Source organism: Dromiciops gliroides, chromosome 6, assembly GCF_019393635.1.
Source record: "Dromiciops gliroides isolate mDroGli1 chromosome 6, mDroGli1.pri, whole genome shotgun sequence".
Lineage (NCBI taxonomy): Eukaryota > Metazoa > Chordata > Mammalia > Microbiotheria > Microbiotheriidae > Dromiciops > Dromiciops gliroides.
In genome coordinates this window covers 6,624,101-6,908,054 of record NC_057866.1, presented here as the reverse complement: position 1 = coordinate 6,908,054, position 283,954 = coordinate 6,624,101, and the positions used below count along the sequence as shown (strand labels likewise).

The window sequence follows — 283,954 nt, the reverse complement described above, 5'->3', positions numbered from 1 at the left end:
GTTATGTATTCTCTATATACCCATATAGACAGTCCCAAAAGTTTGGGACTGAGTTGAATGGAGACCAGATTTGGCCACTTTTGTTCCCTACATATGTGCCTAATTACCAGGGTATTAGGTGACCACTTCCCATGGATACTGTGTGTTATTTGTGGTAGAGTGTGTCCCAAGTTTATGGGTGGGGATTGTTTTGTAGTTGCTATCCTTAACTTCCATTTCAGTAAATACCTTTGCCTTAAGCTAATTGTATCTACTGGCTGACTATTAAAAAAAAACAACAACAACTCACTGGTAGGAGCTCATGGGTTATACCGCCCAAGGGTCCAGACCCAACTTGGGGTTTTAGGGAGAGTTGCTTCAAAGGGGTTAAGTTGCAGAGTGGGTCTAATAGGCCCTAGCTTTTTAGGGGCTGCTTAAGTGTGGCCTGTCTTTTCCTAGTCAATGACTAGGTGCCCCCTTCCAAATCAATCAGAATTTTTTTCACATTTTGTTAAGGGATTTGAGGACACAGACTGGTACATACTAGTTCTTGCACTCTGGTAATATATCCACTCCTTTCTATGTATCCCTGATCTATATCTCACCACTGGACCCAGATGGCTCTGGAGGAGACTCTGAGACTGGTGACCTTGCCCAGCCCTCCTTTACTTAAATCAAATTCTCTGCAGGTCATGACATCACCTCCCAGTGTCATGGTCCTCTTCAAGAATGAAGGATAAACAACAAGCCCTTCTATGATTGATAGAACCCTCCCTCTCCCTCCCCTGCCTTGGCCCCTGCATATTATCCTCTCCATAGAATATAAGCTCTTTGGGAGCAAAGACCATCTCAATTTTGTCTGTGTCCCCAGTGCCTAGTATATAATAGGTGCTTAATAAATGCTGGTGGAATGATTGGTAGATTGATTGGACAACTACTTAACTTGAAGCTCCATAAAAGCAGGTTCTATCTCTTATCTCACATTTCTGGGGGCAGTGAGGTGGCACTGGCCTTAGAATCAGGAAGGCCTTAGCTCAAATCCATCCACAGCCATTTACTAGCTATGTGACCCCGGGCAAGTCTCCACCCTAATTGCCTCAAAAACAAACAAACAAACAATTCTTTTCCTTTCTCCCCAGTGTTGAACCCAGTGCTCCACACACATTGGTGACTTACTCAGCTTTTAAAGAATAAAGGTCCCACGAACACCTCAGGCTCCCAGTAGAATCATAGATTTGGGCTTGAAAGAAACGCTGACCATCATCTCGGTCATTTGACAGATGAAACAGGCTTGGAAAGAATAAATGGATTGTGCCCGGGGGTGACACTGATAGACGCCACCAGCAAGATTCAAACCCAGACCTTCCCACTTAAAACTTCATTCCTGCCATTCTTACTGTTTTCTGATCTCAGCACTCCATCCGCAGATGCCAGGCCTTTGTTTAGACAGTCCCAGGTACCTGAAATGCACTGCCTCCTCTCTTCCTGTTCTCCCTAGTCGTTAAGGGGTTCCCCTTCCTCAAACTACCTTATATTTACTAATCTGTGAATCCTTTTGTAAAAGAGCAGGGACTGGGAGTTTGGGATCTTTTTTTTTTATTACCTACCATAGGATTCTACCCACAGTAGGCATTTAGTACATACTTTTTTTTTTTTGCAGGGCAATGGGGGTTAAGTGACTTGCCCAGGGTCACACAGCTAGTAAGTGTCAAGTGTCCGAGGCTGTATTTGAACTCAAGTCCTCCTGAATCCAGGGCCGGTGCTTTATCCACTGTGCCCCCTAGCTGCCCCCATACTTCTAATTATATGAATAAAAATACATGAATTAAACATCCTTTCCATGAACAGAGAGGACATGGAAGGGAGTCTGGTTTCAGGTTAGGAAGAGTTATAGAATCCCGCAGCAGATAAATGAGGAAAAGAGATTAAAAGGCAGTGCCAAAGGGGGGGAAATATGAACCAAATGAAGAAAAAAAAATGTACTTAATGACTAATCATTGCCAAAGTATAAACTGAAACAACTCTGAGATCCCCACTTTCAAATCCTCCAGACCAACAGATTCCAGAAAGGTGAAATGCCCAATGCAGAAGGGGTGGTGGGAGGACAGGGGTATTCATTCATTCATTGGGGTGGAGCTATGCTGGAAAGTCCCCAAACTGGGCCTGGAGACCCCTCCATTGGATCTAAACTGCAAAGCTGTCAGAGACAGCAGGAAGGAATGACCCCCAAGAACAAAGATATATAGTCATGCTTTTTATAGTAGCCAAGGACTGGGCCCAGTAGTTAAGGAATAGGTGACAAAAGATGTCACTGAGTATTATCATGCTGGAAGAAATGACCACAGGGATGAATTCAGAGAAGTCTGGGAAGACAAGAATGAATGGATGCAGAGGGAAGAGAGAAGGCAGAACCAGGAGACACTTCCCACAATCACAACTGCACAGGGAAGATGAGGGATTCTGCTGAGCCCCCAGGAATCACTTGTGGCCCCAGAGGACCAACGATGCTCTGGTCCTGGTAGAGGTGATGGGCCAGAGGTAGGAAATGAGGTAGGTTCCTTACTTACAAGTAGGTGGGTCGTGTGGGGGGATGAGTGGGGGGGGGGTACGGTAATGATGCCAAAGAGAAAGGAAAGAGGGGGCAGCTAGGTGGCGCAGTGAATAAGGCACTAGCCTTGGACTCAGGAGGACCTGAGTTCAAACCCAGCCTCAGACACTTACTAGCTATGTGACCCTGGGCAAGTCACTTAACCCCCATTGCCCTGCAAAAACAAAAACAACAAAAAATGAGAAAGGAAAGAGCATTAGTGTGTGTTATATATTTAAAAAAAACAAGCCCACAAGAGGACAGAAGGAATTCAGAAGCAGGGCAGCCTCGATACTACCATGCTAAATCTTAAAAATCTGTTCATGGTAAATATTCACAACCAAATAGTCGCCTTCTTAGGACTCCTCTTTCTGTACAAAAACGTCCATGTTTGTGGAAGCTTGTCGAATTCATAATTTAAAAACATTAAAGAGCTTTAGAGGCAAAGTAGGGTTCCTGTTTAGTCTTAAAGCAGTAGGCAGCCACTGAAGATCTTTGAGCAGTGGAGTGACTGCGTGGCCAGCTGGGTTCTTTAAAGAGATGATTTTGCCAGCTGTTTGAAGGATAGGAGACCGGGACCCTAATGAGGTGACTCCAGTATTTCAAGAGGGTGAGTGGAGTAAAAGGGACAGAAGCCAGAGATGATGAGATTTATAACTTGGCATTTGACAACGGATTAGATGTAGGGGTGGGGGCAGTGAAGGTGTGAGGGAGGAGCTGGTGATGATGAATTGGAGGCTGTGCCGCAGTGACCAGGGGGGTCTGATACCCTTGGCACCTGCAGAAGAGGTGGGTTTCTGGGGAGAAGATGTTTTAGACGTGTTGATTTTGAGGTACTGATGGGACATCCGGAAGCATACAGACGCTCAACAGGCAGATGGCCTTGGAGGCCTGAACTTCCACAGGTTTAAGGCTGGATATATAGACTTGAGAGTCACTTGTGCAGAGATGACGGCTGACTCCTCAAGGATAGAGGAGAACCCCAAGGGACAGTGCAGAGAAGAAAGGGGACCCAGGACAGAATTCCCTACATCCCCTTCATACAGGCCCAAAGGCTGCTCTCAGAGATGCTGACCTGGGTGAAAGCCTGGAATGTGTATTCACCACATGGAGAAAGAAGCTTATCTGAGGGGCAGCTAGGTGGTACAGTGGATAGAGCACCAGCCCTGGAGTCAGGAGGACCTGAGTTCAAATTTGACCTCAGATGTTTGACACTTACTAGCTGCGTGATCCTGGCCAAGTCACTTAACACCCCAATTGCCTCACAAAAAAAAAAAAAAAGCTTAACTGAGTCCAGGTTGATGTCTTTTAAAAAAATATATATTTATATTATGTGTAAACATGTTGTTTTCGTATATTAATATATGGCATATCATTTAAATATACAGAATATATAAAATTTTTAAAATAAGAAATGAACCTAGGCTCAGATAAGCTTCTTTCACTCACTCACACCCACACCCACATCCATCCAGGATGCCCCCCCACCCCTGCTCCCAGCCCGGCTCTTCATCTTTCAAAGAGAGCTTCTACTTTGAAGAGCAGGTAAAAAGCTACCCTTTTGAGAGAATGAGCCCTGCCAATGCTGAAAGCAGACAGATGATAGAAAACAGATGTTAAGACCCCTCTCTTCTCTGCTGAAAATTGCAGGCCCTGGTGATGAGTAATGACTGTTAATGCCCCTCACTGGCTGTTGTCAATTAGCCTTATTAGCGAGAGCAATTTGAGCCCAGGATGACATTACTTTAATTACTGTAAGCAGCTTGTTCATTTATGAGGATGGTGCATTTCCAAAAAGGTTACACTATCCGGAAATTAATTTTAACCTCCCTACATTATTTGAAATTCAGGAAAACAGGTGGGGGAAAAGAACCCTCAGTAAAACAGGGAGAAAATAAAGGTGATGAAAGACTCGAGCATTTTTCTTTTTTACCATTATTTTATTTTCTCTGCTGAAAGAAAATCTATTGTGATTTTTAAAAAAATACAAAAACTGAGTGGGAGGCAAAATGACTGGCATTAGAGAGAGTGAAGACAATGAGACCCTCAGTGTCAGGATGCAAAACCTTCCTAAAGTCTGATGACTAGAAGCCAGCTCGTGGCCTCAGGCTTCGTTCTTCGAGGTCCCCAATATAGCCTCCGGGGGCGCCTCCTTGGAAGAGTTCGTAGACCAAGGTCAGAACTGGACAAACTGGAGCATCGAAGCTCATCTTGTTTAGAGCAGGGAAGTGAGACCCAGAAAGGGGGAGGAGCTAGCCAAGGCAACCTCCTGGGTCAGTGGTAAAGCCTGAGGCTCCTGACCCCAGCCTAGTCCTCAGCAGGGACAAGGAGCTGACACCTGTCTTTAGGTCTGAAGGCCCCTCCTGAGCTGCAGTCACTCTTTCCCCCAATCTTGTCCCAGACTTAGGAGGTCAGAAAGGACTCAGAGGGGCAGCTAGGTGGCGCAGTAGATAAAGAACCGGCCCTGGATTCAGGAGGACCTGAGTTCAAATCCAGCCTCAGACACTTGACACTAGCTGTGTGACCCTGGGCAAGTCACTTAACCCCCATTGCCCCGCAAAAAAAAAAAAAAAAAAAAAAAAAAAGAGAAAGGACTCAGAGGTTCCACCCAACGCGAGATTTACTTATCTTTAGTTTTGTCATTTATTATGAAATCAACCAACATGAACATTTCAATCTGCAAAGCAGAACAAAAAGAGAATTGGGTGTGTCACTGTGAACTTGTATACAAGTTAAATTGAACACAGTAGGACCAATGTCACTGCCCCTTCTGGATGTCCCTCTGCTCTCTTCTTTGTCGCTGTAACAGCACCTTAAGCCTGTGTCAGGTACAAGTCCTATTTCTGACACAGACGGGCTATATGATGTCAGGAAGCTCTCAGTGACTGGCTGACCAACTCCAAGGTAACCCTCCCCCTTGGCCTAATCATCTCCTGAGATAAAGACAGTTCCTTTGGGAGTCCCATAATATACCCCAACCCGTAGTCAGAGACTACATTGGGGAAACTAAGGCACATGGTGGTTCTAAATTGATCTGTCAATATTTGCTGTATCCAAAGACCCGTTTAATAGTTGGCCATTCTTTTAAGAACAGTGTGTTCATATGTTTGGAGCACTTACCACAGGGGAATGTCAGCCTGGCATTAAAAGTCCTTTCCAAGCTGGCTTCTACTTCTCGTCCTAGATTAAATTCACTTTCCTCCCCCTCACACACTCCATGTTCCAGTCAAATTGCCTTGCTTGCTGTTCTTTGTGTACTTTATTCTATCTCCTTTGCTGTCCCCCATGTCTCCAATATCACCCTCATTTCCAACTCTGGGATTCTCTGCCTCCCTGAAAAACAGCTCAAATTTGGAACTGTGCCCAAAGGGCTATAGAACTGTGCATACCCTTTGACCCAGCAATACCACTGCTAGGTTTATATCCCAAAGATATCCCCCAAAAGAGAAAAATACCTATTTGTACAAAAATATTTCTAGCACCTCTTTTTGTGGTGGCCAAGAACTGGAAATCAAAGGAATGTCCATTAATTGGGGAATGGTTAAACAAGCTGTGGGATATGATAGTGATGGAATATTATTGTGCTATAAGAAACAACGAGCTGGATGATTTCAGAAAGGCCTAGAAAGACTTGTATGAACTGATGTATAGTTCATACAAGTGAGCAGAACTAAGAGAACATTGTGCACAGAGACAGCAATATGGTTTGATGCAGAAATGCGAATGACTTGCATTGCAGCAATGCAATGATCCAAGACAATCCCAAAGGACTAGTGATGAAACATGCCATCCACCTCCAAAGAAAGCACTAATATTGATTGAACACAGACTGAAGCAGGCTATTTCTCACTTTCTTTCATTTTTCTTTTATTCAAGTTTTCTTGTACAAAATGACTAATAGGGTAATGTTTTACGTAACAGCACATGTCTAACCTGTATCCTATTGCTTAGTGCCTGGGGTGGGGGGTGGAAAGGGGAAAGAGGGAAGGAGGGGTAGAATTTGGAACTCAAAACTTTAAATAAAAATGTTCATTTATCAAAATAAATAAGTGGATGGATGGATAGATGGATGGCTGAATGAATGAATGAATAAAAAGTAAAACAGCTCAAAGGTCACTTCCTACATAAAGTTTTTTCTGATGCTATCCTATCCTCAAAATTATTTTGTATTTATGTGTAGACACATTATACCACCAGTAGTATAATAATAATTCATATTTATATAGCACTTTTAGTTTTAGTTTTGATTAAAACATTGTATATTTCAACTCTTAACAAGAATTTCTTGGATGCCTACTGTGTGCCCTGTGTTTTCTCCTTTGATCCTTATGACAGCCCTGGAAGGTGATAGATGCTATTGTTATCCTGTTTTACTGATGAGGGAACCAAGGCTGAGAATAGTTTAATGACTTGCCCGCAGTCACTGGGCTTGTAAGTGTCTAAGGTGAGATTCTTCCTGACTTGCTAGTACTTTATTCTCCTCACCCCTCCCCGCCCCCCCCCCCCCAATCTATCTCCGTAGCAGACAGTAAACTCCTTGAGGGCAGGGACTGTTTTGCTTCCGTCCTTGGAACCCCAATGCCTAGCACTGGGCCTGGCTTGCAGCAGTCGATGAAGAATCCTTTATCGATAAGCTGTGGGTGCCCGAGCCCCTAAACGGGCGGGGCCGCCGTCCCTTCTTTGCTCTGTCTCTGGGGATGAAGGGTGTGTGGTCCACGGGTGGGTCAGGGTGGCTCCTGCCCTGGAGCGAGGCTTAGCGAGCGGCCTTCTAGCAGAGCTGCCTTCCCGGCTCTGCGGGGCAGCTTCTCTCCCCCAGATCACGTCTCTCACTAATCTCTGTCCTGGCAGATCTCGTTCAAAGACCGTCCGTCAGAGCCCTGTTGCTGCCCCTGCTGCCATCCCGGGAGCATCCCCTGGAAGAGAAGCCTGGAAGCTGCTGTCCGGCCGTGGCCCGGTGCCTGGGCTGGAGCCACTTCTAGCCAACGGATGCCCACAGCTTGCTTGCCCGCTGCAGACGCACGGAGGCTGCGGCTGATGGGGTGTGGCCTTGCGGGACCCCTCCCCTCCAACCCTGGAGAGCCAATGAATCAATCCAGGAGCACGTGCTGCTGGCGGGCCCTGCGCTAAGCCTTGGGGATACGACAGGAGGCCAAGGTCAGTCCCCACGGTCTCGTGCATCCAAAGGCTCCGACGTGGGGGCAAAGCGAACGAGATCAGTGTCGGATCTCGCTCTTGGCTCCAGAAAACCAGCCTCACCAGCGCGGGGTGAGGGAGACGTGGTGTGGAATCCGAGGGCTTCGCCGGAGAACCAGCTGCCCCGACTCAGTAGCCTTGAGTCCAGCCACAGCTGCGTGTGTTCATTGAGATTGGTCCCGAGCGCCAGGCTACACAGCCGGCACTGACCCACCACAGAGCTTCCAAAGAGGGGCAGCGACGATGGCGAGACACTGTGGCGTGGAAGGGCCTTGGAAAGACCTGGAGGCACTGGGCCCGAGAAGAGAAGAATCCTGGGAAAGGGGGTTGGAGGGGCGGGGGGGGGGGGGCGGCGAGGAAGTGCTACTGTCCACGGGAGTTGATGGAAGAAAGATGAGCCTTGTTCTTCTTGGCTCCAGAACCCGGCTGGAGTCCTGTCTGAGGCTACACCGTGAGCCATCTGGTCCAGGTAGGGCTTGGTCTGGGCTTCCACCGAGTCCGAGTCCAGCTCTGAGGGCTGGTGATTCTGTAGGTCTGTGGTCTCTAGTTTGCAGACTCCACTCTCTTTCTTTTTAAAAATTGGTGTGGTGCCCAAGAATAGCAGATGAAGAGCAGCCGGGCAGTGATGGTTAATACAGCTTTATTACTACTCTCAAGGCGGGGAGGCGAACAGAAGTCAACAACAGGGAACAGGCAGCCCAGAGCACTCGGCTTCCAGAAGTGGAACCATGCAGTGGCTCTAGCATTCTGACCAAAGGACCAGAGCCCCTTTCTGCTCAAGCATACAGCATTTTAGACAGAGACGGCTGGCCCCAACAAGGAGCTGCCCTTTCATCCATGAGGGAAAATAGCCAGGACCAGAAAAATGAGGCTATTTTCTTTTTTTGTTTGTTTTTTTTTAGTGAGGCAATTGGGGTTAAGTGACTTGTCCAGGGTCACACAGCTAGTAAGTGTTAAGTGTCTGAGGCTGGACTTGAACTCAGGTACTCCTGACTCCAGGGCCGGTGCTCTATCCACTTCGCCACCTAGCTGCCCCTATTTTCTTTTTTGGAAAAAAAAATTAATATTTTATTTTCCCCAATTACATCTAAAGACAACTTTTAACCTTCATTTTTTAAAATTATGAGTTCCAAATTCTTACCCTCCCTCCTTTCCCTCCCCCTCCATTGAGATGCCAAGCAATTTGAGAAAGGGTATACATATGCAGTCATGCAAAACATATTAGTCATGTTATTTAAAAAAAACAACAAACAACAGACAAAAAAACCCTCAAGAAAAATAAAGTAAAAAATAAAAATAAAAATAGTCTGCTTCAGACTCCATCAGTTCATTCCCTGGAGGTGGAGAGCATTTTTTATCATGAGTCCTTTGTAATTGCCTTGAATTATTATATTGCTGAGAATGGCTAAGTCTTTCACAGATGATCATTGTACTGTATTGCTGTTATAGTGTACAATGTTCTCCTGGTTCTGCTCACTTCACTTTGCATCAGTTCATGTAAATCTTTCTAGATTCTTCTGAAAGCATCCTGCTTGTCACTTCTCTTAATGAAATAGTATTCCATCTCAATCATATACCACACCTTGTTTAGTCATTCCCCAGTTGATAGGCATCCCCACAATTTCCAATTTTTTGCCACCACAAAAAGAGCTGCAGATTTTGGCACAGATAGGTCCTTTTCCTTTTCCTTTGATCACTTTGGGATATAGACCTAGTAATGGTATTGCTGGGTCAAAGTGTGTGCATGATTTTGTAATAGCCCTATGGACATAGTTCCAAATTACTGTCCAGAATGGTTAGATTAGTTTACAGTTTTACCAACCATGCATTAGTGTCCCAACTTTCCCACATCTCCTCCATTTATCATTTTCCTTTTCTGTCATATTAGCCAATCTGACAAGTGTGAGGTGGTGAAATAAGGCTATTTTCTAAATTGCTTAATAAAGAGTGAGTAGTGGAGAGAACTTTAACTCTATCAAATAAGAGACTGGGAGGTGGGGGATTGGAGTGGCAAAAGAACAGTTTTGGGTTTATTAGCCTAGCCATGCATGTATTCCTCCCAACTCATGTATGCACATACATGCACTCATGCATGCATACATGCCAATCACTGCCTTGTTGGCAGAGGGGCTTAGATAGATCAGTGAAGCCATGAGGTAGGCCATGCAGGGTTACCCCAGATGGGAAGTTCTTACAAGAGGTGTGGTAAAATAATGGAATTTGTCAGATGCCCAGGGGTCTGACTTGATTGACTTCGTAGTGTTTGAATTGGGTGTGAATGAGAAACTACTAAGTACCCACTTAAAGATGATTAGAAGGAATGTCCTCAGAGGCTGTCGACTGTCATCAACAGGGAACCAGTCTCAGCCACACTACTTGAAGGACCTCCCCTTTTGGGGGAGGGAGAAAAAGGTAGAAAAAGGGACCCCAACAGGAAGTGACTCTCTCTCTCTCTCCCTCTCCCTCTCCCTCTCCCTCTCTCTCCCTCCCTTCCTCTCTCTCCTCTCCTTCTGTCTCTTTGTGTCCCTCTGTCTCTCTCCCCTCCACACCACCCCACTTTGTTACAGTCAGTGAAGGAGGCAGCGTGGTCCTGGTCCAGCAGGACAAGTGCTGGGCCTGAAGCCCCAGGATCTGAGTTCCAACAGCTGCTCTGCCCTTCGTCAGCTGGGGGACCTTGGACAGGCAAATAGAGGGAGAAGAAATGGAAGCAGTGTCGTATTTTGTATTCTTGGACTCGAAGATCCCTGAGGATGGTGACTGCAGCCCTGAAATTAAAAGCTGCCTGCTCCTTGGAAGGAAAAATGTGGCAAACCTGGGCAGCTGGCTAAAAAGCAGAGACATCGCCTTGCTGACCAAGTTCCACATAGTCAAACCTATGGTTTTTCCAGTGGCAACAAATGGCTGTGAGAGTTGGGCTCTAAGGAGAGCTGAGCACAGCAGAATCGAGGCTGTTGAACAGTGGTGCTGGAGAAGGCTTCTGAAAAGCCCCTCGGACAGCCAGGAGGTCCAATCAGTAACTACTTAAAGAGATTAATCCAGGCTGTTCCTGGAAAGACAAATGATGAAGCTGAATCTTAAAATACTTTAGTCACACATTGAGAAGACAGGACTCATGGGAAAGACCTTGATGTGGGGAAAGACGAAAGGTAGAAGGAGGAAGGCATGGCAGAGGGCGAGAGGGATGGATGGTGTCACAGAAGCAAGGAGCGTGAGCTGGGACAGACAAGACACAGTGGAGGGTAGAATGGCCTGGCATGGGATATGGCGCATGGGGTCACAAAGAACAAGACACAACTGGACACCAACAGCATGTACTCTGGGGGACTGTGTCCAATTACTTTCTCTCTCTCTCTCTCTCTGTCTCTCTCTCTCTTTTTGGTGAGGCAATTGAGGTTAAGTGACTTGCCTAAGGTCACACAGCTAGTAAGTGTTAAGTGTCTGAGGCTGGATTTGAACTCAGGTCCTCCTGACTCCAGGGCCGGTGCTCTATCCACTGCGCCACCTAGCTGCCCCCCCAATTACTTTCTAATGGTTCCTAGTCACACTTAGCTGTCTCCAATTCTGTGCTACTGGCCCTGTCCTCCGGGGTCACTTCTTTCAGGACCCAAGGATGTCGCTCACCCTCATCGGGTGATTCCCCAAGGCATGAGCACCCAAGGGAGCTTGCTTTCTGGCTCTGTCTTTTTCCCATCTCCTGGCTTTTCTGGCTTCCTTCAAATCTCAGATAAAACCCTATCTTTTACAAGAAGCCTTTCCTAACCCTCCTTAATGCTAGTGTCTTTTCTCTGTCAATTATCTCCAATTTGTCATCCACATAGCCTGTTTGTACCTAATTGTTGTCATGCCGCATGCTCCATTAGACTCTTGAGTTCCTTGAGAACAGGGATGGGGCTGTTTTGTTTGTTTCTGTTTTGCCTTTCTTTGTATCCCCAGTGCTTAGCACACAGTAGGTGTTTAATAAGTTCAAGTTGATTGATTGAATGGCTGGGGAGGTGGTGCTCACTTCCTCCCAAAAAGGAGTTCTTCTATACCCATGGCTCCCAGACCACTCCCATCCAGATCCTGTATCTAAGGAAGCCATAGCCCAGTGATGTGAAAGCCAAGGGTTTCCACCAATGATCACCAGACCTGGAAAAGTTCTGTGGCCCAAGACCAGTTTGGGAATTAGCTGAGGTGAGGTTGGGAAGATCAGCCAGTGGGTTTTGTTTTTTGTTTTTGTTTTTTCAGCACCATTTATTTTATTTTCCAGTTACATGTAAGGGTAGTCTTCCACATTAATTTCCATAAGATTTAGAGTTCCAAATTTTTCTCCCTCCCTCTCTCCCTTTCCTCCCCCCTCCACAAGATCGCAATCAGATTATATATATACAATCCTCAAGTGTTCTTTTTATCAGTTCTTTCTATAGGGGTGCATAGTAAGCTTCCTCATTAGTTCCTTGGGATTGTCTTGGATCATTGCACTGCTGAGAGTAGTTAAGTCATTCACAATTCCTCATCGAACAATACTGCTGTCACTATGCACAATGTCCTCCCAGCTCTGCTCACTTCACTATATATCGATGTTCATTAGTCTTTCAAGGTTTTTGGGGGATCATCCTGTTTGTCATTTCCTGTAGCAGAAGACCATTCCACTATATACCATTCCTGTAGCAGAAGACCATTCCACTATAATCGTACAACACAGCCTTTTCCCATCATTCCTCAATTTATGGACATTCCCTTGATTCTCAATTCTTAGCCTCCACCAAGAGCTGCTATAAATACTTTTTGTACAATTTTCTCCCCTTTTCTCTTTTTTATGATTACTATTGTTAACTGTTTCCCTTCCCTTCCCCATGATATTTATTCTATTATCCATCTTCTTTCATCCTATCACTCTTCAAAAGGGATTTGCTTCTGTCTGTCTCCTCCCCCACTCTGCCCTTCCTTCTTTTGCCCCTCTCTCTTTATCCCTTTCCCCTCCTATTTTCCTGAAAGGTTATAGAGATTACTCCACCTAATTGAGTGTGTACATTATTCCCTCCTAGAGCCAATTCTAATGAGATTGAGGTTTTAGAGCCAATTTTGATGAGTATTAGGCTCATTTACTGCCCAGGTTAAATAGATTACTCCACCCAGTTGGGTGTGTCTGTTAGTCCCTCCTTGAGGCAGCTCTGATGAGTTTAAGATCTTTGAGCCTTTTCTGATGAGTGTAAAATTCATTTACTGCCCTGCTCCTCTCCCATCTCTTCCCCCACTTCATAAGCCTTTTCCTGTTACTTTCATGTAGGATTTCACATCTGCCCTTCCCCCTCCCCCAATGAATTCCCTTCACCCCTCAATTTAACCCTAAAGATGTCATCACCTAGGCTAAGTGACACAGTGGACAAAGCATCACCCCTGGACCTAGGGGGATACCGGCCAAAATCTGCCCTCAGACACAAAACAGTTGCCCACTGTATGACCCCAGGTATGTCCCCCAGCTCTAATTTTTTATGGTTCTCTAGGGTCTTGTATTTGAAAGTCAAATTTGCCATTCAGTTCAGGTCTTTTCATCACAAATATCTGAAAGTCTTCTTTTTCATTAAAGTCCCATTTTTCCCCGCTGAAAGATAATGCTGAATTTTGCTGGGTAGGTGATTCTTGGTTGCAATCCCATTTCCTTTGCCCTTTGGAATATCATATTCCATGCCCTATGGTCCTTTAATATAGAAGCTGCTAGATCTTGTGCTATCCTGACTGGGTCTCCACAGTACTTGAACTCTTTCTTTTTGGCAGCTTGCAATATTTTCTCCTTGACCTGAGAGCTCTGGAATTTGGCTATAATATTCCTAGGAGTTTTCCTTTTGGGATCTCTTTCTGGAGGTGATTGGTGGATTCTTTCAATTTCTATTTTAGCTTCTTCTAGAATTTCAGGGCAATTTTTCCTGAGAATATCTTGGAAGATGGTGTCTAAGCTCTTTCCTTGATCATGGTTTTCAGGTAGACCAATAATTTTCAAATTATCTCTTCTGGACCTATTTTCCAGGTTGGCAGTTTTTCCCAGAAGAGATTTCACATTGCCCTCTATGTTTTTATTCATTTGGATTTGCTTTATTGTGTCTTGGTTTCTCATAAAGTCACTGGCTTCCATTTGTTCAATCCTAATTCTTAGGCAGTTATTTTCATCAGAGAGCTTTTGTACCTCCTTTTCCATTTGGCCAATTTGGCTTTTCAAGCTGTTGACTTTTTTCTCATGTCTTTCCTGCATCCCCCTCATTTCTCTTTCCATTTTTTCCTCTACCTCTCTAACTTTATCTTCAAAGTCCTTTTTGAGCCCCTCTATGGCCTGAGACCAATTTGTATTTTTCTTGGAAGCTTTAGATATAGGGGCCCTGATGTTGACATCTTCCTCTGAGGGTGCCCCTCGGTCTTCCTTGTTACTGAGGAAACTTTCTATGGTCCTCACCTTTCTCTGTCGGCTCATCTTGCCTTTCTTTTACTAGACTTTTAACTCCTTAAAGTGGGGCACTGTTTCCAGGCTGCACTGGAGCTTCAGCTGATTCGGAGGCTCTGGGAGTCTCCTTCTCTGGTGAGGCCTTCCTGGGACTAGATCTGTGTCAGGGTGACTGTGGGGTTGGGCTTCACTCCTGTATTAGCACAGCAGCTCCCTCCTTCTGATCTTCCAAGCCATTCTTGCTTAGAAGATGATTTCAGCACCCAGCCAGTGGTTTTAAGGGTTTTCTCGACAAGCTATGAAGGAGCTGGTGGGTGAGTCCTTGGATCCCACTGCCCAAGGGACAGTAAGCAGTATGAGATACTACTCAAATGTTTCCTAAACCTGGAACTTTCCAAGGTTTCATGATTTAAAAAAAAAAGGAAGGAACACCACGTCTTGCCTGTAGGGGGCCAATAGACATCTGTTAAAGGAACACAGTACATGCAGACACCCCTGTGGCCTTGGGAGATTACTTTAAGAAAGCTGCCCCCTCCCTGGTCCACCATTTTTAGGACATAGGCATATATTCCCCTTAGGGATAATGAATAGATTCTATTCACATTGGCCTTGTAGATGGGCTAACATACAGAATTTTATCATCATCTACCAGAATTCTGTTCTTAAGCTGGAGTCAGTCAACTTGGTTTAAAAAAAAATTTTCGTTATTTCAATATGATTGGTTTCCTATGTAAACCAGTATATTTATTACATATACATTTTTTTACTTATTAATCATGTTAAAAAAAGAACCTGATTCTAGGAAGGGGTCCCTAGGCTTCCCCCCACCCCCAGATTGCCCATTGGATCCAGGATGTAAAAAAAAAGGTCTACCATAAAATAAGGAATATCTGTTCCATTAGCCTTGTTACATTATATTAGCATTAGGTTTTGATTTTGGTTTTTTCAAAGCAACAAACATTTATTTTATTTTTTCCATTTACATGTAAAGGTAGTTTTCAACATTCATTTTCATAAAATTTAGAATTCCAAATTTTTCTCCCTCCCTCCCTTTCCTCCCCCCTCCACAGGACAGCAACCAATCCACAAGTGCTCTTTTTATCAGTTCTTTCTATGGGGGTGGATAGTATGCTTTATTATTAGTCCCTTGGGATTGTCTTGGATCATTATATTACTGAGAGTAGTTGTCATTCACAATTGCTCATCAAACAGTACTGCTGTCATGATGCACAATGTCCTCCCAGTTCTGCTCACTTCACTAGCATTCGGTTTTAAAGTACAAGAATAAGTGAGGAGTCTGTCCCTCCTAGCTATGGATGAAATGGGGGGCCCATCAAAAGAGGGACGATCCAAGACCCCCTCTCTCTTTGCCTCCACAAAGGCAAACTTGCCAATCATCACCTTCTCCCCTGATCCCCCTGCCTTCTCACTCCCCCTTGCTCCAAGCAAGACATGATTCCTCCTTCCTGAGAGTTCCCTGAGCATTTCCTGTGATCACATCTTTATCTCATACATAAGCAGAATCTGCTTCGTGCCATGGGTGTCTGTATACAACTGTTGACTTCCTCCCCTGGCCCACAGCATCAGTCTGTGAAGGCAGAGACTGTGTCTTCTCACAGAAGCCCCAAATCCCAGGGGCAGGAGGGCCCTCAGTGGCCAGCCAGTCCAGCCTGACTCAGGGCCCCTCTTCTGCTTACTAAACAAGGTTAAGTGTCTATCCCTGGATCACAGGTTTTAGAGCAGGAAAAGACCTTTGAGGTCATTGAGTGCAATGTACTCACTTTTACAAATGAACAAACTGAGTCTGAGAGCCACTGAGTGACTTGCCCAAGCTGGTAAATGTTTGAGGCAGGATTCAAACCCAAGTTCCTCCTCCAAGCCTAACCTTTTGGTCCCTAGAATGTTGCCTCTCAGATGCCTTCCAGCATACCAGTGTTCATCCTCAGGTATGGTGTCCAGAATGGCCCATGGTACTCCACAGGTGGGCCCGTGAGGGCCGAGGATGGAGGTACAGCCACCTTCTTATTCCTGAGGTCTGTGCCCATCATCCTGCTGACTCACACTGATAAACCCCCAGGTATTGTTGTTTTCTGACATATGACTGTCTCATGAGTCTCCCTTATCTTCTACTTGGGAAATTGATTTTTTTTAACCCAATTGTAAGATTTTACATTTGTCCTACTTACACTTCATCTTATTACAGTGTTTTGGACAGTCTGGCTTTTCAATAATGCCTGCTTTCCTTTGTAAATCGTTAAGCACACACACAAGACTCTCCTTTCAACTTTTATTATAGAATCACAGAATTGGAAGAGATCTCACTGACAGTTTAACCCAACCAGACACCAAAAGAATTCTCACTAGAATGTACCCAGACAGTAGATCACTCAAGCTCTCCAAGAAGGGGGAACCCACCACCTCGGCAGGAGAGCCTTGTGCCACAACTCAGTTGTTAAGATCTTTCCCCATATCTTCCTCTTTATGCCTCCTGGATCTCTTTGCCTCCCCAGATCCAAATTTCCTTCCTAACTGGACAGTCCTTCAAATACCAAGCACTGATGGAGACTTTTACCTGCAACTGATGAGAGTTTCTTTCTTCCCAGATCCTTGGGCCCAAAGGGAAAACTCTAGCCGACCAGACCCCCTGCAATTCTTGTAACAGAAATAGGGTGGGAGGGGAATGTGCTCTTTGTGTCAGACTCATCAAAGAAGATGGCACTTCCTTCCTCTAACCCTTCCCCCCACCCCCAACTGCATGTCTGCAGGCCCAGCTGAGACACTTTGCTGGACAACTCCCTCTTGGTGTGGTCTCACAATTCGGCTCTGTCTGGGGACGAGCCTCTGGGTCCAAGGGTCTCCAGAGATGAAATTGAGGCCCTGGACTGCACTTCCCATATGGTCAATGGAGACCCAGAGGGGAGATGGTGACCACTTAGTGGGATATTGATCAGATGGAAGGAGGGAAAGGAGAAGGAAGAAAGGAAGGGAGAGAGGAAGAGGGAGGGAAGGGAGGGAGGAAGGGAGGAAGGAAGGAATGGAGGAAGGGAAGGAAGAAGAAAAGAAGGAAGCGAAGGGAGGAAGGAAGGAAGGGCTCTCTAGCCACCCAAGCTTCTAGCATGTTGTTTCTGTAGGTCCCTCCTCATATCTGAAGCTTCCTAAAACACAGCTAAGGTTTGGAGGTTCAGAAACAAAGGAACGACAGACTCTGCAGCCCTCCCTCACTCTGAAAAGCCCATCCACTTCCCAGTGCCGGGAAGCTGAACTTTTCCCTCTCTGGGGCCAGCGGTAATTGTCCCCATCATCCCCCGGAGGAGCAGAGTGGATAATAAGCCTGGGGGCTTTTGGAAGCTTTTAATGGTCTTCTCCTGGGGAGACGCACCTGGGGATAATGTCAGCCATTAAGAGCCATCGCCTGGAGGACCACCTCCCACCCCCTCCAGGAGAGGCCGGGGGAGTGCTGGAGAGCTAGCTCCCCGGCAGCAGAGAATGGGTTTCTCCTCATTTGCATGCTGGATGAAGGCCTGGCTGTGGATGAAAAAACAGGAAGGGCTTTTCAGCCTTCTGATGGCTGGGCTACAGCCACTTGGACCTGGTGTGAATATTCTCCCTGGCTACAGGCTGGTCTCAGAACTCAGAATGAGTCAGGGGCTGCTGACTGGAGACCATAGGAGGGTGGCTTCTGGGGGAGGCCATATAGCATGGAGTCAGGAAGACCTGGGTTCAAAACGTGCCTCCAACATCTACTTGCTGAGGGACAGATCCCTTAAGTTTCCAAACCTGTAAAATTAGGGATTTGGATTATGTATGGTCCCTTTTGGTCGTAGGTCTGTTCTCCTGCCATCCAGCCTCAGACCCAGTATCTTGGGGCAAGTCACAGCCTCCCTGAGCCTCAATAGTTTTACTCAGCTGATGAATGGAGTTTACTAAGTACCTACTATGTGCTAGACACAGTGAAAAATGGAGACAGTGCTAATAGCAAAGTGTTGTTTTGAGCCTCAAATGAAATGTGTGATGTTTAAAAGCACTTTGATGGTGACAATTATCTTTGTTCTGCCCCATGGGGAACTGCTGCCTAGTGAGTCTGTGTGGAGGTCTGGCCTGGTTGAGCCCATGCCTGCTGTCCCCAAGCCCCAGACTCCCCCAGGGAAAGAGAAGGCTCTCCTGGAGTCCAACCATTCCTGAACCCTGCCCCCAGATGCTCTGAGCCTCAAGCAGGGGGGCTGACTGACGTGGGAGAATCTTCTCAGCAAGATGCTGAGTTCTAGCAGATGCGCTTAATATATAGATCTATCTTTTAATAGCATCGAATAAGTCTCAAAGCCTAAGTGGTACTTAGCCAAATTTAAATAAATGGTTCACTTTAGCAGATGGATCGCAAAACACTCCACCATTTCTAAGGTTGAGATCTCAGAAATCCATCAGTTTCCCTAAACATCCGGTAAGTGATGAGTAGAAAGACAAGTGAAGGGATAAAGATGCAAATGTGGCCGGGTGAGCTGGCAAACCTCATCTGTCCTCCTCCTCATTAATGGGCCTTCCCAGAGAACATGGGGCCAGGCAGTCTCTTGGTCTTCAGCCTGATTTGTTGGGTCTCAGTTTCACAAAGCTGGTGAGGGCTTTGGGGTTTGGAGGCAGGCCCGAGTCCAGTGGGGAAGGGAGCTCACATTTTTACTACAGAGAATAGGCAGAACAGAGTCCAAATATGAACACAGACATGCCGCCTTCCAAGACAGCATTATTATTCTGCATTCAGAAGCAGCTGTGATTACTGCATGGCCTCCAATGGATTCAAATTACCAATAATTTCAGCAGAAATGGACTATTATCTGCTTTCTCCTGGGAGTGCTCAATAAGGAGCAATTACGGGGTCTTATTGTGTTCTCTGGGTACCAGAGGAGGGGACTAATGTCGAGGGGTCCTGCGGGCCCTTATGCATCTGCTCCCAGGCAGGGTGAATGTTCTCTTCCACATACCGTCCCCCCTTAGGTACAGAGCCACCCCGTGCCCCCATCCTTCTCTGGGTTGAGCAGAGCCCCACAAGGACATGCTCCATGGGCATGGCCACAATTTGAGGCTTGTGGGGTCCAGAGGCCCTGAGAGACCAAGTCAGCGGGAGGCTTTGGCAGGAACTTAATTCATTTGGGGATATTAACGGGATGTGTGCAGAGAAAGGATGGCACCTGTTTAACTGTTTACATTTGGACAGCGACCAAAGTGTCTCAACTTGTCAGTAGCCGGCTTTTATCCTTATATCAAGGGCCCTCATGCTATGGGGAGAGGAGCAAAAGAAGTCACTCAGTGAATAAGCATTTATTAAGCACCTACTAGGTACCAGTCTCTGTGCCAAACACAGAGGATACAAAGACTGACCCTGCCCTCATGGAAGTCTAATGAAGAATCAAAGGGTACAAACTTGGGGGAAGTAACCACATCACTCTGACCCAGGAATTTCCCCCTTCCAGAGAAGACACCAATTATTGGACTCAGAAGACATATGAGTCTGGGGCTCAGGGACTCTGGGCAAATTCCTTCATTTTTCTGAGCTTTGATGCCCCCCCCCCAACTATCGAATTGCCCCAGCCCTCTTGTTTGAGAGAAGAAAGCCCTTTGTAAAATAAAATGAACTAGAGACCTTGGGGGACCATTGTAGGGGAAACTGAGGCATAAAGCGATGTAGGTGACCTGCCCAGGTCCCACAGCTGTTCAGTGTGTGAGTTGAGATTTGAGCCCAGGTCCTTCTGACCTCAGTGCAAATGCCCTCTCCATTACTGCACAGTCTGGGCAAAACTGAAAGGGGAATTGACAGATGAGAAATCTAAATTTTTCTTTTTAAAAAATCGCTATGGTCTCAGCCAGTGGAAAGAGGTCATACCACTTGAAGTAAAATTTTGCTGTAGCTTACAGGGACCTCCCTCCTGAACATGCCTTTTTTTGGGGGGTGGGGCGGGCAATGGGGGTAAGTGACTTACCCAGGGTCACACAGTTAGTAAGTGTCAAGTGTCTGAGGCCAGATTTGAACCCAGGTCCTCCTGAATTCAGGGCTGGTGCTTTGTCCACTGCGCCACCTAGCGGCCCCCAGATACCTCCCTCCTAAAGTGAAAATTAAATGAGTGAAAAAGCATTGACTTCCTACTTGTCATGCGCCAGACACTGGGCCAAGTACTGAGTCTACAAATGCAGAAAGCAAGACACACCTGCCCTGGAGGAGCTTAGATTCCAATAGAAGATGACACCACAATCTCAGCTCCAAGAACACATAACATTGAATTCAGAAGAGTCCTATGTTGTCAGAGGTGGCCAATGCACAGCTAGAGGGCGCCAGAGTGCATGGAGAGCCAAGCCTGTTGTCAGGAAGTCCTGCGTTCAAATCCAGCTTCAGACACTTACTAGTTGTGGGACCCTGAACAAGTCACTTATCCTCTGTTTGCCTTAATGTCCTCATCTGTAAAATGGGGATAGTAATAGCACTTCCCTCCCAGGGTTGTCTTGAGGATCAAATGAGAGAATAATGATAAAGCACTTAGCACAGTGTCAGACATAAAATAAATATTTATAATATATTTATTACATATGTATGTATAGACATAAAGGTTGGCTATTATCATTGTTTGATTTTACTTTTTTGAAACATGGAGGGGTTAGATGGGTTAGGGAGCCAGTCAGTCGATAAACAAAAGTACCTACTATTTGCCAGGTGTCACGGTATATACAGAGAGAGGCAAAAGACAGTCCCTGCCCTCAAGAAGCTCTTGCTGTAATGGCAGAGATGACATGCAGACAACTGTGTGCGAATAGGATATATACAGAATAAATTGGAGATTGTTGTTGTTTGTCCTTTGTTCTCCAAGAGGATCGTGACACTGGGAGGTGATGTCATAACTTGCAGTAAATTGGATTGAAGTGAGGGAGGGCTGTGCAACCTCACTCTCTCCTCCAGAGCCATCTGGTCCAGTGACAAGATATAGATCAAGATGACTGGAGATGGTCCTGGATGTTTTAAGGCAATTGGGGTTGTGACTTGCCCAGGGTCACACAGCTAGTGTCTGGGATGAGATTTCAGATCCTCCCAATTTCAGGGTCAGCACTCTACCCACTGCATGACCTTGCTTCCCCTAAATTTGGAGATAATGAATACACTGCAGGCATTGGTATTAAGAGGTGTGAGATTAAAAATTGGATATAAGAGCATTAAACTCCCCCTTCAACTTTTCCCTTATATATCTCCCAGACCACTAAGAAAAAGAAGCCTCTGAGCTTTAATCAGTGAGCTTTTATTGTTTGGGAATTAATTAGACAACGAAAAGGTGATACCGATTAGGGAAATAGGAAAGTAGAAATACAAATGAATAATCTTAGATCTAAGCTTAGTCTATATTGCATTATAAAACTCACTGAATCCCAAAACTGCCTCTCAGGCCGAGAACCAGCACACTTGCCGCCGCCACAGCTAAGTTTAAAAAACCAGAGAGATCCCCCACTTCTGTTCCTTCTCCGTTTTTAAACTGCTGTTCCAGAAGTTGGTGCCCTCGAGGTGTGCTTGGCCAGCTCTCTGGGCAGCAGCAGGCACATGGCCTTTCCTCGTGGTCTCCTCCCCCAAAAGGGTGGTCCTTCAAAAGCTGTTTCAGTAGCATATGCTCAACTCTCACATGATTCAGCTAAAACTTCCGTTTTTTACCACAGAGGGATAAGCTCCCTATAGGAGGTGAGATTTTAGCTGAAGGAAGACAGGAGGCAGTGGTAAGGAGAGAGAGCCTGCCATGTGTGAGGACAGCAAGGGCAAAGCCCAGAGCTGGGAGACAGTATCTTTTGTGAGCAATGGCAAGGAGGCTGATGTGCCTAGATCTGAGTATGTGGGGGTGAGTAAGGTGAACAATCTCTCTGACATGCACATGTGGGTATACATATATTTTTTTTTTTTTTGGCGGGGCAATGGGGGTTAAGTGAACTGCCCAGGGCCACACAGCTAGTAAGTGTCAAGTGTCCGAGGCTGAATTTGAACTCAGGTCCTCCTGAATCCAGGGCCAGTGCTCTATCCACTGTGCCACCTAGCTGCCCCTGGGGTATATATTTATATAAAGAAATATCTGTCTGATATATAGAACTAGTTTTACAATACTTAGACATATTTCTCATATTGATGATATGTATTTATGTGTATGTATATGATATTAATACATATATGTGCACATCTAATTGATGGCACGTTATGCTAAACTTGGGGAGTGAAGGGCTGGAAAGCCTGACCATGGACACCCATAATCGACATTTACCCCTAGGCCACAGAGGAGGGTCCGGATACTCTCCTGGCCCATGGGTGGGGTGGGCAATCAGAAGATGGTCCCTGAGGAGGCTATGTAAGCATGTAAGTGAGCAGTGGCACTGTGAATCAGTGTGGTGTCCATGGGTCGGGAGGTAGGGTGTGGGTGTCAAGAGAGGATTCTGGGGTCACTTGGGTGACAGGTCACAGGCCTCTGGGGGGGCGGGTGGTCCCTTGGGAGACTCAGCTCACTTAGGCAGAGGCCAGGTTGGAGATTAGGGGGTGCGGTGGGCACTTCCAGCCTGTGAGTGTGAAGGGTGCATTGGTTCTTCAGAGCCCAGAGAACTATGCAGACTTTGGGGCATGTGATGACAAAGGCCTGGCCAGGACAGACTGAGTCGCCTTGAACGGAGCCCTGTTATTAATGGTCCAGCCATCCAGTGACGTTATTATGGTATTATGGTGGGGCTTGGCCATGGCAGATTCATAACATTATTGAAGGATTCATTTCTCTGGCTGGTCTTGAAGGGTTTTCAGGTGAGCCCAAAGATCTTAAAGCTAGAAGGGACTCGCAAGGTCATCTGGTGCGACATTTTACAGTTGAGGAAACTGAATCTCCATGATTTACCCAAGGATACGTGACTAACAATTGTCAGAGAATAGATTCGAAGCTGCTTCTTCCTGTCTCCAGGTCTGGAACTCTATTCATCATGTCAGAGGCAGCAATGATTCAGTGAAGGCCTCCCTCTGTCTCTGTCTCTGTCTCCACTCTCCTTTTTCTCCCTCCTCTTTCCCTCTCCCTTCCTCCTTCTCTCTCCTCTCTTCATTCTCACTCTCATTCTCCCCCCCCCCCCGCCCAGTCTCTCTCTATGTCTCTCCTTCCTTCCTTTCTAATGATCTATCCTAGTATTGCTAGACTTGGTATTAAAGGACCTGAGTTCAAATTCTGACCTTCTCACTTATTAAATATATTATATGTAACCTTGGGCAGGTCTCATCTCCTGAACCTCAGTTTCCCCATCTGTCAAAGAAGGGCATTGTCCTGGGTGTCCACTGATGTCCCTTTCAGCTCCGTGATCTAGGTTTATACAGTGCTCTCAGACTGTACGCCTTCTACCCAGTGCTGCATCTGGGATCAGAAAAGCCTTCTTTGAGTTCCAGCTCTGAGTGATGTCTGGCAAGTGCCTCCCTTCTCTGGGCCTCAGTTTCCTCTTTTGTAAATGAGGGAGTCAGCCTAAATGATGCCCAAGGCCCCTCCCAGACATAAACCTATGATCTCATGATCTTTCTCTGTTAAGAAAGTATTTATCAAGTTAGAGGGAAAAGGCTGACTTAAATCTCTCCATAATGTTTCCAGGGATATTTTTTTTTCTCCAGCAAGGTTCATCTGCTATCTGTTATTCAATTAAAGGAGAAGCCTGCCAGGCATATTTAAGGTTTTTTATAAAGCAGAAATAACTTAATAAGCTAAATTAAATTTGGGGAAATGGAGCCTGTAAGTTTTCTGTAGTAATTGAAGTGCAAATCTGGCTGAAATCATAAGGAAATAAACGAAACACGATGAGAAGTAATCCCTGGCAATTTGGCGAAAGGCAGCAAATGAATGGAGCTGGGGCGTGTGGTCTCCTCAGCTCTGCAGTCTCTCCGGGAGCACAAAACATCAAAGGGAAGGTGTTCCAGAGAAAAATGCTCACCTTCCCCGCTGGAGTGCTCCAGGAAGACCACAGAAAGAGGGTCGTTTTTCAATAATGTTGTGGGTCCAGATTAGCAAAGCCTGCGACAATGTTGGGGGGTGATGCCATTGAGTCAGTCACTCTTTTATAATATGGGTCTATTCAATTCAACTATTCCATCTATTCCTGACAGGCATGCCGATCATCACAGTGGAGATCTCTCATTTAACAGGGTGGGAAACTGAGGCTCATAAAGGAGAAGGGACTATCACTAGGTCGTAAGACTAATAAATATTAGGGGGTTAGTACTCTATCTGTTATGACTGGTGTTTGCCCATCTGGCAATGACTCAACCCAAGTTGCCTTAATTAAATATTTTCCCTGATGATCAGTCATGGAAAAGGTAGCAAAGACTCTAGATTTGGTGTTAGAGGAGCTGTGTTCAAATCCTGGATCTGCCACTTAGTATGTGACCTTAGACAAGTGATTTCTCCTCTCTGGGCCTCGGTTTCCTCTTCTATAAAAAGAAAGGGTTAGAGACAACTTCTGACGTGCATCTCATCTCTAAAGCTATATATCTGGTGTCATGGGGGACTGGCCAATAAGTCCGGCCATGAAAAGGACACACAGACATTCTATTACTGGCTCTGCTCCTCTCCTTCCATGGTGAAGAAGAGTCTCTTTGGTTGGCCATGGAACCATAACTGCGGTGCATTCCCAAGCTCTAGTGAGCCCGGGCCTGGCCCTTGGTCTGGCTTTTTCTTCACTGGTGGGTTCAGGTGAGGCTGCACCACGTGGGCTGCGAGCATATGGCCTTGTTGTTGCTTCTGTCTCTAGCGTGTCTGCTCTTTCTGCTCTGGGGTGGAGACTGGACACGGTGGGAACTGAATGAGCCCCCAAAGGTCAGGACAGTGAGCCAAGAGGCCATGCAGCTCAGCCTCAGAGCCCCCCCCCCTCCAACTGGAGCATTCCTGGGGGTGACTGAGACACGGATTCCTGCAGCAACTCGCGTGTGTTTGGAAGCAAACTCGGTGGGATGACTCCTCTGGGAACATGGAGTTATATCTGAGTCTCCTCCCCTGTCCCCCAGGAACTGCCTTAGTGTAGGAGAGAGTGTGTCCCCAAGGGCTGGGGCGGGAAAGCTTTCGACTTCTGTTCTTGCCACATCTTCTCAGTAAACATCTCTTGGTAAAAGTTTTGTTGTTGTGCCGGCCTTTCTGTGCGCCACCGGCTCCTGACGTCTCCCGGCTCGTGCCCCTTGCATCCATGACGTTATTCATCTGTCTCATCCTCTGCTGTCCCCTCCTTTTGCCTTCAATCATTCTCAACATTGGGGCTTTTCCAATGAGTCCCGTCATCTCCGGTGGCCAAAGGATTTCACCTTCAGCTGCATTACTTGTCTTTCCAGCGAACAGCCTGAATTAATTTCCCTCCATCCCTTCCTCTCCCCTCCCGTCCCCTTCTCCTCCCCTCCCCTCCCCTCCCCTCCCCTTCTCCTCCCTTCCCTTCCCTTCCCAGACCCGGAACTACATCATCCACACCGAAGCTTTAATACTTCCGAGATCCATGATGTGCTTCACAGGTGTGTGGGTCCTCTATTGTCACAGATTTTAGCCCCTTTGTAACAGACACTCAATGAGATTGTTGTGGTGGAATAATTCATCCGCCCTAAAGCCAAGCCCGTGATGAGACTCTGCCCTCCAGGAGGTTTGTGCCCAGACCGCAGTCAATAATATGGACAATCGCTGGACCTCTGCCCAAAACTTTTCCGTCTTGGCGGGACAGAGCAGTGCTTGTACTCCACTGGTCCAGTCTGGGAGCCAGCGGAGCACCAGAGCACAATGAAGCTTCATAAGACCATGTGACAATAAAACCGCCACCAGGGTCCCTTTCTCCTGTCTGCGGAGCACTTTACAACCATTAGACCATTGGCGGGGAACCTGTGGGACAAGGTGCTGATGGTGGGACCTGAGGCACCAGGCGGCTTGGGGCTGTGCTCTGAGACCTGCCCTCCCACTGGTGAGGCATAGCCTCCCTACTCTTGGTGTGGGAAAGACCAGCCCCCGATGGAACTAGCTTTTCCAAGTCCACTGAGACTGTTTTCCCAGTGTGGTCAGCTCGCTTCTTCTGGGCAGTGCTCGGACCTCCAGCGTCTAGCACAGTGTAGGTGTTTAATTAAATGCTTGTCGATTGGTGGGTCTCTGGCAACACAAATGCTTACATCAATTGATCAACAAGCATTTATTAGGTGCCTACGGTATATCAGGCAGTGGACTAAAGGCTGAAATGCAGAAAACCGCTTTGTACTCCTCAAGCGCAGCCTTTGGGAGCTCCGGGTCGACTCTGCGCCAGGTGCGCAAGCCTGACCGAGCGCGAGGGTGTGTGTGCTTCTGTCAAGAGCGCAACACTCACAGCTAAGGCTACAGCTCCCCCAGCGTCCCCCAGCCTTCTCCTTTCTGTCTGTTCTGAGCTGGGGTTTGGGCAGGGGCCATTTGGGGCAGCTGGGTCGTGCCTAGCTAGAGCGCTGAGCCGGGAGGCAGGAAGTCCAGCCTCAGGCACTTCCTAGCTGTGTGACCCTGGGCAAGTCGCCTAACCCTGCTGGCCTCAGTTTCCTTATCTATACAATGAGCTGGAGGAGGAAATGGCCAACCACAGCAGCATCTCTGCCAAGAAACGGGGTCATGGATACAACTGAAGTCCACATGGGTCATGGAAAGGGTCGGTGCCACCCAAGTAAGTGGTCCAGCAACCAATGACATTTAGTCTGGCAATTCTGCAAGAAGGCAGCCAAAGCCTTGGGAAAGTTGAGAGTCAAATTCTGAGAAAAACATCTTTATTCAGAGCAGCTTGCCTCCCAGCGAATCCTATTTCTCTAGAGAAAATGAGAGCAAGCCTTCCTGCTCGCACCTAAGACAGCTTAATGACTCACCAGGGATGAGAACGGTCATGGAGTCCCAAACAGAGATTACAGATAGGTCTGCATGGCAGGCACCCACTCACTAGTCAATATCCAGGAAGGGGAAAGGAGCCATGAAACATCTGGATGTAATTCAGCCCTGGGGGGTGGGAAGTTTCCCCGCTTCCAGAAGGAACTGGGCTAAACCTGAGAGGTCCTTTCCCTTCTCCACTCTCGGGCCTGGGACACAGTGGAAAGGTTTGCAGGCTGGAGAATGGGGCGGGCAGAAGCCCTCCCATCCCTCTCCTGCCTGGACCCAGGACAAAGTCAGGAGGGGAGCGGGGGAGGGGGTCAGGAACACCCCAGAGTCTGATGACCCAAGAAGCTCCTGGAGGTCCTGAGTGCTTGAGGCCAAAGGGGCCTCGGGAATTTGTCTCCAAGGCCAGTAGCAGGGCCACCACCTGTCTGCTGGCAGCTTTGGTTCATCCAGGACAGATATTTACAGGATGGTCAGACTTCAGATGCGCCAGGGAGCAGAACCTTGAACCCCCAAGTGCCCTTGTCGTCTCCCCCATTAGAGCATCAGCAGCTCTTGAAATCATGACTCATACACTCTTGGTGCCTGTAGTCCAGTGCCTGGTCTTGACATGCCTGGGGAACGGGGCCCCTGAAGAAGGTCAGTGACAGCCTGGGGCAGGGGGAGAGCAGGGATCTCGCCCTGCTGACTTCCCCTTTTTCCTCTGTCTGCAGCATCAAACTCAACCAAGGGGTGCCCTGTTTTGCTGAGGAACTAAGGGTTTTATGTATGTATATAAATACACACGCACATGTAAATATGCAGGCTCTCTCTCTCTCTCTCTCTCTCTCTTTTTTAGTGAGGCAATTGGAGTTAAGTGACTTGCCCAGGGTCACACAGCTAGTAAGTGTTAAGTGTCTGAGGCTTGATTTGAACTCAGGTACTCCTGACTCCAGGGCCAGTGCTCTATCCACTGTGCCACCTAGCTGCCCCACAGGCTCTATATTAATATGTATACGTTATTACCCTTCCTTCTCACAGCAAAGTGGGGGATTCCTCAGCTAAGTTTTATGCTATAATTATATATTTCTATGCATATATGTGTGTATAAATACACACGTGGCTAAATGTCTTTCCCTCTGAACATCCTCACCCCAACCTTCCCTTTTACTGTCAAGGGCATCCCCTCTTCCCCATCCCTCGGCTCCCAACACAGGAGTCACCCCTGACTCTCTTACCCCCACAGTTGAGCTGCTGCCAAGGCCTGTCGATGTCACCTGCAGCATCTCTTGAATCTGCCCCCTTCTCTCCCCTGCCCCTGCCCCAACCCTGGTGCATCCCCATCCCCTCACCCCTGGACCATTGCAATGGCTTCTGGGAGCAGGGCTGCTGCCTCCAGTTTCTCCCCACTCCAGTCTATTCTCCATTCAGCCACCAAAGTGATCTCCCGAAAGCCCAGGTCTGATCATGTCACCCCCTACTCAGTAAACTCCAGTGGCTCCCTATCACCCCCAGAATCAAGTACAAAATGCTCTGTTTGGCCTTCAAAGTCCTTTATTGCCTATTGCCCTCCTACCTTTTTAGTTGTCAGGCAAAACCTCCCTTGTGAAATGCTTGTCTGGGACAAGGATCACCACCAGCAGCCAGTGTTCCCAGAGGGTGAATATTGAAGCAGACCTGGGCAGGAGACAGTCAGGCACACAGGCTGGCCACGAGTGCCTAGCACTGTGCTAAGCCAGGGTGGACAGTACCTCCTCTGTGAGCAATGACAAGAGCAGGGCCAGGTGGGACCACAGTGGGAGGCCACAGCATCTCACAGACTCACAGACCTTTTGGGAACTCAGGTGTCCTCACGGCCCATACCTTCATAGCACAGACTCAGAGAGGTCAGACGCTCACCCAACACCGCACAGCCAGATGAGGTCTTCTTGTTTGTCCTTCATTCTTGCAGAGGAGCATGACATCGGGAGGTGATGCCATGACTTGCACTGAATTGACCTAAGCAAGGGAAGGCTGTGCAAGGTCACCAACCTCACTCTCTCCTCCAGAGCTGCCTGGGTCCAGTGGCAAGATAGACACCAGAATGATTGAAGATGGCCCTGGATGTTTAAGTGACTTGCCCAGGGTCACACAGCTAGTAAGTATCTGAGGTAAGATTTGAACTCAGGTCTTCCCAACTTCAGGACCAGTGCTCTACCCACCGTGCCACCCAGCTGCTCTGGATGAGGTCTAGAGCTACTCCCATGCCCACCCTAAAGCTACCTCCTCATTTTGTCTAACCCCCTCATTTGACAGAGAAATAAATGGCTTACCAATGGTCACACAGGTGGTAAATGGCAGACAGGACTTGAACCCAGGGCCTCTGACTCCCAGAGCCAGTGCTCCTCCTTCTGTACCCTGTTGCCTCTTTGTTTCTACTGGCTTTGGATGGCAAAGTTCATTGATAGGCAGGGTTCTGGCTTCAGGACAGGGACTGGTAAAAGTCAGACAGGCCCTGTTAAAGTTTTGAACTCCAGAAATTGATAGAGCCCCCTCCCCACCCCCTAAGTTGTGTCCTATCCCTCCACTAAGGAGGGTCCCAGTCAGCTCCAAAGGACTCATGATGAGAAAAGGGGGAACTGGGAAGCTCTGAGAGCAGATGGAAACAGGCTTTTTTCACTTCCTTTATTTTTCTAGTTCTCTCTGTGTGTGTTTCCTTTTGTAACATGGCTAATACGGAAATATTCTTGGCATGACTTCACAGGTATAATCAATATCATATTGCTAGCCTTCCTAAGGAGGGGGGAGAGAATTTGGAACTCAAATTTAAAAAAAATCATGTTTAAAAATTCAAAACATATAATTGGTAAATATTTAATGAAATTTAAAAAATATGTTTTAAAAAACAAAGAAGGTCAAGCTCCCCAGGCATGGTGCCAAAACTGGGGTGAGGGTGACCAGTCATGCTCATGGACCAATCACTCCATCGAGCATTTATTAAGCACCTGCTATGTACCAGAGCCTGTGCTAAACCTAGGGATGCAAAGAAAGACTCCAACTACTACTAGGCATGCACTGAGTGCTGTTCCTTGGGCTAGCCTGAGGCTGGCTCTTATTTGGTGTCTTTAAGAGCCAGCCTTAGATCTGTCATTTCCTTTTTTTTTCTACTTTTTTTTTGGGCAGGGCAATTGAGGTTTAAGTGACTTGCCCAGGGTCACACAGCTAGTAAGTGTCAAGTGTCTGAGGCCAGATTTGAACTCAGGTCCTCCTGACTCCAGGGCCGGTGCTTTATCCACTGCAGCGCCCCCTAGCTGCCCCCTAGATCTGTCATTTCCTAAGAGAGAGGAATGAGGTAGTGAGGGAAGGGGACAGGCTAGGAAAAGTGTGAAGAGCTGGGTTTTTCCAACAGAAGCAATGATTCTCTATTAAGTGCCTTTCAATCATGATGACCAAGCAGGGGGGCTGGGAAAACTCGGAACCAGCCATCCACCTTCCGTAGGGTCATGGCGCCCTTCTGAATGCCTTGACAGGCTAGAATTTCTATAATAAAAAGGCATTTTTCTACATTAACTGCCCAAGCAATCAATATCAAGAGGAGGGCAGAGATGACTCCAGATTTATTCATGCAATATCTCAGCCTCACAGAACTATCATTTCTGTTTTTAACCAGTTTTATGTTATTTTAATAGAAGCAAAATTCGGTTTGGGTCTATTTGTATGTGTGTGGCATTTGGATAGAATTGGAGATGACATTTTTTCTTCTTAAAAATAAAAGTAATCCCATTACTCAGAGCATGACGGCTCCATGAGACATCTCCAATGATGCAGAGAATTGGGGGACTGTTGATGGGTCATCCCATCAGAGACAGTAGAATGACTGTTATTGATGGAGCCTCGGGTCCATTGTCACATAGATGGAGATGTAGGGCACGAGCAGGAAGGGACCTGGGAGGCACCTGGGCCAGCCCCTTCACCTCAGTTTCAGAGAAGGGAAGTGACAGCAAACGTCACACAGGTGGTAAGTGGCAGTGGTAGGATTTTAACTCGGGTCTGAGGACATCAAATCCAGTGAGCTTCCAGTCCCAAGCCACCTGTAAAATGAATGTGATAATAATAGCTTGTGTGAAGCTCCAGGGATATGTAAAATGCTCCATAAATGTCAGCCGTTATCTAGTCCTTATCCTCGTTCCTATTGTGACACCTTCCCCCTCCCCCTCAGTAAAGTGGAAGCTTCCTGAGGGAAGGCACAGGTTTTCCTGGTTCAGGGCCCTGGGCAACAGCTTAATAAATGCTGTTGGATTAAAAGATGGGGTTGGAGACCTGCTGCAGGCTCCCATCCAATGACTGTTTCATGTTTTGGAGAGAGGAAAGAAAGGAAATCGAATCAAGAAGGGGGAGAGAACCTCATTAGCCTCTAACCATACCTTGAGGAAGGCAGTGTCCCCCCACAATTCATGCAGATCTGTACAAAAATGAGACAGCCAGTGAGGTCAGGCCCTTGAACTTCCCGACGGCTGGGCACGTAACAGAAAAGGGGGATCCACTTTCTGCTCCCCTCTTCTCCAAAAGGCCCATTTTCCGGGGGTGGCCCCCAAGGGAGGGAGTCTCCCTCTCTCCTTCCCCAATCCCCCTTGCCCCCCATGCTGGGTTGATGGCAATCTCCTTTGCTGAATATGTTTTCCAGCAGGATTAGGATTGATCAAAGTTACCACCTCTGGCTGCCGTGGAAAGGGAAAGTTGGACCAGCCGGTGTGACCCATCACTGCAAATGGCCTCCTGGCAGAGCTCGACCCCTGTCTGAGGCGGGAGGGCCTTCATTGTGTCCCCAGTGCTTGGTGTGCCTTCGTTAGCACTTAATCGATTCATCCATTCACTCATCCATCCGACCCTCTTGCCACCCCACCCCCCATGAGGGTGAAATGAGGCTGAGTCATCTCAGTAGGTAGAGACCACCTTCTCTCTACGGTCTGGTGAGCTCCATGTCGCTGCTAAGGCATCTCTTTCATTACAATGAGAGCTCCCTGAGACTGTCCCAGAGGGCAGCTAGGGGGCGCCACAGTACACAGAGCCCTGGGCCTGAAGTCAGGAAGACTCCTGAAGTCAAATCTGGCCTCAGACACTAGCTGGGTGATCTTGGGCAAGTCATTTCACCCTGTTTGCCTCAGTTTCCCTATCTGTATAATGAGCTAGAGAAGGAAATGGCCAACCCCTCCAGTATCTCTACCAAGAAAACACCAAGGAGGGTCAGACACAACTAAAATGACTGAATGATGATGAACAATTTTGCATCCCCAACATTTAGCCTCCTATCTGGCACACAGTAGGCATTTAATAAATGCTTGTTGATGATAATGATGAATGTGTAAATATAAGATGATTAGGGAAGGACAGAGGCGTGTTGTCATAGGAACCCAAACACAACTAGGCTAATGAGTGTGATTTTTGAATGGGAATTTCATAGGCCTTTATGGAATGTTCTCAAGGAATGAGGAGATTCTCTTTATTAAACTAATGGACCTTGATTAGTGTGTCTCTTGAAGAAAACTGGACCATGAAATTGAATCAGTTTGTTGCAAACAGATATGAGGAAATCTCTCTTTAATTGAGACCTCTCCAAAATTCACCTGTTCTCTCTGCTGGGGCATGTAGGAGGTCCTGGTGAACTGGGGAGGGTGGCCTCAGGTCTTCCCAGAATTCCAGACTCTGTCATCCCAGTGGTTCCCAGGGGTAAGAGAGAGCAGCCACCTGGCTGAGAAACTCTGATTTGTCAGGAGGTCTCAGAGATGGGACTCAAACCTGGATCTTCCTCATCCCAAGGCTGTTTCTCTGTCCGCTCTGCCCTCATGCCTCTGACACAGCAGTTGGTGGGGGTGGAGACCGTTGGTTTTCACTTAGGTGAAAAGTGGGAAAAGTTTCTCCCTGGGGCTCCCTCCTCACCCCCATTTTTCCATCCCTTTCCACCTCTCAATGGTGACCTTTCCCTCTTGTCACAGGTGCCCAGTGCCCTTCTCTCTCTTAACCTTTCTATTAAAAATAATGATTTGCTTGTTAATTAATATATAACAGTCACCTACTAATAAATAGATATAATAGACACAATAAATAACCTCCCCACCCCGAACAACTAGGAAAAAAACTCATCACAAATAGGTCATCTATTAAAAAATAATAAAATAAATGCTGAAAGCTATCTCTACATGTAACTGGAAAATAAAATACTTCTATTTAAAAAAAATAATAAAATATTCAGGAAGGCAAAAAACCCAAAGCAAACATGTCCCTCCTCTTGCCATCTCTACTAATCTGATGGGTGTGAGCTGTAACCTCATAGCTATTTCATTTTTTTCTCTAATTATTAGCAATTTGGAGGTTTTATTCATTTGTTCAGTTGTTTTCAATCATATCCATATCTCCGTAACCCCGCTTGGGGTTTTCTGGGCAGAGATACTGGAGTGCTTTGCCATTTCCTTCTCCAGCTGGTTTTACTGATGAGGAACTGCAGCAGTTAAGTGACTTGCCTAGGGTCACATAGTAAGTGTCTGAGACCAGATTTGAAGTCAGGAAGATGAGTCTGCCTCATCCCAGGCCCTGCTTTCTATCTGCTGCAGGGTCACCAAGCCGCCTCCATTAATTTAGTATTTTTAACTCCTTTTTATTACATTTACCCTTTAATTATAATTGAATTCGTTAACAATTTCGTCATGAGCATTTTTTTTCATATGAGGGTTAGTAGCTTGTATTTCTTCTTCTGAAAACTGCCTGCTCCTTAGATCATTTTGGGGGGGGGGTGACTTTTCGTTTGACTTCTTTTGTCAGTCCCAGCAGGCACTAACTGACTGAAGGTCAGGGATTCTCTGGACAGTCCTTGAGCCAGCACCTCCACTTTACACCTTCTTGGGTTCATAGAGCACAGAGTTAAAAGGGAATGGATTTGCCCAAGGTCACCCAAGGTGGCCCTCTGACCCCAGACCCAGGGCTCCTTTCCCAGCCCCACCCTGCCAGTGTGCAAGGAGGTGGAGACAAATTGGGGAAGGGACTGGGGATGGGTGGGCTACTATCTAGATGAAGGAGAAGGATGGCTCTCTGTGTAGAAAGTGGGACAGGAGGATACACTTAGGAATGAAGGGGACATCGATCATTTCTTTAAAAAATAAAGGTGAGGGCAGCTAGGTGGCGCAGTGGATAAAGCACTGGCCCTGGAGTCAGGAGGACCTGAGTTCAAATCCGGCCTCAGACACTTGACACTTACTAGCTGTGTGACCCTGGGCAAGTCACTTAACCCTCATTGTCCTGAAAAATAAATAAATAATAAACAAACAAACAAATACATCTTAAAACAAATAAAGGTGGTAGAAACACACTCCTCTTTGGAATCAGAGGACTTGGGTAGCTGGGTCACCTTGGGCAGGTCACTTCTCCTTCTCTAAAATGAAGAAGGGCATGGGTTGGATGGTTTCTGACAATCCCGCCAGCACTGACACCCTCTGACTGCAGATGGGCCACTCACAACTCCTCCCTGCTCTGAGCAAGTGTGAGTGCCGCCTTTGAGTAGATGAAACCCATCAGGTTGGGTAGGTGGCACCTATTTCTCAGATTTGTTGTGAGCATCCAACAAGAGGATACTCACAAAGTGAGTATAACAATAGTATATTGTTATTGTCAAAGTTCTTTACACTCTGCAGGCTTTGAGCTCTAGCTCTTAGTCTGACTCTCACACTGGAACATACTTCTTGGAGAGGAGGGGGCCCAGTCCCCGCCCCCCCCCCCCCCAGGTAGAACTGTGAGTCTCTACGGAAGGCTCCCCTGCTCTCCAGAAGAGAAAGAACAGGCAGATCCAGTGACTTGTCCTGGAGATTCCAGGGTGTTCAGGATCACAGCAAATGCCTGGGCCGGGATACTGAAAATAGGAGAGATTCCCAGAGGAGACGAGGCCCCTTTTAGGCCAGCTCTGAAGCTGCTGCCTTTAATCTTCACCCTAGAGGAACCTAATGAGCCCATTCAGAGCCTTCCTGCTCTGCGGCTGATGGACCCTAGTGGAGATGAGTTCCCTTTGAGCCCAGCACTGTGATCATGGACTGGATTCAAGGACCTGTGCGTGTCAGGGCCCTCCTATAAATGTTAACCCTTGGGCTTTGCCAGCCCAGGACCATCCCCTCATCTTCCTCTCCCCGCTGCTTCTGGATGGCTGAACAGAGCCAGACAAAGTCACACAGCTTGGTCTCTCTTGGGTCCCCAGACAAAAGAAAGACTGGAGAAGAGGCTTGTGGGCCATTTGTTACAGCTTCTGGGAGTGCCCTCGGGCTGTCAGCCTTCAGGTGGGACATCCCTGCAGAGGCTAATTAACAGGAGCCACAAATGGCCCTCCAGGTCACCTCCTTCAAATTTACACCCTCCGCAGTGTCCCTGACAGGCGGTTGTGCAGCCAGGGGCAGTCCAAACCCTGCCTCCCATGCTCACCAGCTTTGTCACCCTGGATCAGTCTCTGAACAGCTCTGGGCCTCAGTTTCCTTATCTGTAAAATGAACAGGTTGGATGTGATGGCTCCCAGCTCCCTTGGAGCCCTGGGTCTATGATCCATTGGCCTCCAGTGAGAGGGTCACCCCATCTCAAGGAACAACCTTCCACATTCAGTCAAAATCCGTCTCCCTGAAACTTCCAGCCATCTGCTCCCTAGAGCCACACAAGATGGTCTGGCCCAGCTTCCAGTGTTTGTGTCTCCAGCTTTCTCTGTGCCCCAGACAGAGGCCTCACCGAGTCCCAGAAACTTGGAGTCCAGACCTCCCATTCTGCAGACAGATCTGGAGAGGGGAAGGCTCTTGGCCAAAACTATCCGGTCAGCCTGCGGCTGGGCCAGGATGAGACCTCATCCTCTGACTCTGAGGCTCAAGGTTCTGTCCGCTTCAAGGCAGCCTCTGGCAGCTCCAGTAATTTGGAGCTCTGTGACTTCATGGGTGATCTAATTTCTAAACTAGATTTCTGTCCCAAATCACCTCTGTTGAGTCCTAAAGTTTTCCTCTGCCTCTTTGGGCCCTGTTCCTCACTTCTGAGCTCCTGACCCACCCTCTCCAGTTCCCTATTAGAGCGTAAACTCCAAGCGGTCAAGGCCTGTCATTCCTTGTGCCGGACATATGATAAGCATTTAACAAATACTTGTTTTCTTCCTTCCATTATATTTTCCATTTTGTGTATTTTTCTAACAAAGGTGCCTTTATTATTTTTTCATCAATATTTCAAGTCACTCGCCATCATGTACTTTACATTCCAACCAAACTGGATTGCTTCTTATCCTCAGAACATGACATCCCTTCCCCTGCCTCTCCCTCTTATTAGAATCTCTCGTTTCCTTCAAAGTTCAGCTTAGCCCTACCTTCTCCACACAAGCCTTTCCCATCCCTTCAGGTGCCATTGCCTCCCGTCCCAAGTTACCTTGCGCTTTATTTTGTATGTGTGGACATATCTCTTCTTCTCTTTTTTTTGCGGGGCAATGAGGGTTAAGTGACTTGCCCAGGATCACACAGCTAGTAAGTGTCAAGTGTCTCAGGTTGGATTTGAACTCAAGTCCTCCTGAATCCAGGGTCGGTGCTTTATCCACTGCACCACCAGCTGCCCTGACAGATCTCTTCTAATGGAATCATGGGAATATAGATTTAGAGGCAGAAGGGACCTGGGGAGTGATTGTGTACAAGCCACTCATTTTACATTTGTAACACGGGGCTTAGTAACTGCCCTATCATGCAGAATTTCCCTGAGATGTGGACGAGCTTCCTACACTATAGAGTACCACACATACACAAGGGAATGCTATTTTTTTTAAGTGAGGCAGTTGGGGTTAAGTGACTTGCCCAGGGTCACACAGCTAGTAAGTGTTAAGTGTCTGAGGCCAGATTTGAACTCGGGTACTCCTGACTCCAGGGCCGGTGTTCTATCCACTGTGCCATCTAGCTGCCCCGGAATGCTATTTTTTTATAAAGCCCCTTTGCTTGAACTCTCTGAATAATTCCCCCAGGACCTGTCCAAATGTGAAAACAGAATAAAGAGCTGCCTATGGAAGAAGAGCCTTGGACCTGACCTTGAGCCCTGTGCTGTGCCAACTAGTTGTGTTACTTGGTTCCTTGTCCTCCATGCCTCAGTTTCCCCACTGCAGAATGAGGACATTGGACTAGATGAACTCTTTTTTTTTTGTGAGACAATTGGGGTTAAGTGACTTGCCCAGGGTCACACAGTTAGTAAGTGTCAAGTGTTTGAGGCCAAATTTGAACTCAGGTCCTCCTGAATCCAGGGCTGGTGCTTTATTCACTGCACCACCTAGCTGCCCCCTAGATGACCTCTTAAGCCCCTTCAACTCTGAAGATGAAGGATCCTGTAATTCACTTCTGATCCTGAATTCATAGAGACAATCACCAACCAGGCAGATTTCTTGAGTTTCCATGGTATCATTGATTATCCTGTTGTGCTTAGGTGGGACAGCTGTTGGGCTCTGGGGTTTGAGCAGAAGCAGTAATTCTCCAAGAAGAATGTCCCTGGTAATGTTAATTGCCAGTGTCCTTCCTCTCGCAAGTTAGTCTGACTCTTCAAATATAATAACAGGCTTTGAGAATTTAATTTTTTTCCTAGGGTTGAGACTTATTCCAATGTCAATGTATCATTGGGTAGAAAAATCCTATTATTGCTAAGGACTTGCCAAACTGATTTACTCTCAATCAAGGTCCATTCATGGCCAGATCTGTGCTTTATTTTAAAAATATAACAGGGTCTCTGACCTTTTGTTTTTTCATCAGACCAGGCTTTCATAAATACTGCTTTGCTAACCGAAAATAAACTCATCCCGTTCTCTCACTGTGTGTCTTCTTAACTCAAATGTTGTGATGAGTAGTGGCTGCCCCGCTGGCCAGTTCCAGTTAAGCAATGCTCTTCCTTCTCTTCCTTCCTTCCTTCTTTTCTTCCCTCCCTCCCTTCCTTCCTCCCTCCTTCCCTGTCTTCCCTCTTTCCTCCCTCCCTCCCTAACTTCCTTCTTAATTTCCTAACTTCCTTTCCTCCTTCTCTCCCTTCCTCCCTTCACATGGGGAATCACGTGGGTGCTCTGCCCAAAGGAATATAAACTTCCTGAAATAAAGTTCTGTTAAACTAGGCTTTGATGAAGTCCATTTGGATTCAAATGGAGCTGCTTCACCAGGCTTTCAACCCAAATCACACCAGCTTTTACTGATTGGCCAATAATAATTCCTAGCCCAAGCCTCTGTTGGTCATTGTTTGGGTTTTGTTGGCTCAGAGAGAGTGTAATTAGCAATTGTTTCTTTTCTGTCCAGAAACCTTGAGGGTCTTCCCCTCTCGGATTGATTTTTTTTTTTGACCAGGTAAAAGAAGCCATTCTTCACCTCATTTCTTACCTAGACTTAATCACTGAATTGGCATTGCCTCAGACAGACTAAGACCTGGGAAAAACCTTAGCTAAAAAGGCCAAGGTCTCCCACTGCATCCGGGGCCATCGCCAGTCATCTTGATCTATGCCTTGCCACTGGACCCAGATGGTTCCAGAGGAGAGAGTGAGGTTGATGAAATCCCCTCACTGAAATCCAACTCACTCGCAAGTCAAGACATGACCTTCCTGATGTCACTGGTCCTCTACCAGAACAAAGGAGAAACAACAACAAACATATACATAAATCTGTATGTGTATATGATACAAATGTCTTCCTGTACACATCTATGTATACATTGCATATACACATGCACATGCAATGCACACACACACGTACAAACATAAAATATTTCCCATTAGCTTGTTAACTTCTTGAGAGAAGCAACTATTTTTGTATTCCTTTGTTATTCAGCACTTAACACAATGTCTGGCACAAAGTAAACGCTTAATAAATGTTTGATTGAATGCATGGTCTTAGAGGGCGGGTGACAGTGAAACACACCCAAACTTTCCTCTAAGTCAGGTCCACTATTCAATTCTGGGGATGCCCCATAGCAGCTGGAATGCTGGGAATATGCCGACAGTCCCAAAGGCATCTACCAATAACTGACTAACACAAGGCTACACATTTGTCAACTCTGAAGAACACTGATGACCTGAGTTCTACTCCTAGAACTGTCATTAATTAGCTGTGTGACCTTGATAAATTCACTTCTCTGTCTCTGTATCTCTCTCTGTCTCTGTCTCTCTCTGGCTCAGTTTTGTCATCTGTAAAACAGACAGCATGTGTCCTGCCCACCCTACAGGGATGTTTCTAGGATCACATTATCTAATTGATGCAAAAGATGTGAGCATAAAAGAGGTGTTCCTTTCCTTCTTTCCTGTCCCCATCCATTATCCATTGGAAAAGAAGATGAGCGAAAGCATCCAGCTCAAAACTGGCTAGTTTCCTGATCCCAGACCTGGGAGGAGCTGGGAGATGGAAGGTGTGTTCTGGGGCATCTGGGATCTCACTAAAGAGCAGTCATCATAGATGGATGTGAGATGGTTATTTTGGGCAAAGGCACTCTGAAAGGTTGTGCTGGGTATGGACGTCCTAAGAAGGGATCTGGATGATTGTATAAAAATCAGAAGCACCCTGATGCCTTCCCATGCTCATGAAAGTGGTGGCTCCACTGGAGGATTCCCACCAAATTGAGGATACTATAGTCCCACGGCAAATCAAACCAATGGGCATTTATGAAGTACTTACTGTGTGTAAGTGCTGGGAATACAAATGTAAACTGGAAGAAAACCAGTCCCTGCCTTCAAGGAACTTACACTCTAACAGGAGAGACAACCCATCAAAGGGAGTTCAAAAGCAGGAGTAGGGTGGGAGGAGATGAAGATATTTGAGAGGAGGATTGTAGAGGAAGTCCAGGGTCAGGGGGACAGCCTGGAGAGGACTGAAGAGAGAGCCAGGAAGATATAGCAAAAATCATGTTGTCCACCTCATTAACCATCTCAGTTAGATAGATAATCGACATCCTTATTTTCCATGGTCCTTTCAGTAACTCACAATTTTGCCCCAAAGGGTGATGGGAAGATGAACCACAGATTGGAATTGGCTGTGGTCCATCACTAGTGATGACATGCCCAAGATAGCATATGGCAAAAAAGAGAGTAGGAAGGACCTGGATGCTGGGAAATGGAGGTGGGTTTGTCCTGCAGGGAAAATTATACAGGGATAATGATGGGGAACCCAAGGGCTGCCCTGGTATCCTCAAAGTATTAAAAGCCCTGAATAAATGCTTCCTTCATGCCAGCTACAATGGGTCATTCATGGGTTGTTAGGAACCTTTTCCACCACTGCCTCAATATTTTTGGTCATCTGATTTAACTTGGCTATCTCCCATTGGCCTTCAGGTCACTCACAAGAGTCTTGAGGGTAGGAATGCGAGGGGTAGCATGTGTCCTGCTTCAGGTTCAAGCCATGTCTCTAGTTGAGTGTTGACCTAAAGGCTTCCCAGTCCTAGTCTGAGCCCCAAAACGCTGTACATGCATTTGGTCCATCATAGCTGACCACAGATTCCCCCTCACTGGGGTCCACCCAGTGAGCCCCACCCAGTTCTAGACCTGCCAATGAAGACATCCTGTGGGATTCAGGTACTTGAACCCACTCTTCCCTTGTCTTCAGTCAACATCAACACATCTTTTCCTTTAATTCTTCTCTCATACCTCATTGTCAGGGTCACACAGGTCATAGCAGCTGGGTCAGAATTTGAACCCAGGTTCTCTGACTCAAAGGCTAGAATTGTATCTGCTGTGCCACACCATGCTTCACTATACCACCTGTCCATGACCCCCAAGGGATGAGCCTCCTTCCTGCTGATTACTAAGTTGGGACCCCACGAGGAAAACAGAGCTGGCCTGTCTTAAGGTTTCCCCATTCCCCATTCAGGGGCTGCCTCTAAAAACAGGTTGGTAGGCAGACCACCCTTCTCCCCTCAATCTTAATAGTATTTTATTTTTTCCCAGTTCCATGTAAAGATAGTTTTCAACATTTGTTTTCATAAGATTTTTTTTGAGATATTTTATTTTTTCCGTTACATGTAAAGATAGTTCTCAACTTTTGTTTATACATGCTTTACAATTTCAGATTTTTCTCCCTCCCTCCCCTCCCTCCCCCCTCCCCTAGACAGCAGGTAATCTGATATAGGTTATATCTATATATCTCTATACATCATAAGATTTTTAGTTCCAAATTTTTCTCCTTCCCTCCCTTCCCTCCTCCCTCCCCAAGACAGAAAGCAGTATGATATAGGTTCTCTATGTGCAATAACATTAAACATATTCTTGCATTAGTCATGTTGTGAAAGAAGAATCAGAACAAAAGGGGAAAATCTCAAAAAAGAAAAAAAAGTAGAAGCAGTATGGTTCAATCTGTATTCAGATTCCACAGTTCTTTTTTTCTGGATGTGGAGAACATTTTCCATCATGAGTGCTTTGGAATTGGACAGACCACCTTTTTCCAGGGACCAAGTCAGTTGGAAAATTCAGCAGTTAGTTGTGTCTAATCCCACCAACAGAGGCTTCATCAAGGATTTTATAGTAGCACCTTCTGTACAATTTATCAGAGTTGTTTGGGGGCACAGAGTGGTTAGGTGACTTGCCCAGGGTCACAAAGCCAGTATGTGTCAGAAGGACACTTTTAATCTGGGTCTTTCTGGCCTCAGAGACAGCTGTCTATCCATATCACCTCTGCCTCTATTAACAATTTTTTTAATTGGGAAAAATAAATCAATGTATGGCAAAGGACTATGGATTCCTGCCTCAGAATGGGTGACTTCCCTAATCTGCTTTTCTCTTCTGAAGTCTTTGCCTTCAGTCTACAGCAGGGATGTAACATCCACCCCCCCCCCACCCCCACCCCCCCCGCCCATGCCTGTAGCCCTGAGCTCATCAGCTTGCAATGCCCCTGTGTGCTCATGTGAATTACCAGAAAGGACGAGTCAGCATCAGCTTGGGAGGTGCCATCAGTCTGAGTCCCTTCCTCATGGGTTAATAAGGGACCTGGAATAGGTGTCTCTCAGGTATTACCTGTGTGGAAATATATTTTGATTTGGGGACCCTACCTTTAGGCTGAGATTAGAAAGCCTTAGGACCTCAGGGTATCTTCCCCTCCTCCTCAGCTTCAGCTGAGCCAAAAAGCCCCATGGGCTGTACAAGACAGGTCAGACAGCTGGGGGCAAAAAGCCCCCAGCTCCCTCTGACCTGAGTGGAGCTATCTGAGAGATGCTGGGCTCTGGCATAGCCTGTGCAGAGGCACGTGAAGCTGAGGCACCCCCCCCCCTCCACCAGCCACAGCCCTGGCTAGTGGATTAGCTTGGTCTGTGGGGGGCACAGGAAGCCCTGAGATTTGAGTGGAGAGAAGAAAAGGTATGTATAGACCTGGGAGTTAGACTCAGGAGGCTGAGGAGATTAGAGAGGTTCTGACAAGGTATGGGGGCTGAGAAGATTAAGAGGAGGACGGAGTAGATAGACAAGATTGAAGGGGGGGGGGCAGACGAGAGAGGCTGAGAAGAGGTTTTGGTTCGGACAAGGAGACAGGGGCTGAGAAGAGGTCAAGAGGGTGGCTGACGAGATTAGAAAGGAGACGGGGGACGAGTTGAACAGCAATGCAGGACTAGGAACAAAGGCAGCAGAAGACAGACTGACCAGGAGGCAGCAGAGAACATAGAAGCGATCAGCACAGGGTATAGGTTGGAGAAAGTGAAGATTAAGAAGAGTTAGAAGAAAGTAGCTGAGCAATGTGCCCTGAGGCGAGAGGCGACTAAGGCCCTTATTGTATTAAAAAAGTTCCAGGCCCAGCAGGTGGGAAAGAGACGCACTGCAATGCAGTCAGGTTGTCCATTTCATTTCCCTGTATTCTTAATTTTCAATAGTATCTCGTAAATAAACTCTGCTTTGATTATTTGGTTAAGAGGCTTCTTCATCTTTAGTTTATCAATTTGGGAGGGGAGCAGTGTGGTGGAACTTTACAAACGGCCCACATTCAATTAACGAAGTCAGATAGCCAGGTAGTCAAAAGTCCCCAGATTAGTCCTCCAGTCAGATTAGCCCCCCAAATTAGACCCAGTCAATTCAAAATATTTTCACACCTGGCTCCACCTCTAGGGTCCTATCCTAGGGTCCCATTCTGGATCCGTGTTCTGGAAGGACAGCAGACCCCTCCATTGCTCTCATAAGATCCACAAGCCTGGGGGTAAACCGTTATCTTCAGCCCACCAGGTCTAGTTTCAGTAGCTCTCAGTGAGGGGTTTCTCACCCTCACTACTTGTGTCCTCTTCCTATTATATCCTGACTTGGTGACCTCTCCCTGATGTTTTTTTTTTTTTTTTTTATGAGGCAATTGGGGTTAAGAGACTTGCCTAGGGGGCAGCTAGATGGCGCAGTAGTTAAAGCACTGGTCCTGGATTCAGGAGTACCTGAGTCCAAATCCGGCCTCAGACACTTGACACTTACTAGCTGTGTGACTGTGGGCAAGTCACTTAACCCCCATTGCCTAAAAAAAAAAAAAAAGAGAGAGACTTGCCTAGGGTCACACAGCTAGTAAGTGTCAAGTGTCTGAGGCTGGATTTGAACTCAGTTCCTCCTGAATCCAGGGCTGGTGCTCTATCCACTGCACCACCTAGCTGCATTGCCCTGATGGCTTTTGGGAGTCCACATTCTCATTCCTTGTTCCCCTCTGTCCAATTTTGCCTCTGCTGTCATTGTTGCTACTGTTCTTCCTAGATAGTGGCATAGCCAAAAATGTTGCTGGTTCTGAACAGTCCCTTCAGAAGGGATGTGAGACTCAAGTTTAAGACTATGAGAAGGGGTGCTGAGCTGCCCCTGTGCTCAGAGAGAAGCCTATGCATCCACACATGGGCTACAGGGAACCTTGTGTACCAAGGAGTCCCCCAACAGGTCAAAATGAGGAGGGGGTATGCTAGTAAATAGTGCATCAGGGAATCATGGGCATGCAGAACAAAGCCACCCTTTTGCTGGTACTGTGAGTCATGTGGACTGTGTAGGTCAATGGCAATATGAGACACATCGGACGGCGTGGTTACTTGATGATCTCTAGAAAGGAGAGTTCTCCTGAAGTCTGGTTTTGAGTATCATTTTGTGGAACGTTCAGTCAGACTGGTCGTATAGGTGAGCTAAGGGTCCTTTTGGAGAGACTCAAACGAGGTGGGCATGGATATTCCCTGGATATTCCCTGTGAGGGCACAAGTCAGAGGGATTTTGTGAATCCATCTCAAGTTGTCCCTGGGTGTATCATATCGAGGAGCCAGGGTCTAGGTGACAGGATGCCTAGAGAGGGCAACTTGGTGCCTGAAGTCAGAATTCTGAAGGTAGAGATCTAAAACCTCATTCTCACACTTCAGAGCTTCGTGACAGCTTCAGTTTATGTGTCTGCAAAATGAGAACACTCACCATACTCACTCACAGGATTGTAAAGCTGAAAGCTAGATAGGAGTTCTTAGTATCAGTATTTTGACTGGACCCTTGGTCTTTCCCAAAGCCTCTTCATGAATCAGCCCTGAGTTCAGGCTATGACCATCCTTGAGACTTTTCCCAAACTGAGCTGCCTCTCACTGGTCCAAGGCCAAAGGACTTAGCCTTGGGGGGTTATCGGCACTTTGGTTTCCCCATTGGGGGCTGGGTGAGCTCATCTTCCAAGCCCCATTGAGGTGGCACTCGGGCAGCTGCCAGTCTCGAAGGAGGATATGAATGGCTAAGCTAGTTCTGGGAAAGCACTACCAGGGTGATCTAATTGACCTGGGGGCACGAGCAGAAATGAGAAGAGAGAACTTTGGCCAAGACGGGTAATGTACCATAATGAGTCATTTTCAAAAGAAAAATGACTTTCATTTGCTCCTCATTGCAAATGGCCTTTCATTACTAGAGGTTATCTATGGGCTGACCACCCCCCTGCCTCCTCCCAGTTACTGAACCCACAGTCATTTGTGGGCTCTTTCTCATCAGAGCCATAGCAGTGACTCGGGAATACAGATTTTGCTCTAGGGGGTCCAGGTGTGTGCAGGTGGGGGCAGGGGGAGGGTGTGTGTGCGCTTAAACCAAGACTCTTCCCAATGAATGGAAGATTACAAGGTGCCTCTCCTTCCGCCCATGAGAGGGAAGAACAGTCCCCTGCCCCAGGCTCACCTTACACTTTCTGGAATCACCTTTGGCCTGCCTTGAGGGCTGACCTTGGTACTTCCCTCCCAACCTGTTCTTCAGAATCTGCCTTATCACCCTGCTGGATGAGGCCATCTGTCAGTGCCAGGATCATAGGCTGACTGTGCTGGAAGGAGCATTGGAGGCTTTTTATTCCACTCTCTCACTAAAGAAGGAGTGAGTTCCCCATTCCTGTAGGTCCTCAAGCAAAGGCCAGATGACTGTCACTTTGGGGGGATAATGAAGCTGGCTTCTTGGTCCATGGGATAATCCTTACTGTGGCTCACACTTCGCTGGCACTTTAGGATTTTCAGAGAGCTTCCTTGTCCACCACCCTGGGAGATGGGTGGGTCAGCCCTTCTTCCCAGGAGAACAGTTTCATTCCCATTACCTACAACCTGTGCAGCTTTCCTCTGACTCCCCAAAGGGGAAAAGGCAGTATTCTAGGTGTAAACACACCTTCTGTGAAGCATCTCAGAGAATAGTTGAGGGTCAGCTACACTGGCTGACAAGGTGATCACAGGTTTCAGGCCCTAGGAAGCACCCATCTACCTTATTCACAAACCTTTCCTGCTTGATTCAGTCTGATGGACCCATTGGCCAACCACAGGAAAGGGAGGGAAGGGGAGCAAGAAATTGTTGTGTCTGGGCTAAGTGCTTTATGAATATCTAATTTTAACCTCACAACAACTCTTCGAAGTTGGTACTATTACCAACCCCATTTGACAGTTGAGGAAACTAAGAGGTCAAGTGACTTGTTCAGATCTGAACTCAGGTCCTCCTGAGGGTCATGGTTTTCCTAGCCCTTCTGAGCATCTCCAGCTCCCTCTCACCAGCCAAGACAGAGAACTCTATTCCTACCTTTGACTTTTTATAGCAGCTCTTTTTCCTTTTTTTTTTTTTTTTTTTTTTAGTGAGGCAATTGGGGTTAAGTGACTTGCCCAGGGTCACACAGCTAGTAAGTGTTAAGTGTCTGAGGCCGGATTTGAACTCAGGTACTCCTGACTCCAGGGCCGGTGCTCTATCCACTGCGCCACCTAGCTGCCCCTTACCTTTGACTTTTTAAGTACAATACTCTCCCTGGAGAATGCCAGGCCATTGTGTAATTTCTCACAATGATTCCCCAACCAAGGCCAACTCCCGAATCCAACAGCAAAGTGGCCAAAGTGGTGGAGCTGTCCCTTGTTCCTTCCACCCTCTATTGTGTGTGTTCTCTTTTGAGAGGTCAGTGACTACTGAGGGCAGAGATGTGTCTTGTCTTTCTCTAAATAGTGAGTACAGATATTTGCACTAATCAGATTGAAAGCTCTCCCTCACTCATTCAGATTGTAGCCCCGCGTGTCTTTTTGTGTGGTCCTGATAGAGTCCCCAAAGAAGTCATCCCCTCAAGTGGATAATTGTCTTTTTACTATGGTAGGGATTAATAAATTATTATTTAAGGAAAGGTTTGAGCTGGATTGGAATGGGGAGGGAGGAGCAAAATGACTATGAAGTAAGGACAGAATCCTTCAAAATATTTTTAAGTGTTGAAGCCATCTCAAAGTTTGGGGTGGGGAAAGGAAGAGAAAGAGACAAGCAAAGTACATGATAACTTTGGTGTATATTTGAAAGGAATAGCAAGTTGTATATAATGGACCTGCAATTTCAGGTGCAATCCTGTTTTTCTATCCCACTTTGTCAAGGAAATGCTTGTTTTATTTCTTAAGTTCTGAATAAAATAAAATTTTAAAATGTTTGTTGAAGAATGAATGAATTAATGAATGAATGAGTGAGTGAGTAAATGAATGAGAATGAATGAATGAAGTGAGAGAGTTGATGAAAGCCTTGGGAGAGGACTAGATAGCTCACAGCTACAGAAATAGGCTTACTTTGGGCTACATATGCTTTTCTGTAGGATGCTGGAGATTTAGGGGCACAGGAGAGAACCGCCTAGATGTCACATAAATCCTATTATGCCTGCAGGATCACAAGGTAAGTACGTTCTGGTCCCAAGCCAAAATGAGCCTCATTGTCTGTGATATGAGCTCTCCAGATGGGATTGAAATGCCTTACAAAGCTGTCCTGGGGGCACCACAAAATCTCCTGCTTAATAGAAATGTATTTTTTCAGACAAATGATCCCAAAGTTCCTTTTGATGGAAAAAAGGAGCAGAAAGAGGGGGAGGCCAACACTGGTGCTAACAACTGATCACTTAACCAAATGATGAAAACAGAAGCTGGTTTTAAGACTATTTTCATAGGAAATTGGAGAATTCAGGTTTGCCATTTCCTCAGTTAAAAACAGACTAAGAGCATTTTTGACAAGGAAAATTGAGGACGTGAGTGACCTCTGGCTCTAAAAAAGACTGGCCAACATGGACTGGTTGTCTCAAGCACAGAAGCAGAAGGAAGAACTCTAGCCAGATACGTAATGAGGCACTGTGATTGGGGGTGTTGCAAAAGAAATAATGAGCCACTTATCTGGTTCAGGGTCTTGGCGGTACTTTTATGTAAGTGACCATGTAAGTGACCATGTTACCTCCTTTTAGACTTCACCTAGACAGCACAATGGTTAGAGCACCAGGGATGGTATCAGGAAGATTCATCTTTATGAGTTCAAATCTAGCCTCAGCTGTGTTACCCTAGGCAAATCACTTCATTCTGTCTGTCTCAGTTTCCTCATCTGTAAAATGAGCTGGAGAAGGAAATGGCAAAGCAGACCAGTATCTATGCCAAGAAAACCCCAAATGTGGTCATGGAGAGTTGGGCACAACTAAAAAACAACTGAACAACTCTCCTAGGCTGAATCCCGCCTGAACTAGGGGAGTGCGTGCTCAGGTAGCCCCCTCCAGCCAAGCCCAGAGACCGAAGGCAGTGCAACTGCTGTCCAAGGGTCAGCCTCGTTAGGGTCGAACAAGCTCTTCTGGGGCCGGCGAATCTTTTAGCCACTCCCAGCTCTCAGACTTCTTTGTACATCAGGAGGGATGTTAATGACAGGAGGGGAAACCACAGAAACTAGAAGTGTTGAAGTGTTTGTCACAGCCACAGGCTCAGAGATCGAAAGCTGTAAGGGACCTCTAGTCCAACTCCCACATTTTACAAATAGGGAAACTGAGGCTCAGAGAGGACTTGTAGGATCATGGATGTGGAGCTGGAGAAAGCTCCTCATTAGCAGCTCCGGTTCCCTTCCCCCACTTGCTCAAGACTCTTGCTGCCCTTAAGGGGAAGTGGTCCTCCTTTGCCTCGCCCAGGACATCATCCATCAGCCTGTGTTTGCTGAGCACCCACCTAGGCCCAGCTTTCCAGCTCTTAGGGACATGCTGAGAGATGCTCGTGGGCCAGGATCCCTGCCACCAAAGAGGCAGCAGAGCCCGAGCCCAGAGGGTCCCTGAGAGCTGGTGCAGTTTGCTGTGAGACGCTGGGCCTGCAGTCATTCTCGGAGCCTCCCTTTCCTCACTGGCACTTCAACGGCACTCTCGGAACTCAGGCTTGTTCTGAGGAACAAATGGGAACAAGTCTAACAAGTCTAGGGTCTTTTACAGACACGGAGAATGGGCTTCATTACCGTCCAGGTAGCAAGGAAGAGACAATATCCCAGGGAAGCCTGACCTTGGCCTTAGCTTTGACCCCAATCCTGAGGCTAGAGGGGACGGACCTCCCATATCAGCTAGTCCAAACGCTTTGTTATTCAGAGAGGGAAACTGAGGCTCCGAGCTGAGGCATGACTAGAGAGGGCTGTCCGATCATTCCTTGGGGGTAAGAAGTCCAAGGAAGAGGGGCCAGAGGCCAGCCTGCCACTGTGGGTAACACAGGTGGGAAAAGCCCCAAGGGGATTGGCTCCTACCTGCCCCCTCGGGCCATCTCCCAGCTTCCCAAACCAGTCTCCTCTGCCAGCTCCGGACGCCCTGGATCTGCCTTCCCGGCCCCAAATAGGGTGCTGGTTCACAACAGAAGCGAGCTTTGGGATGGTCGAGGCCCCCCAGCTGGGCGGGCTGGGATGCCTGTGGAGTGTGCTCAGGGTTCTGGATTGGCGGGGGGCGGAGTTGCCTCCCTCATCTCACATCCCCGCCAGCTGCCACCCAGGCGACGGGCGCGACTGTAGGTGATGTGGGATAATTGCTCGTCGGTGGGCTCTTTTCTCCCGGCCGCCGGCCCAGTCCTGACCCCCCTGCCATCCCCCCCACCCCCGCCACCTCCCCGGGCGGGCAGCTCGGCTCGCTGAGCTTTTCCAAAAGCCTCTAATTGGATGACAGTAATCTGTGTCCTGCCCTAAGGCAGCTGGTCCGCCTAAGGGGCAATTATCCCCCTCGGGGCGGGCCGGTGACGTGGACGCTCCCCCGCCAGGCACGCGCCGCCCCATAAGTAGCCAGAACTCGGTGGGGAGGGAGGACGGAGGCGAGACCGACATCCACCCGTCCTCAGCTGCCCCGGGCCGCCAGTCAGTCTTGCTCGCGTTCGATCTCCAAGCGGCCCTCGACGCATGCAGTGAGTCCGCCCGAGCCTCGCCCACTGCCGACAGTCAGCCAGCCTCGACCGTGCTTTCCTCTCCAAGGTAGTGAGTGCACCAGCGCTCCGAGCTCAAGGTAGGCGCAGGGTCTGGCTCCACTTGGGGGCAGGGTTGGGAGGGGGAGCCGAGGCCGTAGCCGTGACCTTGACCAGATTCCAGGTAATAGACTTTGTAGCCCGCCTTTCTTCTACACTTTGTCTCTGCGCGGGTGTCCCGTGCAGGTTGTTGGAAACCTCAGAGCATCTCTTCCTGGCGACCGCCCGCCGGGCGCTTCCTAGGCGTGCCATCTCCCTGGGATTGTCCCCTGAGGATTGGGTATAGGGAGTGGCCCGGCTTAGGGCAGGGTACGGGTCGCCGTATCTTTGACATAAACTGTCCTGGGGCTCAGAGGAGCAGACAGTCTCTTGGGAATCTAGCGTCTGGGTTCTTAACGTGATGTTAACTGATGTCGGCGGGTCCGGGAACCTGGAGCGTGAAAAAAGATTACAGCTTTATCTTTACTTGTCTCTAACCGAATGAAACTTATCCGTTTCCTTCAATAATTTAAAAACACGATTCTGAGAAGGGTCCACGGGCTTCACCAGACTTATGTCCAAAGAGTCCAAGACCCAGACAAGGTTAAGAACCCCTGAGCTAGAGTTGGGGAGGGTGTGGCTTTATATCTCTCTGGTCAAAGGTCCTTCCTCAAATCCGTCCTGGAACAAGTGCAGTCCCTGTATCCATGAAACGGACAGCTGTCCTTTCCCTGAGTACAGGCAGACAATTACCTTTCAGTGACTGATGTCAGCGGTTTTCCCGTTCTCCCATTTTTCTATTCCCTGACTGGGTTTGGGGCAGATTCCAAGGCTTTGAAATTGGAAGTTCTGTTGACCAGCACTCTGTCAGTGAACTCACCAAGTCCTATTCCTCCAGTGTGACCTTGGGTAAGTAAGTCCCTTAACTTCTCTAGCCACAGTCAGCAAGTTTTCAAGTCAACATTTATGAAGTACCTACTATGTGCTGGGCGCTGCGCTAAGCACTGTCCCAGCTCTGAAGGAGCTCACAGTCTAATGGGGGAGACGACAAGCAAACAGCCATGTACAAAGAACATATAGACAAATTACAGAAAATCAACCAAGGGAAAGCACTAGCATGGGGGCGGGGGTCGTCAAGAAAGGCTTCTTGGAAAAGGTTGTTGTTGGTCCTTCAGTCTCCAGATATTTTAAGGCAATTGGGGTTAAGTGACTTGCCCAGGGTCATGCAGCTAGTAATCAGCTGAGGTCAGATTTGAACGCAGGGTCTCCCAACTTCAGAGCCAGTGCTCTCTTCGCTGTGCCACCTAGCTGCCCTCCTGTAGAAGGTGGAATTTTAGTGGAGATTTCAAGGAAGCTAAGGAAGCCAAGAGGCAGAGAGAAGAGAGAGGGATTTTCAGGACTGGGGGACAGCCAAGAAAAATGCCTGGGTGTGAAATAATGAGTCTTGTGTGAAGAACAGCCCAGAGGCCAGGGTCCCTGGGGTGGGGGTGGGGGATAATGTATGAGAAGAATTGGGGGGAGGAGGTAGGCATTTATAAGTCTTTGTTTGTCTCACCTCACGCCAGGCATTGTGTGTGTGCTAAGTACTGGGCACACAAAGAAAAGCGGAAACTCCCACAGAATTCGCATTCTAATTTCATGCTCCTCGACTGCAAAATGAGTTAAAGCAGATTTTCTCTGAGGTCCCTTACTGCCCTAGCTCTAAGGTCCAATGACCCCTTTCCTGCTTTCTTTCTTTCTAGGACTAATGACCTCTTTACCCTTGGGTAGGGGGGATCCTGGGGCAGCCAATCCCTCTACCTCTCCCTACCTTCCACCACTGCCCTGTCTTCACCTTTCAGATGCAGAGGTGCACCCGAAGCCTCCTCTTGGCCTCCCTCATCCTCTGTGCCACACTGTCAGAGACCCTGGGACTCGTGTTATCCGTAAGTGTTTTAGAACCCTAGCTGTTCCTTATGGTGGGGAGGGGGACAAACTCCCTCTTTTGTCTCAGAGAATAGTAGAAACACTGCTTTACATGCACAGAAAAAGTTTTCAGCTTTGAGCTGGGGGGTGGGGGAGTCCCTCCATATCCCCTAATCATAGGAAAAGAAGACTTTCAAATCCCCAGGAGCCCTGTACTGCCCCAAGCAATGCCACCTAAAGGGAGAGACCCCAGGGAGGAGCTAGAAGGGAAGATTTGGAAGAGGGGCTAAAGGCCAGGCAGGAAGGATCTGGGCTTTGGGGCAAGGGGAGGAAATTAAGTCCGTGGTCGACCTTAACCCCTGATTCTCTCAAAGCATTGACATCTCCTTGGGTTCATTTCCACCATGTTGGAAACGGCATTAAATCAGCTGGCTGAGGGGCAGCTAGGTGGCGCAGTGGATAGAGCACTGGCCCTGGATTCAGGAAGACCTGAGTTCAAATCCAGCCTCAGACACTTAACACTAAACTAGCTGTGTGACCCTGGGCAAGTCACTTAACCCCAATTGCCTCAAAAATAAAATAAAATAAAAACATTAAAAAAAAATCAGCTGGCTGGGCAAACATTTAATGAATTATAGGTAGGCCTCAATCTGGACAATCAATTCTAACCCTAAACCTAATGACTCTAAATAGAAGAGATTTCAGAGATCAGCATTAACAGATAATTATTAACAAACAACACTTGCTGTATTTGGGTCACTCTGCAACCTATGGGGGGAAGGGAGGATACCTGCAAAGTTGTATGTAGATAAAATATTGTCAAATGGAATCATTGAAAAATCAGTAAAAGAGTTTCATTTATTATAGGAACTCTGACAAGAACCTTTTGGCAAAATGAATACACTTTGTATTTGAATTGATACAATAATTGGTGGGCTAGTCACTCTCAGTACCCCAACAGAATCTGAATTTTTGGCTATTTGATTTAAAATAAGGTTCAACTAATCACCTATAAATAATGCTGTATGAAATCTAAGAGCCCAGAGATCAGCGAGTCTAACCTCCTGGCTTTACATGTGAAGAAACTGAGGCCCAGGATATCTTAGTCTCAATGAGTTAATGCAGTTTCCAAAATTACTAAAATCACCCCAATTTGCAGATGGCCCCAGGAGAATCTAGCTCCCCATGGCTCATCCCACACACTCTCTGGCATCCTGAAGGTTACTGGGCTTTGTTTTACCTTGTAAACGTTACCTGGGCTATGTTCATTCATTCATTCAATCCAAGGTTACTTGAAATAGAATTAAGTCTCAGCACACATCAAGTTAGATCATACCAAAAGAGGTTCTGGAACTGGAACTTTTTTATTTTTAAAAACTTTTATTTAATTAAAATGTTTATTTTTTGGAACTTTTTTTTCAAGCTAGGAACTATAGCAGGTAAAAAAAAATCCAGTTACCTAACTGTTCTTTCTCCCTTTGGTTAAGGCCAAGGAAAAGAGAGGCTGGACCTTGAACAGTGCTGGTTATCTCCTTGGTCCACGTAAGTGAAAGAAACCTTTATTTTCTCTTCCAAGGTGAATAAGACAAATATTTAGAGTCTTTCTTTCAAGCTGGAGTTCTGTCACTATGTAGCTGAGTTATCGGAGGCAAAGCTTTCTCCTTCGTTAGGTCTCAGTGTCTTCATCTAGAAAATGAGGGGGTTGGACCAAGCTTCCAATTGAAAATTACATGTTTCTAAATCTTCTCCTTTATAAAAGGATGTGCAGTCAGTTGTTCACTGTTTGAATGAATTAAAATATGTAGACTGGGACAGATAAAGAAAGGTAAGTGGGTCTAAACAAAAAGACTTTTCTTGGGATAAATGAATACTTTTTTATAGAACCCCAAAGCTCTCAATAAATCTGGGGGATGTGGATAAAATTAGGTTGATTCAGATGAGCAGGGAGAAGTGGTGATGGAGAATTACTCATCTGTGAATTATCTTGAAGTTTTAATCAATAGGTCCCAAGAAAGCACTTAACTACACTGGAGTTGGGGGAGAGGGAAGAGCAGAGAACTACCTGTGCCTTATTGAGGTACTATCCTGGGCTTTCTCACTCCTGCCCCATAAAGTCAAGTCCCTGCTCCCTTGTAACCCATCGTTCTTTTGGGGAGATTAGCAAACACCACTCCAGTTGCTTAACTCCAATCTGAATAAGAAGAGGCTTTTGCAGACTGGAGGAGGGTTGGACATACTGTGAGGGTCCTTTGTTAGAGTAGGAATGTGGACTTGTCATAGAAATGTCTATGTAGGTGACCTGGCCCAGCAAGGTGGCACTCAGGACTTTTCCTCAATGACTCTGCTGGGTGGAATTCCTCCCTTGGGTAGGATGGATTGTTGCAACCAATCCAAATTCTAGCTACCATGGAGAGAGGCATGAAGCTTCTGGGACCTAGTGGTTACAGTCTGTGATCCTCGGCTGCTGCCTCACTGCATTGTATTGCATTTGAGACGAGGAATCACAGAACTTTGGCTTTGGAAGGGTTCTTAAATTCACCTTGTCTAACCCTGGCCTTTTACAGATGTGGAAACAGAGACACTCAGGCTTATGCTCAGGATATGAAAGCTAACTAGTGTCAATGCTGGGGACAGGAACACAGGTCTGGATTTTAGCCCTTCAGGTTTTGTTTTTCACTGTATCATAGCTACTGTTCCTTTATGTGTTTGCTGAAATAGCTCATTAGGCAAACAAAGCTCCCCCCAATTGGAACCCTAGAAAAGAGAAGAGTATTTTTGAAGGGAATTTTCCATGCATCCCATTTGAAGCAGATGACAGGTGTTAGACCAGACTTTGTTGTTTGTTTGTTTGTTTGTGAGGCAATTGGGGTTAAGTGACTTGCCCAGGGTCACACAGCTAGTAAGTGTTAAGTGTCTAAGGCCGGATTTGAACTCAGGTCCTCCTGACTCCAGGGCTGGTGCTCTATCCACTGCACCACCTAGCTGCCCCCAGACTTTGTTTTAAAGTGGCAGGCACGGTGGGTTTCTTGTGACATTGAAAACATTCCCAGACAGTCAGTGAGCTAGCTGTTAAGGGCTCCAGTTAATCCAGAGCTCACCAATATACTTCTTGCAGCTTCCTTGACCCCCTCTTCCAAGAATCCAACCAGCAAAGGTTGTCATCACTGTCAGCATCTGCTGACTGCCCTGGTATATGGACAGGTTCAAGCTTCAGGGAGATAACAGTATAGAAAGGCACAAAGAGTGTGCAGACCATTAGATAGAAGGAAATGTCTTTGTGAATCTGTTCGAATTGGGTTCAGATTTCAGCCTGAGGAACCTTGGCATAGGCTGCCCCCCGCCCAGCCCCTTCTGAACTGTCCTTCCTCCTCACCTTTGAGGCCTGTAACTTCTAGTTCCCTTCAAGGCTCAGCTCAGGGGCTACTTCCTAGAGGGGGATTTTCTTGATGCCCCCAGTTGAAGCCACTTTGTATAATTCTGTATTTGCTTCTCTCAGTATATGTTATTTTCTCATAGTTAGAGGTTGTTTCCTTTTTGTAAAGACAAAATGGGGGCTAGTGCCTGGGTTGTAACAAGCATTGACTAAGTGCTTGTGGAATAACTAAATGGATGTGTGCCAGCAGCTGGGGAAATAAACCCAGAAATGGATATCCTCAAAGGAGCTGGCTTACAAAGATATGAGAGAGGTTGGCTATTTCTCTGTCCTATCGGATATTTCTCTTCTCTTTAGCTCCAGGAGGGTTCTTCTTATGATTTGCTACTATAAAGGGGAAAAGATTCTCAGGAATACCCAAACAGCAACAACAGTAGCAAAAACAATACTTCCTAGCCAGTAGTAACCTCACCTAGATTAGTAAGAAAAGTAGTGGCATCTCAACCGCGCCATGAGGGGTCCCTGCGGAAAATCCCTTACGTTGGAATCCATATCTCAGCATGATTCTATATGGGAGCAGTCCTTGGATGAACTGGAGGTCTCCTGAGGGTAGCCAGGTGGGAGTTGTTAGCTTCCAGCCATCCAGGGTTTCAAGCCCTAAATAAAGACAATGTCTGTATATGGTCTATACAAAGGGACCAGCAATGGGACCAGCTGGAAAACTTGCCTCCCAATGAGTGACCAGATTACTTCAGACTGTGAGTTGTCTTTATAGCATTTTTGTTGGACTGGAAAGGCTGCTCGATGTCAAGGAAGTGGCCCAAGTATCCACCATGGGGATCCTCAGTCAATGGTTCTTAGCTTGATGTGTTGTTGGTTCTGGTTTCTTTGGATTGCTGACAGCAGCTCTTGAACCCTTTCCCCTGGCCCAGGAATTCAATACAGCCCCACTGGCCCTGCCCGAGGAAGAGGCCACAAACTCTTTCCTTCTTTGCTTGACTCAATAGATGCGGTTGATAACCACAGATCATTTAATGACAAGCATGGCCTTGCTGGCAAACGAGAGTTGCAGGCTGAAGATGGCATGAAGCCAGGTAAGGACACAGGCACTGCCACTTTCCTAACTGCCACAGACGTTTTCCTTGATTCATTTCTGCCCATAACTGTTGTTTAGAGCTCCTGGAAGGGGCAGGACCCAGAGCCAGCTTTTAGGGGATCTCCCTCTGCCCTATAGCTAATTCTCTCTGTTTGCATGGGCACATCAATGGTAACCTTTCACGTCTACTGTCAAATATTGTCATTGCATTATTTTTCTTCATTTTATAGAAGAGGAAACTTAGGAACTGACATATTAAGATATTCAATAGCAGGACCAGAGGGTCATTTTAAAAGGAATTCTTTCAAGGAAGGGTTTAAAAAGCAGTAAGAATATATATATATATATATATATATATATATATATATATATATTTTTTTTTTTTTTTGCGGGGCAACGGGGGTTAAGTGACTTGCCCAGGGTCACACAGCTAGTGTCAAGTGTCTGAGGCTGGATTTGAACTCAGGTACTCCTGAATCCAGGGCCAGTGCTTTATCCACTAAGCCGCCCAGCTGCCCCCAGTAAGAGTATTTTTGAAGGGAGAAAATGACAGGAGTTAGACCAGACTGTCTTAAAGTGGTAGGCACAGTGGAAAACATTCCCAGACAGCCACCAAGCTAGCTTAGAAATGCCCCAGAGTCAGAGAAGTGGCCAGTGTGTTCCTTGTAGCCTCTGTGACTAAAGGAAACTCCCAGAACAACCTTATTCTTTTTTTTTTGGCAGGGAAATGTGGGTTAAGTGACTTGCCCAGGGTTACACAGCCAATATGTGTCAAGTGTCTGAGGTCAGATTTGAACTCAGGTCCTCTTGAATCCAGGGCCAGTGTTTTATTCACTGTGCTACCTAGCTGCCCTATTCCTTTCTCTATTTAGCCTGTCCACATCCTAGCAGTTACTGAGTCCTCAGAGTCCTCCCAGCTCCTCCTCACCATTCCTCCCCCACTACTCCAGTTCATGTTCATATCTCCTCTCCTGAGGGCATTTCCCTGGTGTCCTCACTTCTAGTCTCACCTTTATCCAACTTCTCCTGCCAGACTAGTCTTTATACAGCCCCGTGCTCTTGACACCTGAGGTAGCCAACACTGTAACCAAACAGGCTACCATGTGAAGAGATGCACTACATTCTTCCTGGGGTGTATTGATTCTCTGCTTTAACACCCAGGTGGACTTTTAGGAGAGGTATTGTATAACCACCTTGGTCAACTTAATCTTCCTACATAATGGTCATACTTTGACACTGCCCCTCAAAGCACCATATAATCCATATGCAGTGACTGGGAATAATCCAATACTTCCTCTTCCCTGCCTTCACTCCCAACTCACAAGCCCAGATTTGTTTCTCCACTTCCCTGTGTTCCAGAACAATACTTGGGGTCTCTTTACATGCTCTTAGGCTAACAAGCTGCTCGAATGTCTGGGGGGAGAATCGGTCTGGGTGAACAACATTTTCCAATGTGAATTGTTTCCTACTTTTAGGAAGCTCCAGAACTCTTACAGGCTATGAGGAGAGTAGTAGTTTATTGGAAAATAAATACCGAACACTAAAAACTCTAGTTTAAATTTTGTTTCCTGTTAAGGAGAATGAATTTTTCCCCTGACCCAAGAGAGTATTGATGAATAATATGAATAATTTCCAGCTTGAAATCTATGATGCTCTGAAGTCTTTTATTCACTACTTATGCTTTCCAGGAAACTTTGCAAGGCCCACAGCTGATGACAACATTGTTCGTACGGTACTTGAGTTTCTGACGTACTTGCATCTCAAAGGTATGTAAAAGCACCTTCTATTTTTCATGCCTCAACTCTCAGAATGCTGACTACTTTGGAGAGTTGTTGAGAAAACAATGAATGCTAGAGCTTTCTCACATCCAGGTTTTACCAGATGTTGAAATTTGACAATTTTGTGAAAACCTCAATAGCAGAAAGAACCATGACCCTGCTAAACTCTTTTAAAAAATCAATCAATCAGGGCAGCTAGGTGGCACAGTGGATAGAGCACCGGCCCTGGATTCAGGAAGACCTGAGTTCAAATCCGACCTCAGACACTTTACACACTTACTAGCTGTGTGACCCTGGGCAAGTCACTTAACCCCAATTGCCTCACCAAAAAAAAAAATCAATCAATCAATATTGATCAATCATTCAATCAACCAATACCAGAGATTTCAAGGAAAGTCTGAGGTTCCAGACATGATTTTTTCCATGGGAAGCTCTCCCTCCTCAGGAGAGGGCTTCCTAGGGCTTGCATAGGAATGTTGTATAGGAAAGGGATGAAGGGTTTGGTTGGCATTTTTTATATCTCCTGCAGTTGGGTCGAAGCTTTCTCTTTGGTTAATTTTACTTGAGTCCTCTGCAGGCACGAAGTCTTATTAACTCCTAAACTGCCAGTAGTATTTTATCATATATTTGCCTTAGACGGCCAACAAGTTTGTCCAGGTGATGACTCATGTTCAGTATGAGACTGAAGGAGAAAATTGAGTTATGCAGTAAAATCTTATTAATTCTGATGAATCATGGGAATCCACTGTACCACCAGTTGCCTCAAGTCACACGTGAACTTGGATACATTGCTATACAGTCATACTGCAAACTTTGTGTGTATATATAAATGTATATTGTGCACAGGTACATGCATATGACCTGAAATTACACATCCATTAATCACAAGAAAATTAATGGATTCTGCATGGGCATTTATCTCCTTTACGGTCTATGAGCACATCAAAATGCTATTTGTTGCACCATGAAAATGGAGAAATTATACTTGTGTTCATTTGTTCCTTTTTAAGGCTACTTACTGGATTAAAAAGCCATCTCTACTTCCCTTAGTTTAGGTGTTTGTTTATAGATCAGCAACTGCTTCAGAGAATGGGCAGAGAGAGACATTTGACACTGAAACATTACAAACCCCTTGATATTTTATTCACCATAAATATCTTGGTAAAGTGGAAAGCAAAGGAATTAGGAGAAAACTGAGCTTCACCAGAAACCTGGGAATGTGGGTGCTGAAGTTCCTTGTGTCTGATTCAAATCATGGCAAGACCTTTGGAAAAACCCCTTTAAGAGGGAAGGGCTGGTAACTTCTTCCTAGGGTAGGAAAAGCAGTCATTAGCAGAGGGAGGGTCTGAATGTAGAGGACACTTCAGTAGTAAAAGGATCTATAGTCTCAGGTGTGCTGAAATCCGTTTCTTCCCGTCACCCCCCAACATTATACTAATAATGTAGTCTAGCACTGTTTTTTCACCTGCTGTGATTTTTGTCCATGGCATCCTTGAGACTTTGCAGCAAGGATCTGTCCACTGTGCTGAATATTTGAGAACCATCTGTAGAAATCATTTTTCTGTCTTTAGGACAATTTAGAAATATGCATCTTTAGTGCTGTCTGAAATCAATGAATTGGGAGAGCAATAATGCAGAAGACTTGAGAAATGCTAATGTATTATTTATATTTAGGCCCATACCTAGAGAAGACAGTAAATGATTTATGTGACTATCCTGTGGCCAGGTAACTCATAAATGTAGCCCAGCCCCCCAGGACTAATCCCACTCTGACATCTGTGTCCTTTAAGTATTACTGAAATGATATTTTGTTTGGACTCTTACAGAAGCTGGGGCTCTTGATAATCTGCCATCTGCAATCTCATCAGAAGAAACAAATCAATCCTGAGAGAATGTGCTTTTTTTTGTTGTTTTTTGTGTCTGTGATTGTGTGCTTTAAGGTCAAACTTTACCGAGGGCTTTGACAGAATGGAGTTCAAAGTGTGGTGGTTTGCAGTAATCTACAAACTTAACATGTAGTAAACTCTTCCTGTCTCTTCTGCCCTTATTATTGTGATGTTAGAATTTGACATTTTGCTTTCGTAAATATTTTCATTTATGTGATAAAATAAAAAAAATAGCAATTGATTTTGACTGTCTGGTTCCTCTATAATCATGTTTCTAAAACAGAAATGCCTCCCGATTCTGTCACGTGTACTTCCTGATACTCCAGATAGGCCTGGGACACTTTGTTTTTTCACCAGCAAGACATAGCACACAGGAATGCAACTTCATTTTAATATTAACCTGGTCAAAATAATTAGAATAACAAATTAGCTTCTATAAATAAGAGAAGTTCAGAACATAGAGCAAAGACAAATAGAAGTTCGGAGTATTTGCTCTTTTGCTTTCCATGAGACTGTTCCATAAGTTGGAAAATCACGAGCTGACTCTATGGGTATTTAACGGATTGAACTTAAGAAGATAATTGTTGTTGTTAGCATGTTGTATAAAGAAAAAGAGGTCTTTCTTCACAAGAAAAGAGGCTTTGGAGGCAGAGGTCCCATAAAAGGGCAGCAATATATATATATATATATATATATATATATATATATATATATATATATATATATTTGCTGGAAAATGAGGGTTAAGTGACTTGCCCAGAGTCACACAGCTAGTAAGTGTCAAGTGTCTGAGGCCAGATTTGAACTCAGGTACTCCTGAATCCAAGGCTGGTGCTTTATCCACTGCACCACCTAGCTGCCCCCAAAGGGCAGCAACATTAATCCTGATTCTGAGGTCCTGCAGAAAGAGGGCATCCGGGGCTACCAGTCATCCTGATGCATATCTTGCCACTGGACCCAGATGGCTCCAGAGAAGACAGTGAGGCTGGTGACTTTGCACAGCCCTCCCTCACTTAAATCCAATTCACTTGCAAGTCAGGACATCACCTTCCTGATTTTATTGGTGCTCTTCCTTACTACTAGGTAGCACTTTTAGGTGGCATTCATGTTACTGCTGCTTCTGCTGCTACTCCTCATTATCAGAATGCTACCACTGTTATACATAGAGTAGTTATATTAATTTGGTTTATGTGTATATGGCCCTTTAAAGTTACATTACTACTGCTGCTGCTTCTGCTGCTATTCCTTATTACCAGATAGCACTTTAAAGTTATGTTACTACTACTGCAGCTGCTGCTACCCCTCCTTATTACTAGGTAGCACTTTAAGGTGGCATTACTGCTACTGCTGTTATTGCTGTTACTCCTTATTAGATAGGTATTCCTGTTATATATACAGCAGTTATATTAATTTGTGTATGTATGTATGTATGTATGTATGTGTATGTGTGTATATGTGTGTCTGTGTGTATATATATATATATATATATATATATATATATATATATATATATCCCTTGAAGTTTACATTACTTCTGGTGATGCTTCTGCTACTTTTCCTTATTACTAGTCAGCACTTTAAGGTTATATTACTACTACTGCAGCAGCTGCTACTCCTCCTTCTTATTACTAAGTAGCACATTACCCTTGCATTACTACTCCTATACTTTTGCTGCTACTTCTTATTACTAGACAGCAGTTTAAATTTACATTACTTATACAGTTACTACTACAGTTTCTGCTGCTACTCCTCATTACTAGATAGGACTATAAGGTTACAATAACACTACTACTGCTGCTGCTATTTTTTGTCTTCCTTATTACTAGGTAGCATAGATAGCTACTACTCTTATACATATACATAGATATATAGAAACATGTGTTATATTAATTTGTTTTATGTGTTTATAGCCCTTTACTTCTACCACATTTCTACTACTGTTACTACTAGGGCTGCTGCTGTTGCTGCTGCTACTTCTCAGCAGATAGCGCCTTAAGGTTGCAACACTACTAATGCGGCTGCTGCTACTTCTCTTCCTTACTACTAGGCAGGACTTTAATGTGGCATTCCTGCTACTGCTGTTATTTCTCCCACTCCTTATTAGATAGGTATTCCTGTTATATATACAGCATTTACACACACACACACACACATCCTTTTAAATTTACATTATTTCTACGGCTGCTTCTGCTTCTTTTCCTTATTACTAGATAGCACTTTAAGGTTACATTATTACTACTGTTATCACTACTGTTGCTACTCCTTATTACCATGTAGCACTTTAAGGTTGTATTATTATTGCTCCTGCTGCTACTCCTCCTCACTGCTAGGTGGCAGTTTAAGTAGGCATTACCGCTATTGCTATTACTGTTGGTGATCATTGTTACTAGACAGCTAGTAGTGTTTTGTATATAGTAGTCATAATTTTTTTTTATCTGTTCATGGCCCTTTAATGTTACATTACTACTGCTGCTACTACTAGGGCTACTGTTGCTACTCCTTATTACCAGATAGCACTTTAAGGTTGCATTGCTACTCCTCCTCCTGCTGCTACTTCTACTGTTATATATAGTTTGCCATATATAGATATTATGTAATTTGTTATATATATAAGTACTATATTATACATAAGTGCACACATATTGTAATATATGATATAGAATAGAACAGTGCCTAACTGCAATGTGAATTTCATTGAATTAAAAATGTGGATTAGAAAGATATACTCTTTGATTCTGTTGGATATAAATTTAATTCTTATGACTGGTATAATCGTTTAAAAAATTCTTTAGACATACAAAAGACTAACAGTTTGAAGTAATTAATTTTGAGTTTTCATTTTAGTTGCAGCCTGGAAATAACAAAAGATTCAATACCTACCCATTATACCACACTGCCAATCTTCTGAGTGAGTTAAAAGTGAAGTTAGACAAGCACTTGTTAGCTGTGCTCCCACACCTTTTCAAGATGGTTTGTAAGGAGACTTTCAAAGGATTTCTGCCTGGTGGAAAGGGGCTATGCCAGTTAGAACTAACCTAACTCCTCAGAGCTTTTTTGCCTGGGTGAAAATTGGTCATCTAGAATCTTAGAGTACTTAGCTCAGCACCCTTTAAGCTTATCTAATAGTCAGAGGTGTGAATTCTAAGTCTAAGGCTTGTCGGGGCAGCTAGGTGGCGCAGTGGATAGAGCACTGGCCCTGGAGTCAGGAGTACCTGAGTTCAAATCCGGCCTCAGATACTTAACACTTACTAGCTGTGTGACCCTGGGCAAGTCACTTAACCCCAATTGCTTCACTAAAAAAAAACAATAATAATAAAATAAAAAACTAAGTCTAAGGCTTTACATCTATTTCCTAGTATTGTTAATATAAAATTGAATACTTTCTATTGTGAAACTTTGTAACACCAATGTAGATAGGAAAAGAAATTCTCTGGCAATTTATATACTGTTAAGCTATAAATTCAGCTATTAGAGTTGTCTAAAGGCTGCTCTTTCTTCAGATTATTTTCATTCAGTTTACAATAATGAAAAGAAAGTTCTTCTGTTTTTTTTATCTGATAAGATTTTTGACATGATTATCAGTTGGTTTCCACTCTGCTGGTGACATGGTACAAGGTTCCATCATGTTTCAACTTGAGAGCTAGTTAGAATGACAAAGTTTAGAGATCAGTTTATGTAAATTTCACTTAAATTTGCTCAACATTATTTTCTGTATGAGGTCATTTGGAAATGCATTCAATGGAGTCAAGGTTACCTGACTGGAAATGGATTTTTGCTTCATGTTTCAAATGCATAATATTGTTTCTGACATTGTATAGAAGCTTTTGGGAACACAGCTTCTTTTGTGTTGCTAGATTACGAGCTGAACTGTTAAAGGATAAGAACATGTTTGAAAACTGAATATTTTGAAGAACTATAATCGAAGAAATGGGAAACTTTCAGTTTGCCTACTGAAAAGAGTTTTGTTGGCTGTCCACTAAGAAAATAGAATCCCATCCCCCACTGCAAACACTTCTTGATTAGAGGGGGGTGATAACTAGGAATTTGCTTATAGTATAGGACTGTTTATTGTGAATTTTGAAGTTATAGTTGGAGTGATATATATACACATATGTATATGTATGTAGACACACATTTTAGATATATATATGTATGTGTAGATATACATACATACACACATTTATATATATGCTGAAGTTACATTTTAAGCAACTTAATCTTTAAAAATTTTTTTTCTGATAAAAGTATTTTTTTTCCAGTTACATGTAAAGATAGTTCTCAACATTTGTTTATACCAGTTTTCTAATTTCAGATTTTTCTCCCTCCCCCCTCCCCCCTCCCCCCTCCCCTAGACAGCAGGTAATCTGATATAGGTTTTATATATATATATATATATATATATATATATATATATATATATATATATATATATATATATATATATAAACACCAAACATATTTCTGCATTAGTCATGTTATAAGAGGAGAAACAGAGCAATGAGGAAAAATCTCAAAATAGAGAAACAACAGCACCAAAAACAAAAGAAAAAGTATGGTTCAATCAGCATCCATACTCCACAGTTCTTTTTTTTTTTCCTGGATTTGGAGATCCCTTTCCATCATGAGTCCCCTGGAACTCTCCTGTACCATTGCATTGGTGAGAAGAACCTAGTCCATCACAGTAGATCAACACTCAATGTTGATGATACTGTGTACAATGTTCTTCTGGTTCTGCTCATCTCACTCATCATCAGCTCACCCAAGACCCTCCAGGTTTCTCTGAACTCCTCCTGCTCATCATTTCTTACAGCACAATAGAATTCCATTACATTCATATACCACAACTTGTTCAGCCATTCCCCAATTGATGGGCAGTCCCTCAATTTCCAATTCCTTGCCACCACAAAAAGAGCAGGTATAAATATTTTTGTATATGTGGGTCCTTTTCCCTTTTTTTATGATCTCTTTGGGAAAAAGACCTAAAAATGGTATTGCTGGGTCAAAGGGTATGCACAGCTTTATAGCCCTTTGGGCATAGTTTCAGATTGCTCTCCAGAATGGTTGGTTCAGTTCACAGCCCCACCAACAATGCATCAGTGTTCCAATTTTTTCACAGCCTCTCCAACATTTATTATTTTCCTTTTTTGTCATTTTAGCCAATCTGATAGGTGTTAGGTGGTACCTCAGAGTTGTTTTAATTTGCATCTCTCTAATCATTAGAGATTTAGAGCATTTTTTCATATGGGAATAGATAGCTTTGATTTCTTCATCAGAAAACTGCCGGTTCATATCCTTTGACCATTTTTCAATTGGGGAATGACTTGGATTCATATAAATTTGATTTAGTTCCCTACATATTTTAGAAATGAGACCTTTATCAGAAGTACTGGCCATAAAAAATGTTTCCCAGCTTTCGGCATCACTTTTAATTTTGTATGCAGTGCTTCTGTTTGTACAAAACCTTTTTTTGTTTTTGTTTTTGTTTTAATTAATAAATTATTTTATTTTTCCGTTACATGTAAAGATAGTTCTCATCTTTTGTTTATACAAGCTTTACAATTTCAGATTTTTCTCCCTCCCTCCCCTCCCTTCCTCCTCCCCTAGACAGCAGGTAATCTGATATAGGTTTTATACACACACACACACACACACACACACACACACACACACACACACACACACACATACACACACACACACATATATACACCTAATAACATTAATCCTATTTCTGCATTAGTCATGTTATAAGAGAAAAAATCAGAGCACTGATGAAAAACCTCAAAATAGAAAAAAACAACAGTCCCCAAAACAAAAGAAATAGTATGGTTCATTCAGCATCTATACTCCGCAGTTCTTTTTTTTTTTCTTGGATTTGGAGATCCTCTTCCATCATGAGTTCCCTGGAACTCTTCTGTACCATTGCATTGGTGAGAAGAATATAGTCCATCACAGTAGATCAACACTCAATGTTGATGATACTGTGTACAATGTTCTTCTGGTTCTGCTCATCTCACTCATCATCAGCTCACGCAAGACCCTCCAGGTTTCTCTGAACTCCTCCTGCTCATCATTTCTTACAGCACAATAGTATTCCATTGTATTCATATACCACAACTTGTCCAGCCATTCCCCAATTGATGGACACCCCCTCAACTTACAATTCCTTGCCACCACGTAAAGAGAAGCTATAAATATTTTTGTACATGTGGGTCCCTTTCACCCTTTCATGATTTCTTTGGGAAAAAGACCCAAAAGTGGTATTGCTGGGTCAAAGGGTATGCACAGCTTTATCGCCCTTTGGGCATAATTCCAAATTGCTCTCCAGAATGGTTGGTTCAGTTCACAGCCCCACCAACAATGCATCAGTGTTCCAATTTTTTCACAGCCTCTCCAACATTTATTATTTTCCTTTTTTGTCATTTTAGCCAATCTGATAGGTGTTAGGTGGTACCTCAGAGTTGTTTTAATTTGCATCTCTCTAATCATTAGAGATTTAGAGCATTTTTTCATATGGGAATAGATAGCTTTGGTTTCTTCATCAGAAAACTGCCTGTTCATATCCTTTGACCATTTCTCAATAGGGGAATGACTTGGATTCTTATAAATTTGTACAAAACCTTTTTAATCTAATGTAATAAAAACCCTCCATTTTGCATTTCATAATATTCTCTATCTCTTGTTTGGTCACAAACTGTTCTTCTCTCCAAAGATCTGAAAGGTAGACTATTCCTTCCTCTCTTAATTTACCTATGGTATCACCTCTTATGTCTAAATCATGTACCCATTTTGACCTTTTTTTTTTTTGCAGGGCAATGAGGGTTAAGTGACTTGCCCAGGGTCACACAGCTAGTAAGTGTCAAGTGTCTGAGGCCAGATTTGAACCCAGGAACCCCTGAATTCAGGGCTGGTGCTTTATCCACTGCACCACCTAGCTGCCCCGACCTTATTTTAGTATAAGGTGTAAGATGTTGGTCTATGCCTAATTTCTGCCATACTATCTTCCAGTTTTTCCAGCAGTTTTTGTCAAATACTGAGTTCCTATTCCAGAAGCTGGAGTCTTTGGGTTTATCGAACACTACATTACTAGTGTCATTTACTACTGTGTCTCCTGTGCCTAGCCTATTCCATTGATCCTCCACTCTATTTCTTAGCCAGTACCAGATAGTTTTGATGACTGTTGCTTTATAGTAAAGCTCCAGATTTGGTACAGCTAACCCACCTTCCTGTGCATTTTTTTCATTATTTCCCTTGATATTCTTGACTTTTTGTTTTTCCAGATGAATTTTGTTATCATTTTTTCTAGCTCTGTAGAATAATTTTTAGGTAGTCTGATTGGTATGGCACTGAATAAGTAAATTAATTTAGGTAGAATTGACATTTTTACTCTATTAGCTCAGCCTATCCATGAGCAATTGATATCTTTCCAATTATTTAGATCTGATTTGAATTGTGTGAAAAGTGTTTGGTAATTGTGTTCATATAGTTCCTTGGTTTGTCTTGGCAAGTAGACTCCAAAGTATTTTATATTATCTACCATTACTTTAAATGGAATTTCTCTTTCTATCTCTTGCTGCTGGACTTTGTTGGTCATGTATAGAAATGCTGATAATTTATGTGGATTTATTTTTATATCCTGCTACTTTAGGCAACTTAGTCTTAACCAGTCAAAAGATTTATTTTTGCTTGAAAGGTTGAATATGAGATCGATAACTGTCAATCTAGAGGTTTGTAGCTATCATATATTCACTATGTTTGTGAACTTACAGAATATTATCAATTTATTAGCTTCTAATGACTGCCCTTTTACATCAGGATGAATTTTAAGCTGTTTTTGAAGAGCAGAAATACTAATAGAAAGGAATGTCAAGTAAAATTTCTTTTTTGTGATTTTTAGAAAGTCTGCTAAATTTTGCTAGCTAATTTATTGTAACAACATGAAAGTAGTTTATATCCATCCCTCAGCATTATTAGTGAAATTTGCTGTCCAGGGTAAACTTTTATGGGACAGTATTGAGTCTGATCCCAGACACGATTATGGAGAAATGCCATTGAACCAATGATCCAGAACACCAGGAATTCTATGGGGCTGACGTCTATGAACTGCAGGTAGAGTTCTGTCTCATGGGAAAAGCTGGGAGAACAATGTTTGGCATGGGCTGAAATAGAATTTTCCTGACTCATTTTTGCCTATATGACAATGGAACATTTCCCAGTTGGCTGACTCGATGGTTGGCTATGACACGTTCTCAGAGGAACTGGCTGTCCACATGACTAGCCTGGAATGGACACCACCTTAGGGGAACATTTTTCTCTTCCTATAGCTATGCACCTACTTCCCTTTAATGGTAGATTTCTATAATTATAGCGGGTGATCTGTAGAAGATATGAGCAGAATATTCGATCTTTATCCAAGAGGCCAATACTGCAGCCCATTTGCAGGTTGTAAGATCTGAACTCTTCAGCCTAGAATTACAGGCCTTTCCATATCCCAAACAACTAAGTGGATGAGTGTTTGGTCCTGTCAGTTGCCTGTTACTAATTATATGTTTCTGCATAATATAAGGTTTAATATCTCACAACAATATGGGAATAATTAGGCAATGATATAAAGCTTTGTGAGGCTAAGGTATAATTCTATTATTGAATGAGATTAATATAAATATTTTCTGTTCTATGTTAAAAAATTTCAGCAAAATTTGTTATCTTAGATAAGAGTGACTTGTGATCTATCTTCTGTTACCTTAAAAAGACATCCAATTTACCTCAGGGTTATTATTTAATTTGGAATGAATGCTTCTCTACAGAGCATGCTCTGGAATGCAAAGCAATTACATGGGAGCCTGAAGAAGCTTGAGAGCTGTGGTCCATGTTTGTGGAATTCTTAGTCCATTTGAATATAGCTAGTAACAGAACCTGTTTTACTACAGACAACTCATCCACCATAATCTGGAATAGCGCCCCCCCCTGCCTTCCCCCATCACTGTCTTTGGTTACAAATGGAATAAAATAAGTGTCTCTGGTAAATCCATCTGTGAGCTACCTACAAAGAGTACTGTAACCTGTGTGCTTTTGTATAGGATTAGACCCTTAGCAGAATCTCACCCTCCTAAGGGGGAATGACTGGCTAAAAGTAAATGACTAGAGTAAGTAATAAAGTTAAATCACTAGAGTAAAAAAATTATAAAATAAGATCAAATGCCTGTATATGTCAAATATAAATATTTCTACTGTGATACAAACAGAAGACACAAGCTTCTTTTATCTCAAAATTGTGCGTGTGTGTATTTGTCATTTTTGATGCCCTTCTGTTCTTTTAGGAGAAACTGGAAACACAAAAGGGATTTCAAAGTCTTGGAACTGTTACATCAAATAGGTTGGAGAATGTTCTTCAGATAAACAAAGGGATGAAAAGGAAGAGGACCTAGGGGAGGCCCAGCATCTGTCCAACTGGTTGGAAGTTAGAAGAAAAGAAAGCTTTCAATTACAGACAGGGCTTGTTGGAGCTCAATGGATGGGCTCCAGGACATGCCCACACCCATGTGTCTTTGATTCCACACAAACCTAAATAAGGACTTGCCAAACATCAAGCTAATTAATCTCATAGTCTATTAGAAATATTTAATAATAATTAGAATACTTAACATTTGGTAATAAAAACACAGTACTTTATAAATTTAAGCATTTATTTTTTAAATCAAAATACCAATAGATATATTTTTTCTCTAGCAATAAATAATTTGAATCATAGTTAAGTCTAAAGGGTAGACTACAAACTTACTATGTGTTAAATACTGCCCAAATCAAGAGCACTCAAGCATTCAATCCTAGATAGTTTATACTAGCAACTGATGCACTAACTATGAAATAAAACTTTGTTTTACTTTATTACATTTGGGATGTCCCAGATAATAATTTTGTTTATTAAAAATAATAAATGCATCTAAGAATAACAAGAATTAAAGAAAAAACAATGTCAATTAGCTATTGGTGAATTGATACTTTTACCAAGTTAATAAATAATAGCAGCTAAGTGGTTAAACCAATACGAAGAAGAAGTGGCCTCAAGTTTAAAAAGGGTCACAGTGGCTAGTACAGCTATGACCAGGAGAATGGACAATCTTTTCAGTTCAGACAGCGACCTCAATTTCTCTTTTGCATGAAAGCAAAGAGGAAAAATGTCCCCTTCTCCCCAGGCCTATGAGCCTGGGGATGACTTGGCCAGCTCTGACCCTCTGTCCTACTCTATCAAAGGAGGAATGAGAAACGGCCATGTGGGCGTGCTAGCCCAGGGTCCCAGGGCTGCCCATCCTCACCCTTCCCATCTGCCCCTAGTGTACTCTTGATACACCAGCCCATGGCCAATGGACAAGCCAGAAACTGGAGTGGATCAAGCTTCATTATTTCCTTTGCAGGGAAACACCAGGAGGGGTAGCAAAGCACTCTGGGCTTTGAATGGACCCAACTCTCCCAAAGAGAGGAGGAGAAGCGCACCTCCAAAGAGGCACCTCCAAAGAGACACCTGCGAGCTTTCCTGGAGAGCCAGCAGTGCTCGTGCTTATGGCCCCTTCTCAGCTCCTTTTACTTGAGGACTAAGATGCTGGGGTTTATCTGGATAAATAAAACTAAAATGCAGAAATATGCAAGGAAGAATACCCATAGAGAGCGGTGGCCCTGGACCCCAAACCTCATGCCCCAGGCTCACTTCCTTGCATCCCACACACTTGCTGCAGCCCATTCTACTTCTCTGAATACTGAGGGCAGCCAGGAGAACTTAAAGGGCACAGGGCGCCGAGACCTAAATGAGGGCTGAAAGAACAAGACAGAGCTGCCAAAGTTAGTCATGTCCTACTGCCTGCTGCTTTTGCACCCAGGCTTCTAGCACTGAGTGAGACATTTGCTCAAAGAGGGAGCGAGGGAGGGATGGAGGAGAAGCCTTTTAGAGTTCATCTCAGAGGTTTCTAATGTCCTGCCTGGTTCTGGAAAGGTCCAATTAAGCTGGATTGGACCGCTTCTAAAATGGTGGGGGTGCGGGGAGGTCTCATTTTCACAATTCCAGGTCATGGGTTTACATCATCTGTGCCTTTTGATGGCTAGTGAGAAAGATGCCTGACCATAGCATGAAACAAGGGCATGCTATTTTTATAGTTCTAAATAACAACTCTTAGTTTTTCCCCATTGAACAGAAAGAGAAGTGGAATTGTATAGTCTTTGAGTTCTAGATAACTCTTCATTTCAGTCATTACTGTAGAGTCACACATATATTTGTACTTACAGAGATTTTAATCTCCGATTTCACTGGAAAAGAAGGCAGTCTCTGGCTGGCTCTTCCTGGCACTGAATCAGCCAGTTTCTCTGCCCTTCCTGGGGGAGCTCTTGGCTCCTTCCAGATTGTCCAGCTGCAGCTAGAGCTCAGCCATGTAGAAGAGAAGAAATCCCAAGTGTGCACTGAGAAAACCCTGCCCTGCAGAGCGCATGCCTGGAACAGTGCCTGTGGCCTGGCCTCTGAGGCTCCTCCTCTTCCTCCCCGGATTAAAGGTTGCCTTCACTGAACGGGGCCCTTTTCTCCCTCCATCATGCCATTCGTGGCACTACACTGCTTTGTCTTCAGGCAGTCAATGCAGGATAGGCCTAGGTCCCTCCCACCTCGGTCAGGGGCCATGGGGAGCCCAGGAGGGCTCAGGTGCTGGGAAGCCTGGTCCTTCAGGCTTGTCTACCTCCTCTGCCCTGCCTCTTGGCCTTCCCCTAGGGGCTTCAGTCCCCCAGACGCTATGTAGGGATTGGATTAGGGACAGGACCAAGTGTTCCCTGTCTTCCTTTCAGGAATCTCTCCCCAGGAACTGAGCTTTGCTCTTCTCCCTGATGGAGAGTTAGGACATTGCTGTGGAGCAAAGAGCCAGCCCTTTGCGTAATGACCAACTTATCTGCTTCTGGATCCATAGCAATAGCACACTGTGAATGTCACTCACTTAGCCAGGCTCTCCCCAAAAGTCCGTCACTTTTTTGGGACCAATGTACCATTCTGGGGCAGCTGCCATCACTAAGAACCACTAACCAACTGAGAGGAGTGGTTCCAAGGCATGTTTCACTCTGGGGATAGTTGAGACCTTTCCAACATTTGTGTGTGTAGGGATCCTTATCCATCTTAGAGAGACCCTTTATGCTAATCGAGCCTATCTGCATGCCGATGCAGGGCAGTAATAATAATAATAATAAAGCCCACTAACAATGCAGAGGCTCGCTGGAAAGTGGGCCCTTTGCACAATTCAAAAGGGCCAGATTTCCAAGCCCTAGAATGAGTCCCAGAGGACAGAGAGCCTGCAGAGGCTACCACACACCCTGTTTGTAAACCCTTAGGGTGAGTCAGCTAATCGGAGGACATGGGGACCCCCTTTACCCCTGACATCCTCAGGGAGCTCAACAATTCTTCAACAAATGTAGCTGTAGCGTAACGACCCTTCCAAAGAATTTCCGAAGAGAAGATTGTTACTGAAAGCTCTCAAGGCTCAGCAGCATCTGTCTGGAAGGGAATTCTCTGGAGGGGGTGCGGTGGGAGAAGGGACCCAACCTGATTCTTCTTGCTTGAGGCCAGCCTACTATTGGGTGATTTCCAATTCAAAGAATTATTGTGGATCCCAGGAATCCTCCCCCCCCCTCCCCCCAGATAATGGCGCATGGAGACATCAGCCCGGGACGTCCTCCGGGGACTCAACGAACAGATTTCCTACATTCGTGGGTGCATGGGCGGCGCGGCCCTTCATGCTCCAGGGGACCATCTGAACTAGGCCTTGTTAGCCGCTTCCTACATATACCAAGACAGAGTTTCCATTTTGAGCATTGTCATGGGGGAGACCTCCCTCACTCGCCAGGATGCTCCAGGCTACTCGACTTTCAACCCTTTGGATTTGAATTCCGTGTGAAGAATCTGGGACAGACACCTCCCAAACTCCTCGAGGATCATCTGCTCTGCCAGGCACGCGGAGCAGTGCCCCTTCTCCGCCTCTTCTCCTTGGGCCAGCAGGCAGGCACAAGTCGCTTCCACCACTTCCCAGGAGATACATGTATAAGGTCGCCTGTTGGAAACGAGCCAGTTACAAGGGCGACATTTCAAGGGCTTGTGCTTCAAAAACCCCACTGCTATTCAGTGCAAAGTTCGGATTCACGAGTCCTACTAACCGTCATGTGGCAAGGGAGCCAAGGCCTGCTCTGGGTCTCCTGAGCCTGCACAGTATTGACTGGTGAGGTCCCATAAAGAACCTTTCACTACAAAAGAGAAATCTGCAGATTTCCTGACCTGATCCTGACAGGTTCTAAGCATCCTTGACATAATTATCAAGCAAAACACTTTCCCCTAGAGCATCAGAGGCTTTCAAATCCCCTGCAGCCAAATGCATCTCTAGTGTTTAATCAGGACCAGAAAGGTCTGTACACCCACATTAGTCACCTTTGACCTGAGGTCTCTAGAGAATGTCTATGCTGGAGCGAAGGACCTCAGTAAAATAAAATGTGGACAGTTGTGCTGCTGCTGACTCTGCCACCACAGCTGCCCAAACCCCTCCCACCCACGCCCAACAAGACAGCCTCCATGAGATGCAGGTAGCCCCAGACGACAGATCCACCCTCTCCCAGTTGGCTCCAAAGGGGCACCTTTCTCACTTGGTTGAAGCCCAGGGTCACCCACCACCACCACAATGAGGGCTTGGAATGGGTAGTAACCAGCTAATGAGCTGAGACATCCCCATGCCATGCATACCTTATGCCAGGTCCCGAGGACATTCTGAATCACAGAATTGAGGAGCTGATGAGGCCCAGAGAGTCTGAATGAAAGACTTTTCTACATTTTGGTTGGGGTGGGGGTCAGAGAAAGGGAGGAGGGCTCTATCAGGGTGGTCTCCTCATGCCTACTTCCATGCAGAGACTTGTAGGGAGAGGCTGCATGACCCTGTGTGGGCTGGGTAGCCCAGGGAATAAAAAGCGGGGCCTGGAGTCAGGAAGACCTGACTCACTGACTAAATCAGGGAACCTCTGGCTGCCTCAGTTTCCTCATCTCTAAAATGGGGATAACAACATCGCCCACCTCAGGGCTATTGTGGAGCCTGCCCTGGAGAAAGGGCTATAGAAATGTTAGCTGTTGGGGACACTAGGGGGTGCTGCAGTGGATAGAGTGGCACCCCTGGAGTCAGGAGGACCTGAGTTCAAGTCCAGCCTCAGACATTTGACACACTAGCTGTGTGACCCTGGGCAAGTCACTTCACCCCAATATCTTCAAACACAGATGCCCTGAGCTCTGCTTTGGGCCACCATCAGAGACATATGCGCAAATACCTGAGAAATTCATATTGCCAGGCCCAGATTTCTTCTTACCTTCCCTCCAAATTTTACTTTTCTTTTCTCCTTACTGAGCTACAATTTAGAGTTGCTTACCTGTCCTTCCTGAACTTGGGCAACACTGCAAACTTGGATGGTGAGAAAAGATGGCTTCCTTCAGCCCCTCCAATCTCCACATAGTTAGGCATGTTCAGGAGGGTTTTTCGTTCCGGGCTTTCTTCATAATTTTTGCAACCAATACATTTGCAAATAGAAGAACACATAATTTTGGCCTGGCAACATAAATGCTTTGATTAAAATTCAACTGAGAAAACACTTGGTAAGAGCTTACAATGTGCGGAAAGAGCTCCACAAGCCAAAAAACCAAAAGCCAACATATCTTATTTAAAACCAACCCACTCCATTTGAATCTTAATGGGTGAGGGTAAGTGTGCAAGAAGAGAAGTGATCTACAAAGAAAACTCTCTTCTAATTCCATAGAAAATCTGTCGGTTTCCACATGCAAAAAGGCAGGTGATTGAGGTGTGGACCAGAAAGTCAGAAGGGGGAGGGAGTGGCAGAATAGGAGTGTGTTCTCGCTTCTGTGAGAAGATGTTTCCTTTCATTCTCCAGAGCTCAGAATCAATGGGGTCAAGACACAGCTCCTGACAGTGAAGTGACTGTGGATGCATGTGTTGGGGTTTTTATGCATGTGTTTGCATCAGCCAATTAGCCAAGCACTGAGTAAAATGGGAGAAGGGGTTGTGTTTGCTCCTTCTAGAAATCCCCCCACACCAGGAAGAGTCAGTGGTGGCTGCAAAGGGGGCATTTGGGAGAGCCGTCAAAGGCTCCTTTCTGAGCCCTCCCTACCTTGTTCTCTGCCCATGAACCAAGGAGATATGGCTAATGTCATTTTTTCATGAGACGCCAATATTTGAGCCAAAATCCCAAAGTCAAATTCCACCTTATAAAGAAATTTACTTATAAATGTATTTTACCTTTTAAGAGAAAGGTAGAGAGTAATAAGGCATTGATAATAACAAATAAAGTCTTGTGTAAATGTCAGATCTCAGATTGTAAAAGCCTTTGAGGGCAGGGCTGTCTTCCTTTGACCTTTGTTTGTCTCCTCTGCACTTAGACACACAACATAGTGCCTTAGTAGTAAGTTAAACTTACTTGGTAGAAGATGTAGTAAACTCTTGTTGACTGACTTCCAAAAATTCAGATTACATCTGGGAAACAAATACAATCTGGTGGCTCTTTATAAATGTAGTCAGAAATTCGCTACGATTTTTGGTTGTTTTTTAAAATAGGGCCCTGAGTTACTTGAGTGGGAAGAAGACTTTATTTGCCAAGGCAGGAGATGGAATGACTCACCTCATAGCACTCACAGTAATTCTTAAGACAGCCGGACCTCTTGCAATTACACCCTTTGTTATGACGAGGCTTAATATCCCCCAGTTTTCCTTTCCCAATCTTGGGTTGGAAGGCTTCTGGATTTCTATCGAGACAGGCCTGAGAGAGAAAGATGAGGCAGGTGAGAAATTCCCCCAATGTTTTGGTGTGTATTACTAAAGAACACATTTCAGGAACTCGTACACTAATGCATCTGTGCACACATCTGTATGTATCTGCCATATATCCCGAGCAAACAATTGGCAAACCAGCTCGATAACTATGACAGTGCATCACTTTCTCTTTTTATTCAGTTTTTAATTTTACTTTTATTTCAACAATTTCCTTTGCAGTTACATTCATAAAAAGGAGCTTTTGTCCTCTTAAATGGAGAGAGTGCCTTTGCCTTTAAGAGCATGTTCTTTCGGTTAAAGTTTACCCAGAGGAGGAGGGAAATCTCTCACAGGGTTCTCTCTGCAGCCAGCCAGCCAGCCACAGTCAAATTGAGAAGGTCTTTCACATTAAGGGCTGATTTTCTCCACGTTCCACATGAGCAATTCAATTAGGTGAAATGACCAACCATCACAAGCCATGTCAACACGTGTCATTTTCTTTTTCACATAATGAGAATTTTATTTTCAGAAGCTGGTTGGAAGTATAATAGACTGCTGAACTTCTCTGCCATTGACTGGCTGTGTGGGCAAGTCACTTCCCTCCCAGAGCCTGTTTCCTCTTCAGTGAACACGGGGCTCTGCACAACTGCCTTGCCAACAGCACAGGACTGTGGTCAGTTAAGTGCTTTGTCAACAGTGAAGCTGCTGTTGGGCATCTAGGCCTTCGACCCTTCTTCTTCCCTGGGTTGTGGAAGACCAAGGACCCAGGGTTAGGAGGAGCTGAGAGGCCCAGGTCCCTAATTTTACAGATAAACAACATCTACTTAAACACCCTCTGGAGAATGATGATGACAACAACAGCATCTTAACTGTTCAGTCCTGTCAGACCCTCTGTGACCACCCTTGGATTTTCTTGGAGTTTGCCATTTCTTTCTCCAGCTCATTTTACAGACGAAGAAACTGAGGCAAACAGGGTTGAGTGATTTGCCCAGGGTCACACAGTCAGTAAGTGTCAAGTGTCTGAGGCCAGACTTGAACTCTGGTCTCCCTGAATCCAGGGCCAGTGCTTTATCCACTGGGCCACCTAGCTGCCCCCTACACAGGGCTTTTAAGATCTGCAAAGCTCTATATTATCTGATTTGATTTTCACAACTACCCTCATTTTACAAATGAAGAAACTGAGGCGTGGAGTTAAGTGACTCACCCAGGGTCACAAAGTTCCTAAATGTCCAATGCAGGATTTGAACCCAGGTTTTCCTGACTCCCAAATCTAGTCCTCTATTCACTATGGCACGTAGGTGGCTCTATGCCTAACCTTACCGCTCCCTCCCTTCTCCTTTCATACTGCGGAAGAGGGCGTTGGTACGTGAATTTCCAGGCTATCCGGGAGAACGCAGGGCACACACCTCATGGAAGTGCCCTCTCGCACCTCTGATCGTTAGTGTAGGAGCATAGTTTCCGCTGTGGGACAGCTCCGCCTTCCTCGCTCCCTTCCCGTCTCAGACTAAGAAGTCTCCCCCGGCGGCGCTTCTGTACCACAGCCGTGCCACACCCGCGGCTACAGAAACCAACCCGCCTCCGGGCTCGCTCTACAGGCGAATTAGGAACCTTGGAGCCCCTCCCTCCACTGAATTAGGGAGCCTTTCAGCCCCTCCCGGCTAGCACTGAAGGGCGCACATTCCCCAAGGCTGGATATTCCCGGGGGCTCTTTACCTTAATGGCTTTAAAACGCTCGATTTCGTGCCGTAAATTGTTGTAACAATTATTGCAGTTGCAGTTGTTGCAAAAGTCCCCGTTGGCAAAGCAATCACAGTACCTGAAAAGAAAGCGAAGGTGAAGATTGGTGCTGCCGAAACAAGCAAATGGCCCCTCTAGGAGCTGGGAGTTGACCACATTTGTTTGTTTCTGATCCATAAATACCCAGGGCCGGGAGGGCTGGCAACGGAAGCTACAGGCTGCCTTTACAACCTGAGCTAAGGTGTGGCTGGGCATCCATCAGTCCTGGACACTGGCCAGGGAAGCAACAACCTCAAGCCAGGGAGACCGGGGAGGGCCTCTTTTGGTGACCAGACCTGGGATTTCCTCAGGGGTGGGAAAGCCCAGCAATGCAATTCTACTGGTGCTGATGGGCATGGGCTTGGAAAGCTGCCAGGGCCTGGAGACCCACCTCACCTCTCACCCCAAAGCCAGCATGTGTCTGCGGTGGGAGCAGAGCCCAAGTGAGGGTCCGGGATGACCCCAAAGCCCATTCTCTACCTGCAGCTGCTTTACTGATTGAATGAAGCCCATAAATCCCTCTCATTGTACCTTTCCTGCTGAAAGAATACTTCATTTCCAGTGGAAGCACCATCTCACTGTGCTAGAAACAATTCATCAGAAAACAGCTGCAATGAGCTATAAAAATGTCCGGGACAGAGAGGGTCACCACCACCAATGTCCTCTCCCGGTGACTGAAGGGCCCTTTCAGTGGGGCTTCCCTCTGTACCAGAAGAGCTGCTGCCAATTCAAAGACAGGTGGAGGCAGGCCTAGCCTTGTTTCCTGGCCATGGCTTCTCCCCCCACCCCCTCCGCCCCCTTTCCGAGTCTCCTCCTGCCGGGTCCTTGAGCCCGGACTGAGAGGTTCTCACTCACCGACCTGACTTAGACTCGAGGTCCATCTGGCTCTCCTTGAATCTGACTGTGATCTCCCTTCATCCCATTATCACCCAATGACTCTTAGATCCAACTAAGAACCCTCATTCAAGAGCCATCTTGAATCTTGTGGGCTCTCAGACTGTCCCAAAGCTGCTCAAGAGAGTTCCCTACTCAGCAGAGCTGCTTCCTCCTTCCCCATCCGCGTCCTGCTCTTTCCCAATGCTCCTTTTCCCTCCACATCTCCTATGCTCAGTGCACCAGTAGAGGGCTTGCCTGTGTATTCTCTTCCCTTGAAGTCCTCTGAAGAGATGAATTTTATCACCGAATCACTGAGTTTCAGAATTGCAAGAAAGCTCACTGCCCATCTAGTCCCTGATGGAAAAGACTCCTCTCTAAAATATAGCCCAAAGGGCTCATCCTTGCTTAATGACCTCCAAAGAGGGGGAACCCACTACTTCCTTAGGCTGCTGACATGTTCCACTCTGAGATAGCTCTCATTGTTAGAAAATTCTTCTCGACAAATCTCAATTTGTCCCATTGCAACTTAACTCCCATGATTCTAGGTGCCACCCTCTGGGGCCTAAGGGAACCAATTAAACCCCTCCTCCACCAGAGGATTACCAAGTCTCTCTTAAGTCTTCTCATCTCCAGAATAAGCACCCCCAATTCCCGCAACCCCTATTCACATGGCACAACTTTGGACCCTTCACCCTGGCTAGCCTTCCCTGGATGCTCTTCCATGAATCAGTGGCCTTCCTCCAATGTGGAACACAGTCCAAATCCCAGCCACACCTCTCCCATATTACTCTAGTGAAATTGATTTTTAAACCCACAGGAGGCTGAACATTTATTCCTATTAAATTTCATCTTACTAGAACTGGCTCAGTGTTCTAACCGGTCATCCAGTGTTAGCTCTCCCTCCTAACTCTACTTCATCTGCAAATTTGTAAGGCCACCTATGCCCTCCTGCAAACTATTAACAAAAATATTAAACAGCAAATGGTCAAGCCTTCCTAGGACACTCCCCTGGAGGCCACCTTCTAAGTTGATTTGGAACCAGTAATGGCGACTCTTTTTGCCTAACCTTTTTGTTGTCCTGCCCTCATCTTGACAGCCTCAGGTCATTGTGAGCTCCAGTACTCCTGGCACCATTCTGGGACCGTATGTGACTCATTTCAGCATTCATTGTCTGCTATGTACCCTTCATCCCATCTTCTCTCTGTGGCTTTTTTCAAATAAGGTGTTAGGTAAGTGCCCCGTGTATCCACACTGATATGGCACAGTACTGTAAGAAGGGATCAGAGGGCTGCTTGGTATGGATGACACAATGATAAGTAACAACAAAGAAAAGGAAGAACTGCTTCATTCTGGTTTTAATTCCATTTTCTCTGCCAAGGAGAATGATCTTTGGGCTAGGAAAAGGACAAATCAAAAATGGCTAATGGAGGATAGATCCCCAAGAGAGAGTAAAACAGCTTGGACTGCCTGAGGGTCTTCATGCCTGGGGATTAGCCCTGTGCTGCTTAACATTTTTTTAATCAATGCCTTCAGTAAAGGCACAGATAGCATGCTTATCAAATCAACAGATTACTTGCCCAAGACGGGGACGGATGGCTGACACAACGGTTGACAGACAGATGATGAAATTCAATAGAGATAAACAGGACACTATAGGACCATAGATCCAGAGCGGGAAGGAACCCACAGGTCATTTATTCCAGTCCCTTCATTTTACAGATGAGGAAAATAAGGCCCATAGTGGCTCGTTGATTTGTCCAAGGTAATATGGATAGTAAATGACAGAGCTGAATTTAAACTGAGTGGTAAGTGACCTAAGGTTTTTGAACTCAGGGTTTTTTTGTTTGTTTGTTTTTTAAATTAGCTTCATAAATAAAAGATGGGGGAGGCTGAAAAAGATCTAGGGCTCTTAGTGCACTCCAGGTTTAACGTGAATCAACAATGTAATATGACGGTCAAGAAATGAATGTGATCTTGAACTGAATTCTGAATAGCAGGATTCCCAGTAATTAGGAGACAGGTATTCTGACTGCACTCTGCAATGTTCTCAGTTACTGTGATCAATTCTGGCTAGTCTATAGTCTAGGTAGTTCATTCAGAGAAGAGTGACCAGCACAGTGGAGGGGCATGATTCCCTGACATGTGGCGATCAGCTGAAGGAATGTGGAACTTGTCAGAGAAAAGACGTGGGCAAGGCTGGGGGATGGGCAGATTTCATCCTTCTGTCCGAGTATCTGCAGGGCTTTTGGGGGGAAGGCAAAGGCAGGAGTCGTGATGAATAGTACAGAAAGGCTATAAGGAAGCCTTCCTTCCCTAAAGGAATGGGACCATTGGCCAGGTACCTGTGGCATGTGGATGGCTTCCATCGTGCCTTCTAATTTGAACATCCTGGTACCCTGTGATTCACTGTTGGCTGCAGGAGTAACAGTTCATATGGATGCAACACTCGGATTCTATAAAGCCAACTGCTGCTTGATGGTGCCGTGAGATAAATGGTATCAATGTTATCCCACTTTACAGATAAAGAAACTGAGGCTCCCGGGGAAGTAAAAGGGCTTTCCCAGAGTCACAAGCTGAGGGGACTTGGAGGTTGTCTCTCTATTGACTTAAGGTCTGTTCTCACTCTACAAAACCATGCTGAATTCAGTCAGACTATACCGTGGGCTCACTATTTACTTGGTAGCTTGGGGTTAACCACCTGCGCTCTCTGGGCCTCACTTTCCTTAGTCTTCGGAACTTCCAAGATTCCTTCTATTTCCAAAATCTAGGAATGTTCCTTAGTCTTGGTATCCTCCCCTCAGGAAGCTGGCCCAGGTACCTTCTCAGTGGGGTCACACCTGCCCCCTGCTGGCAACTCATAGCACTACCCCAACAGTCAACATTCGCCTTGATGGATGTAATAGCAGGAAAAACACTGGATTCAAGTCAGGGCTGTACTACTTCCAGACTGGATGACCTTGGGCAAGTCCCTTAACTGCTAAGAAGCTAGTCTGCTAACCTATCAAAGGCTGTTGTAAGGAAAGGGCTTTGTGTAAATTGACTGTGAGATCATCCACTCTTATGTAGTCTACCTTCATCGAGTGACCTCAAGATGTCAGTCCATTTCTCTGGACCCAGAACTCTGTGAAATAGTGAAGAGTGGCCCCCAAGGTCCTTTCTGGATCTCAATCTACAGCCCCATCATCTTGGGACAGTGCTGATCACCAATGAGGTAGAATGGACTGAATGATTGGCACAGCTCAAGGTCAAGTATGGTTGACAAGAGCCAGAAAGGAGCATGCTTTGGTGTGTCAGTGAACCCTTTGCAGAGACAAACCTTGGTGCCATTGCCTCTGCTTCTTTTCCAGCTGACACTCACCCAAGACCACGTCTGCTGTGGTCTCCTGACATCAAGATTCCACAAGGACTCAGTGGATGAGTTGGTTCAACAGCTAATCCAGAAAGAGAAAGGTCAGGGTCTTGCTGGTCATGAAAAAACAGCAAGGCACCCCATCAGCTTCCTCCTCTTCCTTTTGAAAGACATTGACAACACTGACATTTCTGATATCTCTTGGTCTACCTTCAGTGCTTGAACACACAAAAGCAAAGAAAGGAAAAGAAAGGCCATCCCAGATTCCAAGTGGGCCCTTCTCTCCCTGCATGAAGATGGTGGGGGTGCGCCCACAAGCAGGAGAATCCCCATCCTTCTGAGCACCATGGGGTCCTCTCTGCTCCACAGGATTTAACCCTTTATGACCTAACCTGTATTCAGATTTCTAAAGTGTGGCAGGCAAGGAGAAAGGCAAATACAAAGAATCATTTGAATGGGGTTGGGGAGGGGAGAAGAGGGGAAAAGGGAAAAACCAGCCAACAAATGGAACATCATGCCATGCTTGTGTTCTGTAAGAGACTGGATTTGTATTCTCCAGAAAGGAGTGAGCCTATTCCCAAAGTTGGTCCTGAGAGACAAACAGGCCAGCCTTGATCAGAAAAGCAGAGAATCTTAGAGAAGGAAGTTAAAGGTCACCTAGTTCAAACTCCCACTGTATAATGGGAATCCTCTCCATAAACATTCCTGGCATATGGTCATCCAGCCTCTGAATGGACACTGACAATGACAGGGCACTCACTCCCTCTCCAGGCAGACCATCTGATTCCTCTTAGCTCTTGGTGTGGAGCTGACACTTCCAGATTTGAAGGACTCCATTCATGGGCATCTCGACCCAAGGCTGGGGGCCCTCTGAGGCCATCTTGTCCAACCTCCTCACATAACCCTCCCACCCTCAGCCAGTTCAGCACCACCCAACTTTCTCCCTCAAATCCAAGGGGGAGCCAAATGGGGGGACAAGAGAGAGAAAGCACAAATAATCCACAGAGTGACGAATTATTTTCAATTTTCCTCTTCTCTTTCGCTACTTCTTTTTTTTTTAACTATTAAATGTTATTACCCATTTCCCACAAAAGAAATCTATCTATAACAAACTTGTCTTAGAAAAAAGAAGGGAATTCATTTTGTCAAGTTGTACTCTTAAAAATGAAATCAAGGGGGCAGCTAGATGGCGTAGTGGTTAAAGCACCGGCCCTGGATTCAGGAGTACCTGAGTTCAAATCCGGCCTCAGACACTTGACACTTACTAGCTGTGTGACCGTGGGCAAGTCACTTACCCCCCATTGCCTAAAAAAAAAAAAAAAGAAAGAAATCAAACAGTGAATAGTCAATGAATATGATCATCATAGAAACTTTCCTTGTTCCCTGTAAGCATTAAATAGCCCAATTATTAATAGAAAGTTATGTGAAATCCTTAAAAAATGTACCTGACATAAATATCTGTCCACTTGGAACATAAGGCAAGATGACCCTTTAGACCTATGGACATTCTGGTTTGTCAAATCTCCAGGACTCCCTAGTTTGTGCTCAGTCCAGCCTCCTCCTTGCCTTTGATTTCTTCTCCTCTCTCTCCTGCTGCCCATTTGGCCATCTCATTGCCTGCCCACCAACCAGAGGGCTGAAACTCAAGCATGCCTTTTTGCTTGATATGACCAGCTGCAGCAGAAAGTTCGTTATGGAGGAAGTGGAATTGCTTATTACAATGAAGACTTTTTTTTTTTCCTGGGGCAATGAGGGTTAAGTGACTTGCCCAGGGTCACACAGCTAGTGTCAAGTGTCTGAGTCTGGATTTGAACTCAGGTCCTCCTGAATCCAGGGCCGGTGCTTTATCCACTAAGCCACCTAGCTACCTCAAAATGAAGACTTTTAAATTCTGTGGTCTTTGTTCATGTTTCACACACCCTTTATCTGCTGTTATGACAATGGCATTTAGTCTGGCAATACACATTCAGGAAGGGAAATAATACCTCTATTTGTGTATGTCCCATTCAGGATGGTCCTAGTCCCTTTAGGCCCTTGTTGTTGCTGTTTCTGATAGTTGTGTTTCAATATAATTGGTTTCCTTGCATATTCTTTATGTTTGGTTTTATGCAACATTATTGATAAAAAGGATCTGCAGGCTTCCCCACACTGTCACCAACAGGGTCCAGGACCTCCCCCCAAAATGGTTCAGAACCCCTCCCTGCTTTAGACGCCACCTAAAAAAGATGCCTGTCCTCAGACTACAGTACAGTTTGGGGGAAAATTCCTGATTAGGAACGAAAAGCAGACAAGATCCATGCAAGTTCATCCATTGAAGTCCATGCCAAATCACCCCAGAGAGAGGGTCAACAGGCTAAATAAAGAGATTCTACTGGAGACTTCCCAATCTCTGACTGGGCAAACTGGAGGAAGATCTCCCGCCTGATTTGGGGCAAAAGAAAGAATAACATCAGACGGTAACATGTGGTTATTCTAACTATACTACATCAATCTAGTGGCTCAAGACCCCTTATCCTGGCAAATAAGGGGCACAGATGATTTAAAAAGCTTATTTTCAGCCTAGATTTACTGTGAAGTGACTTTATTGATTTTTCCCCATGCCAAAGTCAAAATGTATACCCAAATAGTCCATGAATACAAATGTCACCCAAACGTCCTGTGTATCCCAAGATTGTTCTGAGAATTCAATTCCCATTTCTCTTTGAGACGCTCACTTTTCAAAGGATTAGGAGACATTTTCTGCAAACTCTGTTTGGGCTCTCACCTCAATAGACTGTAAGATCCTTGAAGGCAGGGACTGCTTTGTCTCTCCACAAAGCAGAGTTCCTTGCAAACCATAGGTGCTCAATACATGTCTGCTGAATTGCTACAAATTGCCCAAATGAAAATGAGAGCTATCTATTCTGAAACTGAATTTTACATTAGATGCTACAATAATCTGTCATCTGGAAGCATCGATATTTAAACACCTGGAAAAGCACAAATAAAGGATACCACAAAACTCGTATTTTTATGATGGGGTGTTGTGAATAAACGATTCTTCAATTTTCCCCTCTAATTTTTAACTATTATTTTATTAGGCTTGCAAACAATTTGGGTGAAACACACAAATCAATTTTTCTAAATTTAAACTATCCATCTTTAGTGCTGTAAGAAGTCAATAATGCCATTCTTGCCTCTACCTATTTTCAATATACTCCTAATAGAGTAGAGCAAACACGACATGCTATTGCCCTATGCAAGAGCTCTGCTTATGGGGACAGGAAGAGAAGGAATAAGGAAAGAAGGAAGGTTCCTAGGAGTGCTCACCTATGCCTCCCTGCTCTACCCTGTGAATTCCCTCCTATTGTCATCCCTGTGATTAAGCTTTCCCCTGACCTCAGGCTCACAGAACCACATGGGGAATCCCCGCTGCCCTTAGATTTCTCTCCTGGATTCCTCATACAGATCAATTTTGTCCTCCTAGCCTTTCTTCTCCCCAAAGGAGAAGCCCAGTGCATCATGGACTGACTTTCCCTGACTTGTCTCACTCTTATGTGGTCTCCAAGCTTTTCATTCCTTCCATGAATGGACATGCCTTGCATTCACAAAGGCTATATCATATCTTCAGTCCTATATTCCAGCAATTAACTCAATTTTCAACTAGTAAAAGCTTTGTTAGCAAGTCCTCATGGGCTTTGGGATTTAGGAAAATTAAGATGGTCAACTCACTTTTGGCCCACTCCAACACCCCTTGGGCCCCTCCACTCTCCCAGCCCATGCCCCACTGTTCCACCAAGGGGCTCTCTTTGACTTCTCAAGGAGCTCTGCAGTGGAAAAATTACACAGAGACGTGGTTATGGTTGCTAGCCACTGAGGACTTTCAGTCCCAAGCTAAAGACAGGAGGCTGCCCACAGAAAGAGCTGAAGGCAGCATAGGATGGGGCAGGGCAGGCAACAGAAACAGGTTCCATGTGGTGTAGCGCTGTTTACAGCAGTAGTCCAGGCGCACTCCCTATTTCTGCCACTCACTCTCTCCTTCTGGCCAATATCTATGTGTCTAAGAAGGTCACTGCCCAGCCTCTCTGCTTACCCAGATTCCACAGTTGGCAGCCCTAGGTGGGCAAGGCAAAAGTGTCCACTAGTTTTCACGCGGATAATAAACCATAAAACAGATTATGAGTTTGGAGGTGTTTTTATAGCTAATGTTCAGCAGGTGCTAACACTGGTCTGAGGGGTTAATGAATGATCAGTGGGAATGCAAACAGAAGGCAGAGGAAGGCTCCTCCCTTGGGATGCAGGTGACTCCACCCATACATCAAGTGACAAAGCCAAAGGTGTGTTCACACCTTGAGTGTGTTTCCAGTTCTTAACTGACCATTAGAGGCCACCATGGTGCACATCAGCCCCATTGCTCAACATGGCCACGTGTACACTCCTTGCCAACCTGGCATTGTCTGGACCTTTCTCCATTTACTGATTTCTAAACAACCTTATTTCATATTTAAGAATGAAGGATTTTTGATTACTTACAATTTCAGACACTGGGATTTGGTACAGTTACATGGCTTTTTAGACTTTGAGTCCCATGAACTAAGAGTTACTCTACAAGGATTAAAAAAGAAAATGTATTCAGATAGTTAGCCTTTTAAAAAAGAGGAGTCATTAAGCTTCTGGTGTTTTGTCTTTGTGGTAACAAACATGGAAATTCACACCACCAGGGACTAAAGTTATTGGTAGGTGTCTGATTATGAAATCTAATCTTAGAAAAGGAGAGTGGGAGTGATTTAAAAGCAGTGGGCTGGAAATTCACTGTCTGGCCAAGTGGGTAACTCACTGCTCCCCTTCTCAAGGCAGCAATCACAAATTCATGCCATCAACTGCTTTGGTTCACACCTCTCTTCTAGGTGTCCACATTTCTGTATTCATTTTGCATTCCAGGGTAATAAAAACCCTCTTTTGTGGTTCTCTGGAGACCAAGAGAAGGCTTTCCAAATAGGTTGAAAGTGTGAATTGAGGGGAATGAATAAGACAATTATTTTTATGTCAATGATTTATACTTTTAATATGACCCATATTAATAAAGCATATAGCAAGCACTCAATAATTTGATCATTGTGGATTTTCCTCAGGTGTTATCTTCAGGTACATTTAACAAGTATTTATTAAGCACCTACTGTGTACCTGATAAATGTTCTGGGCACACAAAGGAAAAAAAAAGAAACAATTTCTGTCCTCAGAGCACTTATAGTGTACTAGTTGAAAGCAATATGTCAACACAAAATGGGGGGGAGGGGTAAACAGTAGTGACTGGAGGAATCAGGAAGGGCTTCCTGTAAGAGATGGCATTCAAGAGGAACCCAAAGAGAAACTAGGAGTTGAGGAGGAAGAGCCTTAAGGGAATGGGTGGGGTGAGGGTGGGGCTCTGTCCATGCGAAGGCAGAAGGTGGAATGATATGGAGAGGGAACATCACAGGGGTCAGTGTTGTGCTGCAGAAGGGTTAAGAAGGGTGAAACTGAGACCTGGCCATTGGATCCAGCAACCAAGAGAGCAAAGACTGCAAGCAACAGAGAAGTGACCGGAAGGGGAGAAATTGGAGTTTGGCTGTGAAAAGGGAGGGGGCTCTGGGATGGTTGCTTAAAGGAATTGTAGAGTCAAGGAATTCTCTTTTTAGTGGGATGGGTTGGGATTTAGGCATGTTTGGAGGCAGAATGGAAGGAGCCAGTGGATAAGGAGAAATCCTAAACGAGAGCGAGGGGTTGATAAAGTGCTCCAGTGAAGGGGCTAGACTCAATGGACAAACAGAAGGGTCAGCCTGCCCTCTGAAGCTGGGGCAAAGAAGAAAAGAATGAGGGTGACACTGAGGGAATGCAGGGTACAGAACTGTGCAGAAGGAAGAATGGCCTCTGAGTACCTTGAAGAGGTTTGGAAGAAACACTGGGGCAGGACAGAAGGAGTGGAGAGGAGGAGAGGGGGCCCAGGAGTCACAGCTTCGTGACTATCTCCAAGCGCTTTTGGGAGCTTGTGAGCAGATATGAGAAGTGGAATAGTCAGAGCAATTCAGGACTGAAGACTGGAAAGGAACGCAGAGAAGAGCAATGGACTCATGAGTACAAGCCAGCGTAAAGATGAACGAGTTAATGACATGGTTGGGATACCAAAGGGAAGAAAGTGAGCCTGGGAAAGCAGAGAGGGGTGGAGGGATCAAGGATCAGGTATGGAAGTGGTGGAAAGTGAGGGAGTGGTAGTCAGACTTAAGAATGCCAACACTCTGGATAATGGGGGCAGAATGCTTGTGAGCAGGCAATTATGACTTGGGGGCTTGGCTATCCCTGTATGGCTGTGGTGGAATGATGGCTTGCTCAGGGGAGCTTCCACAGAGTCTGAGGGGGTCTCAGCAAGTGGAAGGGCAGGAATGGGAGGAGACAAGAAGTCAGTCAGCCAGGGCTGAGCTCCAAGAGAGAGAGAACTACTACCAACATCTGGCTAGGGTGATCTGGCTTGCTGGTCTGATACTCTAAGGAAGAGACATCAGTGGGGCTCAGAGGTGACAGGAGAGTCTGGAAGCGTCTGTGAGGAGGAATGGGCCTGTTCCTACCCCTGGACCAGAGGCCAAAGGGGACCTGAGACCAGGGGTGTCCAGAGCCAAGGCTTCACTCAGGGGTGGGCGTTAACCCAGGAACCTTCTCTATCGATTCATACCTTTAACTGTGGGAATCTGAAGGTAAGGTATTCGACACTCAGTTGCAACCAAATACAGAAAGATAAAAAGAGAGATGTTTTCTAAGCCAATGGTGGGAATTCAGTATATTCCAAAGACAGAAGTTGTGAATGTTTGACATGTTTTTGTGTCTATACCTCCTAATGCAGGGCCTTGTACACAGTAGGTGCTTAATGAATGATATTTAAAATGAAAAGACAGTGGTGTGTGTGTGTGTGGGGGGGTGGTGGTAATGAGGATAAAGGGAGGCATCACTTTGTAAAGATGCATATTGTGACCCTGTAAATAGGAGATTGTCCAGTAAGCTGATGTCATAGGTGCTGCCAAGCTGGGGCTTCATGTTCTTCAGTTGTTATATGATTCCCCATGGTGCCTGGGACCCCAGTACTTACTGACTTGAGACAGCTATTGGCATCTGTCTATGAGACCAATGACATTCTTTCCATGCTCATCTAGTTGCCATAGGCTCCCTAACCCCTTTGACTCTCCCCATGGAAGGGAAGTTCCTTCAAGTTCTTTCCAGGGCCCTCATGGGCCCCCCTTTTTGATTCTCCTCTCTAGATCAGGGGTTCTTAATGGGGGTCCATTTCCAGATCTCTGAGGTCTGTGAATTTGAACTTGGATGGGAAAAAAGACATCTTTATTTCAAATATAATTGGTTTCCTTGGCAACCCCATATAGTTTATTTTATGCACTTAGAAACCTTCTTCCAAGAAGGATTCACTGTCTTTACCAGAAAGCCACACAAGAGGTCTGAGAAACAAAAATGGCGGAGCCCAGATACTCCATCCAAATCAACTCTACATCTGTATACTTGGATTCACTGATGGCTTCCACCCAACGTCCTCGCCTCCTTAGCTCTCTGTTACTTTCCTGCCCAGAGCTGTGTCCCCAGTTTCTAAGGCATTCTCCATCCAAAATCATCGCCCAGAAGTTTAAGTGAATAAATTATTTCACATTGACTGGGTTCATTTCTTTCACGTAGGCACAGGTGGGTCATAGTGTTATGGTCTCCTGGGTAAAGTAACCAGGCTTTCCCTCCAACCCCCAAGCACCTACTAACCCTTAGCCAGAAAAGTGGGTGCCCTTGAGCATGGACGCTTGCTTAGGGGTGAGGGGCTAGTGTCTCCAGTGGCAGTGGCATTCTGCTCCATCCGTATGCCTGGGGTGGCACCTACATGGGGGCCAGTAGCTGCTGTCTTCTTTGTTCCTCCCCAACCTGGTTCCTGGGAAGTTTTTCCAGGCATTTCTGGGGGCTTCGACCTGGAAGTCCCTAGATAAAGGTGTGATGATTTCTTTTCCCTTCCATGCAAGAGTGGAGTGGGGAACTCTATGTTCCTGCTCAGGCAGGCATGATGGTTGAACTCTGAGAAGAGGGAAGTAACTCCAATGAATGTCTACAATACCACCAAGTCAAATCCACTGTAATTTATTAAATGATTGTTACTTTCCCACAGCACTAAGCTGAGGAAGAGGGATGGGAGATGTAGAAAATCAGCCTTGGCCATGGCAGAGCTTAGAACGGGCTTGGCCAAGGCCCGGAATCAACTGGAGAAACAACCCAAGGCAGCGAGTATCAAGGGTTCTAGGCCCGACAAAACAGGAGTGCTTAGGAATGGAGTAGGCAAAGGCTTCCTGGGGAGATTCTGACTTGAACTGAGTCTGGACGGAAGCACAGGTTGATGCTGGGGGGAAAGGAAGGGCCTACCAGGTGAGCAATGACATGAACCCAGGCACTGAGACAAGAATGAACAGGGAGGGGAATAAGGTCAGAGGTGAACCTGGGAGAGCAGAAGGAAGAAGGAGAAAGGGAGAGGGCTCTTGGCAGGGATGAAGCTCACCTCTCAGAACCTCACACTAACCACTTTTGGTGGAACAGATTTGTTCTGTCTCTGCTGCAGATCAGTTTGGAATTACACAAGGAGGGGACCCAAGGGCCCACACCTGCTGGCCCCACTAGCCCCTCATCCCAGTACTGTGCATGTGCCCCAAGGAATTAAAAGACAGAAACAAAGATACTACTATCAAAATATTCACAGCCAAGTTCTTGGTAGCAAAGAATTTGAGACAAAGCTTAGCCCCTCTAAGTATGAATGGTAAAAAATTCAGAATGTGGGATGTTCAGAAAAAGGGGAAGGGAGGTATGGTCCTTGGAGGAAGGCAGGCACCAAATAAACGAACAACTGAGACCATAAAGAGATAACAAAACGTGCCCCTCACCTCCCAACAGAAGGGTGGGGGACAGCTAGGGCAGAATGGGGAAGACATCATCAGACATGGATATTCTCTTGGGGGTCTTTGCTCAACTTTTTTATAGCAAGGGAGGAAGGATTGAACTGGGTGTTTGGGGTATTTTCACAGAAATGACTATGATGCAGAAACAAAAGGCATCCATAAAACTTACTTTAAAAGTGTAAACAAATAAAAAAATTAATAACATCATGGGGAATGTTTATAGCAAACATGGCAGGAATGGCTGCCTGGGCTCTTTTTCCAGCCCTTGGGAGAAGTTAGCTTTCTTGAGGCAAACACAATGTCTGGCACCTACAAGGTCCTTAATAATGCTTGTTGATTGACTGAATGAAAATGGATTCTTTCCACTCTGGTGTAAAATCTACTGGAAGAGCCCAAGCCCAGGCCTGGAGAGCTCATTCTCCATGCAAATGGCTTCTAGCCCTCTTCTCTCTCCTGATCACCAGCTGCCTGCTGGATGTCCCCACCCACAGTGCTCATAAACATCAAAGATGCTCAAGGAGTCAAACTCATCCCACTTCATCCAAGCCCATCCCTTCCCTAACTTTCTTGTTCCATCAAGGGCCTCCTTCTAGACACCCAAGTTCACGATCTCAAACTCATCTCTTTCCCATAACCTCCTATGTCCAATCAGCTGCATCCTGGTCCATCTGTCGTTGCCACATCTCTTGCATCTCGGCTCCATTCTCTCCTCTTCCACAGACACCGCCCTAGCTGAGCATGGGAGGGAGGAGGAACTCCGTTCAAATTCTGCCCCATCCACTTAGTACCAGTGTGACCCTGGCAACTTACTCACCTGCTCTTAGTCACAGTTTCCTCATCTGACCTGTAGGACCCTTCCCGGCTCTAAGTCTGATCCTGATTCTCTCGTCCCCTTTCTTCTGTAACTACTGCCAAGGCCTCCTGACGGCTCCTTCTGCTCGCTCCAGGCTCTCCCTTCTCCCGTTCATCCCCCCTACACCTGTCCAATGCTATTCTTTTTTTTTTTTTTTTCAATGCTATTCTTACTAGATCAGGTCTGTGTGTGCCACTTTCCTGCTCAAGATCCATCAGTGGCTCCCTATTGCCTACAGGATAACGCCCCAGCTCTGGCCTGTGTCTCCAGGCTGGTGTCACACATGAGCCTCCCTGCCTCAGCAGAGGCTCCCCACCCCTGCTCCCTCCCCCAGGCTCTGAGCAGTTCCGCTGCCCCTCCCCCCCCTTCTAACAGCCAGCACTCTCTGCTCCAGCCCACAGTCTCAGCTCAGATTCATGATGCATTTACTTTCCCCATTAGAATGCAAATTCCTTGAGGGAGGGCAGGGACCATATCCCCAGAGCCTAGCAAACAGTGGGCACTTAATAAATGCCTGTTGAACTGAACCCATTATCATCAGCAATGTGCAGATTTGGAGGAACCCCACAGCTTTGGGACTGTAACAGCAGCTGACCACTGACTGAGAGATACCAGGGAATCAGGGGGTCAGAGGGAATCTGACAACTCACGGCATACAAACTATGATTCTGGACAGAATTATAATGAAAGTGTCCCACCCACAACAAAATCTGTCAATGATTTTATGGAAAAATGTTTTGAAAGAAATTGACTCCACATACACCACCACCCTCTTACTGGATCTAAGAAGGAAAAAGTGTTGGAATTCAAACCACTGCCTGGCAAGGGATCCAAAGGCTGTCCAGCTGTTTTGGTGATCTGGGATGTCACTGATAAGGAACAAGAGGGCGGGCATGGTGAGAATTAGAGGTTAATGTGCTCATTCCTTGTCTGCAAATGAGAAAGCCAGACCAGCTCATCATTCTGGCCATGAACTGACCTACTTCTAAGCCACCTTTTAGATCTAACACATTAGAATAAGACTGGGCTGAGAAAGCAGCTAACTACTCCTCTGACATCCTCGTCACTAGTCTGGCTTTCAGGGCCAACGTGGGAGTCAGAGAAGGATCTCTGTGAGTGGAACTTATTCAAGAGGCAATGGATATGTTAAATCAAACATACGGTTGAAAATTTGCACAGAATTAACTTATCCTCAAACAGCTTCCTATGTCTGCCTCCCAATTGCAAACCCCAACAAGAACAGTGGGCAGGCAACAACTATGGGATGCCAGCGTATCATCAGCGTTATAGACATAAGGGAGACAATGTCATCAGGACCAGTTCAGTGAAAACAACCTCAAAACCAAGCAACTGTTCAGCAAAAGCAAAAAGAAAAACAGTCTATATCACACAATTCCTGAGACATCCATTAGAAAAGGAAATCTATGGTCTGCAGTTACTGCAGAGTAAGGACAAGAGACACGAGAGTGGACAAAGATGAAACGCGATGCAGGTTAACATCCAAAACAAACACTTCTGACCTGTGATGACAGCTGTGTCTGTGTTACCACATGTGCGAGAGAAGCACGCCACTCAAGCCCTAGTGAGCATGGTGTTAAACTTTGAGAGGACATGTGTTAAAAAGCCAACATCACTGCACAGTAAGAATCAGGTTCCCTTAAAGGTGCTAGACATTCTACAGTGTATGGTGACGTAGCATTGCCAGATGAACTAGAGGAACAGAAAAGAGTCTTTTTGCACCTTCATTTATAAAACCCAGGTAATAGTTGGCTGCCCAGACATGCTCATCTTCCAAGTTTCTCTAGTCATTTGTGTGGGACCATTGTGTCCAGCCCATTCCCCAGGACCCACAGCATGAATCAAGGAGAACCACCGATGGGGGCTCATTTCATTCTCTAACAGGATGTCATCGGCTGACTAAGCACAACCAAAAGGCCATTTTGCTGAGCTGTGTCAGGTAAAGAGAGCCCACAAACTTCATGTTTGGCATGAAAATTTACAGTCTCAGCAGTGACCCGAGTGAAGGAATCGCTCAAACTGCACCTGACATCTGCGTCTAAAACACTTCTCCTCACACTTACCAATGAATGCCCCAAGTGAAGACACATTTTAGGATAGAGGCATCAGGGTCCTGAGGAAACAGTGACCGGGCCACGGGTCATACTTTACCACTTTGCTTGATAGCCCCTTTCAGGCCCTGGGCCTGTGCACACACATGTATGTGTGTAGGCATCAGGACAGAGCAGGATGTGTGCTTATGGAGAATCAGCTCCAGTGTCCCAGGGAAGTGACAGGGCCGTCCAAACTACAATGCCAGTGGGGACGTGAACTAGGACTTGCCAAACACCCTCCAGCTGACTTTGGTTTCACTTTTATAAGTGACATCTATGGACCTTATCTAGAAATGACAAGAGAATGTTACTATGGAATGCAGCCAGCTCAGTAGGCTCACTGCAATTCAAGTCTACAGCTATGAGGGGTAACAATAACATAGCGCACCAATTGCCAGATAGTGGATGATCATAAGCTATTTGGGCAGAAAAGACGTTATAATGGCATCCTGAAGGAATAAAGACTATTTGTGGATGAGGAGAGACAGCCACCAATTAATTGCATGAATAGGCAATAAAAAAAAAACAGAATGGCTCGATGCGAGCTAAAATAAAACCAAGAGAACAACTACAAACAGCACAAACTCATGAGATAATAATGACCAATAATTAGTGTGGAACAAATATAGGTTACACCCATCAACCTTTTTAGCCACATATATGAACATGTGTGAGAAATCGGAGGGCAGCATCTTTTAATGCAAAGACAATTTGGGGGTCAAAGTCTCAAAGGCTCAACTACAAAGTAAATTTTATACTGTCACAGAGATAAATCACATATTCTTATATTAAAATAATTTTCTATTATTTTTTAAATCCTTACCCAGCTAAAGTTATTTTTGCTGGCCCTTGAAGATTTGATCCTGAAGGAAAGGTGCTTCCATTAACTACAGATGATAAGGTGCCATTATCAAGCTGTTCAAAATGAAAGGCAAGAATTTTAAAAATTAAAATGTTTATTTTTAAGGAATGCCAATTGGTGAGCCTCTAGGTGAAAAGTATTCATTTTTCTGGAAGTTTACGTGATCACTCTCTTCCTTAACAATTACTTGGTTCCCTTTTAAGATTCCATGGGATGATTCTACTGACCCTGTGCTAGGATGGGTGTACTGGGCTGTTGGTCTAGCAACAACTCAAGTTAGGGTTTGAACCAATAGGTTTGAGGCAACGTGTTCTTAGTCAGAAAGTTCAACTTACTTGAACCACAAGAAAAATGAGTTACAGAAGCATAATTTGTTCATAGAAAATACCACACTCTATTTCTAATAGAATTAAGTCTGCCCCCTCCCCTACACAGAGTATTATTTATTTAATGCTTTGGCTATGACCTTGATAAGAGAAAAGTGGATGAAAATTTACTCTAGTCAATAGTCCAAAAATATGCATTGCAACCTCTATATTGGCAAGACTTTTTCAAATAGAAATTTTCCAATCCAAGGAACACTTTCATTTAATTCTCCCAAGTTCAGGGACAAATTATCCAGTTTTTACTTTACTTCTTCCTTGGGCATCACATTGCTCATTAGATCTGCAAACAGCAAGTACCCAAGGAGAAAATGGAAAAGTACAATTTATATTGGTTCCTTTCTTTTTTTATATGAGTATCTCTGATCAAAGGATTTGGGGAGTACAGTTAAAAAACTATTAGCTCAAAGCTTGCCTTTGAATTACTTGTTGATTTTAGTTATCCGCATCAGCCATTTTCTTCATAAACATAAATAGTTAAAGCCTGAGTGTATCTAAGAAGCATCTGCACAGACCCCAAATAGGTACTTATGCTTCTTGCTTTTCTTTTACCTTTTCCATGCCCTCCCCCAATTTCCCCTTCTATCAAGATTACCTGAGTGTCCTCATGGAGGCTGACATTATATAATACAGTTGGATCTCTCAGCAGAAATTTATAGAAAAGTTTCAGTCAATGATTTTTCACAAGAAAAAAAAGTGAATCTGTAAGAATGAATGCGATCTAAACACCTTTTCCTTTACTTGGGACAAAGTGACCAATGTGGGATCTTCCTTTTGCCTTACTGTGAAGCCATTTGCTTCCTTTGTTTTTAATATGACAAAGGACCCAAAGCTAAGCGTGTGATGGAGATGACAATTCAGCAGACGTCCTATCTTAGTATGCCACCTTAGCTTCACTTATTGAGACTTTTTCTCCCAAAGATCCAAAGAGATTTTTCCCACCCAATTTCATTTTGTGTGAATCACAAAAGTAGGAGCTCTGAAATCTGCCCACTCTTCTTTGCAGAAACAATTTTTATAAATTGATGTGGGGACATCCCTTTTCTCTGCATATAAAAAGGTGGAGGGAGTCCTGTGGAGAACTGCTTTTCTAGCCTGATTTTCACCCACACAGGAGAAACAAGTTAGTGGTAGGGAAATGATCACTGCATGCTGGATGTGTGACAGAGGAGAAGAAAGCCAGGAAGAGGCTTTGGGGAAGCAGCTTCAAGGGTTCAGAGGAAGGATCCCATGGCTTACAATGTCCCAGGAGGTATGACAAGCTTTGCTCTCCAGAACAAGTCTGGAGACACAAAAATGAATGAATTCTACTGGACGGGTCTGCAAAGGGAAGCAAGAGCCAGGGCTGGTGCAGCTGACGACTATTAGGCTGTTAGAGGTCCCAGAAGGGCATCCAAAGCTCCAGCACCCAGAATGAGTGGATGCTGGTGAGGAAAGGGGTTCCCTTAAGAAGCTGAACTGGAGAAAAGGTGAGGGACAAGGACTGGACCTAGGGTTTCCTTGGGAGCCAAGACTCCCAGGTGAGGAAACTCCTTCCACAATGTAGGTCAGTGCCTCTTCAGCACCCTAGCCTCTGAGAGCTCAAGAGACTTGCCCAAGGTCCTACAACCTGCATGTGTCCAAGGCATCCTCAGCCTGAAGTCAGCTTTCTCTCTATTGTGTCCTCCTTCCTCTCATACTGGAGAAAAGAGGTGAGTCAAGGAAGGGAGAGGATGACCTTTCCTGAGGTTCAGATGGGAGGGTGATGACAGCAGAAAGAGAAAGGACAAGACTCAACTTGTATTTCGCTTACATTAATCTTCATAATGTAAAGAACAAAATTAAAAGGCCATTTGGGAGTCAGAAGCCAAGCTGAGTAAGGGGACAGGAAGAGAGCACTCAGCTGCCCATAAGGAGCTCATATCAACAGTACCAAGCCCAGGACCCTGGAAGATTGCTAAACCACTGTTGGTGATCTTTCAAAGGTCTCAGAGAATGAGAATGGAATTAAAGAACTGGACGATGGCAAAGGCTGACCCAATGAAAATAAAAGTCTTCAAAAGACAGGCCACTGAGCTTAGCTTGACCAGTAAAATTCTGAGGTGATCCCCAGCTGCCACCTTTACCTGGGTTGGGAGGTTGCAAACCAAGAGAGCAGGGAGCAGATACCCTGGATCCCATCACTTTGGGAGCACTGAAAACCTGCAGGTCGACAAACTGGTCTATGAAAGCAGCAGAAAGACATAAAAAGACAAGTGGTCAGGTCAGACTCCCTGCTGTGTCCTCCCACGCCCAGAGGTGAGCAGAGCCCAACATTAACACAAAGTCCAATATCAAGAAATAGGTTGGAAGAATAATCAGAAAAAGAAAAAGAAAAAACAGACTGAAAACCAGAAAGAGCTACTTTGGCATCAGGGAAGTTCTAGACTCAAACACAGAAAAAGACAATGACTTGAAAGCATCAACAAGCAAAACTTCAAAGAAAAATGAAGATTGAACACAAGTCCAACAAGAATTCCTCGAAGAGCTTAAAAAAGGGATTTTTTTTTTTAAAGAGCCAAAAATGATTCTTAAAACCAAATGGATGGGGGCAGCTAGGTGGCACAGTGGATAAAGCACTGGTCCTGGATTCAGGAGGACCTGAACTCAGATTCTGCCTCGGTCACTTGACACTTATTAGCTCTGTGTGACCCTGGGCAAGTCACTTAATCTTAATTGCCCTGCCCCCCTACAAAAAAATCTTTAAAAAACCCATAGAACAAAACCAAATTGGAGCTATGGAAGAAAGAAATAAAAAGAGAATTATCAGTTTGGAAAATGAAGAAAATTACTGCTTGAATTCTTATCAGAATTGGTCAAATGGAAGCTAATGACCCCATGAGACATCAAGAGATAATAAAACAGAGTAGAAGGATTGAAAAAAATAGAAGTGTATAATATCATATAGAAAAAACAAATGACTTGGGAAACAGATTAAAGAGAGATAATTTGAAAATCACTGGACTACCTGAAAGCCATGAACAAGAAAGAGCCTAGATGTCATATTTCAAACAAACATAAATGAAAACTGTCCAGCTATCTTAGAGCCAGAAAGAAAAGGAGAAATTGAATGAGCCCAACAATTGCTTTCTGAAAGAAAATCCAAAGTGAAAATTCCCAGAAATATTATAGTCCAAATCCTGAGTTCCCAGGTCATGGAAAAAGTATTGCAAGTAGTCAGAAAGAAAGAATTCAAATACTAAGGAGCTTCAGTCAGGATCACACAAGACTTAGCAGCCAATATCTTATGGAAAGGGAAGGCTTAGAATATGATATTCCAGAAGGCTTATAACCAAGCAAAACTGAGCAGTATAATTCTACAGTGAAAAAAATGTTAAATGGTTAATGAAATAGAGGGCTTCCAAGCATTCTTTATTATTATTATTTTTTTTCTGGCAAGGCAATTGGGGTTAAGTGACTTGCCCAGGGTCACACAGCCAGTAAGTGTTAAGTGTCTGAGGCCGGATTTGAACCCAGGTACTCCTGAATCCAGGGCTGGTGCTTTATCCACTGCACCACCAAGCCACCCCCTAAGCATTCTTGAAGAAAAGGCTAGAGATGGGTAGAAAATATGGCTTTTAAACACACAACTCAAAAGAAGCATAAAAAGATAAACATGAGAAATCATAAGGGACTAAACAAAGTTAAACTATTTACATTCTTATATGGAGAGAGGATACATGCAACCTCTCAGAACTTTATTATAGCTAACAGTCTTAGAGTCTAATTAGACAGAGGGCCCAGATGTGATTCTATGATATCTGGATGTTCTCAAAAGAAGAGTGGAAAGGTGGGGAAGAAGGATGCATAGGGAGGGGAGAAAGGAAGAGGAAGAATGGGGTAAATTATCTCACATAAATGAGGTGTGTAAGAAAGAGTTTATGGAGGAATGTGGGGGAGAGGGAGATACTTGCTCCTCACTCTCATCTGAACTATTTAAAGGCGGGAAGAATACACATACACACAGGTACAGGAATTAATTTTACCAACAGGGAAAAGGGGTTAAGAGAAAAAGGGGTGGGAAATAAGATGGAGTGTAGATTAAAGGAGATAGTGGTCAGAAACAAAAGAGACTCTTAAAGAGGGGGAAAAGAGAAGGAAAAGTATAAGAGAATAGGATGGAGGGAAATACAAAATTAGCAGTCATAACTGGGAATATGAAAGGGATGAAATCACCTATAAAGTGGCTTAGAAACCAGAATCCTACAAGATATTGTTTACAAAGAACACACTTGAGGGGCAGCTAGGTGGAGCAGTGGATAGAGCATTGGCCCTGGAGTCAGGAGTACCTGAGTTCAAATCTGGCCTCAGACACTTAACACTTACTAGCTGTGTGACCCTGGGCAAGTCACTTAACCCCAATTGCCTCACAAAAAACAAAAACAAAACAACAACAACAACAAAAAAGAACACACTTGAAATAGGAAGATACACATAGACTTAAAATAACAGGTTGGAGCAGAATCTATTATGCTTCAGCTAAAGTAAAAAAAGGCAGGGGTGGAAATCATGATCTCAGGCAGAACAAAAGCCAATATAGATATAATTGAAAGATATTAATAGGAAAGCTACATTTTGCTATAAAAGGTACTGCAAACAATGAATTAACATCAATAATGAATTTATATGCACCAAATGGCATAGCATCTAAATTTTTAAAGGAAAAGTTAAATGAATTACAGAAGAAAATATATAATAAAACAATATTAATGAGAGACCTCCATTCATCCCCTCTAAGGCTCAGATAAATTTAACTATAAAATAAAAAGAAAGAAGTTAAGGAGATTAATAGAATTTTAGAACATTCAGATGACAGACCTCTGGAGAATACCTAAGGGGAAGAAAAAGGAGTATGCCTATTTCTCAGCTATGAATGGCCCATTCAGAAAAACAGACCATGCATTAGATACCAAGAACCTCACAAACAAGCCTAGAAAAGCAAAACTAGTCAATGCATCTTTTTTGATGTGCAGATTAAAAACTAATTGGAAACTAAATAACTTAAACCTAAAGAATAGGTTGGGGGGCAGCTAGGTGGCACAGTAGATAGAGTACTGGCCCTGGATTCAGAAGCATCTGAGTTCAAATCCAGTCTCAGATACTTAGTAGCTGTGTTAAGCAAATCACTTAACCCTCATTACCAACCCTCCCCCCCCAAAAAAAAAGAATAGGTGGGTCAAAACAATCACTATCTTTACTAATAACAAGGACAATGAGACAACATACCAAAATTTGTGGGCTGGAGACAAAGCAGGACTCATAGGAAAATTTACATCTCTAAATGCTTACATTAGTAAAAGAAAGAACAGATCAATGTATTGGACATGAAACCAAAAATACCAGAAGACCAACAAATTAAGAATTCTCAATTAAATACCAAAATAGAAATTCTGAAAAGCAAAGGGAAGATTAGCAAAACTGCAAGTTTTTACAGAATCCATTGAACTATTAATAAAATTGGGAGGCAGGTTTTAAAAACAGCAGCAACATCTACAACCACAACAATAAAATAGACAAGCCAATGGCTAATTCAGTTTTACAAAAAGAAAGAAGTAAATCAAATGACCAGTATACGGAATGAAAAAGGTAACTTCCCAGCCAATGAAGAAGAAATCAAAACAATTATTAGGAGCAATTCTGCCCAAGTACATGCCAATTAACCTGACAATCTTAATGAAATGGATAAATATTTACAAAAATATAAATTACCCAGATTATTATAACCTGAAATAGAATACTTAAATAGCCCTATCTTAGAAAAAGAAATTGAACAAGTCATAAATGAATCTCCAAAGGAAAAAGTCTTGAAAGGTCAGATGGATTCACAAGTGAATTCTACAAAACATTTAAAGTACGATTAACTCTAATACTACATGAACTTAAAAAAAAAAAAAGCAAAGGAGTTGTACCAAATTTCTTCTGATAAAAATATGGTCATAACATTTAAACTGGGGAGTCAAAACAGAAAAAGAAAATTATAGACCAATTTTTCCAATGAATATTGATGCAGAAATTTTTTAATACAATACTAGCAATGGGATTACAGCAATATATGTCACAAGATCATACACTATGACCAGGCAGGGTTTACAGAGGGAATTACAGTTGGTTCAATGTTAAGAAAACCATAAGCATAACTGACTCTACTAGTAACAAAACAACAAAATCATTGGATTATTTCGATAGAAAAAGTTTTTGACAACACATAATACCCATTCCAGTTAAAAACCCTTGAAAGCACAGGAATAAATGGAGCTTTCCTTAAAATAAGCAGTGTCTATTTGAAACCAAGACCAAGCATTATTTGTAAAAAGGAAAAGATACAAGTCTTTTGTGTGTGTGTGTGTGTGTGTGTGTGTGTGTGCACACGCACGCGCGCAGGGCAATGAGGGTTAAGTGACTTGCCCAGGGTCACACAGCTAGTGAGTGTCAAGTGTCTGGGGCTGGATTTGAACTCAGGTCCTCCTGAATCCAGGGCCGGTGCTTTATCCACTGTGCCATCTAGCTGCCCCCGATACAAGTCTTTCTAATAAGATCAGGGGTGAAGCAAGGATGTCCATTATCACCATTACTAGTCAATATTATACCAAAAAAGTTAGTTATAGTAAGAAGAAAAGAAAAAAACAGATTAAAAGAATAAATATAGGAAACAAAATGATTGCTTTTTGTAGATAAGATTTTTTACTTAGAGAATCCTAAAAAGTCAACTAAAAAAAATGGAAACAACAAACAACTTAGAAAATTTGCAGCATATAAAATAAAGCCCCACAAGTCATTAGCATTCCTGTATATTACCAACAAAACACAACAGGAAGAGACAGAAAAAGAAATTCCATTTAAAATAACTACAGACAGTATAAAATACTTGGGAATCTACCTGTCAAGACACAAACAAGAATTCTATGAAAACAATTACAAAACATTCTTCACACAAATAAAAACACACCTAATAATTGGAGGGCAAAATGAATATAATAAAAATAACAATAGCATCTAAATTAATTTACTTATTCAGTGTCATATCAATTAAACTACTGAAGGGCTTAAAAGAATAATAACAATTCATCCAGAGAAACAAAAAGTCAAGAATACCAGAGGAATCGATGCAAAAAATGGTCAAGAATATCAAGGGCATCAGTGAAAAAAAATGGGAAGGAAAGGAGCCTGGGAATAGCAGATCTCAAACTATACAACAAAGGTGTAATCAAAACAATTAGATACAGGGGCAGCTAGGTGGCACAGTGGATGAAGCACTGACCCTGGATTCAGGAGGACCTGGGTTCAGATCCAGCCTCAGACACTTGACACTTGCTGGCTGTGTGGCCCTGGGCAGGTCACTTGACCCTTGATGCCCCGCCAAAAAAAAAAAAAAAAAAGAAGAAGAAGAGAATAATAAAAAACAAAATTTTTTTTAAAAAAACAACAATTAGATATGGGGTTAGAGCAGCTGGTCAGTGGAACAGATAAGGTGCACAATATATACAAGTCAAATGAGCACAATAATCAATCCAGTGCTTGATAAACCCAAAAGATCCCAGCTACTGGAGCAAGAACTCACTCTTAAATAAAAACTATTGGGAAAACTGGAAAGTAGTTTGGCAGAAACTAGGTTATAGACCAGCATCTCACACTGCATACCAAGAGAAACTCCAAATGGGTATATGATTTAGACGAGAAGGGTGATGTCATAAGAAAAATGACAGCATAGAAGAAATTATCTGTCAGATCTACTATGATGGGGAAGACATCATGACCTAACTTAGAGGTAAAATGGATAATTTTGATTACATAAAACTTGAAAGTTTTTGCACAAACAAAACCAATGTAGCTAAAATTAAAAGGAAAGCAGAAAACTGGGGGGCAGGGAATCTTTGTAGCACATTTATCTGATAAAGGTCTCATTTCTAAAAAAATATGGGGTATTGAGCAAAATTTACAAGAAAAAGAGGCATTCCCCAAATGATAAATGTGCAAAGGATATGATTAGGCAGTTTTCAGAGGAAGAAATCCAAGCTGTCAATAGCCAAAAAAAAAAAAAAGTCTAAATCACTAGCAATTAGCAAAATGCAAATGAAAACAACTCCAAGTTATTACCTCACACCCATCAGATTGGCTACAATGACAAAAATGGGAAATTTCTAGAGGGGATGTGGGAAAATAGGTATACTAATGTACTGCTGCGGCAGCTAGGTGGTATAGTAGATAGAGTGCTAGGCCTAGAATCAGTAAGATCTGAGTTCAAATCCAGCATCACACACTTACTAGCAGTGTGACATTGGGAAAGCCACTTGACCTGTCTTCCTCAGTTTCCTTAACAAAGTTCCGACTTAGCCACCTCCACAGTATAAAGGGGTCTTTTCTTCCTTTCACTTCTCAATATGACCCCTCTCCCTTGCCCTGGGGCAATCCTGGAAACAGGTTACAGAGAGCTTTCTTGTAGACCCTTAGTGACTGTCACCCTCAAGTGAGTAGGGCCAGAAAAAGTCATGGCCCTGCCAAGGGAGACATTATCCAATGTCTATCGCCCAGCAAAGGGTCCTAGCATCTCCCCACCCCTTTCCAACACAGACAGGGCCAGAGGATTACAGAATCCTTGGGGTGGAAGCCACCACTCAGTCCAGCCTGTCTCTCCAAGTAAGAGTCACTTTAGTCTCGTAGTCCAGACTCTTAGTCTGGCCAGGGACAGCCAATGGATAAACCAATTTCCTTCCTTCTTTTGTGTGGAGCTCAAAGCATTCTCCTATCACGTCCAGTTCTGGGCCCACCCACTCCCTGATGGGCTGAGATGCTCACACTACCCAAGCGCAGCCAGCCTGACCAGCCCCCTCCACCCAACCACTGGTCTGACTGAGGTGCCTGTGGAGCCCCCCAGAGGCCAGGGCGTTGTCCTTGACATTGTCCTGATTTGAGGCTTTATCGAGGAGAACCCACCATCCAGACCATCACCAAAGTGGTCATCTAACATCTGGGCTCTGTGTGGTCTCTGTGAGAATCAGACCCAAGTCTTGCCGCTGCTGATAGGCCTGGCTTATGTTTTAAAATAGCTGAAGGACTTCTTTAACTACCCATTTTACAGAGAAGAGGTGAAATGACTGGTTCCTGGTCACGAGGCCAGGAAGGATCAGAGCGATATTTCTCCCACCTCAGGGCCACTGCTCTGGTGGCCTGAGATGGGGAACAAAGGACAGTGAATCCTTATTACACACAAATGACACCAACACAGCCTGGCTTCCCTTATGTTGTTCTGTGCCCACTTCTTCCTTTGTCCACATCCCACCCATCCATCAAGACCCAACTCCTCCTCTTCCTTCGCCTCTTTCCCTTCTCCCCCCAGGGCTTGGTTTCCCCCCCTTTTCCGGATAATATTCCTTGACTGATTATTGAAATGCCTACTAGTTTCCCAGACTTTCTCACACCACTACAAAGACTATTCACTCAGTATTAGTTTTAGCTCGATTGTAAGGGCTTCAAAAGGCCACTTCGTGTCTTATTTGTTTGCATTTTCCATGATATTTAACACACAGCAAACATTTGGTAAATGTTTGCTTGCTGAAAATAGAGGAATAATGTTTTCATCCAGATGATTTCAATAGCAACAGTCTGGGTTTAGAGACAGCAATGCCTGGCTTTTTGAAAAACATAAAATAAAGCAGTGACTCACTTGTTGTGTGATAAGATTTAATTTAGCTGGGACTGGCAGAAATCTTCCAACTAAGGTAGTCAAAGGTTTAGGCACATCTGCAAGAAAAACATAATTCAAATTAATTGACAGCATATAAAATTCATCTTCTATTTATCACTTGAAGAATGAAAACATGTGATCCACTGCTGGGGATGTATCATAATGTTGCTTAATCAAAGCCTATCTTAATCTTATTATCTTCTCTTTGACTTGCAAAACTTCCTGAGACAACAGGTTTCAGACCAGGTTGGTGAGCAGCTGCCCCGGAACTCCATGAGGCATCCCCGGTCCAAACTCCCAGGAAAAAGTCTGGCTGCTTTCTTCCACCTTCCCTTCTCCCATCCCCTGCATCTCCCATCTCCCGTACCAAATCATCACTGGATCCCAGGGTTCACCAAATGGGATGTATTTCCTCTCTAATGATGCCCCATGGACCCAGATTATGGCATGATCACAGGCCACAACAAATGTCAGACAAAACTGAATTTCCCAGCTTCCTCCTCTGTGACTCCAGGGGATGGACACTGGTTGGGCTTGGTCAGCAAACCCAAAGGAGCCAGAATGGCTGCCTCATTATACTGCAGTATTGGGATATGGAAGCCTGAACCAGAAGCCCAGAGAGCTGACAAGGAGGTGACTGGGCATTCCTTCATCGTCCCTGTATGTTTTCTCTTTGGGTCTCATCTGTTCTGATCAAGTGCAAGATGCACTGTCCTTAGTGGGAGGGATGGAGATATTGGGCCTTAGGAGATGGGAGCAGTCTGGGCCCAAAGCAGCCCATTAAAACTGTCGACAGACAGGGAAACTTTGTCAGTGAAGGCCAAGGAAGGGAGCACTTGGCCTCATAAAGTGTTCTATTTCCTACCTAGATCTGAAATTGTGCTAGGTTTTGTGTGCGATCACTCAGAAACCTCAATCGGTTTCTCACAATACTTTGCGTCATGATCACAAACCAGCGAGAGAGCCACTGTCCTTATCATTGTGCTGGTGAAGCCAGGCAAGGTCTTTTAAGAGACCAGACCTCTGGGGCTGCAGAATTTAAAAACGGCTTCTGGTACAGAGAGTATGGAATCACGAAGAACATTTCTTAGCATCGTGACTGTGTTCCCATTGACCAAACTTAATGGGTTAGACCAACCCCAGAAGATTCTATGTGCTCACTTAATCTCAGCAGGTCTTCTGGCACACAATTAAGAATGGATATAGAGAGAAACAAAATAAAGGTTACAGAGAGACAGACGCGCGAGCGCCACCTATCTGCACCCAAAAGGCACGCGCCCGTGGTCCTGGGTGAAGGGAGGGTTTTCTTCTCGTCTTTGTCCTCAGTAAGCCCCACTTTCTCAGTCTCCCCGATGAACTGCTTGCTACCCAATCCCTGCCCTCCCTCCTTGGCGCGCTCCCCCCCCAGTCAAACCTGCTCGCTCACCCAAATGTACAGATAGAAGCTAAACAAAGCACAATCTCTCCACTGGTTCGGTACCTGGTTCTTGGCACTGAGGAACCAAACGGACGGCTTGGAGCTCCCTCGTGCCCGCACCGTTTATGCGCAGCATTTGTGTGCTCCCCTTCAACTGACATATTACCTGAGAGAAAAAAGAAATCACACCACATGGTAAAAGGGTGATTACAATGACATGGGCACTTAAAGGGAGTATCATATATCATGTAAAGGGTGAACACCATGGGTGTGCATGTAAAAGCCTTCCAGAATTCTCTAAGTCTCTGAGAATTTGGAGCCTCCAGAAAAAATGGTAGAAAAATTAATGTTCTTTATAAGCCCCACTCCCTGTTTCTACTCTCTGAGGTTGCAGTCCAGTAAACCGCCCTTTCCTGTACCTGGGTGGTGAGGGAGGGGCAGCCAGTAACAAACTCTCCCTGCCCAGGCTCTCTGGAAACCTGTGGATGGCTGGGTTCTCTCTAAGGGTTTCTGATAGTCTGATCTTCAAGTGAAAAATAAGACTAGATATTCACTGCAATGCATAGCTAGATGGTGGATAGAGCACCAGACCTGGAGTCAGGAAGACTCATTTACCTGAGTTCAAATCCTGCCTCAGACATTTCCTGGCTATGTGACCCTGGACAAGTCTCTTAACCCTGTGTGCCTCAGTTTCCTCATCTGTAAAATGGGCTGGAGAAAGACAAGGCCGAGCCCTCCAGGATCTCTGCCGCAAAAACCCCAACAGGCCACAAAGAATTGGACATAAGTGAAAAATGACTGAACTGGACCTGTTACAACGTCATGCAGCACAATGGCTGGTTTTACCAGAACATCTTACTCTGCCCATCCACTTTCAAAACACTTTCTCGGGGCAGCTAGGTGGCGCAGTGGATAGAGCACCAGCCCTGGATTCAGGAGGACCTGAGTTCAAATGCAGCCTCAGACACTTGACACTTACTAGCTGTGTGACCCTGGACAAGTCACTTAACCCCAATTGCCTCACCAAAAAAACAAGCAAACAAACCCCATACTTTATCGCTGTCCCCCCACCCTCACAAGTGTCTCTCTCACACACTGTTCTGGGCCCACTGGCATTGTCCTGTCTTCCAGAATGCCTAACTCAGAATCCAGCACTTGATGAGTTGAGTCAAACTGGAGTGGAGGGGAAGGCTCCGGGTCCCACCTCTCCTCAGGGCCTGCACGGGGCCTTCAGTGGGGCTGGCTCTCTGGGACCCATTTCTGCCCTCCAGGAAAGACCAAAAGCAAGAGTTAGGAAGGACAGGGCTGCAGGACAAGGCAGGAGCCAGTCTGTGGAAGCCGAGCCCGGCCCTGCCCACTGCAAACAAGCGCTAAGTGCTGCTGTCACATCAGTATGGCAGGAGGTGAGAATTTGCAATTGGATTCTGATGCTTCCTCCCTCCCTCCTGCCTATACAGCGGCCTACAATTTTAGGGCCGCACACAACAAACCTCTCATCTTCCTTCCAGATAGTCCCCCGTTTTCTGGGCGCTCTTAGCTTGTGTGGACTAGATGGGGTGGCTGGGATCCTGGGAAGGCAGCTCCAACATCTGTAGCCCAAAATGGGACTCCGGGAAAACCATGAAGTGCTGTGAGTGGCTCCGCAGAGTTAAGCTAAGCATGGTAAGTCTACACTGTGCTTTAGAGCCTGTCTTTTGCTGAGAGCCAGGGATTGTGGTCCTTGCAGTAAGGTCGTGCAGTGGCAAAGCCTAGACTTGGAGCCGGAAAGACCTGAGTGCAAGTCTGACCACAGGCAGACACTAACTGTGGGACCCTGGGCGAGTCACTTAACTTCTGCCTGCCTCAGATAGTAATGGCACCTGCTTCACTGGGTTCTTGTGAGGATCAAATGAGATATTTGAAAGGTGCTTAGTATGGTGCGTGGCACATAGTAGGTGCCTGTTCCCTTCCCTTAGTGTGGAACTAGCGTAAGAAAGGTGACTTTGGACTTGGATCTGGGTGACTTTCCCTGGGATCCCTCCTTCCTTGGCTCCCACCATACCTGATGGTCATTCTGCCAAATGGGCCGAAAGGAGGACCCATAAGTAGGCTCTTTGTTGTTACACTTGCTCTGACTGTCATTACTTCATGGCCACCCAGCTCAGTTCAGAGTCTGTTCCCAAGATTGCTCCTTTCCCCACCTCCCTGGCCCAGGGTCCGGCTTTGTGATCCTGGCCCTGCTCACTCTTGGCTAAGTCCGCATCCAGGACCTGACTGTCCTTCACATTCCATACGGAGATCAGCCAGGTCCAACCCAAGAGCTCAATGGATTAGAGTAAAAGTGGCATGGCTGGGACTGAGGAAGAATGTCAGCTAAACGGGACAGCCGACACCAGGGAAAGAGGCAAATGGCAACCCCCAGAACGTATGATCGCACGACTCAGAATTTTTCAGCCTCCACCAATGGCCCTTTTCTAGGCTCTTTGGCGTTCCTTACCATCTGGTTCGACTCCTTCTTATGTGAACAGCTGGAATTCTCCATTGGCTCTTGCGAGGGGGGGAACTTGCAGCAGCCCTCCTGCGCATGTGCATTCTGAAAAACAGTCTCCTCCTGGCTGTTTGCTGTGATGGTCCCAACTGCTTCCCTTATCTCCACCTAAGAAAAGCAGACACTTCAGAACCGGAGTTTTGGACCTTGACCTCGACGGGGATGAAGGGCTGGAAAAAAGGGTTGGAAACTCAAACTATACATCTTTTTTTTTTTTTTCGTGGGGCAATGGGGGTTAAGTGACTTGCCCTGGGTCACACAGCTAATAAGTGTCAAGTGGCTGAGGCCGGATTTGAACTCAGGTCCTCCTGAATCCAGGGCCAATGCTTTATTCACTGCGCCACCTAGCTGTCCCCTATATGTCTTTTAAAAAGCACACATGTTAAGCCGACCTGGTCCTCAGCCTTTCTTCAGTGGTGGTCTTCTCTGGCAGGAGTTGTCACATCCTCAGCTAGCCCCTGTCACTGGGATTATATGGAGTGAACCATAATGTAATAAGATTCATGGGACATTTGGGGCCCACCCAGGGGGGCTCTGTGGTTGGGATGAAGCTCCTTTGAGCTGCTTTAGTGACCCCAGCTTCCTGGAAGGGACCTCTCCCTAATTATGCTTGGAAGGTTCCTTGTGGCTCTAGTCAGGTTCAAGGCCATTGCTTGTAAGCCAATACTATGTACAGTAGATGAATAACACAGAGAAAGGGCCTGTTTGGCCCAGGAAGCAGCCCCAGGCTTGTGGCTGGGCTACTGTGACCAAGGAAAACACGACTGCTTTCCCCTCCACCTAAGCTCCGAACCAGCTGAGGGAAGCTCACTGATGAACATGTGAATAAATGAGAAAGCATTTATTCACGTGTTCACCGCATGCCAGGCATCAAGCTCTGTGCTGGAGATTCAAGCTCAAGGGTCCCCATCGTCAGGAAGCTGACACTCAGCCAGAGGTTCTTCACTTCCGTTGTGTCAAGGCTCCCTTTGGCAGCTGGGCCGAGCCTGCAGACCCATCTCAGAATCATGTTGTTAAATGCATAAAATATATACAATGACAAAGGTGACCAATCACACTGAACTACAGTGAACAAAATATTTATTTTTAAAAAGTTCACTGGGACAGCTAGGTGGCACAGTGGATAGAGCATGGCCCTGGATTCAGGAGGACCTGAGTTCAAATCCGGCCTCAGACACTTGACACTTACTAGCAGTGTGACCCTGGGCAAGTCACTTAACCCCAATTGCCTCACCAAAAATAAAGTTCACAGACTCCAGGTTAAAGCCCCCTATAACATGGGAAAACCACATTCCCTGGAGAGTGGAAGTCAGAGAGGGGCCCTTAAATGACAGTTACTTAATAAACCTGTTGACTGGCCATCTGCATTTCAATGTTATTGCCCTCATAGGCAGTTGTGTCTCCCACAAGTGGTTGGAGAGCTCCTTCAATTCAAATAAGCCCATATTCTGTTATTGGGGAAAGAGGGGCAGAGGTGTCTGTCTGCCACATCTACCCACTGCTGACCCCTTCAGTCAGCCAGATGTGCATCTGAAATAAAGGCTGCCTCAAATTCTCTTGTGTAATAAAAGTGGAACAATTTACAGAAGTAGGTTACTCTTGAAAGAAACATGTCACAATGAAAGCTGGGCATGAACGAGGCAGAGAGCACGTAAGTTTATAATGAAAGGATTATATAAATCACAGACATCTCTCTACAGAGATATATATCTACAGAGATGGACAGATATATGGATGGACAGATGGATGGATAGAAATGTGTGGCTGGACAAACATATTTCACTCTGAGGTGCAGATGATGCTAGATTCTCAAATGCTCTGCCAGCAGAGTGCAAATCTTAGGCATGTCCTAGTAAAGTGGTGTGATAAAAGAATTTTTCTGAATTTGTTTTATGACCATCACTTCCTTAAGACAACCAGTTCCATGACAAGCTGGAGTTTGCAGAATTTCACTGATGTCAAATTTCCGTTTCAGTGATAACTGGTTAGTGGTAAGAATTTCTGGCTCAGCTTTATTACTTTAGTATTTATCAGCTTTATGATTTCCTTAAGACAAGCATGTCAAGTAACCAGGTATGGCTCCAGTATTAACGATTAGCCTCAAAGACCAGCTTTATCCCTGGTGTTTAGTGACTAATTGATTTTTTTACCTGATGCAGATCTTTCCCTTCTCCTGTTTTTTGACGTGCAGATCTTTAACTCCTACCCTCTATAAAATGCCATTGTATCCATGCTGCCTTGTATAAGGCTGCCAACCAAGCTACTGGGGCTCACTGTCTATGTTGCATTTTGTTGTTTAGTCATATCAGTCACATCTGACTTTGTGACCCCATTTCAGGTTTTCTTGGCAAAGATACTGGAGAGGTTTGCCATTTCCTTCTCCAGCTCATTTTACAGATGAGGAACTGAGGCAAGCAAGGTGAAGTGATTTGCTCAGGGTCACACAGCTAGTAAGGGTCTGAGGTTGGGTTTCAACTCAGAAAGATGAGTGTATTGCTTACTCCAGGGCTGGTGCTCTATTCACCATGGTGCCACCTAGCTGCCCATCTATGCTCCAAGAATATAATAAATCAGGTATTAAAATGTCTCTGCATCATGCTAAGTATGTCAGTCACCTGAAGTCTGGTCTCCCCAAAGTTGCAGAAGTTTGGCACCACCAGAATGATCACAGAGGTGCTTCCTGAAGGGGTCAGGCTGAGCTTGGGTAGAGCAGAGTCCCAGGAAACAGGGCAGGTCCAGGTGAACATCTAACCTGACATCTTCAAGCTAAACTCCATTCATTTTCTGGGAAGCTCAGTCTGCTTAGCTGTAGCAGGAATCCAAGTAAAGAAAACACTAGCCCTTTGATGAAGATATCAGCAGCAGTGAATGTCCACAGCAGCAATTAGTCATAAAATTTATTAATTACTATTCCATCTTTATTTCTTGCAAAAGACAGTCATTTGTGAATTCAAGCAAATAGCAAGAGATGAGACATTCACTGAGACTGAATCCCTGATACGAATTACAAGACATATAAAATTCAAATTGGGCACTTAGGAAGGAAAGCAATGATCTCTCTGAAACAATTTTGAATTTGTGAAGAAAAAGTCATGCCAGACTAAACTAATTTCTTGATTTTGATAGGGTTACTCTCCTGGTTAAGAGAATGCTGTAGACAGTCACCAAATGAAATTAAAGCCAACAGGCATGTATTAAGTAGCTATTTGCAAGGCATTTTGCTCAAGACGTGGTCTTTAGGTTTCAACTAAGCATTTGGCCGGGTCTCTCATTCTGGAAATCCTCAGGGCCTGGAGGATGGTGCTGTCAGAGATGGCCAAGCAAGTTGTCCCAGACAACACTGATCAATGGAAGGATGGCAACCCAGGCCACTGGTGGTCTGCTTCTGGGCTCAGGGCTTGGCCCTGTGCTAGTCAACATTTTTATCAGTGAGGTAGATGAAATCACAAAGAGTTTGCTTATCAAACCTGTGGGTGACAAAAAGACAGGTGATAATAACAATATTGGGTGGACCAAGATCCACAAAGTCACAGGTTGGTGCAATGGGGCCAAGTCCAACAAAATGCTATGTAATGGCAATAAATGTCAACCCTGCCTTTGCTAATTCAGACCTGTCTCTTGGAATGCTAATGTCCTCTGAGATCTTATCCAGGTCCTCCCAGAACTAACAGGGGATTTGTCCGACACTAGAAACCTGCCTTGAAACCAGAGGCATCAAACACAAGACCCATGGCTGCAGGCTACAGCACTCCCAATGAAACACAGATAACGTTACATTTTAAAACTAAGTCAGTTTTCCAATGTATTGATTGCTTGTGATTTTTCCTCTTTTTTATATTAAAAATATTTACTTGTATTAAATAGTATTTGTATCGATAGTATTAAAATACTATTTTATATGAGTTACATGAACTGATACAGAGTGAAGTGAGCAGAACCAGGAGAACATTGTACATGATAACAGCAATATTGCACAATGGTCAAGTGGGAATGGATTAGCTATTCTCAGCAATACAATAATCCAAGACAATTCCAAAGGACTTAGAATGAAAAATGCTATCGGCCTCTTGAGAAAGAACTGATGGAGTCTGAATGTTGATTGAAGCATATTATTTTCCACTCTTTCTATCTTTGTTTTTTGGGGTTTTTTTTTTGGGGGGGTGGGGTTGAGTTTTCTTCCATGAAATGACTAATATGGAAAAATGTTTTATATCATTGCACATGTATAACTTATATCAGATTGCTTACCATCTTGAAAGGGGGCAGGAGGAGAGAATATGGAATTAAAAACTAAAAAACCCAAATGCTATAATTGTTTTTATATATAGTTGGGGAAAATAAAATATTATTAAAATACTATTATATTGAAAATACTATTTTATATCAAAATATGATTTGTCATATTAAAATACTTGTTATATTAAAAATGCTATTTGTTTTTTTTTTTTAATTAAAAAAAACCTACGTCAGTAGGAGGCCAGCAGGGATCCTTATGTATGGGGCAGAGGCCCTGTTTCCATTGGGGTTTGACACCCTTGCTTTAAATCATCACTAGCTCCTGGGCAATAGGGCACAGGCTATGTGAGCAGCCCACCTTTTTTTCAGGGCACACATACTGGAAGTACACACAGTCTCTTCACCCCCACCACACATCTCCCCCATCTTAGATTCTTTCTTTCAGGAGTGCTGTGTTCCATGAATTGCGGTCATGCATCAGCATTGCGCAGAATACTGACGCTAAAAAAAGTTGGGTTTTGGGGAAGGCAGCGTCAAACCTTGGGCTGCGAGTGCCCCCCAATGCCTGCCTGGATTCCCTTTTCCTTCCTTCCTCTTTCCTTTGTTTTCCTTTTCCTTCCCTTTTTCCTTCCTCCCTCCCTCCCATCCTTCCTCCTTTCCCTCCTTCTTTCTCAATCTTCAGAATTAAGCCCTGCCCCTTTTCTAACTCCAGGGACCCTTCAATGCCTTTGTACTAGCTCAATGGGCTGCCCATCCAGCTGTGTGCCCCCATTAGGATGCTGGGGTTTGTTTTTTTACTTTATCCACTTCCTTTTTCCGACGCGGATTGTTCATCTCCTGAGTGACTTGGTGTCTGCAGCATTCTGGCACAGCATGTAATCATCGGCATGTCAAAGGCAAAGAGAAGAGATGAGATTTGGGGGAGCCTCACCTTCTCCAGGGGATCTTTGGTTTGGACTTCATGAGGACCCACCTCCATGTTGGACAGTCCCTGGTATCCATCTCCCTGTGTTACGCCTCACTTCATGTGAACAATCAGAGGGCCACTGAACAAAGTTATCTTTGCAGTTGCATCTGTCCAGGAATCTTGTAGAAAGTATACACAAGAGCCCCCAGCCCCTTGCCCCCAGAGCCCAGATTCTGGGGCTGTGTGGCTCTCCCAAGTCAGATGCTGTTTAAAAATCTACAAAGATTAAACAGCAGAATCTTGGATGCCAGACCCCTCAAGTGCTCCTGTTCAAGTACAGGATGCAGGCTCATGGCAAGGAGGGGGTCCTAAGGAAAAAGCTGAAGAGTATGAAGGCCACAAGGACAATACAAGTCACCAGTGACCTGATGGTCAAACACTCAAAGGGGACTGTGGGCTGCTGCTGGAATGAGAAAGGTAAGAGGTGGGCTGCGGCTGGGCCAAGTTCTGTTCTGGGAGGGACACCGGCAATCAGGAGAATTCCACTGGATGGTAGCCAACGATGGCAGGCTGCCCAAGGGGCACAAGAGGCCTGAGTAGAGATGCCCCTTCTTACAGCCTGGGGCTCCAGGGGCTAAGGACCAATCCTGGTGTCCAGATCCACTGCCCTGATGGCATTGGTGCAGCTTTAGAGGGTCCTAGATCTCTTCTGGCCTTCCCCAAAGCTGGGACTGAAAGGGAAATGGACGAGGGAGGGAGCGAGGTACACTGGATTTTCTCATCCCCTACAAAACACTCCTACGTGACGTCTTCTGAATCTTGGAGGGTTCCTCATCTCCCCCATCCAGCAGGCTTCAATTCATCTGGGGAAGAGAGGGACATCAAGGACCAAGTCCTTCCTTGTGGGTCGCCGTGCCCAGGACTTCCTCCCTTTGGGCCCTGAAGGCCAGCTAAGCCTGGACTTCCTTGGAGGGGAGTGAGTGGCTTGTCACCAGAGGTGTTCACGTGGAAGCCAAATCACAAGCGTGGGTGTTGAAGGGAGGCACCATTCTTCACAAAGAGGCTTGTCCTTGGGGGCCTCTGCCTCACTTCACAGCCACATATGTCTGGAGATCAGCTCATGAACACTAATGTCAGTCATCAAGGAAAGACGGGCATGATAAAGGGGGAAAGAGAAGCCTCATTAATGAGGCTTTTCCTCGTCTTCCCTTTTGGCCTCGTGACTGGATAATCAGAGCTATTTACCCCCTCTCCGCCCAGTCCAACATGACTGCTCATGAGCCAGGAACATGGTGGCAAACTTGGCTGAGTGATATTGATAGCTCCTGCAATTCTTTGCCGTGTCCATGGAGAGTCTGGATGGAGGTCATTAGGAAGGACAAGACCCAAACTGGCTCCGATTCCTTCCTTTGTGTGTGGACACTGAAAGTCGGTGATTCTTCCCTTCCTCTGCTCTCCTCTGCCTACCACCATCTCTCTCTTGTTCCTGTATAAAGGGTCTCCCCAAAGTCTTGGTGCAGCGGCAAGCTTTTAAAGTGTGGATATGCACTAAGACTTCTGGGCCACCCTGCTAATCATAGGCTGCTCCTGAAATCGAGGTTTTCAGTGCTAATGCTACCAAGTCACAGGTGAAAGCCATGATTGGCAACATTGTTTCCACTTCTAAGACATGAACATCTTTTTTGATTGAAATTGACGCATCAGGTGGACTAGTCTGTTGGGGGCGGGGTGCGGAACACAACAAGACAGAGACAGGGAGAGACCCAGAGAGCATGGGAACCACCTTTAAGCAAGCAGTCTTCTGGGGACAAGGCCACAGGATCGTTTCCACACCAGAAGGAGCAACAGAGCAGGATGTTAGTGGAGGTCAATTAGGAGCCAATTAGAAAAAAAGAGAGAAAAAAAAGAAAAAAAAAGAAAAAATTAAAAAAAAAAAAGAAAAAAGAAAAAGAGGGCAGCTAGGTGGCGCAGTGGATAAAGCACCGGCCCTGGATTCAGGAGGACCTGAGTTCAAACCCAGCCTCAGACACTTACTAGCTGTGTGACCCTGGGCAAGTCACTTAACCCCCATTGCCCTGAAAAAAAAAAAAGGAGCCAATTAGAGGGCACTGCAGCGGACCAGGAGCTCTGGGTCTGGCCTATGGCTCTGTGACACCCACCCACCCAACACCCCTTACTTACTAGAGGAATCCTGTTCACTGTGCCTGCACTGTCTCAAAATTTACTTCGAACGAGCTCACAGGATTGCCAGGATGCTCGAATGAGATAATGTATATCCAGTGTTTTCAGAGTTGAAATTGCAGATACAATTATCAATCACACTAGTAATTATTAATTGCATTAGTGGGCTAGCTGAAAAGGAGTATGCTTATCAACAAATTACGACACCCATTCTTTCATTCGCCTTCCCACTCACTTTAAGGCTTAAGAGTCAGTTGCGTTTGGGAAAATTAGCTAAACTGGTTAGAATATGTGCTAATGAAGCCAAGGTCAAGAATTGGATCCCCGCAAACATCAGGACTGGCAGGAAATCTAACACGCAGCCCCTCGGATCTGGAGGCTGATGATACAAGAGGAGAACTGTTATGCAAATGTGAACCATTAGCTCTTCTTACAAATCCGGGCTGGGCGCAGCAGCCTCCCACCTTACTGCAATTGGGGGAATGGCACCAATTCAGTTACACACAAAACACTAGTTTGAACAGAGAATTATCACCGGGTAACTGATCCGATTGCAATTGATCAAGGCCATTTGTCGCCCCTCCCACATGATGTAAAGTTCTCAGGTAACATGATTTACAAACAGGGCTACGTTGAATTGGCCACTCTCCATTCAGCTGATGGGCCCCTGCCTGATTGGTCTCCAGCCACCCAGGTATGGCCTAGGAACCTCCTGTTCCCATAAAGCTCTACACAGTGTGATGCTTTGTGTTACCAGGCACTACATCCAGCAGTGAGCCTTCTCACAGAGGCCCAGCTGGAGATCACTTTGGATCCTACATGGGAAAGAGGGAGGGACCTTACTGGAATCACTCGGACGTTGTGATGAGCCGCTCCTTCCCGGGCTGCCCAGGCTCCCAGGGGCAGAACACTGGCAGGGTTCCTGTGCTGAGTCCTTAAAGAAGACAGGAAGTGGACGTTGTAGGCATGTGGCTGCACCTGGGATGGGGAGGGCAGCATGGTCTCCTCCAAAGGGTTGAGCTCAGGCAGACCCGAATAGTCTTCGAGAATGTCGTCCTCATTGCTCTCGTCCACCAGCCGCTCCACCTTCACTTTGCTGCTGCAGTCAGCATTGAGGGGGGGGTTGAACGAGTGCAGCAGCGTCTCCCGGGGGTCAGCCGCAGCAAAGTAGGCATCTTTAAAGGAATGGAAGTCTTCCTCATCCTCGTGCTTGCTGATCACTGTGCTTTTCAGGTTAATGTTTTCCGAAATGAATTGACTGTCTTGGCTAAAAATCTCTGTCACAATTTCATCTTCTGTGCTTGAAATCCCACCAGGCAGAGGCTGGTCTTCCAGATCCACAGTAGAAATCTTAAACTGTTCATCTCTACAGTTTTCTTTCTCCAAAATCAGTTTTCTTCCCAGCAATCCTTTCATCTAGAAAACAATTGAAGAAATGAAAGTCTTTTTTTTTTTTTTAGTGAGGCAGTTGGGGTTAAGTGACTTGCCCAGGGTCACACAGCTAGTAAGTGTTAAGTGTCTGAGGTCGGATTTGAACTCAGGTACTCCTGACTCCAGGGCCGGTGCTCTATCCACAGCGCCACCTAGCTGCCCCAATGAAAGTCTTTTAAATGAGGCCAAATGAGCCCCACATCCACCTCAACCCGTTCCACCGCAGGACACAGGGGACAAGCAGTTGGATACAGACTTTGGAAGGAGACTTAGAGGTCATTTAACCTCACCCCCTTGGGTTTTTCTTTTTTAAAAAATTTTTTTTTGGGGGGGGGGCAGGGCAATGAGGGTTAAGTGACTTGCCCAGGGTCACACAGCTAGTAAGTGTTAAGTGTCTGAGGCTGGATTTGAACTCAGGTCCTCCTGACTCCAGGGCTGGTGCTCTATCCACTGCACCAGCTAGCTGCCCCCCAACTCTTCTTGAAGAGGGAGTAGGAGTCCTTCTCTAACACCCCACCCACCCAAGGGAGGTAGTCAGGCCATCTCTAGACTTCTAGGGAAGGGAAGCCTTATTCCAGAGGCAGGCCATTCTATCCTTGGATAGTCTGGACTGTTTGAGCGACCCGGGTTCAAATCCCACCTGTGACACCACCCGAGTGTGGTTTCCTCATCTGTAAAATGGATGCTGCAGTGGCTACCTTAGCAGTGTTACATTGTTGGGATCATGTTTTAGATGCCACCCCCTCCAGGGCCAGGGGTCCCCAGGTCAGACATTCCCAGGGGAAGCCCATAGACCTAATCAGGGTCACAGATTGAGCGACCTCCAGGGCTGCAGGAGGCTGCTGCCCGACACTGTCACCTTACAAACGAGGCAGCTGAGGCTTGTCAAGGTCAGTAACCCAGGGAGTATGTGCTAGAGTCAAACTGGAACCCGGGGCTTCCAAGCCAGGACCAGAGCCGAGGCCTCTTTCTTAGGGGTCACACTGCCTCTCTAGCCTCCCCAGAGACACGGAAGTTGGGACCCCTGGACCCCCTGAGGGGATGGAACTTGTCTGAGGTCTCTCTGGCAAAGCCCCTGGGCCACAGACCTATGACACCCACTCAGGTACAAACCCCTGTGTGACCCTGAGCAAATGCCCTGCCTTTGTGGGCCTCAGTTTCCTGCCCTGACCTCCGGCTCGCCTCCACCTCTCTCCCTATGATTCTCTCTGTCCCCACCCTCTTCTCTCAGGACTTGGGGCAGGGGGGCTGCCCCCATCCCCCCCCCCTTCCTCTGTCCTGGCTCCGAAATTTTGTCAGTGTGAGGATACAGGCTCCGGTCCGAGCTCTGGACCCTCCCCCCTTCCATGACAACAGGATGCGGACCTTGGTGGGGGGCGGGGTAGAGGAGGGGGGGGAACCTGCGATTTCATTGACATCGGGTCCTCCCAGTGTGGAAGCGCTGTCCAGCTGTGGCGCCTTGTCTAGGATCCCCCAGCCACGAGGAGGCAGGGGCGACCCCTCGGTCCAGGAGTGGGCTTCGATGGGGTTTGGGAAGCAAGGGGAGGGGTGTCCGGCTAATGCCGGGTCCTCCCAGTGTGGAACCACCCTCCAAGCACTCAGAGAGGTCCAGCCACTAGCCCGGAGTCACACAGTCAAGGGGGCTCCTTTTACCCGAGGGAAACTGAGGCCCGGGATACCCACCGCGGGGCCGGGGCTCCCGGCAAAGCCACGGAAGAGCCGCCGAGGACAAAGGACCGGGACAGGGACGGGGACGAGGGGAACCGGGAACGACTGCGCTGCCGCCGCCGCGTGCCCGCAACCAGCCCGGGAGCGAGCGCGGGAGCGAGCCCGGCGCCCTGCGCGCGTCACGTCGCGCGCGCCCCGGCTGCGGTGGGCAGGGGAGCCACGCGCTCTCGCACCAACCGTCCCCCTAGCGCGCGCCCGTTGGGAAGGGGGCGACCGTTGGCGGGGGAAGGGAGGAGGGGAGAAGGACCGTTGGGCCCGCGGAGGGGGAGGGGCCGGTCGCTTCAGGTCCCCCGCCCCTCCCCCCCAGCCTGGAGAAAGTGAGCCCCTTGCAGGGCGGGGGCTCAGGGAGCGCCGGGAACCGCCCCAGATGAAATGAACACTCCTCCTCCTGTCCCAGGGCAGGGAGGGCCTCAGGGTCAATTTCAGGCCCTTTAGGCCCGGGAGGGACTTTGCAAACCCTGACCTTGAATCGCCTCCTGGGATGTCCGAGAAAGCAGTATGCATCCCAAGCTCTGGGGGCCGCTCATCGGGGCTCTAACGCCCTTCCCCTCTTTGGGCTTCTGTGACATCCTCTGTACGAAGAGGGAGTTGGGCTGGAAGGCCTTTGATCCTATTGCAGCTGTGATCCTACTGTGGCCCTAATAGATCCCCCTAATAAAATACCAAGCTTAACAAAAAACAAACAGAACAAGGGGCAGCTAGGTGGTGCAGAGGATAGAGCACTGGCCCTGGAGTCAGGAGGACCTGAGTTCAAATCCAGTCTCAAACACTTAACACTACTAGCTGTGTGACCCTGGGCAAGTCAATTAACCCCAATTGCCTCACCAAAAACCAAAACAAACAAACAATAAAATACCAAGGTTTCCATTTAGAGAATTCTGCCTAGAAAATGTTGCCCATCAATCTTCTTGGAACGGCTGAGATGAATTGGGATCTATGAGCCTGACAAAAGGGATGCCTAGCATCAATTGAGTCCCTACTATGTGCCAGGCACTTGGGGGTCCAAGACCAAAAGAGTAAAAAGGGCCAATTCTGGCTGGATGTCGGGAAGGCCTTCCTGACTCGAGAGCCGCCAGCGTCAGGGGCCATGGGCTGCCTTTGTCAGGAGGGAGGGCTAGGAAGCTAGGGGGAGAATGAACCTCTCTGGCAGTCAAGGACAGCCTAGAGTAGATGGAGGAATGCCAATAGCACATGTGAGAAACTGGACCGACGAGCGTGTGACAGAGACTGATGGGTGTTGTCTGGAGGGGCAGCCTGGCGCACTGGGGCTTAAAGCTTAAAGCTTAAAGCAAAGGCCTTTGCATTTGATTCTAGGGGCAGCACAAGCCGATGGCTCACCTTGAGGAGGGGAGTGACTGAGCTTGAGGAATATCACTGGCAGCCAGGTGGAAGATGGAGCTGAGGGGAGAGTCTTGGGGCAGGGAGACCAACCTGGGGGCTATGGCAGTAGGCCAGGTGGGAAGTGAATGAAGGCTGTGTGCTTGAAGAAAGAATGGGACACACCTTTGAAGCACAATCGTGAGACTTGGAAACTAATGTGGCAACAGGGTGGCCCAGTGGAGAAAGCTTTGGAGAGAGAGAAGAGGAAAGCAGGAGGCAGGGCAGAGACTGAAGAGGAGTCGGAGGAGAGGGAGGAGGAGAAAGGGACATCGAGTGTCCAGGAGGCGAGGGCCACGGAGAGTATACAAGGCTGCCAAGAGGAATGGAAGGAGAAGGGTTGAGAAAATGACCTGTAGATTTTAGCAATGAAGAGATCATTGGAGAGATGAGAAAATCCCTCTGGGTGGGTGGTCCAGCACATACTTCTCTCTTTTATGAAGTGAAATCCAAGGAAGATTAGTGATTGCTCACATGTCAGAGCCAGCATTTGAACTCGGTTCCTTGGACTCCGAATGCAGTACTCTTTCCCTGTACCACAGTAAAGCTTTGCACACTGTGGCTCCCATCTACCTTTCCAGAATGTCATCATTATTTCCCTTCATGCACAAAACCAGCCTAGTAGCTGTTCCTCAAATGGTTTTTTTTGTGTGGGGCAAATGAGGGTTAAGTGACTTGCCCAGGGTCACACAGCTAGTAAGTGTCAAGTGTCTGAGGCCAAATTTGAACTCAGGTCCTCCTCCTGAATCCAGGGTTGGTGCTTTATTCACTGCGCCACCTAGCTGCCCCCCCCCCCATTGAACAATCTATTTTCCACCTCTACAAACTATCCTGCTACAGATGTGAAAGTACTCCCTCTTCACTTCCAATGCAGAACCTTTCAGCCCCCAGGCCCTTTCTGTTGGGATCAGTGCATTCTTTATATTGGTATCCCTAGTGTCCACCACAGCGCCTGGCTCATAGTAGGCATTTAATAAATGCTCATGGTGGGGAAGCTAGGTAGCACAGTGGATAAAGCACTGGTCCTGAATTCAGGAGGACCTGAGTTCAAATCCAGCCTCAGACACTTGACACTTACTAGCTGTTTGACCCTGGACAAGTCACAACCCTCATTGCCCCACCAAAAAAAAACCAAACAAAAAACCAAAACTCGTGGGTTGATTTCACTATCATTAGAGATATGACTTCCCTCCCCATTTAGTTTTTGCTCTCGATTATTTCCTAAAATTCATTTATTTATGCCTAAGTTCTATCCCTACCCATCTATCTGTCAAATATAAATTCCTTATAATGAAAATTCAGAGAAACATTAGATTTATATGAACTGATGCAGAGAAGCAGGACTCAAAGGCACGCATTTTGTATATCTGGTGTATTTTTTGTTGTTGAGTCATTTCAGTCAAATCTGATGATGTTGGGGTTTTTCTTGGCGGAGATACTGGAGTGTTTTGCCATTTTCTTCTCCAGCTCATTTTATAGATGAGGAAACTGAGGCAAACAGGGTGAAGTGACTCGCCCAGGGTCACACTGCTAATAAGTGTTTGAGGCCTATCCACTAAACCACCTAACTACCCCATCGTGTTTATATAGGCTGTCTACTCCCCCAAGCACCACTACCCCTAGAATATAAGCTCCTTTAGGTTGAGCACTGTATTCTCTTGGTAGCTGTCTCTAGGGCCTGGAGCAGATGCTCCCACCTGGCCTGCTTTCATAGCCCCCAGGTTGGTCTCCCTGCCCCAAGACTCTCCGCTCAGCTCCATCTTCCACCTGGCTGCCAGTGAGATTCCTCAAGCTCAGTCACTCCCCTCCTCAAGGTGAGCCATCGGCTTGTGCTGCCCCTAGAATCAAGCTTGCTTACTTTGGTGGTTCTGAGGCCTTTTTAGGGTGGCAAAGATTTCAGGTTGTGTGTGTGTGTGTGTGCACGCGCATGTGTATGTATGTATATATACATATATATTTATTTAAATGCCTTTTTTTTCAGTCATTCCCCAAAGTCAGTCACCTCCCCACCCCCAACCCCAGTCAACCCTCCCTCCTTGGTAACCAGGAGGCCATCTTGAAGCGATGCAAGCTTTATCTCCTCCCTCTCCTCTCTGCTGAGAGGGAGAGGGTCTGCCACATGCTCTTTGGGACCAAGAATGGACACTGCAATTGATTTGGGGTCAGCAGACCCTTAGCATTTTCACTTACACAGTTATAGTCATTGCCTAATTGTGTAATGTATTGTACAAATATTGTGCCCCTGGTTCTTTTCTCCTCCTTTTGAATCATTTCACAGAATTCTTCTTAGGTTTTTCTGAAACAAGTCTTTATTTGTCATTTCAAATGTATTGCAATCTTCCATTACATCTGCAATGTAGGGTCGACAACACAATGGGTTTGGAGCCAAATTGTGACTCTAGGTGGCATGGTGGATAGAGTGCTCGGCCTGGAGTAAGGAGGGCCTGGGTTCAAATCCAGCCTCAGACATTGTGTGGCCCTGTGCAAATCACTTCACCCTGTTTGCCTCAGTTCCCTCATCTGTAAAATGAGTTGGCAGACCACTCTGGTATCTTTGCCAAGAAAACCCCAAATGGGGTCGCAAAGAATCAGACACAACTGAAGTGACTGAGCAAAAGCCAAAGGTCCAGGGTTCAAATCCCCACTCTTCGGCTTGACCTGTATAACCTTGGTCAATAACATCTCTTTGAGTCCCCTGGACAAGATGACTGCTAAGGTATCTACCAACCCTCAATCTACGATCCCATGATCACAATTTGTTTAAGATGTTTTGCTACCACAAAAAAGGCTGTTGCAGAATATCTAGGGGTATTCACTTTCTGTCACTGAACTCCTTGGAGTCCATGGTCACTAGTGGCATGGCTGGGCCAAAGCATCAGTGGTGTGGAGCGACTTTTCAGAAGCCTTTTTCTGTACTTAAGTTCATGTTACATCTCAAGTGTGGTGAAAATTGCTGGGAAGTCTGAGCCTGGGATACATGGGATGATGTCATGTTTATAAACCACCTCACTCCACTGGGAAAATGTGCCAAACAAACAGTACTGCTGAAGACTGAGGTTAATTTCTTTATTAATGAGAGCCTAATTCACGGCGAATTTCCAAGATTTACATCCCAAAGAGCATATTCTATTTACATGCAGTGGACATTCCAAGAGAGCAATCAATACAAACCATATCTCCACTGTAAGAATCTGGATCTCTTCTAAATAAAAATTAAATACATGACACTCTTATTGCCCCTTTCAACATGTACAAGAAAAACTGACTCTTTCTGTGCCAATTATATTTACATTCTCTCAAAGAATGTAAAGTTGCATTGATAACTGCTCTGATTAACTACAATTACATTTGAAACATTTAAAACCTGAGAGTCAAGCCCAAACACTATCTTTAAAAATAAAATCTCTCTAACAAGCTAATACAATTTAAGTGTTATTGTAATACAGATTGGTCAGTGGTCAATATAAATAGTGCATGATTTCTACAGCCCAGAATGAATGGCTGGAGGGTTCTTGCAGTGGTCTGATTTAATGTCCCACTGGCTGCCTGCAGTATAGGCTTTTTCTCATGGGTTTTTTTTTTCCCAGACACTAAACCCAATCCTTTTATTTTTACTTAAAAAAAAAAGAGAGAATTTCTTTGGCCCATTTGAGTGGGATGCCTGTAGTACGATATATACATATGCAAAACCTGCATGTGCTTGTCAGCAGGTGCCTTCCATGGGCTCTGAATGTTCAGCCCTTTCTGTGTATCAGTGGAGTGCAAACCTCTCAGAGGAGGCCAACCCAAGCCGGACCAGGTGATGCCAAATTAAACACACCATTGGAAGAAAATGAACACTGTCAGCCCAGCCCAGTGGCAGTGGTGATAGAGTTCCATGATCTTTAACTCTGATATCAAAGACCAGTGAGGATTTAGTGCCTTTAAAACAAAAATCAGTCCGACCCCTCCTATGAAGTTGGCTCTAGCCCAGCACTCAAAGTGTTCTAGGTTCTTTACAAACCACAGTCATCTAGCACCTGGTACTCTCTTCCTTTGGGAATGAGAGAGATTAGGGCTTTTTGTTTTGTTTTGTTCTGCTTGCATTCTCTCTCTCTCTCTCTCTCTCTCATCACTTCAGTTCCAAAGGCAATCCTGCTGGGCTAAGATTTACATTTGGGATACCTCCACTCTGCTTTCCTTCCCTCCCTTCCCATCAAAGTTTCTCTTCCTTCAGCCATCATAGAGCCCTGTTACATTTGCTTCTACAGAGCAGCACCCCACTGGTAACCACAGATGGCCACTCTGCTGCTCTAGCCAATGCCATGCTCCCAATTTGGGGAGGAGGGGATCCCAAACAGGGAAAGCTGATTGATGTGGCCTCTTCCTCTCCCGAGGAAGCTGGACTTTTTGTGGGAGGAGAAAACCAGACACACATGCCTGCCTGTAAAGGGTGTTTCATATTCTGCCAGCAAGCTCATTCCAGGGCTGAACCCAAGTGGAAAAAACAAAGATGAAAGAATGGAATTTGTAATCCCACAATTCAGCAATAAACTTTACAGTTATAATACAATCTGTATAAGACTTTTCTTGTGTTGTGGACCTTTCATTTTTAAGGCACTGGGGTTATAAATACACTCAAGGTTTATTCCCATATCAATAAAACTAGAGATGAAGCAAATAGAGGGGGCTGTTATTCTCTTAGGTAGTGTAAGTAACCAAGCGATCCATCATGGCAAAAGCTTGTGCCAAAGAGCTGCCCCATTCTTGGTTAGTGCATGACATGGCTATGTCCATTGGTTACACTTCCAATTTAAATAATTTTTAAAATATATAATGTATATATATAACTGTTCTGATAACAGGAGTTAAATGCCCATAAGTACCTGATATACAGTCACAATTGAGGAAACATGATATTTCTGTTCCCAACATATATATTACATCAAAATTCCTCTACTTACATTAATTTGACAATACTTCAATCCCTTCATTAATTAAATTTAAGCAAGACAAAGACTTTAGGGGAAAAAATCAAGCATTCACATAATTAGGACATACCTAGAAGTAGCAAAATTATACTTCTTCATACAATATACTCTGCGCTCTCCCTCTCTCTTTATATATATATAAAAAGACCCTATTCCTCTCTGGAAAAGAGCAACTTCTGACCCTCGACTACATAAAAAGAACACAATGTCTCGTCTTATTTGGTTTCTCAGAAGAGTTCCGTTTCCTCCTGGGCATGACTGGAATTACTTTTTGGCGTTGGAATGGAGTCCAAACAAGGTGATGATTTCGACCATGGCTTGCCTCAGGTGAGCTCCAAACCGATGAGAATCCTTGAATGTTAATGAAGAACAAAACAAAAGGTGAAAACTTGCCATGTCAGATGGTTTCCCCAAATCGACATCATTCTCAAATCCTTAGGATTAGACTCAACCACTCATTTAACCCAGAAAATAGTGTCAATGACATGACAGCTTAATGGTGGTGCACAGCTATTTGATGCTTCTGCACCCCCTCCCAACAGTGCAAGGGGGCATTCTTCATTCTCTACACACCAGGAAAGGTCTGAAACCGTGACCCTTGAAAGACTCCACCAAAGGCTAGCTCTTCTCCCCAACAACAGCAGGAGCTGCCGATGCCCGATGTAGCCCACACTGTTCTGGGTCTCCCCCTTCTTTCCTTCTGTTAGCCCATTCTCCAGGACTGGGGGAAGTCTTTATCCCAGCTGGCTCATCATCTACAAATGTCTGTGGCCCTCAGGGACCACCCAAAGAATCCAAGTTCTTGGCATACCCAGGACTTGGTATACATGAAAGTCCTCTGAAGGGTCCTCTTTTTTTCCAGAGTATGATCCCTCCTTCCACACTTCTGGGGAATGGAATGGAACCATGTCCGCACCAACAAGGAAGGAAGGAAAACTCCTAGATTTTCCTGGGAGAGCAGTAAAGGAAGGTAGGAGGTGGGAGTGGAGAACTGAGGTCTTCTAGCCTTGTAAAGCTTCTATAGGCTCACACTACTGAGAGCCGGTGGGGAGAGGGACACCCCAAGGCAGCAAGTCCAACCTCCTCCTTCTACATAGGAGGGCACTGAAATGGAAGGGGGGTCTCCAAAGGCTGTACTGCACACAGTAGGTGCTTCATCAGTGTTTGGTGACCTAGGCTGAAGGGTGCCTCACTGAAGAACAGACAAGGAGCTGGCCTCAACATAAATGGGGGGTTCGGGGGGCGGGGAAGAGGTCATCAGGCTGGGTTGCATTTGAGCCATCACAACCTCTGACTGCCTGAAAAAGCAGCTCTTTTCTACACCAACATTTGCCCATGTGTGCTATTACATGACTGACTGTGGACCACCGCCATCTCCCCAAAACCAGCTGCGGGAGATGCGTGCAGGGCCTGACCTAGACATCCCAAAGACTAGCACGGCCAGAGAACCAGAAGTAACCGGTGGTAAGGCTGGTGGTGGCGGCAGCAGTGTAAAATGCTGGAGGCCCCCCCAGATTGCTGGGTGGGACAGAGGCCTGAAGGAGCTTCTACCCTCTCCATGGGGGGCACAGGCCCAGCCCAGGGCCTGAGGGGAGGCATCAGTGAGGTGAAGAACGGCCTCTGCTATCCCCAGGCCCTGTGGGCTCTGCGCTGCTGAGGCCTGTGGCACTCACATCCTTCCCCCACCTTGACCCCGGCCCAAGATGCTTGGTCTCTCTTACGGGCACCCCTAGCCCAGGGAAGGGAGAGAGAAGAAAACCCAGGGGCATGTAAGTGGCCCAGGGGATCTGGAGGATCTTTGTTGTTTGTGAAGCTTTCAGAATCCCTCCCTCCTCCAAACAGTACTCGGCATTTCTTTCAGTGAGGCAGCACCTAAAAGAAACTCCTCTGTCTACTATGGGCGACTCTTTGCTGGGCCTCCCAACCACACAGCTCCCAAACTGGGACATCAACATCCCAGTAATGTAATCACGGCGCCACTGGCAAAGACAATGGTAGCCGCAAAGGCGAGGGAGGATGTTGTGGAAAATCATGCAGGTCAAGCCTAACCCTCTGGTACACGAAGCTAAGAGAAATGGATTGTTTTGAGTACAGAATGATCCTAAGCTGAAATACCCCCCCCACCCCCGGTCACCTTTTGACCACAGGGAGCCCAGATCCATCTTGGACGCCATCAGATGGACTGCCAAAGGACCCCAAAGAACCTCCTCCATTTATGAGGCTGGCGTGGTAGTGCAGACCCACCCTAAGGCTTTGCTGTCAATAATGATGACAGACTTCCTTCTGTTTGTTTCCGTAGCCCTTTATGCAGAGTTTAACAAATGTACAATTTACAAGCAACAGTAGAGAATCTAAGTGAAGATATCAGAAATGTAGAAAAATAAAGGCAAGAAGGCACACAAAACAGCAAATAGAAGGACCATTTTCACACTTACAGTCTCAGGGCTGGAGAACTTGGAGGACACATGGAAATTGATGAGGTTCTCCCCTACTATAATATAGGACACCCCATAACCGTCATCAGCAACCTATAGGAAAGACCGGCACAAAATCAGGAATCTGCCTAAAGATGGTGCAGTGAATGGAGGTGGGAGTAGCTCCAAAACGAGCCCATGCTCTTGGTGGGTGTGACACCCCTTCAGAATACTTGGCATATTTACCAGCCCTATATTCTATTTGGTAACTTGGTGGTATAGCACAAAGAGTGCAGGGCCTGGAGTCAGGAAGACCTGAGTTCAAATGTGGCCTCAGATGTGAGCTGTGTGTCACCTTGTTTGCCAAAGTTTCCTCTTCTGTAAAATGACCAGAAGGAAATGGCAAACCGCTCCGGTATCTCCACCAAGAAAGCCCCCAGATAGAGTCATGAAGAGCTGGACAGGACTGAACAACAACAAAATATTTTACTTACAGGTCCAAAGCCACCTCCACTGGACACGTATTCTGGATTTCTCTCTAGATCGAAGAGTTCTACTTGCTGTTGAGGTGTCTGACTGGTTGACAGTCTCCATGGATCAGATAAAACCTTTAGAGTAGAAGTTAGGCAGAACTGAGGGATATACAATGACAGTTTTTGTGGCAGGGGAAAGTAGAGCGGGGGTGTGTGATGTGTGATGATTAAAAGGCAGAGGAATGAAGAGGCCCCCTGACCACCGTCTTTTGTCTCTTGACCTTCTTCTAGACACAGAGGGCTAATACTGTCCCCCAGAAGTATGTACCTTCACATATGACAGCCTGAAAGAGGGGGTTACTGCCTTCCCCCCATATCTAACTGATGAGAAAAACTGGGGTCCATGAAAGGGAAGAAATTTGCCAGAAATCATGTCGGATTAGGAGAGAGCTCTAGAAATTAGATTGGGGTCCCCAGATCCCATCCTCACAACTCCTTGATATTGCTTTTAAGATTTTTAATAACAGGGACCTTGCAGTAGCCAAAGAGAGAGAAAAGATGGCTCATGCCCACTCCATAGACCAAGCTTCTATAATAGCAGCAGCCATCACCACATCTGCTACCAGCAGAACTCTGGCTGGCCCAGATTCTGACAGCTGCAGTAAACCGGGACACAGAAGTGGGGGACGCCGCACGAAGGTGAGGCCTGCTCTCCTTCCTCTTTGTCCCCAGGGCAGCACCCAAGAGATCGGCTTAGCAAAAATCCAGCGCTCTGCAGCTTGCTCTCCTGACCAGCATCGTGTCAGGCCTATGGCCAAGCTGGACATAGGAGGCAAGCCTAGGAATGGTCTTGGGGCGACCTCTGTCTTACTCTCTGGTTCAGGTCCTAGCATGCAATCAAGGCACAAAGTAGGGATGGGATAAAAGGACCCTAAATGTAGACAGACACTGCTCCTCACCGAACTAGGCTTGAACTCTGGTAAAGCAGGCCATACCCTGTCCTGCATTCAGCCATTCCAGCTTCCACTGGGAAAAAAGCAGTCACACTTTACTCCTGATCTGATAAAGTCCCTTGTTGTTTTTGCTCTGGTCAGTTTTAATTTTTTTGTTTAAGTCTGTTCCATCTAGGCTCAAGGATTCACGGCAGATACCCATTGTGCCTATGTGTTGCCTCACACCCTCTGGATTCTCTGGGTCCCTCACAGCTCCTCGCATTCCAGGCCTTCTCTACTTCTCTCCCCTCCCCCTCTCTTGTGCTGTGATTTCTTCGACCCCTGGTCAGCATGAAGCAGTTTCAGAAGAATCTTCGTCCCCTTTCCTTATATATAGAGAAGTGGGGAAATGTCATGGGGTGCAGAGCACCCCAGAATTTCTCTGGGGCACACCGAGGAATCTTGTCCTTGAGAGACTAAACCAGAGGACAGATATGCCTAGAGAGATAAGTGGAACCAAATTGGACTGAGCTAGCTTTGATTCCCACCCTTCATTCTGGTCTCCCTTACCCTGGGGAGATAAATTTGGGTGTGGCTGCAGCCTTTGTGTCCTGAAGAGGAATCTGTAGCCACCCCTCACCCAATTCCTCTAGTCACTACCAGTGGGGGATAGTCCTCCCCTCCTCACCCAATTCCCCCAGCTACCACCAGTGGGGGATGGTCCTCCCTCACTAAAGGAACTTTCCACAGTCAAATGGTCACCCCTCCCCCCATCAGTCCTATAAAAGTACCTGCCAGTCTCCTGCTCAAGGAGATTGGTACCTCTGAGCCACGTGCTTTGTGCCTATCTCCCTGTGAGAAGTCCAAGGATTTTTTTCATGGTTTCCCTCCCCGCCCCCTTCCCTTCCCTTGCCCCTAAATAAACTACCACCTTATTCTAACTAAAAAAAAAAAAAAAAGAAATCACATCAGCACCAAACAGAAGACAGGACATGAATCCAGTCCTTGGGACGACTACGACAGTCCGACATAACCAGGCACTGGGTTACATGGGTGTAGGAGAAAAGGGGAAGACCTGAGTTCAAATCCAGCCTCAGACACTTGACACTTACTAGCTGTGTGACCCTGGGCAAGTCACTTAACCCCAATTGCCTCACCAAAAAAAAAAAAAAATGGCAAAAAGGGGCCATTGTTCACATCATACTTTGCGTTCTCAGTTGCAGTGGTGGAGAACTGAATGAGAACAGGCTGGATTCAACAGAAAGCACTTCTTTTGAGGATATTCACCGAGAACTGAATTCTACAGGAATAGAGACTCGGGGGACACATCCTGGCGTTTTGTGTCCTCATGGATCCTTTGAAGAGCGTACTCTGGAAAGGCTAATGCTCTCTCTGCTTTAACCGATCACTCCACACAAATGTGACCACTCACCATTCACTCGTGTACCTGATCGTTTACAAGGAACTTTTTGATACACTACAATTCTGGGTCACATTTTAAAATTTAAACTCCTAATCCTTTCTACATTAGAATATGAACTCTTGGAGGGCGGGGGTTGTTTTGTTTTGTTTTTGTACCACAGGTGCTTAGCCCGGTGACTTTCACAGAGTCGGTGCTTAATAAATGCTTGTCAATTAGCACTTCTGATGCCCAAGTCAGGGTTTGGTTCAGCTGAGTGAGACAAGTCAAACATCTCTGCCATAATCACTTACTTCTTTCAGGAAAGGAGAATCAACAGCTAGATATTTGGAGACCACATAGAGGCAAAAAAGATGGCGGTCAATGCCAGCACCGGTCATGGCAAGACGATACATGTGCTGGTGCTTAGCAGCTGCAATTTTGAATAGTTTGAGTTTTTTTTCAACCTAAATGAGAGAGAGAGAGAGAGCGAGAGAGAGAGAGAGAGAGAGAGAGAGAGAGAGAGAGAGAGCGAGAGAGAGCGAGAGAGAGAGAGAGAGAGAGCGCGAGAGAGAGAGAGAGAGAGAGAGAGAGAGAGAGAGAGAGAGAGAGAGAGCGCATGAGAATATGGCGTACATGTGATTGTTTCAAGTTGTAGTGTGTAAAACTGTCTTCTAAAGCTGCTGGACTTGCCAGGGAGGGGGAGCCAAAGTAATGGGTCCCTATGGCGATTGATTCACTGATGTAGTAGAGGTTGTTCCATGGAAATAAGATAATTTTTTACTCTTGCTTACTTTGTTAGAACACATGCTGAGGGGGGCAGCTAGGTGGCGCAGTGGATAAAGCACCGGCCCTGGATTCAGGAGGACCTGAGTTCAAATCCAACCTCAGACACTTGACGCTTTACTAGCTGTGTGACCCTGGGCAAGTCACTTAACCCCCATTGCCCCACCAAAAAAAAAAAAAAAAAAAGAAAAGAACACATGCTGAGATTTTAAGAAAGAGGGATCCGTATGATGGACTCAGCCCTCTACAAAAGCCCCACTCTTGTGCCTCCCTGGGGTGCAGGGGTGACCAGATGCCAAAAAGGCTTCAGCAACAGAGCACGCGCTGAAGGGAAATCTCAAACTGGAAAACTGGGTGCATGAGGCCAATGATGAACCGTCACCCAAGGGAGGCTGAGGATGGGGTGCTTCCTCCCACAAAAAACTGGCCTGGCTGGCCCCCGGATGAAGGGGTGGAGATCTTTTAGCCGAGTCAGCAGAGGAAGCCCCGGCAGTGGGTTCACCTCAAGTACGTGCTCCCATGGCTCCATCTAGATGAAACAAGGCCCCAAATGGCCCAGGTCCATCTGATCTCCTCTCTCCTCTTCTGAAGCTTCTCCTCCACTGCCACCCTTATCTTGGAGAGGGCCAGGTAAGCCTTTGTATGGCCACACTAATCATTAAGGGGCCATTAGACCAGTATAGTCAATAATTCTTTGGGAAATGGCCAAGAGGCAGTGTGGTGTAGGGGCTAGTGAGGTGGCCTTGATGCCAGGAGGTTCTGATACACACTGGCTCCACAGCAAACGCCTTGGCCTCCCTGGCAGAGGGAGAAGCTCCTACCAAGGAGATCACAAGGCCAGTCCTGTGTCACTTTGTGTGTTCATCTTCTGTCCCTCAACAGAATGGACACTCCTGGAGGACGAGGGCTGCTGTGTGTTTGCCTCGCACCCCCAGCCTGGCCCAGAGCCCTATCAGGTGAGTCGCCTGAATTCTCCCCTGGCTCCTCACCATTGCCCACACTCGGCTCCGCCCCAGGCTGTGAATAAATCTCCGGGGTTAGATGTTTAGCCAATAATGGGCATTTCTACTTAACATGCTGTTTTCAGCTACATTTATATTGGACAAAGAAGACATTTCTGGAACACGAATGTGCACAGAAATCACCGGGCTGAAAGGAACTTTTACAAGTGTGGACGAGTGGGTCACTGACCAAGCCCCCCCGGGGCATGGCTCCCTCTGTGATTTTGGGAAAGGCCTCGTGAAAGGAGGGGTGGCATCTCACTGGGCACTGCCAGTGTGTGGGAGCCACCATGGAGTAGGCTGATTCTCCTGGCTCGTTATCCCTAATTCCATTCTCCTCTCTTCAGAGCCTGCCCAGCTCCAGTCACTGCCTCAGACTCTCCTCCCATTCTCCAGAGGCCCCTTGGCCCACTCTAGGCCAACCCCCCCCAGCTCTGAAGGAGATGTCTTTTGTGTGAGCTGTTCTGGCTCGGATGGTGTCCACTTCAAACAAAGGGCAGACTAGGCCTTGGCAGCTTTAGCACCAACGTGGACCGGATGAAGGATGACATGTGTGGTGCCCCCTTCTGTCCACACTACTTGTACTGCGGGGAAGCGGAGAGAGCAGGAGCCAGGAGCCTGGCACTGCCCAGGTCGCTGGAGAAGGGAGGCGGAGTGCCGGGGAGCCCGGCTCACTCACCGTCTGCGTGGGGTCCATCATGGTGAGCACAAAGTTGCAGGACTCCATAGTGCAGGATCGTACAGTCTCTGTTCGTCCTTCCCGGAAGAGGCGGGTCATGGAAGCTTCGTACGTTAAGCAAAATTTGCCCTTGTCCTGGTGAAGAAAAGACCATTGGACACATCAGTCCCACTCTCTCAGCCATGATAACTTTTGTTAGAAAGGGGGTGAGGACCATGGAGCTTCTCTGCCTACCTCCACACGTGTGTACAGCGCTGCTTTCCCCAGGCTGGGGGAGCTCAGCCCTAGGGGACTAGAGCTTGTGGGAAGTCTCTCCTGACAACCCCTAGCTGGCACTTTTGTGGGAGCAAGAGGGGCCAGGGGAGGGAGATCTAGGCGCGGAGTGAATCCCTGAGACAATGGAAGGCTTCGAGCATGCAAACCGATGGGGGCCCAAAGATGGACACATAACATGCCCATCAAGGTCCCTGTCTCCTGATGCCAAGTCACATTCATACAGTACATTCATACACTACTCTGTACGGAAGCTCCAAAGAGAAAACAGTCTTTGCTTCAGCTGGGCCTGGGACTTAGTTGGCAGCAGGACCCTCGGTGAAGGGAGCCCCTGTGTCTGTGCTGATCAGCACCGAGGGGCCTAGAGAGCTCTCGGGCCACTGAGAAGGGAAGAGACTGCCCAGGGTGATCCCACGGCTGGAGGAGTGTTGCTGGACTGAAGATTTGCACCCCAGGCTTCTGGCTGTGAAGCCAACACTGTGCCAGTCCAGGATCTTCTTGCCAAAATCTTATAGCAATGACTGCCAAGAGGACGGAAGTAAGCACAGGACTCCTGGTGCCCCCAAAAGCCATGAATGGCAAGGCCAGAATGCAAAGGGAACCCATGCCCCGAGCCAAACGAGGCTGGTGTGGCCTGGAGAGTTGAGCCCGGATGGAAGAGGGAGAAAAGAGGAAAATGTCACTGTGAGAGTCACTACTCCAGGTGTGGAGAACTCCTGCCTTGGGTGCCAGGCTGAGACAACCCTCGTGCCTCGCCCTCTATCAGGCTAAGGACAACTGTGCCCAGGAACCAGACCCCCCTGCAGAGATCTCCAGGGAGGGGATGCTTGGACACCAGGCAGGAAGGCAGGAGCACTCATTGGGGGTCAAAGAGGCCGGAGGCCTCGTCTCAGACCCTCTGACAAGCTCTGGGGGCAATGTTACACACAGGGCACCAAGGGGTGCCGTGCGTCCCTTCCAGGGAGTGCAGTCGGGGCAGGCAGACGCTGGCACCCATCATCCTACCTGACCAAGGACGACCCAAAGGTCGTGGAGGTAGAACGGACGCCTGCTCCACTCTCCAGAGGCTCCTAGGAGGACAAGGGCTTCTGAATGTTTCTATGTTCCCTTCACCAAAGTTGATCTCACTCCCTTATACTGGGAAGCACCCTAAAACTGGCGGCCAGATCCCCAGAACACTGGAGACCTTCTCCCAGCCCTGGGAGTGACTCTGTGATGCCCTTTCCAAGTTCTGGGTCCTCATGAGCTTCCACAGTGGGATTTCCCCTGCCTGGGGGGACCTGACAGGGGGAGGCTGAGTAGATTTCTGGTTCCAAACTCCAGTTATTAGCGACAGAACCTTCCTTGTAATCAAGACTGCCCTTTGGGTCTATTACAGAACTCATTCACGGCAGGGGGACTGTGTGCCTGGACCCAGCCCGTCTTATTCTCCATAGTGACCTGGGTGTCAGTGAGGATCAGCGAGGGTACCCCTGGCATATCCAAGGGGCTTTCTCCAATCATTGCCATGCCAAGAATGTCACTCTGCAAACCACCCATGTAAGGAGGCGAAGGGAGTCAGAGAACTACAGGGGGCCCAAGAAGCCAAACTGAGCCCTTTTCAGAGGCGACTTTGAAACAAAGGATGCAAACATATTTATGGGCCAGATTTCCAGTGCAGAGCACAGATGCAGACACAAATCAGACCCACCATGCAGTTGAGTTCAGTTTGAAAAAGGCTGGTCTACAAGCCGCTCACTCGGGCCCGGTAGCACAGACCATGGATTAGTGTACAAACACCAAAGAAGCTGAGACTGCACCAAAGAGCCAACTCACGTTGCTGCCTGCCCTGAAGTGGCCAGGCCTCACTGCCGGCACCCAGAAGAGAGGCGACCACGGAGGGGCAGCCCGCCATCACCAGCTTCTACCGAGCCGTGTCAAAGAGAACAGCTTCATGGCCCCGAATCCATGAAGACCTGGAAATCGGAGGCCCGAGCACAGGCCACAACCCACCAGCCACTGCCGATTCTCCCTGGGACAGGCAGGGTCTGCTGAAGAAAACCACAGGGCTATTTCTAGCCCCAGTCAAAGAAAACAAATCCAAGCTCGCTGTTGGATTCAATGACAAACAATCCCAGACTCTCAGAATGGGATGGGACCTCAGAGGCAGGAGTCCAACCTCTCCCTGGCACATTCAGCCTCTGCCTGACACTGTCTGGTCCAGTCCAGCCCCCATCACATCCCGAAGGACCCCTCTCTGCTCTATTCCTAGAAGGTTCTCTCGACACCCAGCCCTTGGCAGCTCTTGCCCACTGTCCCTGGTCCCTCCATCTGGGGGTCAAGCAGCATAAAGCCAACCCTTCTTACATGTGACAGCTCTTCAAAGTCCCATGTTGAAAGATAGCCGAGGAATATGGACCTTCAAAAATCATCACGGGCCAACTTTCATTCAAAAATATTTATCAGGATAGAAACGTAAAAAATTTTGAAATGGGAAATTTAAGAAATAATTTTTCAATGAAAAAACAGGTATTATCCTGAGCCAGCAGACCCTAATTACTGCCCCTGGAGGATGGAGAAGTGGGAACCCCAAGGTGGGTGTGGCTGGCCCAGTAAGCCCACTTCACAAGAAGCCTTGGACCCATCTTCTGAAGGGGCCGGCTCGCAAGTCAGGGCACAGCTTCCTGTGACGTGCACATTTAGAGGGGATCACTTGGCTTTCTGGCAAGCCAAAGAAGCCTTTTGTCCCCCCAGAGAAAAGAAATGCCATCACTGGGCATGGTGGCACATGCCTGTAATCTCTGTTACTGGGGAGGTGGAGGCTAGTGGGTTACTTGAGCTCAGGAGTTCTGAGATGCAGTAGAGCTTAAGCAGGTCAGGGTCTGCACTCAGCGTGGCACCAAAGCAGTGAGCCCACGGAAACAGAGGGCCACTGGGCTGCCGGAGAAGGGCTGAGCCAGGGCAGGCTGGGAGAAACGGAGCAAGAAGCTTCCACACTCATCAGTAGTGGGATTGGGCCCAGGAGAGCCAGCCTGCTTCCAGACTGGACAGGGTCGGTAGATAGAGAGATGGAAAGGAAGGAAAGGAAAGGAGAAAGGAAGGGAAGGGAAGGGAAGGAAAGGAAAGGAAAGGAGAAGGGAAGGGAAGGGAAGGGAAGGGAAGGGAAGGGAAGGGAAGGGAAGGGAAGGGAAGGGAAGGGAAGGGAAGGGAAGGGAAGGGAAGGGAAGGGAAGGGAAGGGAAGGGAAGGGAAGGGAAGGGAAGGGAAGGGAAGGGAAGGGAAGGGAAGGGAAGGGAAGGGAAGGGAAGGAGGGGGGGAGAAGACCCATAAGTTTAGTAAAACTGTCAAATGCTTGCTTTGCCCTGGGCTCAGGTCTGCATAGAAGGAAACCTAGGAGAGGTCCCAGCTTTTATCTGTCACTCCATCCCTTCTCTCTCCCTCTTCCCCCACCCTTCCTCCCTCCAGCTCTATCCTAGCTCTAAATGGGGGAAGCCCAAACAGAGGGGGTGGATTGCTAGGCTGCAGGCCCCACCCTCACGTCCTACCTGGCATGTTCCTTCCCTATCACGTCACTGAGATAAGGAAGCAGAAGGAGCAGGGCTCTGGGTCTCACCTTATAATGGGCCAGCTGCAGGGCGAGCTGCACAAAGGCATCTGGGCTGGTCCTACTTTTCTTGATTAACCCTTTACCAAAAGTATCAAACGGAAAGGAGTGAAAATCCACATCGCTGGCCAGGGTGTGGGCGAGGCTCAGAGATCTCTCAATGACATCTTGACACTAGAAGGGAAAGGTTGAGATACTTGACGAGACATTTCCCATAAGGAGAGCCAAAGTTCATCTCCAGTGGACAATGGGAAAGTACCAGAGCGAAGATGGTCAAGAACTTTGACCCCCTCCACCACAAGCCCCCTCTCGGTCTTCACAGACCCCCTGTTGAGGTTTACCACACAGAAGAGTGGAGCATGAGCAGCAGTCATGACAAAGGCTTACGTAGTCCTCATACACTGAGCTCCTCCCCTTTGGTGTCTGTACAACAGGAGTCTGCAACTGAAGCAAGATCTCTGGGAGATCTATTCATCCTGCAACCTTGCTGGGGATCCACGATCCGTGTCCACCCATCACATTCCTCAGCCCACAGAGGGGCCATCCACCGTGCAGGTGAGCCTAGGCCAGGTCTTCTGTGCTCCCTCACTCTCACCACATGACTGATCCATCTCTTCCAATTACACACGGCCACCATGATACCCCCTGCACTGCAGCTGCTGCATAGGGGGTCATTGCTGGAAATAAGCTGTGGCCATCTTTATACTCCCAGGCATGTCTCCACTGCCCTTTGGGCCCTCGGCAACTACAAAATTTTAGAGACTTCATTATCTCAAGATTCACAACCAGATAGCATCACCAGGACAAGATTCGTATCGGTGAGCAACCTGGGGTCACGAAGAGCAATTATCCAGATCCAATCTGGCCTGTCTTCTCCCTCCACTGACGAGGTCTTTCCCAGGTATTTGGATTGATTCAATGGACTGACCACCCAACTGAAGTGACATGGTCTGGACGAGATGGATTTTCATCCATCTTGTTTTGGCTGTTTGGATTGTTAATTAGATCTCTTAAGTAATCTAAGATCTCATTGTAGCTATAGTCAAAGAGGTCCCTGAATCTATTCATTTGGATATGTTGCCAATCGGACTTCCTTTCGTGATGGTAACAAAAACAGACTCCCTAACTTCATACTAAAGGGTCAGATTAGTAATGAGCATGAAACATCTCAAAGGCAAAGTGAGCATATATTACTTTGAATGTCATTATTCTTTGGGTGACCAAGGTCTTAGCTTAGCACAGTGCCTCACATACAGTAAGCACTTAATAAATGCGCTTTCTCCCCTTCCTTCCTTCTTTCCCAGGGAATTTCCACGTAAGCATTAGTGGGTATCCTTGCTAACTACCTCATCCGAGATACTAAGGCAAAGACCATGAGGAAATGGGCACTAAGCTCCAGTTGGAGAACACTGAGTTCTTCTTCCTGGTCGTGCTAAGAGCAGAATGGGACTGCTGTGCAACACTGGGGCCATTCCCAGGCTCTGACTCTCCTCTCCTCTCCCCTCCCCTCCCTTCTCTCCCTCTTTCTTTCTGCAGGGCAATGAGGGTTAAGTGACTTGCCCAGGGTCACACAACTAGCAAGTGTCAAGTGTCTGAAATCAAATTTGAACTCGGGTCCTCCTGAATCCAAGGCCGGTGCTTTATCCACTGTGCCACCTAACTGCCCCCTCCCACCCCCAGGACCCTGACTCAGCTTTCACCTCAAGCCGAGGACACCTCCTTTTTGATTACTAAATGTATCCACACCAATACAAGGTGTGGCAGAGACCTGCTCCTCCCACCAGACTCACTTCCTCTGGGATTTCCCACTGGAGTCTTGTGGGGCACGGAATGTTGGGATTGGTATCTCCCTTGCAGTGACCATCTTCTGCATAGCCCAGCTGGAAGCAGTCTGTAGCCATCACATACTGCAAAGAATGAAACCATGTGAGTATTTATTTAGAGACAGCAGGAATTTTATAGGTGACAATACTGAGATTTCCAGGCATTTAAGTCAAAATCCTTTCCTATTTAAGAAGATATACAAAAAATACCCATAAAATGTAAACAAATTCCAAATCTTAAAACATTCTTCTGCAACTGGAATTTCTCTGTTTATCCTTAAACAGAATAATAAGTAGAAAGTGAACATTCTAAATCAATGCACAAACTCCTAAATGTCCGCCAAAAAAAAGAGAAACTATCTGGAGGGTTAAAAGGCCAATATAGCTCAGACAAGAGGAGGAAATAGAAATTGAGAGTGGTGGGGAGTGGCGTGGAGAGAAATGGGAAGCCAAACTGGTGTTCTTGCTGTTTTTCACACACATCACTCCATTTCTCACCTCATATGGCTATTCCCCATACCTAGAATACATTCTCTCATCACTTCTACTTCTTAGAACCCCATTTCCTTCAAAACTCAACTCAAGGGCCATCTTTACATGCAGCCTATGGGAAATTCCCTAGCAGCTCATGCCCTCCTTGTGATAATTACCTTGGCATGAGCCCAGGTGACTGGGAGCAGGGTGGAACCCTCAGCAGTAACAGGGAAGTTGAGAAGAGGGGAGGCTAGAAATGTGAGACTGGAAGCAGGAAAGAGGTTAGGACTGGATAAATAGAGGTGAGAAGCATCTGCTTAGAGATGATAATTGAATCCATGGGAGCTGATGAAGTATAGGGAGGAGAGTGGAGAGGGCCAGGGTAGAGCCTTGGGGGACATGCATAGCTAGTGGATGTGACTGGCATGAAGATATAACAACAGAGACTGAGGAGTGTCCAGACATAGAGGAGGAGAAGCAGAAGAGAGCAAGGTGACAAAACCCTAGAGAAGAGGGTGACCCGTAGTGTCAAAGGCTGCAAGAGATGGCCAAAGGGGTAAGGACGGAGGAAGAGGCCATTAGATTTGGTGGTCAAGGGATCACTGGTGACTTTGGAGAGAGCAATTTCAGTGGAATGAGGTCAAAAGCCAGATTGCAGAGTCAAGAAAAGAGCTGGGGGCGGGGGAAGGAAGTGGTGCTCCCAATTGTAGACCTCTTTTTTTTTGTTTTGCGTGGGGCAATGGGGGTTAAGTGACTTGCCCAGGGTCGCACAGTTAAAAAAAATGTCAAGTGTCTGAGGCCAGATTTGAACTCAGGTCTTCCTGAATCCAGGGCTGGTGCTTATCCACTGTGCCACCTAGCTGCCCCAGGAAATTTTTAAAAGAGGCAAGAAGGGGGTCAGCTAGGTGGCACAGTGGATAAGCACCAGCCCTGGATTCAGGAAGACCTGAGTTCAAATCTGGCCTCAGACACTTGACACTTACTAGCTGTGTGACCCTGGGCAAGTCACTTAACCCCCATTGCCTCACAAAAAAAAAAGAGGCAAGAAAGAACCAATATGCACAGAAATATTCATAGCAGCAGGAAAGAACGGGAATCCAAGTGGGCGGTTCACCTTTTCATCCACTGATTCCTTTTGGGGATGGTTTGTGAGCCATATAGGTACTAACATTAACTGTCCTATCAACTTAACTTGGACTGCCCTGAATGACATCATCACCATCATTCCTTTCTCAACTTAAAATTATAGCCTCTCACCTCCCACAGATGACCGACGATGGGCGCGTCTGCCCACGAATGCTCTGCATTCAGGCCCATTTTGCCATTCTTGAAGACGATGAATGTGAACATTTTGTCAAACCACCTGTAGCCAGAGAAAGCAGATTCAGTTCCCCTACATCAAAACCCAAACCAGCCAGCCCCAGGTCAACTCTCATCTTCCCTCCCTTGGAGACCCCGTCAGCTCCCACTCGCTGATGTCTCATCCCTGTGCAGAACACGTCAAAACAAAGAGGTGGTGCTGCATGATGTCCAGAGTACTGTGCTTAGAGTTGGGATGACCTGGGTCATCCTGCCTCTGACAATCCTTCTGTGACTCTGAGAGAGTCTGAGGGGGCTTGGAAGGTCCCTTCTGGCTCTGTGGCCCTTTGACAAAGCCAAACTCATTCCTTATCTCTTCCCCCAAATAGATCCCTCTTCCCAACTTTGCTAGTTCTGTGGCAGGCACCCCTGCCTTCTCATCCCCTTAGCTTCAGCATCATCTTTCCCTCCTTACTTGTTTCTCCCACCCCACACGGCCAGTAAGATGCCAAATCACAACAGGGCCCCTCCTCTCCCCTGGAATCACCACCTCCCCAGTTCTGCTCATTACCTCTCACCTGACTATTGCAATCACCTTCTGGATGCCCCCCTACCCCCAGGCTCTCTCTCCTCTCCCATCCGTTCTCCCCTGAAGTACCAAAGGACCCTTCTAAAGTGTAGGTTGGCTGATGGCTCCCCTTCCAAGGTTACTTTGTATCTGCTTGCTATGAACTTAGGTTATATACATGTTGCAGACAGAATGGAGCTCCTTGGGGACAGGAATTGTTCCACTGGTGCCTTAGTTTCCCCAAACCCAACACTGTGCCTGGCACATAGTTGATTTGTCATCAGTTATTCCTGCTGCCTGGGTATATCACCTCCAGGGCACTGGGCAGACCCTCTGTATCAAACTCACTTACAGATGAGGAAACTGAGGCACAGAGATTAAGTGACTTGCCCAGAGTCACACACTAATAAGTGTCAGACCCTAGATTTGAGAAATCCAGACATTCCTCACTTCACGTCCAGTACTCTGTCCAGCCTTGTTGTGTTACGTGAAGTACTAGGGTCTAGAAAAAGATCCTGCCTTTCCTCTGACCTCTGACCTTCGCCAAGAGGCTTAGCCCATTTCACTTCCTGTGTTCCACATCCTGTGATCTACTCGATAATACAAGTGTAGGGAGAGGGCAAAACATCCGTTTTGTCACTACTCGTTTTATTTTATTTTATTAATTATTGGGTTTATTTTATTTTATTTTGGGTTTATTTTATTTTTTTAATATAAGAGACAGCATGAAATTCTTCATAAAGTGCTAGGTTTAGAATCAGGAAGACCTGAGCACAAATACCACCTCTGAAGCTACTTATGTGACTCTCTGTGCCTCAAGAAACCTCCGGGGACGGGGACGGGTCTCCTAAGTCACAGACAGCGTTTTGCCAGGAGCCCTCAGGTTGAACCTGAACTCCCAAACAGAGCCAAGGAGTGTTTTCTGAAACAAATTTGGAGACGTATGAAAATGGCCGGAATACTGAGCCTTCTGTATCTCTCATAGTTGTCTGTTCTAAATTGGGCCCATCTGGGATTCATCTGGATAACTGGCACTAGCTGTTCATATTAGACCGGAAGCTTTCTCAGGGATCAAAGGATGGGCCACCCAGTATCTCCAGGCAGGCCAGCACTGTACCTGTCGTAACATTTGCCGTGGAGCAGAGACTTGGCATAACTGTCCATGGAGGTGACCGGGTCCTTTTTGTTATAGCCCTGTTCGGTGTCATCCAATGTCACAAAGAATGCTGCTTTCTCAATGGCATCCAGAGACTGCTTGTTCTTGCCACGGGAAAAATAGGTCTGGCGAGCCTTGGCCCACGGCACTCTGCAGCAAAGACCAGACACAAACGGAGTCGCCAGAGGCAAAGGTCACAAGGTGGGGGTCACAGCATTTCCTGTCGCCTCTAAGGTGACCCATTCAAATAGTCTTAAATGTTGTTATAGGAATCTTACCCCAAGCCCAGGGAGAAAAAGAGAAAATGTTAATGATAACCAACAGCCTCAAGGATAAACATACCAACCACTACCAGAACAAGAGCTCCATTCACACGGCCCTTTGGGGTTGGTAAAGTGCCTAGCATTCTCTCATGTGATTGGCTCAACAACCTGGAGATACAAGAGGATTCCCGAAGAAAACTGCTCTCCGCCTCCCGAGAAAGAACCGGGGAGTCTGAACACAGGTCAGGTCACAGCAGACTTTTCTCACTTTCTTCACTTTTGTGGCTTTTCCCCTTTGGGTCTCTGTCTTCTCTCACAACATGACTCATTTGGAAATAGGTTTCGTATGACTGCACGTGTATAACCTATATCGAAGGAGTGGGGGGGCAGGGAAGGGAGGAAAGGGAGAATCTGCAACTCAAAAATTTTAAAGAACAAATGTTTTACCGGCCCTGGAATCAGGAGTACCTGAGTTCAAATCCGGCCTCAGACACTTAACACTTAACTAGCTGTGTGACCCTGGGCAAGTCACTTAACCCCAATTGCCTCACTAAAAAAAAAAAAAAAGAACGAATGTTTAAAATTGTCTTTATGTGTAATTGGGAGAAATATATTTAAAAAAAAATTAAATGTAAAAAACCCCAACAACCTGAGAAACCGATGCTGTGGTTATTAACATTTTATAGATGAAGACACTGAGGTTGAGTGATTTACCTGGCATGTATCTGAGGCAGAATTTGAACTCAGTACCCTCTTAACTACATGTCCAGGGCTCTATCTACTCTGTCATCTGGCTGCCTCTAAGCAAGTTCAGTATTGAGGTGGATCCAAAGACATCTTGACATCTTCCACTCTTTCTTCCATTCCCCTTGTTTCTGACAAAGAGGCAGATCTTCTTGCAAATGCACTTGACCCTCCTATTTCCTCCCATCTTCTCCAGCAGATTACATCTTCAATCATGAATTATGTCCCTACCCCTTCAAATCTTCAACCATTCTTTTTTTTTTTTTTCAGTGCAATGAGGGTTAAGTGACTTGCCCAGGGTCATACAGCTAGTAAGTGTCAAGTGTCTGAGGCTGAATTTGAACTTAGGCCTTCCTGAATCCAGGGCCAGTGCTTTATCTACCACACCACCTAGCTGCCCCCTTCAACCATTCTTTATCAACTAGTTCCTTCCCTACTATCTTCAATATACACAACCTTCCTCTATCCTTTTTTTTTTTTTTTTTTTGCGGGGCAATGGGGGTTAAGTGACTTGCCCAGGGTCACACAGCTAGTAAGTGTTAAGTGTCTGAGGCTGGATTTGAACTCAGGTACTCCTGAATCCAGAGCCAGCGCTTTAACCACTGCGCCATCTAGCTGCCCCCTTCCTCTATCCTTAAAGAGCCTTTCCAAGACCCTGCCAACCCCAAAGCTCTCAATCTGTATCTCTCCTCCCTTTCTCGGATGCCTTGAAAAAAGTCACCTACACTGCCTCTAATTCCTCTCCTCTCACTTACTCCTCAGCCCTTTGCAATTGATCTCTGAACTCAATACCCAACGGAAGCCCTTCCCTCCCAAGTTATCAATGATCGCATCTGTGTTCTCTATGTCCTTGTTGTCTCCCCCTAGAATGTCAGCTCCCTGTCAAGATGGCTTGTTTTCTTCCTTGTACTTGTATCACCAGTGCCTAGCTCGCAGCCACACAAAACTACGAGCATCAGACCTCATCTCTTTTGAAAGAATTTATTCCAAGCATCACAAAGATATCCACAGCCCTCAGATCACTACATCAAATGAGGTATCATTTTAGAAGCCCCGATTTTAAAGAATTGATGCTTTCAGAATTCTTAAAATAATGACAAATACAGCCTACACCTACAAATCCCCATACACTTGGTTTTATTTATTTCTAAGTTCACAGAAGCTCACCCCCTCACAAAATCCTCATTTATTACCTCACTTATACCCACTTTTCAGGTCAGGGAGTTTCCCCAGGGGTCAACCATGGGGCTGCTACTCTAACTTTCAGGGTCCTAGAGATAACTAGTAGAAGACTATTCTCATCAACACTAAAGCTCACAAGCCCCCACCAGTGTATTTCCCATGGACAAAACAACCACCGATATTCAATTAATCTTAACCAAAATATTTACTGGAAATGCAAAGCAAACACATATTTACATAGCATTCCCCCATAAACCTCAATAATAATTTCTTCCAGTGTATTCAATGTTGGTGAGGAGAATGAGCACAGAACTAAAGTAATAGACTAGGAAAGCACCCACATGTAAGGAACACGTGGGGGGCAGCTAGGTGGCGCAGTGGATAGAGCACAGGCCCTGGATTCAGGAGTACCTGAGTTCAAATTCGGCCTCAGACACTTAACACTTACTAGCTGTGAGACCCTGGGCAAGTCACTTAACCCCCATTGCCCCACAAAAAAAAAAAAAGAAAGAAAGAAAGGAACACGTGGTCAGGGAACTCAAAACTCTAGAACTGTAGACTTGGGTGCCCTTTTCAGTCTCAGGGGCTGCCCAGAAAAGTTCCTCGAAGAGTACAGCATCTGTGTTGAACAGATGCTAACACAGCTGAACTGTGTTTAACTATCACTGCTCTCATCTCACCCAGACTAGCTGATCCCCTGGTCAGCCTCTCTGATTCTCTGCTTCCAAGCTAGACTGGATCCTTGACAGCAGCTATTGGGTCCATCACTGCCACCTTCAGCCTTAGCTGATGCCTTCAGCTAACACAGTGCTGTAACCTTGGAGGAAAAACCAGCGAATGATCTTTATCTCAAGATTGACAAAAGCTTCTCCAACTCAGTTCTTTTGCAAGACTTCTTCCTTGTTTCCCTCTCTCTTCTCTTCTGCTCAGCCAATGATAATTGAGAATAGAATTCATTCTCTCTGTTCTCTACTCTTCTCAACAGCAGGTGTCAGCAGAGAGCACTCCAGCCTCTCACTGGGCATTCAATCTGGCTGGCAACAAGTGACGCTTCATAGGCTGTGACTGTCTTGGCAAAGTGCAGAAAACTGTCCCATCATCTCCCTCGTCCCCTTTTTACACCTTCCTTGGTTCAGCAGCTGGGTCTCATCCATGCACAAGTGCCCTCGTCACCAAATCTCTTCTCTCTGTACTCAGGTAAATGACACGTCCCACAATCAGGGAGCACTTATCCACATTCCTTCTGATGCAAATCGCTAAAGGCTGAGTCCTTGATTCCTCCAGGTTCTACAGCTTACCATATGCAAATAAGCAACAGCTACCTGGGAACTCTGAGTCAGCCTTAGCCCAGGGACACTTCACTGTAAGAGGGGGAGACAGAGGTAAGCCTCAGGCAGCGAACCACTTTACATAAGAGAGAGAGACCAGGATGTAGAGGAGTCTGGGGGCATGAAGGCCTTAGCAGTTGGGAAGAGGAACCCCCTCGAGGAAAGGAGGGCAGCACAAACAAAGCTGTTGAGACAGAGGAGGGAGGCCCAAGATTGGGGACAGAGAAGCCACTTGGGCTGAGGAGAGGGAGGGGGCACGCACACGCGCATATACACACACACACACACACACACACACACACACACACACACACACACACGGTCCTGCCTGACCTTTCTTCCATCCATCCGTGAAAGGACGTGTGTTTGGCTTTTTCCAGGACAAGAGACAGGTTAGACTCTACTGGCCTCCATTGTCCTTATAACCAAGGACATGCATCAGTGACACCGTTGACCCAGAATAGAATGAAGTTCCCTAGGTGCCTGGTTCACCATCCCAGCATCATGAATTTTGTCCACCACCCACAAAATCACCAGTGGAGTCACAGAACATCTCTGAGGTTGGAAAGGAAGTTAGAGATGAGCCAGCTGGACCCTTCCCTTTCACCTGGAGGCCTTGAAGGAGAGGTGTGAGCAGGCCTTTGGTGGAGACTGATGCATAGCAAATGTTAGAAAGAAACCCCAACGTGCCCCTGAGCCAAGCACCCACCTTTCACCGGCAGTGAGGGCAGCCAGCTTCTCCTCCCCGGCCTGAGGTTCTGAAGAGTCATCGAGAATTCTCTGCATCTGCTGCTCGATCTCGCGAGGTTTTAGCAGCCTGCCATCATGATAGAGCCAAACCTTGAAGTATCGCCCTTGGTGGTACACCACGATGTGCTTGCTGTCCTTCACGTGCTGGATGGTGTCTGAGAGGAGCCGTCACGTCGGGGAGAGGAGGGGAGGGCGTCATTAGAACAAACAAAAGGAAATGTTCATTGAAAAGCGGGCAAGCCTGCAAAGAGCAGAAGTCGATGCCTGGCCTTCTCAGTGAAACACCATCGAACTACAAACCTCTTCCCACTGGAAAGTAAGTAGAAAACCATCCCCACCACAGCAGAATTCAGAAGCAGGAAGGATTCTAGATAAAGGGGCAGAAGGCCTGGGGAGCTCTGAGTCGCATGTATTTATACGGGCATAACTGAGGGATGAGCAGCTGGAGCCTGGTCTGATTGCTGACCGACTGATTAACATCTGCCGAGCACCTGCCCATCTCTCCTAGCAGCTTCACCCTCCCTGCCCCCATGGCCTGCAAGGGAGGTGCTTCCAGGTGCTCTTATCCCCTTTACAGATGAGCAAACAGGCCCACAGATATGGAACAACTCGCCCTAGCCAGTGAGGGTCAGAGGTAGTAGGAGAACCAGGTCCTTCCTGCCTCCCCTGTGGCCTATGGTCATCCTCGCACCTGCCTTGGTGACACTGGGCACGCCATGATGTGGCGCAGTGGGCAGAGCATCAGCCAGGCCCGGGTCCCAGTGTTGCCTCCAGCAAGCCCCCTCCTTTCTCAGGGCTACAGGTATTGGCGGGGGGAGCTTGTACACTTGCGAGTGCAGCCGTGCCATTGAATGCAGGGTCAGTCCCCATCTCCATCCCTTGAACCTTCCTTCACACGATGGGTCAACAGGGATCAGTCTCATCCAAGAAATGGCAGCTGGACTGACCTTTCCTCTCTGACAAGGATTTCCCTCATGACTGATGGGACCCGGGGGGTAGGGGTGGGGTAATGTTCCAATCCTGCATGAGGTGGGTTTGGATGACAGGAAGGCCCCTGGATTTGGGGTCAGGACACCGCAGACAGAGTCTGACCATGCTGTGTGACACTGACCAAGTGTCGCCCTTTCTGAGGCTCAAGAAGTGCCTGTAAATGAGGACAGCCCCCTCCTGCCTCACTGATTCTCTGGGCTGCTGTGAGGAAAGGGAACCAGAGAGGAATGGACACAAGTCAACAGCATCCTCCTAAAGTTGTTCCTGGCCTGCAGTTTTGCTAGAGGAATGTTCACCACAAGCCAAGTTTCCACTCAACAGAACTTTTAGAAAAATACAGAAATCTGTAAGTTTCAGATATAGGTGGGTTAGCACAACAGTCATGATCAATTATATCATGAAACACCATCACAGACACCCTGCTCCAGGCTACGACCGAAGCCGTCTGCTCACAGGGACCCACCATGGCTCGTTGACTTGGGGAGAAGGGAAAATGAAGGCCTGGAAGGTTGTTAAGGGGTTGGCATAGGGAATCCCCACGTGCTTGTGCCTTTCTCTTGTAATAAATCCAGTTGTAATGCGTACCTCAGGCACACGTAATGTTGCTTTTGGTTCATAAGGCCAAGGAAGCTTAAGGATGCTATGATTACAGCTGCATCCGATTTTATAGCTAAAGGCCCCTCCTGCAAAGGAGTGAGGCTCTGAGAACCAGAGGTAAACTCATGAGTCCCAGATCACAGAGCAAAGCGTGGCCAAACGGCCACCAGCACTGGTGTCCTGACCACATGGCCCAGAGGGCAGATCACATGAAAGAAACTAAGAAGACGACCAGCCTAAAAAAGCCCCCTCCTGCAGGAGGACCAAGAGATTCCAAGAACATACCAGGAGACGTGGTGGCATCACCTTCAATACAAGCCAAAGCCTGCCCAGGTCAAGGCACAGCAAGGGCAGCTCTGAGCCCCCAGAGTCCATGCCACCCCCCCCCCCCACATGACTCACCTGTCTCCTCTCCTGGGATTCGAGAAGAATTGAACATCCGTTCCCACTGGGCTGAGCAGAGGGGCACAGTGGACCCCAGCAGAAGAATCTGTATCACAAACGGATGTTTCAAATAAATTTTTACAGAAAAAAACAAGCAGGTGAAGAGTGTTTGTGTCTCTTACACATGCACACATGCATATGCACACACATACTCAGAAATCTGTAAGTGGGCTTCTTCCCCATCACTGCTCCTTTCTTTTCAATGTTATAGCACATCCCACCCCAAGCATGGCACCAAAGCGTCACTTTACTTGGCAATACCATGATCTGGCTTCATTTCTCAGGCTCTTTAAAGAAAGAAAACTCTTTCCCATGGAATGGGGAATACAGGATCAGCACGTATTTACTTAAACACGGCCTGAGGGGTGCAAAGTTTCCCATCGGCCATTCCTCAAGAACACTTTCTACTCTTCTGGTTTTTTTTTAAACCAACTCTCAAAAGAAAAATAATAATTAACCCCGTGAGCTCTGCATAATTCACAGAAACTGATCACTAACCGGTCTGAAGAACGTCTTTACAAAGTGAACCCTTTCCTGAGAGGGGAGGGCAGTGGTGGCTGGGGCAGAGGCCCCTGACCAAGACCTCCAGACAGGCGCATGAGGCAGGGTTACTTACTGGCTTGATTTCTTCTCGATCCAGCTTCCTCCGGTACAGGAGGATGGAGTGGATGGCGTTACCTGCCCTGGCTGCCTGAATGTGAGTCGGCAGGATGTATAACAGATCCTAAGAAGGGGATGGGACGTGGGGAAGAGAACAAGGGAAAAGACAGACATAAGTGCTCAGGAAGATCAGATGGAAGAAATCACACTCAGAAAAGGCCTTTGAATCTGCGTCATTTCGACCCTCCTAAAAGACACCGGCCTTAGATAAACAAAGCTCGCTTCTTTATAGACGGCTGCCCAGTTACTTGGGGGCTGCAGGGAGGGCAATCTTACATTAAAAAAAATTAGTTATAGGGGGGCAGCTAGGTGGTGCAGTGGATAAAGCACTGGCCTTGGATTCAGGAGGACCTGAGTTCAAATCTAGCCTCAGACACTTGACACTTACTAGCTGTGTGACCCTGGGCAAGTCACTTAACCCTCATTGCCTCGCCCAAAAAAAAAATTAGTTATTTTCAATATCTTCCTTATTTACGAAATCTTCATTCACACTTCAGAAAAGCAATGCTTTGTGTATTCAAAGTTAAAGACCATGAGGCAGCTAGGTGGCACAGTGAATAGAGCACCGGCCTCAGATTCAGGAGGCCCTGAGTTCCAATCTGGCCTCAGACACTTGACACTTACTAGCTGTGTGACCCTGGGTAAGTCACTTAACCCTCATTGCCCTGCCCCCCCCCAAAGTTAAAGATCCTTCCCCAGGAACAATTCGCATGGATTGTAAGATTAGTATTGAAAGGCAGGGTCAAGTTGAAAATGTGCAAGCCAAGGAACTGACAAGAGGGGAGTCTAGAGCAGAGCCAGGGAAAGGATGAGGAAGCAAACATATCCACTTCTGGCCTGGGACGGGGGTCTGAACCCCTCCTGCTGTGAGCTGCCTCTCCCAAATCTACCTGCTCCAGGCCGGGCCACAGGAGCCCGGAGGCCCTGGAGGCCCATGGGTGTGTGGGGCCAGGGCTTGGGAGCTGAGGGACAGAGGAGAAGGTATAGAGAGCCTTGGAAAAGCTCACCCTGGATGGTCAAAATAAGGGGGACAGAAAGGGAGGTGGGAACCTGGGGCAGAGGAGGCCGACCCCAAAGAGTGAGGATGGGGAGGAGAAGGGGAAGGGAAAAGAAGAAAATGGAAGAAGAGCAGAGGGAAGAGAAAACTCAACTCCACCAAACCATCTGAGACCAGAGGGAAAAAAGGAAGGAAGAGAGGGAGGGGAAGGAAGGGAAAGCAGTCAAGGGAATGTTCTGGAACGGCAGGGAGCCACCGAGGGGGCGGGGAGGGCTCTTGTAAAATGCTCTGACTCTCCTGGCCAGGGAGTGACCGTGGGATCTTCTCAGACAGGGGATGCTGCCGGCTTCCTGGCAGGGCACAATGCAGGACAATGGCATATGTGCCTATGGGCTCCCTGCCCTGAGCCACCCTGGACTGGGCTGGCTGACTGGGGAGGGGGAGGGAGACCAGGGCAGAAACAGCGGGAGGCAAAGAGAAGGACAGCAAGCTCTGCTATCCGTGCCCAGAGTCCACACTCTCCAGCCCTGGGGCTGACCATCCTTCTGAGCTGCCATCTTTGTCTCCCTCGTCCTCTCCTTGTCCAGAGGATGGGCCCCTGTGCCTGCTCTGCCCTTGATCCTGGACCTGTCTTCTTGTTCAGGCCCTCACGGACCACACTGATCTCCTAGGACTGATGACTTCCGAGCCCCCTAGAAGGGCCCCTGCTAATGAGTCCAAGCCAGGGGGCTGGTGGGGCTGGGGGGTGTTCCCCAAGTCTGTCCTTGTTCTAGACCTTGCCCAAGCCAGTGGAAAGGTCTCAGCTCAGCTCAGAGAGGAACGTTCCCTTCTCACCACCAATGGAAGCCTTGGGGTTTTGTCATGGGAGCTAATAAGCATGACCCTGGGATGACCAGGGTTCCCTCTGACTTCAAAGAAATGAGGAGCACCTAAAAGCCAGCGCTCAAGGCCAGATCTGTGCTGTCCTGAGCAAGCCCTCCCCCCTCTGGGCCAGACACGTGTGTAAACACCGAGCCAGGCCAGGCTGGTCACGAGGACCGGATGGAGCAGCAGTCCAGCAGTCTGGGCGCCAGGGCACAGGCTGTGGCACTGCCAGGGAAACTTGGCAGGCCAAAGTCACCTCTGACCTACACTGGCCGCGTGACCCTGGCCAAGTTACTTCATCTCTGGGGAGAGACAAAGTCTATGGGACTTGAGGTGGCCTGAGGCATTTCCCTGCACCTGCAGATGACATTGCCCCTCACTGAAGTACCCCGTGAAACCACAGGTCCGTCCTTGATCCCCATCCCTTTCTCTCTGTTGGCTTCTGGAACAGGCACCTGACAAAGGGCATGAGGCACGGCCGCCATCTGGGTCTGGATGGCGGACTGGCCCCCACGCAGCGTAAGGTCCCTGGTCTAACATGGCGCCTTCCTGGCATCTGCTCATGCCCTGGAGAACTCGCCAGCATCCCAAGCTCTCGTAGCTAGCTCCATTTTCTTAGGAAAAACGGTTCTCCCCCTTCTGACAGGCCGAGCGCCATCTTCTATCCCTGCGTGATGCCTTCTACCCACTGGACCCAGGAGTTTCAGGAAATCGAGGGTGCACCAACCTCCTCATCCTGAGGAGGATGGAGCTGGCCCTGCACCCTCTGCCACCGTGTGTCAGATGGGCCTGAGCCGATGCTGTTCATGTGTCCTGGGCCAGAACTAGGCAGAGTTAGCGGGCACTGAGCGGCCAAGGCAGGCGGGCCTCTGGGTCAGCTTGTCCTTGCAGGAAGCAGCTGACCAGGGAGAGCGGGCTGCTTCCTGAATGGTCCGGACCATATTAACTGTGTTGTTAAACTTACCATGGCATAATAATTGCTATTCACCATGATGGGGCCTCTTCCTCTAAGGTAGATGTACTCTTCCCACCAGTCACTCACCTAAATCAGAGACACAGATGAAGAGACAAACACAAAATTCTTACCAGGGATCCGCCAGCCGTCTTCCTAAGTCAGAGGGAGTATGACGGAGCGGACAGGGCTGGTTTAACCCGATGCACCACAGAGCAGAGCGAAAACTGAGGGGCAATCCGATTATGCCAAAGCGAGGGAATTTGGGAAATGGGATGGGTCAGACGGACTGCTTCCCCTGACTGGCACCCAGGTAGAGGGCACCCTGTCCTGAGGGCAAAGGATCAGAGGCCCAACTGGCAGATGGTGTCCAACCACCAGGCTTCCCGACCTGTTGAGGAGTTCTACTCTACATTTATGAAGGATTTCTCTGCAGACGATTTCTCCTGGTTTTAAAGATGCCCCAAGTGCTTGGACCAGTCACCAGCTCTTACCTCTAGGCACCTTGAGATCCCTTCTCATCCCTTGGATTTTCCTAAGGAAAGCTCTCATGGGCCTGTCTCCTAATTACTGCCCTCATGCCCTCAACTCTCTCTCCAAAGTTCCCAAGGATTTCTTTGTGGCCAAATCTCATCCCTCTCCCCCTCCCTTTGCTTTGACATCAATGGCCACCCACTCCTCCTGGGTTCCTGGGGTTTGTCCCACTTCTCCTTGGTTCTCCTCCTCTTTGACTAGCCTTTCTCAGGTGCCTTTGCTGTCTCATGATCCATGTCACATCCTCACCTGGGGGTCTCCCCAAGCTTCTGTCCTGGGCCCTCTTCTCTCTCTCAGGGAACCTCATTAACTCCTAGGGTCCTAAAGGTCACCTCTAGGCAGATGACTCCCAGGGATTGCTTCATGCTTTACATTTGACTCCCTGGCACCTAGCCTGGGACCTGGCCATAAATGCATGTTGATTGACTAAGGGGGCAGGGACCAGTTCTTCTCATTCATTTCTACCCAGAAAATCCAGTGACGCTGCGTACCAGAAACAGGGACTACAGGTCATGACAATTTTGGAGTAGGAGGTGACAGCCTACGTTATGTACTCACATAGTTGGTGGCCCACCAAGATTTCAGCTTCAGATACCACTGCAGTCTTGGTCCAAGATTAATGGAAAAGTCTTCAGCAAGACCCTTCATTCTTTTAAAATCTTCTTTGTTCAGAAGAGGCTGAACTGATTCTAGATACTAGATTTAATGAAATGAAACAAAAAGAAAATCAGGGTGGGGGAGGAGCTGAGAGATGGTAGGCAAAGTGGGTTACATTCTCCCCACATATACTTGAGCCATTCCCAGCATCCTTAGAGTCAGGAGGACCTGGGCTCAAGGCCTGTCTCTGACACATATTAGCAAAACGGGCGTCTCTCTGTGCCTCAGTTTCCTTAGCTTCATAGTGACCCAAATTCCCAAGACTTTATGTTGACAAGTAGTCGATCGGTTTCCTTACCTGAAGATTCCCACACCTCCAAAGTCGGAATCCTGGACCCAACCCCCATCACAACCTCTCAAATATCTCAGGGAAAACAGTGCTCAATTCTTTTGCAAGCTTGGGTTGGTTGGTTCACTTCCTGTTTGTAACAACACCCCCAGAGGTGGTTTAAATGTTTCATTCTCTGACAAGGTAAGGCCATGGGTGAGAGGTACCACCCAGGTAAGGTCACCCCCTCTCTGAAGGAAGCACAGGATCAGCCTCATCGGTTTTTTAAATCTTGCTCTCGGCTACCCCAAAAGGATCCTTTCCTCTGCCCCTTTTAGATGGTGCCTGGGAAAGGAGGCAGCAGCACCTGAAACAGAGATTCTCTTGGCGGGCTCCCCTCCCACCCAGAGCTGGCCTGGCCTGAGAGGCTGGACAGTGAAGGAAGGATCTTCGTCCTTGTTCATCCCTACACTACTGGCCATGAAGCATCCTCCACACGGCCACTCCCCCAGACATAGCATCTGCTTTAGTCCTGAGGTTCATTATACCCTAGGCCACTGCGACAATCCTAGGAGTAGTGCAGAGAGATGATGCCCACCTTTAGGAGAAAGATGGCATACAGTCGGAGCACTGAAATGGCATTCAATGCCTCACTGAGCACCACTTCAAACCCCGCCAAAGAATCAAGTACTTGAAAGCATTAGATGTGGAGACCACCATTACATCCAAAGCAAAGTCTTGCAGTAACATACCCTGTTGACAGTATCTTTAACAGCGGGCACCGGCAGGCGGGGCAGGGATGTCTGGAAACTGTATAGCATCGGTTTTCGACCTGAGAAAATCTTCACCATCCCCTGAAATCCAAGAAAAGCCTCTTAGCGATGAGTGCCTGGCATACAGAAGGCGCCTAATACACGCTTGCAAAATGAATGAATGGACTTTAAAATGAGATTGTGGAAATATAAGAGCTTTAACCCATCCATAACTGGATTAGAATTAGAGTTCTAGCGTTCTATTGATTTTCTGCTCTTCCTTGGCAGAGGTGGGCGGGGGTTGAGGGGTAGAATATTGCACATAATGTCAGGTTGTTTTTTCAATAGGTTGATTAGTTTTGCTCTTCTTGGTTTCCTTAAAAAAGCCGGGGATGGGGAGGTGGGGAGAATAGCTCTCTGGGAAGGGGAAGAGGAGAGATACAGAGGGAAATTTATGTGATTAGTATTGAATAAAAATCTATTTTTGAAAACAAAATAAGTCTGGTGTCCCTTCTTAATTATTTACAACAGAGTTATTTGGGGCAGTTTTATTTTTTCATCTAAAAAACTAAGCTTCCCTCTGCCATCCTTAGGAACACAAACCCCATTGGAACTGAAAATAATGGAATGTTAATACCAAGCCCGGGAAAACAATCTGTTTGAGAAGAGCAAGAAAGCCAATGTATTTTCCTGAAGATGATCTAGTCACACCATTCCCTTACTAAACATGGGCACATCATAGACTCGGAGCTAGGAAGGCCCAGCAGAGGCAGGTGAAGATTGCTGGGCAAGCCCCCTGCTCAGGATCTCAGGAAGAATCCGAAGCCAGCTCTTCCTGACTCCAAAGCCACTACATCATACTGCCTCATTCCCTAAAGATGACTGCAAGGAAACTGTCAGGAAAGACCTCAATGCCCATTCATGTATTGGACCCCACTTCTGTTCCATATTCCTGGTTGGTTTCTCTCTCCTAAGGTAAGAAAGGATAGAAAACAATGGAAATCGGGTCTTGGCTTAAACAGATACCCTACCTCTAATGGGAGAACTCTCTGAGAGATAAAATATATGAGGATACATTTTATATATTATATACATTTTCAATGTATATAATATAGCTAAAAAGTATATATAACATATATTCAATGTATATATAAACAGCAGATAATGTAAATTATATAAAATGTATATATAAAAGGTACATTCAATGTGTATGTAAATGTATAGAATGTAGCTAAAATGTATATAATGTATCTAAAAATATCATTATAGTGAAAGGGGTTTTTATTTTTTGAGGCAATTGGGGTTATGTGACTTGCCCAGGGTCACACAGCTAGTAAGTGTCAACTATTGCAGGCTGGATTTGAACTCAGGTACTCCTGACTCCAGGTCTGGTGGTGAAAGGGGATTTTAGAAAATATTTCTTTTAATTCAAATAAATCTAGGAGGCCAGGTTCCAGATCATCTGAGGTTTTAATCAATTTTCTCTTGATGGCTCATTATCTTAGTTTCATCACTGTTGTTTTCTTCCTGTTTTCTAAACACGTGGAGTGATAAATGGCCAATGGGGCCATTCTTTTTGTGGATGGTCAAGAGCAGTGCGTTCACCTGAGAAGTGAAGGAAGGGCCCACTCAGTACACATGCCCTGGCTGGCCATGCCTGGGGTCATTCAGGGACAGAGAGGCCTCTGGGAGATGTGAGGGGATGGATGAAGGGCATTTGGGTACTGCATAGGAGTTGGACTAGCTGACCACTGAGATCCCTCCCATAGCTCGAGAAAACCCCCCCATCTCTCCTCTAATCACTCTCTGATCACTCTTTGTGTCCTCACTAGGCAGCCAGGCCTACATGACAGACCAATATGTCTTTATGACTTTTTTGAGGTGCTGTCCCCTCCCACCAGATTGTAAGCTCCTTGAGGGCAGGGACTATTTAAAAAAAAATTAATTGTATTCCCAGTGCTTAGTATAGTGCCTGACACATAGTAGGTGCTTAATAAATGTTTATTGGATTGGATTTATGGCAACATGACAACTGGTTTTCTGGAACCCTTAGTTTAGTATGTTTAGAATTTTATTTTTTTCAAAAATATATGTAAAACCAAATTTTGACATCAATTTTTTAAAACTTTGTGTTCCCACTTCTCTTCCTCCCTCCCTTCCCACCCCCCCACCCCCAAAAACTCAAGCATGGAACCCTTAGTTTAAGTAAGAACTGAGATGGGAGGAGGGAAGGAAAGAGGTCTTTATTAAGACCCTACTATGTGCCAGGAGCTATGCTAAGCACTTTACAAACATGATCACATGGGATCATTACAACAGCCTTGGAAGAGAGGTGCTATTTATTACAATCCCCACTTTATAGATGTGGAAACTGAGGCAAACAGAGTGACTTGCACAGCACCACAGCTAGGAAGTGTCTGAGGCCACATCTGAATTCAGGTCTTCCTGACTCTAGGCCCAGTGCCCCACACAACTGACTGGCTGTATATGGAGTTGTGTTCATCATTATAAAGACTAGAAAGGAAAGTCCCAGTGGAGGCTTGCTGGCCATGTCAGGGTCTGATACTTTCACCTCCACCAGGGGGCAGTAAGGGCTTTGGGGAGCATCCACACAGAAGGTGGGCTTTAATATGGAAGAACTCTCCCTTTTTTATAAAACAAAAACAATGTTTATTTGGACCACAGAATATGCGAGAACTTCACTTTGTCTATAAGACATAATATATCTGAATCATAGCCAAGATTTTTAAAGGAAGAAAAACAACCAAGTATTTTAATCTTTTCTTCAAATATTTGTTTTCTTTTCTGCAAGAACCAGTTCCAGGATCCCATTTGACCTCCCTGAGAGCAGCTACTCGGACCTTGTAAATCACCTTGTAAAATACCTCTTGGCTCCTACTTTACCCAATCTACGCCCCCACCCTACCCAGCTCTTCTGCTCTCTCCAACAGCAGAGCCACTAACCTCCTTCCTTAAAAGCTCCAAATGGTCTGTTAAAGGAGAATCACCTCCTGTTGCTGTTAATAGTAACCTTAAGGAGAAGTCATCTCTAAGGGCAAGGTGACACAGTGAATAATGCTAGCCTTGAAGTTAGAAAGACCCGAGTTAGAATTCTGCCTCAGATTTTTAATCCTATGCAAGTCTCTTCACTTGCCTACGGTTCAGTTTCCTCATCTGTAAAAGGGGGATAATACTATTACCTAAGACAAATGAGATAATATGTGTACACTGCCTTGCAAACCATAAAGTACTATAAAAGCTAGCCATTGTTATCATTATTAGTGTGTGTGTGTGTGTGTGTGTGTGTGTCCGTCCCATTCAGGATGCTCTTACACCAGTACGGCTCTTGTTCTCAGGACTTCATCATGACAAAGAAGCTGTTTACTCCATGTTTTGTTGGAGAGTTGTAAAACTTTGGGAAAGAATGAAAAAGCCAGAAGGAGGGGAGAAGAGAAGGACTAACTTGTGCGCGCACACACACACACACACACACACACACACACACACAGCTCGGTCCTGCACTAATGAGTTTGTGGCAAGTCAGAGCAGTTGCTATGGAGGAAAGACAGTGATATTCAAAGAGGAAAAGGAAGGAAAGGTGCCCAGGGTGCCACAGAAGCCTCCAAGCCACCAGTGATGGTGCCCTCCCAGCCCAGCATCATTACCATCCAAATTTTAGTTGCCCGGCTCAGTTTGCCATACTCGGCAAACATCCAGCCATGGTAGGAAAGCAGCATCTTTAGGGAGTACCGCATGGTCATGATGAGCGCGACCCAGAGCCCCGTGCCAAAGAGGATGCCGCTGACAATGTTCTTGGTCTGGTTGGACATGGAACCCCTGCAAACCAGACAAGACAATTCCACGTTAGCTGGCTAGGGCATACCGAGGGCTTGGGCACCCAGAGACAAGAAGCCTCCTTGCTCTCCAAGGGAGAGAAGATGGCTTGAGAAATGGTGCTGAGAAAGAACGTGGATGCCATCCCACATGGGGCATCAAGGCAGCTATTGACCTCTTTGGAATTCCTTCCATCCAATCAAAGTCAATTCTTTCCCAGCTGGTGATGATGTTTTAACCCAAAGCTTGCTGAGCTTCAAGTGACTTCAAAGGCATAATTTAGTGCCCCTGAAAGCAGAAGGCCTTAATGGCAGAACGAGCTGCACAGCCAGTGGGGAAAATGCCACTCACAACATCTCTCCCATTGACCACCATTCTAAGCATGTCTTCCCAATGTTCTTTCTGTTTGTTAGGATTCTGACTGAGATAGACCCTCCCAAATCTGGCCACTGGTGAGAAGGAATTTGGGTATCATTGGGCTTGAATGCCCTTTTCTCCATTTTTATGGATGTCACTTTATCTAAAAATGAACTATGAAAAATGAATATCCTCATTCAGCCACCACAGAAACTCGATCTTTTTTTTAACTGAAGGTGGAGTTTTCAAATTTAGTCTAAGTAACATGCTTTGTAACTGTCCATTACAGATACATCATTTAGCCATTTAATCTATTCTTAACCCAACCATTTAAAAGATTAATTTTAAAATATACAAGTATGGTTCATAATTATCATGACATAAACAAATACCATGAAAGATTTGCAAAAGAAAAATAAATAAAGCTTCCCAAGTTTGGTGCTTACTTAAACTTCAAACAAAAAATACTCCTTTCTCTACTGGAAATAACTATTTCAAAACTCAAGTCCTTAACAGGCTATCAGAATAAAATCTTAGTTTTGATTTATTTTTTAAAAAGATTTTTTTTTTTGCATTTTTTCCCAGCCCAGTACGAATGCAAGACATTTGGGTTTGTTTTTCTAGAAGATATATTTTGCAAATTTATATTTTGGGTTTCTTGTATTGTGTAAGTAAGGGAGAAATAAGTGAACTGCGGAAATAAAACATCATATTAAATATTTCAGAAATATGTAGATTTTTAATATATATATACATATATATATATAGAGAGAGAAACTTTATAATAAGAGATCCATTAAAAGTATGGTCTCCATTAAAAAGCAACATTCCCACTAGAAAGGGAAAGTGACGATTATAAATCCCAGCACGGAGTAAAGTAAAAGAAAATCCAACCCTTGTCTCAAGTAGGCCTTGTCTTGCCGGAGATCAGATTTCAGAGCTCGAACTTTCTGAAGACACAAAGTGAAACAATTTGAATGAAGAAGAAAAGTGGGTGTTTGGAGATGGATGAGTATGTACAGGAGACCCACCTACCAGCTCGGCTCTAAATAAGCCAGGTAACCAAAGATGGACATCAGGGCAGGGTCCTGAAGGTGACAGAATGGCAAAGGGCACACAAGAGGTTAGTGAGACGCGTGCCAAAGCCCAGAAAAAGCCATGGCCATGAGGAAGACCCAGGGATACCTTGGAAGGGCCTTTTTAGACAGACTGTTTGGCAAGCACAGGTTCAAAGGAGCATCTGGGCTGTTACCTTGGCAGGGATGGGATGCTGATGGATGACTAAAAGAAGGCAGAGATGCCCAGTCACTTTTTGGTTTCTGTTTTCTCCAAAATAATCTAAATTAAATAAATAATCTAAGATAAAAGGGACAGAGGGATTTTGCATTTAGGTGTGACTATCAGCCATTTAAAGAGGATTATGCAGTGACTGGATTGAGCTAAAGTAAAAGTTCCTTTGAAGAGCAGACTTAATTTGATCTGGGATATGAGAAGTGGAAAGTGAGCTGACTCAGAGACCTAAAGAGACCTACTGAGCCTGTGGCCAGAGCCTTTCCTAACGATGGGTGTCCCCCAACCCCCAAACACTGTGGGTGGGGAAGGGGGATTTCAGGCAGAGAAATGGCAGGCTGACTCCTGTCCTCACTCAGAAGGCCTCTGGAGACCTAGAGATGAGTGGAACCTGGAGGGAGCCTCAGGTTAGCCGAGAAATACAAGTCCCCTCCTCCATAATATAAAGTTGCATTATGCTTTTCTAGAAAGGAATTAGGGATTTCCCAAGACTTGGACGGACCTGCTCCATGAGGCCTTATATCAAGAGGGTTGTCAGTTAGTGTTCCCTGGCCCAGGGTGGGATTCACAAAGTCAAGCCCATAACTCCACGGGTGATTCAGCCTAAAGGAACAAGGCTGGAATTTCCACACATCCCCTCTTAAAGTTGCTGGAGGTTTTAATTACAGGTGTGTGGGCTTGGTCAAGTTGCTCAAGTTGAGGTAGTCATGCTTTCCCATGGAGCTCAGGAAAAGTTGCCAGTTTAATCTGAATTAGACCTTTCCTAATGTTGCCTTTTAAGATGAAGATTAAATTGAAGTGGGGCAGCTAGGTGGCGCAGTGGATAGAGCACCGGCCCTGGAGTCAGGAGGACCTGAGTTCAAATCTGGCCTCAGACACTTAACACTTACTAGCTATGGACCCTGGGCAAGTCACTTAACCCCAATTGCCTCACCAAAAAAAAAAAAAAAAGATTAAATTGAAGAGATTGGGTCACTGAAAGCCTATTACGATCTGAGTATTTCTAAGATTTGTGCATTCCTCCTGTCCACTGCTAAAAGTTGTTTTTCCCTGTTTCCCATTGAGAAATGCCTGGACCAGGTCCAACACTTGCTGCAGGAGCCACTTCTGGAGCAGCCTTCCTGAAGAGGGTGTCTCCAGGCTCTTCCCGTAACCACTGCCTTTGTGACGCAGCAGTGTGTATCAGGAAGGGGCTGTGGGTCTGTCCACAGACCTCTGAGCAGAATCAGGGTATCTCAGAGGGAGGAGAGACTGGAGACACTCTGGAGTCCAAGTCAGACCTGAATCACGATGGGGGTCCTCCAGCTCTGGCATGAATTTGATGAGGCTCTGGAAGTCCTCAGCATCCTAAGGCAGCCCCTTCTATGCTAAAATTGCCTCTTGGTAACTTTGATTTGTTACATAGTTGTACAATTAGTAGAGTCAAAGCAAGTCTCTTCCCATTTTCAAGTAAAAGCTCTTCAGAAAGTTAAAGAAAGCTATCACTGACTAAAGCAAATGTCGGTCATTAAGCGCTCATTAGTTAGTTATTGGTGCTTAACCTTCGGTGGGCACTGAGGATACAAAAACGGGCAACGCCCCACCTCCTGTTCTCAGGAGCCCACATTCTAATGGGTTAGTCACGTGATGGTGACCTGGGAGGGACGTACAAGATCCATGCAGAGAAGATGGAGGTGATCTCAGAGAGGAAGGAGCAAAGAAGACTAGGGAAGGCCTTCTGCAGAAGGTGGGATTTGGGCCAAATCTTGAAGAGAGCTAAGAGGAGAGGATGGAAATCGTTTCAGGCATATGCAAAGGAGATGATGGAGCATGGTGTTTGAGGGACTGCAAGGAGGGCAGAACCACTGGATTGGCAAATGCAAGGAGCAGAGTGTGAGAAGACAAAAAAGGGAGGAGGACCAGGTTCGGAAGGGCTTTCAGTGCCAAACAGAGGCCTTGCTACTTGGAGGTAACAGGGAGCCACTGTAGGTTATGGTGGGCAGGGGAGGGAGGTGACATAGTCAAGCCCACACTTTAGGAAACTTGGTGATTATGTGACAGCCCACAACACTCCTAAGCGAGGTGAGAGCTAGATAAAAATTTAACTGGGAAATACTTAACAAAATAAGTAAAAACACAAGGAAACATAGGTGATGTTAATGTTTTTAGGTCAGTGTGTGGGATGCAGAGATCCTTGTGGGTGGTTTGGTGGCCCCATTGCTATACGAGCTGACATCACTGATTCACAACATATGACATCCCCTATCATGGGTGACCTTGTGCCTGCGTCTCTACCCCAGACACCCAACTTTGAGTCTGACAACAGGGTCAGGGTCAACTAGGAAACACACAGCTAAACATTCTTTTTTTTCCACACATGTTACTCTGGCTACAACCTTACAATGTTTATAACTGTAAACGTGCAGTAACTCAACAAGCCTTCATGAAGTGCCTACTATGCATTAGATTCTGGGGCCACAAATACAAATGGAGTCATGTACAATTGACGGGGAGAAACAACAAGGACCTAAACAGTCACACAGAGAATGAACATTAGAGACAAGTCAATTTGGGAGGGGGTCATGGAGCAGTTGGGGGAGGATCAGGAGAAGCCTCATAAGAAAATGGGACCCAAGCTGCTCCTTGAAAGAAGAGATTCTATGAAAAGATGGATTTGGGGAGAGTGTCTATGTTCTGTGTGTCTTGGCTCCTACTCGGAATCTATCTAAGGGAGGCTTTTTTCCAGGTGGCAGAACAGGCAATTCTGCCTAAGCCCAGCTTTCCCACACTCCCTCAAAACAGTAACAAGGATGTCAAACAAGGACATTAATTTTAAGATGGAGGAGAAAAAAGAAGAGAAAAGAAAGAAGTGCTCTCTCTCTGGCACGCTCTCTCTCTCTCTCTCATACACACACACACACACACACACACACACACACACACCCCTTTAAAGGAAAGGACAATGACTGGAGAAATGAGGCAGCAGAAAAAAGAAAAAATGCAGAGATGGCAGAAGAGAGTAAACATTTAAAAAAATCTCAAACTAGAAGAGGTCAGAGCTCTACAGACCAGACCAAATCAACAGAGCTAGAGGACATAATCCTGTCAGATGATCTGAGAATTATTAGTCTCCAAGGAAAACAAGAGGAAAGAGTTTAAATATCATATTTCATGAAGTCAAACAAAATAAAACTTTTTGTAAGTATTGGAAACAGAAACCAGAGTACAAATCAAGATAATGCACAGGATCGGGACAGGGAGGAATCCCAAGTTAATTTCACCAGAAATATGGTTGTCAAGTCTCAGAGGTTCACAGGAAATGAAAAAGTCTCTTTTGCAGCTGGGAGGAAGCAATTTAAGTATCAACAAGTACCAGTTCAAATGGCACAAGAATATTCAATAAGGATAAGAAATTAAATAAGAACCTAAAATGTGTCATTTGGTAAGCAAGAGAAGTCGGCCTATTCCCAAAGCTAAGCATACTTTGTCATGGGAAAAGATGGTCCATTGATTAGGCTCATCTATTCAAGGTGACTTTGGAGGGCAGGGGTTTTACCTATCTCTACTTTCTAAACTTTCACAGATTGTGAAACCAAACTTACCACATTTTCTATGTCTCCTGACCTTCCCTGATCCCTGAGCCTGCATGGCTTGATGAATTCTGAGACCAGATGTGGCAGGTTCCTAATCATCCTTCTTCCCCGCTTTTCCTATCACTGCCAACTCTAAGTGAATGTCCAAATCTAGCAGCAGAATGTTGAGCCTAAACCTTTCCTCAGCAGCTGCCAGCTTTGCCCTCAGGAACCAATAAATAAATAAATCTTGAAAGCTTTTTATTGCTTCTTTTTTTTTTTTTTTTGGCAGGGCAATGGGGATTAAGTGACTTGCCCAGGGTCACACAGCTACTAAGTGTTAAGTGTCCGAGGCGAGATTTGAACTCAGGTACTACTGAATCCAGGGCTAGTGCTTTATCCACTGCACCACCTAGCTGTCCCCTTGAAAGCTTTTTAAACATTTGAAAACAGCTTTCACACCCTACTACTTCACCAGATTTTCATGTCATGTGACTGATGATTGATTGCTGTCTGCTATGGCCCTCTGACTGCTCTCCAGATTATCCATATCCTTTCTCAAGTGTGGTGCCCCAAACTGAACATGGTCCTCTGGATGGGGTTTGACTATGGCAGAGGATCGGGGAACTAAACCCTCCCTAACTCACTCCCTGGCTATTTAACTTGCCCTCACTCCACACTTGGATACACAAAGAAATACACATCTCTACACCAAAAAATGCCCAAAGGCATTCATCACAATCTACTCAGAGACTATGTCAAAACTGAAAATTCAGACAGCTAAAATAATAAGGTGGTTCTAGGGCACCCCACCCACCCCAAAGATGCTTCAGGGCAATGGGAGCTTCCAAGAATCCTGCAACCGGACCCTGCCATGCCAAGGATACCTTAGTACCAAGTACCACCTCCTTAAAACAGCACCTCCTACTGTTTTCTGGTGGCGACCCCTAAGCCGCCAAGCTGCAGAGGGCCTATTCTGATTCCAAAGAGGAAAGCAGACCAAACAAACATCAGACCAAACAAATGACAAGAGAACACGGAACAATGGGTTATACATCTTAAATCAAAATGCACGTGATTTTAATCATCTTTACAAAATTAAAAGAATGAATGCCAGCATATAAGACTCATCAGCACATGAGAATTTGAAGCGTGAATGCCCACTTACGTTGTCCCAAGAGTCTGATTGATCTTTGCTATTATTCCTAAGGAAGGGTCGACTTTCGCGTACATGGTTGACATCACCCCCACCACCACAATAAGCCAGCTGGATGGGCTCGCGGGATACACGCCCGTGATGATTCCATTCTAAAAATAAACACACAGAGGTATCTTTGGAGACCTGTAAGTGCTGCTTTCACTCAAGGCATCTCTAAGCAGCTTATCTTGATCCAAGGGTGACCCGGAGTTGCCTTCCGCTGGCCCCTGGATGGGCACTAGGTCACTCACACTGAACTTAAGGCAAGAGTCCCCAGGAGGGAAGAATAGGATGCTTGGCTAAGTAGTACCAACAAAGTCTGGAGGCATTCGTTTGTTCCAAAGAAAATGCTGGTGATTATCTGACTACTCATTGTTAGAGACTGGCCTCACCTTTCTAGCCTCCATCAGTCCAGACCTCTAACTAGCTAACCCCCATCACAGGGACACAAAGGGCCCCACACTTCTTCCGGGACCTCCCAGAAAGCTCTCAGCCTGGGCACATTGGCTCTTTGGACTGCTATTCTTCACCTTAATTTGCCCAAATGATTAGGAAAACCCAGTAAGCCTAAGTAAGGATTCTCACTGAGGAATGATTCAATTTACTTGGCTAAAAAACAGAACCTAAAAATAACAATCTAGTAATGAATTAAGCTTTTATACAAAACCTACTGTCATATATATATATATATATATATATATATATATATATATATATACACACATATATGTATATATGTATATATATATTATTTTCCAGTTACATTTAGAGATAATTTTCAACATTTGTTTTTATAAGGTTTCTAGTTTCAAATTTTTCTCCATCCCTCCCTTCCCTCCCCCCTCTCCAAGACAGCAAGTAATATGATATAGGTTATATATGTACAATCACATTAAACATATTTCTGCATTAGTCATGTAATGAGAGCAGAATCAGAGCAAAAAGGAAAAACTTCAAAAAAAACCCCCCCAAAACAACAGAAATAGTATGGTTCGATCTGCATCCAGATTCAACAGTTATTTTTTTTTTTCTGGATTTGGAGAGCATTTTCCATCATGAGTCCTTTGGAACTATCTTGGACCATTGTATTGCTGAGAAAAATCAAATCTATCACAGTTGATCAACACATAATGTTGTTGATACTGTGTACAATGTTCTCCTGGTTCTGCTCATCTCACTCCTCATCAGTTCATGCAAGTTCTTCCAAAACCTACTGTCTTTTTAAAGTTCCTAAGCTTGGGTTTCTCATCTGTAAAGTGGAGATAACAGGATATATTCCTTCTTTGTCTAACAAAGATGTAGGAAGGCTTAATCTGAAAAAGTCAAATTAATAGGTGCTTTTATTTATTTATTTTTTTAAAGTGGGCTTTGGATTCCTCTTGCTTTCTAAATTAAACCCACTATTCTCACTAATAACTTGTTCATGGCACTCAAAAATTTTACTACTATAAATAGTCTTAATGAAAACTAATTTTTTACTCAGGAATCCACTAAGTAGAAATGCTCTAGGTCACTGTAACTTTTTTTGTGTGTGACAACGAGGGTTAAGTGACTTGCCCAGGGTTGCACAGCTAGTAAGTGTCAAGTGTCTGAGGTCAGATTTGAACTCAGGTCCTCCTGAATCCAGGGCTGGTGCTTTATCCACTGTGCCACCTAGCTACCCCTAGTCACTGTAACTTTTAACAAAAGCCAGTGGAAGAAAACTAAAGCAAATTCTATTTCCTAATGTAAAACTTTCATGAAAAAGTAGATAAAACCAGGGATAAAACCAATCCCCCACTAGACAGTTCAAAGTGCAGACAAGAACAGGATCTGAATGATGGCCTGACTTAGTGCAGTCTGGTCACCACTGTCCCTGATAGGCTGGCCTCTTCTGACCTCCCTAAGGCTAGGCATCTCTGACTCTGGGATGCCCCCAACTTTGTTTTCTATTTACTCTCACCTGGAGGCACAAAAGGAGCCGGTCTGCAAGCTACCTGTATACAATCAATCAACAATTATTAAGTGCCTACTATGTCTATGCTAGACACTGTGCTAACCTCTGGGGATACAAAGAGTCAAAAAACATCCCCTGCTCTCAAGAAGCTCACAATCTAATGCCTCCATATGCAAAACTTTCAGGATTCACATAATTTCATCATCTTCCTCTTAAGATAGATACAAGGTGGCACATCAAGGAAAAGTCCATGTATTCCTATACTGTTTGGTGTTTTAAACAGAAACGAGGGTTATTTTTCATCAAAAGCATTGGGGGGGAATGTATTGATATAATCATGTGATTTTTTAAATTATGGTTATCAATATGGTCTATTCTGTTTCATATATTATGATTTTCCAAAGTACAGAGTCAGAGACTGGGGTCGTCTGCAAGATCACACTCAGCCAACAAACAATGCCTCCATCTGACAGGGGATTGCCTCAAGATTCCCTAGGGTACAAAAAGCACAAACTGGCCATTGTTCCCTGGAGAGGAGATTGAGTAAAATGAGTTTTATTGAAAATCGAAGTGGCAGCTAGGTGGCGCAGTGGATAAAGCACCAGCCCTGGATTCAGGGGAACCTGAGTTCAAATCTGGCCTCAGACACTTGACACTTACTAGCTGTGTGATCCTGGGCAAGTCACTTAACCCTCATTGCCCCACCAAAAAAAAAAAAAAAGAAAGAAAAGGAAATCGAGGCGCCCATGCTGCCTTTATCTAGCTTTGTCAGGACCGTCCTGGGTTGGCACTGTTACTGAAGCACCAGCTCCCTATCTAAGATATCTTGCCCCAAAGCTTCCAAAAAACACTGGAGACAGCTGGGAAAAGGAAATACAATATTAAGACTGAGAAAGAAAAAAACCACCGATAATGGAGAATTTCTTAAGTCTGATTCCAAACTTGAGTGGTTCTAAATATGTTTTCTCATGCTCTAATATTCTCCTATAGCATCATGGATGAAAATGGGCCCCCAAAGGCAGAAAAACCTTGAATCGGATGAACTTCTTCTTCCAAGAGTGGAGGCCTGAGAGGTAAATCTGTTTCAGAGCTTCATGACTCAGACGTAGGTCAATTCCATCAGGAGTGACTGTGAACTGGAATGCTACGGCTTGGTGAGCTTCCGCCATCTTTATCCAGCACCCTGCCAAAAGAAGAGGGGTAAAGATAACTATAGGAAAGTGGAATCTTGCACTTATTCTGGGAAAACCCAAGCCTGAAATTGAGATATTTTTGAATTTTGTGATATTCCCCTATAAGAGTGATGATTTTTTTTAAAGTTCCCCTTTAATAGGACTAGAGCCACTGCTAACACTTAAAAATACTCACTCAGTACATCCTCTTTTCCTCAAGTGTGTGTCTGCATGTATAGGTCTGCCCAGTATCTTTTTAGATGAACTGAATCAGGAATTGGAAATGGGTGCCCAAGGCCCTTCCCTGACACCCCACCCAGGCCAGTTGGCCAACTCCTAATGGTCATTCTCAGGCCCTACCACAATTCTCCACAATGTAATGAGCCCCATTATTGCCTGATTCTCTGAGTGTCAAAAGCCAATCTCATTTGGAATTGTTTGGGTTCAGACCTTCATTAAAAGCTACAGCAGGGGCAGCTGGGTGGCACAGTGGATAGAGCACCGGCCCTGGAGTCAGGAGTGCCTGAGTTCAGATCCGGCCTCAGACATTTAACACTTGCTAGCTGTGTGACCCTGGGCAAGTCACTTGGCCCCAATTGCCTCACTAAAAAAAAAAAAAAAAGCTACAGCATTCTAGAAGTTTCATCATCTAACACCAGAAGAGTTAAAAGAGGGGCCTCTGCTTCAGGGAAAAGCAGTTTCCCAAAAGCAAGTGAGCCCATTCTCCTCTGCTCAGTTCTGGGCTCAGCAGCTCTCTCCCTCCCCACTCACTGGGCAGCATCTGTTCAAGACACATGCACCACAGTAGGATTCAGTGGGCTTGTTCAACAACAGGTATTCTCATCCACTTGATTTTTCCCATGTGGCCAAGTGGGTTCTTCTAAGTAATTACAGGTCTCATTTAGGAGACCTACAGCTGAGGCTAACCCTGGGGAGAAGGGCATAAGTAGACTGCAACTTATGCCAAAGAAGGAGCTTAAAAGTCAGCAGAGAAATGCATGACTAAAAAAGATGGGCCCTTCGAAGAGCAATAGCAAAGGATGATCAATCAGCCAACCGATCAAAGAGTATTATTAAATGACTACTGCATACAAGAGTAAAGAATGAAACAATCCCTACACATCTCTGAGTTCATGGCTCTGAGTGTAAGGCATTATGCCCACCCACCCCCCCCCAAAAAAAAACAAAACAAAAGAAAAAACCCTGCTGGTCCCTGGCTTTGAAGAGCTTCCGTTACCTCTGAGGTTGACTCATACCAAATCCAGTGCTTCCCCTAAGCACAAACCATGAACAGCTGTGTCCACTGTCTCTTTCAATTAAATTAATCAAACATCAATTAAGAGAGGAAACACGGCGTATAGATCTAGGGCCACTCCTGAAACTAGGAAGGCCTGGGTTCAAGACCTAACAATGACAAATATATATATTATAGATGTTAAATGCACAACATAATACACATGTGTTTTATAAAACAGATAGAGCCCTACCACCCTGCTTCACCTAGGCCTAGCTCAGTTAGAGAGCCCTCAGTATTCAGTCCACATCCTCAAACACCACCACCAAGCAAGCTTCAGAGATCCTGTGCTCTAGAGCCACCCACTACTCTGGGGCTCGCAGCCAGTCAAGGCAAGCTCCTTTAGAAGCAGACACTGCCCTACGCACACCCAGCATGGCCATCACACTCATGCTTGCTCTTCCAGGACTCCCCAGGTCAATGGCCTCTCTCCACCTCTCCGTAAACACCTTTGGAATGTAGGGCATAAGTCAACAATAATGGATAAATCAAAAGGAAGACAGAAAGAAAAATAGTCCAGATAAGCAGGGTGAAAAGGCACAAGGAAACTGGCCCGGGTCCAAATAAAGATCCTCGCACAGGTCTCAAGTACCACTTAAAAGCTGGAAGAAAAATGAAGCCATTTTGAAAAAGTCAACTAGTGCAAATGGTCACCCTATTAGCAGATGAGGTATTCAGACTCAGAAAACAAGGAGAGAGAAAGACAAGAGCAGATAACTCAGGGCAAAGTGACTCTTGGACCCCCTTCCTGCAGTGCCCCATCTGATCAGTGGCCAAGCCTGGGAGATTCTACCTGACATCATCTCTGCAACCCTAGCATCCAGTTGTCTCCACTGGTAGCACCATCCCTCTGACACAGGTCCTCGTGACCTCTCAGCCTGGCCTATTCAATGAGCTTCCCTGCCTCAGTCTCCCCCCTCTCCAATGCTCCCTTTGGCATTCCGAGTCCCTCACTGTCTGGCTCCCACTTACCTTTACCAGACTTATTACACACGATTTCCCTTTGGGTGCTGCCAAACTAGACTTCTCATTCTGTTCCTCATACAAAACATTCCGCTTCTCCAGCCTCCCTGACTTTGCATTCCATCACCTTGGCTTCATCCAGAGCTCAGCCCAAGGGCATCCTACCATGTGGCCTCTTCTCATCCCCGCCCCCCCAATCACCTTGTATACATTGTGTATCTGCTTATACGTATCCTTGTGCCCTCCCAAATGGAAGCTCTGTGCTTGCTCGGCAGGGAGTGTACACATAACCAACGCCTGTTAGTTGGAGGGTTGCTTGAGCCATCTCTCCCAGCCTCAGCTCAGCACATCCACCGTGCCATGGGATAAGGCACCTTCCCGCTCTGTAACTGTGACTTATAATGGCAGCGCCCACCATGCTCTTTGCCCTGACCCTAACTCCAGCAGGGCATGAATCTCAGCCCCAAATGATGCAGTGAGCAAGTGTTTAGTGACTGATCTGCTGGCCAAATCAGTGCCTGCAAGAGGAGATAGAGAACCTCATCCGAGGTTCAGCTCAGGCGCCCCTTCCTAATGGAGGGTTTCCACAAACCAGTGCCCCCATAAGTAGGGTTCTTTTCTTTTTTTTTGTTTTTTGTTTTTGGATGAGGCAATTGGGGTTAAGTGACTTGCCTAGGGTCACACAGCTAGTTTAGTGTCTGAGGCCAGATTTGAACTCAGGTCCTCCTGAATCCAGGGCTGGTACTCTATCCACTGCACCACCTAGTTGTGCCCCAGCAAGGTTCTTTTCATCCTCAGATGTGTTTGCATGTGTCTGTGTTTACATGGGTCCTATTTACACAGCACATGCTGTACTCTCCTTTCAGAATTGTTGTTGTTGTTTGTCCTTCATTCTCCAAGGGACCATGACATCAGGGTGATGTCATGACTTGCACTGAATTGGATTTCAGAGAGGCAGAGCTGTGCGAGGTCACCAGCCTCACTCTCTTCTCCAGAGCCATCTGGGTCCAGTGGCAAGAAATTCATCAGGACGACTGGAGATGTCCCGGGATGACCCTCCCACCAGGATGGAAACTCCTTGAAGGCAAGAGCTATCTTGCGAATTGTTTTTTTTTTTAATTTTTCTATCCCTAACAAAGCTCCTACTTGTTTAAGAGATTAACAGCATCTGAGCTGGATTCAAGGCCAGTGGCAAAACCAGCACAGCACCTAGAGCTGTTAGCACTCTCAGACCTCATCTAGTCCAGCCCCTCTCTTTTCACAAATGAGGAAACAGAGGCAGACACCAGTTAAATGACTTGCCCAGGTCAAGGGGCAGGATTTGAACTCAAGTCTTCCTGACTCCAAGTCCCTACATTCTCTCCTATATACCTGCCTCTAATAAATGTTTACTGCATAAAATGACCCCCGTGGAGGTGCCACACCTTCAGATGTGTAGGCATAAAATATAAGGCAGGAATCATGAAGATAAGAACCTTGCACAACTCTTGTGTCTTCGTCCTAAATCTAATGTGATGTGGCTGGTTACTATTTAACCAATTGCTACTAGCTTTTCTTTGTCGAGGGGGGAAGAGAATAGAGGAAGCTAGAAGAGATGAGCACTTAGGGAAGGATCCCATGAACCCTGGTTAGTTACGATGTAGCCACTCTCGGTGCCCCTGCCTTGTGACTGTGACTGTTTCCTTGGGATGTGCTAAACTCTAGACCTGATAGGAAGGACTGCCTCCCGGGGAGAGGAGACCTTGCCCTTTTACTCTCATTTCCTCAAAACCAAACCAAAGGCCTTTAAGGGCAGAGGACTTTTGATTTCCTTTCTACTAGTGAGGAAGGATGAATTACAAAGAAAGCTCCCCCTCCCCCCAGTGCATTCCCACAGCCAACCACAATCCCCCCCCCCCCCCCCCCCCCCCCCCGTTGCTGGACACTTCAATGAGGATCAACCAAGTGGGTGAGAAGAGGTACCACCTAAGGTCCTTCTCCAAAGCTTTAATCAACAAACATTTACTAAGCAGTGGTTATGTATTCAAGGCACAGAGTCAGATCAAACAAAACACTCTCCCTGCGGTCAGAGAGTGAGTATACAGTCACCGGGGGCATCCTACATTTATTTACAGATAAGCAAATACAAGATTATTGGACTAAGGAAAGACTCCTTGGAGCTCAGTTTCTTTGTCTGTAAAATGGGGTTGGGGGCAGCTAGGTGGCACAGTGGATAAAGGACTGGCCCTAGATTCAGGAGGACCTGAATTCAAATCTAGCCTCAGACACTTGACACTTACTAGCTGTGTGACCCTAGGCAAGTCACTTAACCCCAACTGCCTCACCCCCCCCCCAAAAAAATCCTCTCAGAGATAATAATGTAAAGAATCAAATGAGATACTGCCATTTTTAAGGCATACAATATAAACACCAAATATGGTATTTAAAATGTTATTTATTTAGTGGGCTACTTGATAATCATCTCCAATCCACCTCAGTCCAAGCAGCACTGGCAGACAGATGTATGTTGGCAGCTATTCTGGTAAGATGAACAGTTGCTGCCTACAAGCTCACAGAAAATGAGTGCTCAGCCCTCAATGAATGGATCTAATTGATTAGCCTCAAAAGACCAAGGTCCAACACCCAGCGACAGGAGGAGTCCACACCTCCACACACCCTTCCGCCTCACCATTTCCTCCTCACTCCTAAGGTCAATTTCCAGAGAACAGGCTTTTCCCATCTGTGTTTGGCACGACTTTGCTTGATTTACATGGCAATGTTTTTAAGGGAATATATACCGTCTGACCAGTCTCCACCTGTTTCCTTCTCTAGTCTTTTTCCCTCCTACCCTCAGACCTTGGGCTCTGCTCCCATGGATGGACAATTGATATCCATTAAGCACCTCCCAAGCATAGGTCATTCATGTTTGAAGTATTCTCATGCTTATTAGACAGAAATATAATGCATAGGGAGTCAGCCTCAAAGCCAGGAACACCCAAGTTCAAGAGCCCCCTCCAACACCTGGTTCCTGTAACCCTGACCAAGCCCTTCACCCTGCAGAAAAGGTGCAGACCTGCCTTAGTGGAGGGGCTCTCTGCATCTGGGAGTTCCTTGGCCCAGTGAAATCACACAGACAAGTCTTGGCTTCTTCCTTTAACACTGGTATCCACTGAGACTTTCCACTAAAATCTGAAAATCAAATGTCAAAAACTCCACTGGGTCCCTCCTATTTTGCCCCACAAACTTTCTCTATCACCCAGTCGGCACCGAACAACATCACAGTGGTCCGAGTGTCCAGGCCTAGTGCTCCCCATCTCCAGCCCCCTGTGAACACCTCCTGCCAATGCAAATTTGGACCCTTCTCTTGGTCTGGCTTCTTCCTTGATGTTTCTACAGACACCCCAAAATTCCAGCCTTCCTCCACCTCACAGACAACTGCAACAGTCTTCTGACTGATCTTCCCTTCTCCAAGACATCCCCCAGACACACTTCCCCAGCTGCCACTTGAAAACATGCCTCTCCTCGGTCTGGAACATGGAACGAATGGCTCCTGCCAATAATAGGTGCATCTACAAACACTTTACACTTCATCATCACCTCAGAGGAGGATGCAGCTGAAGAAGAAACTGAGGCTGCCACCCAAACAAGCAGGTACAAAGATGGGACGTCCCTGTCCTCAGTAGGCTTATGTTATTGGGGGGGGGGGAGAAAAAGATATGTAAACACAACATAATTTCATCAAGTGAGAGCAAGCAGGAAAGACCTCGTGTAGGAGGGAAGGTGAGCTCCAATCTGAAGGAAACTAAGTGAGGAAGGAAGGCACTCCAGGCATGGGCACAGTCTGTGCAAAGGCAGTGCCTCGATAGCTCCCCCCCCCCCCTCTGTCAGCCCCCTTTTTATTAACCTGCTCTCCCAGGTGAAACCCGGGCATGCTGCCCCCAAGGCTGCCGAGCCCCGTGCTTTGCAAGCCCACAGCTGGAACTGGGCGAAGCAAACCCCAGCGTCCCTGAGGGGTTTTGTGGGCCTTTCCACACCTTGCCACACCTGTGGCTCGGGGTTTTCATCCGTGCAGTTTAGCCCGGTTCAGAGGCCTCCCTGCAGCTGAAATGGAGGGGGAGGGGCCTTAGCCTCTCTTACACACACACACACACACACACACACACACACACACACACACACACACACACACACACACACACACACACCCCACACACACCCTGGAGGCCTAAGGCTTTTTAATCTCAGCCCAAAGGCAGGGTCCCCAAATCAAAATAAATTCCCACAGCAGAAAGACCCTGTTAGCAAAGATCTAGCCCACTGTGGCTGTCCCCTACTCAATACACTCCAAGGGTTCCCAGCTGTCCCTGGATCCAATAGAACATACTCAGTTTATCAGCTGTGGGAGACGTGACTCCCCCCCCCCCCCCAAGAACAATTCCCTTAGGGATGTGCTGAAGAGATTATTATGCCCATTGTACAAATTAGCATTGGGGAAAAACCAAGGCTGAGAAATGTCCTTGGTCAAGTCTTTGTTGTTATTCTTGTTAACTTGAACATTCATTTTAAAAAATGTTGAGTGCCAAATTTTCTCCCGCCTTCCTCACCCTTAAAAAGGCAAGCAATATGATATCATTTGTAATACATGTGAAGTCATAGAAAACATTTCCACATTAGTCATGTTTCAAAAGAAAACAAACCAAGAAACACAAAGAAAGTGGGAAAAAGTCTGCTTCCATGCCCACTCAGAGTAAATCAGTTCTCTCTGTGGAGGTGGAGAGCATCTGTCATCAAGGGTCCTTTGGAACTATGATGGATAATTTGTCTTGATCAGAGTAGCAAAATATTTCACAGGGGAATCATCATTAGTAATATTGCTATTACCATATACAATGCTCTCTTGGCTCTGCTCACTTTGCATCAGCTCATATAAGTCTTCCCAGGTTTTATTTAAAGCATCCTGATTATCATTTCTTATACTCTAATAGTATCCCATCAGAATCATATGCCACAACTTGTTCAGCCACTCCCCACTTATTAGGCATTCTCTCAGTTTCTGATTCTTTGCTACCATAAGAACTGCTGCTATAAATATTTTTATAGAAATAGGTCCTTAGGTGGATAAAGCACCAGCCCTGGATTCAGGAGGACCTGAGTTCAAATCTGACCTCAGACAGTTGACACTTACTAGCTGTGTGACCCTGGGCAAGTCACTAAACCCCCATTGCCGCCCCCCCCCCCCCGAAAGAAATGGGTCCTTTCCCTTTTTTTATTTCTTTGGGGCCCAGACCTAGTGGTGGCGTGTATTGTTTGACAGCCCTTTGAGGGTAGTTCCAAATTGTTTTCCAGAATGGTTGGATCACTTTGTCATCAAATGATATTGCTGTCATTGTGCACAACGTTCTCCTGGTTCTGCTCGCTTCACTCTACATCAGTTCATACAAGTCTTTCCAGGCCTTTGTGAAACCCTCCTGTTTGTCATTTCTTAGAGCACAATAACATTCCATCACTATCACATACCAAAGCTCGTTTGGCCATTCCCCAATGGATAGGCATTCCTTTGATTTCTAATTCTTGGCCAACACAAAAAGCTGCTATAAATATTTTTGTGCAAATAGGTCTTTTTCTCTTTTGGGGGATGCCTTTGGGATATAAACCTAGCAGTGGTATTGCTGGATCAAAGGGTATACACAGTTCTATAGCTCTTTGGGCATTAGTTCCAAAGTAGTCTCCAAAATGGTTGGATCTTTTCACAACTTCACTAATAGCGGATTACTGTCTCAGCTTTCCCACATCCCCTCCAAAATCCAATATTTTCTGTTTTTGTTATATTTGCCACTCTTATAGGTGTGCGGTGATACCTCAGAGTTGTTTTAATTTACATTTCTCTAATCAATAGCAATCTAGAGCATTTTTTCATATAATTATAGATAGCTTTGATTTGTCAGAAAACCGACTGTTCATTTCCTTTGACCATTTATCAATTGGGGAATGCCTTGTATTTTTATAAATTTGACTCAGTTCTCTCTCTCTGTGTACATATATATGTATATATGTATATAACAAATGAGGCCTTTATCAGAGATACTTGTTTCAAAAATTCTTTCCCAGTTTTTTGCTTCCCTTACAATCTTACATTAGTTTTGTTTGTGCAAAATATTTTAAATTTTATATAATCAAGAACCATACTATTTATTTTTTGTTTTTCCTTTTTGCTTTGATTCTTCTTTCACAGAATGACTAATGCAGAAATATGTTTAATGTGATGTTACATATATAACATATCAGATTGCTTGCTATCTTAGGGAGGGGGGAGAGAGGGGAGGGAGGGAGAAACATTTGAAACTAGAAATCTTATAAAAACAAATGTTGAAAACGATCTCTACATGTAACAGGAAAATAATAAAATACTTTTATGAAAAAAAATTTATATAATCAAAATGATCTATTTTACATTTTGTAATGCTCTCTATATCTTCTTTGGTCCTAAATTCTTCCTCTGTCCATAAATCTGACAGATAAACAATTCCATGCTCTCTTAATTTGCTTATAGTATCACCCTTTATGTATAAATCATGTACCCATTTTGACCTTATTATATAGTGTGAAATTGGTCTATACCTAATTTCTGCCATACTGTTTCCCAATTTTCCCAGCAGTTTTTGTCAAATAACGAGTTTTTGTTCCAAAAGCTTGAATCTTTGGGTTTACCATATACTACATTACTAGTCATTTACTGTAGTGTAATTTGTATCTATTCTATTCCACTGATCTACCCCTCAATTTCTTAGCCAGTACTAGATTGTTTTGATAATTACTGCTTTATAATACAGTTTGAGATCTGATACTGCTAGACCTCCTTCTTTCACATTTTTCCATTGATTCCTGTGATATCCTTGAGCTTTTGTTTTTTCCAGATTAATTTTGTTAATTTTCTTAGATATATAAAATATTTTTGATGGTTTGACTGGTATAGCACTACATAAACCAATTAATTTAGGTAGTACTGTAATGTTTTATTACATTGGCTCAGCCTACCCATGAGCAATTACTGTTTTCTCAATTGTTTAGATCTGATGTTATTTGTGTGAAAGGTGCTTTATGGTTTTGGTCATACATTCTCACTTTCTTTAACTCTAAAATGGGGATAATAGTAGCACCTACCTCCCAGGCTTATTGTAACGATCAAATGAGATAATATTTGTAAAGCACTTAGCAGAGTGCCAGACACATTATTATCATTATTATGCTAGGTGGCCCAGTGGATAGAAAAAGGCCTGTAGTCAGAATTCAAATCCAGCCTCAGAGAGTTACCAGCTGTGGGACCCTGGGCAAGTCACTTAACCTGTCTGCCTTAGTTTCCTCAATGGTAAAATAAGAACAAGAATAGGCTAAGTGACTTGCCCAGGGTCCCACAACAATAGCACCTCCCTCTGAGGACTGTTGTGAGGATCCAATGAGCACTCTGCAGAACTCCATCAGTGCTATGTAAATGCTGGCTATTATTACTAAAGCTCATCCCTGAGTTTCTCTCACAGAAGGAATTGACCTTCTGACCTCCTCTCTTCCCCGTCTTCTTTATCTTGGCCTCCTTATTCCCAATTCCATGGATTTATGATCCATGACCCTAAAGCATTCGTAGGGGACCAGTATTTAACTTTTCATTTTTAATGCATTAGATTCTTTTAAAATTAGTTCTTATGTATTTTTATTAAAAACAAACAAACCACATGGTCTATGAATTCTTTGGGGTCAGGGTCCTCTCCTTAAGTCTTTTGTTTACAATCCTCCCCAATAAAATAAATAACTAAATCCTGGAAAGCATGACTCCCTGATTTCTGAGTAAGCCAGAGGGAACCCCCCCCCCCACCCCAGCACACAGCTTAGGTCTGGCAACAAGAAGAAAGAGACAAACAAGGCAGAGAGCCCTCAGGCAACCTTCCCTTGAATCCCCTAGAACTACCACCTCCTTTTCCCAGTGAGGAAGCTGAGATTCCAAGACATGGCTGAGGGATCATCCTGGGGGTTGATCAGGACCCCATGGGCCTGGGACTCTCTCGAGTTCCCTTGACTTGATCCTGGCATTCTATTAAATCCATCACTTTCTATGCCAGTTAAGGGACACGAGTAGTTCAGAAGCAATCATTGTTTCTTAGGCGTGGGAGTTGTGGGAGTCCCACAGACCTTAGGACTGACCTCCCCCACTCCGCCAGCAACAACCCAGAGCTTGACCAAGTGTCTCCTCTCTGCTTTCTCAATCCTGTCCTCATCCTTAAGCCTCTCTCCTCTCCAGCCCCCATCAGCTGCTTTTGGTCCAAAGCACTATCTTGGGGTTCAATAATCTAGGAATGACCAAACTAGTCCCACAGGTAAATAATAAACCTCGGGGCAGCTAGGCAGCACAGTGGATGGGGCACCGGCCCTGGATTCAGGAGTGCCTGAGTTCGGATCTGGCCTCAGACACTTAACACTTGCTGGCTGTGTGACCCTGGGCAAGTCACTTGGCCCCAATTGCCTCACTAAAAATAAATAAATAAATAAATAAACCTCAAGGCCGGCAGGCTCGTCTCCCTGCAGGGTAGAAGGCTGTTGGCAATTGGCTAGGCTTCTCCTTGGGTCCGTGATGCTGAGACAGACAGATGCCACCTGCAAGGAGTAGGGGAAAGTAAGTGACAGGTTTGCACAGTTATTTCCTCTTGCCAGGGAACAAGAAGGACGGGGGGACTGGGAAGAGGCACAGAAGCCCTCATCCTGGCTACAGGGTTTTCCAGCCAGGCTTTGAGCATCAGTCAGTCACCCGGGATTGATTGAGGACCACCAGGGGCCAGGCCTTTCTGACCAGGGGCACATTATGTCCATATAGTATTTACAAAGCCACTACAGGGTTACCTGGGCAGCTAGGGGATACCACAGTGCACAGAGCCCAGGCCTGGAGTCAGGCCTTTTCCTGAATTCAAGTCTGGCCTCACACACTTCCTAGTTGTGTGACCTTGGGCAAGTCACTTCACCCTGTTGGCTTCAGCTGGAGGGAGCAGCTAGGTGGCACAGTGGATAAAGCACTGGGCCTGGATTCAGGAGTTCAAATCTGGCCTCAGACACTTGACACTTACTAGCTGTGTGTCCCTGGGCAAGTCACTTAACTGTCATTGCCCCACAAAAACCCAAAAAACCAAAACCAAAACCAAACCGAAAAATGAGTTGGAGAAGGAAATGTCCATTATTTCTACCAAGAAAACCCCAAATGGAGTCAGGGAGAGTCAGACATGACTGAAACAAGTGAACGGCAGCAGCGGGGCAACCTTGGTGGGGGAGTTCCCAACACAAGACAACCCTGGGAATGAAACCGACCCTCCTTCTCCTACTTGGGCAGAGCCCCGTGGTGCCTGCACATGGCGGTGGGCACAGAACTGTGCCTGAGCTCACCATGTGCTCTCTCTGCCAGAATCTCACAGGAAGCACTCTCACTTCTGCTGCTAAGGCCCCCAAACATTTCTGATTAGGGCCTTTTCTGTCATACAATCATCTCTTCTATAAAAGCATCAGAGGGCTCAGGTCCCACCCCAGATTTTCATAGCGGCGCGTTCTTGGGGAGAAGCTGTGGGTACAGTGGGCAGACAGTCTGCCCAGGAGCCTGGAAGGCCCGCAGCCGTGTCTGCCTCTGGGCTCTGCATCATGCATTTCCAAAACTCTTTCATTGCACACACTTCTCAGTGAGAAACATTTGAGCATTCTCTGTGTATATGAACTTATTCATAAATTATGTTTTTGTATCTGGATTGTCTTGTTAAGTCTCTTTCTTATTTGTCTCGGTAGCACTAGTAGAGTGCCTGGCACAGAGTAGGTGCTTCATCTCTGTTTATTCCCTGTGACTGTGTTCAGGAGCCGTTGCACTAATCATTATGTCCATCAGGAATAAAAGGATGAGATGAACATGAAATAGTATTTTATTCTAGCCACACCAGGGGATCACAGGAGTTTACTGAGTCAGGGAAGGGCACACACAGCCGGAGCTGCACTTTAGAAAGAATAGCTTGGTGGCTCTAAAGATGACCTGGAGAAGGGAGGACAAGGGAGGGACAAGATCGCCAGAAAGGTGGCTGATGCAGTAGGGTGTCTCTTGCCAGGTGTGCATAAGCAATGCTTGTTGGCCCCAACCTGCCCTGCTGGGATGCTTCCACATTCGGGCTTCCAACGAGCCCATCGGTCCTTCCGGTCCCCATCCCCATCCCCATCCATTCTAATTATTAGATTGCGAGGAGATCGCGTCACAGCTGGCAGGGAGACCACAGGAGCTACAAACCCAACCCAACCGATGACAGCGTCTTGAAATGATTCATGTGCTCAGTTATTCCCATAGGAATTACACAAGCCACCCTAAGCAAGGGCCAATTCGGCCTCCTGCTACAACCAGCTAGTAAGTAGCAGACCCTTCCAAGCTGAATGAATGGGCAGTGTGTGTCAACAGGCCGAGGAGCACTTGAGCACGTTATTTGTTTAACTTAACTGTCCACTCCTGCCTCCTACTCCCAGGTCTTCCAGTTCCTGGATGCCACCTGGCTGCTGCTCCCTGGCCCCCAACCCGGCCAGTTTCCAAGGGTGCAAGGTGAGGCTGTGCATGGGTCAGCATGGGCTGCTCTTGGGCAGGAAGGCATCAGGAGCAGGGCTGTCATCCAGGTAGGGCAACATTTCAAAGATGACATTCTGCTCTTGTGGACAGCCATACAGCTAACTCCTGGGAGAGTGTCGCTTAGCTAGACAGCCACAACTGATTCCCAGTCTCCTAGGCAGGTCCCCCTTCAGAGAAGCGCCCGTGGATACAGCCAAGCAAAGACTACAGTGTGAGGGAGAGGAGCATCACGTTGGCTCCTCTATCCTGAGACTGAACCTGCTGGAGGGAAACTTACCAGGGGAACCCTTAGGGAGGCAGAGACGGGGATGAAAACACTCGGTCCCCAGACCAAAAAGGCTTCCCCCTCCTGTCTCTGCCGGACTAGAGAGCTGGCTTCTGGAATGGGCAGAGTAGGGGCTTGCAGGCCCATCCTGTCCAGGAAGGTGGGGACCAAATCCTTCAAGTGTCAAGGAGACTCTCCCAGGATATGGTAAGGAAGCAAAGGCAAACAGGCAGAGTGGAGGAACATGAGGAGAGAAGGAAGGGAGATATGAATGGGAAAGGAAATGGATAAGGGAGGTACTGGGGCCCATAGTCTGGGTGTGGGAACCTTGGGGGAGGAAGGAAGCTATCCCATAGTAAAGATACTGCCTGAGGGAGAGAGAAGGGGACTTCCCCTTTAAATCCTAAGTAAGAGGAAAAAATGCAGGACAGTGTCAGGGCAAGAAGAGTGGAGAGAGTTGAGTAATATTGGAAAGCAGGTGATTTAGGGAGACAAGACTAAGGCTTCAATGTGGTACAAAGAACCCAGATCTTGGAAAATTAGATCATGCCCTTCCGCCCCTATTGGCCTGGATAGAGGAATACAGGCCCTGGGACAAGTCAGAACTCTCCAGCCCCAGCTGCCCGGGCCCGGGCCCAAATGGTTTCCCATTCTACTTTAAATCTAGAAAGCCATACTCAGTAATCGGGAATCTCATCAGTCTTGGCGTCCTCCCTGCTTCCCCCAGTCCCCTGGCTTTTCTACTATGTCATAAGCTATGAACCTGAAAGAACGGAAGGTAGGTAGCTTGGGTAGAAAGGGGAAACTTTGGGAGGGCCAGCAGAGCACTTAGGGACAAAGAAAATGAGTTCTGTCTTCGGCATGTTGGGTTTAAGATGTCTGAGATGTTCAATTTGAAATGAGCAAGAGACAGTTGTTGATGTGAGCCTGAAACTCAGGAGACAGAGTGGGGTTGGATATGTTGGGGGTGGGGTGGAGTGAGTGTGTGTGTGAGTGTGAGTTTGGTTGTATGAGTGTGTGAATGTGTGTGTGAGTGAGTCTGTGATTGATTGAGAGAGAGAGAGAGAGAGAGAGAGAGAGAGAGAGAGAGAGAGAGCGCACGTGAGCGAGCGCAACCGACCATCAGGAAGTCACCTGCACAGAAATTATACTTGTGAAAGAGGAGGCTACCAAGAGAAAGTGTAGAGAAGGAGAAGAGAAGATGACCTACTATGTGTCAAGCACTGTGCTATGCACTAGAGATGGATACAGAGACAGAAGCAAAAGCATCTCTGCCATGAATGATCCTGCACTCTGTGGAAATTTATTTTGATTTGGGGACCCTACCTTGAGGCTGAGATTAGAAAGCCTTAGGCCCTCAGGGTCTCTTCCCCTCCTCCTCAGCTTCAGCTGAGGAGAAAAAGCCCCGTGGGCTGTACAAGATGCTAGGTCAGACAGCTGGGGGGAAAAAATGCCCCCAGCCCCCTCCGACCTGAGCGGAGCTATCTGAAGGATAGCCTGTGCTGAGGCACGTGGAACTTGGAGCGCACCGCCCCCCCCCAGCCACAGCCCTGGCTGGCGGATTAGCTTGGTCTGTGGGGGCGAAGGGAGCCCCGAGATTTGAGTGGAGAGAAGAAAAGGTATATATAGACCTAGGAGTGAGATAAAGTGGGGGGGAGATGGACTAGAGGAGGGGCTGAGGACGGACTAGGTGGATAGACTAAGGAAGGAGACTTGAGGACAGACTAGAGGGGAGCACGGACAGGAATGGAGCAGAAGACAGACTGACCCGGGGGCAGGGGAGAGCACAGAAGCAGGTCAGCACAGGGGACAGGTTGGAGAAAGTGAAGATTAAGAGGAGTTAGAAGAAAATAGCTGACCAGGGAAAGTGTATCGTGCCCTGAGGCCGGAGGCAGCTAAGGCCCTTATTGTATTCAAGAAGTTCAGCAGGTGGGAAAGAGACGCAGTGGAAAGAGACCGCAGGAAAGCAGTCAGGTTGTACACTTTATTTCCCTGTATTCCTAATTTGAAATAGTATCTCATAAATAAACTCTGCTTTGATTATTCGGTTAAGAGGCTTCTTAATCTTTAGTCTATCAGTCTGGGAGCAGTGTGGTGGAACTTTACAAACGGCCCATATTAAATTAAACGCAGTCAGATAGCCAAATAGTCAAAAGTCCCAGTTTAGTCCTCCAGTCAGCTTTAGTCTCCCCCAAATTAAGTTAGTCATTTAAAAATATTTCAACATTTGAATGGCAACCACAAAGGGATTTACGGCCCAATGATAATTTTTCTAAACTTATCATTTTTCATATAATCATAATTTTTCATAAATCCAATTGTATATATTTTTTCTGGGTTAGATTAGTTATAATAATTAATTTTTGTTCAACTCTAAAGGGGGAGAGACGACCTGCACATAGACAGATGGAGTCTCACACACACACTTGGGGTCACCTTGAAGGGGAAGGAACAAGTAGTTCCTTTTTTACTAGTAGGAGACATTAGGTCTCAACAACAATGGGGCCTTTGCAATGCTCTGTCCTCTGGAGTAACCACCCCCACCCCTTTCCCTCCCCCTCCCCTTTTCTCTTCCCTTTCCCCCATCTCTCTCTCCCCTTCTCCCTCTCCTTCCCCCCTTTTCCTTCTCTCTCTCTCCCTTTCCTTCTTTCTCCCTCCCTCCTCCCTCTCTTTCTTCCTCTTTCCCCCTCTCCTCCTCTTCTCTTTTTCCTTCTCCCTTCTCTCTTTCCTACTCTCTCCCCCTCTTCCTCTCTCTCCCCCTCATCTCCCTCTCTACCTCTTTCCTCTTTCCCCCTCTCTTCCTCTCTTCACTCTGTATACATATCAATAATATGAACATTCAGCAGGGGCTTTCTCCATGAAGTACGGGCTACCAATCACCGCTGTCCCTAGTCAGTAAGAACAATTCTGGTTTTTTTGGTTTTTGATTTTGTTTGGTTGGTTTGGTTTGGTTGCTGGGCAATGAGGGTTAAGTGACTTGCCCAGGGTCACACAGCTAGTAAGTGTCAAGTGTCTAAGGCTGGATTTGAACTCAGGTCTTCCTGAATCCAAGGCCAGCACTTTATCCACTGTGCCACCTAGCTGCCCCATAAGTAAGAATGATTCTGGCCAAAGATGCCAATTCATATTGTATTTCTTGCTTTGCTATGCAGCCCAGTTCTGATCTCCTAGGCGCTTATCAGAGAGGAAAACGACCTCTACTGAGGGAAACGCAATGAACCAGAGGGTTCACAGGCACAAGAGAGGAGCTGGGGCCCAATCCATTCTCTCCAAAAGTGAACAGGGTAAGAGAATTCCCTGTCTGAGGAGCAGCAGGGCCAGAAGCATCCAGTACTAACTAGAGAGATCCTGGGTCACTCCCTGCTCACTCACATAAAGGTGATAGAAAACCCCAAGGAGGGAAGTGCCAACATGCTCCAGGTGACATTTCTCCCGCCCTCTCTGCCAAGACAGGGCAGAATGCCTGGTGAATGAACTTTGGTTTCACTGTGTGGAATAAACGTCAAAATATCATTCTGAAGTCAATTGCCAGAAATCAAGCTTTCTGACAATGGTTTAGCCAGGCTAAGCTGGGCGTGTCCACCTCATCCTGGCTCGCTTCACTGGTACCCACAGTTCCTTCCATCCTACGCTCCTTCCCGCTGCCTGCCCTGCTCAGCTTTCAGCATCATCCATGACCAAGGCCTGGGGCTGCTCTGCCATAGGCTGAGCTCCATTCTGCTGCATGAAGCACGAATAAATGAGGGATGGAAAGGGGCCTACAGGGTCTGGTGAGCAGTCAAACATTTTTCCTCTCCAGGAAAGGCAGCTACAGCATCATAGGGAAAGCACCGGGACAGGGGAAATTTTCCTTTGGATCTGAGGTCCTCAAGCAAAGGTTGTGTGGCTACTGCCAGGCATGTCAAGGAAGAGATGCCTGCCTAGGTACAGGCTGGGTCTCCTCCAACTCTGGAATTCTGGAAAATTCTGGGGAGTGAGATTTGGGGTTGATCGATCTCTCTCTCTCTCTCTCTCTCTCTCTCTCTCTCTCTCTCTCTGATCTACGAAATTGAGGTACAGGACTTCTGGGGCAGAGACAAGATGGCAGAGGAAAGGCAGTGAGCTCCTGAACTCATGACACGATTGCTTCAAAAAAACATCCAAATAAGGTCATAGGAAAATGCCCGGAGCAGCAAAACTCACAGAAGAATGTGCTGAAATCATCTTCTAACCAAGAATGGCTTGGAAGGTCAGAAGGAGGGAGCTGCTGTGCTGAGACAGGAGTCGGGCCCAACCCCACAGTCACCCTGACACAGATCCAGTCTCAGGAAGTCCTCACCAGAGAAGGAGACCCTCAGAGCCTCTGAATCAGCTGAAGCACCAGTGTCATCTGGAACTAAGCTCACAGTCTGGTGAGTGGGCTCAGCCCTGGGCAGGGGTCTATGCTGGTGCTAAGGCAAAACTTGGATTTTACACCCCTACTGAGAACCAGGTGGTAGGCTCAAGTAGAAGTGGCCCAGGTTGGGGAGGGGCACAGGCTCATCGGAGCTAACAACCACAACACACAAAGCTGGTTGATTGGCAAGTTGGTCTGGGGTCATCTAGGACCAGGAAACAGGCCGGGAGAAGGAAGAACCTGATTCTCTTTAAATTATACCACCTGGGACTTCTTAAGATTGGGATACTGCAGCCTGGAAACAGTGCCCCACTTTAAGGAGCTAAAAGTCTAGTAAAAGAAAGGCAAGGGGCAGCTAGATAGCGCAGTGGATAGAGCACCGGTCCTGGAGTCAGGAGTACCTGAGTTCAAATCTGGCCTCAGACACTTAACACTTACTAGCTGTGTGACCCTGGGCAAGTCACTTAACCCCAATTGCCTCACTAAAAAAGAAAGAAAGAAAGAAAGGCAAGATGAGCCGACAGAGAAAGGTGAGGACCATAGAAAGTTTCTTCAGTAACAAGGAAGACCAAGGGGCACCCTCAGAGGAAGATGTCAACATCAGGGCCCCTACATCTAAAGCTTCCAAGAAAAAATATGAATTGGTCTCAGGCCATAGAGGTGCTCAAAAAGGACTTTGAGGATAAAGTTAGAGAGGTAGAGGGAAAAATGGAAAGAGAAATGAGGGGGATGCAGGAAAGACATGAGAAAAAAGTCAACAGCTTGAAAAGTCAAATGGAAAAGGAGGTACAAAAGCTCTCTGATGAAAATAATTGCCTAAGAATTAGGATTGAGCAAATGGAAGCCAGTGACTTTATGAGAAACCAAGACACAATAAAGCAAATCCAAATGAATAAAAAAATAGAGGGCAATGTGAAATCTCTTCTGGGAAAAACTGCCAACCTGGAAAATAGGTCCAGAAGAGATAATTTGAAAATTATTGGTCTACCTGAAAACCATGATCAATGAAAGAGCTTAGACACCATCTTCCAAGATATTCTCAGGGAAAATTGCCCTGAAATTCTAGAAGAAGCAGGTAAAATAGAAACTGAAAGAATCCACTGATCACCTCCAGAAAGAGATCCCAAAAAGAAAACTCCTAGGAATATTATAGCCAAATTCCAGAGCTCTCAGGTCAAGGAGAAAATACTGCAAGCTGCCAAAAAGAAAGAATTCAAGTACTGTGGAGCCCCAGTCAGGATAGCACAAGATCTAGCAGTTTCTACATTAAAGGATCAGAGGGCATGGAATAAGATATTCCAAAGGGCAAAGGAAATGGGATTATAACCAAGAATCACCTACCCAGCAAAACTCAGCATTATATTTCAGTGGAAAAGATGGGACTTTAATGAAAAAGAAGACTTTCAGATAATTGTGATGAAAAGACCTGAACTGAATGGCAAATTTGACTTTCAAATACAAGACCCTAGAGAACCATAAAAAAAAATTGGAGCTGGGGGACATACCTGGGGTCGTACAGTGGGTGACTGTCTTGTGTCTGAGGGCAGGTTTTGGCTGGGATCCCCCTGGGTCCAGGGGTGATGATTTGTCCACTGTGTCACTTAGCTAGATGATAACATCTTTAGGGTTAAATTGAGGGGTGAAGGGAATTCATTGGGGGAGGGGGAAGGGCAGAATCGAAATCCTACATGAAAGTAACAGGAAAAGGCTTATGGAGTGGGGGAAGAGATGGGAGAGGAGCAGGGCAGTAAATGAATTTTACACTCGCCAGAAAAGGCTCAAAGATCTTAAACTCATCAGAGCTGCCTCAAGGAGGGACTAACAGACACACCCAACTGGGTGGAGTAATCTATTTAATCTGGGCAGTAAATGAGCCTAACACTCATCAAAATTGGCTCTAAAACCTCAATCTCATTAGAATTGGCTCAAGGAGGGAATAATGTACACACTCAATTAGGTGGAGTAATCTCTATAACCTTTCAGGAAAATAGGAGGGGAAAGGGATAAAGAGAGAGGGGCAAAAGAAGGAAGGGCAGAGTGGGGGAGGGGACAGACAGAAGCAAATCCCTTTAGAAGAGTGATAGGATGAAAGAAGATGGATAATAGAATAAATATCATGGGGAAGGGAATAGGAGGGAAGGGAAACAGTTAACAATAGTAATCATGAAAAAGAGAAAAGGGGGAAAAGTACAAAAAATATTTATAACAACTCTTGGTGGAGGCTAAGAATTGAGACTCAAGGGAATGTCCATCAATTGAGGAATGATGGGAAAAGCTGTGTTATATGATTGTAATGGAATGGACTTGTGCTACAGGAAATGACAAACAGGATGATCCCCCCAAAACCTGGAAAGACTAATGAACTAATGAACTAATGTATAGTGAAGTGAGCAGAGCTGGGAGGACATTGTGCATAGTGACAGCAGGATTGTTCAATGAGCAATTGTGAATGACTTAACTACTCTCAGCAGTGCCATGATCCAAGACAATCCCAAGGGACTAATAAGGAAGCTTACTATGCACTCCTATAGAAAGAACTGATAAAAAGAACACTTGTGGATTGTACATATATAACCTGATTGCGATCTTGTGGAGGGGGGAGGAAAGGGAGGGAGGAAGAAAAATTTGGAACTCTAAATCTTGTGAAAATGAATGTTGAAAACTACCCTTACATGTAAATGGAAAATAAAATAAATGTTTGTTGAAAGAAAAAAAAAAGAAATTGAGGTGCAGTGGGAGGTTTTGAGTAACAGGAGTAGCAATATCAGACCTGCCCTCAAAGATTCTCCCAAACAAGTGGGCCAAAGGTGAGGGGGATCTGGGCTTGGGGAGTAGCAATGAGATCCCAAAAGGCTGGGGGCAGGGGAGGTGAAGCCAGCAGGTCTCATTAATGTTTGTTGAAGTGAACAGTTATGGATGCAGAAAAAGGGGAAAGACAGTAATCCTGGGCTCTAAGATTCTCCTTTGAAGACTTGGAGAGAACCATCTAAAAAGACTGGCTAGCCAGGCTTGCTCCAAGTAAAACACCCCCATTTTGAGCACTCTCAATCTCACCACAGTGCACAAGGGCCTTCTGTCCAGGTGGTCCCTGGGGACAGTTACCTGGCCAAAGCTTGATGCCCACTCCTACCTGGAGCAGGGGCCAGGGCAGGAAATTTGGGAAGCAGTGTGTCCTGGCTCCCTGGATGAGGATACCACCATAATATAAGCTCCAGTGCCACCTGCCAAGCTGGAGGGCCATTCAAGTTGGGCTCATGTCTTGGCGATTACTAGCCTCACTGAGATGGCCAAAGCAGCCCTTTAAAAAAAATCTGTGTGGACCTGCATCTGTGGAAGGAACCCCCCCCCCACCCCCCCCCCCCCCGGGAGTCTGGAAGGATTACATAGAGGCCGTCAAGGCTCAGGGCTGAAGCTGGGATCTCAGGACCCACCTGCACCCTTAAAAATGAATGAGAAAAAAATACTCTAAATCACTGTTGATTAGAGAAATGCAAATGAAAACAACCTGACACCTATCAGATTGGCTAATATGACAAAAAAAAAGGAAAATAATAAATGTTGGAGAAGCTGTGGAAAAATTGGAACACTAATGAATGCACTGTTGGTGGAGCTGTGAACTGATCCAACCATTCTGGAGAGCGATTTGGAACTATGCCCAAAGGGCTATAAAGCTGTGCATACCCTTTGACCCAGCAATACCACTATTGGGTCTTTTTCCCAAAGAGATCATGGAAAGGGGAAAAGGACCCACATGTACAAAAATATTTATTGCTGCTCTTTTTGTGGTGGGAAGGAATTGGAAATGAGGGGATGCCCATCCATTGGGGAATGGCTGAACAAGTTGTGGTATGTGAATGTAATGGAATACTATTGTGCTATAAGAAACGATGAGCAGGCAGATTTCAGAGAAACCTGGAAGGACTTACAGGAACTGATGCTGAGTGAAGTGGGCAGAACCAAGAGAACATTGTACACAGTATCAACAACATTGCGTGTTAATCAACTGTGATAGACTTGACTCTTCTCAGCAATACAATGGTCCAAGATAGTTCCAGAGAACTCATGATGGAAAATGCTCTCCAAATCCAGAAAAAAAGAACTATGGAATCTAGATGCAGATTGAACCATACTATTTCTATTTTGTTTGTTTTTCTTTTTTTGAGGTTTTTTTCTTTTTGCTCTGATTCTTCTTTCACAGCATGACTAATGCAGAAATATGTTTGATATGATTGTACATATATAACCTATATCAGATTTCTTGCTGTCTTGGAGAGGGGGGAGGGAGGGAGAAAAATTTTGAACTAAAAGTCTTATAAAAACAAATGTTGAAAACTATCTCTACATGTAACTGGAAAATAATAAAATACTTTTATGAAAAAAAATTAATTAGAGGGGGCAGCTGGGTGGCGCAGTGGATAAAGCACCCGCCCTGGATTCAGGAAGACCTGAGTTCAAACCCAGCCTCAGACACTTAATACTTACTAGCTGTGTAACCCTGGGCAAGTCACTTAACCCCAATGAGAGAGAGAGAGAGAGAGAGAGAGAGAGAGAGAGAGAGAGAGAGAGAGAGAGAGAGAGAGAGAGAGAGAGAGAGAGAACTACTGGTCTCAGTAACTCTTGAGGGAAGAAAGTCACTCCCCCAATGCAGGTCAACCCCTTCTCTAGAACTCATAATCTAAAGAGACGGGCTCTGAGGGTTTACCGAGGGTCCCACAAACATCATGTATCTGAAAGGTAACTGGAGCCCAGGTCTTCCTCATTCCCAGGCTAGCTCTCTGTGCTGATAACTAAGTCTTTGCTACAAACTCCTCCTCCTTGTGCCCCCTGCCCCTTAGTTCAAGAAACAAAGTCTTTTTACAGTCAACAGCAACATTATTAGTCCAGTATAGGTGTTCAGCCAGATATTTTAAACACTATTTTTGACTTTTGTCTGTACTGTGGCTTATATTCATACTCCTCTCACATGGAGAGCCCATTTTCAGTTAAGAAAAGTAAAGAACAAAGGCTCAGCGATTTCCCCCTAGAAAACTGCAAAGGGCTACAACCCATGTCTTGGGGTGCGTTACATCAGCCTGCCTCTCACTGAACAGGGAGCCCGGGAGGACTAGCCCTGTGAGAGCTAACAGACTGGGCACCATGCTGGAGAGTGGGCCCTCCTTTCCTCCTCCCCATGCAACAGGATTTCACAAGGGACTGTGCCCCCAGCTTTGGGGCCCAACACAGGTGGGGCAGGGTGGCATGGGGGGGATATTTGAGCTACCTCTTCACTCCCAGTCCAGCCCCTCAGCTCAGGGCCTCCTCACCTTTCACCCAGATTACTGCCCCAGCCTCCTAATTCATTGATGGGCAGGCCTCCAGCCTCTTCCCTCTTCACTGCATTCCCACGCAATACCAAAGTCATGTTTAAAGCTTTCCTTGGACCATGTTACGCCCTTGCTTAAAAAAGCATTGTTGGCTCCAACTGGGGCTAGCACCAAGTGCAGAGGGATGTACCTGCTCACCCACTCAATCACACACATTTGAATGCCCGGTCACACCGACCTACTTGCTATTCCTCATACTCCACAATCCATCTTCCATCCCCACGCCTTTGCACTACCTGTGCCTCATGCCCGGAGTGCACTCCTTCTCCTTACCCCTGCTTCTTAAACTCCCCAGTCTATTTCAAAGCTCCGACTCAGAACCACTTCCCACAGAGGGCCTTTCCTGACCAGCCAGGCTCAGGGATTACTTTGTCTCCCAGCCCCTGACCCCACCTATCAGGCTGGATGAACTCAGGTGCAACAGAACCCATTCCTTCAACCTGCAGCCGATTCCACGGACAGTTCTAATCTTTGGCATCTTTCTCCTTAGATTGAGCCCAAACATGTCCCTTTACAGCTTCCCCCATTACTCTTTGTTCTTGCCTCCTAGGATAATGGGAACAGATCTAATCTGTCTGTAGTGGTCCAGCCCCTCAGGCACAGCCTTACCCCACCCCCCAAGTCTTCTCTCCAGTTCCTTCAGCTGATCCTCCTAGGGCCAGGACTCTAGGTCCTTCCTGATCCTGATGGCCCTCCCCTGGATGCTCCCCCTCCCATCACCATCTTTCTCCATCTGTGGCAGGGACAACGGAGCCCTAGCTCCAGTTGTGTGGCCAGGACAGAAGACTCAGAACTCTGACCTGATCATTCCTGAAGTGGCAGCCCAAGATCTCACTAACTCTTTGGCCCTCATCTCACTCCCAGGGCGCATATTGAACCTGTGGTCAATGAAACAGGGCCAAAGGGGCAGCTAGGTGGCACAGTGGATAAAGCACTGGCCTTGGATTCAGGAGGACCTGAGTTCAAATCCAGCCTCAGACACTTGACACTTACTAGCTGTGTGACCCTGGGCAAGTCACTTAACCCTCATTGCCCTGCAAAACAAAAGCGCACACAAAAAAAACCCTAAACAAAAAAAAAAAAGAAACAGGGCCAAAACAGAACAAAACAAAACGAAACAAAACACAGGGCCAGGGTTTTTTCCATTCAAACTGCCAGATTGTCATACCTGTCCTGCCCCATTCTGAAGTTGACTTTTTTTTAACCCAAGTTCAAACCTTCACATTTATTCCTATCAAATTTCATCCTACCAGAGTCAGCCCAATATTCCAGCCCAGCAATATTGCTTTGAATTGTCATCCAGTCTATGCCTCCCAACTTTGTCTTCTGAAAATTTGACAAGAATTCCATCTAGTCATTGATAAAAATATGAAATAGCACAGGGTCAACCCAGATCCCTGGGGCTCCCCTGCCCCTCCCACCTCCTTTTAAGTGGACATTGAGCCATTACCATATACTCTATGGTCCCAACCCAGTCCTGTAGTCCCCATCAGAGCTTCTTGAGAACAGGGAATATCTTTAGCTTTTCTCTGTGTCACCAGTGATTAGCAAGGGTCTGGTAGATAGGCACCCGATTGGGCAAATCCACCTGTCACTTTCCTCATCATGAAGAATTGAGTTGATCATGTGCCTTGGAATCACCAAGGCTAGGTAGGTGCCACCTTGTTATGTCCTTACTTATCTTGGGCATCAACTCTCTATTAACTACTTCTTTTTTTTTAGTGAGGCAATTGGGGTTAAGTGACTTGCCCAGGGTCACACAGCTGGTAAGTGTTAAGTGTCTGAGGCCGGATTTGAACTCAGGTACTCCTGACTCCAGGGCTGGTACTCTATCCATTGCGCCACCTAGCCACCCCCTATTAACTACTTCTTGCTGAGTCTTTGCCAGCCATGGTAGAGAGAAGAGAATCAGAAGACATCCCTGCCTTCTCTCATCATGTATCATCCCATCCACCCTGGGCAATGATCCTATTCCTGCCCTGATCCTCTTCCCCCCAATTACCCCCAAGTCCTGCTTTCTTCAGCTCCCCACATTGGCTGGGGCTCATTCGGAGCCTTGGTCCTCTTGGCACTGCTCTCAGAGAACCAGGCCATGTTTTGTGGATCCCCCTCAGGCCTGGCTTTCCTCACAAGTAAATGCACCATTATCCCACTCTCCTCCCTCCCCCCCCCATTCTCTTGTTTCTTTTGCATAAGACATGGGTCTCACCACATCAAAGCTTGGGGATATGGAGGAAGGCATCCTCCTTAATTATGTTCTCCAGCATCTTGGTTTTATTACTAACTCGAATCATGTTCATTTGGGTGCCTCTACTGCTAACTTGGCACTAAGACCTTTCCGATGTGTCACAGAGAGACAAGCACTTTCCTGTACAATCCTCCTCCTCCTCCTCCTCCATCCTAGGACCAAGGAGGGAAAGCTCATTTTATTTTATGTTTGCTCAATTTCAGAATAGACAAACACGTGGCTGAATGAGATCTGATCTGTAAAGAGCTTAGCACAGTGCCTGGCACATAGTAGGACCTTGATAAAGGCTGGTTCCTTCCCCTCTCCCAAGCCCTCCAAGTAATCTAAATCCCTCAATGTCTGGCTCAGATCCAGCGCCTTCCCAGAAGCCCTCGCCCTGATCCTATGATGTTGCTCAGGACCATGGGTAGGTCGGTCCTGTCTCCCTAACTGACCTATGAACTCCAGAACACTCTGTTTTCTCCAGCTGCCCCGGAAAGACCACAGTGGCAGATGTTCAATAACAGTTGATTCCAAATGCTGGTCTATCTACTTGTTTGAAAAAGCCTTCTGGGGTAGCCAATGCCACGTGGATGGCTAATAGCTAATCCTTAGGAAAATATTTTCTAGTTCCTCCTGATGTGGCAGGTACGGGGGGATGTTGGAAATCTGGGGAGGGGGGGCTCAGATTCCAACAGCAGCACCTCTCTCCTACCGGTTATCATAAAAGCAACACAGCAAAACCAAACAAACCAACCCACATTTCTGACCTAAGAACACAGAGACGCTTGGACTCTGTAAACCAACAATATGAAAGACTGAAAGGCGGAGCTGGCCATTCCCCAGGGGTCAGGTTCATGGGCACACGTGACTCAGACAGGGACAGCTCAGACGAAGTGCCCGGTGTCCAAGCACATCCAATCAATATTTGCTCTTCACCATTACTGTGATTTATTAGAGGCCCTAAAAAGTATCAGAAGCAGACAAACGTTAGCTCCTAGATCTCACACTGCAAGGAGACCTCAGGGGCCATTTTAGGCATAAGCAAATGGGGTCTCAGAGAGAAGCAGTCCTTTGGAGACATGGTTGAAGCTGGGTTCTCTGACTCCAGAGTCGGCTAGGTGGCACGAGGGGACTGAACACTGAAATCCTGAGTTCAAATCCTACCTCAGGCCTATGAGACCTTGGGAATGTCACTTAAGCTGCCTGCTTCAGTTTCCTCGTGTGTAAGATGGCAACAAAAGCTAATAACAATTGATGTAAAAGGAAATGATAATAGGAGATAATCTACCTCCCAGGGTTGTTTTGAGGGTCAAATGAAATAAAATGTGCAAATCTTAAAGTGCCAGCTACTCTGGTCATCCTCATTACTCTGGTGATTCGACAAATAACATTAACATCATTAATAAAAAGGACAACTGTTCTCTACTCTCTGGAGAGAAGTAGCTCAGGACAGCCTGGGCCTGCAACCCAGAAAGCAAAGTCTTCATACACTTGTAAGACAGGTCCTAACGTGAACAATGAGCCCCAAGATGCAACTGAAATCCAGGTTTTCCAACAACAGGGAAGATTCATTCGGCCAAGAATCCCTCCCCCAAATGACTAAACAGTTTTTCCTTCTCAAAGGAAAAAGAAAAAAAATCAAGTGATTTTAAAAGGCGGAGAAAAAGCATCTCCCTTCCTGGATGCAGCAGCAGCAACAGCAGCAGCCGCTGTACTTGAAGGGCAAGTGGTTGGCTGCCTCACTCCTCCCCTTCCCCCAGGCTCGGGCATCACGTGACGAACCCAGAAAAGTAGGTAAAAGGTTACCCGGCTGGAGCCCCGCCCAGCTCCAAGGCGGCCAAGGCCAAGGCCGGATCTTTCGGTTTCAGGTCGGTCTCCAGGCTAACCAGAGGGAGGCTCTGGGCCCAAGGCGGGGCTGGCTGGGACTGGAGTGCATCTCAAGAGCAGGCCAAGGGCTTTGAAGCTGGGAGAGAGGAAGACTCGCGGAGTCCCCCATCCCCCAGCTGGACTAACAACAGTTGCTTGGGACCATGCTGATGAATCAGGAAATTGGGTCCTGCAGTCAGACATGCCAGGCATGCCCTCTGCAATAAACTATCATCCCAGCCTTGGCGACCACCCCCCCCAACCCCCCAGCCCCAGTGGAGGGGGCACTGGATTTCTGGGCCAGACCCATTCCTGCTGGGCTCGGCCCTTTCCCAACCTTGGCAGAAGCATGCCAGGCTTTTTTTCTCATATGAGCCCAAAGAAAATAATCCCCCCCCCCAAGTCTTTCACTGTTAAAGTAAAGCCTGGAGATTGCTTTTATGTCAGAAAAGGCAATCATTCCCCGAGGGCCCAGAGAGCTCACCTGGGTCTGAACCGGGACCCAAAGACCCAACCAACAGACCTCAGATAGATGAATTTCAGCTTCAGCTCACAGGGGACTGGGACGAAAATGGGAGAGTGAGCATTCACCAAAGAAGCAAGCAGCCCAGATCACCTTACCCCCTCCATTTCTGCCCCTTGAAGTATCATTAACACTGAAGGGTGGAGGGCGGTCACATTAATTAAAAAAAAAAAGTTCCCGAGGCTCACTCCAAGACACTTTTGAGCACGGGCATACAGGGAGTAAAGTCGGACATTTTCAGTAATTACTTCTGCTGCTTAGAAGGAAATAAACATGCCTGTCTATCTGGACTGACCAGAAACCAGACTCCCCTGGAAGAAAAAAGCGTAACCAAAGACAGGTTTCCAAAAGGTTAAAGAGAGTTTCTTTTTTCCTGAGTAACCTACCAAAACACAGACAGCAAGGCTCCGCCCGGAAACAAACTTCTCCCTACTTATAACATGCCTAAAAAGAGCATCCTTTAGTCCAAAGCCATCCCGGAATCCCATTTATTTTGTATAATTTTAACTTGGGACTGACTGGAAACAATGACTGTCTGGGAAGTACCACATTCAGTCCCCTGCTTCCATGAAGAAGCCCTAATGATTCACATCACAAAACCTCTGACCTACTACCCTCCAAGCCAAAACGTAGCAGGACAAAAGGCTGACCCCCGGAGATCATTTAAACAGAATCGGATCGATTGATAAGGCTCCACTCATATTGTCAATTCAGTGGACTCCAAAACATTTTAAGTACTAAGTTTAAAGCCAGTGTAAGAAGACCCTGGGGAAAATACAGAATAAGACAAAGCCGGGACCTCAAGGAGTCTGCAGTCCAATAAGAGAGCTGACCCTTAGAAAAATGGAGGGACAAAGGTTTCATTCATTGTAGCAAGGTGCTTGGACCATAGTAAGTGCGCTTGTGGCTGTTGGGCGTGCATGATGAGGAAGAGCTCTGGGAGAGAACCAACTGTTCCTTTGCCTTATTATCTTTGCTGTACCAGCTCCAGGTGAGCATTTCAAGAGCTGCCAGTCCCTCAAAATAACCCTGTGCATCTTCTTTTCTATAGCATCACCTGAGTTTAACTCAGTGTGGGTAACACGTATCAGAACCAGGCAGGGAAGGCTCTCTCCCTCTCCTTTTCCCAGCCTACCAGCTCCTCTCATACTTTCCCAGATCCCCTGGCTGACCTTGGGCTTAACATTATGCCAGTTCCTTGGTAAACCAGGTAAACTACCTGCCCTTTGCCTCCTTCACAGAGAGACTCAGACCCGAACAAGAGGCATCTGGGGCCCCTCAGACAAAGCCTTGCAGAAGCAGCTCACCTCCAGAAGGGCAGATGGAAAAAAAGGGAGCAGGACAGGGAGGTTCTAAACGAGGAGGCAGAAGTTGGGGACGCCTCATCCCCAGAAAGGAGCGAAGTGTTGCTGCCTGACCTTGCCCAAGACCACCCTGGCTAACCCAGTGACAACTGCGACATGGAAGACATCACCTGCAACTTTCCTCCTATCAGGCTATACAAAGGGCAGAATCTCTGAGAGAGAGAGAGAGAGAGAGAGAGAGAGAGAGAGAGAGAGAGAGAGAGAGACAGGGGCGGGGGGGGGGGGGTATGGGAGAGAGCGCGCGCTCTCTCCCATACCCCCCCCCCCAAGGCACGAAAGTTTCCGATTCTTTATAGGCTGTTCATTTCCGGGATGCCAAAGAGATGGTCATTCTTTTACCTCCCACATCTTTTCCAAAGGGGCCGGGAGGTGGAACCGAAGGGGATGGAGAATAGAGAGGAAAGGGGGATGGCAAAGGCCACTGCAGCACCCTCGATCCTCCCCACCCCTCTCCTCCTTTGGCATCTAGGACCCTGGCTACTCCCTTCCCGAAGAAGGCTTATTACCGGAGCCGAGCTGCCCCTCCTCACCTCACTTCAGGAACCCAACCACCCAGGGTCCTTCTCAGCAGGAGCTAAAGTGCCGCCCCTTCATTTTGAGCCCCCACCTTATTTTAGGACCCTAGTTGCCCTCTCCTCTTCAGGAGCCTCACTGCTCTCCCTCAGGTCAGCACTCGAAGGGCTCCCCATTACAAGCTCCTAACTTTGCCTCCATCACTTCAGGACCCCAAGGGCCCCCCATTATCCTAACCATACCCCCGTCATTTCAGGATCTGAAGGCCCTCCAGTCTAACTTCCTAATCATCCCTCACCATTTCAGACCGTAAGGACCCCCCATTACTAGTTCCTAGCCTTGTCCCCCCTTTTCAGGACCCGAAGGTTCCTTTCCCCGCAGGTCCCTAACGAGCCCCCCCTCCCCCGGGAGCGCCCCCCCCCAGGGCGGGGTCGGGCCGGCCTGGGCCCCTTACCGGAGTCAGTCCGGGGGACCCGCCCGAGGGCGGCGGCGGCTGCAGCAGGAGGCGGCGGGAGCGGCTGCTGCGGGGCCCAGGAGGCGGCGGCGGCGGGAGGACAGCGGCAGTGGCGGCGGCGGCGGCGGCGGCGGCGGCAGCGGGGGCAGCGAGGGGCCCGGCGGGAGCACGGGAGCTCAGCGGAGCACAGCGGAGCGGGCTCCCTGCCGGCTGCCAGCCCATTGGCCGGGGCGCGCCTTGGGGGCGGATCCGGGGCGGGGCCTGGAGAGCCGCGGGGGGCCACGCTCCCTGACGCAGTGAGAGGGGGAGGAGGGATCCGGCCAGAGCCCCACAAGTGCAGCCCAGCCCCCACCACCACCCAAACCTGCTGGGAGCGGAGCGAGGGGAGCGGCCTTGAGCACCCCCTCACCCCCGGGAAGCTGAGTCCCCGCAGAGAAAACACTGCTGGGCTCAGGGTTAGAATCCTTTTACTCCTCACCAGACCCCAGTCCGCGTCTCCGATGAGAATGGAAGCGCCCCCCGCCCTTACCGAAGCAGACCCCCACCTCGTTTGTCACTTCCAGGCCTGCAGCACTGTTAGGGGTCCTGCTCAGAGGCACAGGCCAGTACACGTGAGAGCAGAACTTGAACCCAGATCTGAGAACCAGACCAGGTCTTTAAGCTCTACCCCGAAGTGCCTCTCCATGGGCACAGAGTAGACGCCTAATAAGCGTTTCTTGATTGGTTGATTGACCGTTAGCAGTCACGTAGTCCAAACCCCTCGTTTTTCAAAAGGGGAAACTGAGGTCCAGAGCCGTGAAGGAACTTATCCAAGGTCACATAGTGAGTTCGTGGCAGGATCAGAAAGCTGGTTAGGTGACAGGGCAGACCTGGATTTGAACCCTGCCTTAGGCACTTACTACCTGGGGCAGCTAGGTGGCGCAGTGGATAAACACCGGCCCTGGATTCAGGAGTACCTGAGTTCAAATCCAGCCTCAGACACTTAACACTTACTAGCTGTGTGACCCTGGGCAAGTCACTTAACCCCAATTGCCTTACCGAAAAAAAAACAAAAAACAAAAACAAAAGACACTTACTACCTGTGGGATACCCTCCCTCCCCCCCAGCAATCACTTAATCTCTCTCAGCCTCTGTTTCCTCCTCTAATAACGCCCCTCCCTCCCAGCGTTCCAATCAGATAGAATTTGTAAAGCGCTTTGGAACCTTAAAGTGCTGTATAAATGCCAGTTAGTCTTAAGTCTCCATCCTCCAGACCTATGTTCCTTCCAGTGGTTTCTAAAAGCAAAATACACGATTCATAATAATAGCTGTTAGAGGGGGTTTGCAAAGCACCTGGCATGCGTCAGCTCATTTGCTTCTTACAACAAAGCTGCAGATGGATGTGTTTTATTAACTCCATTTCACCTCCAGCTGGGGAGATGGACGCTCCTTGGGGCGAGACGACTTCCCCAAGGGCACGGTGCTTCCTGTACAGAGAACTATTGTCCCAACACAAAATCCGGCCTTCTAGGCCCTGTGTCCTGTTCTGCCCATTAGGTTTGGTGGTTAGCATCGCAGCCCCAGTGTGGGGAGGAGGGAACCCAGGTCTGGGGTCAGAAAGCTGGAATTCAAACACCAGCCCCTGGGCTCCTGCTGACTGTGGGGGTCATTCCCTTTCTCAGTCTTAAAGCCACAGGTTCCATTAGATGAGTCCCAAGGCTCCTCTGGGCTGTAAATTCTGTGACCCTAAGAGTCAGAAGGAGCCCTGGGAATCAGGGGGTCCCATCCTCTCATTTGATAGATGAGAAAGCTAAGCCCCAGAGAGAGGAAGAAACCTATCAAGCAGGGTGTCCTGATCCCGGCCTGTGGCTTTCTCTCCAGAGTCCCTCGGAAGCTCCAATGATTCCACCCTGTCCCCCGATTTTTACAGGTGAGGAAACTGAGGTACACAGAAGGAAAAGTGGCTTCTCTAAGGTCACGTGCAGGAAATAGTGCTGGGCTTTGGAACACAGGGTCTTGGATCCTAACGCAGCTTTTCCACCCTGTTTCCTCAGGGGTCTGGTAGCATCGTCACAAGGCTCCAGGTTAAAGTTAAAGCACTGGGTCTGCCCAGTGAATCAGTAGTCATCATAATAGCTAGTATTTATGTAACACTTTAAGGTTTGCCAAACACTTTACAAACATCGTCCCATTTGATCTTCTCAACAACCCCTGGGAGAGAAGGGCTATTTTTATTCCCATTTAACAGGTGAGGAAACTGAGGCTGACAGAGGTTAAGTAACTCAGGGTCACACAGATTGTAAGTGTCTAAGGCAGGATTTGAGGTCAGGTCTGAGAGCTGGTCCTAGACCTAGGCCTTACACGGGGTTGAAGTTAGCTCATCCCCTCTCACAACACTCGACTTTGAACAGAGACAACGTTCTCCTATTTTTTGGTGTCTTGCTTTCTTTTGTCCTCTCCCCTACCTGACCCTACCACACACATATACACACACATATCATACATATACCTGACCCTACCACACACATATCATACATATACTATATATATACATATACACATATATCATACATATACATGCACACACATATATACATATATATACATACATCATACATATGCATGCATATATACACACAATTGGACAGCGCTCAAAAACCCAGGATGGCCAGCTAGAGAAGAGAGAGCTGAGCAGAGAGAGAATGGATCAGTGTGACTGGGGACATTTCGTCGAGGAGAAATGTCCTTGTCACTTCTGCTTGGCTCCAGTGGGCAGCCCAGAGTTGGGCGTGAGGGAGACAAGGGGCAGGAAAGTAGCCAGTTTGTTTTTGTTTTTTTTTCAGGGCAATGGGGGTTAAGTGACTTGCCCAGGGTCACGCAGCTAGTAAGTGTCAAGTGTCTGAGGCCGGATTTGAACTCAGGTACTCCTGAATCCAGGACTGGTGCTTTATCCACTGCGCCACCTAGCCGCCCCGCCAGTTTGGGTTTTAAGTAAGGAAAACCTTCCAGGCAATTAGAACTGTCCCCAGATGAAATGAACCACTTCAGGAGGTAAGTAATGAGGTCCAGCCATTTAGGGGGTGTTTTCTCCTGGCACAAGGGCACTGCTTACTAAATGTCGGGTGCTTAATTGGTTCAGCTAGAGGTACAGTGAATAGGGGCGGGAGTCAGGAAGACGAGTTCAAATCCAGCCTCAGATGCTAGCTGTGTGACCCTGAGCAAATCATTCAACCTCTGTCTGCCTCAGTTCCTTCATCTGTAAAATGAAACTGACAATAGTACCTGCCTTCCAGGGTCGTTGTGTGGATCAAATGAGATAATGATTATAAAGTGCTTAACACAGCCCTGGCACACAGCAAATGCTATGTAAATGTCAGATATTGCGGTTAGCTCTTATTTGTTGTGTATGTTGTCCAGGGAGTGTCAGTTCAGGTTTGGGTAGCACCAGGTAATGTGGAGATTCATTCTAAGAGACTAAGATTCTCCTGCCATCTCTTACTTTCTGTTGCTCTCAAACATCTGAACCTTGCCTTGAAAGAGTCCTGGTTTTATTTTTCTGGAAAGTGTGAATCTCTGTGAGCAGCCTCAGTGAGGATGACTAAAACACTTGGTGAATTACAGTAGTGCCACAGTCCTTCCAGAAGCAGAAATGAACCCCAACAACCCAGAACCCAGTGGTGTTTTAAGCTTGATCCAATAGATGTGACTTGGACTAATGTAAGGCTTGTACAATGGGGTTTCTGTTTTCTGAGCAAATCTGCTTGCTACTGGGCCCCACCCACTAAGCCACACTCCATCGTTCCTTGAAATCTTGCTCCAAATATACTTCTGTTCCGCCCTTGCTAGCTTATTCTGCCCACAGCTCCCAGCACCCCCAGCTCCCAACACCCCCAAACCCTCAATTCTCTGTTCCTGTCATACATAGCCCTCCATCCATCCATAACTGTTGCAATTTATAGGTTCTGTCTTATCTGTGCTTATGTATTTTTCATGTCGTTGTGTTCCCACATTTAAAGCCATAAAGCCTCTCCAAAAAGATACTAGATCGAAAGAGATGGGCTTTGGTCCTAGCCAGCAGCTGAGGATTCTGGAAATCCCTGGGCAATTTCTCAAGTGCTATCTGGCCTCATCTCTTCCTCCACCTCCTCCTTTCTCTTAATTGACTAGCAGGAGCAAGAGCAAAGTAGGGCCCTGGGAAGAGGTGTGGCACTTTCACCTTTGTGCCAGTGACAGCGCAGCCCCAAATGACTCACATACATAGGTATTGTACCTTACCCTCAAGTTCAGCCTGCATTTAAACTGGAGGGACCTCACGTCCATGGGATGGCCTGCCTGCTTCCCAGCTCTCCTTCTCTCTGGCTTTCTTCTCAGGCTGCATTCTATCCAGGAGATTTAGCTATTAATAGCCCAAGGGAGCTCATGGGCCTGCTGCATCAACCTTCAGGTCTCCTAAGGTCTACAGGGCCAGAATGGATGGCTTTCTAAATTCCCTTGTGGTTCAGAAACACCCTGGCTTCTCTCTCCTGAGCTAGAATAACCTCCTTCCCCCTCTACCCCTACATCACTGCTTTGCTCAAGCATTTACTGTGTTGGCACCCTGTTCCCCTGGGTCCAAGTCTAACCCCCTCAAGGCCCTTGGGGTTCACATCATCCACTCTCTATTACTTGTCAGTGCCCATGGAAGGGAGGGGCTGTGTTCCCAAAATTCATTGTTGGCGCATTGGGAATTTGGGACATATTTTCCCATGGAAACAAAGTTAAAATGGTGATGAGCTTCCCAGTCTAGCCCACAAAAAAAAGCAAAAAATAAACCCTTCCTTTTAACCCTGAAGCTTGGTAGCTGGGAAAGAGGGCAGAAGACCCAGCTGGGCAACTATGGAAAAGTCCCTCAGAGACTCAATTTTCTCACCTCTGAAATGGGACTAATGATCATTTCATTATACATATAGAACCACCAGAGGTGGTTCAGTGCAAAGGGTAGAGAGCTGGCATCCAAATAAGGAAGATGAAGACTCCTTCTTCCACACCCTGGGCACCAGTGCTCTGGGCACCTTGATAAGACTTGCTCTTGGAGAGAAGTCACTGGTCTCCCCACCCGGGTGGGGGACTTGTCTCGTCATGAGCTCCCAGCAGGGAAGAAGTCACAGATCTGGTCAGACAAAGCAATGAAACGTGGGGATCCCAGATTCAGACACAGAAGGACCTCCAGACGCCATCCAGTTCAAGCCCCTGGTTTTATAAACGAGGGGGAAGGGGCCCCTCAGCTCGCCCAAGGTCACTCAAGTAGAAAGCCCTGGTGGTGGGATTTCATCTGCTGTCTCCTCTTCTGAAACAGGATTCTTGACACTGTGCCATAGGTTTTTGTTAGGAAATCAGGTAAAAACCTTAACAGCACTATGTAAGGGGCAGCTAGGGGGTGCAATGAATAAAGCACTGGCCTTGGATTCAGGAGTACCTGAGTTCAAATCCAGCCTCAGACACTTGACACTTACTAGCTGTGTGACCCTGAGCAAGTCACTTAACCCTCACTGCCCCACCAAAAAAAAAGCACTATGTGAATAATAATGATATAACCCCCATCTTATCCCCCATTTTACAGCTGAGGAAACTGAGTCTTGAAGAGTTTTAGTGACTTGCCTAGGGTCACATTGGCTAGGGTGACTTGCCCAGGGTCACAGGCTCCCCAAGGGGTCAATGATTACCTGAGGCAGGACCAAAGCCTAGGTCTTTCTGACTCTAAGTCCACAATGCCATCTAATGAACCACCCATATCCTGACAATTATTATCATTTTATTTTATACTATTGTTATAAACCTGAACCTGAGACTCCTTAAAGAGTCCTACTGATAAGCCCTTCTAAAGCCATTCCATCGGTCCCCAAGGGAATCAGGGAATGGTGTGGCTATCATCATGGAGTCCCTGTAATGCTCCGGGACTTGATGTAGGCAGTGCAGTGTTATCTGAAAAGAGGGGCAGCTGCCGGCCCTGGCCATCTATATAGGCAATTTCTCTTCCTGTTCCACATTCCATCTTTTCTCATCCATAAGACATTCCATTTTCTACCTTGGTTCCAACCTCCAGGTCTTAGAATATCCATTTACTTTCAAGGCTCAGCTCAAAGGAGACCTCTATATGAGGCCAATTCTGAAGGCCCACTGGTTATTGTTTACCCCCTTATTACTTTGTATTCACTTACCCACATAAATGCTTCCAGTAGAATGGAAACTTGAAGACAAAGACTTTTTTTTTGTCTTTGTATAGCTGTGGTTACTTAACTAGACCTATTTACCCCTCCCCTTACTATTGATTCATTGCTTGGATAGGTTTCCCAATATAAATCCTCCTTCACTCCTCTGAGAAATAATATAGAAGGATTCTCTCTGTCTCTCTCTTCCTTTCTCTACCCTCTCCACTCCCTACTTATCTGCTAGTTCCAAGCCCCCATCCAGAAACAGCATTTATGGCAAAAACCTATGAGTTTTGCTCTTTACTTCTCCCTTGTCTACTTCCTCTAAACTATATTCACAGTATGTGTACTCTTACTATTAATTATGATTATCTCTCTTACTATTGATTATAAAGGTAAAATACTTAAAGAAAGGTCAAACTCTACCCCAGCCCTGCATGCCTTGAGCAAAAGGCTTCAGGCTCCCCAAGGGGTCAAAGTAGATACAAGATTACTACCATGAGGTTTGTAGTGGGAGCAGGGAGTAGTTTCAACCACACAGCTTCTTTCTTGACATACCTCATGTCAGATTAGCCCAAGCAGCGTCATTCCCAGAATTCTGACCCCCTTCTTTGTTTCAGATGCTTCTGCTTATTATACTTAAGAGCTACCCTTTCCTCAGCTCCATGCTTCTACCATCTAGAGATGGGTTCCTCTTTGAATCTGTCTCCTAGGCTCAGTAAACTGGCTTCCAAAGGTCACCCTGAGACATGGCCCATCATCCTTCATTCTATCAGGTTTATTTCATAGGATCATAGACTTGAGTCAGAAGAGACTTTGGGGGTCATCTAATGGAACCCCCTAATTTTACAGGTAAAGATACTGAAGCCCATAGAGGCTTAAGTGACCTGCCCAAGGTCACACAAATTGAAGAAGGCAGAGTTAGGATTCAAGTTTGGGTCCCATGACTCTCACGTTTGGTGCTCTTTCTAGTGTACACCAGTGCCTCTATTTATCTAAGTCACTCATTTGTACATCATTGAGAGGTCACCTGTCCTGGTCACAGCTTTCTTAGTTTCTTTTTCTTTTTTTCTTTTTGCAGGACAATGGGGGTTAAGTGACTTGCCCAGGGTCACATAGCCAGTAAGTGTCAAGTGTCCGAGGTTGGATTTGAACTCAGGTTCTCTTGAATCCAGGGCCAATGCTTTATCCACTGTGCCACCTGGCTGCTCCCTATTTTTATTTTTTGATCAACCTTTCAACAGACCTTTATTAAGCACCTACTGTGGGTCAGATGTTGTGCTGGATGCCGGGGTGCAAAGATAAAATGAAATAGTATCGGTTCTCAGGAAGTTTATATTCCACAGGGAGTAACAAGATCAATCAATCATCCAGTAAACATTTCTTTTTTTTTTTTTTTTTTTAGTGAGGCAATTGGGGTTAAGTGACTTGCCTAGGGTCACACAGCTAGTAAGTGTTAAGTGTCTGAGGCCGGATTTGAACTCAGGTACTCCTGAATCCAGGGCCGGTGCTTTATCCACTGTGCCACCTAGCTGCCCCCCAGTAAACATTTCTTAAATGCTCATATTAGGTTAGGACCTTGTTATAGGCCCCTTTTCTGTGATCAGGTTCCGGGCTTTCAGGGACTCTTCCTTATATTTGTTTACCCACAGGTATACCTGGGGAAGGGATATCTTCCATGAAATCTTCGTCAAGCATTTGATGCCTCGTGTTGTGCCTCACTTGCTATGGACCATCTAAGCATGACCAAACAAAGTTATCTCTGTGGCTGCTTCTCCTGAGTAATCCTGCATGAACTTAGCCTCCGTGTGGGAGATGCCTTGTTGGCCATTGGTTATACACATTATCTAGTCTGATCCTGTAAGATGAAGGTGGTTCCTATATTATAATCCACTTCTATTTTATAAGTGCGGCTCAGTGAGGTCAATAGCTGACTCAAGTCATCAGGCTGCTACGTGTCAGAGCTGAGACTTGAATCCAGGTCTTGTGGCTGCAGATGTACATTGTCTCCAGCATACATCACACAGATTTTCCCAGAAGTGTTGCTGACTAGCTGACCAGTGAATTATTAGCTAATTACTTTTACACTTCGGAGCCCGTGCCCATGCCCAGGCAGCAGTGGGTGCCTTCACAAGCCCAATTCACTTCTTTCCTCACCTGGCAGCCCAGAGTAGCTGATAGAGGGCTAGACTCTGAATCTTGGGTTCAAATCCCCATTGAGATACTTCTAAATCATGAGACCTTGGGCGTGTCACTTTTCTGGGCTATTTAGTTTCCTCATCCATCAAATGGGGAAATCATTATCTTTGCCATCGTTACAATCACCCTGTGTGCCCAAGGGCAGATCACTGTTTGATCCAACAAGCATTTATTAACTGTCTGCTCTGCATCAGGCATTGTACCAGGATGAGGAGATACAAAGACAACAGTCCTTGCCTTCAGGGACCTTACTTTTTACTGAGGCATACAACATGTACTCAGAGAGTCATATGCAAAATAGGTGCAATGTTATATTATGGGGAGGAGGGTCAGTCATTCAGTCAACAAGCATTTACTATTTACTATGTTTCAGGTGAAGTGCTGGGCATAGGACAAAAGGTGAATTTATAGTCTGGGGGCGGGGGGAGAGAAAGGTGAAAATGACCAGTAACCTAAAAGGTAAAAACAAAGTTGATGAAGGTGATTGTGGAGGGAGCCAGGAATGTCCTCCTTCAGAAGGCGGCTAGGAGCTGAGTCTAAAAGCAGGCCAGGGAATTGGCTTCAGAGGCAAAGAAGCATTTCAGGTGTGGAGGGCAGTGAGAACAGAGGCATGGAGAGGGAGCTGGAGAAGCCAAGAGCCAGGAGACCAGAGTGCATGCAGGTGAGGTAGGAAGGGGCCAGTTGTGAAAGACTTGAATGCCAGACGGAGGATTTTGTAATTGATCTTGGAGGTGATAAAGCCACGGGAATTTATGGCGTAGGGGAGGACCAGAGTACCACTGGCACTTTCGGACAAATCATCTTCCCTCCCCACCCAGGTACTACAGAGTCACTGAAGACTTCTGGGCAGAGACTGCAGACCCAATCATTCATCCAGTTGGCTTTGATTGCCCGATAGGAATGCTTTTTTTTTTTTTGAGGGGCAATTGGGGTTAAGTGACTTGCCCAGGGTCACACAGCTAGTAAGTGTTAAGTGTCTGAGGCCGGATTTGAACTCAGGTCCTCCTGAATCCAGGGCCGGTGCTCTATCCACTGCGCCACCTAGCTGCCCCTAGGAATGCTAACAGAAATTAATTTGGTACAAATAAATGGGGGAAAGTCAAGGACCTGTGATTTCATCATTATGGGCTGTGACTATTATGTCTACTCTTAGAAGAGGGCTTGGGCTCTGAAAAGTTATGGGAGTGACCCATCCATGATCACACAGTTCATAAATGCCCCAGTTGGGATTTGAACCCGAGTCTTCTAGATTCCAAGTCAAGTATCTTGCCATTATACTACCCTGCTTCTAGTGGGAAACAACACGCTTCAAAGTCTCTTGTTGATAACCAGTTTTTTCCCTGTGAGAGGAATAATGCTTTTGAATGTATGACAATTGTTAAAATTCATAGGAACTTTAAGATTCATCTCGTTGTTCCCCAGCCTATTCCCTTCTCATTTGTTCAGGCTAATGGGCTATAAGCAGCCCCCTTCACTTCTTTCCTCTAGGTCATCAGAATGGGTGGCAGCTTCTAGGTGCTTTTTGGCACGAGGGCTTGGGCATCTCGATTAGAGGAGGTCTCAGGAGGATCTTCTGTTGCAAGGAGTTGGCACCAAGGTCTCCTTGGCATGGCATGGACCATTCCAAGATTCCCAGGAGTTCTGACTCTGGAGCATTAATGTGTAGCCAATGTTCTGCAGGACCCCCGGAAAGCTCTTTGGAAGCTCCCAGAGGGGCCCTGGCACTACTGTGTCCTTTGAGAAGTCTGGATTTTCAGGGTTGGCACAAGATTTAAATGAATGGACTGTGACAGATGGGCCTGTGTGGGTGTGTTTTCCTAATAATTTTGTATTCTAGTGGATAGAGCACTGGCCCTGCATTCAGGAGGACCTGAGTTCAAATTCGACTTCAGACACTTGACACTAGCTGTGTGACCCTGGGCAAGTCACTTAATCCCAATTGCCTCACCAAAAAAAAAAAAAATGTATTCTGGTTTTGAGATAAAGGGAAAAAACCCAACCCCCAGTATCTGTGTGTAGGTCCTTGTTTTTAACTTGGCCAGAGGCAGAGCCTTGACTAGCAGAGGGTGGGTGATGACATGCATGGGGGAGGAGGTGTCTCTCTTCTTCCCCCAACGCTGGTCTCCCTCCAGGATTTTGCCTAGACCTGCCTTCCCAGCCCAGCCTCTCTAGGGGAGGAGCCAGCCCTCTCCTATCAGGACTGAACCTGCAATTAGACTGTTCTCGGGGCAGCTGTCTGACCCTCTCCAGTAACAAGTGCAATTACAAACCCTTCCCTCCCCAAGGCTTGAATTATTAATAATAGTATTTATATTATATATTTATATAGCACTTTAAAATATTATATTCACACCAGCCCTGGGAATGGGGGGTGATATTATTACTCCTCCTTTTACAGATGAGGAAATTGAGATTCAGAAGGTCAAATGACCTGCCCAAGGTCACACAGCTATTCACTGTCTCAGGGGTCTTCGTGGCACCAGGATCTGTACTCTACCCACTGTACCACCTAGCTGCTATTAGGGAGGAAATGCTGGTTCTTGTATGTCACTCTGGGCTCTCTTCCAGCCCCAAGATTCTGTGCTGGGATCAGACCAGGGCCACAGGGAGATTCTTTAGTGGGGTTGGGAGACCATTCCTGGGTGACAAATTAAGACCCGCTTCCATTTTCATCTTCATGTCATAGGATTTTTTGGTTTTGTTTTGTTTTTTTAGTGAGGCAATTGGGGTTAAGTGACTTGCCCAGGTCACACAGCTAGTTAGTGTTAAGTGTCTGAGGCCGGATTTGAACTCAGGTACTCCTGACTCCAGGGCCGGTGCTCTATCCACTGCGCCACCTAGCTGCCCCTCATGTCATAGGATTTTAGACAGAGCTAGAAGGGACCTTCCCAGAGGCCAGCAGGTCCAACTCCTGTTTTTACAGTAGAGGCAACTGAGGTCTGGAGAACTGAAGTGTCTTGCTCAAGGTTACCATCAGAGTCAGGGTTTTAACCCAGATCCTTCTGTTCTGGAGCCAGGCCTCTTTTTCCCGTTCTTGGAAACACATTTTGGTCCTGTGGAAATTTATTTTGATTTGGGGACCCTGCCTTTAGGCTGAGATTAGAAAGCCTTGGGCCCTCAGGGTCTCTTCCCCTCCCCCTGTGCTTCAGCTGAGCCCAAAAGCCCCATGGGCTGTACAAGACGCCAGGTCAGACATCTGGGGGGAAAAGCCCCCAGCCCCCTCCGACCTGAGCGGAGCTATCTGAAGGATCCTGGATGGCCTGTGCTGAGACACGAGCTGCTCCCCCCCCCCCAGCTGCAGCCCTGGCTGGCGGATTAGCTTGGTCTGTGGGGGCAAAGGAAGCCCCGAGATTTGAGTGGAGAGAAGAAAAGGTATATATAGACCTGGGAGTGAGACAGGAGGGAGGACGGACTAGATAGAGAGACAAGACCGAAGAGGGGGGCGGACAAAGACGGAGCGGGACGGGGCTGAGAAGAGGTCAAGAGGGCTGCTGCTGATGAGATTGGAAAGGTTGGAGCTCGGCAGACTAGAGACAGACTGACCAGGAGGCAGCGGAGAGCACAGAAGCGTCAGCACCGGGTACAGGTTGGAGAAAGTGAAGATTAAGAGGAGTTAGAAGAAAGGACCTGAGTGCCCTGAGGCGGCGCGGCTAAGGCCCTTATTGTATTAAAAAAGTTCGGGGCCCAGCAGGTGGGAAAGAGACGCACCGCAATGCAATCAGGTTGTACGTTTTATTTCCTTGTATTCTTAATTTTCAATAGTATCTCATAAATAAACTCTGCTTTGATTATTTGGTTAAGAGGCTTAATATTTGGCTTATCAATTTGGGAGTGGAGCAGTGTGGTGGAAGTTTATAAACGGCCCACATTAAATTAACGAAGTCAGCCAAATAGTCAAAAATTCCCAGATTAGTCCTCCAGTCAGATTAGCCCCCAAATTAGCCCTAGTCAATTCAAAATATTGTTTACAGTCCAGGGGCAGCTAGATGGCGCAGTGGATAGAGCAACGGCCCTGGAGTCAGGAGTACCTGAGTTCAAATCCAGCCTCAGACACTTAACACTTGCTAGCTGTGTGACCCTGGGCAAGTCACTTAACTCCAATTGCCTCACCAAAAAAAAAAAAAAAATACAGTCCAAAAGGTTGGGGACACTGGAGCCTGAGAGTAAAAAGAGGGGGCTGGCTGGAGGCTGGCTGGAGGTCCCCAGGGCACCTTGAGGCTCGAACTGGGACTGAGCATACAAAGAAAGATAAGGCATAGTCCCTGCCCTCTTGGGTTTACAGTCCAGGAGCGGAAACAAGAGCCGTGACCAAAGAACAAGCTAACGGAGCGAGCGTTTCTAGAACACTGCATGGTATTTGACCTATGTGTGCTCATTTAATCCTAAAAACAATTGGGTCAGCTATCACCAATGTGAAATAGCCTTTTTATAGGCAAGGATGCCAAGGCTCAAAGGTTATAGCCTGCCCAAAGTCGCAGCAAGCGTACAATCTTTTTTTTTTTTTTTTTTTTTTGTGAGACAATTGGGGTTAAGTGACTTGCCCAGGGTCACAGCTAGTAAATGTTAAGTGTTTGAGGCCGGATTTGAACTCAGGTCCTCCTGACTCCAGAGCCAGTGCTCTATCCACTGTGCTGCCCTACACAATCATTTTTTAACAATCACCCTAAACCTGATCCTAATTTCTAGCCATTTTTGCCAACACACTTTGTTTTCATATCACGGTTATTTAGAGACTTACCACACCCATCCCACACCCACCTGAAGCTTCCCTAACAAGGAAAAACAGTTCTGTAAAATGATTGATGATTGACATGAGAGAGCATCTGACTAGGAATGGGATATCTCATATGCACCTCTGCGGGAAGTTAGGAGTTGTATTTCTTAATCACTTTTCAGGGTTTCTATGTACTTCACTCTGCATCAGTTCATAAAAGTTTTCCCATGTTTCTCTGAATTTCTCATTTGTTGGATCTTGTTTTAGTGCTTGTAAAAAAAAAACAAAACAAAAAGTTTTGTCGATGCTTTTGTATTCACATCACTGTCAGTCCTCAGCATCTCTTCCCTTTTCCCTCTTCTCCCATCCCCAACCTACAAATTACAGTCAGGAAAAATAAATCTATATGTCTGAAAATGTATATCATATTCTTCCCCTGTGGTACACCACCTCTTCTAAGAAAGCAGAGGGATGCTTCACCCTCAGTTCTCTAAAGTTATGACTAGACACTGTACTGATGAGAATTCTAAAGTCTTTTGACATTTTTCTTTACATTTTTTATTGCCAGTATCCTGGTTCTTCCCAAGTTTCTCTCATAATCATTTTTTTTGGGGGGGGCAGGGCGATTGGGGTTAAGTGACTTGCCCAAGGTCACACAGCTAGTGTCTGAGGCCGGATTTGAACTCGGGTACACCTGAATCCAGGGCTGATGCTTTATCCACTGTGCCACCTAGCTGACCCATCATAATCATTTTTTTTAATACTGTAAGAGTATCTTATCACACTCATACGCCACAGTTGGCTCAGTTGTTTCACAATCAGGGGGCATCCACTTTGTTTCCTGATTTTTGAAATCACAAAAAGTGTGGCTATTACCATGTTGGTGTACATGTGACCTTTCTGTCTTTGACCTCCTTGGGGTATATGCTCAGCAGTGGGATCACATCTGGGTCAAAGGTTATGAACATTTTAGTCACTTTTCTCTCCAGATTTCCAATGATGTTCCAGAATGGTTGGCTCAATTCACAGTTCCACCAACAATACATCAGTGTGCCTGTGGGATGACCTATTTTTTTTTCTTTTAAATACAACTTTATTGCTATCTTTTGTTTTTGCATCACCTACTTTCCCCATTATATGGCCTCCCTTGACTGGAATGAATAGTTTTAGGAAAATGATTCTCCAGCAGTTTGTCAACAGTTAAATTACTATTGTTTTGTTTGATGATTCAAAAACTGTCACCTGACATTGTGTCCTTGCTTATTCTTGATCTGGTGTTTTGTCTTTGTTCTTAAATCCTATAAATTGAAACTAGAGAATGGCTTGGGCCAGAGAGGTTTGCAAAGGCAAACTCTGTGGACTTCTCTCTCTCCACAGAGATGCTTAGAATGAGATAATTAACAAATTTTTTTTTCTGGCAGATTTGCACCCCAAAGAGTGAGTACTGTGTGTTTCTTCCACAAAGGCTAACAAGTTCAACTCTCTCCTTTTACAGATGAAGAAATCCAAACCCCATAAAACTTAGTGACTCGCAGGGAGGTAAAACTGCCCGATAAATCCATTTCTACTGAAAGAAGATGTAACATTCTGTACTTTCAGTCCATCCCTTATTAACAGAGAGGAAAGACGTGTTTTATCAGTTCATTGGAATTCTTTTGCATCCAGCTGAACCAAGCACTGGTTAGAAACTACTTGCAGACAGAATATGGGGACTGGTTTTGTGGGTTGTTTTTCTTTTCCTTTTTTTTTCTTCCTTGTGTTCCTTGTGCTTTGAATATAGTAGGTGCTTAATAAATCTTTACTGAATGGAATTATTTAAACTCAGTTTCACCAATAACATCCCTTAAAAAAAAAAGAAATAAAAACTATCTGATAAAGGCATTGCCACTGATAAGAGTAAGAAACGTTCCCTGTACTCACTGTCTGCCCTCTCTTAACAGAGAGGCCCATTTGGTCAATTTCTGGGACTACTTTCCATTGAGTTCTTTCTTGTAAACCCCTTGAGGTCAAGCTTCAGTTACTTCAGTGATGAAGTCAGCTTTTTTCTTATTCTTTGTATCTGTATCCAGTGCATAGTGGATACTGTGTAAATATTGTGGTGGCTTCTTTTTTAACCATCTGAAATTAACTGATCTTCCTAAAGATGGCGTGACCCATCTTAGATGGAGCCAAGCTGACTTATTATGGTAACTGGAAATAAGGAAACATGCTTTTTATAATTTTTTTTTGCATTTTTACTTTTTTCCCCTATAACGTCCCTTTCTGAGTATTATCTACAGCTGGGAAAATATGGGTATGCACAGAAGAGCAGGTTAAAGCTATGGAAAGCCTCATGAATGGGCAGTTATCACTGGTATACTGTGCCATGATGCTCAAAGAAATGAACCTTATGAAGGAAATCTCACAGGAGCACCTTGGCCTTTTCTAACCAAGGACAGAACTCCATGTAGATGAACCCCCGTTAATAAGTGGAAATCAGGATTCAGGGAAAGGGTCCTAGCTGGGGATATGCCACCGAGAGAAAGGGGTGACATCAGTCCTGGGAAGTCCTGATTTCCGGGTTCCTGGGCGGGGTTTTACATATCCCCTGCTTACCTTGACAACCCTTCTCACCTTCACCTGCCACCTGCCTCTGCTGTACCTCTTGGCTTCCCTGCCTGCCAAAAGAGAGATTAGTGAAGTAAAGCCAGATTAGCGAGCTCCTAGTGGACAAAGCTTTTTGTTCTGATGTAATCAGGAGAACTGAAAGACTGTGGAGGCTGAGGACAGCTCCCCGGGAGAAGCCTGGGCAGCTGATCTTAAGGGAAGTGATAGGTGGAGTGAGCTCAGCTTTTAGGGATCGGTGGGATGCAGCCCCTCCCATTAGGCAGGCAAGACAGTGCATTGGCTAGAAGGTAGGTCCTTTGGGGCATGGCTTGTGTCTCATGACCCTGTGCCTCCCCAAAGCCTAGGGAGACAGAAGAGGCTCAGGGCATAGTTAGCACTTAACACGAGAGACTCAAGTTCTATTGGAAAGGCTCTCACTGACTGTGAATAACCAGAGGGCAGGTACTGGCTTTTGCCTCTTTCTGGATGTCTAGCACTTAGCTCAGGGCTAGGCACATAGTAGGTGCTTAATGAAGGCTGGAAGAATGTGGCTTTCATGACTGGATCGGATATTTACTAGCTAGGTGACCACGAGGAAGTCACTAGGCCTCCTGAAGCCTCATTTTTTCCATCTGCAAAATATAAGCAATTGTCCTTAGGCTCCTGACATCACAGGGCAAACGGGAGCAAGGTCAATCAATGGGAGTGTTTCTTTTTCTTTTTTTTAATCAGGTTCATAGAAATAGCCTGTTTGGACCCACATGTCCAAAAATATTGATAGCAGCTCTTTTTTGTGGTAGCAAAGAATTGGAAATTGATGGAATGCCCATCAATTGGGGAATGTCTAAATAAGCTGTGATATATGATGGTGATGGAATATTTATTGTGCTATAAAAAATGACAAGCAGTATGATTTCAGAAAAACCTGGAAACACTTAGATGAATTGAAGCTGAGCGAAGTGAGCAGAACCAGGAGAACATTGCATAAAGTAACAACAACATCGTGTGATGATCAGCTGTGGTAGACTTAGCTCTTCTCAGCAATACAATAATTCAAGACAATTCCAAAGGACTCATGATGGAAAATGCTCTCCACATCCAGAGAAAGAACTCTGGATTCTAAATGCAGATCGAAACAGACAATTTTCACTTTTTTGGTGGTTTTTCTCTGTTGTTCTGATTCTTCTCTCACAACATGACTAATGTACATATCAGATTATTATATCAGATTGCTTGCTGGCTTAGGGAAAGAGGAGGGAAGAGAGGAAGGGAGAAAAATTTGGAACTCAAAATCTTACAAAAATGAATGTTGAAAAGTTGCTTTACATGTAATTGGAAAAAAAATAAAATACTATTAAGAATGAAAAAAAAATAGCCTCTTTGGGCAGTGAGGTGGTACGGTAGATAGAACACTGGCCCTAGAGTCAGGAGGACCTGAGTTCAAATCCAGCCTCAGACACTTGACACTTACTAGCTGTGTGACCCTGGGCAAGTCACTTACCCCACTTGCCTCAAAACATCCATTTCCAGTCATCCTGATGTATAACTTGCCACTGGACTCAGATGGCTCTGGAAGAGAGAGTGAGGCTGGTGACTTTGCATAGCCCTGCCTCACTTAAATCCAGTTAGGACATCACCCCAATGTCATGGTCCTCTTTGAGAATGAAGGACAAACAACAACAAATACCCTCTATGGAAAAGGTTCCTCAACTTTCTGATCTCGGGACCCCTTTATACTCTTAAAAATCATTGAAGATCCCTCAAAGAGCTTTTGTTTACATGGATCACATGTGTCAATATCTATCATTTCATTATTGTTCAGTCATGTCTGACTCTTGTGGAAAAGATCCTGGAGTTGTTGGCCATTTCCTTCTCCAGCTCATCTTACAGGTGAGGAAACTGAGGCAAACTAGGTTAAGCAACTTGCCCAGAGACATATAGTTAAGTGTCTGAGGTCAGATCTGAACTCGGGTCTTCCTGACTCAAGGCACTCTATGCACATTGCATCACCCAGAAATATATATATATTTTTTAGTCGGGGCAATGAGGGTTAAGTGACTTGCCCAAGGTCACACAGCTAGTAAATGTCGAGTGTCTGAGGCTGTATTTGAACTCGGGTCCTCCTGAATCCAGGGCTGGTGCTCTATCCACTGTGCCACCTAGCTGCCCCACCTAGAAATCTTAATATTATTATGAGAATAATTTTGACCTCATGAATCCCTTGAAAATGTCTTGGGGTCCTCCAGAAATTCCCAAGTCACTTTTTGAGAATGTCTGCTCTACAGCAATATTTTTTTCTTCATAGCATTTTGTTGTTTTCTAATTATATGTGAAGATAGTTTTCAACATTCATTTTTGTAAGATTTTGAGTTCAAAATTTTTCTCCCTCCCTCCCTTCCCTCACCTCTCCCCAAGACAGCAATCTAATATAGGTTATACAGTTCAATCATGTTAAACATATTTCCACCTTAGTCATGTTGAGAAAGAAGAATCAGGACAAAAGAAAAAACCACAAGAAAGAAGAAACAAAAAAGCAACAAAAAAAGTGAAACTAGTTTGCTTTGATCTGCATTCAGACTCCATAGTTCTTTTCCTGGAAGTGGAGAGCATTTTCCATTATGAGTCTTTTAGAATTGTCTTGGATAATTGCATTGCTAAGAGCTAAATCCTTCACAGCTGATCATTGCACAATGTTGCTGTTACTGTGTACAATGTTCTGGTTCTGCTCACTTCACTCGCATCAGTTCATGTAGGTCTTTCCAGGTTTTTCTGAAATGCCTGCTCATCATTTCTTATAGCACAGTAATATTCCATTACATTCATCTACCACAGCTTGTTCAGCCATCCCCAATTAATGGGCATCCCTTCAATTTCCAATTTTTTGCCACCACAAAGAGCTGCTATAAAGATTTTTGTACATCTGGGTCATTTTCCCTTTTTTATAAGCTCTTTGGGATACTAGGTCTGTATCTCCCCCATTAGACTGTAGTGGTATTGCTGGGTCAAAGGGTATGCAGAGTTTTATAGCCTTTTGGGCCTAGTTCCAAATGCTCTCCAGAATGGTTGGATCAGTTCACAACTCAACCAATAATGCATTAGTGTTCCAATTTTTCCACATCTTCATTTTCCCTTTTTTGGTCATATTAGCCAATCTGATAGGTATGAGGTGGTACCTCTAAGTTTGAAATTTGCATTTCTCTAATCAATAGTGTTTGAGAACATTTTTTTTTATGACTATAAATAGTTATAATGTCTTCATCTGAAAACTGTTCATGTCCTTTGACCATTTCTCAATTGGGGAATGACTTGTATTCTTTTTAAAATTTTATTTTAAAATAACCATTTTTATTTAAAGCTTTGAGTTCCAAATTTTATTGGTCTTTCCTTCCTTCCCCTCCCTCCTTCCTGAGGTGGTAAACAATCAGATATAGGTTATACATGTGCAATTATGTAACACATTACCATATTAGTCATTTTGCATAAGAAAACTTGACTAAAAGAAAAAAAATGAAAGGGAAAGGTAGCACGTTTCACCACATGTTCAATCAATATCAGTTTTTTCTTTGGAGGTGGATATCATGCACCATCATTAGTCCTTTGGGATTGTCTTAGATTGTTGTATTGCTGAGAATAGTCAAGTCATTCATAGTTCTTCATCAAACAATATTTGTGTTACTGTGCACAATACTCTCTTGATTCAGCTCACTTCACTATATATCAGTTTATATAAGACTTTCCAGGCCTTTCTGAAATCATGCTGCTTGTTATTTCTTATAGCACAATAATATCCCATCGCTATCATATATCACAGTCTGTTTAGACATTCCCCAATTGATGGGCATTCCTTTGATTTCCAATTCTTAGCCACCACAAAAAGAGCTGCTATCAATATTTTTGTACAAATAGGGAATGACTTATATTCTTGTAAATCTGATTCAGTTCTCTATATGTTTGAGAAATGAGGCCTTTATCTAAAAATTGTTTTCCAGCTTTCTGCTTTCCTTCTAATCTTGGTTGCATTGGTTTTATTTGTGCAAAACCTTTTAATTTTAATGTAATCAAAATGATCCATTTTGTATTTCATAATGTTCCCTATCTCTTCTTTGGTCATAAATTCTTCCTTTCTCCATAGATCTGACAGGTAAACTATTCTTTCCTCTTCTAATTTGCCTATGGTATCATCCTTTATGTCTAAATCATGTACCCATTTTGACCTTATTTCGGTATATGTTGTAAGATATTGGTCTATGCCTAGTTTCTGCCATACTATTTTTCAGTTTTCCCAGAAGTTTTTGTCAAGTAGTGAGTTCTTATCTCAGAAGTTCGAGTCTTTGAGTTTTATCAAACACTAGATTACTACAGTTATTTGCTGTTGTGTCTTGTGTGCCTAACCTATTCCACTTATCCACTACTCTATTTCTTAGCCTGGACCAAATAGCTTTGATGACTGCCACTTTATAATATATTTTTAGATCTGGTACAGCTAGGTCACCTTCCTTTGCATTTTTTTTTCATTAATTCTCTTGATATTCTTAATCTTTTGTTCTTCCAGATAAGTTTTGTTTTTATTTTTTTTTTAGCTCTATAAAATATTTTTGGTAGTTCGGTATGGCACTGAATAAGTAAATTAATTTAGGTAGAATTGTCATTTTTATTATATTAGCTCAGCCTATCCATGAGCAAATGATATTTTTCCAGTTGTTTAAATGTGATTTTATTTGTACGGAAAGTATTTTATAATTGTGTTCATATAGTTCCAGGGTTTATCTTGGCAGGTAGACTCCCAAATATTTTATATTGTCTACACTTATTTTAAGTGGAATTTCTCTTCTACCTCTTGCTGCCTGGCGTTGTTGGTCATATATAGAAATGCTGATGATTTACTTTATAAACTGCAACTTTGCTAAAGTTGTTCATTATTTCAAGTGTTTTTTAAAGTGATTCTCTAGGCTTCTCTAAGTATACCATCATATCATCTGCAAAGAGTGATAGTTTTGTAGGCAGCTACGTGGCTGAGTAGATAGAGCACTGGCCCTGGATTCAGGAGGACCTGAGTTCAAATCCAGCCTCAGACATTTGACTTACTAACTGTGTGACCCTGGGCAAGTCACTTAACCCTCATTGCCCCCCCCCCAAGAGTGATAGTTTTGTTTCTTCCTTGTCTATTCTAATTCCTTCAATTTCTTTTTCTTTTCTTATTGCTAAAGCTAACATTTCTAGTTCAACATAGAATAATAGAGGTGATAATGGACATCCTTGTTTCACCTCTGATCTTATTGGGAATGCTTCTAATTACATTACATTACATATAATGCTTGCTGATGGGCTTAGATAGAAATGGCCTGTCATTTTAAGAAAAGCTCCATTTATTTCCATGCTCTTTATTCTACAGTGATATTTTCAAAATACAGCCCTAGAGTCCTCCATTCTTGCCCGCTGACCTCCTTTAGTTAATAATTATAATTTGACCTGAAGAAGAAAGGAGAAAATGTACTTTCCTCCTTCAAAGCATCAAGGAACTCTGCGTGTGGGATCCTGCACATGCCCTCAGAGTTGGTGGATATATTGGTGAGTCTTGTTGAATTGCTTTGCTCTCTTTCTTTATCATTCTTCATTACAAAGGATGGTTTTCTAAGTTGGGTGGGAAAGGAAATATATTTATAAATGAAAGTTATATCAAAAAAGATATCAATTAAATTAAAAAAATTAAAACCTTACCAATCTATACTCTTTATGTCTAGCACAGTTCCTTACCAAACTCAATTAAATCTGACAAGATCTAATAAAAGTTAACTACCCTGATCATACTTGTTAACTGACTTCTCACACTTATATATATCCTGAGGCAGCTTTTAAAGGAAGAAAAAACATATCTGTACAAAAATATTCATGCTGCTTTATTTGGAATATCAAGAAACTAGAAACTACATTCCCAACATTTGTGGGGACACCTGAGTAGGCTCTGGGTGAGAGGGGGATCGTTGTTTTGTACAAAAGGCAGAGATAGGGAGCCCAAAGGCATATAAAGAGACAAAATGTCTGACCTCAGCAAAGAAGGAGAATCCCAACCAAGTCCCTCTCCTCTCCTCACCACTGTCTCTGAGCAGCTCTTCATGGCTCATCTTATATGCTGCCGCCTCCCCAGATGCTGGTGACTTTCTTCCTCCACCCCCTCCTTATCTTGTATTGATACTGTCTGTATATACTGGTGTGTGTGTGTGTGTGTGTGTGTGTGTGTGTGTGTGTGTGTGTGTGTGTGTATGTTCTCAGATAGAATGTGAGCAAAAACAGACTATTTCCTCTATGCTGTTCTATCTCCAGGACACTGCCTGATACCAAGAAGCCCTTTGACAGCCAATAATAATAAAAGTGAACACTTCCATGGTACTTGAAGGTTTCGGAAGCACTTTAGAGATATTATCTCACTTTATCCTCACCACAACCCCCATTTTACAGTTGAAGAAAATGAGGCAGAGAAGAGGTTAAGTGACTCGCCCAGGGTCACACAGTGAATACGGATGAGGCTAGATTTGAACTCAGGTCTTCCTGACTCCAACTCTAGTGCTCTATCCCATATGTGCAACCTAGCTTTGTTGATTGATTTATGGGCCCAAGCTGCTAGTGCAATTTTCTAAACAGTTAATAAACTCTGGCTAATTGATAATCAGTGAGGAACACTGTGGATGGGGGATCATGAGTGATAGTACTAGAAAACCCCCCTCCTCCTTTGGGATGAGGAGACACCCTTGCGCCCAGCCCAGGCTGTGTGTGTGTGTCTATGTGGTGTGTGGGTGTAAAGTGGTCCTCTGGAGACCCAATACCATCTAGCCAGTGCCAATGGGAGTTGGGGGAAGGAGCCCCAAAGGGCCATCGTGCACAACCTCGGGGACCTAAGCTCCCTAAGAGAAGAAATTGTCCCACATTGTCTTTCCCCAGTGTTTAGTGCACTGCCCGGTACAAAGCACTAATGCTTATTGATTGATTGATATAAATATGTAAAAAGCAATGGAAAAAATATTCTAAGCATGCAGATAAATGAGAACAAAATGGGGCTGAGAAGCCAAAAGGGAGAGGATTACTATTTTTAGTTCACATGTATATAATATGGGTACACATGTTATATGTATTTTCTCTTTATTGAACCGTGCATAATTTCAAGTTCATGCGTCTAATTCCATTCATTGTGTTATGTATTTGATTATAATAATTTTTAAAAGTTATTTTAAAATGCCGGCTTCACAGGTCAAGGGCCTGCCTCTCCTCATGTTTTTGGATCCCACCAGAGCAGTCTTCGTGCCAGAAATATTTGAGAACGGGTATATTTTGAAACTAAACAGGAATAAGGGCCAGAAGAAACAAAATTAGAACACAGCAGAAGGGTGCCTCCCCAGCACCCCCGAGGGGCCAGCGAAAAGCAAACCTGATGGAGAGCAGGTCTCCCTGACATCATCCATGCCCTATTTTGCAGGGTGGGAGGGATTCTGGGCTCTCTCTCTATGATGGTGAAGTGCAAACTTCTTCAGACTGAGCCCACAAGGCTTCGAGTAAGGCCCAAGAGCAGACCACAGCCCTGTCACTCAAGGCCGATCCAGCTAGCTCTGATTCCATTCTGTGTGGCATACAAGACAGAAATGGAAGAGGTTGGGTGCTTCTGCCCTCTTCTCTACCCGGTTTCCGATTCTTATCCATCCCCCTGACTACCTTCTTTCTGAGGGTCTTGGGCTGCATGACCCCATTTGACCTTTTTATAAATCCAGGGTGTGACCACCTGAGGCCAATCTCTTCTCTTTTTCCATCAAAGACAGTCAGGGACAGCTTCTTAGAAGAAATGGGCTGTAGGGGGCAGCTAGGTGGCACAGTGGATAGAGCACCGGTTCTGGATTCAGGAGGACCCGAGTTCAAATCCGGCCTCAGACACTTGACACTTGCTAGCTGTGTGACCGTGGGCAAGTCACTTAACCCCCTTTGCCCCGCAAAAAACAAAACAAGAAGAAATGGACTGAAGGAGGGAGGGCTTGAGGAATGCGGTAAGAATTGGGGAGCAAAGGGGATTCACAAACATTTATTAATCAACACTGAATATAAATCTTAGTAAAAAGACAATCCCTGTCCTCAAGAAGCTTACAGTCTAATGGGGGTGGAGGGTGGTGGGTAAGAGCTGGTCAATCAGAGGAAGGAGAGAGGAGGGAGAGGAAGGAGAGAGGAAAAGGAGGAAAGGAGGAGAGAGGGAGAGGGAGAGGGAGAGGAAGGGGAAGGAGGGAGGAGGGAGAAAGCCTTCCAGGAGCATGAGGGCACAAGAATGAGTTAAGAATAAGCACATCATGGTGGGGGACAGTCCAGGGGGGGTCTCTCATCTCCCCTACAGCTCTCACCCTCTCAGCCCAGGAACCCATCTTTCTCGATTCAGCCTCTAGAACCCCGCCTTGTTCCCCCCCACCCCCCCACACTTCAGATTTCAGTCCCCACCATCCAGTAGCTGTTTCTCCATTCCCCAGCTGTTGCCCATGCCTGGCATGCTCCCCTTCCTCAGATTTGCCTCTTGGAATGCCAGGCTCCCTGAAAACCTAAGAGGGCTCAGGCACTACCTCCAACCTGGGCAGTTTCCCTAAGGATTTCTTGGTCAGAGGCCAAAGCAGGAAGACAGATCAAGCCTTGCTCACTTTCCCAATAGTCTTTTGATCTGAATTGCACTTCTCTCTTTGTAGCTTGAATAATATTGGACTCACAAGTAATTATTATTAATTAGATTGCTGAATGCTATCAGTGTGAGAAAGCTAAGCAGGCACCTGCTTTCTTAGCACAAACCCATTCTAGGAGCTGGAGACAGCCTGCAATTAGCTTCCTCCTACATAGCCACGTGTGGGCTGGGCCAGGCTTTGTTACAGCTAGGTCATTTCACTGTTAACTGATTAAAAATGATAGGCACACTGGCTGAAGATTGATTAGAAAGTTTATGGGACAATTCTGTCTTACATCATCCGTGGTCAGAATGATCTAGCAGACACTGACTTATTGCCAAGATAACTGGTTTAGTTAGATTCTCATTCACCCCATTGGCAGCTGGGCTCCAAGTCACCAAACTGATCTACCTTGGAACCAAACGTATTCTACTAAATGAGAACTACCCAGCCTGGTATGAGAGGAGCTGATCCCCCACTGATTTCTGCCCTGGTCGATCCACGATCGACATTGGGCAGAATCCCTGACTCTCAGTGGCCAGGGATCTCAGAGGCTGGCCAGCCAAACCCAGCTGCTTGTAGACCAGATACCCAACAAGGGGTCATCTGGCCTCTATCTACCTAATGGGGGTTTTCATGTTTTTGTGTCCTGGACCTTCTGGTGAAAAAGCCAACGGCTCCTTCTCAGATTAATGTTTTTAAAAGCAGAATAAAATATATAGGACTACAAAAGAAGCTATATTGAAATACAGTGATCAAAGTCTAGATAGATAAATTTATATAACCTATATCAGATTGCTTTCTGTCTTGGGGGGGAGGGACGGAGGGAGAAAAATTTGGAACTCAAAATCTTATAAAAAACAAATGTTGAAAGCTATCTTTACATGTAACTGGAAAATAATAAAATACTTTTATGATAGATATAGCTATTGATATATTAAAGTTCATGGACCCTTGGTTAATAACCTCTGTTCTACTTGAGAACCTCCAATGACAGGGAGCTCACTCCCCCTAGAGGGAAGTCAGTCAGAGACAGCAACCATGGTTAATTTTTCCAAAATCTGCCTCTTGGCAACTCCCCCCCCCCCCGCCCCCATTTTCTTTCTCCCATTTCTGTCCTCAGGGGTAAGGTAGAAGTCGGATAATTACTCTTCCAAGTGGCAACCCTTCCAGTCCTGAGACATGGCTGTCATGTCCTGCCTAAGTCTTCTCTTTTTAAAGGAATGAATAAATGAAAAAAATAATTTTTAATGCATGGCACTTACTCTGTCCCAGTCCCTGTGGTATAAGCTGGTGGGGAAGATGGTCCTTCCCCCAACCCTTACATCTTAATTGAGGAAGACAACCCTCTGGGGCAGTGGTGGCCAAGGAGGTGCATTTTGGGTAGGGAAGTCACAAGAAAGGTGAATGTAAGGCGGAGGCAATTGTCTGACTCATTCTTTCCAGGAATAGAAGCAGTGATTTGATTACTGGCCTCAGAGCAAGAGTGGGAGACCAGAGAGATGTTTGAGATGTCCAGGCCTGGGCTGGGGATGGTGAGTGCTCACTAGTCAGGGTCTCAGAGCTGCAGGAGCTAAATATTTCAGGATCAATACCCCAAGGTCCTTTAACACACCCTCATATTCTCTTCCCTCATCTAGATGTTTCTCTGAGCCTTAGAGCCCTTTGAAAAGGTGGCCTCCTGCCCTCCACATCTGGGGGACTCGGATCTGGACACAAGAGTTTTTTGGGAAAGACCTGGGCAAAGGAAGGTGGCAGGAAGCCTGGAGCCCACACACAAAGACTGACTGGGTGGTGGAATTGGGGGATTTATTTTGACTTGCGATTTTCACTTTTCTTCTCTCCTATTTGCCCAAAGGAAGGCATTCTGTGGGCTTTTCTGTGGACTCCATCAGTGGCCACAGCAGGCATTGTATTTGTGAGCAGTTTTGTTTGAATATCAGCATCTGTGCTGTGTGTTTTGTTTTCTCCAGTCCAGAGAGAGGCTGACTTTGTGCAAGTGCTTCACTTAAATGCCATTCACTGGCAAGTATAGTACCCTGTGACATCATTGCAAGTGAAGAATGAACAACTTGAGGCAAGTCTTCCGGTGTTTTTGTGACTTCATATTAATTGCTCTATGGATTTGGGAGTCTGAGGGTTTGAATTCTGGCTCTGCTACTTCCTACGAGTGTGACCTTGAGCAAGTCACTTGATTCTCTGGGTCTGTTTCCTCCCCTATACAGTGAGGGGATTGGGTTAGACCCTGCTGAGGTTCCTTTCATCTCTAGATGTAGGATCAACTGTGTGACTTGAGACAAATCAAGTCAGCAAGCATTCACTGAGCTGTACGCCAGGCACTATGCCAAAGGCTGGCATAAGGCAGTTACTGCCCTCAGGGAGCTCACAGTCTAACAGGGAGACAACATGCAAACTACTTACAGACAAGCTATTAGCAGGTTAAATCAGAGATAATCCCCCACACCTCAACCTGCTAGGTAGAGAGATGGGGGGGGGGGCTGGATGCCCCTGAGGCCCTTAGCAGCTCTAATCTTGCAATTCCATCATGAATTTGTGCCAAAGGTCCCTCTTCTTGTGTCCCTCATTTTGTCGCTGTGTTGGAACTCTAATTTACCATTGGGAAACACTAAGTCGGTGTCATCAAAATTATGTAGAAAATACTTGCATGGAAGTGGCCGGCAGGGCCAGGACGATGGTGCCCAGGGGACCCGTGGAGAGAGTATTGGCTGTAAGAGAGAGGGAGGGCAGAGTAGGCTGCCCACTGCCTCCCATTCTTTCTCCTGAGACCTGTGAAAAGGAGCTCAATCTGGCCTGTGGAGGCTCATTTTGTTGTTTCCTGAAGGTGCCCCAATCAGCAATGCTCACTGGGAGTGGTTACCCCTTCAGGCTTTGGGGCATCCCTTGTGCAGGCTTTGCCATCAGGGTAAGCAAGTTTCATTTGGGAAATCAGGATGTGTGCTTGCTGTAAGGGGCTGAAGATGGCAGGTGCATGTGGATAGCCACGGGGCGGGGGGGGGGGGGCAGTGGAGGGAGGATGATTTGGCTTCGATCTGGCGTCTACACAGTCATGAAGATGAGCCACCCTGGCGTCTCCGTGCTTGCTCTTTCCTGATTTCGGACAAATAGGTAATGGGGGTATTATGGGCCTGGGTCATTGGACCACCATCGGACCTCTATAAAAGTACCTGCCAGCCTCCTGCTCGAGGAGATTGGTATCTCAGAGCCACACTCTGTGCCATGCCTTCTCCCCATGAGAAGTCCGAGGATTTCTCTCTTGGTTTCCTTTTCCTAGCACCCTAAATAAACTATTATTTTATTCTAATTGGACTTGTGTGCAAGAGGGTGTCATTCTTTAAAGAGGAATTCCTAAGAACCCCTATCCCAACCCCCCCATAACAGGGAGACAGGAGGAGGAAAGGAGAGAACCCACGATCAAGTTTCCCTTAGGCACAGTTTTGCTTCAGATTGGTCTGGCTTGAAGAGGGGACCCATTCTGACCCTCCCTCCAAAACATCCCAAATCTTAGCTTTGATTTCTAGCAAAGCCGTGAACTTTCAAATGCAACTTGTCTAGAAAAGGAGGCCGTGAGGAAAGGGAGGAGATTCAGGGAATCCTGGGAGGAATTTTATAAACTGATACAGTCAAGTGAACAGAACCTGAAGAACCGTATTTATAACAACGACAACATTACCAAACTAAAAATCCAAACCCTCAAGTTGGCCAGGACAGGAAGAGCGGCTGATGTCTTGTCTTGAAGGCGACCTTCGGTATCTTGAGATAGCGGCGTCTCTTGCCTCACCAGGACACCCCCCCCCCCCCCCGGAACAAGTTTGGTCTCTGAAAACTCGGAGACCCTGAAGTCTTACATCCAATCACTCAACATCCGGTCCCATCATTCAACCTTCCAAATCAGAAGGTGACTGAGCTGCTTTTGCTACCCGCCCTTGGACTGTGCAAAGTTTTCTATTTGAGTATTTTTCTCTCTCAGTTCAGGGCCTTGCTACTTACCAAGCACTTGCTCGTAAGTTGACACTAATGAAAAGTTTTATCTCCTAGCCTCAGACTTGGCTCCTGATTTATTGACCTCCAGTCAAATTGACCAATGTGGGAGGAATTTTTCTCTGGCAATGTCCTTGGGACCTGTGGGCTGAGGAATTCTGTAGCACAATCTACCAGTCTCAGCCTTCCCAGTGGCGGGGATGACAGATGTGTGCCACCACTTCCGCTTACCTCAGTTTCTTATCAAGAGTGTCTCTCTCCAATTTGGAATTATGCCCAAAGGGCGATAAAGCTGTGCATACCCTTTGACCCAGCAATACCACTTTTAGGTCTTTTTCCCAAAGAAATCATGGAAAGGGGAAAGGGACCCACATGTACAAAAATATTTATAGCTGCTCTTTACGTGGTGGCAAGGAATTGGAATTTGAGGGGATGCCCATCAATTGGGGAATGGCTGGACAAATTGTGGTATATGAATACAATGGAATACTATTGTGCTGTAAGAAATGATGAGCAGGAGGAGTTCAGAGAAACCTGGAGGGTCTTGCATGAGCTGATGATGAGTGAGATGAGCAGAACCAGAAGAACATTGTACAGAGTATCATCAACATTGAGTGTTGATCTACTGTGATGGACTATATTCTTCTCACCAATGCAATGGCACAGAAGAGTTCCAGGGAACTCATGATAGAAGAGGATCTCCAAATCCAAGAAAAAAAAAAAAAAAGAACTGTGGAGTATAGATGCTGAATGAACCATACTATTTCTTTTGGTTTTGGTGTTATTGGTTTTTTTTCTCTTTTGAGGTTTTTCATCATTGCTCTGATTTTTTCTCTTATAACAGGACTAATGCAGAAATAGGATTAATGTTATTATGTGTATATACATATGTGTGTATATATCTATATCTATATGTATATAGATATATAAATATATAGCTATAACCTATATCAGACTACCTGCTGTCTAGGGGAGGAGGGAGGGAGGGGAGGGAGGGAGAAAAATCTGAAATTGTAAAGCTTGTATAAACAAAGGTTGAGAACTATCTTTACATGTAACGGAAAAAATAAAATACCTTATATAAAAAAACAAAAACAAAACAAAAACGAGTGTCTCTCTTATAGGATTCTTGTAAGGATTAAATAAATCAACATAGGTAAAGTGCTTTGAAGATCTTAAAGTACTATATGAATTATCACTAATTTGGCTGGGATGTCTCAGCTCTCTAAACTGCCTCATCTACCTTGTTCACTTGAGCTTCCCATCTCCTGGCAGAGTTCTACTTTACAGATGAGGAAACTCAGGATCAAACAGTGAATTATTAGGCACCCAGAAGATATTTGTGGATTGATCCTGTGTGACCCTGAGCAAGTCACTTCCCCTCTCTTGTTCTGTTTCCTTATATTCAAAATAATGAGCATGTTGGGTTACATGAACTCAGTTTCCTTCTACCTTGAGATCCATGCTCCTAGGAATATGAATAAAATTCTAACACACTAAAATTTTTTTTTGGGAAAATGTTTATATTTTATTTTTTCCTGATTACATGTAAAAACAATTTTTAGCATTCAATAAAAAAAAATCCATTTCCAAAGTCTCTCCTTTCTTTCCTTCCCTTCACTCCTTGGGAAGGCAAGCAATTTGATATAACTTATGTATATATATATATGGTCACGCAAAACATATTTCCATTTTAGCCATGTTGTAAAAGAAGACATGGACCAAAAACAAACTAGAAAAATAAAGTTAAAAAAAAAAGTACGCTTCATTCTGCATTCAGACTCCATCAGTTCTTTCTCCAGAGGCCAATAGCATTTTTCATCATAAGTCCTTTGGAAAAAAAAAAAGTCCTTTGGCATTGTCTGGGATCACTGTATTGCTGAGAAGGACTAAGTCATTCACAGCTGATCATCATCATATGGTATTGCTATTATTGTGTAAAATGTCTTCCTGGTTCTGCTTGATTCAATTTGCATCAGTTCATGTAAGTTGTTTTGGGTTTTTCTGAAATTATCTGCTCATCCTTTCTTAATAGCATAATAATAATCCATCACAACCATATACCACAAGTTGTTCAGCCATTCTTCAATTGATGAGCATCCCTTCAATTTCCAATTTTTTGCCACCACAAGAGCTGCAATTACTAATTTTGTACAGATAGGTCTTTTTCCTTTTTTTTTTTTTTTAAACTTCTCTGGGATACAGACCTAGTAGTGGTCTTGCTCAGTCAAAGGTCAGGCACAGTTTTATAGCTCTCTGGTCATGGATCCAAATTGCTCTCCAGAATGGTTGGATCAGTTCACAACTCCATCAGGAGTGCATTAGTGTCCCAATTTTCACACATGCCCTCCAACATTTATAATTTTCCTTTCTTGTCATATTAGCCAATCTGATAGGTCTGAAACGGTACCTCAGAGTTGTTTTAATGTGTATTTCTCTAGTCAATAGTGATTTAGGACATTTTTTTCATATGAGTATACATAACTTTGATTTCTGCCTGTTCATATCCTTTGACCATTTATCAAGTGGGGAATGACTTGTATTCTTATAAATTTGACTCGGATCTCCATATACTTGAGAAGTCTTTATCAGAGAAACTTGCTGCAAAATCCTATCCCTTCTCCCATTTTCTGCTTTTCTTCTAATCTTGGCTGCATTTGTTTTACTTGTGCCAAACCTTTTTAACTTAATGTAATCAGTTATCCATTTTACATCCTGTAATGCTATCTCATTTGGTCATAAATTCTTCCCTTATCCACAGATCTGACAGGCTCCATTAATTTCCTTATGATATCACTCTGTATATCTAAATCATGTACCCATTTGGACCTTATCTTGGTAAGCGGTGTGGGATGTTAGTTTATATCTAGTTTATGCTGAATTGCTTTCCAGTTTTCCCAGTAATTTTTGTCAAATAGTGAGTTCTTGATCCAAAAGCTTGGTTCTTTGGTGTTATCGAACACTAGATTACTATGGTCACTTACTACAGTGTATTATATAGATCCACCATCCTATTTCTTAGCTGGTACCAGATTTTTTGGGTGATTACCACTTTATAGTACAGTTTGAAATCTGGTATGTCTAGGTCACCTTCCTTCATATTTTTTTCCATTGATTCCTTTGTTATTCATGACCTTTTGTTCTTTCAGACCAAGTGTTTTCTCTACAAAATAAGTTTTTGGTAGTTTGGTATGGCACTTAATTAGTAAATCAATTTAGGTAAAATTGTCATGTTTATGGGCTCAGCCTACCTATGAGCAAATAATATTTTTCAGTTGTTTATATCTGACTTTATTTATGTGAAGTGTTTTGTAATTGTATTCATATAGTTCCCAAGTTTGGCTTGGCAGGTAAACTCCCAAGTATTTTATATTGTCTAATTATTTTGGTGGGGCAATGAGGGTTAAGTGACTTGCCCAGGGTCACACAGCTAGTAAGTGTCAAGTGTCTGGCCCTGGATTCAGGGGGACCTGAGTCCAAATCCGGCCTCAGACACTTAACACTTACTAGCTGTGTGACCCTGGGCAAGTCACTTAACCCCAATTGCCTCACTAAAAAAAAAAAAGGTGACCTCTATTTGGTGCCTCCACCTCAACTCCTTTCCTTTCTAAACCCTCTGCAAATCTGACTTCTTTATTCACCTGGAATTGCTCCTTGCAGTTACTATCTCTATGTAGCTGCTTCTGAGATCCATTGATCTGGCCCTAATCCCTACCCTGAGGTTTAATTATGGGTCACTAACTGCCTTTTGTCCAGCTTTCTCCTACTATGCCTTGTCATAAACCAGACTGGGAGACAGAGGCCAGCCTCTACACTTAGTTAAGTGGCAAGGCCATTAGGACTCTGTGGAAGACACCTGTCAGGCAGAATAGGCCCTTATTAAGTGGCTACTATGTGCCAGGCAATGTGCACTTTGCAATTTTGGGGTGTCCTCAAAGCACCTGAGACTTAGCATGCCCAAAAGCTCATTACCATTCACCCCAATCCTCATTAAGGGCACCTCACCCAGGCTCCCAACTTTGAAGTCAACTCCTCCTTCAAACTCACCCCCCCACATCCAATCTGTTGCCAAATTTCATTCCTGCCTTCCATGTCTCCCTTAGACCTGATTCACACTGCTACCACCCTGGTGCAGGCCTTCATCCTAGCCTTGGATTCCTGCAAGACCAGCCTCCCTGCTTCGTTTCCCTGCTCCAGCCCAGGTGACAAAGTAATTCCTCCAGAAGGGAGGTCTGACCCTTTTATCCCCTGCCTCAGTTAACTCTGCAGTGCCCCATAATCTCCAGGATCAAATCTAAAGTCCTCCCTTTGGCATTTTACCATCTTTACTTCCTGGTCCTTCTGACCCTTTTTTCTTCTATGCCACAGTCAGCACGCATTTCTTTTTTTTTTCTTTTCGGTAAGGCAATTGGGATTAAGTGACTTGCCCAGGGTCACACAGCTAGTAAGTGTTAAGTGTCTGAGGCCGGATTTGAACTCAGGTACTCCTGATTCCAGGGCCAGTGCTTTATCCACTGCACCACCTAGCTGCCCCAGCACGCATTTCTAAAGTGCTTACTTGTCTACCTGTACCTGTGCTAAGCACCAGGGATAGAAAGAAAGGCAAAAACACTGTCCCTGCCCTCAAGGAGATCACATTCAAATGGGGGACACATATCAGTACCTCTGAAATAAGAGTCTAAATGGAGGGTGGTCTCAGAGGGAAGGCACTAGCACTGGGTGGGAAGGGACGGTGGTAAAGGTCTCTTGCAGGAGGGATTTAAGCTGAATCTTGAAGAAAGGAACCTGACAGACCCAAGGCTTTGGTCATTGCTCTGACTGGCAATCAGATGTGCTTCTGAGAAATGAGGATCCTGCCTGAGCAGGTACAGAGGCTGTTTTATGGTCACAGAGTGGGCAGGTGACAATGTTGGGCAAAGGTACAAACAAACCGTGGCTAGCAGCCAGCAGTGCTCAGGACAAAAAGCTGCAGGAGGCTGGGCCAGGGAGCATGGCTTTACCTTTGCCCAGAATGGCAGCTCCTGGTTATTCACTGAAAGCATTACCTGGCGTCAGGAAACACGTGAAAGGAAAAATTTGTGCCTTCTAAAATTTCATATTCACTAGTGAACAGTGACTGGCTATGTCTGTATCATTTACACACACACACCCTTTGAGTAAAGCAAAATTTTAGTGATAGCAGAAAAACATTCAACACTACTGTTAACTCCTCCAGCAGGCAACGACTTTCAGGGTTCACCGGCTGGTCACCCAGCTTTCTCCTACTCTGCTGGGCTCCAGGTCTTGTCATAAACCAGACTGGTAGACAGAGGCCAGCCTCTACACTTAGTTAAATGGCAGAGCCATTAGGACTCTGTGGAAGACACTTGCCAGGTCGAATAGGCACTTATTAAGTGGCTACTATGTGGCAGGCAATGTGCTAAGGGCTTTGCCATTGATCTCATTTAATTCTCACAGCTCTGTGAGGAAGCTGCAGTGATCCCGCCCCATCTCACAATAGAAGCAGACAATGGTTAAGTGACTTGTCCGGGGACACAGGATCTGAACTCAGGTCTTCCTGACTCCAGGCCCAGCACTCTCTCCACCACACCACTTGCTGCCTGTTAGTCCCCCAAGGAACATGACTCCAAGCCTGGAAGAGGCAGGCATCTTTCTTCTCTTTCTTGAATTGTTGTCTCTAGTTCAGGGAGTCTCTTTTTCTTTCTAATACATCGTTATTGCTATCTTGTTTTTTACACAGTATCCTGTTTCTCTCCTTTCCCCTCCCAGAGACACTCCACCTTACAAACAGTATTTTTTAGCCCTGATTGCTAGTCTTTTTGATTTGATCCTGGCTTATCACTCTCTCCCCTTGCATTCCCTCCTCGCTGCCCCCCCCCCCCCCCCCCCCGCTTCACGTACTCTCTCATGGTGCAATGTAGTCCCACAAAAACAATGAAAAAACTGATTCCCTTGGAGGTGGAGCGAGTGTTGCCAAGTTCCGTTTATGATGAACTATCTGCCTCTTCACTGTCCGATCTATCAGATAACCTTCACCCCCGTCTTCTTGTGTACACATGGAGAGAGTCTCTTCCTGGTTTCTGCTGCCAGTCTGTTGCTATTGTTGTCCTTGGCTGCTACATTTACTCACTTCTCATTTTTTTTTTTTGGGGGGGGGTCCAAGAAGCAAATCATCTCGAGTTGGTTTTCTTTCTGAAAGTATTTCAAACCCCTCATTATCCTTGAATCACTAATTATCTTTCTTCATTTGCCCCATTGTCACTCCTGGGCTTTAGTGCTCTTAGGAACGGTTTTCCATTTGCTCTTACAGAATTTCTTGCATCACTTGAATTTCCTTTCCTTTGTGTTTGAAAGTCTTTCTCTTGATCATTTACAGGACATGTTTAGCCACAATGAATCTTAACAGTTTGCTGCACTGGGTTGTTTTTCTGGTGGCGGCCTGTGAATTCTTTCCACTAGGATTTCATTTTGGGGGCAGCTCTATTATTTCCTGCGTCGTGTTCTTCTAGGATGCCTATGGATGCCAGTTTGTTTCTATGGATCCCATCCTTGAGGTTGGCATATTTTGCTTGCATAGTGAGCATTTTCCTTTGCTTCTCTTTCGTCTAGATTGTCCTTCACATCTGTGGATTTGCATTCCCCACACATTGCTCTCATTTCTCTAGCAGGGCTAGCCATTCTCTCTGCTGTGCAGGCCATCAATTCTTGCTCTCATCATTCCTCTTTTGAACCACTCAGGAATGGCAGGTTGTGATTCTATGTTCTCCCACTCCACAGGTCTTCCCATCGAGCGTTGGAGGACCTCCTTGTGCTTTGTACTATTGGTTCACAGATGCCTGAGCTTTTCACTACAACTTAAGGTCATTTTTTTCTTTGGTTGGTGTTTTCCCTGTAGATTTATCCGCTTATGTTCAAAGGCCCTAAATTTTCTTCTTCCCAAGATCTTTGGTAATGTCTTCTCTTGCCCCACTTCACTGTCTGATCCCTTCTCCGCAGGTGGTGGTTTCCTTCCTCGTTGGATCTCAAAGCATCTTAGCTCCCTTCTGTGCCAGGCAATTCCTGGGGTGCCAGCCTAGGGCTCTGTCTCAAGTGACAACCAGCTCCTGCTGGATTCTGCGCTCTTTCCTTCAGGTTAGGGGTTGTTTCTTTGTTCTCTGGAGCTGGGGCCTCCATGGCCCTGGGAAGAGGGAGGGTGGACCAGGTGTCAGGGTGGGCACTGCCGTAAGCCTGGGCTGTGGGGGAGGGGTGCTGAGCGAGCATCTTTTGGATGCTGGGTTGCCTGAGACCACGGAGACAGCTGCAGCTGTTTTCTCTCTGATGCCTAATTTCTTTTCTGGAGAAGTTGTGGCTACCAGAGAAAACGTCTAGTCCTCCATCTTGTTGCTCACATGACCCTGAAATCTCCGGACAAACCAGGGATCCCTATGTCTGACTAACTGGGCTAGTTAGCATGAAAGACGTTATTGTACAGAATCATAAAAACAATGACAGTGATGCACAAATAGCTTAATATTAAGAAGACATAAAACTAGTCCTTGTTAAAAAAAACAACCCAACCCACATTTTATTTTCACACTTAGGTAAGTAGCAGCTGAACAATCACGACAAACTTGGAGCAATCTCCACGGTGTTTATCCGAAGGACAGTCTGTGGTGTTATAAAAACTGAAAGAGAGAAAACAGGGTTTCAGGGTTTAATCCTCAATGACCCTTACCATTACTAAAACCAGCCATTCTATGACAATGAGAGTGTTCTGTTGGATGCCCCAAGCAATGCCTCAAGTGTTTTTCGTTAAAAATGGCTGGCTAGGGGCAGCTGGGTGGCACAGTGGATAGAGCACCGGCCCTGGAGTCAGGAGTACCTGAGTTCAAATCTGGCCTCAGACATTTGACACTTACTAGCTGTGTGACCCTGGGGAAGTCACTTAACCCCAACTGCCTCAAAAAGAAAGAAAGAATGAAAGAAATGAAGAAAGAAAGAAAAAGAAAATGGCTGGCTGGCCCAGCAGTCTTATGTGGCACAGTGAGAAGGCTGCCTTGGGGCCTAATCCCTGTGGGCTGCTTCAGTAACACCACTGCTCTGTACATTGACACGTGCCAGCTGCAAAGCAGCCTGAAATGTGCTTGATGCCTTCCTGTGGTCCCTCCAAGGGTGTGGCACGAGGACAGGCTTCATGGCTCCTGCCCAGCATCGAGGCTCTGAGTGACAAGCACTGGCCTCTAGCACAAAGCCCAGAGTGTTTCCTTGACATTCTATTTCCAGTATGGGCCGGGTGAGAAAACGCATCACATTTTTGAGTGGTCCTAACCACCCTCCTATTTCTCCATCTGTACCCAATGAAGGGATCCCTCGACTCAGTTTCTCTGGGGAGATACCTGAAGACGGGCCTAGGCCACACACCCTCTGGCAGGTCAACACACTGCCTCAGACACCACCTGACCACCTAGCAATGGAGTCCTAGGGTCCATCCCACTGTCTGATGTCACCCGGACCGTGCTATGGATGCACCACAGGGGGTCAGTGCAGCTCAGGACTGTGCCATGGACTGCCCTCTGAGCCTCCTGACCGTGAGGGCTGGATGGGGCAGGTTAAAGCTCCCAAAGGCCCAAGGGAGGTGGGCCCTTCCCCAGGTGTATGTCCTAAGGACATCACAGCCTCTTCTCCTAGGGAGACACTTTGTACTGGATCTGGAACATGACATCACAAGGACATCACAGCCTCTTCTCCTAGGGAGACACTTTGTACTGGATCTGGAACCAGCCCCTGACCCTTCCTGGCTCCAGCAAAGGCTCAGTGCCCTCATCTGTAAAATGGCAATGACAATTTTTGCACTGTGTCCCACACAAAATGGGTGCAAGCTGGGGGTGTGGACCCCATCAGGCACAAGAGACTGGGGGCTCTTCTCCAGCAGTGATGGGGGTTCAGGCCCCTGACCCTTGATGACAAATGTGAATTTTCTCAGGGATGGCCAAGGAAGCTCCCCCAGAGCAGACAGGCATGAAGGGTGTGGTCTGTCAGGCTTGTGTTGCATCATAGCCGTACGCTAAGAAAACGCTCCCCCTCCTCGACATGTGGTCAAGGGTGATCTAACCCTGCTCCATGAGCATGTGACCTAACGCCTTCATTTCAATCACCCTGAACCCTGGGGCAGGGGCACATGCTCTGGGCCCATGCTGCAGCGACTTGCCTGCTCATCCATTTCGTTCTGAGCTCTCGCTGTCAGGGTTCAAACAGTCTCCAAGAGCTTTCTGATCCTACAGTCCCCACTACAACAGGCCCCACGGGAGGCCACTGTGGCCCGGGGCTTCTAAGGTGGGGGAGCCCCTCTCACTTAGGGAAAGCCCTCCTGGTGACACAGGGCGCAAAGCCACTTCTGGCAAGCTCCTGGTTCTGCCCTCTGGGAGCCGTTCGCGCCCCTGAAGTTATCAAACACACGGGATCACATGGCTATTTCCTCTCCTGATTCTCACTGGACAAGAGATCGAGACTCTTCCCACTCCTGGCCGCCCCCTCCCCTCCCGCCCTCTCTCCATCTGGCTTTCCGCCCCCAAGACCCTTCTCCCTACATCCCCCCTGGCAATCCCAGGTGTCTGCCACTCATTTTCCCTAAGCATATGCTGTCATCTCGTACTATTTATCTTCTTAGGACATGTCTTATCTTCCCCCTCAACTGCCATCTCTGGAGAGGGCCCAGGGATATCAAGTGACTAATCTCTGCCCCCCAGAAGAAAGCCCAGTGACCAGCAGTGTAGACTCAGTAAGCACTCGGGAATAAGGTTCACCTAAAATCTGGTGAATTTGGAGGCCTGGACTCCTTCCAGCACCTGCCCCTCACCTCTGAGTCCCACACTGCTTTCGTCCTCGGGATTCCTTAAGGCTTAGCCCCCGAGCCCAGGTGGGGAGTACCCCCCCAGGTGGGCAGGGGAGGACCCACAGCCAGAACTCAACTGTAGCCGTGGCCAAATCAGTGTCAAGTTGTGTTTTTTTCCAATTTACCTTTCTTTCTTCTGAAATTTTTCCTTTTCTTAAACTTCATGTAGACCCGTGGCCATGACTCAGTCTTTTCGATAACCGTGGCTTCTACGCGGACAAGATCCAGTCTATGATGCAAGCAAAGCATATTTATCTCTTACACTCTTTCCCAAATTTAGTGACAATGATAACAACAACGATGGTGACAAGAGCTAGCATTCACACATCTGCAAAGCTCCCGACAAAGCTTCGAGGTTCACAAGGTCTGTGTAGTCTCTTTACATGGGCAGGTACAGGACTAGTGATCAGAGACCAGGGTGTGAATCCTGACTCTGCTGACAGCTACCCGACCTGACCTGGGGCAGGTCCCTGGGGCTCGGCCTTCCCACATGTACAAGGATGAGCCTGAGGGCCCTTCCAGCACTACAGAGGAAGCACGGATACAAGACTGCACGTGTGTGGGCAGGGACAGCCGTGCTAACCTTTCTCTCTGGCTCCTAAGCTTATTAAATAAAGAACAGCTTACCCAAGAAGCGGTTTTCCAATTAACGTGAAGTCCTCAGCGCCAACCAGCAAGACCTGGAGAAGTTCAACAGAACACACTTAATCATCAGCTGCCCCCCACGCGGCAACAACGTTTCAAACACCGGCTGGGGCATCAAGTTTTACACAAATGCATCTGAGACGGAGGGAAATCCTCAGGCACCCGTCCTTTGGCCGTAAAGAATGCACTTTCTAGGTGATGCTCTGATGGCCCGGAAGCCAGTCATGGCTGTCTCCTCCAAGCACTGGGGATGTCCCAAAAGAAGCTGCACCAGAGACCCCTCGATGGAGGAGCTGGAGCTCACGGGCCAAGCTAAGACTCAGCCAAAGGTCCCACTTCTGCCTTTCCTTTTAATAACCAAACCAAGCCCAAACCCACTCTGGTAATTTGTGGCTTCAATGCAAAGGTGGAAAAGTGAGGATGGGGAGAAACAGAGGATGAGTCTCTGAAACTTGTAGATTCAAGAAGCCTTGTCTTGCAAGAGCATAAGCACCTTCTTCAGCAAAGAGCTGGGAGGCACAGGACATGATGACCACCGGAGACAAGTGTGTATGTGTGTGCACATGTGCCTGTGAGCACATGTAAGGTGGCACTGGGTCAAGGGGGGGGGGCAGGGTCTCATCAAGTTAAAAGCATTTATTAAGCACCTACTATGTGCCGGACACCGTGTGAGGCCACGGGATTACAAAGAAAGGCAAAAATGGCCCATCCTCAAGGGGCTCACAACCTGCAGTTACCAATGAGTCCGTGCCTGGAGCCCCTGCAGAGACTGTCGGAGGGAAACCCATGGCGTTAAAGCAGGGCCGTGAGAGGCTCCTGGCAGAGGGCCAGCAGGTAAAGGGGAGCACCACAGGACCCCAGGCACTTCCAAAATGCCTGTTATCCCTTCTTGGTGCCACCAACAACGCATGAGTGTGCCTGGAAAAGCTCTGCAGCAAAGTATCTGCCATCCCCCCAAACTTTTCAGAGCTCTTTGAAGGAGGAACGAATGAAATAACCCTCTTCATCCTTCTTCTGATGGTGAGGCCTAAAGTGGAAGACAGACGCTTGCCAAAAGCCATCCTTGGCAAGGTGGCGAGGAAGACGGGGCCTTGGGGATGCTAAGGGCCTTCGGGGACTCAGACTGCATCGAGTTCTAAAACACCGCAGGTTCTTGGAAGAGGTCCAGGACATCGGGGTGAGGTCATGCCTTGCACCGAATGGGATCTCAGTGAGGGAGGGCTGTGCACGGTCACCAGCCTCACTCTCTCCTCCGGGGCCAGCTGAGTCCAGTGGCAGATACACATCAGGACGACCAGAGATGCCCCGGATGTTTAAGGCAATTGGGGTTAGCCCAAATACATTTTTCCAAAGCCCCTCCAACAACTGCTGTTGTTGTTTATTTTTATCATCCTCCTTACTCCGATAGGCGTGAGGCTAAATCTCAAAGCTGCTTTAATTTTCACTCCTGTCATCCACAGTGATTTATACGGTTGACTGCTTCTTCCTCTGAGAACCGTCTCCTAGTACTCTTAGACCACTTCTCTTATTGGGGAATGGCTACCAGTCTTATACATTTGAATCAGTATCTTGGCAATGAAACTTTTATCAGAGAAACTTGTGGCAAAGATCCCCCCCACCCCGTTAATTCCCTTCTAATTTTAACTACAATAATTTTACTTGTGCAAAAGCTTGCCCAGGGTCACACAGCGAGTGTCTGGTCACATTTGAACTCGGGTCCTCCTGACTCCCAGTGCTCCATCCGCTGCGCCCCCTTGCTGCCTCACAAGAAAGACCTCATGGATGAAGCCTACCTGCTGTCCTACCCCACTGATCTCCAGGACAGACACTAGAGATGGACGATGAACTGGGTGGAAAGTGAAAAAGGAAGAGAAAGGCCTGGACTGCTTTCAGTCAAGTGCAGAGCTCTTTTACTGATTCCCAGCTTCTTGTGAAAGCAAAGGCCCATTTGAAAAACACTCAAATTTTACATGATGGTACGGAGACATAGCTGTGAGACACAGAACCCCACTGTGTCAAAATACCTAAAGATCAGACACACACAGTAGGTATGCAACACCTGCCCAATGAAGAATTGTCAAGAAGAGGCAAGAGGTATGTTACCATGCAACTGGATGCCAGGAGGAGGAGACAGGTCAGATGTTCATGAGGCAAGAGGGAGAACAAGTGGGCAGAGCGCTTCCCTGGCACTGCTGCAAGGTAGGGCTGTGATGCACATCACAGGAGGGCACGTCTCAATTAATGAGACCACCCATCAATTGGAGGGTCTGCATCACTAGGCAATGGGACCAGAAACATCAGGCCATAATTAAAATGAGTTTCACTAAGCGGGAGGCCAGAACACAATCTTGGAAATGTCACTGTGTGGGGAGTGAGTTTTACTTTTAGCGAGGTGGCACAGTGGACAGTGTCGGGCCTGGAGTCACAAAGACCTGAGTTCAAATTTGGGTTCAGATTCTTCCTGGTGAATCACTTAACTGTCTGCCTCAGTTCCTCATCTGTCAAATGAGCTAGAAGAGGAAATGGCAAATGCCTCCAGTATCTTTGCCAGGAAAACCCCAAATGGGGTCCCCAAGAGTTGGAAATGCCTGAATGACAACAGTTTTACTTTTCCATCTGCTCCAAATGATTTGTAACTTCCTTAAACATAAAGAGGGAAAAGATTTTATCAAAGAACCGTGAGAACAATGGAATAAAGCACAAAGAAAGTCTGGGAGGCTGCTCCAGAGCCGCTCACTCAAACGGCGTTTAATTCAGGCAGGAGGATATCCTGGGAGCCAGCAGGGTGGGTGAGGACAAACGGGACCTCATGGGTATCAACGAATGGGCGAGAAGCCACCTGAAGATATGGCCCTGAAAGCTCTGATCTTCTTCAGCCAATGATGGGGCAGGGAAGAGGTGGGGGTGGCAGAGTGGCACTGGGCAAGCAGCTACTCTCTCCTGTGGAGACAGTCGGGATCTGGAGACAGAGAGGATGCGGCACTGACTGGCAGACCAACGGAGGGAGTCCCGGAAGCATGCCAGTCCTGAACTTACCAAGAAGAGGAGTTGGGGCAGGGGCCTCCCTCCTGGCGTGGCAGCTCAATCTCGATCCGTCTGAACGGCCATTTCATCTACCACGTGTCTCTGTCTGACAAGCCCATCTCCCGAGGTGCAGATGATGGGGACTGTGAGGGGAGTGACCGGAGAGCCCTTTGGCATAAAACTCTCTAAGGAAAGCCCCCCTGTGAAAGATGAGCAGCTCTTCAGAAAGCACCCACAGAGAAACAAGGCATTCTGTCAAGTGCCAAAGCCCTGAGCACTCGGCCAGGCTGCGAAGGGCTTGGCGAGGCAAACAGAGGGGTCTGTTTGATCCTGGAGGGGCAGAGAGAGCTCGGGGCAGGACAACCCACTAGGATGCTCCTGCAAAAAGTCCGGGACAGGGGTGAGGGAGGCCCTGTACTCAGGGGGGCACAGAATTGGAGAGAAGGGTCCGGGTTTGGGCCAGGAAGACTGAGGAGTTAGAGATGATTCCAAAGTGGCGAGCCTGGGGGACTGGGACAGAAATAGGAGAGCTTGGAAGAGGGGAGTCTTGTGGGGAAAGAGAAGTTGTCATGAGGACACTCTCCAAGAAATGTGCTGCACATTCACTAAGTGAGCTAAATCCTACAAAGCTCTCCTGAAGACCGGGAACGAGGCTGGCTAACGGGATGAGAACAAACATTTAGGAGTGCCCAAACCCAATGAGCAGAAGCTGGCACGTGAAGGAAGCCAAGGACAACGATGAGGGCTTTCTTCAAGTCAGTTAGGGAAAACAGCACAGCTTCCAAAGGGAAAGCACCGCGAGCCACCTGGGGCGGACGGACGATCACGGCCCACAGAGAGAAGGCAGAGCTGCTGAATGCCAACTTCCCTTCGGGTTTTTCTGCCAAGGAGGATGATCTTTGGGGCAGAAAGGACAGAACAATGATGAAAGAGGACAAGAGGCCCTCCTGCCCGGGACTAAATTTATGTGCCCAGGCCCAGACGAACTTCATCTTTGGGCCCTGGAAGCAGCGGCTGAACCGCCGTCAGCAACCTGAGAGATGAGGCAGAGGGCAGACAGCGGCCCTCCTTTCAGCCAAGGAGGGCAAGTCTGCCAAGAAGAGGGCAGAGAGCCTGGCCCTGGCTCCTGGAATACTGGGGTGCACATGGCGTGGGGGGCCAGGGCCATAGCGGGCTGACCTCACTCTGGGATTGTGGGTATTTATCTTGGAGAAGCTTCAGGAGAGGGGGCGGCAACCTGATTGTCTCCTAGCAGCTGAAGGGCACAAAGAGGGGAGAACCCCAAAGTCCTAGGAGACTTGCAGATCAGGGTGCTGTGCTTCCTGAGGACAAAAGCTCTCTGAAAAGTGGGGACGCAGGCGGGCCAGATAACCCTGGCTCCATACAGTATGGGTGTCTGGCTGAGCGGGAAGGAGGACATGCTGGATATGAAAGGAGCTATGGGGCAACAACCCTGGGCTGGATCCAAGAAGATGAGACTGGATCAAGCTGAAGGCAAATCTCTATTCGACAAATACTGATCAAGGGGAAGGCCCGACTCGTTTGGAGGGTGCCCCACTTCAAGAAGGCGGCTCGTGTGCCCAGAGAAGGGCCATCAGAAGGGTGAAGGGTCCTGGGATTCTACCACAGGAGGACCTGGGGACGTCGTGGTGCCTGGACCCCAGCATCCCTGGGCAGACACAGCTCGGACCTGCTCCTACAGGCTCTGCGGCCACAAGGGAGACCCAGAAGGAAGGTCTCCCCCGTACCCTCCTGCCCAGTCCTGGGCTGTCAGAAGGTTCCACCTCAGGACCTGATAGGAGTTTGTCAGGGGAGGCGAGACTCGGTGATGCTCCAAAGCACAATGGGCAGCTGCAGGAGGTGGTGAGCTCCCCATCCTTCCAGGTCTCTGGCATCTGTGTTCAGAGAGGGTGTGGCCCTAGCAGCCTGAGAGATGCTGTGAAGCGCAGAGGGGATGCCCTGGAAGGGTGGACAGGATCCTCGAAACCCCCGGCCCTGCCCCACAGCTCAGGAAGAAGCGTCCTGGCCAGAAGGCCGCAGAGGCACCTGCTCTTAGTGAAACACCTTCACGCGCAGGGAAGAAAGGCTCTGTAGAGCCTGTGAAGGCAGGCCCCCGCTACGCGCCCTCACGCCCTCACCTTCTCCATGCGAATCCTTTCCCCGCACTGGGCCTCCAAGGTGTTCTCGATCAGAATCAGGTCCCCGTCCGTCACCTTCCACTGCCGGCTGGCAAAGTGGACCACGGCGAAGAGCCGGCCGTACTGTCCGGTGGCGATCAGTTTGTTCACCCGCTGGATGACCTCTAAAAGGAACGGACACAAGAGGGCGCGGGCCTTGGTTACACCCCGGAGAGTAGACGGCGCAGGGATATCCCAGACGCTGCAGCGTACCCCATGAAGCCGTGGCGGCGCTGAAGTCAAGGCCTTTAATAACAGTGGTGACAATAACTAAGATGTTAAGAATTACCAGCATTTTACAAACATGATCTTGGATCATCACAACTGCCCTGGGAGGCAGGTGCTGTGATGATACTCATTTCACAGATAAGGAATCTGAGGCTGAGTGAGGTAAAGTGACTTGCCCAGGGTCCCACAGTTAGTATGTGTCTAAGGTCAGATTTGAACTTGGATCTTCTCAACTCCGAGTCTGGTGCTCTGGGCACTACACCACGTAGAGACCTTTCTTTCTGAAAATGAAGACAGGGGCCTAAGCGCTGGGTTTCCAACCATTGTCCAGGAACCCCTTTAAAATGCCCCTGATATCTCAGCCCCTGTGAATGTCTCTGGTGGGCCCATCACATACTGCTGCTGACCATCAGGGGGCCACTAGGAGATACCACCACACACAAAGGGCTAGGCCTGGAGTCAGGAGCCCAGTTCAAATTCAGACTCAGACACTTACTGGCTCTGGGACCCTGGATAAGTCACTTCACCACTGTCTGCCTGTTTCTTCAACTGTAAAATGGGCTGTTGTGAAGATCCAAGATGTACAGGGCTCGGCACTACAAGGACACTTAAGAAATACTCCCCCATTCGTTATGTTAATGGAAACTTGAGCAACTGTTAGTAGGGGTAAAACAACGTTTCCATTCAATGAACCCCATCCAAGGATTAAGGAGGTGGACAGTGCGGTGACTGGAGGGCAATGCCTGGGTCAGATGGAAGGGTGATTGGTACCGACTCAAATCTGGATGAAAGCCCGGATTTTGCTGGAAATAAAGAAAACTTGTCTTGTGAATAAAACAACTCTTCATGATTCTCAAGAAATCTGCAACTGCAGATTCAGGTCTTTCAGAACTAAAAACAGCCATTTAGAAGCTGGCACCTGCTCCAGGAGCATTTCCTCCTCCCTGGGGGTGGAAAGCAGAGGACTGAGCCTCAGGGGTCAGGGCCTATGACCCGAGGTCTGTCACTAGGGAGCCGCAGGGCCTCGGGCAAAGGTAAGTCACTGGCTTTCTGAACGCCTCGCCTCCCTCATCTCCAAAAGGAGGGCGTGGGATTAGACTTCCAGAGGACTGCAGAGGAAACCAAAAGCTAGTGAGAAGAAAGAGGCAATTTTTTCTCCCATCCAAGTCCTCCCAACGCCATTCACCAGCTACGCCCCTGCCTGGAAGTTTCTCCCTCCTCATGTTCTCCTTGTGGCGAATGTTCCTTTGTGTTCCTGATAAAATCCCACCTTCTGTAAGAAGCCTTGCTTGCCCCCTGAAGTGCTGGCACTCCCCGTTGTCGAGGATCTCTGATTTGGACCCTGTCTGTGGCTTGTTTGTACACAGCTGTCTGTGGGTGTCTCCCACCTCAGACTGGGAGCCCCGAGGGTAGGGACTGGTTTGGGCCCCTCTTTGTATGCCCAGCACTTAGCACACAGCAGATGCTTAACTCAAGCCTGATCTCTACCTTACAACCCCCTGAAGCAGCCGCTCTGGCTCTAATCTGCACGACCCCGAATCTTTTGCTTCTCAATTTCTAGGGAGACACTGGATTGTTGACAAAGTTCCATGTCCTATTTTCCAGACCCTGAAAAGAGTCTGGCATTTTCCTGTGGGCAGAGAAGAGATAACTCGTGAAATGTATTTTCTGAAGGCAACAAACAAGAGCTTTAGGGGAGCCTGGACGCGGCACCCTGACCGGAGAGCAGAAGACCTGGCGAGGGAGAGAAGCTGGATACTGGTGCCTGCCTTATCGCTGCGACACTTACCTCGGTGACGCTCGCCCTCTTCCTCAGCAGCCGGCAGTGTGATTTTAGGCCATGGAGGGGAAGTCAGTGACGTCTTAGGGAGGACCCTGTGGACAACATTTGCATGGTGAGGTTCATGCAGATTCCTGCCTTGGAAAATGAAGCACATACAAAGGTAGACAAAAGTTTAGAGACTGGGGTGGGGGGGGGCAGCTAGGTGGCGCAGTGGATGAAACACTGGCCCCAGATTCAGGAGGACCTGAGTTCCAATTTGGTCTCAGACACTTGACACTTACTAGCTGTGTGACCCTGGGCAAGTCACTTAACCCTCATTGCCCCACCAAAAACAAACAAAAAATTTAGAGGCTGAATGTGAACAAAAGGCTGGCCCCAGCTTGGGCCACCTCCACACTAAGTCATTTGTTGAGCTACAGCACCCAGAAGCGAAGCGAGGCGTGAATCTGAATTCATCAGAAATGTGAAAGCGTCTCTGGGAGAGAAAGCCTTCCCTGCTCTTCTCCCCATCTTATCTTCACTCCACCTGACGGACGAGTGCACCTTCCTCGCTTTCTGCCTGCCCAAGTGCACCCTCTTCTCTTTTCCCTCCAAACCACTCCACTTGGAGCTCGTCAGCCACGCCCAAATCAATGATCTCCATAGAGGATTCTCAGATCTCTTTGTCCAGCCCTAGCCTGTCTCACGTGACTGCCCACTACCTCAACCTACTGGTCCTATCGACATCTCAAACTCGACACATCTGGAACAAAATGATTTCATTCTCCCCCAAGGCCCCCAGCACCAGACAGAAGAAATACCCGTCAGGAGGTAGATTTTCTGAAATGTGCCGGGGAAACTGTTCCCAAATTCTCCCCTCCAGCATCATCTCCCAGTAACAGCCAGCACAGAGGATGGCACAATCTTTATGCTCCCCAAGCCAGAAATGGAACACGTCCCCATCCCGGCATGACGAGGCTACACCAGAGCTCACCGCTCTGTTTCTATGCTTTTATCTGCCCCGTCCCCCCACCTGTGAGCTACAGTATCAAATGAAGGTCGGGGCAATTAGACAATTCCGTGCATTTGCTTTCCCACAGAGTCTCAAAAGTCAGACCAGCAGAACCCCACGTTCTTTACCTTTCTGGAGCAGATGTGCTCTGGGAACTGTGACTTTGAAAAGCAGGCCAACGATGAACTGAAAAGAAGAAACCAGACAATCGCTGGTTACAAAAGACAATCCGGCAACACTCACGAGTGGCCCTGAGTGCGAGCAGGAAGATGACCGCTCATCTCAGAGGGGGAGGACAAAGAGAAAGGTCTGAGGCCTGGAACACCTGGCAGGGGCCGCAGCTGGGACAGGAAGCCGGTCCTCCAGCTCTGCTTTGAGCTCTGCATGCAGTAACATTTATGGAGCTGAGCCCCAGGGCCCAGGCCTCTCAGCAGCCCCCACTGCTGGTGGCTCTTACCGAGCCGCCCCTCCCTTGTCTCTTCTAACAAAGCCCTCGCCTTCCCTGTGGTGCTAACACCAGCTCCCCGCCAGAAACCTTCTTGTCATCACTTTTTTTTTTTGGTGAGGCAAGTGGGGGTTAAGTGACTTGCCCCAGGTCACACAGCTAGTAAGTGTTAAGTGTCTGAGGCTGGATTTGAACTCAGGTCCTCCTGAATCCAGTGCCGGTGCTCTACCCACTGCGCCACCTAGCTGCCCCCTTTGTCATCACTTATAAACAATCAGATTCACATCTTTGGTTTTTAGCGTCATAGTCACTGCCCTTTGCCAAAAGCAGTTCAAGAGTCTTCCTCTGGGCCAGGCTTCCTCCCCCTGGGGCCCCACACTGGCCACTCTCCCATCTCTGATGGTGGCCACAGCCCCTGGGGCTGCCAGGCTTAGAAAGCCACAAAAGAACACACATGGTCGCATGCACATTTTCACCTAGTTCGTGCATCCTGGGTGGTTGCCGGCGAGTCTGACAGCTCTGTGTGTTCTCACGGGCGGTGGTTAACACATGGTTAAGTGTTTGCTGTTGCTGATACTTGTTTTCTCTCCAACTAAACAGCGAGTGCCAAAAGGGCACAGCCTATGTCCATAAAGTGATCTAACACTAATTAAGCCCCTACTACATGCCAGGGAGACAAAGATAAAAATGAAATATCCTGACTTAGAAACCAGAATCACCCAGATTTTTATTGCTCTTTTGTTTTTAAACCATGTGGGCTTCCTCCTTTCTCCCTTTCCTTCCATCCCTCAGAACAAACCATCTTTTAAAATAGAAAGAGGAAGAAAAGTACGTACGTCCCCCCCAATCTGATGTGACTGGCAGGGGTGCAGGTCCCCGGACCGACCTTTGCCCAAGGCTCTGGGGAGATCTCACCAAGATTTTCCCTCTCCTCATTCCACTGGAGACCTCGGCCCCCGGGACATCTGTCCGGCTGCTGTCCCCTCACCCCTTTGCCTCCTACTTCTGAGATGGGTCAGTTCAGAGCCGGGCCCCTTCCCCAATGTGGCGGGGCAGGGGGTGGGGGTCCTGCCTTTCAGGCCTGAGGCCAAACCCAAACTGATGCCAGGCAGGGAGTGAGAGGGTCAGGACCCGCTCGCGGGACCTCCTTTAAAACATCCCAATGAAAGGTGCTTTGCGGCTTTGTTGGAACCCAAAGGCTGGGTTCCTGTGAGAGGGAAGAAACCAGGGACCAGAGGAAGGACAGAGTGTAGACGTGGTGGGCGTAGATGTGGGGGGGGTGTGATAACGGCCTTCAAATATCCCGAGGGTGGAAGCAAAACAAAAAGACTGTACAGTGGAAAGAAGCTGCATTGGGAGTCCAAGGACCTGAGTTCAAATCCTGTCATTTACTACCAGGCGGCTTTGGGGAAGCCCCTTCCTGTCCCTCCTGGCTAAGATGAAGGGTCTCCAGCTTCCTGAGACTTAAAGGCGGGAAGGGACCTAGTGGGCACCTCCCCCACCCCAGGTACTCAAGGAATCCCCCCACCAAGTCACCTCTGCCCCAAGCAAAGAGTATGCACCTTCGGTCTACGCTCTAAGGCTTCCGTGACTGTCCAGCCACTGAATATGCCCCAGGCCTGGCCCGCGCTTTGCCTCCAGCCCCTCCCCTGCATCACACCCTAAGCCCCCCTCCCAGGGCAGGGGCCGCTTTTGCCTGTCCTTCTATGCCCAGAGCTTGGCACATGGCCCGGCACACAGTAGGTGCTTCAGACTGAGTCACCCCTGACCCCGCTCAGGAACACGGGGGGATCTCCCAGGCTCGGGCCTTGGAAAAGGGGGAGGGGCGGGGGCCAGGCCGCAGAGTCAATCACCCCATCGAGCCCCTACTGTGTGCAGGGCCGGAGCTGCAGCCTGGAGGGGGCGGGCCGACGTCTGCGCTGAAAGGCCTCCGAGACACCGCCGACACAGAGGGAAACTGAGGCAAACCGCGGCACGAGAGGGGCCGCCCAAGGTCAAGGGGTCAGAGGTCGGAGCCCGGACCCTGAGGCGGGCAGGGGGAGGGCCCTGAGTTTTTCTCACCGGCTCCAGGGCTCGCCCCCAGTCCCGCCCGCGCCCCGGGGGGCGCCGGGAGGCCGAGGCCGCTGCCTGCGGGGAGAAGGCGCCGCCGGACCAGGGCCCCGAAGACGGCCCGCGCCCCCGCCGCCGCCGCCATTCCGCTCCCACTTCCGCTTCCGCCGGCCGCAGGAGGTCCCGGAAGCGGAAGCCGCGCGAAGGCGCAGTGGGAGGGACTTCCTGCTCGGGACTTCCGGCCAGGGCGGGTCTTCCGGCACAGCGGCCGGAGCCGGCGTCATGGCGGCCGTGGAGACTTTCGTGAGCCGCCAGCTGGAGCTGCTGGAGCAGGAGCGGGAGGCCGAGGTGCAGGAGAAGAGGTAGCGGCTGCGGGGACCCCCGGGGGACCCCCGGGACCTTCCTTCCGCCCGCGCTCTTGTGCAGGAGGCCGAGAACGCCCGGCCGGGCCCGGGGGACCCTGACCTCTTCCAGTCATTGCTCCTCGCCGGGCCTTTGTCCGGGGCCTGCCCGGCCTGGGGGGTTTGGGGGCGACCTGAGAAATAAATAGTCAGTGACGTCAGAAGGGGCTCCGGCGCATCTGTCGCCCCGGCCGCTGTCGCGACTGACCCCTCGCGATCCCGCGGGGGCTATCCCGGGGGCGACGCCGGAGGGGGCTGCCGTTCCCTCCTACAGATGGGAAAACTGAGGCAGACGGGGCGCAGCGACTGGCCCGAGAGTGTCTGAAGCAGGATTCGAACTTGGGTCCTCCCGACTCCAGGCTCAGCGCCCCCAGCTGCCCCTGTGTACAGGCGCCTAGTAAAGGCGCCCCCCCCCCCAGCAGGCGCCTAATAAATCATCCCCCCCCCCCCCGCGGCAGGTGTCTAATTAATGCCCTCCCTCACACAGAAGGTGCTTAATTAATGCCGCGCCCCCCCCCCACAGCAGGCGGCTAATAAATCATTCCCCCCACAGCAGGTGTCTAATTAATATACTCCCTCACACAGAAGGTGCCTAATTAATGCCACGCCGCCGCCCCCCCCCCCAGCAGGCACCTAATGCCCCCTCTGTGTCTCTGCAGGTGCCTGGCACACAGCAGGCGCCTAATTGATGTGTCGGCCTATGGCCAAGCACAGGGATGGGGAGATGAGAAGGGCTTGCCCCTCCCCCCCAGGGGCCTCCTGGGAGGCTCTTCTGCGCCCCCTCCCCTAGGGCTCTGGGGGCGGGGCCGGGTCATCCCCCTGGAGCCCCCCCCCCCAGTGAAGTCCCCCTCCCTCCCCAGGGCATGGCAGGAGGGCGTGTCCCCCAAGGAGCTGCAGCGCCGGGGCGTGTGCCTGCTGAGGCTGCGGGTGACGGGCCAGCGGACCGGGCTCTACGGGAGGACGCTGGCGGTGCTGGAGCCCGGGCCGGGGCCGGGCGGGGCCGCGCTGCCCTGCAGCAACCTGGGCCCGGGTACGTGGGGGCGGGCGCGGACGGGGGGCGGGGCCTTCCCCTGGGCCGCCCCAGAGAGGAGAAGTGGGGAGGGGACCCAGCAGCGATGGAGCGCCTGGGGTGTCCAGGGTGACCTCCCGCCTCCTGCGGCCCCCCTCCTTCCGCAGGCGACATCGTGGGGGTGTACGAGGGGGCCCCGGACGCCCCCCTGCTGGCCACCGGCGTCCTGACCCAGATCACGGCCAGGTCTGTGACCGTGGCCTTGGAAGACCCCCGGGAGAGCGCGCCGGCCTTGGACCCCGGCGGCCTGTACCGGCTGCTCAGGCTGGCCAATGACGTCACCTACAAGCGGCTCAAAAAGTAAGGGGGGCGGCCCTGCGGGGGGCACATCCGGCTCTCTCGGGGCCCATTCCAGGCTGGAGCGGAGAGAGGCGGGAAGAGGGAGCAGCTAGGGAGGCCTGGGTTCAGATTCTGCCTCTGACCCGTCCCTGGGGCAGCTGGAGCCTTGGTTGGACCTGGGGAGAGGAGGGTGGAGACTAGGATCGGGGTGCAGGGGGGGCAGCCTCTGGAGGTGGGCGGAATCACAGACCCTCATGGACAAAGGGTGGCTGAGGTGGGGTTTGAAGGGAATCGGGGGTCCTGGGAGGTGGAGGTGACTGGCCTCGGCATTCTAGGCCTAGGAGCAGCTTAGGCAAAGGCATGGCAGTGGGAACGTTCTGTGTGAGGGCCGGCCAGGAAGGAGGCATGGGCCTGGGTCCTGAAGGACCTCATCAGAGCCAGAGAAGGGTGTGGGCCCCAAAGGGGAAGGGGGGAGCAGTGGGTGGAGAGAAGGGGCTGGCTGGGAGGGGCCCCAGAGGACTCTCAGGTGCTTGGATGGCTGGACATAGAGGAAAAATGGGGGAGGAGGCTGGGTGTCAGGGGAACACCCAGACTGAAATGGCTAGTGGACAGTCACGCTACAGGCACTTATTAGGTGCCTGCTGTGTGCCAAGCCCATCCTCAATCTCAGGGAGCCTGCATTTTGCCTGGGCAGGGGGCCATAGGGGCCGGAGCTCAGGAGAGGGGTCAAGCAGGGGCCTGTGAATGCCTGTGGTTCCTCTAGCCTCGGAGCCAAACCTGGGCCAATGAGACCAGTGGGGGCCTTGCTGGGGTTGTTGGGCGACTCGGAGGATGATGGATGGAAAGAGTCGTGTGGGCATGTGTGCTCGTTACCTGGCGGCTTGTGTCGTCCTCTGTGGTGGAGCGTGATGGGGGCTGAGGAGTGGCTCGGGTCCATGCAGGGGGCAGTTGGAGGGGAGAGGGTCACTCATATGCAGAGGGAGGCTCTGGGAAGGGTTTGGGTTAAAAGACTTTGACGAGGGAGGTGAGAAATCAGTCACTTAGTCTGTAAGCATTTATGGAGCACTTACTGTGTGCTGGGGCTGCAAAGACAAAGGCTTGGCTGGCCCTGCCCTCAGGAAGCTTGCTTTCTAGGGGTGGACTGTGCACATCAGGCTTTGGGAACAGCTCGCGGGCTAGTTTGCTATGATGCAGAGTGAGGGGAGGTAGGTGGGACCTAAATTGTGGGGCCCTCACATGGGGCCGCCAGCACGTTGTCTAGGAGGCCCTGGGGAGCCACAGGTGGTGTTTGAGTAGAGCAGTGACTTGCTCAGCCTGGCGCCTGATATATGGTGACTTTGGCAGCTGGGATGAGTCTCTGGGAGAAGAGAGGAGGGCGGGGGCTGCTCCTCCGGTCCATCTTGCTCCCCATGGCATCTTTTCAAAAAACAACCAGGTTTAGTTTAAAGAAGAAAAAGTTAGGAGTCGGACCTGGTCGGTTTTGTTTCTGATCAGTGTCCCTTTTGGTGCCCAGTGAAAGGAGTAGGGGTGGGGGGGGTGGCTTGTAGAGCTGGTGGGGAGGCGCGGGCAGAGAAACAGTGGCCATGAGTGGATCTGGGGGAGCAGCGGAAGGCAGGGCCCTGGCCCCGGGCTTTCCTCATTTTGGTCTTCTCTGTTGGCAGAGCTTTGATCGCCCTGAATCATTATCACTCGGGTCCGGCCGCGCCGCTAGTAGATGTTCTCCTTTGCGGTTCCGAGCCAAGCAGCCCCACTCCCACACGTAAGGCTAGCTCCTTGCTTCTCTCTGGGGCCAGGAAGCTTACCCCACAAAGAGGCCCCTGTGGGCCCAGGCCTCGGGGACCACTTCTCCCAGTACATCCACCTGGGATGTTGCTTCAGGGGATCGAGGTGGACTTTCTCCTTCGGGACAGCACGGTGTTGTTTGTGGGCCTCCTTCCGGGCCTGGGGGGCCGGCCTGACCCTCCCTGCCCACTCAGCTTCCCACCAGGGCTGTGCTAGTCAGGCTGAGAGTCCTCTGGGGGCTGGGGGCTCCGAGCTTTAGTTGTTGTTAGACTGTTAAACCTCTGGCCATTTTGGCGAATCCCGGACTGGTGATTCATCACGTGATGGGTCTGTGTCGCTTCTCCCAAGTGTGGACCAGCTGAGGAGAGCCGGGAGCAGGTTCATCAGGCACGTGGTTAGCCTGCTGTTTACAGAAGGGCAGCTTCTGCTTGTTACGACTATTGATTGAATGAGAGATGACTTTGCGTGTGCACGTGCATGTGTGCAAGTTGTATCTGTGTTATTTGTGCCCACACGTGTGTGCATGTGCTTGTCTGTGCGCACATGTCTGTATCTTTGTGTGCGTGTCTGCACACAGCCTGGTGTGCTGGGAAGAATGAGGAAGATCGGGGTCTCCAATGACTGTACAACTGGATGGGCTTTGCTCGGTTGCGTCTGCAAACCGGGGAGGCTGGATGAGCTGGGCGGCAGCTCTGACATACTACAAACGTGTTTGGATTCCACAAACCGCCACATTCAGCTGAAGCTAAATTGAGGAATGGGAAGCCAAGAGTCTTGGGGTTCTGCAAAGACCGTGGCTTGGGGGCTGTCTGTCATTCTTCCTCCCCAGCCCTGGAAGCACTCAGGGGGAGGTGATAGGACAGAAATTAAATTTTCAGTGAAAGGCTTTCTTCTGGGTGCGTGGGGTACGAGGCCTTGCACTCAGAAAAGAAGGGCTCTGTGTGTCCCTGGGCAGCCCCTGGGCCAGTAAGGGAGGAGAGATGGGTGCCAGGAGAGGCCACAATTAGACGATGCTGTGGGCGAGGCACAGACTGACTGAGGACGCTTCATGCCAGGGCCTGGGTTAGAGTCTGAGCCTTGGGGAGTGGGGGGAGCCGTGTGGGCCCACTGTGGGGGGGCGGGGAGCGGGGTTTGGAGCATCTCCAGCCCCACCGGGGGGCCCCGCCCTGGGGAAGGGATTCTCAGCCTGGCCACTCTCTGCCCAGAGCCGCTGACGTTCTGCAACCGTGCCCTGGACATGTCCCAGAAAGATGCCGTTGGCTTTGCACTAGCCCAGAAAGAGCTGGCCATCATCCATGGGCCGCCCGGTACCGGGAAGACCACGACGGTGGTGGAGATCATCCTGCAGGCAGTGCAGCAGGGTCTAAAGGTGAGCCCATGGCTGCGTACCTGCACGCAGACGGGCCTGCCCCGCGTGACGGCACCACAATGCTGTGGGCGTGTGTGCGCCCGCGTCACTGCCAATGGCGGCGTTTGTGCGTCCCTTCCTCAGGGGCCCGCACCAGCCCCCGGAGGCCGCCCCCCTCTCTCTCCTTTTTGGGCGTGGCCGTCCTGCTCCCACATCCTGCCCTCCCTCTTGTGACAAGCCCAGCTATGGCGCTAACCAGGGCTGGCTTCTGCTTCAGGTCCTGTGCTGTGCCCCTTCCAACGTTGCCGTGGACAACTTGGTGGAGAGGCTGGCTGCACAGAAGCAGAGGGTCCTGCGCCTGGGCCACCCCGCGCGCCTCCTGGATGCCATCCAGCACCACTGCCTTGACGCAGTCTTGGCCCGCAGCGACCAGGCCCAGATCGTGGCGGACATCCGGAAGGACATCGACCAGGTCTTGGCGGGGGGGGGCTCTGGGGCCATTGAGATTTCCTTTTGGAGCCTTGCGGGGGAGGAACCCCCCCCCCCCAGTCCATAACTGGTCTTTTTTTGATGCTCTGAGTCCCATCATGCACTTCGATGGATGGATCTCATCCGATCCTCCGTGGCCTAGGGAGTGACTGACTCTTGGTGGGCAGTGATTGTGCTCTAGTACCTAAGGCCACAAGCCCTGCATGGGCAGTACCCAGCCTGAGCAGCGGACTGGTCCGGTGCCCAGAGTGCTGGCCTTGGAGCTGGGAAGAGCCGAGTTTGAGTCTGCCTCAGATTTTCGCTAGCTAGGTGACCCTGGGGGAGTCACTGAAGCTCTGCCTATTCTGTGCCCAGCATGGAGCCAAGCCCCCGGGGATGCCCTTGGAGCTCATGGGCTCACGAGGGAGACAGTGTGTGGCCACCTTTGAGCCGACAAGCTCCAGACAGGATACACTGGGCACAGTCAAGGCGAGGGACAATATTAGAGTGAAGGGGGGTGGGCAAAGCTCAGATGTGGAAGGAGGGGTTTCCTTGGGCATCCTGAGAGAGGGCTGCCATCAAAGAGAAGAAGATGGGGAGAGAGGGACGGACTGTGAACCCCTCGTAGTCGTCCTTGTGATGGGGGGACAAAGCCAGGAAGAGCCCTCCTGGAGAGCCGATGTAGGCAGGGACAGGTGGTGATCTGCACCTGTGGAGGGAATGTCCACACTGGAGACGGTCTGTAACCCCATGAGAATCAGGTGTCTCTTGTCCCCCTTCACAGGTGAAGAGCAAGAAGTCCCTGGTGAAGAGGGATAAGAGCTGTGCTCACAACGAGCTCAGGCTGCTGAGGAAGGAGCTGAGAGAACGAGAAGAAGCCGCCATGCTCACGAGCCTCACCTGGGCCGACGTCATCCTGGCCACAAACACGGGTGAGGCCCTCCCTGGTGCTGCTGAAGGTGCTGGGGCTGGGGCTAGGCAGGGGCCTGCAGGGGCGGGGCATCCACAGGGTGGCTGAGTATCTACCTGAGGGGCGGGAGGAGGGCCGAGCACACCCCTGACCTCGGGACGGCCCCTCCAAGGAGGCCCGTTCTCAGTGACCTTTCAAGCTCCTTGTCCCGGCAGCGGGAGCTGGCCACTGTTCTCTAGCGGGTGGGCCGTAGCTCTGCGGCCACGCCCTCCAAGGCTGATGGGACCCTCTGACTCAGGCGCTTCGCCGGACGGCCCGCTGAAGCTGCTCCCTGACAGTTACTTCGACGTGGTGGTGATCGACGAGTGTGCCCAGGCCTTGGAGGCCAGCTGTTGGATCCCCCTGCTGAAGGCCAGGAAGTGCGTGCTGGCTGGGGACCACCAGCAGCTTCCCCCCACCATCGTGTCCCATGAGTAAGACCCTCTTCTTGCACGCTCGGGTGGAGGGGCCTTGATGGGGAGGAAGCCGTGAGAAGAGAGGACAGAGGGGGAGAGCGAGCTCTGGGGCCTTCCCCACCTTCGTCCCAGGGCCCAGAGCACTTGCTCGGATCTCTGTGTATCACAAGCCCCATGGGGCTTCTCGTTCTCACCTAGATTTTGTATTGGTGCCCACCTGCCCCCTCCATTCCCCAGCCCATTGCAGCCTGCCTTTGAACTGGCAGGTGGGGGAGGGGGGTGTCTGTGTGTCACTGGGGGTGTTGGGTTTGTGTTGCCGCTCCTGGGCCTTCTCCGGCCCTGCTTCATGCGGGCTCCCCTCCTGTGCAGAGCCGCCAAAGCGGGGCTGTCCCTCAGCTTAATGCAGCGCCTGATTGAGAAACACGGGGAGAAAGTCGTCAGGATGCTGACTGTCCAGTACCGCATGCACCAGGCCATCATGCAGTGGGCCTCGGAGGAGCTGTACCATGGACGGCTCACTGCCCACCCCTCGGTGGCCAGCCATCTTCTGAAGTAAGGGGGGATGGGGTGGAGGGGCAGGTGTGAGGGGAGGGCGGGGCAAGGGCCTGTCCCCTGGGGGGGGGGGTGCACACCTGGGAAGGGTTTTAGAGCAGTTTGGGGAGGAACAGGAAACCCATCCTCACAGCGAGCCGGGCTCAGTGTGGTCTGTTCAGCAGCGAATCATCTCGATGACGATAAAGTGTCTTAGGCACGATTTTCCTCTTTTCTCAAAACTGCCCCATGAGAAAGGTAGTGACGTTGTTCGCCTGCACAGATGGGTAAACTGAGGCTGCCTAGGGTTTGTGGTGGAGACTCGGCCTCTTCTCTCCAGGTCCGTGTCCTCCATTTGGGGTGGGTCAGGACAAGCAGCCAGCGTAGGTTGTGGGTTGTGGTGGCAGCCACACGCAGCCCACGGCACCTCTGGTGTGGCCTGAGCCGGGTCCGTTTGGGAAGTGGTTTTGCTGCAAAGCGTGGGTCATGCCCCCTGCTAAGGGAGCCCACCGATGCTGGGGTCCTCGTGGAGGGTCTCAGGTGTGGCCGCTGGGGCTCACCTCGTAATCAGCTTCCCACCTGCCGTCCCAGGGACCTGCCGGGGGTCTCTCCCACCGAAGAGACGAAGATCCCCCTGCTGCTGATCGACACTGCCGGCTGTGGCCTCTTTGAGCTCGAGGATGAGGACGAGCAGTCCAAGGGGAACCCAGGCAAGCGCGGGTGTGCGTGCAGGTGTGCCTCCCTGCAGTCGTTTCTGTGCAGATAATTTTGGAAGACAATTCTTTCCCAATCCCCTTTGTTGGTGTGTCAGGTGTCCTTCCCCAGTCTTTGTGCTCTGTCTGCCTCCCAGAAAGCAGCCCTTAAAACAAAGGAAAAAAGGAGCCATCCCCATAGCCCCTCATCTCTGCAGAGCAAGGGAGGTGCCCCCTCCCCCCTCACCTCTGGGGCTGCTTCGGCCCCTTCTCTTGTTAGTATCTTCCCTCTTGGTTCATTGCTTGTGCTCAAGGCTTATAATTCCATTTTCTTCCTCCTGAGATCTTTGGTCATTCCCCTCCCACCCCCTCCTTGGAGTCCTCTGTTATTTGCTTCTAGATTCCTTCCCCTTTGAGTGTGCAGTCCCTGGGGCTGGACCTGGGCCTTGTTACGTGCAGGCACTTGACGGTTCCCCACTTTTAGTCTCTGCCTCATGTGATGCTGGGGGCACAGAAGTGGATCCAGTGCCCAGGGTCTCCAGGCCTTTCCGGGCTGTCACAAAATGGGCCTTTCTTCCCATTCATGTCCCTAGGCTGCGGCAGAGCTGGGACCAGACCCCAGGATCCCACTTGTCCTTTCTGAGCCAGTGGCTTTGTCCTTGTGGGCAAAGGGGTCTGACCCCCACCCAGCCCCATTAGGTGTGTCTGAGGCTGCCTGAGGAGGGAAAGGGGGCTTGATCAGTGCTTGATGAAGAGACCTGGCCACGTGCTTGCCTCAGTGGGCCCCTATGCAACAAAAGAACATTGGGTGAATGCATTGCACGTAGCGGCACCATCTCATGTCTTTTAAAAATTCAAAATTAAATGGCACTAAAAACTGTAACTTAAACCCAGGATATATGTAATTGGAGAGGTGCCAGGGAGGGGGCAGCCATGTGCTGAGAGTAAGAGCTGACAGACAGACAGATGGGCGGCTTTGGCTGTGTCCCAGTGACCATGAAAAAAGCCTCAGGTTGGGGGGACCTCTGGAAGGGTGGGGAGGGGCTTGCCCCCACCCTGGACTCTCTCAGGCCATGTCCAGGGTCCCATCTCCCTTTGGGTGGGGCCCCTTTTCCTGGGATCTCACCCAGCTTTTCAGGATCTGAGGGCCTTTCTCTTGTGCCCTGGGCGACAACCCTGTGTTTTGTCACCAGGTGAGGTCCAGATCGTTAGTTTACACGTCCAGGCTTTGGTGGACGCTGGAGTCCGCGTGGGTGATGTGGCCGTCATCGCTCCCTACAACCTGCAGGTGAGACCGATGCCGTAGCCTTCTCGATCGACCTCTGTGTGCAAATGATGGAGTGACCGAGGGGGCGGCGCATGGGTCAGAGGCGTGGCCTGAGGCTGTGGTGGGGTGGGAGATGCTCACCCTCGCTCTGGGTGCCCATGCCCACGGTAGCCTGGCTGCTGTGGCCGGCAATGGTTTCCTGTGGGAATCCTGCCTTGTCCTCCCCGGCAGGACCCAGGCGGGGTGGGGAGCGGTCACTGCTCTGGTGCTGCGTGGGCTGACTGGGGCTCTTCCATGCTTCAGGTGGACCTGCTCCGGCAGCAGCTCTCCTCCAGATATCCAGAGCTTGAAATCAGATCTGTCGATGGCTTCCAAGGACGAGAGAAGGAGGCGGTCATCTTGTCCTTTGTGCGATCCAATCGGAAGGGTAGGAGGGGCCGGGCTGGAAAGGGCTTAGCGTTTCCTAAGCGCGGGAGGCCGGGCACCACAGGGGGTTTGGGATCAACCCAGGCCAGGTCTGAGATAGAGAGAACAGCCGGCGTCTGGAACACTTCTCTGTATGAGGGGAGGCGGCAGAGAATTAAGGCAGCCCCTCCCTAGGCAGGAGCCAAGAGGATGTTACTGGGACTGGCTGGTCCTGAGGACATGGTGTGGAGGAATGTGGCCGCCAAAGGCAGAGGAGACCCCACTTGTATTCGAGAGAACATTGGCCTGAGGCGCCCCCCCCACCGCCCCATACACACACAGTGGCACTGTGGGGTAGCTGGGATGTCTGCCCTCTTGTGGCCTCTCGTCCAGCTAGCTGCTGGGGCGTGGTGCGGGCCAGGGCCTGTCCTCCGGGCAGACGCAGCTCCAGGGGCGAGGCTCCCTCCGGACAAGGTGCCGCTGTTCTTACTAGCTCCACCCTTGTGAGGAAGAGGCCGAGATGCCCAAGCGCCCTCCAGGGCTGGGTATGGATAATACAGATGTCAGACCTTGTCATTGGACACGTTAGAAGGTCCTTGGGAGACGGCCGAGAGCACGGGCAGAGAGCCCCCAGCCTGCCCCCCATGGGGGTGGGACCTTGTTCTAGAAAACGTGAAGGACCCCCAGCATCCCCCGACTTTGGACGGCCAGAATTGAGAGCTGGCGTGTCCTGTGGGAAGCCTGTCCTGACGTGGGGGAGCTCTCGCTTGGGCCAGATCTGTAGGGCTGACCATCTCACCCTTCTGGGCAGGAGGGCCCCCGCTTCTGCTGAGGATGGTCACCCCCAAAATTGAGGAAGGAGCTGCTGGGTGCAGGGCTACTCCCTGTGGCTGGCCGCTCCCTCTGCCCCCCAGAGAGCCTTTCTTGGGACGTGCCTGAGGGTTAGATAGAGGGCTCGGGGAGGCCCAAGCTGGGAGGCTGTGGGTCCTCAGCCTGGGGGGCAGGTCAGAAAGCTGCACCGGGCCTGGGGTCACTCCTCCCTTGGGCTCAGCTGTTCACCCCACTCCATGGTTGTTTTTAGGCGAAGTTGGCTTTCTGGCAGAGGACCGAAGGATCAACGTGGCAGTCACTCGTGCCCGGCGCCACGTCGCCATCGTCTGTGATTCCCGAACGGTTGGCAACAACGCCTTCCTGAAGAAGCTGGTGGATTATTTCACTCTGAACGGGGAGGCCCGCACTGCCTTCGAGTACCTCGAGGACATTGTCCCTGACAACTACGCCCACGACGGTGTCCAGGGCCCTGGCCCAGTGGGCAGGAAGCCCACAGACCCTGCTCGGCCGGGCCCCAGGCTCCGCCCACAGAGCCGGAAAGCCCGAGGGGCCCGCACATCCGGCCAACGTGGGTCAGGCCAGGCGGCAGAAGGCACCAGCCTTGAGGGTGGGGGCCAGCCTGAGGGGGCTGTGGACTCCTTCAGAACTATGATCCTGGACTTTGTGGAGAGCGGCAAGACCCTGCTTGAGTTTCCCCCATCCCTGAATGCCCACGACAGGATGGTGGTCCATCAGCTGGCCGAGGAGCTCGGGCTGAAGCATGAGAGTGTTGGGGAAGGGAAGAAGAGATACATCTGTGTGCGCAGGAAGGCTACCTCAGCCACTGCCGCCACCACCACCGGTGCCACCACTGCTGCCACTACCACTGGTGCCATCTCTGGTGCCACCACCTCCACTGCCACCACCACCAGTGCCACCACAGCGCCACCCGCAACAGTGACACAGAGTAGGGGGTGGGAGTTCCAACCTGGCTGCCCAGGTCCAGGGACGCCAGGCCTTGCCCTGGGTGAGCAGGGTACCCCCGGCAGCCCTGGAGAAAGTCTGAGTCAGAAAGACCTGCACCGGGCAAGTGGGCAGATGGGGCAAGCTGGACCTGGCCAGCCGGCCAGAGAATGCCAAGACCCTTCCGGGCCCAGGATACCAAAGGTGTCTGGAAGAAAGAAGGGAAAAGAGAGGAGAGGTGAGGCCCTTGGATTCCTAGAGAAATTAAGGAGCTCACCCCCTCTTCTAGGCACACTTACTGGGTTGACAGTCACGAGTGACCCCAGGGCGGGCAGGTCCTTGTAAGGGAGGGAATAGCTGGTATTTGGTCCTTTACAACCACCACCCAGTGAGCAGCTTCTCCCCTGGGGAGGAACTCTTTAGGGTCCCCAGACACAGCCTTTTCCAGTGATGGGCCCATTTTTAGACGTTCTCCCCCAGGGCCTGAGACAGAGGCTCCGTGACCCAAGTGAGGGGAGCCTGACCTTGGGGAGTCTTCTCACACAGGCAGGTGCATTTCCTTGGGACCGTCCTCATTCCCCTGACCCGGGGCCTGACCGGGGACAGCTCAGGCTGGCTCGTGGTCCCTTGTCCCATCTGACTGTGTCTGGTGTTTCGTGCAGGCCACACGGGGGCAGGTCATACGGCCGAGGAAGACTTTGACGCGTTGGTCTCTGCCACCATCAAAGCCGACAACACCTGCGGGTTCCCCAGGTGCAAAGCCAGCGTGGTGACACTGGGCCAGCTCTGTCCACACTGCAGGCAGCGCTTCTGCCTCAGCCATCACATCCCGGAGGTAGAGGCCTCACCTGGGCCTGGCAGGGTGGCAGGTGCCCACGGGGTGGGCGGTGCCTCTGTGTGGTCGTCGTCACTGCCTGGCAGGAGTTTCATCTTTGGGGAACGCTCTTATTTATTTGTTAGAGGCTTGACCACGGCGGGGTTTGTGAGCTGATCCTGGGCCTCGACCCGTGTTGGACAGAAGGGGCCTGCTCTGCTCGGGTGCAGTGCTCTGGCCGTGGGGGCAAGGCATCAGCCTTGTCTGGACCAGCTGGGCAGAGATGCAGGTGGCGCCGTCATGCCCAGTGCCTCAAGTGGGCTGCTTTGCTGGAGTCTTTAAATTCCCATCTGGGAACAGGAAACTTCTTGATAGAAAAGGTCATTTTTTTCCTAGGAGAGTGAGGAGCGAGTTAGGGTCATCGTCTGTCCTGAGCAAGGGTCAGTTTGGCGGGAGAGGTCAGATTGGTGAATGCCAGCTCGCAGGCTGCCTCGGGAGCTGGCAGCCTCTCCCCCCTCTCTGGGCCCCCTAGTGGGGAGCCTGCTCTTTGTAGGACCCCAAAGGACAGCCTCTGTCCTCTCACATCTAGGGGGGCTTCTGTGGAATGAGAAGGAAGCCTAGAAGCCCACTTCCTCACACTGTGGGAGACCCTGAATAAAGGGGGGGCAGGAAGGGCACCAAGTGAGATGATGGGCTGGACGTGGACACCCTCAAAGTAAAGCTGCTTCAGCGGTTGCTGCTCTCTGCTGCCGTCTCTCACGGGCGGCCAATCTTCAAATCTGTAAAGTGGGCTTACAAAGGCTCCCATGTTCTTGGGCAGCGCATCTCTGGTATGTGTGAAGGTCTTTCTATGAGCCGTCTGCTTCTTGGGGGTCACTCGTCCAGCTTTCGCAGCTCTTGGGAGCAGAGTTGAGACCCCTGAGAAAGGCAGACGAGGCCTTGGGGCAGCCTGTGGCTGTGGCCACGTCCGGGCACAAAGCCCCCTGCTTGCCTCAGAGCTCCTCAGGCTTTTTACTCTTGCTTGGTGAACGGTCTGAGCGGTGATAACGTGTGTGGTTCCCTGGGCCAAAGCCCCTCCTTGGGGGAGGAGCCGGTCAGGGCAGCTGTACCCACCAAGGATCGCCCAGCAGCAGAGAGGAGAATGGGGAAGGCTCAGCCCCTGGGTCCCCTGGCATGGTGGGGAGTGCCCAGGGCCCCGGAGGCCCCCTTGGGCTCTGCTGAGGGTCCCAGGGCCGCGAGTGCAGTGCCTGGCTTTGGTTTTGTCCTAGGACGCTGCCCTGCAGACAGTAGGCACTCAATAAGTGCTTGTTGAGTAGATGGGTGAATGAGGAAGAGAGGTATGCAGTTGAATGCCCGTTAGAGGAGCTTGCTTTTGTTCTGATGGCGTTGGAGGGCAGCAGACATTCAAGTCATCCATTGATAGGGCTGGGGGGAGGGGGGAGGATCCATCCCGCTGTCCCAGCAGTGACCCAGAGACCACTCATCTGGGCGGAGAGGTAGTGAGCTCCCCATGTCCAGCAGGGGCCGTGCGGCCTAGAAGGGAGGGTGCGTCATCCCTGACCAGGGACCTGGCATTGTGGGAGGAGAGAGGTTTGGGGGAGAAGGGCTCTGAGGTCGAGGTTGCAGTAGGACCTCCAAGTGGAGACCAGGCAGGGCCCCGTGGAGATAACACCCCTGATGATCTCCAGAGACAGACACGGGGTGGGGGGTGGGGGGGTGAAGTAGGACCAGGAGCGAGCCGCTGGTGTAGACAAAGACAAGGGAGGTGCGCCTGCCCAGGACCCTCCGCAGCTTGGGGGGTGGGGGGTGGAGAAAGACAGAATCACAGCCGATGGTGGCCTGGGAGAAGGCAGCGTCAGACTTACCAAGGGGTGGATGGAGTCGCTTGTCGGTGCCTGGGAAACAAGGTTCAGGAAAAAACCGCTCGAGGGGCGGGGCCTGAGCTGGCCACAGGCACTTGGTGGGGAGGCAGAGGCTGGGCCTGGGAGGGCAGGGGGACGGTGGGTTGGGGGTCTGCCCTGGGGAGGGGCAAAGAGGGAGCCCACACAGATGGCCTGTTTTCTAGTTCATTGGGAGGAGGGGCAGGGGCTTGGTCAGAGAGTCAAGGAGGAAGGGGATTTCTGAGGTGGGAGAGCAGGTGGTGGGGGGGGGATCCTTCCAGGCATATTGGGCCATTCCAGAGCATGGGTGGGCATGGGAAAGTGGGTGGGAAGGAGCCTGTGTGTGAGCTGGCAGGCGTGGCAAGGGACCCTGGTGGGTATCAGAACAGAAGCATTTGCGTGGCCTTGGCCTTGACAGACCGGCTGTGTGCTCATGGCACCCAGCCCTCTCCCCCTCTGTACCGTGCCTGCTGCCTGCTGGGGTTCTGGGGGGGTACCCAGGGTGGCGGGAGGGCTCCGCACAGTCGGGGGTTCTGGGTGCCTGGCAGCCATGGTGAGCGCCGTGTATCCCCAGGTCCATGGATGTGGTGAGAAGGCCCGAGCGCATGCCCGACAGCAGATTAGCAGGGAGGGGGTCCTGTACGCCGGCAGCGGGACAAAGGACAAGTCTGTGGACCCTGTGAAGAGGCTCCATCTCCAGAGGAGGCTGGATCAGAAGCTCGTGGAGCTGAAGAACCAGAGGAAAAGTAAACAGAAGGACAAGTGATGAGTGAGCGACCAGCGTCCTTTGGGCCACCTCTTCACCCCCACCCCCACCCCCGCCGGAGATTCGACCCTAGGCCCGGCCTGGCCCCAGGGGTGGGTGCTGGCACTCACACTCATGTAAGAGTGTAGGTGACGGGTGCAGCCAGACCTGGGGGGAGGGAGGGGGAGTGCGCGTGCATGTCTCTGGGTACCCACCGTAGCCGGCCCACTGGCTTTGGGGCCTTCGGGTTTCTGGGCATCGCCCTCCCTTGATGGGAGGTGAAGGAGGGAGACCCTGGGTGAAAGCAGCTAAATAAAATCTGTCAAACACTCCAAAGGTTTGGCTCCATGTGGCCGAGGTCTGGGCCTGGAGAGGGCCCAGGAAGGGGGGGAAGGGGCCCGTGAGCCACCATCTGAATCCTAGCCATTGTTTTGTGTTCTACAGCCAATGCTTTGTCTTCTAGAACCTTCTCTTGGGCATGCTAGTGAGCTGACCTCAGAGCCAGGAAGGCCTGGGATGCAGCTCTGCCTGGGGTCCATCCCGGCTGAACTCAGTGGCCCAAGCGGCTCTCTGGAGCTCTCAGGTGCAGACAGGGTGACCCCCTCCCTGAGAGGTCCCTGTGCTGTCTCTCGTGGGCCTTTCAGGGACACGACAGAATCTCGGGCACCGGGGCCTGACAAAGACTATAAAAGAGGAAAAAACCAGATCCACAAAATGAATCGTCTTCAAGACTCCATACCTATCGCCCCCCAGGTGGGCAGAGTGGGGCCAGGCTTGGTCGCTACCATTCCCCAGCACTCTCCTTTATGGTGATGCCCTTCCCGTCTGTGTTGGGTCGTCCGTGTATTTTATTTCCTTGGCTTGGCTCAGCTCCTGGACCATTCACCAGCTGTAAATGTGTGCTTGGTTTCTGGTCCAAGCATTCTGGTTTGTATGGAGCCTTTGGGTCAGGGACCTCCTTGAGACATGGCCTGTCCTTCTGGGCCCCAGGGACGGATGGTCAGTCCCTCGCTTTCTGCATTTCCCCCCATTGTCTGGAATGGTTGGGCTAGGCTGCTGCTCCACCAGCTACACATGTCTCCACAGTCCTCTGACCTTGAGTCCCCCAGCCTTGGTCTCTGCCAGAGATGAAGTAAAACTTCAGTATTGCTTGAGCTCATTGGTGACTTGGAGCCTCCTCCAACATGATTCTTAATGGCTCAAAGTTCCTCAGAAGGCTTGTTCATATCCTTTCTTCACCTGTCGGCTTTGTAGCCATCTTGGCTTTCAGACCCTGATCTGAGCCATTTTGTCCACATTCCCCCCATTTATAGTGTGACATTTAATCCCTACCCAGATCATGATACAACCTCAAAATCCCATTAGTCGTTTTGGCTGCAGTAAAAACAGTTAAATCCATTGGGGCTTGGGGTCCACTGAAACCTCCAGATCTTTTTCATATGTATTACTGTCATGCCTCTCTGGGCTTGTACTTGTGAAGATGATTTTTTGTACACAGGGGTAAGACTTTATATTCATATCTATTTAAATGCTTTCATATTTGATTTGCCCCAAAGTTCCAGCTTCTCAAGATCATTTTGGATCTTGGTCATTGGGCATGTTAACTCTCCTTTCCAAATTTGAATGATTTTTTTTTCTTTGTTTTTAGTGATGCAATTGGGGTTAAGTGACTTGCCCAGGGTCACACAGCTAGCAAGTGTTAAGTGTCTGAGGCCAGATTTGATCTCAGGTACTCCTGACCCCAGGGCCGGTGCTCTATCTACTGTGCCACCTAGCTGCCCCCAAATTTGAATGATTTTAAGTTGGATAAACCTACATGTGTGCCAAGAAGGTGCTGATCAGCATTTGTAAAGGGAGTGTCCTCACACTAGAGTTCCCTAAACCAATGATCCAGTGCCCTTCTCCCTCTCTTGGGCTCATTACCCGCTGTGCAGTGGTAGTCATGTGATCCCCAGCCATGCTGTTTTTATTGAAGAGTTGGAGCCAAGGAGTAGAATATGAAAAGTCAGGGTTGGGCAGGATGAAGCGAGAGGAAGACAGCCTCACGCCGCACTTCCTCCTTGTCAGATGTCATGCGTCCAATGAGCCCTTTGGGAAGGACTGGAGACAGCCCCTGGGATGGCTCTGTGGCAGAGCGGCGTCAACCTTTTGGATGTGGCCTGGTCCTCTGGGGTAGGGGAGCCTGCATGCAGCTGCCCCATCCTTCCCAACCTGGACCCCTTCCTCATCTGGCCTGGGCCCAGCCTGGCTGTGTCCCGACTCTTTAACTTGTCCCCCCAGGAGCCATTGCCCACTCCTTGGAAGCACAGACGCCTTGACTTCCACACCCATGAGCCTCTGGTAATAAGTAATTAGTGTGGCTCAGCTTGAGTCTGGAGGAATCGAATGCTTTCAGAATCATTAAGTGCAGCTGAATGGACCCCTAAGGTCTCATCCAACAGGGGGAGGGCTGGATGGCTCTCAGGAAGTTGTAATGCCCTTTTACTGGCCTGAGCTTCCTGTGACTGCCCAGCCCGGGTGTCTCCAGCACAGATGTTCTGCATCAAGATGTCTGTCAGTCACCTTCAGAGAGAGAGAGAGAGAGAGAAAGAGAGAGAGAGAGAGACAGAGAGAGAGAGAGTGAGAGTGAGAGTGTGTGTGCGCGCGCGCGCAAGCACAGGCTGCGGTGTATACCCGACAAGGGATGCCAGGGAAGAGCCGTGGTGATGAGGGAATTGTATGCCAAGAGATGACAAGGTGCCAATGCCCCTCGGGTTCCTGTGTGACATGGGAAAGGAGAGGAGAGACTTCTTGCATGTTCAGGATGGACAGGGCGGGATGGGTTGTGATCTCCCGAATCGATGGGATCATGGAGCTGGGTAGTATTTGAGTGTTGTCGAGATGCCGGTGCCCCGAGGCTCAGCTCCCCATTCCCCTTACCAGAGGAGAGTTGTTGCCGTGCCCTCCTGTATCTGTCGCCTAAAGCCTCGGTACCTCAGAGACAGTGATGGGCTAAGACCTGCAGTCCTGGAGAATCACTGGAAGAATGCTTGATGTGTGACCCTTCCTTCAGTGGGGCTCGTTCACACCTGCCCAGGCCATGTGACTCTTGTTCCCTTCCTCCCGTGTGCTTGCCACAGTGGCTCCACCCAATCAGCTGGAGGCAGAGGAGCACCCTCCCTCATCACGTGCTGCCTCCTCTTCCCGCCATCTCTTGCCCTTGTTCTTCAGAAAGTCTCAGTCTGTCCACACGTGCCTCGCTGGGGCCTCCTGTGTGTTATTTTAAACAATTGTTTGAATGTTGTAGTACCGCATGCCTTACTGTCATCATCAGGGTGTCAGCATTAAGGGCCTTTGCTTTTATGAGAAGCTGGGGATCATTCAAGGACCTTTGCAGTTCCTTGAACGCAGTCCAGCCTGCTCATCTCCATCCAAATAAGTGCACGCTCAGGTTCTTCATCCGCTCGGTGCTCCCTGTGCGGACGGTCAGGCTTGGCTCCTCTGATGAGGCTGCAGACCTCTGGGTCACAGTTGCGTGTTTAAGCAGAAGCATCGAGAGGACCCCACCGTCCATGGGGAGCGCACCCTGAAGACGACGTGTCCCTGCTTCCTGGTCTTCTGTCGCATGCTCCTTGTTGGCCCAGGGCGCTGTCCACAAGACCCATTTCAGTTAAATGTATGGACGGCCTGATAAAGTGAGGCCCATGCGGGTGGGAGCCGCTGACCTGGTCTTCCAGTGCATCCTTCTTCTCTCAGGCACAGGGTCGGTTTCAGATCGCGAGACTGGAGCCCAGCCAGTGTTTGTTGGATGGATAGAAAAGTGAGTGACAGTGAGGGAATCCCCCTGTAGAGGGAATGGGCTCCCGTGTGCCCGGTGGAAGTTTTTAAGTCAGCCTCTGGGACTCCTGTTGTGGACTGGAAGCTTGACGAGGCTATGAAGGGAAACCGAGGCAGGACATCCTCTGGGATCCCCATCCTAGCATCTGGCCAGGCTGGTTTAGCTGGAGGACGTGTCTGGAGGTGGGGGATTAGTTAGCAGTCACAGGACCCCAGATTTATAACTGCAAAGGACTCTGGGAGCCCAGAGCAGGAAACCAAGGCCCAGCTTGCCTGAGTCCCTGCCCAAGGGAGTGGAGTCAGGATTGGAACCCAGGTCCTCTGCTCTCTACTCAGGGCCCTTTCTGCAACCCCCAAAAGCCTCCTTCGAGTTTGGGCTCTGGTTCCGTCCCATACATGCAGCTCCTCCCCCAGCATTGAGAAGCAACCTCTGGGGGCTGATGGAACCCTTCAGACCTGAGCTTGTGGGCAGCGGGTCTCCCATGGAGCCGAGTGCAGAGCGGTTTGGCTCTATGTTATCTTCTGCCTGCTGGCGAGGTCGGAGCTGCGCCCTGGGGCATAGGAGCTGACTGGGCCAAGCTCTGCACCCAGCATGGGGTGGGGGGCAGGGAGGGAGAGGGAGGGGGGAGAGGGGAAGGGGGAGGAAAAGGGGAAGGAGGGAGGGAGAGGGAGAGCATGTGCCTGTGCCAGTGTCCAGCCAAGGCTTTGGGGCACCCATGAACTTTGCCCTTCTGCTCGCCCAGGCTTCATAAACCCTCATCTTCCCCATGGACGTTGGCCAGGCTGGGATCCAAGAGATGGGGGGCTGCAGGGGGTTGCAGGGAAGGGAGCACCGGCCGAGGGCCACAGATGCCCATGGGTGGGGGCTTTAGGGCCCAGCTGTAACGGGGCTGCTGAGGAGGGCCTGGGTCAGGTGCCAGGGAGGCCGAGAAGCGGGCAGCCTTATTTGGCCTGGAAACTTCCTGCTCGAGATCACTTGGAGAGGCCCAGCGGCTCTCTCCCCTGGGTGAAGACGACACTTCTGGTCTTCCCAAACCCGGTGGCTCTTGGGCTTTGTGAATTGCTCGCATCCTTTTTTCCTCCCACTTCCTTCTGGCTGCTGGGAGCCCTCTCCTCCGTGGTGGTTCTGAGGCAGGGTCCGCAGGCCCCCCTCCAAATGCAGGGGGCTGGTGTGCCTGAGCAAGACTATCCTGCCTCCCCCCCCCCTCCCCATTCTGTCTCATAGCTCATTTCTGTTTCGAGCTTCAGAGTCCTTTGGAGGGCAAGCAGGGATTTTTTCAGCTTTCATTGCCAGGGCGTCATTCACACCCTAGTATGAAGATGCCAGCGACCCCACCCTGCAGTGAGTGCCTTGAGAGGAGGGATTGCATTTTTATTTTTACACTTTCTATTGCTTCTGTCTTGGTATCCCCAGTGCCAGGCCCACCTTGAGCCCTTAGCAAATGCCTGTGAGAGATTGTGTGGCATGATTTGGATGCCCTCCTTGGGCTGAGTCGCCCTCTCCTGGATAAGCCTCAGGAATTCCAGAGCACAGAAGCCAAAGCTTATCCTCGGAGCTGGGCTGGGGGGCTTCCTTCCTCCCAGCACCAAAGCAGCCAGATTATGGGTGATAAGAATGATGAGGCTGCTGGGCCTCCAGCACCCAGAATTCTTTCTGTCTCTTATGGGGGTCCCCCAACAGCCCTGGGAGGTGGTCACTCCCTCCTGTCTCTATCCCCCTGGCTTCAAGGCCCCCATCTTCTATGGGAAGCCTTCCCAACTGCAGTCTCCTAGCCCCTGCCTGTGGAGGGATCTTGACCCCTCCTGAGGTGGCCGTTTCACACTGGGACACCTTCGACCCTTTCTGGCTCTGTCCTCATTTTATAAATGAGTTCATTGCAGGCCCAGAGTGACTTGTCCAAGGTCGCATGGTTAGGCATGACTAGTGTAGCTAGGATTTGAACCCAAGTGTTCAGACACCATATCCAGTCCTCTTTCTCCCAAGAGGGGGTGCACTGCTGACACTGAATATTGGAGGTCTCTGAAACAGCTTGTATACACCAGAGTTCAGATCCAGCCTCAGACGCTAGCTGTGTGACCTTGGACAAGTCACTTACCCACTGCCTGCTTCTGTTTCCTTAACTGTTAAATGGGGATAACAGTAGCCCCTATCCCCCCGAGTTGTTGTGAGGGTCAAATGCAACTTGAATGATCACACAGGGCCTGGCCCGCAGCAAATGTGATAGAAATTCTAGCTGTTAATCACAGTGATGAGTACGAGGAGGACCAGAGAACATGCTAGAGGACTGAACCCTGCCCGGCCTTCCTTCTGTGGTCCTGGGCGTGCTCTCTGGGCCCCAGCCCCTCCTCATCCTGTTGTGAGATTTAAAATTGGATATTAGATCATAAATCTCCCCTACTTAACTTTTCCCTTAATTTATCTCCCAGACTAGTAAATGGAAGAAGCTTCTGGTTTTCTAGATAGAGCCTTTATTGTATATAAGGTGTTGTTGATTAGAAGGATAGGAAAATAGAAATACAGTACAAATCGTCTTAAATCTAGGCTTAGTCTATATTCCTTATAAAAACTCACCAAACCGAAAAGGCCACCTTTGGAGAGAGGGAGACCGTCTGTGCCGCACCGCCAGGAGTCCCGCCAAGCAGGCAAAAAGGGCTACTCTCGTTCTCTCCACCCCGGAAGTCAAAAACCCGGCAGGCAGTCTGACATGCGCAGCAGGCGGACTGTTCATCTCCTCCCCAAAAGGGTGGTCCTTGAAAAACTGGCGTCTTTCAGTTATCCTAACCGACTGTTAAAAACTTTCATATTTTACCACACTGTCCAACAAGGGGTTGGGCTCCTCAGGAGGCCCCTTTTCTCTCCAGCTCCAGGGCCCTCTGAAAGGCCCAGGAAGCCAGAAGACCAGGAGGCTCTGGGGCAGATCTCATCCCTTGCAGGGAGCTCGGGTGTGGGCATTCCCTTCCCTGATGCAGATTTCAGCTGGTCTGAGCCCCGCGGCCAACATGGGGCTGGGCCTATCAGAACTTAGCAAGACCTTAGCTTTGGGAGCAGCTAGATGGTGCAGTGGTTAAAGCATTGGCCCTGGATTCAGGAGTACCTGAGTTCAAATCCGGCCTAAGACACTTGACACTTACTAGCTGTGTGACCCTGGGCAAGTCACTTAACCCCCATTGCCCCGCCCCCCCCCCAAAAAAGACCTTAGCTTTATATCCCAAAGATATCTCCAAGAGGAGAAGACCTATTTGTACAACAGTATTTCTAGCAGCTCTTTTTGGGGTGGTTAAGAATTGGAAATCAAAGGAACATCCATCCGTTGGGGAATGGCTGAACAAGCTGTGGTATAGGATGGTGATGGAAGATTATTGTGCTCTAAGAAATGACAAACAGATGATTTCAGAAAGGCCTGGGAAGACTTGTATGAACCGATGTAGAGTGAAGTGAGCAGAACCAGGAGAACGTTGTGCACCGTTCTGTCCCAGCAAGGTTTTCATAAGAACTTTAACTGCAAATGGTGTCCTGTTCCTCAATGAAAGAGATGACCTTGTGAAGCAGTGAGCTTCCTGTCACTGGAAGTATTCAAACAGGCTCAATGATTACCGGTGGGGATGGGGGGGCACTATAAATGGGATGTGTACACGGGGAGTTACACTAAATGCCCCATAAGGAGGTTTCAATGGCCTCTAAGAATGGCTTGACAGTGGTGACCTTTGCAGCATCCCTAGGGAAGGTTTCTGTCTGACACGCCCCACACCTGGCCATGTGTTTGTCAGCCTCCCCTGAAGCCTTGGGTCCAACACTGAAATTCCCGGGAACCTTCTTCCCTCCAGGCCCAGTGGGCAAAGGAAGACCGGGTCACAGCATCCTCCTAGTCTCCAGCTGCAGGGAAGCCCTGGGGAGGTGGGGTCATTCTGCTTCCCCTCCTGGTTCCCGTGGTTTGGGTCTATGATGTCTTGGGCTAAAGAGGCAGAGGGATTAGGGAAGTTCTCCCTGGTGGCAGCCCTGGGCTTCACCTCCAGCTGTTTGGGGGAATCTTTTGTTGGTGTATCAGCTACATTGCTTGGCTGCACCTCCCCGTCCTGGAGACCCATAGGACCTTAGGATGAAGAATTAGAGAGGGGAAAACAAACCCACACGGATGAAGCCTGCCAAGTCCTTGGGATACAGGAGCAAAGACTATCCAAAGTCTCAAGGAATTTGCTTTCTTTGGGGGAGATGATGCATATCAGTGATCAATAAACCAAAAAATCCTTTATTAAGTGCCTATTGTATGCCAGGCACAAAGCTCCTGGGATACAAAACTGTGTATATCAATAACCAGTAAACCAAGAAATCATTTACTGAACACCTGCTGTTGCCAGGCACTGCATTCATGGTGGCTGCCAGGGAAGGGTACTTTGGCTGGGAAGCCACAGGGATGCTGAGGGGAGGCCTTGTGGGTCCTCACCATTGAGGCCAACGTGGCACCGGTGAAATGAGCCTTCTGCCTTGTTGGGTTCTCCCCGCCTCCCATTCTAGGAAAAGGAAGGGAAGGCTTTGACCTTGTGAGTTTTGAAAGGTCAGGGAGTGAGCATCTGGATATCTTGGCATCCAAGCATGCCGCCATCTCAGCAGGTTTGCAACCAACCCAACTTGGATGCCCCAAGGAGCAGGAAGTGACTTTCAGGAGTGAGTGACCCTCCGCAGTAGCCACAGACTCATTTGGAAGTCACATCACATCTGACCAAGGACTTACGGGGACCCATGTTACACAGAAACTCAGCTGTGGTGGGACCAGAGACTGGGGTGGGATGGGGCAGTGTGCTCTGAGGCGTTTGGGGGAAAAGCTTGCACTTTTGCTATTGTTGTATCTTCAGAGTTAACATCTCCTTGTTATTCGACAATGAATGAAGAATAAATGATTTGTTAACTTCCTCTGTGTAGACCAACCAAATTCTCTGGGAAATTGGTTACAGTGTAGTGGGTAGAAGGCAAGCCCTTGCTATCATCAGCATTCTCTTCCAGTACTTACTAGCCAGGTGTCCCTGAACCTCAGTTTCTTTATCCATGAAATGGGCTTAGTAATCGAACCTCCTGCCTTCCAGTGTTGGGAGACTCCCATGAGATATTGAAAGCCAAGTACTGGAACCCTGAAAGTGTCATGAGAACACCAGGTATCGTGAAGCTGTTTTGTCCTTTAGTCTCATTGTCACATCTGACTCTTTGTGACCCTGTGGACCATAGCCCACCAATGCTGTCTACGGGGCTTTCTTGGCAGAGATCCTGGAGGCATCTGCCATTTCCTTCTCTAGTTCATTTTACAGATGAGGAAACTGAGGCAAATGGGGTGAAGTGACTTGTCCAGGGTCACACAGCTAGGAAGTATCTGAGGTCAGATTTCAACTCCTGTCTTTATGCCACCCAACTGTCTCCCTTAATTAATGTAATTAATGCATGTCTTTGTATATTTGGCTTTTCACATTTGTCCAGGGTTCAAGACAAGGGGCAGGTGTCCAGCTTGTTGGAGGGATTCATTCGACAAGGACCTTTTTTTGTTTTGTTTTTCAAATACTTCTGTTGTTCATGCCTTAGTCATGGCCCTGGTCACAGTCCAAGAAATGAGATATTGGACGTTTGAAAGGGTGAACGTGCCTTCTGGCAGAGCACGTCTGGGAAAAGGCCCTTAGCCTAGGTTAGCCAGGCTGGGTTGGGCCGGCCGGGCTGGGCTGGCCTGGCCTGGCCGGGTTGGGCTGGCTGGGCCTGGCAAATGTTGGAACAATGTTTGGTTGGGGGAGCTGCCCAGAGGCCAATTCCCCTGACCTTTGTCCCCTTTATTTATTTTCCTTTGCGTGAGTGTCTACGGAATTAGCCCTGAATCGGGCAAAAGTTGCCAAAGTTATAATTGGAATTCCCAAGTTATAGACAGGATTCTACTTGGGCACTTAAAAGGAATTGTATTATGGACCAAGAGCAAGGACAGAGCCCTGGCCTTATTTGGAAAGCAGTTGAGGGCCAAGAATGAGGCCCGGGGCTGCGGAGAGCTCCCCTGAGGGTCCCAGATACTAACTGGCAGGCAGCCTTCTTCCCCACCCCCGGGGAAGAAAAGAAGAGGTAGTGAGTTCCTGGTCCCTGGAGGTGCTAGGATCAGGGATTTCCAATGAAAAGGATCTTTGGACATCATGGTTTTACAGAGGAAGAGATGGGGAGCCACAGGAGGAATTTGTCTGGGTTTATAGAGCTTCCAATGTGCTTTCCCAAGGTGCCTCATTGAGCGTCAGGGACCCTATAGAGGAGGTTTCTGAGTATGGGAGGGAGACAAGGGGGGTGGGGTGGGGGAAGTGCCCGCTGTGCTGCCTGCAGAATCAGAAGACCTGGTTCAGATCCTGGCTTTGGTGTGAGTTAGCCGTGACCTTGGACCAGTCATTGCCCCCATGTACTTTCCACCTCTGTAAAGGGAAAGATTTCCAAAGTCCTGCCCAACATGAAACTCTGACTCTGACTCCATGTTAAGTGAGGACCAGAGGTCACCCCCTCAACTCACTATGGAGCTCTGAGCCTCTAGGTGGTGGTTTGGAAAAATCAGGACAGATGGTGGAGTGCTTCTCTCACATGTATATTTCTCTGGACAGAACAGAGAGCCAGCTGTACATTGTTTAGTCAATCAACAAACATTTACTGAACCTCAGCTGTGTGTGCTCAGCACAGTGCCATGGGTGGGGGATCCATGCCTGGAAGGGGAGGGGCAGACGGAGGCAGGGACAGAGCTGGGACAGACAGTTAGGGAAATGGTCATCTGGTATCTGTCTTTTCCTACTGAGATGAATGTCCGAGGCCTTGAAGTATGACGAGAGCGATCCCAGCCAAGTGAGCCCAGGCTTAGGGGCCAGCTAGGATTCGAGTCCAAGTGGAGGCATCAGTGCCTGGCCCCCCTTTCCCAAGCAGGTCCCCAGGTCTAGCTGAATGGGCCCCACGAGGGGAAGGCTCCTTTGGGTCCAAACTGCCCCTTCCTGCTTCCTCTCTAGCATCACTGCCCTGCCCCCACCCCAACCTCCTGAGGCCTCCTTAGCCTGGACCCGTCTGGCCCTAACTCACCCTCTGGGCCTCCTCTCCTCCCATGCTCCTGCCAGGGCCCCTTAGTCACCATGACACTTTCCACGCCCCTCTCCCTCTGGGGTGTCAGCATCCTCTGATGCCCACCTTCTCTATAGTTCCCCATCCTCCCCAGGCCTCCCAGCCCCTTCTCAGACATAGCTGTGTATGTTGTGGTACATCTGAAAACGTAAGCACAACATTGATGAAAAGTGGGATCAGGAGAAGTGGCCTGGAGGAGTGACCCGGGACTGGGCCCCCAAGGAGGCTGCAGAGTCCAAGAGGCAGAAGTGAGGGGGGAGAGAGTTCTGGAGGTGGGGACCGCCTGGGCAAAGGTGTAGCAGTGGGAGAGGGAGTGTGACTGAGGAGGAGCCAGCAGGGAGGACTGGGAGAACAGAAACAGCAAAGTGGGGCACTTCCGAGTCTGGCACACACCCTTACAGAGAGCAAGCGGCCGCTATTTCCCCATCAATGGATGGTAATGGTATAACTCTGTGTGAGTGTGTGTATGTGAGAGTGTGAGAGTGAGTGTGTATGTATGTGAGAGTGTGTGTGTGTATGTGAGAGTGTGTGTGTATGTGAGAGTGTGTGAGTGTGTATGTATGTGAGTATGTGTAAGAGTGTATGTGTATGTGAGAGTGAGTGTGCATGTGTGAGAGAGAGAGAGAGAGAGTTTTATATTAAAAGGGGTCCTCATCATACTGCTGAGCTACACCCTGCTCTATGGTCACCACTTTGGTCCTGGGTTTGGTCTCTTTTCCCTAAATGTTGACTGCTGCATCCTTTGATAAGGGAAATGGGATGCCTGTGGAATGTTCTCTTCAAGTTCTTGATAGATGAAGGAGTTCCCCTTGAGAGATCCTCAGCTGTGCCCTCCCTCTGCTCTGCACCCCATCAGACCGAGGCCCTGTGTCCTTGGTGCTTATGGGGGATCTCTTTTCTCCATCCCCCACTCTGCCTAACAGCGCCATCCTAAGGGACTTCCCCCGGACTCCCAGCCAGAGAACAGGTCTGCTTTAATACTGGTGAGGCTCTGTAGGGCCCTGTTGTGTGTCAGGCCAGTGGACTTTGAGAGGCAGGGCCCAGCTGAGGCACACTGAGGGCGGTGGCCTAAGGGACGCTCAGGGGCTCTTGGTGTTGAACTGAGTCACTATGGACTTGCCCATCTTTGGGCCGAGGCCTGGGAAATCCATCACCATGAAGAATAGGGCCATTGTGTAAGAGAAATCCTGGCTGTTCTGTGGCCCAGAGCTGACATAGACACTCACCAAATTCTGCAGGATGGGCAGAGCCCACTGGCCAGGACACACCAGGGCAGACAAGCCCTGCAGTAGTGAGGAACAGGGGCAGTGAGACAGTGGCCTGGAGCCTCGGCCTCAGGGACCAAGAAAGAGGACTGTCCCAGGCCCAGCATTCAGGAGGCTGGTCTGGCCCTCCAAAGGCACCTGGCTCTTCTCTCCATTTTACAGATGAGGACATGGAGACAGAAGGCATTGTAAGGGCCAAATTTATTATGGGGAGAGTCAATTGGATGGCTTGCCTTAATATTGGGGTTCAGAAAATAATGAGAGACCTCTTGGTCCAAAGTTTCCTCCCTTCCAAACTGCCTTTTTAGTTATTTTCTCCTAGGCTAATAAGAAAGGAGATTAACAGTCTCTTTTCCACAAACAAACCAGGTTTTATTAATTGGAATAAAATTTACAACAAAGGTGAAGTTAATAAAGCCAGGGACAAGGGAATAGGGAAAGAGAAAAATGGATGAGCTCCCTGACTCTAGCAAAGACTGACTCAATCCCCAAACTTATTTCCAGCTCAGCTAATTCGAAGAGCTGGCTTCATTTCTATTAACTCACCACCTGGGGTCCATAGTTTCCATGGGAGTCAGTTATGCGGCCCCTCTCCAGTCCACTCTTGGAAGCTCACCAACAGGAAAGAGAGCTCTCCGAGCGAGCGTTCCCTTTTTTCTACTTTCTCTCTCCCTCCCCCAAAAGGGAGGTCCTTCAAGTTGCATGGCCGAGAGTGGTTCCCTGTTGACATCAGTAGTACACTGACAGGTCACTCAGGGCAGGCCAGGTGTGGCCTATATCTAATTATCCCCAAGTAGGTACTTAGTTGGTTCTCATTCTCACTCAATTCAAACAATACTAAATCAATCAGGTGGGGCCCCTGGGCATCTGCCAAATTCCATTATTTTATCACAGCGTTTAAGGGACCCTTTTGTGCTGTGGGTAAGGTGAGCAGAAGTTGGAGATGAGTGCCAAGGCTGTAGACTTTTGGAAATGGACTTGCTTTATTCTGGTAATATAAAAGATGAGAGGGAATAATAGCTAAGATTTATAGAGCATGTTCTCTGTACGAGGCATTGTGTTAAATGCTTCTCACAACAACTCTGGGAGGTAGGTGTCATTATGAGTCCCATTTTACAGATAGGGAAACTGAGGCAGGCAAAGATTTTTTTTTTTAAGTGACTTAGTCAAGGTCATACAGTTGATGAATGTCTGAGGTCAGATTTGAACTCAGGTCTTCCTGACTCCAGGCCTAGGGCTCTATCCACTGTGCTCCAAGCTTCCTCTAATGAGGAAGGCCATGAGGTAGAGCACTCTAGTCTCTCAAAGGAGTGTGGAGGTAAAAGACTAGAATCTAATCTACTCGCTCTAAACATTGCCAGTCTAGGGGTACAAGAGATTCCAAGCAAAATTAGCTTCTCTGGTCACCAGTCCTTCCCATCAAATGCTGGTTACACAAAAGGTCATCACAAACAGTGAATATTGAGTAAACCTATTTATTGAAGCCAATCAGCAAACAGAAATTGGAGAAGTTATTCAGATTAGACTATGCCCCAAAATATGCAAGAGCAAGATACAATCGGCTCAAATCAAGAGGCAGGGTCAGAGGTCGACCCGAGCAGGTTCTTGGAGGTCTGCAGGGAGAGGATGAGTTAGGTCTCCAAGCTGGGCTACTTCCAAAGAGGCAGGTGTGCTCTATGCCCGTAATCCGGTGTTCTCCCCAGTATCAATTGCCAATGATTAGTCCCCAGCATCTTTCAACCAATTCATATCAATTAGCTTTTACAAAGTGATATTTCCTGAGCATATATAGCAATAACACAAGTACAATTATTTTCCTGCAGCACCCCAGGACACGCTCCTTGGGGACAATGGTCTCAGACTTAAAGCTGCCAATTGGTCCTATCTCCGCCACCCAATCTATGGCTGAGATGTAGTAGCAGAACAATGGATGCTGTTCTTTGGTCTAGGTGCCAAAGTCTCAGGTAACGAGTTGGGGCAGGAGATGGAGAGCCAGGGTGATGTCCATGGGACTGAGTAGGCACAGACTGGGGCTGCCAGACAGAGGCGGGGTCTCTCTATTTGGCAGTTGCCCTGCGGAGCTCCTCACGTACACCCTCAGCTCCAGCCTGAGCCCCACAACTGTCCGATCCCAGCTCCATTTCTGCAGGGGACGTCTCTTCATCCCACAGAGCCCTCTCTAGCACAACCTTGAGGGGCTCATGAAACCTTCTCTTCCTCTGACTCCCAACCACATAGTAAATGATGGGGTTGACTGTGCTGTTCACACAAGAGAATATTTTAGCCACATCATATAAGATACTTTTCAGTTTCCCATTCAGGTGGAGCCACCTAAGAATAAACCAATGGACTCCCAGGGGCAGGGCGCAGATGAGAAACACCATAATGGTGACCAGGATGATGGTGTAGAGTCTCGCCGGCTGGCGTTTCAAGGAGACCCTTTGGACTCTAATGAAGAGGGTCAAGCCAGATACACACATCATGGGGGTGAAGACCCCAAAAATCAAGACCCCCCAAACCATGTCGAATTTTTGGCACAAGGCTACCTTTTGCACAACACAGAAATAGATAGCCAGCAGATTTTCCAGGATGGACAGGCCCCACAGCAGCGCACACACCAGGGCAGACAGATAATTGGGACGGTGACAACGGTACCAGATGGGGAAGAGGACGGAGAGGCAGCGCTGAGTGCTGATGGCGGCCAGCAGGTTCAGCCCCAGGCTATAGACGAGGTACCTGATTCTTCTAAAGACCTCGGAAGCCTCCCAGGGCCAGGGGCCAAACTGGAGCCTACTGAGAACACTTGAGAGAGCCATGCAGAAGAGGAAGAGGAAGTCGGCGATGGCCAAGTTGAAAATGTAGACAGAATAGGGGTTCTTCCTTACGTTGAACCCAAGAAGCCAGATGACAGTCCCATTCCCTGCCAGGCCGCACAGGCAGAGGAGGACAATGAGGATGCCTGTTTCTAGAGGGGGCGCATCCCGTTCCTTAGTGGAGTTGGCAGCCACTGCTATGGGAACCATGGTTGCTTTGGGAGGCTGGATGGTGCCACCGAGGCAGGAGATCCCTGCCCATGAAAAATAAAGAACAACTGAATCACACCTCCATGTTCCAGGAGACTGGACAAGGCAGCGGGCCTTATCCCCTCTGCCAAATGCACTTTCAAAAAATTCAACTTTATTTTGTTTTCAGTTCTCAATTCTCTCCTCCCTCCCAACTGAGAAAGCAAGAGAACCAAAACCCATTACAAATATGCATAATCATATGCAAATTTCTATATTAGCTGTGTCCAAAAAAGGAAAAAGAAAGAGAGAAAGGAAAGAAGGAAGGAAGGAAGGAAGGAAGGAAGGAAGGAAGGAAGGAAGGAAGGAAGGAAGGAAGGAAGGAAGGAAGGAAGGATGGCTCTTATTCTTATAAATTTGGCTCTGTTCCCTATATTTGTTAGAAATGAGATCTTTATCAGAGAAACTTGTTGCAATGACCCCAATGCCTCCCTCTGCTGCCCAGTTTCCTGGTTTTTTCCTCTAGTTTTAGCTGCATTGGTTTTGTCTGTGCAAAAACTTGTAAATTTTATGGAGGCAAAATTAACCATTGTACGTCCTGTGAGCGTCTTTGTCTCTTGTTTGCTTATGAACTCTTCACCAATCCATAGATTTGATCTACAAATTTGCTTATGATGTCACCCTTTATGTCTAAATCAGCTGCCTATCTGACTTTTGTAGGTGGTTTGAGATGTTGGTCTATAATCAGTTTCGTCCAGATGACTGTGGTTTTTCCAGCAGTTTTGGTCAAATAGCAAGCTCTTGTCCCCAAAGTTTGGATCTCTGGGTTTATTAAACACTAGATTACTATGATCATTTACTGCTGTGTATTATGTACCTAATCTTTCCCCTGATTCACCACTCTGTTTTTTAGTTAGTGCCAGATTGCTTTGATAATTATGGCTTTGTAATACAGTTTGAGATCTAGTACAGCTAGGCCACCTTCCTTCATATTTTTTTTCATTAATTCCCTTGATATTTTTGACCTTTTATTCCTCCAGATGAATTTTGTTATTATTTTTCCCAGCTCTCTAAAATAATTTTTTTTTGGAAATTTGTTGTGGAATTGAATAAATAAAGTAATTTTGGTAGAATTATCATTTTTATTATATTGGCTCTGCCTACCCACGAGCAGTTAATATTTTTCCAATTGTTTTCATTTCCCCTTCATTGTTTGTGAATTTGCCTTTTGCATTTTTGAGACTGGTAACTTGATATTTTTCTTTCTTTTTAAAAAAAATCCAATTAGCCAATAGCTTGTCTGTTTTATCATTTTTTTTTAAAAGAAAGCATCTAGTTTTATTTATTTGTTCAATGGCTTTTTACTTTTAATTTTATTAGCTTCTCATTTGATTTTCTGGATCTCTATGTTGGCATTTAGCTGGAAGTTTTTAATTTGTTGGTTTTCTGGTTTTTTAGTTTCATGCTCCAGTCATCGATCTGCTCTTTTAGTCTCTTATTGACATAAGCATTTGGAGATTTACATTTTCTCTCAAGTACTGCTTTGGTAATAGCATCCCGCCAATCTTGGTGTATCGTCTCATTGTTCTCATAATCTTTAATGAAATGATCGATTACTTCTTGACCCAGCCATTCTTTAAGATTAAGTTATTTAGTTTCCAATTCATTTTAAATCTCTGCTCCCAAGGCCCTTTATTGACTAACTTTTATTGTGTTGTGGGCCAAAAAAGAAATATTACATGAATATTTCTGTTTTTCTGCTTCATGACTCTGGATGAGTCCATCTCTCAGAAATTTAGTTTCCTTTTCTGTAAAACAGGGATAATGGCAATCATCAACAAACATTTATTAAGCACCTACTATGTGTCAGGCACCGAGCTAAGCAATGGGGATAAAAAGAAAAGTAAAAGACAGGATGTCCCCTGGGGGAGATGCCTGGTGAACACCTATGCATAAGCAGGTTTCATAGAGGATGAACAGGAAATATTCAACAGGGAAGGGACTAGCATTCAATGGGATTGGTAAAGGCTTCTTTGAGAAGGTGGCATTTTCGCTAATTTGTTAAGTGACCCTGACTCATTGCTTCTTGGTCTGTTTGCCCCCATTGTCTCCCCACTCCCTCCCACTCTCCACTTAGCTGCCAAGGTGATCTTGCTCAAGCGTGACTATGTCACTCTCCTACTCAATAACCTTCAGAGGTTTCCTATCACCTCCAGAATCCAATATAAAACCCTCAGGTGCAGCTGGGGGGAGCAGTGGAGTCAAGAGGACCAGGGTTCAAATCCCACTTACTAGCTCTGTGACCCGAGGCAAGTCACTTAACCCTGATTACCTCACCAAAAAAAAATGTAAATCCTCATGACCTGCCCTGCTTCCTTACCCTCCTTTCACACACCCATGTACTCTTCCATCCTTGACACTGGCCTGGCTGTTCTTCAAACAAGACGCTCCATATTCAGACTCCGGGCATGCTCCCCCTGGGATGCTTCCTTCTCCTCTCCACCTCCTGGATTCCCCTGGCTTCTTTCAAGTCCCTTCTAAAATCCTGCCAGAGACTGTCTTTGACGTTTCTTTGCATCCCCAGGGCTTAGCACAATGCCCTGCACACAGTAGGTGTTTCACAAATGTTCATTGACGACTGGGACTTGATGAAAGCCACAGAGGCTGGGAGGTGGAGCCGGGGAGAGAGAACATTCCAGGCACGGAGGTCAGTGTCCCGGGGCACAGCATAGGTGGGGGCAGGGGGGCATAAAGTATGAGAGAAGCAGGAAGTGGGTATTTGGATTTGGATGGAAGAAAGCCTGTTCTATAGAGATGATCTTCCGACTTTACCGACGAGGAAAGAGAGAGGGGTTTGGCTTGGGTCACTGAGTCACCTTCCTCCTCTAATATCTTATGACCCGGAAAGAGAAGAGAGATGCCCCTCTCTCTGGCTGCCTCTAGAAAAGGATGAATTTCTCTTTCTTTTGCTCAGTAGGGCTCCCTGTCACCCCCAAAATAGTTAGGCTTAGACACCTTGGATTTGTGAATTCTTGAGGCGGAGACAGCCTCTTGGGTAGGGCTGGCTGGGAAGTGAAGATGTTGTCCCATGCCTAACAGAACTTCCCGCCCTCATCCACTCCTCTACTCAAAGTACATCTAGGGGTGGGGGTCAGTCCCTCTCAGTTTCCAGGCTTCCTTTCTTTTGGTGAGATTAGAACTCTGCACCTGACTCCACCCCAGACACTAAACACACTTTGGTCTTCTTGTACTGTGGCAAAGCAACAAGTATTTATTAACCAGGTCTGCCCTTGTGGTGCCTCAGTTTACCTTTTTATCAGTGGGAAGGGGGATTCATGAGCTTTACATAAAAGTTCCCAGACTCCTTAGAGGCAGGCATGCTACAGAAACACACGATGATTAGATTGGTAGATTGGTTGGTTTTCACCTCAGGGATTCACCCCAATTTCCTGGCACTGAGGAAGGCCACGTACTTAGAACTGGATTCCTGAACACATATTCTCCAGCCTGCTTCCCTCCCCCAGCACACTGTGTGCCCATCTACTCACTCCCTGGCAGCTTCAATTCAATTCCTAGACCGCCAAAGTTGGAAGGGTCTTCAGAGAAAGCTGGTCTGATCGCCCAAGAATTCCATGTGGGACCAGAGGTCCTCTAGCCCAGGATTGACTTAGAAAACCCCATATTGGTGCCATAGTGGTTTATTGTATATTTATTTATTTTGTTAAATATTTCCCCATTACATTTTAATCTGCTTCTTGGCACTGGGAGATGGGACTATAGGAATATAAAGAGAAGCAGAGAAATGCCCAAATGACCTCTCACCTCAGCCTCTCTGTGCCTTGGCCAAGTGAAGGAAGAGCCTCCCTTGGAGGCCTGGAGAGCCTCAGGTCCCCTTGGTCTTTCACCTTCTGTGTCCTGGAGATGACTGACGCTACAGTCTGGCCAGCGAGGGATGGTCCACCCCTGATCAATCGATGCTGCCCCCAAGCCTGGCTCTGATGGGCTGAGAGGGGAGGCCCATTCACCCCAGGGCAGGGACTGCGTTTGCCTTTCTTTGTCTCTCCAAGATTTATTGCAGTGAGCACTTAATGAGTGAGTGTTGGTTGACTGAATGATTGAGCCTATAAAGTAGGATCAGTGAGGAGAAATGGGTTAAATGGACAGTGTAATGGAGGGCATCCATAAACCCATCCCAAAGGAGGAGGAAGAGGGGAAGAGAGCTTCCACATTAGGGGCCCAGCAGAATACTTGCATTAGGCCCTGGCTGATTACAGGAAACCAGGAAGTCAAGTGTGGCCTAATGGACCAGGCCCAGTTCTCAGCCCCCCTGTTCTCTGTCCTCGGGAAGCCAAGTAGAGAAAGGGGAGCTCTCCTAGCTGACCATGAAGCAGGAAGGAGGGTGATTGTGTCTGCTGCCCTTGGCTCCCAAACCCACATGGGAAGGGCCCCTTCCTGAGCGCCCAAGAAACACCCGAAATGAGGCCTTTATCAGAAACACTAGCTGTAAAAATGGTTTCTCAGCTTTCTGCTTTCCTTCTAATTCTGGCTGCATGGCTTCTGTTTGTGCAAAACTTTTTAATCCATTTTGCATTTGATGATGTTCTCTGTCTCGTTTGGTCATCAATTCTTCTCCTCTCCATAGATCTGAGGGGTAAATGGCTCCTTCCTCTCCTAATCTGCCTATGGTGTCACCCTTTATGTCTAAGTCATGGACCCATTTGGACCTGATTTTGGTATATGGTGTAAGGTGCTGATCTATGCTCAGTTTCTGCCATACTATCTTCCAGTTTTCCCAGCAATTTTTGTCAGACAGCGAGTTCTTATCCCAGAAGCTGGAGTCTTTGGGTATATCAAACAGTAGATTACTATAGTCATTAAGTGTCTCTTGTGCCTAACCTGTTCCACTGATCCACCACTCTATTTTTTAGCCAGCACCAAATAATTTCGATGACTGCCGCTTTATACTATAGCTTCAGATTTGGTATGGCTAGCCCACCTTCCTGTGCATTTTTTGTCATTTAGTTCCCTTGATATTCTTGACCTTTTGTTCTTCCAGATGAATTTTGTTATTATTTTTTCTAACTCTATAAAATAATTTTTAGGTAGTTTGATTGATATGGTGCTGAATAAGTAAATTAATTTAGGCAGAATGGTCATTTTCATTATATTAGCTCGGCCTATCCATGAGCAATTGATATTTTCCCAATTATTTAGATCTGATTTGATTTGTGTGAAAAGTCTTTGTAATTGTGTTCATAGAGTTCCTGGGTTTGTCCTGGCAAATAGACCCCCAAGTATTTACTCTTCCCCTTCTCACCTCCCTTGGTTTCCTTCAAGACCCAGATCAAAGCCCCCCTTCTGCAGGGGGGCTTTTGTCCCTCTGCCCCTTTTGCTGTGGATGCCTTCTCCTTGCAAGGACCTTTCATTTGGTCTGGAGCAAAGACACTGGAGTGGTTTGCCCCTCCTTCCCATCCCCCCTCCCACCACATCACAACTACCCTAGTCCAGGCCCTTCTCACCTCTTGCCTGGATAATTTTAATGGCCTCTTAATTGGTTCCCTGGCCTCTGGGTCCTCCTCTTTCCAAACCATCCAATCCAATCTGCTCAGTGGCCAAAGTGATATTTCCAAACCACAGGCCAACCTTGCCATGCCCCTGCTCAAGAGGGCTCAGGGGCTCCCTGTCACCTTTAGGTCACATTTTGGTCCCCTTGGCATCTGTCTCCAGGCTGCCTTTTGGGGTGATTTCTCATTACTATTCTTGATGTTTCAGCCAGTCTGATCTGCACATGACCACCCAACATCCATCTTTGCACACACCTGGCATACACCCCCTCCATACTAGCTCCCCACAAGGCTCTACAAGCATTTATTTATTTATTTATTCATTCATTCATTCATTTATTTATTTATTTAGTGGGGCAATTGGGGTTAAGTGACTTGCCCAGGGTCGCACAGCTAGTAAGTGTTAAGTGTCTGAGGCCAGATTTGAACTCAGGTACTCCTGACTCCAAGACTAGTGCTCTATCCACTGCACCGCCTGGCTGCCCCTCTACAAGCATTTATTAACCACCTACTATTTGCCAGGCATTATGCTGAGCCTTAGAGAAACAAAGTCAAAAAATGAAATAGGACTTGCCCCTGAAACTGACCTCCTGTAAGGAGAGTGGAACAGTCACTGATATGTAACCACAACACATGGACAGAACCCATGCAAAGGAATTTGGGGGAGGGGGAATTGGAGAGGCCTGGGAAGGAGGGGCCAGTTGAACTGAAGCTTGAGAGGGCTAGGGATCCAAAGAGTCAAGGAGGGAGGGCATCATCATGTGGGGCCATCTATGCAGACCCAAAGAGAGAGGAGACTCAATGTCATGACAGGGCTGGACTCTGGAGCCGAGTGAACAGTGAGGGCAAAAAGGTCATCTCTTTATGGGGCTTCAGGGCTTTAAACAGAGAAGTTTCCATTCTGTCCTGGAGACAATTGAGATCCTCTGGTGGTTATTGAGTAGGGGCAAGGGGTGGCAGCTGAGGGGAGGCCGGCTTGGAGATGGAGAATCCCCATTAGGACGTTCTTACAATAGTGAGGTGAGAGGTGACGAGGACCTGGACAAGGGCCATGGCCATGCAATCAGAGAGAAAATGGGGGGGAGGCCAGGGATGCCGGGGAGGTGGCTGATTGGTCATTGTCGGAGGACCGAAGACACCAAAGCCTGATGACTTGGGAGCGAAGCCTTGGGAGAGGTGGAGGGAGGGCTGAGGATGACGGCAGCTGGTGCTTAGTGCTGTACCTCTTTTCCTTTAAAAGGTGTCAAGTCTTCCAGTGGAGGTTGGGTGTCGACAAAGCATGATTTATTCTGAAGATATTTTGTTCTCATCATGTCCCTGTCTGGAGGATTCACATCTTCTTCCTAAGTCACAAATCGAGGAGCAAGTCATCTCACCTGCACATTCCTTCTTCCTGTGACATTTAAAAACTTTGAGAGACATGACTTCTGGGTATATAATTATTTTATTAATAATGCTAGCATTTTAAGATTTGGAAATCAAAGGAATGCCCATCCATTGGGGCATGGCTAAACAAGCTGTGGTATATGATGGTGATGGAAGATTATTGTGCTATAAGAAATGACAGGATTCAGGAGGACCTGAGTTCAAATCTGACACTTGACACTTACTAGCTGGGTGACCCTGGGCAAGTCACTTAACCCTCATTGCCCTGCCCCCCCCCAAAAAAAAAACAAAGAAAGAAATGACAAGCAGGATGATTTCAGAAAGGCCTAGAGAGACTTCTGTGAACTGATATATAGTG

At 47.4% G+C, this 283,954-nt stretch overlaps 6 protein-coding genes across 9 annotated transcripts; 2 read left to right on the top strand and 4 right to left on the bottom strand.

Moving 5' to 3' along the window:
- The first annotated feature begins 49,482 nt into the window (after positions 1–49,482).
- On the top strand, positions 49,483–59,752 carry GAL (galanin and GMAP prepropeptide). The gene is made up of 6 exons (XM_043973354.1): positions 49,483–49,680; positions 51,460–51,543; positions 53,011–53,065; positions 55,904–55,990; positions 57,681–57,758; positions 59,597–59,752. The coding sequence occupies exons 2-6, from the start codon at positions 51,460–51,462 to the stop codon at positions 59,656–59,658; spliced, it is 366 nt and encodes a 121-aa protein (XP_043829289.1). The 5' UTR covers positions 49,483–49,680; the 3' UTR covers positions 59,659–59,752.
- Positions 59,753–72,536: 12,784 nt separating this feature from the next.
- TESMIN (testis expressed metallothionein like protein) lies at positions 72,537–119,248 on the bottom strand. The gene is made up of 11 exons (XM_043972052.1): positions 118,700–119,248; positions 116,429–117,001; positions 108,211–108,369; positions 105,798–105,900; positions 104,297–104,373; positions 94,196–94,287; positions 85,985–86,056; positions 77,185–77,287; positions 75,341–75,478; positions 74,081–74,256; positions 72,537–72,729 (listed from the first exon to the last, which is right to left on the bottom strand). Exons 1-11 carry the CDS (start codon positions 119,246–119,248, stop codon positions 72,537–72,539), a joined length of 2,235 nt encoding a protein of 744 aa, XP_043827987.1.
- A 3,925-nt stretch (positions 119,249–123,173) lies between these two features.
- Positions 123,174–197,233, bottom strand: CPT1A (carnitine palmitoyltransferase 1A). 3 transcript variants are annotated; one of them, XM_043969864.1, is made up of 20 exons: positions 197,084–197,233; positions 178,051–178,149; positions 167,127–167,281; positions 164,133–164,272; positions 157,598–157,769; positions 153,933–154,034; positions 152,814–152,951; positions 151,734–151,811; positions 148,865–148,972; positions 148,207–148,294; positions 146,177–146,372; positions 141,912–142,100; positions 140,185–140,290; positions 138,421–138,537; positions 136,640–136,804; positions 132,776–132,910; positions 130,624–130,776; positions 128,000–128,113; positions 127,527–127,619; positions 123,174–125,442 (listed from the first exon to the last, which is right to left on the bottom strand). In XM_043969864.1, the coding sequence occupies exons 3-20, from the start codon at positions 167,265–167,267 to the stop codon at positions 125,356–125,358; spliced, it is 2,322 nt and encodes a 773-aa protein (XP_043825799.1). In that variant the 5' UTR covers positions 167,268–167,281; positions 178,051–178,149; positions 197,084–197,233; the 3' UTR covers positions 123,174–125,355. The 3 variants fall into 3 exon arrangements, with proteins under 3 accessions (XP_043825799.1, XP_043825800.1, XP_043825802.1); XM_043969865.1 differs by lacking the exon at positions 178,051–178,149 and having other exon boundaries at positions 197,084–197,228; XM_043969867.1 differs by lacking the exons at positions 178,051–178,149; positions 197,084–197,233 and adding an exon at positions 167,467–167,486.
- A 35,731-nt stretch (positions 197,234–232,964) lies between these two features.
- Positions 232,965–246,800, bottom strand: MRPL21 (mitochondrial ribosomal protein L21). Its single transcript, XM_043972519.1, has 7 exons — positions 246,652–246,800; positions 244,274–244,331; positions 243,161–243,246; positions 241,105–241,268; positions 235,925–235,977; positions 235,423–235,526; positions 232,965–233,090 (listed from the first exon to the last, which is right to left on the bottom strand). The coding sequence occupies exons 1-7, from the start codon at positions 246,782–246,784 to the stop codon at positions 233,026–233,028; spliced, it is 663 nt and encodes a 220-aa protein (XP_043828454.1). The 5' UTR covers positions 246,785–246,800; the 3' UTR covers positions 232,965–233,025.
- A 92-nt stretch (positions 246,801–246,892) lies between these two features.
- IGHMBP2 (immunoglobulin mu DNA binding protein 2) lies at positions 246,893–261,790 on the top strand. Of its 2 annotated transcripts, XM_043973195.1 has the most exons (15): positions 246,893–247,001; positions 247,901–248,070; positions 248,217–248,409; positions 250,050–250,147; positions 251,376–251,539; positions 251,796–251,990; positions 252,771–252,918; positions 253,195–253,369; positions 253,721–253,903; positions 254,474–254,592; positions 255,768–255,862; positions 256,145–256,268; positions 257,328–258,257; positions 258,682–258,854; positions 261,288–261,790. In XM_043973195.1, exons 1-15 carry the CDS (start codon positions 246,922–246,924, stop codon positions 261,477–261,479), a joined length of 3,039 nt encoding a protein of 1,012 aa, XP_043829130.1. In that variant the 5' UTR covers positions 246,893–246,921; the 3' UTR covers positions 261,480–261,790. The 2 variants fall into 2 exon arrangements, with proteins under 2 accessions (XP_043829130.1, XP_043829131.1); XM_043973196.1 differs by lacking the exons at positions 246,893–247,001; positions 247,901–248,070; positions 250,050–250,147 and having other exon boundaries at positions 248,233–248,409.
- An 11,668-nt stretch (positions 261,791–273,458) lies between these two features.
- On the bottom strand, positions 273,459–276,667 carry MRGPRD (MAS related GPR family member D). Its single transcript, XM_043972051.1, is given in 2 exon segments — positions 273,459–273,662; positions 275,669–276,667. Coding segments are annotated over 2 exon segments (1,203 nt in total).
- Positions 276,668–283,954: the final 7,287 nt, after the last annotated feature.

Excerpts from the sequence above, each read along its gene's own strand:
- GAL (XM_043973354.1), top strand. The coding sequence starts at position 51,460 with ATGCAGAGGTGCACCCGAAGCCTCCTCTTGGCCTCCCTCATCCTCTGT. Across the intron at positions 55,991-57,680 it reads TGAAGATGGCATGAAGCCAG|GAAACTTTGCAAGGCCCACA; the intron begins GTAAGGACACAG and ends TATGCTTTCCAG. Across the intron at positions 57,759-59,596 it reads GACGTACTTGCATCTCAAAG|AAGCTGGGGCTCTTGATAAT; the intron begins GTATGTAAAAGC and ends GGACTCTTACAG.
- TESMIN (XM_043972052.1), bottom strand. The coding sequence starts at position 119,248 with ATGCATACTGCTTTCTCGGACATCCCAGGAGGCGATTCAAGGTCAGGG. Across the intron at positions 94,288-104,296 it reads TAAATCTTATCACACAACAA|CTTGATAATGGCACCTTATC; the intron begins GTGAGTCACTGC and ends CATTTTGAACAG. Across the intron at positions 77,288-85,984 it reads AAATCCCAGTGTCTGAAATT|GTACTGTGATTGCTTTGCCA; the intron begins GTAAGTAATCAA and ends CTTTCTTTTCAG.
- CPT1A (XM_043969864.1), bottom strand. The coding sequence starts at position 167,267 with ATGGCGGAAGCTCACCAAGCCGTAGCATTCCAGTTCACAGTCACTCCT. Across the intron at positions 164,273-167,126 it reads AGAAGTTCATCCGATTCAAG|AATGGAATCATCACGGGCGT; the intron begins GTTTTTCTGCCT and ends GTTTATTTTTAG. Across the intron at positions 157,770-164,132 it reads AATCAGACTCTTGGGACAAC|GGGTTCCATGTCCAACCAGA; the intron begins GTAAGTGGGCAT and ends TCTGGTTTGCAG.
- MRPL21 (XM_043972519.1), bottom strand. The coding sequence starts at position 246,784 with ATGGCGGCGGCGGCGGGGGCGCGGGCCGTCTTCGGGGCCCTGGTCCGG. Across the intron at positions 244,332-246,651 it reads GGGGGCGAGCCCTGGAGCCG|TTCATCGTTGGCCTGCTTTT; the intron begins GTGAGAAAAACT and ends TCTTCTTTTCAG. Across the intron at positions 235,527-235,924 it reads ATTGGAAAACCGCTTCTTGG|ACTGGATCTTGTCCGCGTAG; the intron begins GTAAGCTGTTCT and ends CTTGCATCATAG.
- IGHMBP2 (XM_043973195.1), top strand. The coding sequence starts at position 246,922 with ATGGCGGCCGTGGAGACTTTCGTGAGCCGCCAGCTGGAGCTGCTGGAG. Across the intron at positions 254,593-255,767 it reads GCAGTCCAAGGGGAACCCAG|GTGAGGTCCAGATCGTTAGT; the intron begins GCAAGCGCGGGT and ends TTTTGTCACCAG. Across the intron at positions 256,269-257,327 it reads TGTGCGATCCAATCGGAAGG|GCGAAGTTGGCTTTCTGGCA; the intron begins GTAGGAGGGGCC and ends GGTTGTTTTTAG.